Here is a 288,358-nt window from a genome sequence, read left to right on the forward strand (position 1 = left end):
TTTGAGTCTTGGCTCCACTCACAGTTTCCTCTTCTCGCCATCTCGGGGAGTTTTTCCTTGCCAGCATCGTCCTTGGCTCGTTCGTTCGGGGTTTGTGCCCGGATCTGAGTAAAGCTGCTTTGAGACAACATCTATTGTAAAAACCACTATATGAATAAAAATGAATTGAACTGAAATGGTGGTGTTAATTGGAGTGCATGAACTGTAAACGTAAATTAGTTGACTTAAAACCATGCAAACTTATTGCCTTGAAAACTTAAGTACTGTTACTTTAACAGTACTGTTACGGGTTTAAGCCTCAATAACTAAATGAGTTATAGTTACTTTCTAATTTTCAGTGATCCTCACTTCTGCAGCAAGTAAGGTTAATTCATACAGCCCAGTAATTATAAATGGTTTCCATTGAGCTGGCAGTGCTCTACTTTTACAAGTTCTGTTCACGCTTTAATTAGGTAGGTTAACTTGAATCAAATAGTCTTCTTTGTTAAATGTATTAGCGTCAATTGAAACAACTGCATTACATTAAATGGACTGTTCTGTACAGTAATGAATACACGGCTTAGATAAGACTAGAATCATCCATTTCTGAGGACTCTAATAGCTTGACGCATGTTTGCCATTCTGTTAGCACTCATGGCTCCAGGCTGAACTGGTAAAAACTGGTAAACACAAAACACCTTCATAGTGAGAATAACAAAAACATGTCAAATGCATCCAAACTTCACGTTTAACATGAGAGTTTGCTTTGACACGAAAATAACATTCTTCAATGAAAAATCTTTTTATAAATCAGAAAAATAAGTGTTAATTAACAGAAACCAACAATACCACTAAGAATGGGAAGTTTTTTTTTTTGTGCACAAGACACTTCAGTTTGTAGGACTTATCCAAATGAACTGATCTTAATTACCACTCAGTTTCCAGAAAAGTTGGGACAAAATGTAAAAAAAATGTAAATAAAAACAGAATGCAATGGTGAGCAAATCATTTTAACCCTATGTTGAATTGAAAATAGTACAAAGACAACATATTAAATGTTGAAACTGAGAAATTTGATATGCATGTGAGAACTGAGAAGACCAACTGCTGTAGTTTAAAAAGTACAATGTTTTTCCATTCTTGCTTGATATAGGATTTCAGTTCCTCAACTGTTCAGGATCTATTTTGTCATATTTTTTATTTCATAAGGTGCCAAATATTTTCAGTGGTGACAGGTCTGGACTGTAGGCAGGCCAATTTAGCACCTGGACTCTTTTGCTACGGAGCCATGCTGTTGTAATACATGCAGAATGTGGTTTGGCATTGTCTTGCTGAAATAAGCAAGGCCTTCTCTGAAAGAGACATCATCTGGATGGCAGCATATGTTGCTCCAAAGCCTGTATATATTATTCAGCATTAATGGTGCCTTCACAGATGTGCAAGTCACTCCTGTCATGTGCACTAATGCACCTACATACCTCCATATTTTACATTGAGAAACGTTATTCTTGAATTGTTGCACTATTTCATTGTGCAGTCTTTCACAGAGTGGTGAACTCCTCCCCACCTTTACTTCTGAAAGACTCAGCCTCTTTGAGATGCTTTTTATACCCTATCATGTTACTGACCTGTTGTCAATTAACCTAATTAGTTGTGAGATGTTCCATCAGGTTTTTTTTACTTTTTTTGAAAGGCGTTACTGGCATCAAATTCAAAATGGGTACACATTTTTTGAAAAACCATCAAATTTCTCAGTTTCAAAATTTGGTATGTTGTCTTTGTACTATTTTCAATTAAATATAGGGTTTAAATGAACAACATTGCCAGCAACTGAAGCAGATTTACTTCAGTAACTAAGGATTATACAAGAATTAGTAAGTGTTACTAGATGTATATTAGCAATTTTAACAAATTAGTAAACCAAAAAAAATTAACTTAGTGCAATTATTATGTTTGACAGCCTATACATTTACAAAGTCCAGACTGCAGTCTTCACTCAGCATAAGCTGTGAAATTCCACTCTCCATTCCATTGTAGCTGTTTTTTTAGAGGTGTGCACCATCTGGTTTTTGCTGTTTTCAGGTAGCACACAAGGCCCCTGTCAGAAGACCTCCACTATGCCTGTTAGACTGTTACACAGCAGCATCCACTGTCTAGACTACACTTGGTGTAAGCAGTAGAAGTGACCTGAGTGAACCGAGTTCACACTGCAGTGCCCTCAGGCCTAATGCTAAAACAGGAAACCTAGGTGAAATATACAGCAGTGGGTAGTAATGCACTACATTTACTGCATTACAATTACTTAAGTAATGTTTTAAACAAAGTCTCTTTAATAAAGGATACTTTCCATCCTAACTTGTATATTTGTAAGACAAATAGATGCATATATGGATGAAATGCATAGTTCAATTACTGAGATGTAAACATAGTCATTCAGAGTGATCCAGGTTGGATGTGAAATTGTGTGCTAATTGTGGAGAATTGTCTTTACAGTGGTGCTGATAGGAACCAGGGGTCACCATGTCTACAACACAAATATAGCCATTTTATTTACTATGCAGAACCACCAGTGAACCTACACGTGCCTTCTGACACACTATTTGTAATGTTGATGATGGTAAAATAGTGGAAAATCTGAAAAAAAGTATTTCATTGGGGACGATTTTGCCTCACAAGCAACCCTCTCTGCCATGAACAGGTTTGATATATTTAAGGCCAAAACTTTCTCAAAGCTAGAGTAAAACAATGTCTCATGCATCAGGCAGTGTATTCATAACCATTTCATGTAATAATTTTCTGTGGAGGAGCTTTTAGAGGTGGATGTCTGGTTCCTATCACCACTACTGTGAATAATTCTGACTCGGTAAGTTTCTCTAGAACGAGCATTTTACACCAAACCACTCTGAGTACTTTGTTTACATCTTAACCATTGAATTACACAGAGATTCTGAAAAATCAATGGAATTCCTCTTTAAATAATTTTAATCCAGCCCACATTCTGAGCCTTACAAGTGCAGACACGGCACAATATGTGCCCAAAATGGGTCTGAATTTAATGTTGGATATACTAAGACTGCAGCTTATCATGCAAACTGCATGTAGCCCTGCCACTAACTACTTGTCCGTGAGGCACTGGGCTTAAAAGGCGCAGTGAAATAACGGAGCCAATTAATGTCCGAATTACAGCGTGCCAGAATGAGCTCAGCTGTCCCCAAAAAGAGTTGAGATCCCTTAAGAACAGTAGTATCTAAACTTTTGGTGGGGGATATTGAAAATGAAGAATGAATTTATAAAGGCATATTTATGCACAGGTGTTGCTTGCTTAACATAAGGACTCATGTAATTGAATGTAAAATTAAGGTAAACTTTGTATGAGTGCCTTGGCTGCATTCTATTGTTTGTTATTGCTCAATAATCAGTCATATTTAGCTCAGAAGTAGTCGATAAAAGACACCTTTGGTGTCCACACTTTAATGATAGACCTGGATGTGGTTCGAATGAACTGAGAGAGGTTTTGGGGCTGTATTTACAGAAAAGATTTGGGTGACTATTGACTTCTAGTTTGTTGGTTGCATTAGCCATGACGCTCCAGTGCTAAATAAGCAAAATTTGGTGTCCTGACCAAAACATTCCTTTCAGCTTTGGTTGTCGTCTTTGAATGTCACTTCTGAACTGTTGCACGAGCATGTGCGGGTCTACTACTATTTGCTGAAATTGTAAAATATTACACGATTTAAGTTAACTGCTTGGTTTTTGATTGATAGCAGCCACTGTAAAGGATCTTTCACTCAATGTAGGTTTGAGATTCGGCTGTTTTCCGGAACAAGCCACGGAGTGTTTTCAGAGATCCCAAATTCCAAATTTGAGGGCAGACCCACACAAGGATCTCTGTCATATTTTACAATCAATAGCGGTTTCTCTTTGAGCACGCATCCATATCCGGTGTGTGTGTCACTACTCTGAAGGGTATTTACATAATTTCATTTCAGCACTCCCCCATAAGCCCGAGTGTGAGCCAGCATCCATTTGTTAAAAGCGGCTGCCCACACATCTCGGCAGCTCCGAACAGGGAGCCGTATCTGCTTGGATGGGCTGCGGCCCCCTTCTCGATTGTCACCGGCCTCCCACACAGCCGTTATATAAAACTAGCAGGGCAGCGGATCAGCCCGTCTCTCTTCACGGAGCGTGCGCGTCAGCGAGTGACTTCTCAAAGGTATCAATCAATTTAGGGAGACGGGAGAGGAAGGAAAAAAGCCTGGCCTCGAGTGAACCGCGGCTTTGTTTTGCCCTATTTACAGCGGACTGCAAGGGTGCCAAAAGCAATGCCCACAGGGAAGATAAGTGAAGGGGAACTGAGGGGGCAAAGGGAGATGAAGATCCAGAGGGTGGTGGCGGTGGTTTGGTGGGGGGCATCACCCCACCAAAAAAGTTATTTTGCGGAAACCAGCATATCTGGGGTTCAGGGCAGCTCCTGGCCGTTTTGAGCTGTGAAAGGCTAATGGAATTGTGTTAAGACGAGGTGAGAAGGGTTACCAGTGATTGCTTGGCTCTAAAAGCCCATCCTGAAATCAAGGTCACTTGCGCTACGTGTGCTTTTCAGATGCCTGGAGATCGGAAGCTGTGTGAATGTGCCTTTGAAGGGAAAATGAAAAGATCCTGAATGCCGGGCGACGGTTAACTAAAAAGACACAGTTTGCTCCGGCATCTGTCTGTCTCCTCGGATCAATAGCTTTTGTAGAGATTCCGCCAGGCTTAATCGACACTGACATCCGATTGGACGATCTCTGCGTCCTTGGTCATCCAGGTCCATGTCGCGGATGCTCTTCCAGCTCCTCTTCTCAACTGACCAGCTGACCCCATCTTGGCAGAGCAGCAATTGCAGTGTCCTGTGGTATCGATTCGGGGATCCTCCCTGAACCCCCGAGGATGGTTTTATTGGTCCGGCGGTGTTTATAGAGATAATCAATATGATAAAGTTGGAGCGGTAAGCCCCCCAACGCACTCAGACCCATTTAAGATATTCAAACATCAGCAACAAATTAAACTCTCAGCAGGACTACTGCTAGGCCCCAATTTTGTGGTAGTGCATTGTCTGTGATAAAACAGTAAGGCAAAGTGATATGAACTGGTTATAACCATGTCAAGTTATGTCAATGCTGTTTTTAAAAAATTGCATAAGGTAATAAAATGTTAGATTTAAAGGAGAATTTCAACATTTAGACACATTTTATTTGGATGGTCCCCTATAGATGATCTACAGATACTCAAATTATTAACAAACTTTCTGTTGATAGTCAGTTGATTATCAACAGCATCATGATTAGGATTAGTAGGTGTGGGTTTTGCATTGAGGTTAAGGTTAGGGTTATGTTTAGGGTTATAGACAGATTTAATAGAATCTTTCACACACAGCTTCAAGTCCAATTGCATTTAGTAGATATTTATTTGAAAGTTAAAGATAAACTTTTCATCTACAAAACATCTACAGTGGACCATCCAAATAGAGTGTTACCCAAAAGGTTCCTATAATTGTCATTAAGATGTAAACAAAGTCATTCAGAGTGGTTTGATGTGAAGTACTCCAGTCTAGAGTCACAATTATCCAGGTGATAGGAACCAGACATCCAAAGCACTTAATGCCTCTAAAAGCGCTCTTACAGAAAGCTGTTACATAAAAAGGTTACAAATACATAGAGTGATGACTGAGACATCCTGACATGATGTTTTGACTGAAAACGTATATATATATATTTTTTTTATATACATTCATGGAGAAGAGCTATATGTGGGTTGTTGTTTACTTGAAGGGTGTCTTCATAACACGTTCATAACATCTTACATAAACACTCCATAACATGCTCCAGAATGTTTAAATCAACATTCATAAAGTATGTTTGTTTTACATTACATTAATATGGACTATTATGTCCTTTTACACAGATATATATATTTTTTTCAAAATAAAAGTCCAATTTTTTATTTTGAAAAACTGTATTATTTTCAGTGAAAGTGCTTTGACAGGCACTTTTTGCCTAGACTTTCAACTTTTCAACTTTTTTAATTATTTTTTTCTCAACCAAAGACAGTTGATTAAACTTAAATAGCATTTTCCTCAACAATGTATAGACTGTTGGGTTAACCTTCTGCACAATAAAATTTTAAAGAAGACATAAAATGAAAAGGAAAAACAATAGAAGAGTATAAAATACAAACGCTTAAGAAAAACAAATATTTTAAAAAGAAATTGAAAGTCTTGGAAAAAGTGCCTAAGTGTCAAAGCACTTTCTGTCCAGGTCATTTTTATTTTGGCTGTCCGGAAATGAGAAGTTTCGTTGAAAATAATGAGGACTTTTATTTTGAATTGTATATCTGAGTAAATGAACATAACAGTCCATATTAATATCATGTAAAACATGTTTAGATTATGATTGCTGATTTAAACATTCATGAACATGTTAAGAAGTGTTTATGTAAGATGTTATAAATGTGTTATGTAGACACACTTCAAGTAAAGTGTTACCATTAAATGGTTATATTTGTGTTGTAGACATGGTGACCCCTGGTTCCTCTCACCACCACTGTAAAGAAAGAGTCTCTACTATTAACCATTTCACACCAAACCACTCTGAATGACTTAGTTTAGGTCTCAACGTTTGAGTCGTGCAGAATTTTTTGGATAAATCATGGAATCGTGGAATTTCCCTTTAAGTACATTCTGTCTTTTTCTGGGAGGTTCTGGTAACACTTTACTTGAACTCTACATTTACTGCTACATAACATTGACACTGCAATGCCATAACCATGTCACTCTGTTACATCACTGGACATAACATGTGCCAACTCATGACAGCACGATCGATTAAAGTGCGGCTGAATTTTCTCATGTCTAACATTGGCCTAGATCAGGAGTGCTCAAGCGTTTTGTCTTGGGGGGGGTCATACTGCAATGTTTGTGGTGGTTTTGTATAGTAATACACAAAAAGAAGGCAGGTAGGTTTCAAATAGAATTTTTTAAATGTATTTCATAACATTACACTTTATTTTATTACTAAAATACATAAAAAATACAATTTTTAACTGAAAATAAGAAGGTAATATGTTATATATAGAAAATATGTTTGTTGGCTTATTACTTGAGGAGGCAGTTTGGCAGGCCAAACGAAACATCCTCATGGGCCAAATTTGGCATGCGGGCCACGCTTTGGGCTGCCCTGCTCTAGAACATCCCAGTTCTTCTGTTTAAATGGGAATTCCACTGATTTTTTTCAAAGGTTGAAAAGGAGTGTTTTTTCATTCGAAGTGGTTCAATGTAGAGACTCAGATTTCTTTACAGTGGTGGTGATAGGAACCAGGGGTCTCCATGTCTACCAATTTAGCCATTTTATTTACTATCCAAACCTACACAAGTTTTTATATGTAGTGTAATGGTAAAATAGTGAAAATTAAAATCATAACACACATTTTGCCTCACAATGATCTGCATATACCTTTTGGGGGGCTTTAAGAGGTGGACGTCTGGTTCCTATCACCACCACTGTGAACAATTCTGACTCGGTAAGTTTCTCTAAAATGGAGCATCTCACACCAAACCACTCTGAACGACTGTATTTAGATCATAACTACTTATTTATGCAGAATTTTTGATGAATTGGTGAAATTCCCCTTTAAGCTTCCTTGTCAACGTGTCCTACTTGTATCCTGACTGCACTATCCCAGGGCAGAGAGAGATGGATGCCCCTCTTAGGGAGTTGTTCCTTTCGAGTCTTGGTTCCTTTCTTACGCTCTTAGGGAGTTCTTCCTGACACTGTCTCCCTCGACGACGCTCATTAGGAGTTTGGACCTGGATTTCTGGAAAGCTGCTTTGGGAAAATGTCGGTTATAAATCATCCAACATCCTACACACGTAAAACTGGATTGGATTGAACCGTATAGCCAAATTCATACATGTCATACCACAGCCATGATACAAGCAGACTATATTTAGACATCAAACTGTAATGCTCGGAGCGCCGTTGTCAGATTTGTGTCCTCAGACGTGTTCTATGCATACGATCACGTGTGGAAATGCCTCTGTAGCAGTTCAGATCAGGATTGAAACATTTCGGTGGTGTGTGATTTTTTTCTTTCCCCTGTTTGGACAAAGGAAAAGATCAGATACGTTTCAGACGTGTGAAGGAAATCAGATCTGACAGCCTGCCAGGCGAGCCTCAAAGGCAGATACGCATTCTGAAGCTCAGCATAAATACAAACACAATTATACAGTATGGATATAAACATCACATCTTGAAATATGTCTCATTATAGGACGTATTTAGGTAAAAGAACGTGAAATAAACGTCATTCTTTACTGAACACATGTTGGCTGTAGTTCCCCGAATCCGATCTTCATTGAAGCTCATGTTTTTCACTTAATGGCCCTTAAAATAAAATGCTAAAATCAGTCCACAGGTGCAGATTAGGGCCTGCATTCATAATGTATCACACTGAGACACTCATACAAATTAGTTCAGTAACACTTTATTTAAAGGCTGCCTACGTAGGGACGAGCTTAACCACTGAATAATGTATTCAGGGAGCAGAACCTGAGTATTTATGAACAGCTTATGCCAGTAATCGCAAAATGGCATTGTGTTAATATAAGGGGCCTTAAATTAAAGTGGAAATTATGCTTCCTGTTATAACTGGAACAAAGGTCTGTCACTTTAGTTTATGGCAATACAATGTCATTTATTTCATAAAATATCTCATGTCATTGTGCGATTACTGGTAAAAGGTGTTCATAAATACTCAAGTACTGCTATATAAATGGGTCATTCTCCATTTGGAGTGGGAAACCATGTCACACAGGTAGCAGGGCTTAAAAAGATGCTTAAAATATTAGATACAGCTCTAAAAGTTGGTGTGTACATTAAATAAGATTACACAAGATAACACATTTCCCTTATGATTTCTCTGATTTTTCTATTTTTCATGTTTCATAGTCGCTCTGCATCTGTGAAACAGCTCATCACAAAACCAAGTTTCAACATTTGAGAAACAATTTTAATATAAAACAATATTTTTAAGAGGTATAATTTGGGAATTTGTATAAAACAGATTCATGTTTACTTTTTATATCATTAATGTTACACTACATTTAAAAAATATGTATTTTATTTAAAAAATTCATTTGTCTCAAAAATTTTGGTCACTGGTGTTTTCAGGACTCATGTCACTTTTTAACACAGTATTTTCAGCTCTAATAAACTGCTTCTTTGGGTCGAGGCTCATCAGAGAGGAAGCATCTCAAGGCATGAGAGAGACCACACTCGCTCACTAAATTTCATTAATTTATTAATAATTTTGTTTTTTTGTATCAGGCAGCTCATAACTTCTATGTGTAACTGGTGTTACGTGCTTTAATGGCTGGGTTATATAGTTGCACAAGGTCACCTGACGGCCAATGAGTCAGCCAATTTACAAAATCCTCAGTTTTAACCAGAATGTCACTGGAGTCACAGTCACTGGTGTTACACCATATTCATACAACACCAGTGACTGTAAAATATGTTTGTTATTAAGCTCTCCTTTTTGCATATATGATAATAGGAGATGTTGATGGACATATTAAGATAATTTAGTTTTGGGTGAAAGAAACAGATTTTTTAAGAATGTATCCACCTGAATTCCCACTCCAAATGGAGAGTGACCCAAATATGCTATGCATGTGTAATAAAATACCTATGAAAGTAGCCTTCAAATAAAGTGAACTTTGTGGAGAAACTTACTGACTCAGATTTCTTTACAGTGGTGCTGATAGGAACCAGGGGTCACCATGTCTACAACACAAATATAGCCATTTTATTTACTATCCAAAACTACCACTGAACCTACACGTTTTTATATGTATTGTTGATGAAATGTTAAAATACTCCAAAATTATATGATAATCTGTAAAAAATAAAGTTAATTTGGGGATTGTTTTGCGTCCCAATGCCATGTATGTTGCCCTCCATCATAAATGGATTTCAAAAATATATTTTAGGCCAAAATCTTCACAAAACTATTGTAAAACAATGTCCTTCAAATAAACCGTTACCTTGTGTGCTCTCTCAATTATGTGATAGGAGGGGGGGGACAATATTATTGGTTAATATTATTATTCCTCACCCACTCCTGCAGGGTGATGGAGACAAAATGTATAAGACATTTTTAAAGAAGAACAAAAGTCATTACGTTTTGATAGCAGATTACAGAAAACAAGAACTGTGTCTTTCAAATGATATGAGGAATCATGCTTTATATGACCAGGAACATGAACTAACAAAGAAAAAAGGGCAATTTTGACAGATTGACTTTAAATGAGTTTATCTGATGTTTGACTTCATATGTGTGTGTGTTCTTCTGTAACTCTGACTACATGTGCTGAAAAGATTAAGAAATAATGTTTCATAAAAGCCTTTAAAATTGACAGTAAGGAGTATAACACCAGTGACAAAAACACGGTACCTGTGATCTTTAAATAAATGCACAAAAAAGGTAAAAAACTCACTGTCACTTATGTGTATTCATACAGCCAGTGACTTACATAATGATGTAGTCTAAGTTTGAATGTTGGAAAAAGAAACACATTTCAAGACATCTTGCAATTCCAACAGTGGACATTTCTCATTCCTGTAGAATGACCCTTAAAACGCATTTTAAACTATTCATGGCCGAGAGATACATGCAGGGCATCGTGAGGCAAAATATTTTTTCAAATTTATGATTATTTTACCACCATCAACGTTACACATAAAAAGTAAATAATAAAATTAAAAAAATAAAGTAGGTCACATCAGTGAATTCAACTAAAAGCTTCATATTAATTCATGAGATGAATAAGAAAATTTCTGATGACTGAAACGAGACTTTTTTGGACCATTTCTTTATTGATCTTCAGGAAATAGGTAAAAGGAAATGAAGTGATGTCATCAATGTGATGTTTATTTCAAAATAAATGATTTTTGATAGGTGGTAACACCAGTGACACAACTCCATGGGAACGCTACTTTTATTATATATTTTATAATATTTATTTGGCACTTTTAAAAAGTCATTTACATCATATATTTGATAGTTGTATACCTTTTTGGAGTTTAAATGGTAGAAAAACATGTTTCCAACCTCAAAATACAGCACTGACCCTCTACACATGACTGTGGGGACGAGGACGCCTGTGGTGCTTGGAATTTAATATAATTGATTAAAAAAATTGCCAAATTGATGACTCAACAAGGTGTAATTATTCAAATAACATATTGTTTTATTTTAATATATAAATACATTGTAACCCTACAGAGTTTTTCAAGTGTAATATTTCTATAAATTTTAGACACACAAAAAATGGACGTTTCCATAGAATGATTCTTAAGCCAAAACTTTATTAAAAAACTATGATAAAACAATGTGTCAGACATCAGGCAGTGTATTCATAACCATCTCATGCAATAACTGTCTGTTAGGCAGATCTCAGAGGCATTAAACTCTTCAGCCGTCTGGTTCCTATCACCACCACTGTGAACAATTCTGACTTGGCAAGTTTCTCTAGAACGGAGCATTTCACACCAAATAACTGCGAATGACTCTGTTTACATCTCATCCGTTTAATTATGTGTAACTTTTTGAAACATCGGTGAAGTTCCCCTTTAACCCTCCGATCCTCCTCCAGGTGACCCACGGTGATGAGCTCTGAGCGGTTCAGTGCTGTACCCGGCCCGGCCCTCCGCTCGTTGGGTTCCCGCTGAGTGAGCGCCTCTCTCCGGGCTGAGCTCTCTCCGCCTCCGCCCCCAGGTTACCCGCTCCAGCTACACCAATGAACGCGGTCTGCTGTGGGTCCACAAAGGAGACAGAAGAATACACACAGATTTAACAGAACCGGTAAGAACACGTCCTCGGTTTTCGTTTGATTAAACGTCTCCTCGACGGCGGTGTGGAGAACCGTCTGTACTGAAAGAGCCACTGCTGCTAGAACGTGCTAATGCTAAGCTAACGCGTTAGCACTCTGCTGTGAAATGCAGTCAAGCTAACGAGCTAGCTAGACAGCCAGCCGGCCAAGGCCTGGTTGATAATACACACTCTCCAGCGGACAAAACTGGACAGTATCCGCCTTTGGGTCAATCACAGAATTAGCTAATAGTGTAATTATATACCTCTGTATGTTTAATTGTCTCTACTAGTGTGGATTTAGCTTAGCTTAGCTGAGTAGCCGGTTAGCTGAATTCACCGGCTGCTCTCTGCTTTGATACACACTTTAGCTCGAGGCCTGAGCGAACTGATACTAATGTATGTTTAAATTGCTCGGTATCTACACACCGAATACATACTTCGACTGTTAAAACGTTCGTCAAAACACCAATAACACAATCACTCGTTTTGTAGGAAATATTCTGTGATTATTGTTTGTTTTTTGAGGCCTGCGCCAGCTTCTTATTCCAATCTCCCCGGTCCACCTTAAACGGTGCCGTAGTTGCGTTCTAGCGCCTGATGCTCCAGAATGGAACTGCTGCACCATTTAAGGTGGAACGGGGAGATTAAAACAACAAGCTGTTTACCAGAGGTTTTCTAACGTTACATGTGGTTAAAACGAGAGACATTGTTTCGGAAAAGAGTCAAGTCGTTAAGTTAACAAAGAGTGAAGTAATTTGTCAACTTTAATAAGTTAGCTAGATTAAGTTTTTCTTCTAAACTTGTCGATAGTTTAGCTAGCAAGCAGTTGTTAGCTAAAGCTCAGTGTTTATACGAGGCTAGCTAGCATGTTGTGTAGGCACTTTCAGAGTAGTTTCAAAGTCATTTAGCTCTTGGTGCTCAGAATGGAGATGCTTGCTGATTTAGCTCTTATAACTTATTGACTAATAAAAAACATCACAATCATAGTGTTAAAGCTGGTTTTTGCAGCAGTGACACAAGTCGACCCCAGGCAGAGGGGTTTGGTTTAGTGTACCCCCTTAAAAATGACGGTCCTTCTGGGCTTCTTCAGTAAAGGCAATGGATCTGAGTTCTACATAGAAGCTTTGCATGGTGAAGTGGTTCTTCAGATTGATGAAATGGTTCTATGTAGCACAAGAAGAGATTCTTATGTTGTTACTATGTCAAGCTTGCAACGGTAGAAGAACCCTTTTTGGTGCTATTATAGACCCATTTTCAGAAAGGTTCTATATAGAACCATATACAACTCATTCTCTGTCAATCTGAAGAACCATTTCAGCATGAAAAGTACAGCAGATAAACATTTACAACACCCCCGCTTCATTCAGCTTGGCCAGATCAGTCAAGAATTAAACTGTTGCTTATTATGGATCTGAAAATATGAATCTTTCTACATTTTTCTCTTTAAAGCTGCATGAACAGTGGTGTTTTTGGTATTACATTTTTTGGTTGTCTCATAGCTGAGAAAAGTAATGGTTTTACGTTGTTACGTTGTAAAGTATTTACGTTGTTCATTTAAGACTGACAGTTAAAGGGGAGTTTCACTGATTTTTTTTTCTGTCATTCGGAGTGTGAAATGCTCCCTTCTAGAGAAACTTACAGAGTCAGAATTGTGCACAGTGGTGGAGATGGGAACCAGACGTCAGAAGAGTTTAAGACCACTAAAACCTCCCTCACAGAGGGTTATTATTATGGTTATGAATATGCTGCCTGAGGCCTCAGACATTGTTTAAGATAGTTTTGGCCTAAAATGTATTTTTTAAAGTCTGTTCTTGGCTTAAAGGTACATGCAGGGCATTGTAAGCCAAAGATTCCATTTACCATCATCAACATTACATGTATAACTCACAAGGTACGCGTAGGTTCACTGGTCATTTTGGATTGTAAATAAAATGGCTATATTGTGTAGACGTTGTGGTTCCTGTCACCACCGCTGTAAAGAAATGTTTCTCTCTAGGTTTTTCTACAATCATCATTTTCATGTCAGTCCACTCTGAATTACTTTGTTTACATCTCATTGATTGAATTATGCAGATTTTTTTCTGTCTTCCACAGTTGAGCATGTCTATATTAGGCCTACGTGTTATTATCTCCTATACATGGTAATGTATTATTGCTGCACTGTTGGGGTTGGGGTGGGCAGTATGATAATCTTTTATCCTTATTGTGCCAAGTTGTATCATGGTATGCTTTTCTGAGCATATCGTGGATATCGCCAAAACTTAAAGAACACTGACTAACTACATTTCATTACAAAGTGTGTGTAATTAGACCTGTTTAATTGGATCAAGTGCAGTGCAATTTGTAAAACATTGAATAAAGTCACTGTAGGTGTAGGTGTTTTATTATTATTAAAGTATTTTTTATATGTGGCACAACAGGTTCTATTATGTCTGTTCCGACTTATTAAATCTCAGAAGACTCAATATCATGATGCATGATGTATTATGAACGGATATTGAAGTACAGTGATGTTTTTGTTATATCACCCACCCCTAGCTGGGGTCATTAGTAATGTTATACTAACTGCTAAACTAATATTCTGTGTTGTTAGCCTACAGATACAACACTGCAAACACCATCACTGCTATTCATTTAGTCATTACGATTACTTTTATTTTCACACAACATGGCAGCGTTGCTATCAGTCATTGCTGATGGTGCTTGTCAATACAGGTTAAGAATAACTACAGTGAATTATCTTGTTTGTATTTGAATTAGTAAAGAGTGAGCCGTTTATACTGATAATATCAGTTTTAGTCTGTCGAAAGTGAATAATAATTTGAAGAAGAGCTTTAGCAGTCTAGAGTCACTTTTTGGGGAAAAAAGAAAGTGGAATTTCTTTTTCTTATACATAGAACACAGATGGAATCGCAGATTTGAGACAAAAATGAATTCCAGATATAAACATGGACGTGTGGAATTTGGAAATTTGGGGAGATTATTACAAAATACCTGAACATGTTTAACATTTTGTGCATTATACCATGAGGATAATATGTTTGTATTTGTTATTTTAGCTTAGCGAATGCTGTTCTTTGAAGAAATTTGGTCATGAGTCTGTGTACATCACAGTGTGCATGTTGTCCAGCTCCTGTAGGTCAGTAAAGGCACGTGGGTTTGCTTGACTTTGGGAATTAACCAGTAAGATTAAAACAAGAACACACAGTCACTGGTACATTTCTTCAGTCCATCTGAAGTATCGTTCTTCTGATTGAGAAAATATTTCTTATATCGCTAAATAGTCGTTGTACTGCGACAGCAAAATTCAGTACACTCTGCATTTGTGTTCTCAGGTAGGGTGTGTTTTGGGTATTTTAATTCATAAACTCAGCGAAAGTGAATCAAAACTGACTGGAAATGCATTCATTCCTGAGATTCTGCTGGTGTGGGTTCATATTGGTTTCCTTCTTCTTAAATAATGTAATTATAGCCTGCTAAACATGAGCAAGGAAGTGATTGGGAGTACATTTATTAATTCATTTATAAATTTCATTTTTGGCCAAAGCTTTTTCAGCACTCTCAATAAAGTGAAAAAGAGAATGCAACTGTTCCATTGTTTATTGATGTTTTTTACACATGGAGTAAACATCCAAAATAAACAGAACAAAATAAAATAAAATGGATTTTATAGGGTCACTGGAGTCTTTTTAATTTTTAATTTTCTTATAGATTGGTTTGCCTTTTGTTGTAGATGCTATGCTGCCGCTGCCATTGATAGAGGCTTAATTTTCTTTCGCTGCTCCATTGCGAAACATGGAACATTCGGTTTCATGTCATCATGTCATAAATGGGTATGTTGCTTTTACATTTGGATGACCAGTTAACTTTCTGGTACTGTCTTTATTGGCCATTCACATATGACTATGACCTAGCAGTGTGAAAGTACTCATGGCGTAGCCTGGCATAGTCAACCCGCAATTAAAATGTGACGTGTTTATCTTGTTATTTTATGTCATATTAAGCATAATTCATCATATCAAACAGATTTTTCTAATTTGCCATCAAAATCAAATGACTTTTTACCTTTTTCACCTCTAAAACATCTTCTGATTTCATACACCGATCAGTGTGTGTAGCGCTGGTATGAGTGGATCAGATACAGCAGCACTGCTGGAGTTTTCAAACACCTCAGTGTCACTGCTGGACGAAGAATAGTCCACCAACCAAAAATGTCCAGCCGGCAGTGTCCTGTGGGCAGCGTCCTGTGACCACTGATGAAGGACTAGAGGATGACCAACACAAACTGTGCAGCAGCAGATGAGCTATCGTCTCTGACTTTACATCTACAAGGTGGACTGACAAGGTAGGAGTGTCTAATAGAGTGGACAGTGAGTGGACATAGTGTTTAAAAACTCCAGCAGCACTGCTGTGTCTGATCCACTCGTACCAGCACAACACACACTAACACACCACCACCACCACGTCAGTGTCACTGCAGTGCTGAGAATGATCCACCACCCAAATAGTACCTGCTCTGTGAGGATCCATGGGGGTCCTGACCACTGAAGAACAGGTTAAAAGGGAGCTAACAAAGTATGCAGAGAAACAGATGGACTACAGTCTGTAACTGTAGAACTACAAAGTGCACCTATATAGTAAGTGGAGCTGATAAAAGGAGGTGGTCATAATGTTATGCCTGATCGGTGTATTACGTCATTGTGCACCAGGTAGGCAGGGTAGAAATAATTTTAACCGGTAATATCATGTTGCCCACCACCCTCACTTAACATTGAGAGAAAATGCTCAGCTAGTTCAGAAACCCTACCCGATACTGTGTTTTACATGGTATAGAAGGAAAATGCATTATGGTTTCCGGTTCACACTGCCTTTAAAGAAATACAGTTTTTGCTACCACTTCTTTAGGATTAGGCCTTTTTGATGGCTCTAAGCTACTGAGCTGCTGTTGCTGTCAAGTCCCCTTAATGGGGACATGAGTTTGTGTAGTCGAACTGCTACATTACCGCCTTTTGCCTCCCGCGCTAAGGAACTGTACACTAATGCATTGCGACACCCATCTACTCAAGGGCTTTAAGCCAATTTGCGGAGCACTCTACCAACACAAGGTGTTAAAACAAGTGCAGTCATCGTCCTCTTGCTTGCAAATGAAATGGGACTAAACAACCATGTGTGCGGTCTCAGCAAAGTCTTATCGTTGCAGCGGCAAATGTCATTATCTTACACTGAGGGGGAAAAAATGTGGAGGAGAGAAAGATAACCTATTTAACCACACCACTATGTCTCCTTGTCTGTAGTTTTATCCTTGCCAGGTCTGTCAAGCCATCTAATCGCATTATAACTGATCTTATCTGCAATATTGTTCTGCAATCTTCTCTTTTCTCTGGCCTGTATCTGTCAGCGGGGAATATTAATAGCGCTGGGGTGATGTACGAGCTCTGGTGAAGAGTGAGCCACTGTAGGTGTACATCACCCCTAGGATGTACTCACCTGAGAGTAACAAGCCCCAGGAGGCCTTTTGTTAAAACACCACGCCACCTGTTTTCAGTTTCGTACTGGCTAATTTTAGTCTTGAACCACCTCTTGGTATCAACACTGCGTTATAGTGAAGCTCTTAATCACTTTCTGTGCTGAGCGTTAGACGTGCGATGTTGAGCTTGCAGGGTAACTGGGGAAAGCATAACTTGGATAGTGTTGCATTGTGTCATAGCAGAAAGCAGCCTTTGGCCTTCATTGACTAAACACATGATGATTGTGATGGCTGAGGTTGCACTGTTGACGTTTTCAGCTTGCTTGTCAGTTTGCAATCGTGGAGGATCATGCATCTGTCTGGGATTTCTTGCCAAAGTGTGGGCTCTGTTTTTAATTTTTCTTTGTGGTTTTACAAAAAAAAAGAAGCTTTCCCTCCTTTACAGTCCTTGAAAGTCTTCTACCACAGCTCCCCGAAAAAGTAATCTCTTGTCTTGCGTGTGTCCTGTCTTTGCTGCTATGGAAATGTAACTGTGATGAGACAAATGCTCAATGATTTCTATGAGCTGGAGGCACTGTATCCTTAGTTTTTCCCCCACCTTTTTCCACTGCCATCCATTAGAGCGACTCCCTTCCCCATCTCTATGAAATATCTGACACCCGAGATTTGTCAAGTTCTTCCTTTGACACAGGAGGTGGCTTTATCCGTCCACCAATGCTCTGACCGTACCTCAGGTTTAAAACCATTACCGGCTCACCCCCATCAGTCTTCGGTGTCTTCGAAACACTAGCGCCATCCGGAGCCATCCGTCACCGGAACGGGTCACGGCGTCAATCAGATTTCCCATACATTACAGCTTTGCCTCTGAGGTTTGTGAGGGAAATAATCTCGCACAGTTTGTGGACTTCTGGCTGGAAGGAAACTTAGTTTGATGAATTTACTTGATGAAAATGCGTAAAATTAGCACTGAGACTTAGAGGGCAAGCCGGGACCCCTGGTAAACTAATCCAAGTCCTTGCTTGTGTCCACATTTATGGCGTCCCCACCTCCCTCCCCTCCGCGTTCTCGTGTAGTTTGCGAGCCAGGCAGGGGGTCCGCCAGATTCTGTCAAATCAAGGTAGAGGTCGACGCCTAGGACGAGGGCTGACCTAATTAGAATACGCGCTGGCAGCATCTCCGATCCATTTCCCACACTCCCTGAAGTAGAAGTGCCCGCCCTTCATTTGCATACGTTACACAGTGCGTGCCGTTGAGCGCCCCAGTTGCAGCGAGATCTCACCCTGACACAGATCCAGGTCCTCTGAGCCAGCCTTTGCAGATATTGGTTTGCAGATGATGAGATCTCTGCTCTTTTTCTGTTTTAATTGCAGGAGATCTCTGGAAAGCGATTGTAATGATTCCCCATTCCACTTCTTGTCTTGACAGACTTTCATTGTCTTTGTCTGTGAAGATTTGCATATCGAGGTGAATTAAACGCAGTGGTTCAATAACGCACTTAAAACACCGTTGCCCCTTTTCCGCTCAGGTGGAGATGGTGAGCTTTTTCATGTCCTTGCAAAGGAAGGTCAGTCACTTTATTATTATATATATTTCTTTTTACCATGAGTAACTCTCTCTCTCTCTCTTGCTCTCTCTCAGCCAACCTAGAAAAAGGTGGTAAGATGGAGGCACTGTATTAGGCTGTAGTCTAAAGTATCAGTCTTGAATCCCTAATGATGAGCACTGACCTGACTCCTCGTTCACTGTGTTTGTTTATGAAGTCAGTGGATGCTGAGCTGCTTATTTATTTTAGAGCCAGGTGAGGGGGAAGAGAGGGCTCAGTGAAGGCAGCCATTGCTAAGAAGCACATAATAAGCTTAGTTTTTAGGTGCTCAGGTCTCCACTGAGAGGCAGTCATACTGCACTGCTCCCCAAGAGAGTCTTGGTCATTTGGAAGCAGTAGCCTATTAGAAGGCCCCGCTTTGTTAAGTCTGGAGGATTTGTGCAGCCTAACGCTTCTTTAGACCGCTGGACATTTGAGCTCCAGTGTCGCTCAATATGGAAAATGTCATGTCATTTCTTTCGTCATATTGCTCACAATTGATTCTGACAATTAACTGCCTTGTATCTAACGACAGCTTTCTCACTCACTGTAATTGCATCTCTTGTTACTAATGCTTAGTGATTTCGTGAAACAAAAACAAGGTAATTATCATTAAGCGGGTTGTTCAGGCCTCTTCAGATCTTTTGCTAGGTAATAGATTGGAACTGGAATAAGGGAGTTCACAGCTTTCTGGGATGGGGGGAAAAACGTCTGTGCACCATTTTAATTGCTCTTCTGCTGGTCCACATGCACAGTTGTCATCTCCCTCCTCCCTTTGGTTATCTAACTGACTCATCTAATTCAGATGCATGTCTGGAACGGGGACTTGAGAGCAAAATTGCGTGCCTTCGCTATAAAAGTAACCATGGCACGTTGAATGTGTCTAAAGATGGGCGGATACGGCCAATACAAATACCGCGCTGACCTCGGAACAATAAGGTCCGGCTGACCACAGTCATGTTTTCAGTTGACGAAGCTACTTAGCCCGGACATTTCTGGTCGTAATTTAACAGTAAGAAGCCTCTGCTGGACCAGAACGTGTCGGAACCAAAATCTTAGCAAACCCGCGGCAGTGAGGCATGCATTAACCGGCCGTATTGCCAGCAATTTCGTTTCCCTTCTCCCGCACCCCGCCTGTCCTTTGCCACCGCAGGAGTGTGTCACGATGAAGAGTAACGGTGTCGCCGTGCAGTGACACATCCTGAACCAGAGCTGGCTCTGCAGAGCAGTATCCTTCCCCTGCTCTAATGAGGATGGAACAGTGTCCACAGGAGCTCTGTCACGTTCCTCACCGCAGAGTGAAGAAGGCTCCTCTCTTTCTCTCCCCCAAGGGACCTCATTAGGATTTTTTTACCAGTGTCTGTGTAGGAATCGGGACGTCCTTAGGGGAAAATGTAAATAAACGCATTTGTCACTTACACCCCCACCATCCACCTCACCCCCCCCAACACTTCCCTTTTTTTTTTTTCCTCGAAGAAGAAAAATTGCATTGCGAGGCTTAATTAGTAAGCACTGGCATTACGCTTTCTTTATTATGTAAATGAATCGGTCGAGTACTTGGAAGTGTTGTCTCCCAAGCTTTGTGCCAGGTGTTTCCTGACTGAATGCTGGGAGCGGACATTTTTCTCCCCCCTTCTTCTTGATGCTAAAGAAAAAGACAACTGTACTGTGAAATCGCAGGACAAGCTATAATTATTTGACAGATTTTTTTCTCTGCTTCCCCTCCTCCCCTCCAATCTGCAGCTTTAGAGCTGGAGAGACATGAGTGACAGGGCCACTTTGATTTCCTTTGTTGCAGCTCAGCAGAGAAAGTGGCTGATGATTTTTCAGAACGAAGCTGCGGCTGCTCAGCTTATCGTTCACATGCTCAGGCATCTCTTCAATTCCTTGGGAACCGTCCTAGGGCGAAAGGCAGGCAAAGAACTTCCGTCACACAAATCCGGGAGCAAGGATTTGTCCTAAGGCCCAGATTTGGGTGGGCGCAGCTCTCAAGGGGGTTAGCAGCTGATTAATATTGAAAAACTGTAAGTCGCCTTTCTTAGCAGTGGGTTAACAGGTCATGGCAGTTTTATGAGGTGAGGTGTTGGTTCTTAATCCTCTCCACCTGCCTCCTCGGTCCCCCCACCACCATCGCTACGAGCCGGGCCTGGTGTTGTGGAACACTAGGAAAGGATTATCACCTGGAAATTGACAGTGCCTGAGGCAAAAAGGTGATAATCCCACCTTTGTTTGGGGCTCTTTTTTTCCTCCCTTGAGAATGATTAATGATTTAGAGATCTGGTCTTTGTGTGGAGCTGCATTTTACCCCAGCAAGGAAGATGGGTTCCTCACACGAGAGCATGTGGTTGTTTTTTTGTTCTTTCCCCCCTCAAACTCGAAAGGAGATTGAATTGAATGTGAAACGTAACTACATGTTAGTTTGAGATACTGTACGCTCAGAGCTTTCGAGCATAATTTTAATGCCATTTAAATGTCTGAGTAGACCATGTTTAGTTGTATATATTGACTGCATTAGAAGAATGTAAGCGCTGTTATCTCTGGTTTCCATGTTTCCTTTGAAATGACAGTGTCAGATATGCATTTTGAAGTGTTCATGTCTCTTTGGAAACAAGAGTGACCAAGATGTTGCTCATGCTTTAGACACTTGGGAATTGAGGGGAGCCATAGCACCTGGCCTACTAATGACTGTGGGATATACAGTTTTGTCTGTGGACAGAGGCTAGGGATGGACTGAACTGACTTTTTTGCCCTGACACAGGTTTTGTTATCTGAACTTGGGATATCTGCTGATATGAGTATTGATCTGATACCAGTGCTTAAGGCAACTAATGTTTTGTAGTTGCAAAGTGTATAAAAAGGGTGTAGGCCAATGTACAATAAAAGAGATGGTTGTGCACCAGAGATCGTTTTAGGATGGTACAAATTATATTGTTCTAAGAGGTTTTTTAAAATTGCACTACTACTATTTAAATGACCACAACTTAGAAACTGTATCGACTGTGACTGGTCACTTCTGATTGATATCCAATCCATTTACTAAGGCTAGTATCAGTACCAGTCGAGTATGTCTGACTGGGGCATCACTGATCTTGTCAGTGTTAGCTGTCACCAGTTCAGAAGTCAGAGGGTGAGGATTTTCATGTCCAACCAATATACAGGGTGATTTAAAAAGATTAATCCCATTTCAAAGTGCCATACAACTGTGAGGCGCCTAGGAACCAATCACATACCAATTGAAAGAGGGGGTCACAGAGTTTCTGACTCACCGGAAGATGGCTCCCTTCAGTCTGTGAGGAGATGAGACCCCTGAGCAGAAAGCGTTCTGCGTTCTCCACTTCAATAAGAGTGAATCCGTCATAACTGCAGCGTGATTTTCGTCGGCGGTGAACCTCCAACCTCCATTGGATGATGTCCGAAATCCGAAAAAGTATGGGATGAATTTGACTATGGCGTTGATGTTGTCTGCACAGCTGGAGGAGGTTCATACTGAGCACTTCTGAAATTACATAATAAACTTTATGCTCATTTAAACCATTTACAATTTACTGCATTGTTCTATAATGATTTAGAAGTGAAATAAATGATTTTGAAATCAAGTCGGATGAATCTTTTTTGAATCACCCTGTACAACCAGAATTAGCAAACAGTCTGGAACATTGAAGGCAAGTTTACACTTAACCATCTTTTTGAAGAGTCAGCGAGCCAAAGTTATGTTTGGTCTTGAGTGCATAGAAATTTGAAACTGAAAATTTGACCTAAAATAACCCAGATTATGATATAGCAAGTTCAGGTGCTGATATACAGTCTGGACTAACACTCCTCAGCCTTTGGTCTTAAGTTTTTCCTGCCAGTGATTTATTCATTAATCCTTTATACTATGTTTTAAACATGGTGGATGGTGCTGTCTCATATGTGGTTGTGTAGCCTTCACCAGCTGTTCCCCTTCCTCTTGCCTAAGTGCTGCCTCATAGAGGATGCAACATCTAATCAGTCATTATTTTGACTGAGGGTTACATAGTACCTTTGGCCTCGAACTGGGACATTCATGATCATCTATTCAACAACACCTCCCCTGATTTATGATCAATACATTATTATAATTTAGCTGCATGCAGGGCAAGTGTTGACATGTTCTTTCTAATAGAATAGCTAAGAGAATCATTTTCCTTTGGGAAGCGGGCAAAGGCGATTAATGGGAAGTTGTGTTCCTCTGAGTTTGCTCCTCGTGCTGTCAGTAGAATAGTGGAAGGACTACTGTGTCGCCAAGCCTTGGTACTCGTGCTGTATTGTCAAGATGAGAGAATTGCAAGCTGGATAGTGTCACAACTTGCTTCACTAACCTACTCTTGATGACGGCTATCTGTGTCCATTACTATCCTGTCTTGTAGTGTGTTTAACCAGGTATCTTTAGACGTGTTCAAAGTTGTCTAGGCTGATGTTTTAGAAGTGCCTCGTTTAGTAAATTTCTTTTTTAGCAGCCCAGAAGGCGCTAGCTGTAACCGTGATAATGTGCTGACAAATCGAGCGTCAAAGCGCTCATGTACTCGTTCGTCCACGGAGGTCGTGCCACAGTTGTCGACAGCAGCTCTGCCCATGCGCCCTGATACGTTGACGCCTCATGCTTGCTCTTGCGTCGTTCGCACCTCTGCCTGTCAATCTGCTCACACCATCCAAGCTTGAGTAATAATCCTCCGAGGATCTTTCAACAACAGCCCATGTCAATTTGACTGCTGCTGCTACTTTCTGAACAATTACCAATGCAGGGTCTGGCCCAGTTGCGTTTTTTAACACATCCCAAGGCAGAAGCATCGTAAAGCAGGTTGTCAGAGCGACTACCTCCAGCATGTTCGAAGCGTTGCATTATTAAGGCCGTATGGCGCTTGCGTCTTGCGTTTTCAGGCATTTACTGTAATTATCAGAGGTGGGATTTAATCTAAGATTCAGGCCTGCCTGCACTAATTCAGCAATAAAATGGTGTGGAAAGCTTTGGCGGCAGGGAGGGAGAACAAATACACCCCCCCCTCCCTTCTTAGCCATTCAAGTGAGTCTTAGAACTTTCTCATCATCTTCTTATTACAGGGATATCCGCGGCTGTGTTATTGCCAGACGTGATCTCTGCGCATCCTCGATTTCGAGCGGCGTCTCGGAATAATGTAAACAAATTTAATGAACGCGCCGCTCTCCCCGTGCCTCCACGTCAAGGCTCCGAAAAGCTTTATTGCAAACGGATGTCATCAGTGGAGGTGCATTCATTTGCTGCCGCGGTTCCCATAATTGTCTTAGGAACGGATGATGTGCGCCTGCCCTCCTGACCCCCTGCTTCAAAACGCAGACCGATCAAAGGAGGAAGGCTCCAACCTCTTCCTCCTCATGAGTTACGGTAGCTCGCAGACAGAATAGAAATAACTTAAGCTGTTGAGAGAAGGAAGAAGTGCAAGTCTCATGCCTCAGATTGAGCTCATCATTACGAGGCCTGGGGTAAAAACAGGAACATTGCGTCACGATTCCTGCACGCTGTTGATGTTTTTAGCACATTATCTATAAATTTTTTTTTTTTTCGCACCAAATATCCAAAGGCTTTGTAAACTTTGAGTCGCGTTTTTTGGTTTTAATGCTCAGACAAATGGATGCCAAGCTTGTGATGTTCTTAGCATCCTCGTTTTCTTTGTAAAGGGGGCGAGAGTTATCATTTAGTTTCTTCTCCTTTGAAATCCTTGCTTTTGTCTTGTGTTTTGAGCCACTGGGTCCCTCTTCAGCGTCAACTTCGTTTTGATCACAAAGGGACCTGCAGCTGAGAAAAGACAATTCAGACTTAAAAGGCGTTTTAGGCGATCAATGTTCAGATTAAAAAGGATTTTCAGAATTAATTGATTTGAAGTGAATTAGAGGCAAAGCTCAAGAGTGCACCCCTCTCTCTGTCTCCGGTGCCTGGAGACGGAAATTCACACGAGTTTTCGCCTCCCCTCCCCGCTGACCCCCTGCATAAGGATGCTGTGTGATCATGTGTGCCCCAGCCTCCACTACTTTCCCTTCCAACATACTCTCTCTCATAGACACACACCCCAAGTTAGGATATGGTTCTGCAGGTTGGTTTTTGCTGGGAAGGTAAACCACCCACCGCTCTTCCTGACGCCCTAGGGTTGGGGCTGTTTCGCTAATGAAGAGCTCAATTTAGCCAGTGACGCGGCGCGAGCCGAGCCGCGCGCTCTGACTGGCTGAGGACGCCGCTGACATCACGCAGCCCAGCCGTTGATTTGCCGCTGTCTCCGAGGCTCCGGAGGCGAGAGTCTCAGCCATGGGCTCTGGCACTTAGGCACAGACGGAGCTTGCGCTGCAGAAAGAGAAAGAGAGGGACAGAGTACGAGAGAGAGAGAGAGAGAGAGTGGGAGAAGGGGGGCTGCTTTTGGGAGCTTTGCTCAACGCAGCAGCTACCACAGCCAATGCAGCCACTGGTACTATGGAAACTAAACCTCTGACCAATGGAAATAATGGAGGCTACGATGTGGCAGGTGAGTGTGTGCGGAGGCTACGAACAGGTACGCTGGATGCAGTGAAAACGAAGTGCAGCAATTCGTTGTTTTTGTCTGCAACACCATATGAAAGCATTTAGATTTGTGTTCTTAACTCTTGATGCACAGTTTGCTGGGTTGAATGATCTATTTATGTGTTGGAAAGATCTGACAAACGTTTCATGAAGAGTTATAGTTGTTTGTCCTTTAGACTTGTTGTATTCGGGATTTTGTCCTTCGTAGTCGTCTCTTAGAAAGCTTTAACACTTTCACACCGCTTGCAGTTTCAGTGAGGGGTAAAAAGTGGCCCCGTATTCTCCCCCACTGAGGGCTTTTGATGTCCCCTGAATGGCTCCCTTGCGCCATCACCAAGCTGTTCTGCTAGTCCCGAAATCCTCCGTGCCACGCTAGGACGGAGTTGTTCTCGAACGATGCCGCAAGATGTGTATTTTTCCTTGTGTCTATCAAGAACTGTTGAAGTAATAACACAGCCAGTTTGCTGAACTGGTGGTTTTCGTAGAATGAAGGGGTTCACAGGAGAGTGTGACTTAATGGGGTGTGGACCTAAGGCAGAGCTGATTTCCTACCACACAGGTGAGATCAGGACATCTTTTTGCAGTTCGCTAAAGTAATGAATGGGTGATGAGTCCCTAATCGTGTTTTGTCTGTTTTTCTTTGTCAGCAAATGCTTTTTTTAAATGTACTTACTTTGCAGTTTCATTTGGTGGCTGACTACAGATTTTAAAGCATGTTCTCCTTAATTAAATTGGCCATTTACTTGTTTGCCTGTTTATTGCTCCTTTTAAAGTTTTGTAGTAGAGTTATTTATTTATATTTTTTGGATGAAAGGCATTATCAGGACTTTAATGCTAGTCCTGTATTTTGAGATAATAAACGGAGCATAATTTGTAATATTTGATCCACACGCAATTCAGTTTTCCTAAATGGTGCAGGCTTATACCTTGGTGCTATTACTGGTTTGTTATTCTAATAACTTTATTAATATTAAATTTCTATTCTAGCCTATTCCCAGTGTTTGTGTGGCTGCTTATTGGTAAATCAGGAGACAGATGGTGGTGGCGGTTGCTCACAGACGGCAGCAGTGAGAAGCTTCTTCAGAACGGCATCCAAGTGATGATTTCCTCTCTATTTCACCCGAGCTGTAGGGGATGTAGCACAGACTCAGTGCACAGCCCACCACTTTGGGTTTGTAAAAGTGAAAGCCCTAATTTTAGTCAAAACTGAAGTCACACTAATACCTTGGCCAGGATTTTGGTTCTTAAACCAGTTCTAATTTATATCCATTGATAAAATCCTTCCTAAATCGGTTTACTTGATGTTGGCTGGTCTCAAATCCGTATTCTGAAAAAACTAATTAAACACTCAGAGTGGAATGTTTGCCATGCTCAAAAATGAGTTGCCCTCTTTAGATTCTTTCCTTCTTTTATTTCTTCATTTTGCATTTTTATTGCACCTGTACTCCAGCCACAATTGGTATTCCACTCCAATAGCAGCCACTGCCAATCATCTGAATATAATTGGCTGTGAAATAATAATAGTCCAACAGCGCTGATGGGGATTATATTAATAAGGCTGCCGCCTTCGCGAGCGTGTATGTCTGTGAGAGAGGAGCAAGTGCCGAAAATCTCTAGTAGATATCGCACTGATGTGATGGTGCATATAGTCAGTGCTTTGCATCTCCAGATGAAATAGAATGACCTCTATTTTGTAGGTTTTGATAACCCAAATGTTCATACATTTTACATGTTTTTTTGCCATTGAGGTCTTTTTAGGGAATCTTGTTTCAAATCTGATTCTTTGTTTGTTTGTTTGTTTGTTTGTTTTGTTTATTATGAAATAATCTTAATTGCGTCTGCCCTGAGTCTACTTGTCATTTGTTTTTCCTTCATTTGTACTTCACTTTAGAGTAGAGTGCCCAAATTGGCAGCAGCAATAACACTTGTGCAAAATCAGCGTATAATGAGTGCAGTCAGTGGCGCAATAACCGCCCTGACACTCGTCTCATTTTACAAACGGCAGGTATCACAAACAGCTTATTTATCTACGACGACAAAATCAATACACCACGCTGACACCAGTGCCGATCTCATTTGTATCTCCAGAGATTCATTCCAGGCTGTTGAAGTAACATTAGCAGGCAAGGATTCTTGAGCAGCCAGGCACACACATTCCTTTCTTCATGTACGCACTACTGTCGCTCAGTCAGTCACAGACAGGAGTTCAGATTGATTACGCTATTCCCAAACATTCAAAACTGCATGCTCCTTCTTTTCTTTCCTTTTCTTTTTTTTCTCCCCAGATTCATTTTTCTCTATTTCTCTTGTCAGCAGTTCCCAGTGCTGTTGGCTGTGATGCACTAAATAGCTACAAGTCTGTTTCAAAAGCCGCTGCTGTCTCGTTTTGGCTGGCACACACCGGCCAATTAGCTCTAAATGTGGACACGGCTCTTGCAGCTGCTTTCCAGACCCCAGAAAACGGTTCCTTTTCTTGGAAAGAGATGAGAAGCTGCTTAGGAAAGAAAGGAGCCTGATTGTTGACTAGCTTGGTTTTTTGTGTGAAAAAGAGAGACTTTTTTTTTGTTTGTTTGTTTAGCTTGTATTTATTCTGTAAAAGACCCTGTTGTTTTTAATTAGTAAGTTCATTTACTATGAATTGAAACTGTGCACATCAGCTGACTTGGGGAACCACACCTTAAGGTCTGCGGCATTTTTTGTCAAAGTCAGTTTTTCAGCATTTTATTTCAGTTGGCCTTCCGAATGGTTTCGCTGTGGGATGTCTTTTATTGCTGACTTTTTTTTCTTTAATAATGTTTTTATGTGTATTTCGGGTAGAGCTCATAATTTTTATCCGTGCCTTTTCTGCCGCTGCTCATGCGGTACTGTGGTCTTATGGTAGTTCTACCAAGCCCTTGGCACCATCTGCCCTCACAGTCTCCTGCGTTCTTTCCTTTAGATGCTAGTGAGTCCGGTGCGGGGGAGTTGGGAGCTAAGGGTCAGGCCAGCGTGGGCAATTTTGGCTTTTCTGAGCACTTCGTCTGCCGTAAAGCACCGGAGAGGGGAAATGAGTGGAGAGCGAACAGCGGCGAACCTTCTGCACTCTCAAATACTAGAACAGCCCTTCTCCGTTCCACATTCAGATCCAAATTGCCTTCGAGTGGTGTGTTTAGAGAGCCGGAGAGTGAAAATATGCAGAGTGGCTTGCCGGGTGATTGTCAGAGGCTTCTTTGCCCCTGACCCGCCGTGTCGGGAGTTTTGTAGAATACATTTTTGAAGGATGCGGAGGGCTGAGCTAGCTGTCACTCCTACACTCAGTGCCCAGACGGCACGGCCTCAGAGAGAGAGAGAGCATGAGCGTAAGAGCTCTGCAGAGCAGGGAGTTTGACAGCTACGTTGCACCACATGATTCTCGGAGGGTTAGCATGGAGGCAGAGTATGTGCGTTTGTGCGGGTGCCTGTGGGTGGGTGGCCGTGCTCTTTTGCACCTGTCCCTTCCAATGACAGGACCCCCTCCCCCTGGTACACACACTCTCACTCACCCTCAGGCTCCAGATCTCATGAATCCCAATCAGCCAGGGCCATCAGCTGCTTAAATAATGCAGCAGCGGCCGCCTTGGCTACATTAGCGTGATAAATGCGCTACATTGTCAGCGCTCAGCCCTGCCAAGTGTTTGCTTAGCTGTGCCCTCCAATTCCAAACACGTCCCTTTGATCTCTGGCCTCAGCGGGGAAAAATAAAAAGACGAGGAAGGGCGCCGGCCACCTTGTTTAGAACCCAGACGTCATGAGCACTGGCTCAACTGATCTGTGCTGTCTGTCATTTGTCGCTCTATTGACTCACCAGACTGCTTCCCCACTAGTCGCGGAAAAGAAGTCGCAGATATTTATCTTGTAGCCGAAGGTCTTGCGTCTTCAAAGTGGCTTTCAGCCCACTTAAGTGAGCAGGGCTGCAGCTCAGTGGATTATGAAGGAATGGGGAAGTGCACCTTGCCTCTCTGCTGGCGTTACAGTCTTGGGGCAGAGACCGCTTTGTGTCTTTGCACTGTCTCTCCAGTTCAGTGCACTCGCAGAGGGTGGTCCTCATAGTCTCGGTAATTGGTAAGGATGTTGCAGCTTCTGTGATACGCCATTAGACCTTTTGCACTGCAAGTTGGAGAATTTGCACCACTAAGGCATCACTTGGCAGGGTTGTCTGTGTAATGAGCCCCTCGTTGACTGTAAACTCGGTTGCATTGCGAAAGATGCTGGTTTAACTGGACAGGAGAGCAATCCAAATGAGATCTTCAGAGATCTCATTGTGTCTGTGTAATACAGCAGGGCTTGGCGTCTGCGCTCTAAACAGGTTTTGTTGTTGCGATCTCATCTCCAGGTTCCTGAGGGGCATGAGCGCCTTGTCGGCGGCCAGCGCTGTTCTGATCTGGAGCCAGTGCTGGTGACAGGGACATGGGCCTCTATCTCAGGGCTTCCAGCACGCTCAACACAAGCGACGACCTGGTCCACAGCGCCACTGAAAGGGACGCGGGGTTCACCCTTCTTGCCAGGGCGGCACCACCACAGGCCCAGCACGCAGCAGAACATTGGGTAAGAAAAAGAAAAAAATGAAGAACACTTGTCTGGAGTGTGAATAGTAAGCTTAGACTATCTAAAGCTAAGATTAAGAGTCTCATGTGGGTAGCACAGACAGAGAAGTAGAGGTAGTTTTGAAATGAAAGACAAGGCTTAAAAAGCCTGATGAAAGACAGAATGCATTCATAGCTTCCTGAACCATCTGGATGTTCTGTCAGCGCTCCAAGACTCTCAGTGGGATTTGGAGTGTCACATGCCTGAAATCTCACACAGTTCTAACGTGTTAATGGAACTCTTGGATTGGCAGAATACTAATTAGCTTATTTTTTTTCTTCCTGGAGTTTAGTGGGGTGGCTTTAGTCGAAATCGTTGAAGGTAACTGAGGATTGTAGCCTATACTACTACTACTATACTACCCTATACTTGCTTCCTATATCTGTGTATTGGGTAGTACAAGTTTTTAATCTTAGCTGTTTTGTTAAAAAATGCTGCACAATGAGATTCGCAAAAGTGAAATAGGCAGATTTCACATACAGGGTCAGTCCTCAGGTTGACCCATTTGCATGCATTTGATCAGTAAGTGCAGTCCCATGTAAAAAAGACAAATCTCAATGTCCTTCAGGTCCCAAGCTCCTGGTAGACGCTCCAAGTAGCCTTCTCTAATGAGGATGTCTGATACTGTCAATGTAAAGGAGACGAGCGAAACCATGAGAGGTCTGGAGGTAGAGGAGAGCAACTCAACGCCTGGGGGCAACAGCCTCACCAAGTCCGAGAGCCGGGAGCAGATAGAGCCTGATGGGGATGAGAACTGCTGTGATGACAAGAGTGAAACACAGGTAGATCTTTACAGCATGCAGAACGGTTCTAGAAGCAGTGTCCTCAAGTCTTGTGCATTACTAACAAAGAATTGTATGGACCTCCACTAGTAAAAGTGATCTGACTTTGAGACTTCGCCACCTATAGGCTAGATTAAATACTGCACTGCGTCATGATGGCGTGGTAACTAAAAGATGAACAGATGTTATTGACTTTCTGGTGGTCGTATGTGAAGGTTCTCAGTTAGTTATTACCCTGCTGAAGCAGTCTGTGACGGTCAGTTAGTGTCCCAACCACTATAGAAGATTCATTTTCCCAATGCAGGGGCTGGTGCTGTGCACTGTATAGCATTAAATTTCTGCTGGTGACTTTATAAATCGTAATACACTATTAAGTGTGCGTTTTAACAACAATGTATTTGCATTATTAAAAAATGACATTGCTACTTAAGCCACACTTGTATTTATACACATTTCTATGGAGACATAGCTGCGAAAAAATGTTGTTCTGTGATAATTAACACATCTTATTGAATAATTGTCAAGTGATGTCCTTGCACTCAGTCATTTTAATTTTCAGGTATGAAACACAATATTCTCCGGCGTGTTTGCCTGCGATCAATAGCTATATTGACCATTGTAATTATCGCTATCCCTCAAAAAAGGGATTATGCCTTTAGGATTGTATGGAATGTATCTCCTGAAGGAGAGAGGTCAGAAAAACAAATCAGTAAAACGGTTGTTCCGATACAGACCAGGCATGCGGGCCCTGGGGGGGGGGTGGCCGGGTGGGGAGGGGGTTGTTGTCGCCGGCCGAGCAGAGCCAATCAATTGTCAGGTAATTGTGTTATGAGAACCAGCCGAAATGGATACACCTCGACCCACTCCAGTCTGTGAAGGTTAAGCTTTTGAAGGTTACAGTAGTGCATCTTTATTTCTACGTATTTATCTTTTTTTTCTCCATTATTTGACAGATACCTGGGAAGCAGTGCTTCTCTTTGACGCGATGACATTTTCCCGCTGCCGTCCTTTTTCCGAACCTCCGCTCCGGTCCTCCCGCTCTCCTTTCTTTTCATTTTGTTCCACAAATTGCCTTTCCCCTCCTGCTCCCTTGAAGAGATGCTTTGCAAGAAAAGCGGGCAGCGAAAGTGAGGAGGACTGTGCGAGCAGCCGTGCGGCTGGCAATCTGAGCTTATCCTCAAACTTCCTCTGTGTCGCCCTGGGGGGTGGGGAGGGAAAGCACAGCAAGTGGCTTTGTGGCCATCTGGCTCTGCGGCCCCCCCACCCCCATCCCAAAGGCTTTTCGCAGATCCTCGGCTGCACACAATGCGGCGCTACCTGCTTTTCCTCCTTTTCTTTTTCTGCAGTGCACACGCATTTCCGAATCCTTTTTCCTCGTCGCCTCGCCCGCATTCCTGTGGCAAATTTCGCCAAGCGTTGCAATTGTCGGGAGCGATTGCGCGTGGCTCGGTGCCAGTTCCAGGCACTCGGGGACTTGGAGATGCTCAATACCCAATTAAGGGTGAATAAGCATCCATCATAATTTCGTAAGGCTACTGTGTTGCTCATTAACCATGGCCCACTGGTGTCTGCTCAAGCCTGAGGGAGCACAAGACTGCAGGAGCTGAAGAACGAAGGAGAAGATGAATGGCAAATGACAGCCGTGTAGGCCACCCCCTTGACGCCGTCTCCTTTTGTTAGATTCTCTGGCTTCACCTGGGAGAATACTGACAATTCGCACACCATTTCTACCTATTTCAAGGTGTCACTGTGGCCGAGTCGCAAAACGAGTCATTTTTTCCCCTGCGTGTTTCTGGCACGTCGTCTTTTTAGCGCTCGTAAGATACAGTAACTGTGACGCAGAACTGTGTGATTAATGACTTTTTCTTTATATAAAAACGTGTCACGAATTGCCATTCCGAATCATAGCTGGAGGATTTTTCGTCTTTGGTTTACATTTGTCATTCACAAAATTGACAAAAAAAAACATGCAGTGTTTTTTCTCCCCTCAGTGTTCATTACCATGTCCGTCACATCCAAGTGGAGATGACATAGTAGGAACAAGAGTGATGACAGCTGCTGGGAACACAGCTGTTTGCTTTTAAAACTAGTGATGGGACAGGATTCAGATGGTCTGTCTCCACACTAATTTTGTCAGTTGTCAGAAGTGATGGTGCATGAGGCTACTGAAAAAAAATGTTTGCAAGTCAGAAATCCAAATGGATAGAATCTGTTCTTGTCATGTGGTGTTAAATATACTAGTATTTTCAGATTGGGGGATGCTAATCTTCAGTAACAAGTGAAACCATTCTACACTTCTCAAACTCATTGTTTAATAGGTTAAAATACTGTTCATTCATACTCTTGTACTATCTTGAGTACCAAGGGTCTCAAAAGAAAAAATCTATGGGAAACCAAAGACATGATGCCCATTTCATCTGTCAAAAAAATTGGATTCCAGAAACGAATGAAGACTGCTGTACCATTATACACAGTGACCTCAGGGAATACAAAATAGCCCAGCAGCAACACGTTTATTCGAATCTGGCAGTAAAGATATTATTGCGATAAAACATAGAAATGTGGATTGTAATAATGACTGGTGGAGAAAGAGGAGTATGTTTGCTCGGGCATGTAAACCTGCCCCAAAACGTTTAGGTACATTTAGATACTTTAGATACATTTGATTTTAAGCCGGGACCGACCAAACAAAACAGTTGTTAGCCTTATAATACGAACAGTGTTTTTTTTTTTTTACTAGCAAAGAGCTTTTATTGTAGCCTTTTGTATCCTGTAGTAATGTTAACTTTTCACATCATATGGTAACACGTGGGTTTTGCGCAGTGTTGGCATACGACCAGAATTTTACCCCTTTATCCAAACTGAATCATTCCTGGCCACCATGACCAGCGGCAAAAATTTGTAACGAGAACTTTGGTACATGAGTTATCTTAGACATGTAAGCATTGTGATATCAGAAACCATGATAAAAGGTAAGATATTTGTGAAATTTTTATATCTGCACATGCCCAGTGCTGATCAGCTCTGTATCCATTTTAGATGACTCATAGTTCAGCTGGTGAAAGGAAGAAAAGGTTTGATTCCATTTGTATAGTTAGTCGGTCTTCGGTTTTATGAGAGGAAAAGGAAGAAAAGACACATGTTGACTCCCCTTTAAACCATCCATTAGTCCTGAAAATGTAGATAATGTATCTATATTTTTGTAATGGATGATTTAGGGCAGATGATCATGTACTCTCTGCTTTGTCTTTTTGCACATTTCTGTGAAGCATCTCATTCAGATCAATGTTCCTGTACTTTGTTGTTCTTGTGACCTGATAGATGATTCAGTAATGTAATCCATGTCCCCCATTTTGTCTCGTTGCCTACCGTACAGCGGCAAATACCTGGACAAAGTGCAAAAAGGCCCAAGGTACAGTGGCAAGAGGCATGTTCTGGATGTGTTCTGCCAGCCAAATTTCATTCCTGCTTGTTTTTTTTTTTTTTCATGTTATATGCCATGAACTGATCACTGCTCTTTTTTTTTAATAACTACTCCTCCATTTTTGGATGTGCCTGTGTGTGATGAGGAGTATGTTGCGAAATGTCTGGCTTTTCTTTACTTGCATGGTTTTCAAACGCTCAAGAGCCACATTTGTGGACCCCTAAGCAAACTGAATTCTGTTTAGGCATGGTGTTGTACTGTGCTAATTCTTATTAATCCTTGAGCTCTGAAAACCACGCTCACTTTTTTTTTAATCCCATGTTTGTGATGCTTGCATGGGGAAATTTTTGATTTAATTATTTTTTTTTAAAACAACTCCCATCCATTTCCCTAGTTTGCATTGAGTTCATGCACTACTGTTTTGTTTAAATGCAACTCAACCTGCAGTGGTTTTTGTGTACATCCTGATCTCTCTCTTTAACCCTCACTACTCTCCCCCAGTCTAACGCAAAGTTAAAGTTAGTTCGGAGCCTGGCCATTTGTGAAGAACCCTCTCCTCCCCCAATTTCCTCTGAACTGCTTCCAGAACATCAGGTAAAGCTCTTCTCAGGGCCACTTAAAAGTGTCACACTCCAGCTCACTTGGTAACACTTACAGGCTCATCTCACTGAATGCACGTTGTCTTTGAATTTCCCTCGCCTGTTATTTTGTTCCTGAAATCTGTGTGTGAGGTATTTGTCTTCATAGGATTTGTGATACTTTGTGATTGCCCAAAGCTTGCCGACTTGCAATCACTGAGCAGAATTCTGTCACTTAGGATGTGCTATCTTTCATTGCTTGCATAGAACTATTAACCCTATGCTGTTCTGAAAAAACACTCTTAATTTTAAAGGGGTTATTTCAGTCCACCATGCATTATGCAAGTACATCACAATCACTGGCAGTCCCTACAGTGCTCAATGAATCCTGACTGCTTGTCACTGATGTAGAGACTAATGGTGTTAGCTAGCATTAGTGATATAGCGTCAACATCAGTTGATTATCAGAATTTTTCTTTGTTAAAGGAATAATTTAGCCAGCTCTCAAGTATCCACCCCAAAGCACTTGTAGCCTTTAAAATTCCCTTCCACCTTCAAGATACATCATCACAAGGGTTTTTAGGCTTAAAACTTTAAAAATCTTGTTTTCGAGACTACTACAGCACCACTGTAAAAGGTGTGTAGGCATGTTTACAACAGATGTAGCTCTGGCTAGGTTTTTCGTTTTGGCCAGATTTTGGAAGTATTAGTACACTTACAGTGAGCAGTACTATCTTTAGACTGCTTATGTTTTAGATTTTGTCTGTGGATTTTTTTGCAACATTTTCAGGTTACATAAGCTTAAGAATTGCATTGAAATAAAGACGAGATCATAAAACAAATTTTTGTATTTAATTTTATTCGAATTGAGAACACTTTGCTGAAAGCCTTCCGCTGCTGTCGGATCAAAACCTTGTATCTCCAAAATGCTAAATTCGCAGAAGGAAAAATAACATTTCGTTTTTTATGTAAGTCAATGGAACCAGACCTTTTTCCAACAAATTTTGGAGCATTTCTTTTGGTCCATTTATCATGAAATTTGCAAACAATGTAAAGGAAAACAGGCATTTTCAAATGATGTCAAAAACTGAAAAACGGAAAAAAAATGGAGATACAAGGTTTTGTTCTGACAGCAGTGATTTGTTTTGTCAAATGAGTAGTGACGTCGAACATATCTGAAGTGGGGGTACCGCCCTGCACCCCCCGCATTGTGATTTCTCTTCTTTTTTTTCTCCATTTCCATTTCACTGAAAAAATTGCACTTCTTTTAATGAAAGGATTGTGCTATTGAAAGCATTGGCTTTAGAAATGCATTGTGTTACAGTGACAACAGTCAAGCCTTAATATATCAGAGGCTGTTAATACAGACAAAAGATGCTTGTATTTATGTATCAGATTTACGTTTAATAATTAATCAGCGAGGCTGACTCTGTAAAACGTTACAGTGTTCCCCCTACCTCTTCCCCTGAAGCCCGGACTCTGTGAGGCCTTAACATCATGTCAGCTAACCACACCTCCCGTCGGCTGCTTTTTTTTTCACAAGGGCAGAGCACAGATCTCCCTTTTCTCAGTGTAAACATTACACTTGCCCCACGATAAAAAGCGTCTTTCAGAAATGCTCCGCGGTTCCCTCAGCGTCATGTCGCGCGCCCGCTTTACTTTGTTTTACTTTTGTGCCGGTTTTGAAAAGTGAAATGGACTCCTTTCTTTGCCACGTTGTTAATCAAAGGAAAACGGGGAGGGGAGAGAAGCGGCTTGGTCTCAGCGACTCTGGAGGGGGTGAAGGCACAAGGACGCCGTTGAGCCGGGAGGAAAAAAGAAAAGACTTAAACCAAAAGCCTCCCCTCAGGGTGCCTGGGCTTTGCCACATTGCAAATGGCAGGGGTCCTCAAAGCCCATGGCATAAAATATAATCTGTTGCTGGAGACGCTGAACCAAAGGCTCGGATTTTGATGCAGTGTCTTTGAGCAGTCGGTGTTTAAGGCCAGTGCTTACAGATGTCCCTTTGCGAATGTTTTTTTTCTGCAGTTCACCTGCCGTTTCTGCTGCCGCTGTATATTTTCGAGGATCCATATTCTACGTTTTTTCAGATTTTGTATTTTTTCCTGAACTCCACAAATAACGTTTGTGTGGTTTACGTACCAAAAGCAGTCAATGAATTTTGCAAACTCTCACTTTAAGGCCAGAGTACACAGACGGGACTAATACAAACAAACACAAGTGTTTGGTAGGTGTGCCACACCCATGTTCGATTGTCAAGAGACTATAGAATGTTCTCTTCTCATTCACTGTAGTTCAGATTCAGATTCAGAGTACTTTATTAATCCCAAAGAAGGCAATTCATTTGCAGCTTTCCCCGTCCATACACACAACTACATAAAAAGGAAGTTATATATGTCAGAGACAACAAATTCACATACATGAAGGTAAATGAGGAGTCAATGCAAAGAGACAACGAATAGCTATAACCATCATTTAAAAAGACTATTATCCGCATTTAGTAGCTTGATAGCAGAAGGAATAAAAGACTTGGAGTAGTGATTTGTTCTACTGAGGGCCGCGATATAACGCCGACCTGACTGCGATACAGTGAATTCGCTGGACAAAATATGATCAGATTGACTGACAATTCCTTTTGCTTTCTGAGCCACTTGTTTCTCCCACAGGGAGCCCAGGTCTCTCTGTTGGACCCCATTTACCTTTGAACAGATTTTTACAATACCATTCAGGCTATTCTTTTCCTTCACTGACTTTTTCTAAACAGATAACTCTAAAGTACATTCAAATGTTTGTATTTGTCCTGTTGGTGTACTCTGGGCGTTAGAATAAAACAGTCTGTGCTTTTAAGACAGATGTATGTAAATAAGCTCTGTTATGATTGGCCGCCATATATTGTGCCTCTTTCAGAGAATAGAGCACTGCTGAAACACTCCTTATAGCTTCAGCAGGAATGGGCAGGGCTAAAACTGATGTAGCCTGAGTGGGAGGGCATATATAAATGTGTTGGCTTCATGACATCACAAAAAAATTAATTAAAAATAGTTTTTTTGCAGCTCAATATTCATATATGAATTGTGTGGACTCAGATTCTTTTCATGCTTTTATTTAAAACAAAAAAATGAGGAATTATTGGTTTTCCATGATATGTTTTGCTGAAGCAGTACATTTTAAAATGTGATTTTCAGTTATTCAGTTTTCTATCATCAGAAACATCACAAAGTAGTGCAATGTAGCTTAGAATCAGCCAGGTTGTCTCACCATTTTAGTTTGTAGGAAATCAAAAGCTTATTTAAAAACTCAGTAACGCTTTACAGATGGGTCGTCAACAGAATTGGAAAAGATGATGATGATGCAGTGAGCATTCAGTTATTGTGCTTGACTATCAGAAACATGCAAGTTTGAATTCTACCATTGGTGTTTTGTCTTTATTCCTCAGGATGAAATTCAGATCAAGCTCTCCCAGTCGTTCGACAAAGAGGACGCTCCAGCCAGTAAAAACGAAGATGACAAAGACAAAAGCGGTGACAAGTTGGAGAAATTGGAGAAAATGCCCCGTAAGATGCTGTCAAGAGGTGTGTGCCTGTGGCTTGCTTTTCTTTTGTGTGATCTTGCAATGTTATTTATCTTGAAGATCACTAAAGAAAGACAAGGTGATAAATAAGCCCTTTTTCCCTCTCTCAAGATTCCAGTCAAGAATACACTGACTCCACTGGCATTGATCTGCATGAGTTCTTGGTAAACACGTTGAAAAACAACCCCAGGTTTGTAGACATTTCTTCAATTCAAAATCTTTTGCTGCCCAATTTTCTTGCCACTCTTTTCTCCTGTTACACACCTTATGAGAAAAATAAACATTAAGTGCTTTCCAAGTTTTTGCTCAATACTAAATGTGAAATTATGTCTTTGCTGTTGTTCCACCGTCATCTAATCCAGGGACAGAATGATGCTGCTGAAGCTGGAACAGGACATTCTGGACTTTATCAGTAACAACGAGTGAGTTAATGGCTCCCTTCAAGTACATAACTTGTGTATAATTTTCCTGTGATATATTTTTCTTCATTGCTCAGGGAGCATCCAAGAAATTTAACTTGAAGCTAAATTGGACGCCGCTCAGAACAACTGATGATAGCTGGAGCGACTCCCTTCTGAATTATTGATCGCCTCTTGGCTCTGTTTCACCGTTCTAGGAGCCAGAGGAGAAAGTTTCCCCCCATGACCTCCTACCACAGAATGCTCCTGCACAGAGTAGCTGCCTACTTCGGCTTAGACCACAACGTCGACCAAACCGGGAAATGTGTAATCATCAACAAAACTAGCAATACAAGAATGTGAGTAATCAAGACGGCTGCAATTTTAACTTCAGTTACGCCGCTCGTGAAATGACTGTTGGCGGGAATCCTCCAAAGCAAAACAGATTTTTGTCTCTTTTAAAATGGGTTTTGGTGGAGGAAATGTAATTATATGCGATTTCAGTATTGCTGGCCTGAGGCAGTGCATTCATGTAGTGGGAGTGAGACGGTGTAAAGATCTGTCTTAATAACGCCTCACGCTTTTGCACTTCTTTGGATGTGCAGACCAGATCAGAAGTTTTCCGAACACATCAAAGATGACAAGACTGACGATTTCCAGAAGCGATACATCTTAAAAAGGGACAACTCCAGCATAGACAAAGATGACAACATGGTAGGTGGCAAGCTTAAAGCTACTAATGATGCAACTCTCACAAAGATTAATGGCCTTAAACTGTTCTCTCTCATAAAAATGTCAGAAAAGAGCACATTGTCTTTTGGTGATGGATAGTGATTGGAAAATAATAGTTCCTTTAAATAAAATAAAACACAATAAAAGATTGCACATGGGTGATTATCGTGTTTTGGAGGATTGGCAGCTTTTTGTGCAGGCTCTGAAAGCAGGCGTTTGTGTTTCAGATGCGAATGAGGTTGAAAGAAGACAGGAGGAGTAAATCAATAGAAGAACGGGAAGAGGAGTATCAGCGGGCAAGAGAGAGAATATTCGCTGATGTGAGCTTTGTAAACATTTTCACTCCAGTCTGTTTTTAAGACGTGCCTGAAGAATACATTATTGACAAGCTGTATAAAGCTGTGTTTGATTTCTTATGGAAAACATCTTCCACCTCGTTGGTATGTAATAAATGACTCTGGATTTCTGTTGCAGGGCTTGGATACTTTCCCTCTTGATAAAAGGTGAGTGGGAAACACTGGAAGACTGTTAAATACTTAGTGGCAGTTTGAAAAGAAGCAGTGATGCTTCATGTGTTTTGGAGGACGCACATGGTAGCCTTCGTCCTACCAGCTTGGTAGCATCATGTGATGACTAAAGGCCTATTCATGCCGAGTTTGTTTTTTACCAATGAAAAGAAAGCACATGCATGTTAATGCTGTCTTTCACATCAAGTCTGAAGTCAACACCAGCTTGGATTTCTGTATTAACAATCAAGCTGACCAGTCATTGTTGCAGTCAAAACAAATGGCAGCAGAACAGCTCATCTTGCTTGTGGTGCAGCACAATATGTAAACGAGAAGCAACAAGCTGACTAGAAAAATGCATAGATAAAAGAAAATATATAGCAGGTCATAGCTTAAAACCTGATTATGATGGTGAACACTTAAGTACAACACTGTTTATAGCCTTTTGTTTATTTATCTAGGCTCATCAGGATCCTAGAGGGCCGGTGTCCAGAACGGTTTGGTGATTTACCTACTAAGACACGCCTTATTGCATTTATCTGTTAATTGGCAGGTTTAGTGGGTGTGTTGAAGTAGGGAAACCTCCAAACTGTGCTGGACACCGGCCCTCCAGGACCGGAGTTGTGCACCCGTGATGTAGGTGTATCCTAGTTTTTTCATGTCTGTTTTTTCAGGTGGAGTTTGAGGTTCGAGCAGCAAGTCCACTGCTCCCCCTGCTGACCGAACTTTATTTAGTTAAAATTACGACTGAAAACAATTAATTGTGAAATCATCGAAATGTCTTAGTTTTTTTTTAAAGTATGGTAGAATAATGGGACTGTGTAATGTGATTATTTTCCTAAAAGACCACTTTTAAACTCTGTATTATTGCAGTGTATTAGATGCTTCTGCACTAGCTGTGTTTCGTATTGTGGGCGGAGTCAGTTGTATAAAACAAAAGCACAGTGTTTAAATGGAACATGTAATAGTCGCAGCATTTGTTCATACCAGTGTGCATGTAAAATAAGTACATCCACTTTTGTACTGGATTGCTATGAGCACAAATAATTAGTGTTACTGTTGTTTTCTATTTTTACTCTTATTTTTGGTCTTATAGATGATAATAGTTACGGTTTTAACCGCAAATCATGGAGTTTTTCTGACAGAGTTTGAGGTCGAGCAGCAAGTTCCCTGCTCCCCCTACTGACCAAACTTTACATAGTTAAAATTTCAACGACTGAAAACAGTAAAATATAAAATTAATGAAACATCTTTTTTTTAAAAGAAGACGATAGAATGATTTGCTGTATTATTGCAGTGTATGAGATGCTTCTGCACCAGCTGTGTTTTGTATTGTGGGCTTCAGGTTGTTAAAGTATTACGTTCAGTTTTACTCTTACGTGGGTTTGATCATACAGATGTGCTAAAGATGAAACTGATGAACAACAAAACTGTCAGTAGAATTAGTCTGTGCTCAGATTTGACTGTACACAGCTCTAATGAATAAGGGTCAGTGCATCCACCTTTTAGTTGGAGTGCTTAAAAGAAAAACAGTAAATTCACTAACGCTACTTCTCATGAAATTTTTTTACTTCCTCATCTGTCTTCTTTCTGCATTCTCAGATTTTTATTTTTTTTCCCTTTCGAAAAAAAAATCATACTTGATGTGAATAGGCCTTAAATTGGGGAGGAAACTGGGTGAAAAATGAGGGGAAAAATACAGAAGACAAAAGTACACCACCAAGAGATTGGCGCAGTTGAAAATATCTGCTACCCCTCATGCTTACTTCAGCTGCTGGTGTAATATGTCCAAAACTCAGGGGAAATTAAGTCTGCCCTTCTGATGTTTTGTAGGATCCAGGAGGATGATGCTTGTAACAGCACACAGCAGAGGCGGCAGATTTTTAGGTATCTTTCCGCTTATTTTGGGAGTGTAACAACTTCGCAACCTTTATATTCTGACCATCCAGTCCACGATTCGAACCCCGTGTGGTCTTTTTTTTGCAATCGTTCAGGTTGAAAGATGGCCGATCAGGGAATAGCCGCCAAAGCAGTTCTGAGAACGAGCCCAAGTATTCGGAGCCGCGGCCCTGGAGCAGCACTGACTCGGACAGCTCCAACCGCAACCTCAAACCTGCCATGACCAAGGCCAGCAGCTTCAGCGGCATATCGGTGCTGATCCGCGGGGACAGCTCCAGCAGCAGCAAGAGCGTGGGGCGCCTCTCTAAGACGGGTGAGTGTCAAGTCGCTCCATCTACCATTGCAAGGCAGACAGGCAGCACTTAAGGAAGAAGAGAGCTTCTTGAGTTTTTCTTTATTTTACATTCATGTTGTGTCCACGAATGCTTCACTTGCTGACCTTAGGAACATGCAGAGAAACCTGCATCCTTTTTTTTTTTCCCCTTTCTCTTTCATGTCATTTTCATAGTTGCTTGATCACTGGGCAACATGAGATGCTCTTCTTTCCAAAAACACATGACCTTTATCCTCCTTCTCTCTTTCTCTTGTACATACATTCTCTTAAACACTATTAAAAGGTGTGCATGCTTTTCGCATCCTTTTCACGAATGCCGCTTATTTCTGTTAACACTTTCTGAAACTTGTAATCGTCACACATGAGAATTCATTGGTGGTCTTGAATAAAGTGCAAACTACATGTAGTCTTTAGAGCGTTTTAAAGGTAGTGTGACTATAAGACTCGCACAACACATGTTCACCATTTGTAACATATTAAGTGAAATCATTAAAAAAAAAAACACAATAAAAATAACAAAATGAATTGCTAAATTAACCAAGACATTAATCAAGGAATTAATTAACTTGTCATTCAATGCTAATAAAATCATTATCTTTCTTTCATTGCTTTGGTCCCTGAGGTAATTAGAATAGAAAATGTACTGCACATGTTTGGAACTTCGTCTAGCCTCGCTAAAGCAGCGCAGTTCCCGATCCTTCATGTTCTGCAGTCTCTGTACTCTGTCGGAGGCAATCTGTAGATCTCATATAGTAAATAAAACACACATTCCGAAAACACCCCGAAGTCCCCAATGAATTCTAACAGCTTTTGAAGCTTCAAAAGCTGCGCATGCTAACTCCAGAGCCCCCTAACACTGTTCTCCCCCCTCCACCTTCTAGCATGATTCTGCTGTATCTGTCGGTTAAGGCTCCTCTCGTTGCTCCCTTCCCCTTCCCTAGGTTCTGACTCTTCTAGTAGTGTAGGTTCATCCACGGGCTCGCTCTCTCGCTCCCAGCCTCCCCCTCCTCCTGCCCCGGCCCTAACCCAGCCGGCCCACGCCGCGCCCTTGGCCTACCCTGCCGTCAGCACTAGTAGCAGTGTGTCCTATGAGGGTGGCAGGAGCGGGCCACCGGCAACCACAGCTAACGCTAGCTACTATTTGCTTCCCCTGGAAGCGGCGGGGATACCGCCTGGAAGTATCCTGGTCAACCCGCACACAGGTTGGTACTCATACAGGCTCACCAGTTCTCTCTTCATGCTAGTATTAGCATGATTTAGTGCCAGTTTTAGCCTTTTAGACACGGGGGGGGGGTTTGCATTTCTTCTTCTGCTGTTTAAAATACTAAATCCTAAACTAACCCTACTTACATATTGTCTCAGCCATCTCTCGTAGTCTGCCCTCCTCTTGTGCTGCTCAGCATGATGCTGCCTGAATAAAGGTGCAGCAAAAACACAGTCTCAGGGGGGAAGGGATTGCGGTGAAGTAAACGCTAAGCGTCGTGTTTTTAATCGATGTCTTTCGCTGTCTCAAGAGGCGCACTGTTGCTAATAATTAGAAGTTGTTCCTTTGCTTTGCTTGTTCTCTGAAAAGTAAACACAGTGTTGATGAAACGCCTCCCACCGTCACAGGATATCTTGTCTAATGATGCAGCTCATGTGCCATTTAAATCTTTCCCCTTCACACCAGATCTTTGAAAAAGGGGGTCCGTCTTGGACGATCAATAAATCCTTCTTTGCTTCAAACAAATTCCCCAAAGTGTCTCAGAGAAACGTGTAATGAAGCTGTATTCTGTGTCATTGAAAAGAGGGAGGGGAAATTGTGTAGTGCTGCCTCTGATGTATAAAATATTCCTATTTACTTTGTTCGCTCCTGTCTCGTCTTTAAATATGCATGGGGCTGATAAGACGGTATATTGCTGCCGCTAATATATTTTCGAGAAGGAGCCTGGGTGTGTAATTGCTTATTGACCTTTTTTAAGCAGTTGGCAAATGGGAAAATTTTTCCCTACTGTGAAGGCCCGAGGAATTCATGTTGAAAAGTAGACGTTCAAACCTCAAGGAGGTTTATTTCAGGGTCGTTGGGTGGCTAGGTGGAGGTTGAACCTCTTCCTCGAATTCATCTCAGCTTATCACATTTCGCAAGTGTTCAGTCACATTTAAGAAGTGTCCCGGAGGGCTGAGCTATTCAGCATAATACACCTTCATAGTTTGGAACTCTGTGGGTTCAGGAGTCCAGCAATTTGCTTATTAACTCTGAAAATAAGTTGGAGGTCTTGGGTTAGATTCCAGCTGATGGCTGCTGTCATAGTGCCCTTGAGCAAGGCACTCAGCCGCAGGGGGAATGTCACTGCTGTTGGTTAAGGTAAGTCATTATGGGCTAAAGCTAAATGTAAACTGTATCTGCCTTTGGGCTGTTAGGTAAGTAACCGTACCCAAATGGACATACTTAGTCCTTGTAAAGGCATAACAGTTTTCAGATTTTCATATCGATCTTTGTCTTCATGTGTAACATTAAATGGAAGCCAGTTCTTCAAAGCTTTGATAGGCCTAAGTCTATAGCTACACAGCTATTTGTATTTTTATTGTAATGTGCATTAAACACATCGCAGAGGGCTTTAATAACACAAAAGCTCAAGTTGCACAGCACCAGAGTTACATAATTATAGTGGATGGAATGTAGTGTGAAGAGCCATGCATGCCTGGACAGGGGTTGAAACCCTCAGGAGATGTGCCTTATCCACTATGCTGTTCAACCACTAATGGAAAAAAACATGCACAGCTGAACAATTACGCTATTCAAAACTACTAGCTTGTGAATGAGAGGATTATTGGCAATCCCAAATGAGTCAAGCAGTGGTGGCTACTATAACAAACCTCTATCACTTTAAGAGGTCACTTATAAATGTACGGTTGTATGCAAAAGTTTGGATGCACTTGTCAGATTACTTTTTTGTTGATTTGAAAATAAGTACACATTCTCTACAGAGAACACATTTCTGCACATTTTAATGCACAGTAACTGTTCACTTGCTGAATTTGGCCTTTCAGAAGTTACGGCACATTTTATATTTTGATTGGTCCATTATGTTACACTCCGCAAATAAATACAAAGCATGCACTAATATTTGCAGCAAAATTCTAAATATTAAGTGTGTTCCCTGTAGAGGAAGTGTTAACTTGTTTCCGCTTGGGAAATCAACAAAACATGTAATTTAACCAGGGTGTTTGAACTTTTGCATCTGTATTTGTTTGTAGGCCTGTACAGACAAAGCTGATCAGGGAAAGCTCATTTTTTTTGCTAACAGCCTTACAGTGTAGTAAATATGCTGTAAGTGCCAGAAGTATTTTCATTAGTTTTATTTTGCACAACAGTGAATTATAATTTTGTAATTTTTGCTATTTGTTTAAAAGAGAGGTTGTAGTGATGTAGGACAATGTGCGGAGTATTCTCCATGATGTTTACTGTTCAATAAATTTGTTTTTGGGTTTCATTTCAGAATTTCACATCCAGTCAGAGACACAATAAAACTGTATATTTTAAGCTTAATTTATTGCTTCTTATATTGTCATTGCCGTGTGTAATAGCTTAATCTGAATTAGCCTGGTCTAGACCAAGTTTGCTTCCATCATATCTGAGAAAGAAGTTAACATGTGGACATTCTGAATGCAAACACCAAGAATGTTTCTCAGACTGTTAGGTAGCATAGCAGACAATGGGCAGACACTTCTTTTATTATTAAAAGCACAAAGATCTCAATGGATGTAGAGTAAAAGTAAATAATTGAGACTATAGAATCTGCAAAGCATAGATATGTTGTTCTCTATCTTTTAACAGTGTTAAAAGATTGTCTACTGTTATGGTTTATATATATATATATATATATATATATATATATATATATATATATTACTTTACGACCTAGATATCATTGATTCTTTGAGTCTTTTGATTTGTTTGAACTTTCAGAACAGAAACGATGACAAGGGGTAAAAAATTTCTCTTCCTATTCCACATCTTTAAACTTTCCGAATACTTTAAGAAACCTTATCCCATTGTGCCATTAGCTAACTGCAGTAAATTGCCTGTATAAAGGAACTATACTCTTAACTGCAGAAAAGCTACCATCCATTAGTTAATGGGGGAATGAATTACATGCTTGTGCTCTTTATGAGAATTACTTCACAGTTATTCTTTGCTGCCGTAGCATAATGGCCTTTAGTGCCATTCTGTCAGATAATTTGACTGATCAGATGAATATCAGCATTGTTTTAGTATAATGGCACTTAATGCACAGTAATACTATGTAAAAGTACTATCAGATATCTGCAAGCGTCCCGTCTCCACTTCTAGGTCAGCCTTTTGTGAACCCGGACGGCAGTGCTGTGGTCTACAACCCCACCGTCGCTCCTCAGGCTTCCAGGCCACAGCAGCCTTTACCACCACCTCCTCCACCTCCTCCACCTCCTGGCCCTCTCCAGCATCAGTCCAACAATCACGTCATCCCTCAGGTAGGTACATCCCAGTTAGTTTAAGAGATACAGAAGTCAAATGATTGATTATTAACACTTCTTTTCTAACCTGCTCCACACTGAAATCTTACGACGACACCTGTTTCAGTTTCTTTCTTATCAGGAAAGTAAATATTTGAAGTTCGTGCGCTCGGCCCATGAGTCATATTTAGTTATTTCACAGGTTAATACTATATCGCATCCTTTAAGCATAATGAATTGGCTGTGCCCCTGCGTTTTTGTTAAGTCAATTATATATGATAGATGGAGGCGGGAAATCTGCTGATAGTGCTGTCCTGCAGGCTGCTTATTGAGTCGGATGGGTCATTAATTGCTTGGCCTAGGTATTTCGCTTGCTATTAAGGAAAGATTAAACCTGTAGCCATGCTACCATTGGGGGGCAGGAGTTGCCAACCCTGTCACAGTGAATGATTCGCAGGCAAATATACGCTCAGGATAAAGACCAAAGTGCACTTCAGTTTCCAAATGGGAGTCATTGCAGTTCAGACAGGCCATCACAGTTAGAAATTACAATCTGTTCGATGCTGGATGTAGCCGTCGAGCGCTGCTATGACGACCCAGAGATACGGGATGATGGGGACTTGAGGCTCATTAATGAAATGCTAGGATGCAGAATTAATTTGACCCCTCATGGAGCAGACACCCGAGTCTGACAATGGGCAAATAGCTTGCGCTTTTTCCAATCGATGCCCTGACGTCCCAGCCCAATATCGCCATCATCTCCAGAGTGCAGTCACTTTTGATGAGGTCCAAAATTAAACGTAGCTGCACGTCCGGAGATGCTCAGCTAACCTGTCCTACAGTTTGACTGCCTCTGATTAACCCCGTCGCTGTATGTTTACCATCACCATCACCTCAAACCACCCAAGTGGCTTAATTAAGTTCATCACGTGGTGTTGATTTGTTATTTTTTTACTCTTTTCTTTCTCCTACTGGGTCGCTAACCTAACAAACTCTCCTGGGTGAAATTCTCTCATATATTCTAAATGCCTGTGTTTAGTCCCCTTTTAGATTCTTTCATCTTCTCCATCTTTGACTAAACCATTTTCCTCTCTCCTCCCCGCCCCCTGTCTTCTCCCTCGTCTGTTGCTTCTTCAGCCCCTCTGGCCTGTCCAGCCCTCCGCTCAGCCTGTCCAGTACTCGACGGTGTCTTACCCACCACAGCTCCTCTCCGTCTCCCCTAACCAACAGTACACTGTGGTACCACTCTCTCTTTCTCTCTTTTTCTTGTCTTTTTTTGTCATTGTTTTCTTTTCTGTGTGTCCGTCTCCTTTTGGCCATTCAGTGCATTCAGTCTAACTAGCCGTCATCTGTATTTACAGTATTGTGCAAAACTCAGGCATCAGACAAACAGTAAATTGTGCGTGTGTTAGCTTAACCATTTTCAAAGCACTCCTTCAGGAAGTCCAGTTTATCTCATCAGTCCTTTGTTAAATTAAATCAGATGTGCTGCTGGTGGAATTGAACTAATCCATACAATGGCTGGAGTGTACTGAGAAATCAGGAACCAAGCTTATGTTCTTCTAACCAAGATATTACGAACTTGTCACATTTTAGCTTTTTTAACTGGCAAAAATTCACTTACTGCCAAGATAAATTGTTTTGAACAGCTCTCTTCACTGCTGGTACTGTGCTATAGTCAGAACTCACACTTCATTTACTTAATTTCTCATCAAAATGGAATTGAAATTATTAATTTTTCAGGGTCTTGAAAAAAGCAGGAAGCATATATTTAAAATGACATTACCCAGAAGCCTCAACATCTAAATATAGTATCAAATGTTTCAGTATTTAGTGTGTCTAGACTGCTTTTAGATTTTCTAAGAAATCTGCAGGTCTGGTTTTCCATACCTCCAAAGTTCAGTCTTACAAGTTGGTTTAGCATTTCCTGCTTCTCACAATCTAAATAGTCCCAAACACGATCAGTGATGTTGAGGTTCAGACAGCTTTTTTGTTTGATTTCTTATTTTTTTTCTTCTGTTTCCTTTTCTCAGTAAGAGCTTCTTGACAGCTACACATCCTTTCAGACTCATAGTGTTGAGTTGTCTTCTCACAGTGGAAGGATGGCTGTGTATGTTTTCAGATCTGAAGCCAGAGTCGAGCTTAATTTCTCAGAGATGAAAGCTTTAAGTGCTGTTGATCTGATGGGGACCGTTTTGGTGGTCAGGTCTTACACGGTTATTAAGGATCCCATTTTCTCTGTGATTTTTTTTTTTTTTCCTATATTTTGAACTCCAATTGTGGAAACTCCTCCCCTTCCTCATGCAGGTGGATCTGCCATGTATCTAACCTGAAAAATGAATAACCTGAGCTTGACATCTGTTTTGACTGGGAATTAAATCAATGAAAAGTGTTCTCTTACTTTTGCATATCTTAATTTAATTGAGGCTTTTGTTATTAGTATGCGGAAACACTGACATGCACAATGATGTTTGTTCATTAGTGCCATGAATGTTATTTTCCTTTGAGATCCACAAATATCAGTTAACTATGAAGAAAAAAGAAAGAAAAGTGGCTTGAAAAAGGAAACAGAAAACCATTAAAGCTGTACAGCCAGGCATTTCTTGCTGTTTGATGAATTCCTTTGGCCCGAATTTGAATATTATGCGATCATTTAAAGCAAGCTCTGTGATGGATGTTTCTGCTTAATAAAAAATAGAAAAGCTCTCCTGCATTATGGATCGCAGAATGTTGCCTCCCTTAATGGCGCTCATTGGTCTTGTGCCTACATTAGATTAATATGATCTCCAGAAGTTTTTAGTCTGCAGTCGACTGCACTATTTACCTCAAAGCTGCTCGGAACATCTTGTTCACGCTTGTCTACACTCAGCGCTCAGAGATGTGGCTGTTGATTTAGAAGATTTTTAGATAGTTGCTTGTTTTAACGATTCTTCCACTCATTTCTCCCCCGTTCACTTGTAAACACACATCATGGGTTCTGCTAACCTCTTTTTTGACCTCCCTCTACCAGTAAACATCCCTTAATGACTAATTAAAAGAGAGGAAGGCTGCTTTGAATAATTAATCTAGCAGCAGATGTTGAAGTTAATATTCTATGAATAGAAATGCAGCAAGTCCCAGTGTATTTCTAATAGGAAAAAATAAAACAAATTGATATGGATTGGTAATTAAACTCCTAAGGCTTGATTCGCTCAACTCATTTGCACCTGTAGCAATCCAACCCATGACTGGGCAAAAGATTTCTCATTGTCTGATTGCTGATCCTGTCACTTGCTTTAGTGAACCTGCTCCCGGTCATGTTCAGTAAGGGAGTGCACATGGTGTGCCATTAAACAGGCTGCTGATTTGTTAATCTGAGTTGTCTGTTTGACCCGCCAGCAAGACAACCTGAGCGCCCAGTTCAGCCACATGAGCCTTGTGCGGCAGCCGTCGGGGGAGGGCCGCGATGCCCACACTGCCATGTACCCCTCCTCCGTGGTGCTTCAAGCCCCTCCGCCGCCCCCTCCTCCTCCACAGCAGCAGGCCGGCTATATGGTGCCCTCCCCTGGCCAGAGTGTTCCAGCCCCACCCTACTCCACGCCAGGCCCGGCACCCGTGAACCAGCCAGTGATGCAGCAGCAGGGCTACATGCAGCAGCCTATGCAGCAGGTACACCAACCAGAACCAACCAGTAAAGTTGGGGCAATCGTTCATGGAAACGTTTAGAGTTACCCAAGTGTTATGGATCAGCCAAGAGATGTCTGGTGCTTCTTTAGTTCTGCAACAGGGCTGCAGGGCTAATGTAGCTAAGAAATAGTTGAAGCTTATGACCTAAATTATCACACATTTGCCTGAAGTTGTTAAGTAATCTAAAATAGACTTGCTTATGTGGTTTCTTTTTTTGAGCAATGTAGTTTTGTCCATTTTTGGTGGCTTTGGACACTGAAAATGCCTCGAGCTACATATGCATTAAGGGTAAAAATACATTTAATTTTCCCTTTTAGACAAGTTATTGCATTTAATATTGAATAGTTATTGAGTAAGAAAGTAAGATTTTATTTATATAGTTCCTTTTACAACAGCTGTTGTCACAGAAAATCCAGGTTCAAGTCTCAAATGTGTAAGCCAAGGGTGACCATGGAAGGGAAAAACTCCCCAAGAGCTATGGACAGACGACAGAAGTATTTAGATTATTGACTGTTATTGGGATACCAAAGTGCCAGGCTAATACCTTCTTTTGTATTTGCGGTCACAGTGGAGCGAGCTATAAAGCCCTATTGTATTATATGATGCCTGCTGGCTGCTGGAAAATCTATGACGTAATGACCACTAGGCATGCATCGAGTGATACCGGATTGCTTTGATGACATTTGTCTTGTTTATCTTCTCCCATCTGCAGATGCCAGCATGTTACTGCGCACCAGGCCAGTACCCTCTGTCCAGCCAGCAGTATCGGTCGGTTGGCACGGTGCAGTACAGTAGCCCACAGAGCCAGCCCCTGCCCCCTCCCCCACCTGCTCAACAGCCAGGTAAAGACCCATTAGCCCAGCCACTACCACATGCTAGAAGCTGTTTATTTTTCCTGAAAGTAAACCACTAAACTCTGCTTATTAGTGTTGGTGAATAATGAAGGCATGGAACACCCCTCAATATAAACCACTCGTTCTTATGAATTCACTTAATCAAGATGGTGTTGGAAAGCTTTCCTAGCGTTTGCACACATTTATAAAATGTGTTCCTTTCATCTTTTTGCAAGGAACTTGCCCATTTATCTACGCTCCCCTTTGTGCCTCATTGTTTATTTTGGATTCTGTTTATACTGTACCGCAGGGGAGGGGACATCGCGCTCCCATTTTTAATTTTATTTGTTTTTTTTCTCCTGCTCTCTCTTGATTCCTAACGCTCTCCACCTCTCTCTCCGTACTTTTGTTGTCTTTGGTTATTCGTCGCTACGTCAAGCACGCCGAAAGATTGTGTGTGTGGAAATGAGGAGGCGCCCCGGGGGCAGGGGAGCGGAGCCGAAAGCTAATTACACCGCCAAGCACTTTAGCGCGCTGGGTACTCACATTGTATTGCCTTTTTTAAACAGATACAATAAGCATTTCCAATCAAATGTAAAATTAGCGCTGTTTGTCTCCCTACTGCGTTAGCTCGCCTCTTTTTCCGTTGCCCTATGTGCTTTGACAGATGTTTTGTTCAATTGAATTGTAAAAGCTCTCTGGTATTAAGGGGGTAAAAAACAGGCCTTTATTGCTTTGAGGATATGAAACTGGATCCTTTCTTGGAGGCTCTCAAGAGACTTTTGATTCTTTTAGTCACTAATTGCCTCTTAGCACCCTGAGCTGTCCTTTTTGGGAAGGCGCTGAAGCGGTTTTAAGGCTTGGTCGGAACTTTGAACTACAGAATGGTTGTAAATATCTCCATAGACAACACCATGATGATGAAAGCTTCCAGCACATGGAGCTACAGCCACTGTGTATCCTTCTCAGATAATCCAACATGGCCATCGGTTTTGACTCAGAGTGGCTGAATGCGGGGCCGGGGCACTGTCTGAGAGGCCCTAAGATTCTCACAGTGAACCGGTCTCTTTTCCAGCCCCTCACTCCTCCTCAGGGCCAGAGACCGTTACTAACGAACTGCAGTATCATCACTGACATCAGAGGCGTTGAGGTCTTGCCAAGACATTACGTTTTTATGCATCTAATCAACTGTTGCTCTCGGAGAGATTCCCCCTTATGTAGTTGATCAAACAAAATGTGTTTGGTGTCTAAGTCTTGCTTTCTGGAGCTATGAGGCTAATGTAGCTAACAAGAAGTGGACGTTTATAACCGCACATTAGCACTGTGTAAACTGCATGTCTAAGTAGGGTTGCCAGGTGTCTGGTTTTGGACCGGACCATCCGGTTTTAAGCTTCATTGTTCAGTTGGTCCTCTGGACTAGACATTTTGACATCCAGTCCAGAGTATCAGACAGCGGAGCTCAAAAATGAACTGTGTCTTACTCTAAATGCATTGCACGCCCCTCTCTCTAACTCGTGTCTCTCGACCTCTCTCTCGCTTGCTCGCAGGCTCAAATTGGGACGCGTGCTCAGAGACTTTCTCAAACCACATAAACTGTACTAAATATTACGTCAAATTAGTACACCATAAACGGTGCCATTGCTCTTTAGAACATACTCTTTAGTACACAGCAGTATTCAGATTGAGACACATAGCCAAAGTTGGGCTGTATTATGGCAGGTTTTGGAATAAATCTATATTTCTCCATTACAGTTAGTCTCAATAAACAAACATGTTTTGGTTTGCCTACCGACGACAGAATGAATGAACAGTAGTTTATTTTCTTAGGGTTTTATTTGTGTTATAAAATGGTAGAACAAATAGGTTGGAAAATTTGTGTAAAATGAAGTGTATTCTGTAATATTTGTGGATTATTTGTGTATTTATTTATTTTTTTTCCCCAAGTATGAAGAAATGTGGGGCTCCCGAGCGCAACCGTCTAAGTGTTGGCTCTATCATCAGGAGATCGTGTGTTCGATCCCTTGTGAAGCTATAGCCATTTGTGGCTGGGAGTCCAAGAGGGCATAATTGGCCTCACTCTCAGCACAGGTGTCTGTTAGCTGACGAAACAGATCTGGTGTTTGGTGCCTTCCTCTGAGCGCGTTCAGCTGTCCAATAACGTTGCGTGAGCAGCAGTTAGAAAAGATTTGGTGGAGCTTCACGGGCATCGGAGGAAGCCTGTGTTAGCCTTCACCCTTCTAGCTTTGGTAGTATTGTGTGATTGGGGAGTCCTAACTAGTGGGTGGAGTTGGAGACGACTAAATAAAAATAAAAAAAAAGTAATATAGAAATGTAAAAACAGTTATCGAACTGTTTTGAAACAAACAAGAAGACAAATCTGATAAAAGACAAATCTGGCAACCCTCTGTTAAAATCATCACATTCTTCCCCAAACAATAGACTTGATTATGTGCTCTCTGACACTGTATGACATTCTGTAATGTATAGAATATGGACAAAATTTTGTTTTTGAGGTAGTTGTAGTTGTGGTGGTTGATGAGGCATGCAGTTTAGTAATGCTAATTGGTGGGATGTTGGTATTTTTTAGCTACATTAGCTTCAAAACTCCAACACTAAACTAAAGACGCAGATTCAGAAGCTTGTCTTAGCTGATTGCCTACGTTTGGGGGCAAGTTGACAAAACTATTTTGCAGAACTGGCATTTTAAAGTCGACTGCACCAGCAAATGTCCTTCATTTTAAAATATGATTCATTCGGGTGTTGACATGACCTCAGCCATCAATAATGTCTGGGACAGTTTTGTTTGATTAAAAGATTTGAAGCAGGGTCTCACTGTCGTCCTTTGTTTTCATTGTTGGGGGCGGTCGTGGTGCATTGTTAATTGCTTCTGACGGCATTCCGATGGATTGACATTGCTTCATGTCTGGTAGATGGATCCACAGGAAGCGACACTAGAAACGATCTCAGAGTTTGCTTCCTTTTGTGAACGGGGAAAAAGTATCGCTAAGAAGAATGTGCTTTCTCTAAACCCTGTTGAAAGACATACAGAGGCATCATTCGTCGCCTGTGTGTGAGAAAGTGGGATCGGATCAGGATTGATGGATGAAGAGAATGATCTCCACAGTCAAGAATGAGAAATAAGAGAGCAGAAGGAAGAAACACAACATCTGCCCTGCAAAGGAGAAAGTGCAAGTTTTCTTCTGTGCCCTCCACAGGGGGGGTGGGGGGAAGGGGAAAAAAAACAAGGTTAGCTCCTGACAGTGCAGCATTTTTTTAAAAATCAGGTAACCTTGTGAGCAGCATCTCCACAAACATCTTTGAAAGCACACTTGGTCCAGAGAAGTTGAGTAAATAATATATATATATATATATATTTTTTTTTTCCTTCTCCTCCTATCCTTGCTGCCTCCTGCCTGCTCAGTCAGCCTGAACAGAGAATGTTTAATATTATATTCCCTTCATGCTAGCTCCCTAAGTGGAGGTGAGAGAATTGAACCAAAAATAGCCGGCCCTCGTCGGCTCCTCGCCGGGGGCCATCCATTCCTTTTGTCCCACTTCTTTTCTCATCTGGGCTAAATTGATTGCTGTCTCTTTGGCCAAAAGCCAGGAGAAATTGAAAATTGCCCACCCACCCTCCCCCCCTACTCTCTACTCCTTCCACATAGGCCTCCCACAGAGTCTTCCCGCTGGGCACCTCCTCTGGTGAGAGTTTTTCAATAACATTGCCAGGTTATAAGCTCCCCCTCAGATAACCTTGACACCGATGGAAATTATCCCATCCCGTAATGGGTGTTGGAACAAAACCGCATTACCTGCCTTTATCATGTATGCTGCCTTCTCTATTAGCACGCAGCACCTCGGTGGGCCGTTGCCGCAGATGATTGTCTTCTCTTCCCCTCCCTTTCCCCCCCCCGTCATCATCTACAAGCCCTTAAAGATGTAACGTTTGAAAAAGGCAATCATAATGAAAGCTGTTTTAATACAGGTAGGCTGTGCACTTATTCAGAGGTAATGAAAAGCAATTTAAAGGCAGAAAAACTTGCAGGTGCCTCCGCCAGGTGATCGTAAAGGGTTTAGCTAACAAGGGTGTAATTAGGTGGTTTTGGTATAATTGACATTCTCTGGGACTAAATCATTCATTCGCAGAGGTGCACGCAATATTGCAGTGAACTTGTGGTAGAAAAAAAAACGAAAGGCCGCGCAGTATTTAAGCAGATAGCTCTTGCTTTTTTGCCTTCAAGTGTTCTAGTGTAATTTAAACGCTGAACGTTTCATGCTAGCTTGGACTCATTATTTTTGCATAATTGCAGTCTCCTTCGGGTTGCGCTCGTTGTGTCTTTCGGGTTCTTTAATGTCTCGGTGTTGCATTTTGTGACTCCGCATACAATTGAAACATTTGTTATTACACTGTCATTTTTATTGTGTTATGCTGCCTAGCTGTAATATTAGCACATTTATTAGTCTTGTTTCTCAGCAGGCTGCTACAGGTAAGGATGCCAATTACCTTCTGAAAGCGTCCCATTCAAAGTTGATTATTTGCCAGTGTTTTTGTCTGTGGATGCCCATATTTTGTAAGATTTATGGCAAATGTGAGGCAGGAAATTGTAGCCGTGCTACCAATACATGCACTTCTGGGTGCACACATGAAAAGCTGTGGAGTGGTTTGAATATATAGGAAGGCTGTTTTTGGTAACCTGGTAAATCGCTTACTATTACATTTTTTTTTTGCATTCATTTTTTGTGTTTCTTTAGGTTACCAAACTGTGATGCCAAATCAACAGCCGAGCTACCAGAGCATGGTCCAGCAGCCGCAGAGTCAAACCCTGGTGAGCGGCCAACATAGCAATATGGGAAATCAAATGCAAGGCATGATGGTCCAGTATCCTTCAATGCCATCTTATCAGGTGAGCCCTCATCTCTATTCTCTCCAAATTAACCGCTGTTTTAAGTGGGACTGGGTGATATGGCCAACAATCTTGTTGCAGTTCATTTTTCCGTATCTTTTGATGTCATTTATTCTTGATAATTATTATTAATACTTAGTTTTACAGCTTCAGAGCCTTGAAGAAAAACTGAAAATAGCTCACCAGCTAGCTTTCCTAAAAGTGTGTACTGGGAATGAATTGTCTACCTCTTTCCAGGTATCCATGCCTCAAGGATCCCAGGGCGTGCCCCAGCAGACATATCAGCAGCCAATCATTATCCCCAACCAGTCCAGCCATGGGCCCATGCCTGCGTCCAGCATTCAGGTCTACTACAGTGTTATACCACCCAGTCAGCAGAACACCATGAGGTATGACTGAACTGTTGACATCTGAATGAATCAGAATTTTCACATATTTGCATAGTCATGAAAGATTAAACAAATGACTAATACGTTTTTAGATATTTTTAAAATGCTAATTGGCTTCTCATAACATTAGACGCTCTCATATTTACAAACTATAACATATCCGAACTCCATATTCCCAACAGAGCCGAGTAAATACCCTACGTCTTGAGTTTTGATCAGAGTTTCTTAACAAAGAAGGAAGCATAGAAAGACTACTGCAGCCAGCTAAAAGCTACTGTATACTGGCTGTGCTGGCAGGGGGTCTCTGGCAACAGTTAGCAGATGGTACAGAGCACATCTTTAGCACAAAAGAGATGATAAACAACAATCTCAGGTTCATTTTACTCATATATTTTATTAAATGAGAGGAAAAAAGCTTTTATCAGGTTTGGTATTATATAACTAATTCTTCTCAAACTCATGAACTGTACAAGCTAAGGTAATAGGTTAAATAGATGTGTCTAGGCTAGTAGCATTAGCTGAGGTGAAAACAGACGGTTAGTATTCTTCTGACATCTTTTATGTGGGTAATAATTTTCGTAAAATAATGTAATTTCTAGTACTTTTTGGATGGTTTTTATGTGACTTTGTCATGTGATTTGTGTAAAACCGTCTTGTTATTTTTAATGTTCGTGCACTAAGGTAGATTTTGTGTGACAAACATTTGCATTGTTCTTGCTTAAATTATTTAAAAGGAATAGTGACAAATTTTACACATTTCTTGGTGTAAATTTCAAGCCACATATCATGGATCTGATATGGATTTTTCCTCTAATATAGTACAATATTAGTAAAATGCTGAGTGGCACATTGAGATAGTTTTCAAACACTGACTTTGTCGTGTTATATAGCCATGCTTGTCTTAAAGTTTTTATTCGAAGGGGTCAGGCTGGGACTGTGCGGGATTGAGCTGCACCACGCTAGAAGGAGGAGGTCACTTTTTGCTCGTTCTTCTGCACTCTCGAGGGGCCTTGACTTTAGTAGGCCGCGTTGGCAGTGATTTATACGGCCAGATACCCATCCAGTCTTAATATAACACAGCTGGTCCCGCAAGGAGAGCGCTCTCGCACTCTCGCTCGCTTTCGCTCCTGCTCCGTCTCTCGCTCTCTCTACACCACCACCACCACCATCCTTCATAAGATTCAGCCTGTGGACAGGGCTTATTCCTCAGGGTGCACGGTGTCTCTAGCAGCTGCCTCTGCGCTTCGGCTGCCGCATCACTCTCCGGGCTGCTTACATCCTTATTAGTCCAGTACGGAGGAAGCATGAAGGAGAGCGGAGAAAAACGGGAACAGCGCCTTGGAAAATTGGTCACAGCGACAGATGATAAATGCCTACGGTGCCGCGTCTTATTCCACCGTCGTGAAAATTACATTGGCAGTGATTTTTTTTTTTTTCTCTCTTATTTGTAGGGAGGCATATCCCCACAGGTTTGCAGCGGGTATATTTAAACTAGCACCAGCGCACTGCGCTGCGTCAATCCCGTGTGTACTTAGTGCCCTATATTAGTAATTTCCTTCCAATTTCCAAGCAATCAGCTGAATTTGTGCTGTATTAAGTCAACTGTAGGCACAATTTTGTGGGGTATTTTTTGGTGGGCAAGACTGTGCATCAAAACTGTGTGTGTGTGTGTGTGTGTGCATGTATGTGTGTGTATCCACAGCTCCTCTGTGGGATTCCTCCCCCCTCCAGGCACGGAGCAGATGTCGTTTCCTCGCACCTCCTCCCCCTGCAACTCCCAACAGATTCCTACCCAGCAGTGCTCAGGTACTTAAGCCCAGAATGACCTACAACTCGCTCGGTCAACAGCCTCAGTCATCTTATTTTTATGCATTTTATTCAGAATTAGTTTAAGCAACATTTGTAGTAACTGTAACTAATGAATATTTCATACCTCAGAATCTACATTTTAAATCGGAGTTAACGGGGCACCATCTGTAAAGGGTTCCTGCTGTTTAGTGACCGTTTCCGTTAAAAATACATAGTCTGTGATTCCTGATTAAAATAATTTTTATTGAACCATTGTATGAACAAACTGTTTATAGCCTCCATTTCATATTTATTGTTTCCTTTCACTGCATAGTGTCGAAATTCCAAAAGATCACAAGGTTATCTGCTTCCACCCCACCCGGCGTCGGCCACATTTCATTACACCTTTATCCCAAATTCTACAACATAATCTGCAATAGCAGAAAGCTTGGTGTGCATGAAAAAAAAAAACACCATTTCTCTTTAGGTTACCTTTTCAAATCAATATCCTCTTTATCCCTCCACCCCCATTTCATTGCTCTCCCCTTTTCTTCCTAATCCTTGCCTCGGCACTGCGCGGCGCACACAATGCGACCCTCCAACCTTCCTCGCTAAACACAAGAGCACCTCGCTCCGAACCTGCGAAATTAGATGGTGGGCCTCCACAAAAGGAAGGTGGCACCTTGAGAGATGACTACCCACTCGGCTCGGCTCGCCAATCGGCCGATTCAGTGGGGATCCCGCTCAAAGCGAGGCCATCACCATATAATTTAGTGACAACAAAAGGTAGGTAGTCGGGCAGCAGTGTAAAAGAAACCCGGCTTGTCAACCTCTGTGAAGGGGGGAAAAAAAAAACCCTACCCCCCCTTCCCGTTTCAATTCCGCATCAGGCTTAAAGGTGCTAATTGAAATTACATTCTCCAGCCCTAACGATCCAATTATCGAACAGATATGGGGTGGTAATTAAAAAGTAATTCCTTCGCTGCTTTGTTCCAAGTTATGGCCGTCTTCACAAAAAAAAAAAAGTAAAAAAATAAAAAAAATTTAAAAAGAGCCTTCGTGGGGCCTCTGATTCTAATTTGGCGTGCCGCTTTATGTGCCGTTAACGTGAATTGCTTTCTCGCTGCAAGCCCCCATGAACGTTCGCTAACCGTCTCTCCATCGCACTCCTCTTCTCCTGCCCTTAATAACTAATTAAAAGTGGAGACGGGGGAAAAAAACCTGTCTTTTCAAGCACTGGAATTAGATTCCCACTGCCCGTTTTAGTGGCCGCAATGGTTTCATTTCATGGAAGGATTAACAAGTACCCTTTTAAACCCCTGTTGTGGCAAATCCTAAATATTTCAACATCCTTTTTTTTCCCGGGTCTTTCTTGATCTAATGCTGCCAGCGGTCCTTTTGAAAGTAGATCATAATGAGCTTGTCTGGTCATCGTCTAGTTGCTTTACTCTTCTAGTTTATCCTCACAAAAGTATTCTTCATGTAATTAGAGTTCAATTTAGATTATGTAGCTTAAGGAGTTCCTTATCTGAGGTTTCTTGGCAAATGAGTTGCGCAGTGTTTGCTTTGGAATCGTAATCTATTCGGCAGTTAGCCTTTCAGCTAGCGAAAAGCACAAGGAAGGCCAACTTCATGTGAAGTGAAATTAATAGCAGCGTTAATAAAATCATCCAAAGCAAACGTGGGATTAGTGGGCTTTAACCTTGTTTTGATCTCAACCTGAAGAGGATATTAAATAGGTTATTTGCAAAAAGAGTAATTACCCAGAGAAAAGAGTCTTCAGAGCCTCTCTTAAATGAGGTCAAGGCTTGGCTCTGAAAAGTCTGCAACCTTGTAAGTAGCCAGATAGAGCTCTTTGGATGCCTTGTGTGAAGCTGTTTGACAGAATTTAAGCCCAGATCTGCAACACTGTGTGTGTCCAGGCTTGGGCAACACATGCTCTTAACCAGAATAAGCAGACAACACTACATCCCAAGCAGTTAGGCAGAATGTGCAATAGGACAGTGATGAGTGATGGGAAGGCCTCAGTTCCATCCTAGCAGTGTGGGTAATTCCTTGTTAAAGAAAATAACTCCATAGATTTGAACTCGCTTGTCCTCGGTACATGCTCCTAATTCCCCATGATGGACTAGTAATATTGTGGTTCCGTTTTATGATGCTTGTAATGGTTTGGCTGCTATGTATCAAAATGAGGTTTATTGATAGAATTGTTCCAACATGCACTCTCATTTCAGCAGTTCTTGCATATTCCATACTGTCATCATCTCCATCAGTGTATCTTTGCCATACAAGGTGAATCACTACACTTCTTTCCTCTCTCTCTCTTCTAAATTGAGCGTGCCACCGTGTATGTGTGTTTTGTGTGCAGGCGTACCTCCCCCACCCCCTGGTGGCGGTATGGTGATGATGCAGCTCACGTTACCTCCAACCCAGCAGCCACGGCCACACTCACCTCCACAGTGGAAACACAACAAGTACCACAGTCTGGACCACCAACGCAGCCAGAAGTCCACAGAGCTCTGCAGCCTGGACACCTCACAGGTAAAGCTTGCCCAAACAAACAAGATCAGTGGACAGATAGAAATCAGGGATCATGAATTTTTATTTTTATGGCTGCTTCTGACTTCTTAACAGCCAAATTGACAGATGGCTGTTTTTATTTATTTTATTTTTTTTGGATTGTTTTGTTTTGTTTTAAATCCTGTAGCTTATACTGTGTGGGCTAAATGAACACAAAACACAGCATTTCCTATACGCTTTATACTAATAACAAAGTATGCCTTTTATTAACTTTTATAATATTATTTTAAGGATACTATTGTTTATATGAATAATGTTCTTTTAAATAACATAACGTTATTTGCTCCAAACTATATCTATGTAAATACATAAATCAATAAAGTGCTGTTCAGTGCGAGCACAGAAGGTGCAAATTGCATGCAGTTATGCTAGGCTCACTCTGTTGTGGTCCCACAGAGCAGTCCCCAGTTGGGCAGCCCATCCACCTCCCCTGCGCAGTCACCCACACCCTCCCACCTGAAGAACGTCCGTCCTGGCCTCACTTCTGTTCCCATCATGCCTCAGTTCTCTAGATCCTTTGTCCCGGGGCAAGGTGAGTCCTACTTCTCATAAAATTGAGTTTTTTCTCGCCATAGAGTTAACCCTTAAGGGTATACCTCCCCCACCCCATGTACATATATTATCAAAAAATATTTGTAATCTAAGATTGCATCTTGCTTTTAATCATCATTGACATAACTGCGTTATGCATGTATGTTCCTGTTGGCAGCAGTAAAATCCTTTTATTAATTTCAGAGTGCTGAATCAAAGATTTCTGTTACTGTTTTCTATCACTATATAAAGTATCTACAGGGCTTCCTTTCTTGTGAGATGCACTTCACATCTTTTTTCATGATTGCTAAGAGCTTGTTATAGTTTTGTTTCATCACATTAACAATTAAGCACATTGGATGTGTGATTTCTATTCCTATTCATGTGTTTTCTTATTCAGAAAGGCAGTGTCTGATACAAAGTAAACAAAAATCTCAGAATTTTTAGCTGTTAGATCACATTCGTACATATCAAAATAAACACAACAGCAGCATTCAGAAGTGACATTATTAACTGAACAGAGCAGATAAAATGCTAAAATTAGCCACTTTTTTGCCTCCGCCTTAAAGGATAAAGGCATCCTGTAAATAAGACTCTTTATATCGTATCATCGCTGTCCAAAAGACACAAGTGCCACCAAAACGTAACAGAAGAAGCCAAAAACATTGCTTTTAATGCAAGTTCATGTAAAAGGATTTTATTCCAAGTAATTTTGGAGTATTGCTATTGGTCCATTTATGAAATTTTGACATAATTTTAAGGACAGCTGTGTTGGAAAATAAAAAATCTGAGAGACAAGAAAACAGCTTTAGCATGATCTCAAATGATGACAAAATGATGTTTCCTGATGTGCTGACCCTCTGCTGTCTTTATCAGGTGATGCACGGTACCCCCTCCTTGGTCAGCCTCTCCAGTACAGCCCGCAGGTCCGTCCTCCTTTGCTCCACGCGCCCCCTATGATCTCCAATCACCAGGTGAGCCTCACTGAATGGCTATGCCAGGCATCTTTTAGCAGCACCAGCAGTATTAAACACAGCTAAACATCAGTGTTTCTCGCTCAGTTCCATCAGATGATCCTGACATGTAGCTCAGCCACTACTTTAAAGGAAGTTCCTTTAAAACACAGTGACAGTAAAGCAGCCACCAAGCAAACCAACTTCTAAATGTCCTTGCTTGGCCCTCTAGCCACTATAAATCATTACAGCCAACATTGTGGCTTTGAGTTCCAAGGACAGATGGAGAGGCGTTGAGAGCCTGTCTTTATATGTACTCTTTTTTTTTTCCCCCTTTTTTCTTTCGCCCAGGGCCCAGTGGGGATACGGCATGTTGGTCGAGGCAGAAAGCCGCCCAGGAAAGCGCTGTCTACAGATCTCAGTGTAGGTGAAGCAGGTAATGGTAGTGGGGGCCGATGCTGCTCCTTAGCAAGGCAGACTCAGGAAAAGAGGCGAGAGCTGTGGTTCTAGCCCAAATACGAGCCTCTGTCTGTCCAGCCTGTTTCACCTCCCAAAGCTCTAAAACTGAGCAAAAAGAGAGAAAAGTATAATAATAATAAAAATAATAATACTATTAGTGAGGTATATTTGGTATACTTACAGACTGTGTGGTATCCATGTATTTACTATGTATTTCTTAAGTACACTATATTATGTATGTACAATATCTGTTTTAAATGTTTATGCGAGATTAGGCCTGAACCCTAGGCTAGAAAAGGGTTCTCGGTAATGCTTTATTTTAAGGTCAGCTTCTTAAGGCTTACTTAAGTATTAGCAAGCAATTAATAGTTCCCTAAACATATAATTGGTAATGTGGTATAAATGTATGTATTTGAGATGTTAATAAGGTCTTTTGTAAGTTAGTTTCTTGACTAATGAGTTAAATGCTGATTGTAATCTTTCAGTTGTATTATGTGTTCTGCTTAACTGAACATGCAAACATAGTCATAACACATGTATGAGTACACCATGTGTGTTCATTGTACATTCAGATAATTATTACCTTGCTTACCAATTGTATGTTTATATTTTCTTGGCCATTATTATTGCTTGCTAATACTTAAGTTGTTAAGAAGCAGATCTTAAAATAAAGTGTTACTGTGTTTTCAATGGTGGTTCACCACAGCCATTGCAATTTAATACAAAATTACAATGAATCCATGTTTATGAAACTGACAATTAGTGTACACCTTGAAGGTCTACACTAAGGGTGAAAATCTCTCACCTCCCAGTGATTCAAATTGATTAATCCTTTAGGAAACTATTCAGAATCACTTGTAAAAATACACAGAGTACATTAATGTGACGGTTAACGCAGTGATGGAATACCAGTATTTTATGTTATTTTTTATTTGAAAATAGCTCGAGGATTTGAAAATAAGATTTTTTTACAAATATTTTGACCAAAGGAAAGATTAAAATGATTGAAAATGATTAAATCAGTACTAAGTATTAAATATTGTTTTAGGATTCTAACTTTCCAGAATCAGTGCTGTTAAATCAGCACCATCAGATGCATTTTTAAAATTTCAGGTATACATGCAGTTTTGTGAAAACATTGCTGGTTAGTGTGTAATAGTGTTGAATTGCCTTCTGTCCTCCAGTGAGTGGCCGTGTTCTGGAAGTGACGGACCTGCCGGTGGGCATCAGCCGGGCAGAGGCCGACCTCCTGCTGAGGGATCTGAGCCGAGCGGGCGCTGTGGTGACCTGGCTGCCGGAGCGCCGGGCCGACGGCGACCGCTCCGAGCCGCTCCCCTCTGACCCCGCCTCCGCCTACACCGTCCTGGCTACTTTCCCCTCCAGGCAGGCGGCGCAGGGGGCCCTCCTCTGCCACAGCTTCGCCCTCGGCCCGGCCCCCTTCAGACTCACCCCCAGCAAGAGACACTGCGAGCAGCCCAGCCTGGAGAGGGCCAGCTCCCAATGAGATTCTTCAGTCTATCTGCCCCCTTCCAAACAAAATACGCCCAACCCTACTGCGCCCCAACACCAGCACCCCTCCCTCCTCATCCTCCCTCACCTCTTTTTTTCCATCATTTTCCTCTTTCTGCTCCTCTCTGCCAAAAACAGAGCACACGTTTCCTCGCCTCCAGTCCCCAAATTTGGTCTTTGTCACCTTCTAGGCATTTTGGGGGGCGAAAGAACAGACATGAACTTGAAACTAGAGACATGAAGTTTCACATACATATGCTTTTGGATAATTGACTGGAACATATCAAAGGGGCAGCCTGTACTGTTTTTTTTTTGTTGTTTTTCCCCTCTTTTTTAATTTTTATTTACCTTTTTTGTTTTTCCTTTTTTATATTTGTAAAATCTGGTCTAAAATTATAGTCTCAACTTTCTTTCCCTCACCCATCCAAGGCACACACTTCCTCCCTGTCCATAGCAGCCATTTGCCCCCCAGTGTGGTCAAATCATGGGGTCATGGGGTACACAATGGGTCTCATGTTGTGCCTTCGATCAGAGGTTGGCTTCGCTTTTCTCCGAAAAAGAAAATCGAAGACACCTCAGTGTCTCCTGTAAAAATGAAGACCCGCGCATTTTGTTTTGTAAATAATTTATATAGTAGCTAAATAATTCAATTGATTCCCTTCCCTCTGTGAAAGTTGGGAACAGGCACAGGTGAGAGCAAGATTTTCTTTTCTTTTTTTTTGTCGTTTTTAACTTAAGACGTCGCCAAAAAACCCACCTCATTCACTGCTCCCACCCTTACATATTTTAATACTCCTCAGTTGGAACAATCCTGTTCACCCTTCTTCCTCCACTTCTCTTCCCTCCTCATACATGGAAAACCATGTCAGATCTTTTGATTTTCAAAGTCTTTTAAAAATAAAAAAAAAATTATATGCCTACTGGGTCACTGGAAAAAACACAGTTTGCACATTTATACAAGTCTATATATATAAATATATTTTTTTTCCTTTTTTTTCTCAAAGAAAAATGTGTGGATTCTGAAAGGCTGTTCAATGTTTACTGGTGCAAGTCATTTTTATTTCAGTTTGAAAACCAATAAATGTTTACACCAAATGACGTACTTTTCCAACAGTGACATCTCTGTGCCATAAAAAATGTTTTTAACCTGCCCAAGATTTGCTGCTCTCCATCTTTGCTAACAGCGAGCTGTTGTCTCCCTGTGTCTATTAGAACATATTCATCAACAAAACAGGCTGTCGACTTTGTTAAAATGAGTGCCTGGTCCTGTACTCTTCACCCTGCCCCTATCTGACGCTCTACTGGGTGCTATTCATCTCAATTTTCCCTTTTATTGGCCCATTTGTCTGCTACATTAACCTCCCTCCAACCTCATCTCTGCAAAATGGCCTACAGTTCGTCTAGATTTTTCTTTCTCCTCTCCCCCCCTCCTTGTTTTTTCCCCTCCTTCGCCCCTCCTTTCCCTAATAGCGTCAAAGCAATTTAGTGAAGGGGAGAGAAATCTTTTTCACGTTTTCACATCAAGCCTGAGGGAATTCATGTGGCTGGAACACTTCTCTAAAGAGGAAGCCTTCGTCTGTTCCAGCGCGGGAGCGGTAAGCGGCTCCTTTGCGGCGCCGTTGACCAGATTATTAACGGGCAATTAAGCCAGACATCTGGACAACCCTGACACCTCTGAGCCACCCAGAAGATGGATAAGCCGTTTGATTAAGTGTACATTTACGTCAGTCTTATTAAGCATATTCCTTGCTTTCATTCACCCAGGTTAGGAAAAGTTAGACGGCTCACGTGTGCCACTGACCTTAGTATACTGTATTTAAACAATTTACACCATTAACACGAATATACTTATTAGCCTAGACTGTTTTACTTTCTTTCCTTATCTGGAGCTTGATTGCTTCTTTAGTTTTGCGATGGAGCTTCAAGGCTAAAGTAAAATACACTAAATTGAAACTTCACGGCTGTTTTTGGCTATGCGACATACTTTGGTCCATGTTTGCAGGTAACAGAATATCATACAGTGTCAGAAACCACATAAGCAAGTCTATTTGAGGTTAGTTAAAGGCGGTATAGAATGCATTTATTCAGCATTTTACATTGTTCTCCGATGTCTACATAGAAATCCTGTGACTTTGGACGGGGCAAAAAGTGCCTTGATGCGTTTTTACACTCCCATTTACAATTTCATATTTTGGCCCTAGAATGAAACCAGCTGTTTTTCCTTTTTTTGGTGCGCTCATGAATAATCTGACGAGCTCCACTCCGATTGGCTGGTCAGAGCAAGGCGCCGCCATGGCTCTCAATGGCTGTGTAAATAAGCTAGGCCATCATACTATTTACTTAGCCATGCTAGTTACTTGGAGCTAGTAGCTAACAGTATCTGTTCTAGCCACTTGCTTTTGATCTCGACAACACAAAGTAAATTAAAGTCGGTCGATCACTGTGAAACTTTTAATGACCGGCTGCTTTCAAGCGTGGCTGCTACTGAGCTGCTTACAGGTCACGTTTGGGGTTGTGATGCTAATAAAGCTCCATCTCTTCAGTGTCAAATGCTAAACGAAGCTGCAAAATATTGTCCAGGGTTTGAGAAACTGTCTGGAGTGTACGACAGCGTTTTAGAGCCACTGTTAAAAAAAAATTGAAAATAGTAAACTTTGGGAATAAAGTCATAATGTTTTGAGAATAATGTTCAAGTTGTAATATTTTGAGAATAAAGATGTAATATTTTGAAAAAAAAAGTCGTAGAATTATGGAAACAGGAAAAGTCGCAATATTGTAGCCAAAGGGTTTGCAAAAGGAAGGAGTTGGTAGAGTTATACTTTCGTATCGATTACTCCCATAAAGAAATACTCCCTGTCTCTCCTGCACATCAGCACCAGCCTGTTATTAATATATGAAACGGCTGAGCAAAAAACTGTTTATTTAGAATAAAGAGCCAGACGGACTCGGAGGAAACGGTCTGTCTGTTTTGTTGAAGGAGAACTTGCAGGCAGGGTCGTCTACAATGCTATCAGTGATTACATCTCTGTGCCATTTGAAGAGAGCATGAAGTTTCACAGACAATGAGAATAATGATCAAAATGATTCACCCTGAAGGAGTGGAACTCTGGAGTTCAGCGTCTTTGTCCTCGCCAGTACAGCAGCCAAGACCCCAATGCATTATGGCAGCCCCCTACAATTAGCCCACTTTATCTTTAAAATATCACATATTTATTCTTGTAACTTCACAACTTTATTCTCGAAATATTCTAAAAATACGACTTTAATCTTGAAATATTGCAATTTTATTCTCAAAGACTTTTTTTAACAGTAGCCGTAAAAACGCCGCCGTAGGAGTGCTGATGTTAGCTTCCTATTCACCAGTCGGTTTTGCGAATCTTCCGTTCCACCTTAAATGTTGTCGCAGTTACATCCTGACGCCTGTAAAGCTCTAGCGTTTAAGGTGCAATGGAACATTTGATTAAGAAGCTGGTGAATCAGAAGCCAACATCAGCTTCAAAGATAAACATGAGCCATGCTGACGGTTCAGACCCTTGGAAATGATATGAAAAGTGCAGACATCCCCTTCACAGCCTGAAACGGTACAATTTCTGCACATAGTCTACCATTTTCGTTGCTGTTACTCTGCTGCTGTTTCCTGCTGGGCTGGAAGGTGGCCCGTGTATCTAAATTTTGGGGCAAGGCGAGGCAAGTTTATCTATGTAGCACCTTTCATACACTGTGGTCATTAAAAGTGCTTTAAAAAAGGGAAAATACAAAAATAATTCAAATAAAAATTTTAAAAGGAACATCGTAAAGGAGAATGGAAATTACAACATGATTAAAACAATAGATTTTAACAGAGAAGACAACCATTAAAATTTTAATTCAGATAATAGCATGTAAACTTACAGGAGAGAAGTACGGTAGAGCTAACAGTGTTTAAACTGAGCTGAAAGTTGCTGCCAGGAAGAGCATAGTAGCTTAACGCTGCTTCTCCATGTTTAGTCTTCACCTTCTGCAGAACTGACTAGTTCCTGGAGATTCGAGAGTTCTGCTCTGCTCATATTCCTGCAACATATCACATAAATATGCTGGACCTGCACCACTAAGCCATTTATAGACCAGTAATGGTATCTTAAAGTCTATTCTGTAAAAGGCTGGTAGTCAGTGTAAGGATTTGAGAATGGGGGGGTGATGTGTTCCCTTCTTTTACTCCCAGTGAGACTCTGGCAGCTACATTTTGAATCATCTGAAGTCTGATTGTCTGTTTTGGGAGTCCAGTTAGGAGACCATTACAGTGATCAATCCTGCTTAAAATAAAGGTGTGGAGTTTGTCCAGGTCTGGTTTAGTCAGAAAATCTTAGGTCTTGTTGATGTTCTTAAGGTGATAAAGAGCTGATTTAGTAACTGCTTTGACACGGCTGCTAAAACTAAGATCAGAGTCCATTAGTACAAGGTTATTTGCCCATTATTTAGATTTTAGGCTTTTCAATTAAGATAGGCAGCTAATCTGTGCCCCTCACTGCTGTTCTTGAAAACAGGTGTGTAAATATCAGTGAGTCTAGAATTAATGAGTCAAGACTGTTACATAGCAGTTTAGGATTTTGGAATTGGCCCATTTTACCACTCTCGTTTGCAAATGCATAATTTGTATTTGAAGGAGAAGACAGTTGTGTTTGAGGTTCAACAGCATGTCAGTTCCATGTACTGAGCTCTCCTTGTTCAACTATGCCAGTGTAAATACAGTTGTATTCTCCCTTTAATAACTGCACACACTTTGAGGCTAACTAGCAGATTGGATGATGTTAATTGGATAGCATAAGGCTTCATTAGCTCTGTAGCTTCTCAAAATGAAGGAAGACATCGGACACCAAATGTTTTCCTGATCGACCTTTTTGGGGTTAGGTGGTAATTGTGTATATTTGAGTTCAAACTTGCTTTAAGTGCTTAAAAAACAGTCTATTTATTTTCATTTAAAACACGTAATGACGTATTAGTGACAATGACACGGATAAAATATGCAAATCACCTGGAGGGGGTGGGGGGGGGGGGGTAGTATTTCAAGATAAGCGTACTTTCAAGTCTGTCCAATAGGAATATCCTCAGTATTGAGCTTGTTAACTGGCTAACTCAGAAATCCTGCTCCATGAAATACAGAGCATCCCTAACAGTTGTGTAGAAGTTCAGTAGCACAAAGGAAATTTTAGAAAAACAGTACATTTGAAAACATTTTATTACTTAAAAATGCATCCACAACATTTACAGTGCTGACGTATGTCTGAGAATGAAGAAAGTATGCATATAGGCTCATTTAAGTACATTAAAACAAGAATTCTGGAAACCAGGTTTTCATGAATCAAAACCAGGGAACTCTACTCACTGGCTGCTAAATCAGCAGGTTTTAGTGTCAGATGAGGAGGCAGTGATGAAGGCTGCACATTCACATGAGCTGAGGCTAAAGAGCGTTTCTGGTGCCCCTTGAGGTGCTGAGGAGGACTCATCGTCTTGCAAACTGATCTTAACATTTTTCTGTAACATTACTTACAGTATGACATCACAGAATGTATATTAGCTAATACAGTAACCCTTTCCTCAGAGCCAGTGTAATTCTGCCTGTTAATACTTTCTCCATTAAGCCGTTTGGTCTTCCACAGAGTTTAATCTGAAACCTTTCCAGCTTCATGAATGAAATAACACCGCCCTCCTCCAGTTGATCAGGATAGCATATATCTGCGTTATGTTTTCCTCAGCAACAGCATTTGCTTTCGATCAGCTTGTCAATTCTGATTAATTTACTGCCGCCAACGTTCTCACTGCAGATTTGTTCTGAGGAGTTTTGTTGGAGTTTTTCTTTCACTTTGTAGAGAAAGTAGAGATGGTTGCTAAGCGTGTCAGTCATCATTCTGCAAATGACTTGGTTCCAAAATTCAAAGTCAAACATTGATGTGAAATGGTTCACTGTAGAGATTTTTATTTTACAGTGGTGGTGATAGGAACCAGGGCGCACCATGTCTACAACACAAAAATGGCCTTTTAAGTTATATATATAAGGTTGATAATGGTAAAATAGGGGTGAATCTGAAATACCTTTTTTAGGTAGTTTTGAATCATCATCCTGCATGTACCTCTCCGTCATAAAAGTAAAACTATTATAAAGCAATGTCTCAGGCATCAGGCAGCGTATTCATAACCATTTCATGTAAAATAAATGAATATAAAGTAAAAGTGCTGTGATGTAGCTTCAGATGTCTGGTTCCTTTCACCACCACTGTGAACAATTCTGACTGTAAGTTTCTCTAGATTAGTGCATTTTACCACAAACCACTTAGTTTACATTCTTAATAATTTAATTGTGCAGAAATGTTTATAATATACTACAAGCAACTTACACAACTGACTGGATTTCCTCTATTCAAGCATGACGCATGTGCTTGATCATACGCTCTTTCAAGAAAACCGTACTATTTAGTCTGTATAGAGAAAGGCAGCAAAATATTATGAGTAACAATTATGAAAGTATTACATATATATATATATATATATATATATGTATGTATATATATATATATTCATTCTAAGGCAGTGTCTAAGTTGCTTAAATGGATGAGCTGCCCCTGTTTCATACCGCTGTACAAGTTTTCTGTCAGCTGGAACTGAGAGCAAGAAAATAGGGCTTCCACTTTGCGGTCACTGACAATGAAATGAGAGGATTTTCATTGCTGTTCTGTAATCAGCCACAATATGTAGCTTCTGTAATTACAGAAAGGCTGGAGAGAAACAAACGGAGAAAACAAGTTTTTTTTCCTGAAAAAGGACCATTGTAAACCATTAGGATTAAAACTTAATGTTTCTGCTTTTTAATGAGAATTGGCTTAATAGTTTCCAAAAGATACCACTAGTTTCCTGTAGAACACCTTTAGATCCCATTAGGAAGCCATCAAATGCATTCAGAATCAGGTTTTGATCACCTGTTAAACCATTAGGATCCTTTACACTGTGATATCAACCCATTAAAAAAGACAAAATACATTGCGAAACTATCAGGAACCAACAGAAACACTAAATGGTTTCTATGAGTTTCTCAGCAGGGCTGTGATTATATAGAAACCAACACACTGACGTATGTCCACCTGTTCACGTCGGAGTTATAAGGAGTTTTGCTGCCCATGCTGCTTTTTAAATGAAGTGCAATACAAGTCAGCCAGTCAGAACAGAGGTCGTTTACATATATCAGTCTTAACTCTAAAGCAGTGACTGTTATTCCTGCTCTTGCCGACCCACAGCACTGCCCGGTTTAATCACTCCCTGTCCCCACACACCCCACACAGCTAATAAAGGGCTCCATAATCAGTGGATGAGCTTGATGAGTTTTCTAGACAGGCAGTGCTGTGGGCCACCAGGAGCAGGATTTATAAACACTGCGCTAAAGGATATATTAGTTATATATTTATATAATATAATGTATAATTTAGTTATTATATTCTGCACTGTTGGGATGCTGGAGCCAGTATCTAAATTGCTATGTAGTGCACTATGTAGGGAGGAAGGAGCCATTTGAGATACAGCCCCAGTGTGGGAAGAAGGGCTTTGTTAGCTTGGTGCTAAATAAGACTGGAAATCGCTGGTGGAGTTGTCATTGTGGTGGTAATTTGGTAACCAAAAAGTAGTTATAAAGTGAAGGATTTTGCAACAGTGTTGTGTTTTCACAAAAAAAAAAAAAATTAAGTTCATGAAATGACCGCAACCACATGACCTCCTCATTCAACAGTCATGGTTGCCTGGCAGCAACACCACACTCTAAAGGAACTACATTTATTGGCAGAATACTTGTCTCGATTATTATTAATAATAAATTATTTACAGAAAAATTGCGTATTTTGTCATATTTTATGTTATTTGCCATTTCATAAAAGCAATAAGCCACTCAAGGCTGTGCGTTCCCCACACAGCCTTGAGTGGCTTATGGCTTTGTTGTCAATGCTGACAATATTAAAATATCAACTAATATTTCTGTTGTCAGTTTTTCGCTTGCATCTTTAAAGTTCAACCTACAAAGAGGTAACAACCTGAAAAGGGCAGCAGTTCACTTATGGTGTCGTATGTGAGCAGAAAGCGAAAGAAAAAGAACAGTTATGGCTGAAAGTTAAGTTGTTTTTTGAAATGAAGCATAAAGTCAGCACCTACAACAGATGCAAGTCTAAGCTTTCCTCAGAAGCACATTATCTTCCATCACCAGAGAAGAAAACAGCAGAGCGGTCAGGAAAGCCAAAGTCATTACAGGAAAGTCTGTTCACTCAATGGCCATCTTGGTAATGCCGCCGGGCAGTTATTTCCAGTCATAGAAGGCCAGGCTCCTATCTCTTTGAATGGGGACGGACCTATAAAACCAAAACTAAAAGCCATATGCATGAAAGTACTGATAATAACGGACAAAAACAGCATAAATAGCATTTTCCAAAATAGTACACAAGAACGTGTCATTTCAGTCTTTTCCCCATTTGCGGCTTAAACAGAAAGCCGGTTGGCTTATTTTATTGAAGGGTGTGACCTTCCTCATAAACAGATGCCATGTTGAGCATTTCAAGCTTTCCCTTTCATATTTCAACCAGTGGCCGGTCTCCTCCTTTATAATTTTTCTAGTACAGCCTGGTCCCAAATGGCGCCCTGAGCCTGCGGACCACCTTTTGTGATGTCAACAACGTGCAGAACTGTTGAACCATTTAAAATGGGATGGAGAGTTCTATTTAACCGCCATGTACCACAAGGCTTTGCCCTCCATGCCAGTGTTCTGAAACCGAACTCCTTCCTGAACACATGCAGTTCACGCTGAGTGATTTGTCAGAATAAGCTAACGTTCCTCTTACAAACATCACTAAAGCTCATCATGTTGCATCAGTAACATTAGTTGCTGGAATGTCCTGAGCCATATCAGTATCTGTTCTTCAAGGGTTCTTTAGCAATGGAAATGGTTCTATTTAGAACCATGGGTTCTACAGCCATTGCATGCTTAAATGGTTCGTTGCGTGGTGAAGTGGTTCTTCAGATTGATGGAGAATGTGTTGCACATGGTTCTATATAGCACTAAAAAGGGTTCTTTGTTGTTACGACGTCAAGCTTGTAGCCATAGAAGAACCCTTTTTGGTGCAATGAACCATTGAAGCATGCAAATTGTTCTGTATAGAACTCATGGTAGAGCCATTGTTTCCTAAAGAACCCTTGAAGAACCATCTTTTTGGAGTGTAATAGTGAACTACACACAACTGCTTAATTAGCATAAAATAGAACACCACCTATAAATACAGTTTTCAGATGGAACAAACTTGTTTACACTAGTACATTAAAAATTATGGTTCTTTAGTAAAGACTGGTTCTGTATAGAATGGTTCTATATAGAACCATGAACACTCAAAGAACACTTTGCATGATTAAAGGGCTCTTTGCATTGTAAAAGGGTCCTTCCATTGTTACAAGTGTGACATTGTAACAATAGCAGAACCCTTTTTGGTGCTGTAAAGAACGCTTCTCAGAAAGATTCTATATAGAACCATATGCAGCATGTTCTCCATCAATCTGAAGGAACATTTCACCATGCAAAGAACCCTTTAATAATGCAAATGGTTCTTTGAGTGTGTCTGTATAGAACCATTGCCATTACTAAAGAAACATTACTTGAAGGACCATCATTTTTAAGAGGGTATATACTCTGATCAGACATAACATTATGACCACCTCCTTGTTTCTACACTCACTGTCCATTTTATCAGCTCCACTTACTATATAGGTGCACCTTGTAGTTCTACAATTACAGACTGTAGTCCATCCGTTTTAAACACCTCAGTGTCACTGATGGACTGAGAATAGTCCACCAACCAAAAACATCCAGCCAACAGCGTCCTGTGGGCAGCATCCTGTGACCACTGATGAAGGACTAGAGGATGACCAACACAAACTGTGCAGCAGCAGATGAGCTATCGTCTATGACTTTACATCTACAAGGTGGACTGACAAGGTAGGAGTGTCTAATAGAGTGGACAGTGAGTGGCACAGTGTTTAAATACTCCAGCAGCACTGCTGTGTCTGATCCACTCAGACCAGCACAACACACACTAACACACCACCACCACGTCAGTGTCACTGCAGTGCTGAGAATGATCCACCACCCAAATAATACCTGCTCTGTGAGGGTCCATGGGGGTCCTGACCACTGATGAACAGGGTAAAAGGGGGCTAACAAAGTATGCAGAGAAACAGATGGACTACAGTCTGTAATTGTAGAACTACAAAGTGCACCTATATAGTAAGTGGAGCTGATAAAATGGACAATGAGTGTAGAAACAAGGAGGTGGTCAGAATGTTATGCCTGATCGGTGTATTTATTATTATGTGAGTGGTGGTAATTTAGCTCTTGTTGAGCTTCTGTTTATCAGAACGCTGCCAAACATCTTTGTCTTTTGCAGCTGTAGCCCATTTAAATTGTTCCTTATACACCTAGCAGAGATCTTCTGCATTCCCACACTACGCCTCTCACTCAATGTGCTTGACTCAATTGGATTAGTTGTCAACTCTTCACCCTCTGCCGTCATGACACTCCCACATGGCCACTGTCACGGCTTCTATGAATTTCCAATTAAACCCCAAGGGTGCCGTATTACTGAGACTTAATGGATGGCTATTATTTGACAGTAATATCCATTGACCTGCAGTGACACCCCCAACATTTAGAGTCAGATTAATAAGGCGTCCTGTGCATAATGGCAAGAAAGACTGGATAGATCAATTTTGGTGAACTCTGTGACTCGGTGGGAGGACATAACTTCTCTCAACTGGCATCCTGACTGGCTTCCCACCCATTTTGCCCAACACAACGTGGGAAGCAGGAGAGAGATGATGATTCATCAGACTCTTGCAGCATAACCGGTTGTTATGCTTTCAGCCTTGCATCTCGTCTCAGTGACAGAAATGCATAGCGATGCTTCTTATATAAACAGATATTTTCTCCCAGGAGCCAACTGGAGAAAGAAGGATGTGCGGTATCATGTTAGTTTGAGCAATGGCAATTACATTTTTCAAATTTCCTGCAAAATTCAGTCATTGAGGCGTAAACAGTCATTCAGAGTGGTTTGGTGTGAAATGGTTCATTGTAGAGAAAGTTGCTGGAATGCATGGAATGCTGAGGGTAGTTAAATAGTGGTACAACTGAATGAATGGGTAAAAAAAAATATTACATTTAAGGCCAAAACTCACAACAATATCAGAAAATAATGTCTCAGGCAGTAATAACTCTGTGAGGGAGGTTTCTGAGTCTGTAAGTTTCTCTAGGAACAGAGCATTTCACCCCAAACCACTCTGAACGACTTTACATCTTGGCTGTTTACTTATGCAGAAATGTAATGAGATCAAGTCATTAAGAAGATTTTAATTCAATTACAAAAACACATTCATTTATAAATAAACTTTGACCTGTATTTGAACAACAACAGTAGAAAAACAAGATATGCAATGTTTTATCTTCATTGTTTTGTTGCGACATGAGTGATTTAAGACTAGGAACATTATGAAATGTTCATAAACATCAGGTGATGTAATCATGCTTGGGTATGAAATGAGCAGCCAGGAAAGGCCAAGTCCAGTATGAGTGAGGATGGGTGAAGACTCCCACTTTGCCAAAAATGTGTCAGTAAAAAAATCAGTGCCACTTTAAAATAAGACTACCCTTATAAAGAGTTCATTAATGGTTCAAAATGAGTTTATTAATGGTTATAAATGAGGTTTTAAAGAACTTAAAATAATTAATAAGCATTTAAAACATCATTCATTTATACTGTTAAACCTCAGATTTTATTTATTAATATTAATTTGTCTTCATCATCAGTCAGCGTTAAACCTGTCACATTCATATTCATCAGATATAACAGCTAACTTTTCCTGTTTAATTAATGTTATTACTGCTTATTAATGATTAAGTATTTATGACCTATCTAATAATCATAAACAAACTATTTTTAAACCTTTCATAAACGCTGTACAATCATAGTCTTATTTTAATGAGATATCAAAATATCTAACAGTTTAAAAACAACATTCTTCAGTCAGGGATTGCAATGATTTTAGGTATTTCACCCTCTAGAGTGCAGAATATCAAAAGATTCAGGGAGTCTGGAGAAATCTCTTTACATAAAGGGCAAGGCTGAAAACCATAAATGAATGCCCATGACTTTTGATCCCTCAGACAGCACTGCTTAAAAACCAGCATGCTTCTGTCACCACATGAGCTCAGGATTACTTTGAAAAACTACTGTCAATAACTACTGTCCATCACTGCATCCACAAATGCACATCAAGACAAGTCATATGTCAACAACGTCCAAAAATGCTGCCAACTTCTCTGGGCTCATCTGCAATGGACTGATGCTCAGTGGAAATGTGAAACCTCATATCTCCAAAATGATAACTTTAAAGAAAAGGGAAGAAACCTACTTTACTTCTGATGTAAATCAATGCATCTTGACTGTTTTCCAAGTCATTTTGGGCTGTGTCTTTTGGGCCATTCTTCATGAAGTTTACACACAAAGCAAAGGGCAACAGGCATTTTCAAATTATGTCAAAAACCGAAAAACGACAAAAAATGGAGATACAAGGTTTTCTTCCAATAGCAGTGATATGCTGCTTTCTAGATTCTGTGTTTTTTCTGAGACATCCAGGCTTATTTCAACATGACCACGCCAAGAAACATCCTGTATGTATTACAATGGCATGGCTGCATAATCAGAGTGTGCAGGTGCTAGACTGGCCTGCCTATAGTCCAGAATGGTCTCCTATTGAAAACATGCAAGATACAACAATGAAGACATACATTTGCAAAAAAGAATGCTGAAAAATTCTGTTTTCAAACTGGACCAGTTGGTGTCTTCAGTCCCTAAATAACTGTTAATTGCTGTTAAAATGAAAAGTGATGTAACACAGTGGTAAACATGCTCCTGTCCCAGATTTTTTGGATGTGTTGCAGGCATCAAATTTGGAATGAGTGTTTAAAAAGAACAATGTCCATAAGGTAAAATTTCAAATTGTGTTTTTGTACCATTTTTTAATGTAATGAAGATCAGATAGAATTTCTAAACACTGCTTTCTGTTTCTAAACTTTTTTTTGGAATTGCATGTGGAGCATACATTTAGATCTGCATCGGTCTAAGTGAGTGTGTGTTGTTGGGGTTCTTGGGGAAGAAGAATTCAATATTCAATTGTGACCACTGACCTTAGGATATTGTACTGAAGTGTTCAAAGAAATAATCCCGATATTTTCATTTCCTTATTGAATCCAGTGTTGTTCTTCACAGTGACATCAATTAGCAGGACAAAAATGGAATTTAGCTTTAAAAGATCCATCTTCTGAAGCAGCATAACTCTAATTTGATTTCGACCCATTATGGACCCTCCTGCCCGTATCCTCCTCAAAAGCTTTAACGTCTCCATTTTAGTATGAAAGAGTTTTGCTGCCCCCAGCTGGTAGGCAGGTCATCACACCTGAGTCAGTCCACAAGGCTGGTACCAAATGAAAATTACTAGTAATTTGACATGTTTTCATGTCATGCAGTGGCAATTCCAGATAGGTGGGGCCTTAATGGACCACAGCTCCTGTTCAAAGGCTAAATAAATGCCTTTAAATTCAAAGAGCACTATAGTTATCTCATAATATCTCTAAATATTTATGTTATAAAGAAAACACTATTAACCATTAAACACACAAGGTTAATCATTTCAAACATACCGTGCACCACAAAAAAATGGTCTCTTGGCAAGTGAAACTGTCATAAATCTAGTCGATATATCAACATTTTTTCATTTTAAGATTGTTGTAAGCTTATAAGATTTTTTAACTTATTTCTAGACATTTTCCTTCTTTGATTTCAGTAAGCCAAATTATCTTATGTCTTATGTTGGCAGAGCTTTGCTTGTTGCCAATATATTGAGACAATTTCACTAACTAAACTCACTTACAATTGGAAATAGATATGGATTTCAGAGGGTTGTGCCTCTAGGAGAACATTTTAGTGATTTTAAGTATTCTGGTGCAAACACAAAATTATCAATGTTTAATAAACTTTGCACCTCTGAAGGCTTATGTGATGTCATTTACTCTTCATCATGTTAGTTTGACTACAATATTTTTAAGGTGAAAGAAGTTGTTGTGATGAGGGAAATTTATATTTATATTTAAATTGATATTTTTGTAAAAATGTATGTTTTTTTAAATAAATTATAATCTGGAAATATATATAAATAATATAAATAATAGGGGAAGGTTGATGTTAAAATGCCTTATATTTAGCAGTATTTGAGAAAATTACCTATTGTTCTCAGAACAACAGACTGACCACCTCAGAGTCCAGACCTCAACATCACTGAATGTGTTTGGGATCACTTTGATGGTGAGAACCAGAAAATGCTAAACCAACTTCTCAGACTGAACACTGGAGGTGTGGCTGCAGATTTCTTTGAAAAAACTGAAAGCTGTAGTAAATGTTCAATGTTAGTGTTTTTACTTTTATGGGCAGCAGAGTGGCGCAGTGGGTAGCGCTGTTGCCTGGGTTCGATTCCCCGGCCGGGCGACCAGCGTCCTTTCTGTGTGGAGTTTGCATGTTCTCCCCGTGTCTGTGTGGGTTTCTTCCGGGCACTCTGGTTTCCTCATGCAGTCAGGCCCATTGGAGATGCTAAATTGCCCCTAGATGTGAATGTGTGTGATCATGTGTGTACATCTGTATGCCTGTCTGTCCGCCCTGCGATGGACTTGTGGCCTGTCCAGGGTGTTTCCTGCCTTCTGCCCAACGACCTCTGGGACAGGCTACAGCTCCCCCCATGACCCAGAAGGATAAGTGGCTTTGAGTGTGTGTGTGTGTGTTTCTCTCACTTGTGCACTATATTGCATAAAAACCCCTTTTTTCATTTTTCACACGCTATGTGGCTGTGGACATAAAAGGCTCTTTCCATGCAATGACTCATCTGGACCCTCCCAGAGTGGCTATTAATAAGAGTTCATGGCCGTCAAGCATGCACAATGAATTTCAAATCCAATCAAATACTTAACATGCTTAACATGCCTTAGTACGTACCTGTATGCCTGTAACATGTCTGAAACTGTTAAATCAGGAGTCTCACAGTATACCAGTACATAACAGGTTTAAGACTGAATGTCTTATGCAGAAAAATAGTTTTTACAAGTATTTACTGATGAATATTTATGAGTTATTATAATTCATGTGCTAAAGAAATGCAAGTCTTATTTGTTTGCTGTTCCAACTGCAAGCTAAAAGCTAAAATTACCTATAATGTAAGGCTTGCTATGTAGACAGAGCAACACAGCAGACTGATAAAGCTGATTTAATAAACTTTGTGAATTTAGCTGAGAAAAGTTATTTTACACATATTATAGTTTATATTATACTACTGTATAGGTGGTGCACAGGTGTTGTTACACTCACCAAATGAATATTTATTAAATCTAGCTTCTTCAGAAAGAGTTGCGGTGCTAAAGCATGCTCAGTGTATATGACAACTTCAGCTAATCAGTTATTATGGCCTTGTTCTCCTCATGGAACATAGAAATGTTACCACAAGTGTACAGTTGTATAGGGTTTCATTACGTTTTGTTGATTTTCTAAGGGAAAATCCTCTGCAGAGAATGCACTTAAAACATGGTATTTTCTGCTAATTGTATTTCACAATTTCTATTGACTAGACGTAGAAACGAATAAAGCGACCGCCAAAGTACAGTGTGAGATTTTCCCTGTTCTAGAACAGCAGAACTTATTTCAGAAGGAAGTGCAATTACTAATGGGATAACATGGAGCTAACAGAATGTAAAATGAAGTGTGTGATATCCCAGTCACATTAAACTGTGAAAAAGGTACACTCATAAAACCATGAAGATCTGCCAGTTGTTTGGCATTAGATAGTAATGCTTATTACAGAAAACGTGTAATTCATTTCATAAGTCCAATTAGCTTAAGATAATGCTACTTTCCACTATGGAAATTAGTAGCCAGGTAGCAGTATTGGATATTCACGAAAATCTAAAGAAGAAGGCCTTTTGCTTGGAGGCCTGTTCCTGAGCTATTCCAGAATAAATTGATATGAAGTCACTTAGCTTTTACTTGATAGTTACTCTCCCAGATGTTGTAACATTCAAATCAGAGTCTAGACTCGATTCAGGTCAATACAAATTTATTTGTATAGCACATTTTACAACAGGCATCACAACAAAGCTTTACAGAAATCCAGGTCTGAGCCCCAAGTGAGCAAGCCAAAGGCGACAGTGGCAAGGAAAAACTCCCTAAAAGCAAGAGGAAGAAACCTTGAGAGGAACCAAGACTCAAAAGGGGAACCCATCCTCCTCTGGTCGACACTGGATAGCAAAACAATAACATAAGAGCAATTAGGCCTCAATGGATTATTCTGCCCTTTTTGCTGGGATGCCTGTTCCTAAACTATTTCAGAATATTATGAGGACTCATTACCAGGTCTCCTATGTTCTTCTTGTTACTTTTCCAAAAGTTGTATCCTTAAGATCACGTATCCACTATCTAGAGAACAAAGGGTAGACTACCTTTGTCTCACACGCCTCAATGGATTATTCTGCCCTTTTTGCTGGGAGGCCTGTTCCTAAAATATTCCTGAATATGATAAGGTCTCCTATTTCAAGGTCTCCTACTTTCTTCTTGTTACTTTTCCAGATTTTGTATCATTCAGATCAAGGTTCCACTATCTAGAGAACAAAGGGTGGACTACCTTTGTCTCACCAGGCCTCAAGGGATTATTCTGCCCTTTTTGCTGGGAGGCCTGTTCCTAAACTATTCCAGAGTATTATGAGGTCTCCTGTTATGAGGTCTCCTATGTTCTTCTTGTTACGTTTCCAGATGTTGTCTCCTTCAGATCGAGTATCCACTATCTAGAGACCAAAGGTAGACTACCTTTGTTTCACCAGGCCTCAAGGGATTATTTTGCCCTTTTTGCTGGGAGGCCTGTTCCTAAATGATCCCAGAATATCACAACGTCTCCTTTTTCAAGGTCTCCTATGTTCTTCTTGTTACGTTTCCAGATATTGTATCATTCAGATCAAGGTTCCACTATCTAGAGAACAAAGGGTGGACTACCTTTGTCTCACCAGGCCTCAAGGGATTATTCTGCCCTTTTTGCTGGGAGGCCTGTTCCTAAACTATACCAGAATATCATGTGAGGTCTCCGATGTTTTTGTCATATTTCCAGATGTTGTAACGTGCAAAACAAACACCTACTATGTAGACAACAAAGGGTAGACTACCTTTGTCTCACCAGGCCTCAAGGGATTATTCTGCCCTTTTTGCTGGGAGGCCTGTTCCTAAAATATTCCAGAATATTATGAGGTCTCCTATTATGAGGTCTCCTATGTTCTTCTCGTAAATATTCCAGATGTTGTATCATTCAGATTAAGGTTCCTCTATCTAGAGAACAAAGGGTAGACTACCTTTGTCTCACCAGGCCTCAAGGGATTATTCTGCCCTTTTTGCTGGGAGGCCTGTTCCTAAACTATACCAGAATATCATGTGAGGTCTCCGATGTTCTTCTCGTAAATATTCCAGATGTTGTATCATTCAGATCAAGGTTCCTCTATCTAGAGAACAAAGGGTAGACTACCTTTGTCTCCCCAGGCCTCAAGGGATTATTCTGCCCTTTTTGCTGGGAGGCCTGTTCCTAAAATATTCCAGAATATTATGAGGTCTCCTATTATGAGGTCTCCTATGTTCTTCTCGTAAATATTCCAGATGTTGTATCATTCAGATCAAGGTTCCTCTATCTAGAGAACAAAGGGTAGACTACCTTTGTCTCACCAGGCCTCAAGGGATTATTCTGCCCTTTTTGCTGGGAGGCCTGTTCCTAAATGATTCCAGAATATTACAAGGTCTCCTATTATGAGGTCTCCTACGTTCTTCTTGTTACTTTTCCAGATGTTGTATCATTCAGATCAAGGTTCCTCTATCTAGAGAACAAAGGGTAGACTACCTTTGTCTCACCAGGCCTCAAGGGATTATTCTGCCCTTTTTGCTGGGAGGCCTGTTCCTAAACTATACCAGAATATCATGTGAGGTCTCCGATGTTCTTGTTATATTTCCAGATGTTGTAACGTGCAAAACAAACACCTACTATGTAGACAACAAAGGGTGGACTACCTTTGTCTCACCAGGCCTCAAGGGATTATTCTGCCCTTTTTGCTGGGAGGCCTGTTCCTAAACGATTCCAGAATATCACAACGTCTCCTTTTTCAAGGTCTCCTACGTTCTTCTTGTTACTTTTCCAGATGTTGTATCATTCAAATCAAGGTTCCACGATCTAGAGAACAAAGGGTAGACTACCTTTGTCTCACCAGGCCTCAAGGGATTATTCTGCCCTTTTTGCTGGGAGGCCTGTTCCTAAACTATACCAGAATATCATGTGAGGTCTCTGATGTTGTTGTTATATTTCCAGATGTTGTAACATGCAAAACAATCACCTTCTATGTAGAGACCAAAGGTAGACTACCTTTGTTTCACCAGGCCTCAAGGGATTATTCTGCCCTTTTTGCTGGGAGGCCTGTTCCTAAAATATTCCAGAATATTATAAGGTCTCCTATTACGAGGTCTCCTATGTTCATCATCATCATCATCATCATTAACTGCTTAGTCCAGGTAGGGTCGCGGTTGCAGTTGGAAGAGCAGAGAATCCCAGACGACCCTGTCCCCCGCAACTTTCTCCAGCTCATTCCTGGGGACCCTAAGCCGCTCCCAGGCCAACTTGGAGATATAATCCCTCCAGCAGGTCCTGGGATGACCCCGGGGTCTTGTCCCAGTAGGCCGTGCCTGGTACACCCCTACCGGGAGGCATCCAGGGGGCATCTGGATTAGATGCCCGAACTACCTCAACTGGCTCCTCTCAATGTGGAGGAGTAGCGGCTCTACTCTGAGCTCCTCCCAGATGACCAAGCTCCTCACCCTATCAAGTAGAGTGTAGCCCGCCACCCTGAAAAGAAAGCTCATTTCCACCGCTTGTATTCGCGATCTCATTTCTTTGGTCATTACCCACAGCTCATGACCATAGGTGAGGGTCAGGATGTAGACTGGCTGGTAAAAAGAGAGCTTCGCCTTACAGCTCAGCTCCCTCTTCACCACTACAGTCCGGTACAGTGACCGCATTGCTGCTGCCGCCTGTCCCAGTCTGCAGCCGATCTCATGATCCCTCTTCCCATCACTCATGAACAAGACCCCGAGATACTGAAACTCCTCCACCTGGGGCAAGTCCTATCCCCTTACCTGGAGTGGGCATGCCATCCTTTTCCGGGATAGGACCATAGACTCAGACTTGGATGATGCTGATCCGCATACCAACCGCTTCACACTCAGCTGCAAACCGCTCCAGTGAGCGCTGGAGGCATCCATGTGATCCAGCCAAAAGAACAACATCATCTGAAAATAGCAGAGATGTCACCCTCCGGCCTCCACACATAATGCCCTCCTTACCTCAGCTATGCCTTGACACTCTGTCCATGAATATCATGAACAGGAGTGCAGACAAGGCACAACCTTGGCGGAGTCCAATGCTAACACTGAAAGAGCCTGACTTAATGCAGAGTATACGAACACAGCTCTCGCTCTGGAGAGATTGAATGGCCCGGAGTAGTATCCCTGGCACCCCATTCTCCCGGAGGACCTCTCATAAGATATCTTGGGGAACACAGTTGTAAGCCTTCTCCAAGTCCACAAAACACATGTAGACTGGGTTGGCAAACTCCCATGCCCCCTCAACAATCTATGAGAGGCTGAAAAGCTGGTCCATTGTTCCATGGCTGGGATGGAATCCGCATTGTTCCAGCTCAATCTGAGGTTCAACTATCAGGGAGTTTGGTTTCAGAGCCGACACTGTGGGTGGAGGTGAGCCCAACTATATCTAGGTGGTACCACACAAGCTCCTACTCCTTCCTCCCCAGTGAGGTTACATTCCACGTACCAAGAGCCAGCTTCTGCTGCAGGGGTCTATGCCGCCAAGGGCCTCCCCACCATCTCCCACTGCCTATACGGTCCCCTATGTTCTTCTCGTTAATTTTCCAGATGTTGTATCATTCAGATCAAGGTTCCACCATCTAGAGAACAAAGGGAAGACTACCTTTGTCTCACCAGGCCTCAAGGGCTTATTCTGCCCTTTTTGCTGGAGGCCTGTTCCTAAACTATTCCAGAGTATTAAAAGGGTCTCCTATTATGGGGTCTCCTATGTTCTTCTTGTTATTTTTCCAGATGTTGTCTCCTTCAGATCAAGTATCCACTATCTAGAGAACAAAGGGTAGACTACCTTTGTCTCATCAGGCCTCAAGGGATTATTCTGCCCTTTTTGCTGGGAGGCCTGTTCCTAAACTATTCCAGAATATCATGTGAGGTCTCCGAAGTTCTACTTTTCCAGGAGTTGCAACATTACAAGCATATATCCATTATCTGGAGAAAAAATCGTAGCTGGCCTCAACAAACTCAATGCATTATTCTGCTCTTTTGCTATGAAGACTGCTCTGAGCCATTCCAAATTATGCTGATGTGACATCTGTGAGTCTGCTGTTTGTAAATTTTCCAGATCCTGTTATGGAAAATGAATGAAATCTCAGTTAAATCTTAGATACAGTGACATATTCAAACTTGTTTGATTGTTAGTAGTAGACAGTGCTCCCCCATTTACCCTGGTTTATCAAGGTTCCCAGTTATTTTTCTTGACATTGTAAAGACAACTGCCAACTGCCTACTGTTTTAGTAACTGTTGAGATGTTGGTCAGTGAGCTCTGGCCATAAACTACTTTAGCAACTACATGGCTAGCTGTGGGCTTTAATGATATATTTTAGAAATAAAGGATTAATAGTGCTTAATCACATTTCTGCTTTTGCTGTGGTCCCGAGAAAGTAAATCTTAGCGCATGGCTGTGGGCTGCCTGACACAATAGGTTACCACGCCGCATATCAGCAATCTAATTGGTCGCCATTCAGTTCATTTGCATAAAATTCATCCAGAATGACTAAGCGGAGAGAGAATTACACATCAGTAGTCTGATGTTTCAGTCACGCTGTGTTTATGTATTGTCGTCTCCTGCCTCGTTATAGCACTTCATGACATGTTCTGCTTGATGTAAATTTAAAAATAAAAAAATAAAAAAAACATCTGCCCAGATTATCTTGTCCTTTTACGTAATTTGCATATGTGTGTACTATCTGCGACAGCTAACTGTACAGCTTTGATTGTGAATGTGAGCATCACAGCGAGGACAGACAGCACCGTCAACCCAGCAAATGATCTGTGGAAGCATCTTAAGGTGTTTATAGAGTAACGCGGCAATGAAGTCATGAGCAGTGAGATTACTTATTCCAGGAAATAGTAAGTGATAGTAAGTGTTACAATTTCAGAGAAGTAATTAGTGAGTTGTAATGCAGTACTACAACCCCACCACTGATTATTTTAGCTAGCAAAACCAATACTACTGGAAAAGCTTTAAACGATTCAGCTGCTAGCAAAAGAACTGTGAATTTTAACCTAACTGGCCTGTACGAGTTTATGGATGATTATAATCTACTGACACTGAAGTCTGACACCCTCTCACATCTAAAGACAATGTCACAGTTTTTAGTCACAGACTATGATTTTGCGAAGACTGGGGATCCTGCAGGGTCACTATTTGGAGGACTGCAGCTAGATTTTTGAGATTATTTCCCATCATGCACCCCGTGGAAAGGCTATAAAGGTATGGAGAAGGGGTTCATGGGTAGTTTACATGCATTTTTGCAGAAGTATAAATAATTGTTAAAGGGCCCAAATTGTGGGAAACTAAACAGGGCAGCCAATCAGAACTGAGTGTATTGGAAGATCAGCATAATATCAGTCTTAAAGGCACAGCAAGAAAAACAGCCTGTTCATTTATAGGGATAAAGAGAGTTTGTAGAAATGAATTATGGCTGTTTTTAGTGCAAAAAAACACAAAATGTTGTACATGGACCTAAAAAATTGAAATACAACAAAAAAATGTAGAATATGGGCCCTTTAAATATCATTACATGAGGTGTCGGTAGATATCTGAGTGAATGTCGGCACATGACACCTGCACATGTTCACAGATACATAGATATATATATATATATATATCTATATATGTGTGTGTGTGTATATATATATATATATATATATATATATATATATATATATGTGTGTGTGTGTGCATATAAATATATTGTGTGTGTATATATATACATTTACGAAGGAGGTCTTTTGCATTTTGTTACCATATGGCAACAGCATATGCATGCAGTCAGCAATGCATTCATAGGAGATTCATCCAGGCATGTGACTAACAGCTATATGCACATATTTTAAGAATATAGAAAAGTATGAAAGTAATTATGATTTTTTAAAAATCTTGGACTATAAAAAGTGGAAATATTGATGCATTCATTACACCCATTATGTACACCGCAGATTGCAGTTCCACTGTCACATGCTGTTGCCATATGGCAACAATTATATTGTATCATTTAATATAAAGCTGATAGCTTCTAAACTGGTTTGATTTATGAAAAAGAAATCGTATCTTCACATAAATCATATTCCAGTGGTTTTCTTGAAGTTGTTAAATAACAAATACTGAATTACACATGCTTCAGAAGTGAAGCCCTGTGATATGGGTGGGAAAAAAGTACAAACTGCAAAAGCACAAAATCAGAAAGAGGTTTTACACATAAAGCCGTCAGCTTCCCAAAGCAGAAGGTAAAAAGCACGTTTTTATATGTATTTACGCAAAACGCTCCCTATTTGTTTTACTCCTTCAGGAAGTTAATGAGTCAGAAGTTGTCCCTTTTTAAGCCAGTCAGTACTTTAAGGAGCTCCTTCCACCCCAGTTTTACACAAATGTTTAAAAATAACACAGTTCTGAATAACAAATCAACGAGACTCACCTCTGAAGCATTTCAGTCGACTCATTACGAAGAACCTGCTGAGCTTTAACAGATCTGAAAACGCTGTTGCAACTCTTGTGTTCATTAGATTTAGAATGTTACCATGGAAACCACATTATGATGTCATAAGTTCTGGTGATGTCATAAGGCCGCATCACTGAATGGATGGATGCATCACCGTTTAGTGTGTCCAGTGTCGCATCTGAAGTGGTACAATACATTAAAAAAACTGGACCATTATATACACTTAAAAATAATGGTTCTTCATGGGTTCTTTAGTCAAGAAGATGGTTCTACACAGAACAGTGAGCACTCAAAGAACTGTTTGTGTGATTAAAGGGTTCTTTGCATGGTAAAAAAAATCTGGACTGTTATATAGAACACCATTATAGAAACAAAAATGTATCTAGAACATTTAGAGAACATTTATCTAGAACATGATTATAGAGAACAAAATTTATCTAGAACACTAATTAAAGAGAACAGAATTTATCTGGAATACGATTATAGACAACAGAATTTGTGATGATAACGATTTTGAACACTAATATTATACATGTTTGTGCTTTACTTACAAACAACGTAATGCATTATGGGATTGTTTGAGTGCACTGGATGTTCTGCACTGTTTTCAGATACCACTCCAACATGGCAGAACCCCAAAATAGTGAACAGGCCACAGTTTCGGACACAGCTCAGGATACACATACGGAAAAAATATATTCCAAATATATTTATCAAATACATTTTTACAATGTATGAAAAAGGCCAAAAGAATGTTTTTATTAAATATATTTTTACCTCTATTTATTATTGTATTTTTCAATTGTATGTAGTTTTAACAAAGATTACAGATTTAACTAAACATATACATGAACAGCACTGATTTCTGTGTTTGGTGTTGTACTTTGCATTAACTATGTATGTATGCAGTGAGACACTCACACACATACATCATCTAATCCGCTTATCCTTCTGGGTCACGGTGGGGTGCTGGAGCCTATCCCAGCTGTCATTGGGCGGAAGGCAAGATACACCCAGGACAGGTCGCCAGTCCATCGCAGGGCAGACAGATAGACATACACATTCACACCTAGGGGCAATTTAGCAAGTCCAATTGGCCTGACTGCGTGTTTTTAGACTGTGGGAGGAAACCGGTGTACCCGGAGGAAACCCACGCAGACACGGGAAGAACAGGCAAACTCCACACAGAAACGACCCTGGTCGCCCGGCCGGGAATCGAACCCAGGCCATTCTCGCTGTGAGGCAACAGCGCTACCCACTGGGCCATAACTGTTTTTCACAGAGAATCAATACCTACAACACTCGCCTTTGTCATATTAAATATCCACTGACTAATAATTAAAATTATATACTGAAATTCAAATTCATTTCAAAAGGCAACCAAACAGTGATGTGCATTGGACAATATTTAGGCTACTTTCATACATTTTCAAATCTATTTTAAAAATTACATACATTTATTTTTGTATGGTACATTTCTATGTGCAATATTTCTCCATACATTTTAAAACAAATTCATTTTAAAATATATTAATGTGGCAGTTTATTCTAAAATACATTTTAGTGATTGGAGTGTATTTCAGTGTGGATTGCAATGTTTTTGATGCATGTAAAATTTACAAATATACATGTGCATTTCTTTTTTCCATATGGGGAACAGAAACTTAAGATCTGTTAACTTAAGAGTGTCTTAAGATCTGTTGAGATTAAGATAAGATTTTTGGACAAATTCATATTACAGAAGCAAATCTTGTCTCAATTTATCTTATCTTACAGAATCTTAAGTTAGGAAATCTTAAACTGCTCGAATGAAGTCAATAACCATGAATTCTGCTCTCTATCAGAAAATCCTGAAGGAGATTGTCTGTGATTAAGCTCAGTCATTGTTGGGTTTTGCAGCAGCACGCAATTTTTTTTCATGAGTGATACAGGTTGTGAATAAATCAGTCCCACTATATATTAAGCATCTCTAATAACTGTGTATTTACATGTGAACAACATTTGCAACAACAATGTAACTACTGATGATTTGGTCACTGTTATAGATGGATTACAGAAGTACACCTTATGTAATTACACGTATCAACTTCAGTTTTGCCTCATGTAATTACACAAGTGTATCTTAATAGTTGTAACAGCCTATTCTCTCTCATGTAATTACACAAGGGTAATAACATAAGTGTAATTACATTTGTAATCAGACTGGATCAGCAGTTTTTTTTCTCAGCAGTAAAAGGAAGTATGTAATAATTTACATTGTCATTAATTACACTGTATCTGCCTGCTTTCCTAACATTTAACCAGCATTTATGCTGCTAGTGCTGTGACACTGTAACCAGTTTCAGCTTTAAACCATTCTGTATGTATATGTGACAGTACAGCAGATGACCCCTTATCTTAAAATGTAACTTTAATGACATATAATTAAATGTGTTGCATTAAACCCAAAGCAATGTCTATATTACCACTGCATTATTACACAGTACCTACATAACAACTACACAGGAACTGTCCACTTACTATAAAGTATAACTTTAACTCTACACTACAGGAACGTCCCTATGTAGAAGATCCACTTGTGTAATTACATAAGGCAAAACTGACCTTGATACACCTGTGTAATTACATAGGCTGTACTTCTATCATCCATCTGTAACAGTGACTAAATCATCAGTAGTTACAGAGTTGTTGCATATGTTATTCATGTGTAACTACACAGTTATTAGAGACAATTGCTGTAAAGTGGGACCAAATCGGTCTTCATGTTGCATCAAACTCTTTTAATCCACAAAGATGAGGAAAATTCAGTTTTCCATAATACACAGTTTAATAAATAATAAAACAGTTACATTTAATGCAATATTTGTAAGTCTATAACACAAAAGTGTGTCTATATTCTGAGAAGACACATGTAAACATATCTGTGTGGAGAAGGGGTTCATGGGTAGAGTAGTTTACAAGCATCCTAAATAATCATTAAAGGGCCCAAAATCATGGAAAACTGAACTTTACCTCAACTTTTTTTTCTTTTAATAAAAGTTTAATGTAGAATGTAAACACTGACAGTCTCAGTCATTCACTCTTCAGTCTATACAGTCATATGAAAATGAACCTGCAGAAAAAGCCTATTTTAAATTTATTGTTTTTGTGATGTCATGGAAACTAACATATTTACATCTATTGCCTATTCAGCTTACAGCAGTTTAGCCCCGCCCACTCACACTGAAGTTCTAAGGAGTGTTTCAACTCCAGTGCTGTTTAAATGAGGTGCAATACAGGGCAGCCAATCAGAACAGAGTGTATTAAATCATCACCATAATATCAGTCTTAAAGGCACAGTAAGAGAAACAGCCTGTTAATTCATAGGGATAAAGAGTCTGTAGAAATGAATTATGGTTGTTTGTTGTGCATAAAACCACACAAATGTTGTATATGGACCTAAATATATATATATATAAAAGTCCTATGTAGGATATGGGAGTGTGTGTGTATATATATATATGTGTATATATATATATATATATATATACACATACATACACTCCCATATCCTACATAGGACTTTTTTATATTTTTTTATATATACAAATATATATATATATATGTGTGTGAGATTTTTGCATTTTGTTACCATCTGGCAACAGTATATGCATGCAGTCTGTAATGTGTTCACTTCCATAGAAGATTCATCATCCAGGTATGTGACCAAGAGCCACATGTGCATGTTTTAAGATATAGAAAAGTACGGAAGTAATATATAATTTTTAAACTAAAAATTGGACTATAAAAACTTCATTACACCTATTGTATACACCGCAGATTGCAGTTCCATTGTCGCATGCTGTTGCCATATCGCAACAATTACATTTTATCATTTTATATAAAGCTGATAGCATCTAACCTCATTTGATTTTGGAAAAATAAATTTTAACTTCACATAAATCATATGGTTTTCTTGAAGTTGTTGTGTAACAAATACTGAATTATACATGCTTCAGAAGTAAAGCCCTGTGATATGGGTGGAAAAAGTACTGCGAAAGCACAAAATCAGAAAGAGGTTTTACACATAAAGCCTTCAGCTTCCCAAAGCAGATGGAAAACGTATGTTTTTATATGTATTTACACAAAAGCTCCCTATTTGTTTTACTCCTTCAGGAAGTTAATGAGTCAGAAGTTGTCCCTTTTTAAGCCGGTCAGTACTTTAAGGAGCTCCTTCAAACTGTGCAGCAGCAGATGGGCTATCGTCTCTGACTTTACATCTACAAAGTGGTCTGACAACTCCAGCAACACTGGAGTGCGGTCCACAAAGAAATGGTTTGCCAAGTTTGGTGTGGAAGAACTTGAATGGCCTGCACAGAGCCTTGACCTCAATCCCACCAAATACCTGAATGAACTACACACCAGGCCTCATCACACAAAATCAGTACCTGACCTCACTAATCCATTTATGGTTGAATGAAGGGGAATCCCTGTACCCACGTTCTAAGATCTAGTGGAATGCCTTTCCAGAAGAGTGGAGGCTGCTATACTAACAAGTGTGACGACTTTATGTTCATTAATAGTTTTGGAATGAACGTTCAACAAGCATATCGCTGCTGTCAGAAGAAAACCTTGTATCTTCAAGATGGTAATTTTACAGAAGGAAATTTTCAAGTCATTTTGGTCCGTTTCCTGGGGTCCATTCATCATGAAATTTACACATAATGTAAAAGGCAACACACATTTTCAAACTGTCAAAAATCGAAAAAACGACAAAAATAGAGATACAAGGTTTTTTTCCGACAGCAGCGATACATGGATGTAGTTTTTATGATGTTTTAATAGTTTTTGGGGCTATGCAGTGTATGTTTAAGGTTTTATACATTTTTTTTGTTGTTTATTGGAACGGTGTTCTATCAGGTATCGGAAACCAAAGAACCGAAACCTTTCACCACTGTACCTTCACCAAATACCATGTCTTGTTTTTAGGTTCACTCCTTTCTGTTTAAAAAAGGCAAGTACACATAAAAAGGGACATTTATTGGTATAGACGATTGATAAATTTATAATGTATAAATTTCACCATTCACAGCAAGATGGTTGGTAGTATTGAAGACCACAGAGCATATACTTGATACTGACCACTTTGCAGCTGCTTAAACCCACCAATTGGACCTGTTCCGCAAGGTGTTTTGTGGTTGGTAGCTGAACGGGATCAAGCTACTATAAACACAACGCTTTAGCGCAGGTCAGCGTGGCGAACGCTTGTCTGTGGTCGTTGGTATCAAATTTTTACCGAGTTACCTGCTTGACGATCTTCAGCTGGAGCTTTCCAGGAAATGTAAATAAATACATTCTCAAGTAGACCTGTTGTCTCTAAATTTGACGTTGACTGTAATTAAAAGGCTTGAAAAACAAGGAAAAAGTTAAAACGTCTCCTGCCAACAGAAGATGCCGCAAAAACAGCAAATTGTCATTTATCAAATAAAAAAGTAATTTGTGAAACCAAATCAAATCGAAGACTTTTTCCTTCATATCCAGAAAAAACAAAAACAAAACGAGAAAAAAAAAAACAAAAAAACGTATGCTAGCTATGCCGATATCCACATTTTCTCACAAAATTCGATTTATTTGTACGATACAAAAATGTAAACATGGCAAAAATAAATAGTTAAAACGAGTAATGTAGGATCTGTACTCATGCGCATGATCCCTGCATTTACTGATGCACTTTTTTGTTTTTTTCCTTTACGCTCCACTGGCTGTTTTTTTTTTCCAAGTGCAAAAGCATGATGACAAAATATCTAGAATTCAAGTAACAAATGACACTAATGATACAAATATACTATTTTACAAGGTAGTGATAATTCCCAATTTTACAAAATGTACACATAATATTCACAAATTTACTCTTAACATTTTGATATGCTGTTATGCGCAAAAGGTCCATGTATAGGTTCCCACAATCTCATCAGCGTCCTTAGAGTTGGATGGAAGAAGGGAAGGCTATGTCACTTCCATGGCAACAGTGGTCTCTGCTATTCCATTAAGAGCCAGCCTCTCTGGTTCATGTTTATCCCTGAAAGAGAAAGACAGCAACTCACTGAATGTCTGAGAACTGGGTACTGTGATGATTCATCAAGATGTGGACATTAGAAATGGGGTGAGCATAACACACACACACACACACACACACACACACACACACACACACAGAATAAATAACAGGAAAACTTAATAAAATTAGAATGATCTGCAGGGTAAAATTAAAAATAAACCCCAAAAGCCAAATAAACCTTTTCATAAATGTAGGCTTCAGAAATCTAAATCCATTGAACTTTCATTTTTCAATCATACACTTGTAGACAGGGTTGTGCTGGTGCTCATACCTGCCGATGCTGTCGATGGCGCTGGCGGGGGTGACTTTGGGCACACGGTCCAGGCTGCTGGCGACGGTGGCCAGCTTTAAGGCAGGGGGCGAGGGGGCGCAGGGTCGGGCGCTGTTGTGGTGTGTGTGGGCAGGCGACACGGCGCTCACGCTGCTCAGGGGCCCGTGGCCGTGGGGCAGCGACTGGGGCACCACAGGAAGAAGTTTGGAGGAGGCACCCGACAACCGGGCTGAAGAAGAGCCGGAGGAGCCGAATTTGGTCTGTCTGGAGCCTGATGGGAAACCAAAGAGGAAACTAGTTAAAGTGCTGTAGAGCCATATTCACTGTAAAACCACTTAAAAACAAAGGTGCTGAACGAGTTCTTTGGCGTGACGCCAAAGAAGAACCACTTTTGGTTCCCTAAAGAGCCTTTGAATGGATAGCTCTTCACAGAAATACTCCAGCGTTAATCTATATCTGCTGCATCTTCACTGTACCATCAATTAACAGAAAATAATTGAGGACAAAAACCCATTGACCTAAAACACACTTACAATAGAAACCTCTTAAACAAGTCTGTTGAAACATTATTCTGATTTTAGTTCTGCAGTTCAATAGAATGTTTTCTAAGGCTTTTTACTTTTTTATGCTCTGTGATTTTCTTTGTTTTGCTTTGTGATTCATGTACTTTTGAAGGCAGCACCTCAGCCTGAGCTATTTGAGCCCAACTATGTATGTGTTTACATGCACTCAATAATGGACAAAATTGGATTTCTGCAGTTATCTGATTATTGAAATGGTCATGTAAACAGCACACTCCGATTTCTTAGATCGGAGTAAGGTCTAGAAATCTGATTAAGAAATCCGATAAAGAGAGCTGGATTTTAGCTCAGTAATCAGATTTGTCAGTGCATGTCAACTCTGACTCTGATTGCTTTCGGATTTCTCAGTCTGTACATGTGTGAAAACAGACAGCGGTACCAGAAATAAGCGAGCTGCGTTGCCACAAATCGGCAGCAAAACATCTTTGGAGGGATGATGAAACAACTACATGCTAGATTTAAATATTGTTTATTAGTTATTGGATTTTTTTTTCACAGATTTTAAATAAATTTAATTAAAATAACCTAATGGGAAATTAACAGAAAAAAAAAAAAATAATGCTCAATTACTGCTTGTGTTGAATTTAACATACTGGGGAAAAAAACAAAAAAAAATGTGGCCTAGGCAAACTGTGGCAGATATTATATTTTTTCTTTTTTTAAAAATGTTAAACTTAGTAAATAAGTAGAAACTGTTCACTAAAATTAGCAAATATTTACAACTGTTCCCTTTGTGTGTTAACAACAGTCAAATGCAAAAGTAAACAAAAACACCTAATTCAACTTCCAAATTTGGTTGATTCTCTGAGCGTAAATAAGTTAAAATATCCCCTACAGAGAAAACACTCCAGCACAGTGAAATGCACAATTTCTGTCTATTTGTTGAATTTTATTAATTTTGGTTGCCTGTTTAATTGCTTAGGAGTTAAAGTTTAACTCTTATCACCATAAGTGGCTTTGAAAGTCTGCTAAACAGTGTAAAATATTTTCATAAAATGAAAGCAGACGTTTACATAAATGTCTGATTTATTTGTCAATGTATGTAGAACGAATCAATGTACATCTTTCACCTGTCTAAAGCTCACTGCACTTTATAGTATGAATTTGCAAATAAGACACCTGGTTACTGGCATCAGTATTGGCTGCAACAAGGTATTAATGATCAATAATTGTATCAGCCTAGAGATTCCATATCAGTGCATCCCTATGTTTAACAGTACTGTGCTTGCCTGAATTTGGAAGGATGCCGTTGACAGCAGGGCTGTGGGACTTGCTCTCTTTGTTGGAGGTGCTGACCACGGCAGAAGCAGCGAACTGGGCGCTGGCCGAGTCTAGTGTCTTAGACAGGGTGTCCAAGGAGGCCATGTTCTACAAAACAAATATAAAACAGATATATGTACATTAGTCACGCTGCAAAAGCTCAGAACAAGTCACTTTTTTCTGACCGTAGATGAGAGATTACAGACTTCGGCAGCTCAACCTAAATCAGCACAGCACATTTTCACCAACACATCACAACCACTCTGAGGCCCCCTTGTGGACAGGGACTGAAAAACAATGACAATATGCAGTGTACAGTGTACAGCGTATCGTAATACGTACAGAGGCATGTGAGTGTGGGTGTTCGGGCAGAGTTGTGTTCTGCTGAAGGCCTTGCTGCTGGAACTGAGCCAGCTGTTGCTGCTGCATCTGAGCCAACTGCTGCTGGTGGGTTTGAAACTGCTCCTCTGTAATCCCACCTAGAGAGAGAGAGAGTTCAACAAATTTGTGCTGACTGTGGTTTTCAAAAAACAAAAACAGCAAAGGCTAATTTATGTGAAATTTATGTGAAAACAGCAAACAACGGGAAAGAAGGATTGAGGCTGCATGACCACTAATTTACAGGTAAACTGGTAATTCTTGTTGGTGTGTGTCAAAGCCTTTGTTAACTGACTGATATTCATACATCGCTTTCTGGTCTTTTATCAAGTTGTTCAAATACAGATATTCCTGAAGTCTATTTTTTATTGCGCAATAAAGTTTGAGTCATTATAGGGGAATTCCAGCGATTATTCAAAAAAGCTGTTCTAGAGAAATCTACCGAGTCAGAACTGTTCAGTGGTGGTGACGGGAACCAGCCATCTGAAGTGTTTACTTAAAGTAATTACACAAAACTGCTAGGAATACATGGCCTGACGTCAGACACAATGTTTCATGATAGTTTTGGGAACGTTTTTGGCCTAAAATGGCCCATGCAGGGCGTTGTAAGGAAAAATAATCTCCAAAGAAAACTAAGATAAACTACTATTTTACCATCATCAACATTCCAGACAAAAGCTCAGATTACGTGTAGGTTCACTGGTGGTTGTGGATAGTAAATAAAACAACTTTATTTGCGATGAAGACATAATGCCTCTTCTTTCCTATCACCACCACTGTAAAGAAATCAGTATGTTTCTCTACAATGCTCCACTTCACATTAAATCTCTGAATGACTGTCAACCACTAAATTATGTAGAGGTTTGGAGGTGGATTCCCCTTTAATGTGTGTTAAAATAGCAATATTATGTTCCACCACTAGATGGCACAAAAGGGCTTCCATCAGAATTTGGGAAATTTCCTAAAACTGTCCCCAAAGAATCCTCACTTTCTGCTGCACCTTGGAATTTGGCCTAAATCACACCAATGAACCTGCACTACACTACCTGAGTTCTCACTTTGACTCCTGGTATGCAGTACAGATCAAGAGAAGCAGTAACTAAAGCACAGTCTGAAATCCAAATGGTTTCATGGCTTCATTTTTAAGCTCAGACATGGAAACGTAAACAGCTGCAGTCCAATCTGACTCCCTCCCACACTTTCCTCGAAGGACCGACTGTGAAGTCACTTCCCAGTTCTGCTAAAGGCCGGAGGTTTCATGGGAAGCAGAGGCCACGCTGGCTTCATGCTAAAACCATCCTGCTCTGTAATTCTGCTGAGATAGAACACTTATGTAAGCCTGCGGCGGATTGGTGCTCAAACTGTATCCAACTCGGGAGAGACGGAACATGGAGGGAACATGATGCATTTCAGAGCTGTTTTTAAGTGGAGCACTGCATTCTGGGTGCTAAGCAGAGGCAAAAGACAAAGGTTTCCAGCTTTTCATCTCAAACACCTACAATATCATCACACTTTGGAAAAAGCAGAGAGAACGTTTCCAGCGAACGCAATGTTACTGAAATACATCTCAAGTTTGCCCGCAACTAAGACTGACTAACTAAATGTACTAATTCCTTTACCGATGTTTTTGTTGCACCTTTAAAAGGTGAATTAGATAAAAGTGATATTTCCCCAAATTTGCACCATGAACTTAGTGAGGGTTGGCCAAGTTTAAGCATTGTTTTGTTTCACTGAACTTCTTATTCACGTGAGTCACTGGATACTGAAGAGCAAGACAGACGCAACGCAGAAAGAAAAAGGTTCTGTGTGGGCGAACTTTGAAATTTGTAATTCCAAGAAAGTGGAATGTACTTAAAACTAAAAATGAAGTGTGTCGTCATGCTAAACACTTTCCAGCTTTGCCTAGTTTCCCCGTTATTTAAAGTAGTGGTTCCACCGATTTTCCTAAATTTCGTCATAATTAAATAGTTAAGATGTAAACACAGAATGGTTTGATGTGAAATGGTTCACTATGTTGATGTCTACAGCACTAATACAGCCGTGTTACTACTATCACAAACCACCACTGAACCTACACGTGTCTTCTGATTTTTCATATGTGAATAATATAATAACGGAATAAGAGTGGTGAAACAGTTTTCTTTCTTCCTCAGAACAGCCTCTGCCATGAAAGGATTTTTAAAAAATATGTTTTAGGCCAAAAGCTTATCTCAAAACCTCTTCTAAAAAATGTCCAAGGCATCACGCAGTGAATTCATGACCACTTCATGTAATAACTCTCTGTGAGGGAGCTTTTAGAAGCATTTGTGAAGAATTCTTCACATGTCTGGTTCCTATCAATACCACAACTAACAACACTAAGTTTGTCTAGAACGGAGCATTTCACAACCAATGTGAATGGTTGTGAAATGCTTTATGTAATAACTAAGTAAACTCTTTAGACACCTGGTTTCCATAACCACCACTGTGAAATATTCTGACTTGCTAAGTTTCTCTATAAGTATGCATTTCCCATCAAACCACTCTGAATGACTCTGTTCATCTCTAAACGATGTAATTATAATGAAATTTTGACAGTTTAGAGTTCGCTCAGTGATAGGTGGGTGTGGTAGGACGCATTATTGGTTATTTTTTCCACCAGCTGGTGCAGACTGATGTAATCAAAGCTCAGAAGATGTTTTCGACGTGGGCAAAAGTCCCAGGGTTAATATGATCAGGAACATGAAACAAAATTTGATTTAAGGGTGACTGAGTTTTAGTCGAAAATCAGTCCCTTTCTTGCTTGACAAAAAATAGTAGTTGGGGGCAGCCCTAAATAATACACTGTTTTCTTCAATTAAAGGAAGAGCAGTCAAACTGCCTCAGCACTGCATAAGCTTTTTCATTTGCACACACTCAGCTTCATTAGCCTGTAGCTCCAGGTAAACTAAAGAGTCAAAGCTGTCAAAGCAGTGAAACAAGACAAAATTGTGTAAATCTGATTTTGCCAAACTATTATTTTAAACTGAGCCAATTTACAACAAATGCAGCCCTAGAAACAAGTTTGTTTTCTACAATTAATGAACAGCCAGTCACACTGCTGGAACACTGTACTCCACCTAAAATGTTTCTGGAACTACTCGTCACAGTCGGTCCTCCTCCTTTCCTGTCATCCTCCTGAAGGGCGTTTTTCCCACTTTCTTCTTTCTGGTTTTGGTGGAGGGATCGTGGCTGGAAGTATCGCCACCTACAGGCCTGGATGTCGGTGAGGAGCTGAGCCAGGGAGCGCTGAGGGTTTGTCCTGAACGGGGCAGGATCGTGTGCGTTCGTATGTGTGTCCATGTGTGTGTCCGTATTTAAGGGGAAGGTGGCGCTGGGGGCAACAAATGGGCAAAATGCGCCGGGGTCCAAATGCCTGAGGGCTCGGTCCAAATCCGATGAAGATCGGTCCAGCAGCACCCTACCACGTTAGAAAAAAACAACCACAGTGAGATCAGCAGTCCACTAATGCATGTAAACACGTCTAAAATGTACAGAGCTCAGAATATACTGCACAGATTAGTTTGGAGCAGAAAAATATAAATTTAAAACAAAAGATGTCAAATTAGCATGTTTTTATACAAAATAGTGATCTTATAAAACAAGTCATTGCCCACGGGACATCAGAAGTGAGGGGTGGAACAATGAATAGCGGTGTATCTGATTCTTACATGACCTTAGATGCTCATCTTAAAGCAACACTACATGTTTTGAACTCTGTCAGAACTTGAAGGAAAGTCGCATCTTCCAACTACACAAGTGAATAATCAGCTGCTGCCATTGTTAATATGTAAAATCGTATGACAAAACTCTGCAAAATCCAACCCAACGTCCTGACTTCTAAGTGACTATTTCAGGCTTTATAGGGTGACTCGCAGCAGCACACCGCATGCTCAGTAATGCTACTTCATTAAATTTTAACAAAAACATTTTTAAAGGGAAAATACAGTGGAAGAGTAACAGACAAAATAAAACGGAAAAAAGCCAGTACGGCCCCATCTCTATACCTAAATTTTTACATTTTGTTTGTTTCAGCAAAAGACTGAAAACGAGAGCCTCTCTGAAAACAGACGCAGACGCGAATCAGTGAGTTTTCAATTTTCAATATACTGTTTAGAAACTTGATTTTTTTCAGTACTGTATTAAAGTAGATACACCCTTACCGGATACCAAATGTGATGTGAGTACTCCTGTCCTGAACTGACTACTGTTTTCCCTGCTCTAACTCACCTGGTCCAACTAATCAGCTAATTAAAAAGCCCTTTATGAGATGAAGTGAATGTGTTTTGCTGCTTTCATGACAACAGGGAGATTCTGAATTTCGTGTTTCACATCTCAGAGTGTTTCTGTAAACTCAACTGTTTGAAATTAAAGAAAAAAAAAGTAATTTACAGCTTTTCTGGCTGCTGTGTAAGTACAAAAAGCGCTCTAGTACATTATATACTACACACATACACTTGGAGAAGAGAAGGACAAGTGCATCAGATCAAGATTATATATGATTTTGTATCAAGGTTACTTAAAACTGCCTATTAATTAGCTCTTATTTTACAACAATGAATGCCACCAAGTGACGTGACGTAACTGCAACTTGGACTCTTGGACTCTCTGACTTTCCGAATTGGGAATTGTTGAAGCACCATTCAAGTGGATTTTTCCTACTCAGAAACCCTTCAGTTTTGACTTGAACATGTCATTAGCATTAGCAGTAAAAAAAACTAAAATGGCAAGGATTCATACCAGGTTTGTGATCCAACAATCTACGGCTAAACAATAAAGTGGTTACAGTGTTTTTTCTTGGATTTTACTTTTTCCCCTAAGGTCAATTTCTGGTGTGTTTTTGCAATAAAATTAGTCATTCTTCTAACTTCTCTTTGTCCCTTGGATAAAACTGGCATTGGTCACCATGCCTTTAAATGAGCTCTGTTATAATTGGCTGCCCTGTTTCAAGCCTCATTCAAAAAGCAGCTCAGCCTGAAATATTCCTTCAGTGTAAATGGGTGCAGCTAAACAAATGTAGGCTGAACAGTAAACATAAATGTGCTGTTTTTAATGACATCACAAAAATGCCAACTTGAAAACACTTTTGTAGCCAAGTTTCTATATATGGACTATTTGGATTAGAGAGTGAATAGTAGTTTTTGAAACTTTAACAAGGTTTACGCTTGTTCCCCCTACATAATGTGGGTCCTTTAAACAGAAATAGCAACATCCTACAAATAAACATCAGCATCCATGTAGAAAAACATGATAATGTACAGAAGAAATTAGGGGATAAGAAGTGGAGAAAGGCCATGTGCGAAAACGTGGAGAGGTGATAAAGGAAGGATAGCTACCTGCCACCTCTGCCCAGTCGTCTGCGGGCCACTCCTACACAGCGTCGGGGAACGGAGAGAGCCGTGAGGGCGTTCCGCTGCCACATGGCATTAATTCCAGCCAGACCCACCGGAGAAGAGCTGCTCTGCTCAGAAAGAGGCTACAAACAAACAGGCAAAACAAAAAATACTACTTTTAAAATACTACACCCCACAATTAAACACAAATCACTTATAACCACAATGTAAAATACCAACATATCTTTGCTATCAAAAAAAAAACAAACAAAAAAACACTCCAATATAGTAACTTTACAGGAGAAGACAAAAACCTTAACTTTATACGGTAGTTAATGTTAAAAGATTTTATTTAATGCAATTTTGGAATATTTCTGTCTGCATGTTCAACTTTAAATTGCACAAACAGCATGTAGCATTAACAAGTTCACTCATTACTCTTGCCTCAAATGCAGTTGGTTAGCAAAGACATGCATAAATACTGTGTGTACCCGTCACAGGAACCATTAAAGCATGAGCATTGTCTGTACCTTTGATCATTTTCAGAAATAAAAGTATGTCAGTGTCACAAACCACACAAGCAAACTCTAAAAAATCTAATTTACACTTTTTTGCCCCAGCTGCTTCTTTTCGTCTCCGTTTTACTGTTGAATCTAAGGCTAAGATTGCGAATCTTTTCTGTAAACACATCCCCAAAACCTCCGTCAACCGGCTCAAACTGCATACAGACAGACACAAAACATGTCTTGGCTGTTCAACTACATTCTTTTAACTGGGCCAACTTACAGCAAGGTAACTGCAGCCGGCTCGCCGTCTGAAAACGAAGGCTCCGTCAGGGTCATTCTCCTCATCTGGCTCAGAGGACGGAGACTGGCAGAGAGAGAAAGAGTAGGTTACATCAACCATGAAGGAGCTAAGGATTATACAAGCTACATCACTACTTTTTTAAGCTACCACCATCATTTTAAGCCCGTTCACTGCAGACGAGTGTTTGGTCAACAGCAGGACAGCATGTCTGCAGGCATACTCAAGGTAAAGGCAATACTTTTTAATAGTTTTTAAAACTATGTATTAAATGTAATGTAAGGACCACATTTACAGTGACAATACATCAAATATAAAAACAATTTTCAAAGTAACTCATTGACATGTCACTGTGTAAGCTACATTAGCGATCCTGTGCATAACCCCATATCACTGAGGTGATGTCATCAAATGTTTACTTACTGAATGTTTACTGAATGTGAGCATCTGTACATCAGCAGTACAAGGCCTGTGTTTTAAGAAGCAGGACACAGACTGATACAGGGTCGGTGGGAGCACTCACCAGTGGGTAGTCCTCCTCTCCGGAGCTGTGGAAGTCGTACTGTTTGATGTCTGCGTTGTTGACGGTGTGTGGGCGCTCTGGGCGGCTCGGAGGACGCAGTGTCTCCAGCTTAGGCCTCCGCGTGTACTTCTTGTGGGGCCGGACAAAGTCAAAATGAGGCTCTGCCTTGACGGTGACGTTGTGCGGGTGGTGCTTGGGCACGGACTTGTGTGACTGAGGGGAGGAGAGGAAAACGTCATCATTTTGGACCTGGAACACACACAATTTAGTGTATCCTGCACCTCATGCACATATTACAGAACATTATGCCATGATGTGCAAATATTAGGGGTGTCGCTGAGAGACGATGTGTGCTGTGAACTGAACACGGGTGTCATGCTATAAAATGCATGATACTGAGAAAGGTTTCTGTAATTCTATTCAACACAATCTACAAATATTTCAAAAAGTAATAACCACAAACTCAACTGTGCAGCTCTTAGAACTTAAAACAAAACGGGTAGATTGATTCAACTGACTGACTTTATATACATATGTAAGCTTTACTTTATGTCTAAAAAGATCAGACCTCACTATACCCTCCTAACGTTGCAACTTAAGTAAAATGTATCTCACAGTGAGATTTTCTGCAAAACCTTTCACAGAGATTTTTCGGATTTTTAGAGATTACAAGAAAAGATTTGTCTTTTAAATGATCCATTATTAATATGATGAGACTATTGATAAACTAACAAGGCAGAAAAGGTCAATTTTGAGTTCAAACAGTCTAACAAGTGCCTTCTGGAAACCCACCTATGAGAGAATGTTTTGTTGCTCAAGAATCTTGTTACCACACTTGTTAATCCTGAAATCCAACGTTATCAGCAAACATACCACAAACTCTGAACACTTAATGCATTCCAGGATTGGCCCCTGTTTAATTATCACTACTCAGTGAGCTCCCAATTCAGAGCAACTTAAGTTTAAATCATAAATACTGATTTCGTATCGCCCTGATAAGTATTGTATTAAGTATTGGCAATATGTGACCCTGGATGCTTAGAAATTAAAACAGTTATCGAATATGTGGTGTGTTGTCAAATAAAAGCCAAAGTCTTTCTCAAATCTGATTACAGGAAGATGGAAAAGAGACTTCACCTTGATCTTGTTTTCCGTTTTATGCCTGTTTCCGTTTGGTAGACATATAGGAGCGGGATAGACTGTCTTCTCTGCCAGAGGCACAGAGACTTCGCTCAGAACATCTCCAGAGAAGTCGCCCAACTGGTACCTGCAAACACAACAGGTGATGAGAGACCTTTTTGGTTGTTGGTTCTGCAACATAATACAAAGTTGAGTTTGTTTAGATATTCGTTAAACTCTTACACAAAACTCAAATATATGCCAATCAATCAATAAACCTTTATTTAAACTCGGATTACGTTGAGGGTGACTCACATTTACAGTGTAACCAGGGTAAAATAATAATCATAATAGTAAATGTACCAGTTTAAGAAAAAAAAAGATGAAAAACTGTTAAAATTACAAAAATAAAATTACAGATCAAATAGGGATAAAATAAAAAAAAGAATAGAAAATGCAAAACAATAACTCAGCATTAACTAAAAATAATAAATGTAAAATGTAAATAAATGTAAAACAGTAACTAAAACATGCAAAAATCAAATTAAAAATTAACTAAAATCAAATAAAACAATTGCAGGCTGAGTTTGGTAGACTCAGGTGGTTACAGACTAAAAGCTCAGTTGATGATTTTACCTCTTCTCCACCACCTCCAGTGTGAGGTGCAGCAGCTCCCTCTTGCTCTTCTCCCTCTTCTTTATCATCTCTAGGATAGTGACGGTGCGGCTGAATTCTCGCCTCAGCTTCAGCATCTTCTCATAGGACGCCTCGTCATTCTTACGGTTCTGCAGAGACACAAAAACTGGGTTCAGCTGTTTCAAGTATAGACGGATATACTTTTTCTGAATTTCAGTCCTCGGTCAAATGACGTTTTGTTGATTTTAAGTGTAAATAAGTTAACACTTCTACAAACAACACATTTCTGCAATTTTAATACACAGTTGATGTTGAATTTAACTTACTGGAGAAAAAAAACAACAAAACACGACCTGTGCAAAGGTTATCACATTTTACAGTGTCTTTTTTTTGTCCTCAATGTGTGAAGCTCAGCAAATAAATAGAAATAGTGCATGAAATGTGTCTGGCAGATAATGGAGGTCACTTCCAGCATCACACGTAATGCAACCGATTACACATACGCCAAGGTATGTAGCGATTTACAACAGAACATTCGGGGCCTCTTTCGAGTGAATCTCCATGTATTTTCCCTGTACACATCAACATATTTCTGGTGTCAGAACAAAACCTCATACCTCCATTTTTTTCATTTTTCTTTTTTTTTTTTAAATCAGAATTTGAAAATGCCTGTTGCCCTTTATATTGTGTGTACATTTCGCAATGAATAGATGACAAAAATGACCAAAATTACTTGGGGGGGAAAAAGGTCTGGTTACACTCACTTACATTAAAAGTAAAATATGTTTTTTTCTTCTCCTGTAAAATTTCCATTTTGGAGATACAAGGTTTTGTTGCGACAGCAGTGATGCACGCCATTTTAATGATTGGATACATTCTTCAGCCCAGAGTCCAAGAGCACACTTGGTTTTAGGATAACATCGGCCTCACGTAACCTCCACGCATTCCATTTACACTCTTCCTGAATGTGGTCAAGATCAGACCACCTCCGAATGTGGTTTGACTGATCCGAACGCAATGCGTCCAGGGTGCGTTTACATATGGTCCAGCAAAATCTGAACGCATAACATTGACAACTTATTTTACAGCAACAGCCTCCGTGATACTCAAGATGTTGCCTATTGTTATAATAAAAACAATGAACTACATGCTAATGCATCATAAACGCTCAATACGACGCCCAGCCCCCTTTGAAAAGAATGAAAATGCTCACCGTTATTGACTAGACGTGACAATATGTGGACAACCACAAATACACCTACATGCAACATTAATTAAAAACGTTTTGAAAAGCTAGTTGTCCCCACATGTTTGACAGTATGGAGAGCAGAAGCTAAACAGAAAGTTCCTGTCCTACACTTATCCTTGGTAGCAGGCCTTCTTCTGGCTCTCAACTAGGACATCTATCATTAATGCGAATCCATTCTTCCTCAGTGGAAGGAAGCTCTACTGTGCAGAGGCTGCACAAGATTTATTGAAGAGAATTTGAGCCATGCTACAAAATGCCCAACACACAGTGTGCAGTTCTCTATTCCTCTAAAAGAAAGAATGCAGCTAATCTTCCATAAAAGAACTGAAGGTAATTCTGGAGAGCATGATTGTACCTTGCGGGTCTGCATTTTCTCTGTGCGCCGCCGGAAGGCCACGTAGGCATCGTTATTGGTGGACCCGTCTCGTTTCTCCTGCTTGACCTGCGGGATGAGCGAAGGACCCCGGCAGTTCTTCCTCTTCCTCACCCAATAGTCATACACCGACTTGAGCAAGTAGTCATCCTCATTGAGCAGCAGCTTGGCCTCCTGCAGTGTGACCAGCTAGAAAGCAGAGACATTAGGAAAGTGTAAGAGATACCAGCAAACATGGTGACAGCAGGGAAAAAGCAGCCTGAAGGATATTTATGTGCCTTTAAAGTTGCTCAAGTATCAGCTAAAACTAAGTTACAGGGCAAAATAAAACTTGTGCCTAGTTAATTCTAGAGGCTCTCAAAGACATCAGACATAAAAGGATGTTACTTTGCTGTGATTCCAGTTAAGATTTTGTTTTAGTTTTCTTAAAAACAAACGTGAAAAGAATGAACTGAGTAGATTTTATGCATTATTTTGTTCAAATTGTTACACTTCTAACAAGAAAACAAGCAAATTTAGAACCCTAAAAAGTCACCAACCAATTAATCTGACAAACAGGGTGGTCAATCACTGAAAGGACTATCTAACAGCTGAACTGAGAAGTGAGTAATATTTGAGATGTAACATGAAATATTAATTGCATTAAAAATGGCTTAAACAACATTATTAAAAATGTTGTGAAACTAAATGGCTCTCATGAAATAACTTGATTACGTTACAAGCCTCACTGCTCAAATTAAATTTTTTACTCAGATCTAATCTCTCTAACGTGATGGTTAAGTGACACATCTGTCACTAATGTGGATGAACCGCCGTCCTGAAATGACCCACATGCACACATCATAATCAGTAATGGATATATGGATATGTACCCGATCTAGGACCACATATGAAAGCGGCTCAGATCAGATTTAAAAATATCAGATTTGCATGTCCACACAGTCACTGACATCATCAGATCTGAGTCACATTAGAGCAAATCTTCAGTCTAGTAACGTGTACAGTGGATTTAGAACCTATGACTGAGCTTAACTTCTTGTTCTCCAGGGTATATTTTGGTTTGTCCATCTGAATTTACATGACCAAATCGTAAGGCAAATTATTCAGTAACTGCATGAAATAAACGCAAATTTTTATATTATTTTATTTATTATTTTGTAAAAGCTCCCCTCAAATTAACAGAACATGTTTTATGATCATACACGTATTGCTATATGCTTACAATTTACTGCTGAAAACCAAAAATCTTAGACGCTCTTCGTATTATTTTATAAAAAATAATTTGTACAGAGCAGATCACTGAAGAGACGCCATCTGTTTATAGTTTATAGCCCAGATTTGTGGAAAAATGGGGCGACTTTCAGTAGACAATAGTGAGTTCAGCTTAAGGGTTTAAAATTACATTACCCATTTATTTAAATGGGAAGAAGACAGTTACAGCTCTCATATGACCCCCACCTTTTGAATGTAGTTTATGAAATATGAAAGTTATGAAGAATATGACGAAGTGCATTTTGGAACGACCGGTGGTTCCAAGGAGTTAAAGAGAAATCTTACTCTACCAAAACATTGGTAGCCCTGTACTCCAGCAATCACGACAGCGTCGCCAGTTCAGCAGTGTGTGCTACTTTATTTCTTGGACTGACAAAAAAAACAATGGGGGGGGAAAAAAAAACAAAACAAAACACAGCAGCAGGTGGGGTGTATCCGTCTCCGAGGTCGAACGGAGAACTTTTAGTTCTGTCTGAGTTTATGATCACTACAGAACCCCTTGCTGAAAAGCTTGGAAAGCAGCTTCACAATGTTGTGTTTTAGGCAATGTTTTAGAACGTAACGATGTGTGAAATCACTTCAGCGCAGCTCGATGTGGTCGAGTCTGATGCCAAAATCTATAATCTGGGACTTTAAAGTGCATTTCACTACCTGGTTGGCACTGGCTTTCTCCAGTCGGTCCACCATGATCTCAAACTGTAGAGGTTTGAGCTCCATCTTGCGGTTGAGTCGGTTGAGAAGCGTCTCGTCCTCCGAGTCCATGTCGAAGTCCGGCTGCTCACTGTCCAGACCGAACGCTGGGGGACACAGACAATCAAAGGTCAGCCTCAAATCTGACAGTGAACCAGGAATGTACTCCAAACTTTCTTCCTATTAAACTTTTTTCCAAAATAGGAAAACAACTATGACGCATCAAATTTCTATTCCATGTCTGAACGCCTAAATAAACACATTCCACTCATTTATTTTAGAGCACGTCACTGATTGGTACTGTGGGAGTTCACCGATAGATGGCCCTGATAAAAAAACCTGAGAAAAAACTAAGCATGATAGCTTCTGGCTATCATGCGCTCTCAGAAATCCTCTAAACGGGCGTAATTTTAACATCAGTTAGCCGTAAACGAGGCTGCGCTGTGGGGCACAGCTGACTCGTTAACTAAGCCATCATTCACTTAGCCAAAACGCCACAGTCTCAAGAACCACAGTACAGGTTCAATTTCAGCTTTCCGTTACTCCAACACCGATCACTCCACTTTACAATGTCACGTTATCTTTTTCTCATCTATCACTTGTTTTCATTAGTCAGAAAACAGTCGCTCAACTTCACTCACTCTGAAATTAATCGTCTAACCTTGTGTCTGTGCTTTATTAGCCAGAATCCATGTGGTGAGTTGACATCATGCACTGTTCTCACCTATCTGAAGACCAAATAAGTGAATTAAATGTTTAGATTCTTTTTTTTAAACTTGAAATAATTCAGGACAAGGTGTCAAAAAAGCATCATTAATGCTTTCACGTCATTTGCAACATTGCCTCCTGGTAAAACCATTTAACTTGGTAACATCTGGAGACGGTCTGAAGGTATTAAAACAGGAGATACAACCCAACACTAATCAGGACACAACGTTTCTCGGTGACTTATGCAGAATTAAAGTAGACCAGAAGCATGTGGACATGTAAACGTGAAATAATACAGAGAGGGAGTTATTTGTGCTCTTTGTGGCTGTAGATATGAAAGATAGCGTGAGAGAGAGAACGAGCAAGAGCATGAGAAAGAGCTGGAGAGCGTGAGAGAGAGAGAGAGAAAGACAGCGTGCAAGCGAGATAGCGCAAGAGCATGCAAGCGCAAGAGAGAGAGTGTCCGCGAGAGAGTTCACACCAGATGCAACGCTTAGTAAAGCGGAAGCTACCATGCGTCCAATCAATGCTTCCTCTGAATGTTCTGTAACGTAACTGCATCAAGCTGGAATATCAGCTCCTTTTCTAGTTTTATTTTCTATTTAAACAGTTTCACAGCGGATTTAAAATGACGTAAGTTGACAGCAGTTTTTTTATTCTTTTTTTTTTTAAAACCCCTGTTGGAGTAAACACTATCCACATAGTTGCCCGAAGTCAGAACAGACCTGAAGGCCATACCTCTGTCAGTTATTTGAGTGGCTTTTCTGTTTTCGAATACTGCAGCTTTTGAATATCATATGATTTGTTGTAGCCCTGATTTTGATACACATTTGCATTGACTGCAACCATGACAACAGAGCTCTGATTGGTCAGCTCAGTTTTTAATGCATTCATACACCACAGAAAATCAAGTTGGCTCCGGTTAAAAATTGATGCACAGCCCATGAATGTGAAATACAGCATTAATAGGCGAGCCATCATTTTCAAAACTTGCAAGAAAACGTGCCGTTTCATTTTTGTGTGCAAAAATAAGACAAAGTATAAAGATTTAACAATGGTTTTCACACACATTAATAGAACTAATAAATAATAAAATATCATATTTGAGCCTCCAAATATCTGTTATACTGTATACATTTGTTCCTCCCATCCCTTAAAAAAGTCTTCAGAAATGCTTTGTCAACCGAGTGCCACTTCAGAGAAAAAGAGAGCATTACAGACACGGAGTTACTCACGCTGGATATGTATGAGCTGTTTGGGCTGGCGAAAGTCTCCCTTGTACAGGCGGTCATAGTAGTTGATGTTGCCCTCAGCCTCAGGAACAGGGATGACCATGCTCTCCTTCTTCTCCCTGAAAACCTGCTGGGCACAGATGGCCCTCTGGAGATGGTGCTCCTGCGGGAGAACAGTGAGGAGGTGTTAAACGTTGTCTGGTGTAAACATAAGCAGACCTGATCTGGTCATGTTATTAATATTCCCACTGCAAAGATGCAGATATGAATCAAAATCGCAACACTTACAGCGATCATGCTGTGAATTCTGCCACATAAATCCCAAACTCTTTGTTTGGGAATGTTTACAACACACACAATGTTGGCTATGTATACTGTTGTTGCATCTTGTGTCGACCCAACTGAAACTTTTAAGGAAAGAAAAAGCCCGACTACTAACATTTATATCTTAATAACTAACTGAGAGTAAGTTCATGGTGTTTAGGATTTATACTTCTCAGAGCGATGAAAAACGCCTAAAGGCTGTCAAGGCTAATGCTGGAACTAACAGCGCCACTGAATTTGGGTCAGTGTGATGCAATATGATGAACTGAACTGTTAAGTTTCTGTCATTCATTGGCAACACTAAAAGAAATGGACTGCAAGACACCATGTTGTTAGCAGCTGGTTATGTCAGTGATTCTAATCATTTGATTATCTTTTTTAACCATTTTAAAGGTTAATTATTGATTAGGGATGTTTAAATCTCTATCGCACTCAGGCCCTGTTCACACTTGGTATTAACATCCGTCTTAAATTAACCTCATCATAAGAGGACAGTGAGACATACAGAACTTTACACCTGTGTTCCTGAAGTGTCTCCAGTGATCAGATTTTGTGATAAGGGGAAGCTTACCATCCACATTTACTGCGTTTGTCATCAGATGAAAACGTACTGCGGGTCCGTGTTCGTGTAAATGAAAGGGTTATTACAAACGTTTAGACCACACTGACCGCTAACGTGCAAACAAACAGAACATGAGACGAAAATGAAGCGCAGCTGCTCCCTTCTCTACTGTGAAGACACAGCTGATTAAGGAGGATCTTCAATGCTGTCGAAGATGCATAAAGACACTTTCACGCTTACACTGTAAATGTAATGTGGTCAAATGCATCCCTGACCATCTCTGAAGGTGTTCAGAGTGATCAGACCACAATGTGTCTCCAAGGCGCACTGCACCCCATTCGCATCTGTATTTAGCGCTGTCTATTTATGATCGGACCACCCAGGACGCAGGTTAACGCCAAGTGTGAACCGGGCCGCAGTCAGTACTGTCAGAGCGGCTCTACATTAATTCCACAGCTTCCTCAACACTCAAACAGCAGCTCCCCAATGATGTTCAGATCATAGTCATATGCTGAAGCTAGGGCTGGGTGATTTGGCCAAAACGTTATCACGATAAAAAATTTAATATCAGTCGATATCGATACATATCTCGATAATGTCAAATCATTATTTCTTTCAAGTTTGAAGGCTAATTTTTGCTCCCGAGTGGTCAGTTGCTGTTTTAAACTATCCTTTATGGTCAGAACATGACGAACACTCGCCAAACAGTGGAACATTTCAAAAATCTGTCATGGGAGAAAGTTTCTGTTGAGCTGTTTTAACCAGCTGGAAAAGCATGGCTGCAATTTTTGTAACGTTCATAATTTAAGAAAGAAAACACTGTTTTGGCTGTCTGGTGACGAGTGCTAAACTGTTTAGTTTCTCAACAACATCAGCTTAAAACGAACAGCAAACATCAGCTGGCTTGGTAGGTCAATGATGGATCACACCGCCTTACTGCCATCACTCCTACAGCATTCACGACAGAGCATATTACAGTATTCAAACACCAGCTAGCAGAAAACTGGGTTTCTCTATTCTATCACAGTAGTTTGAGGGATGGAAGAACTGCAATATATCTGACGCTCACTGTGTAAAAGCTTTAACTGCAGTGTGAATCTCTCACATCAGACAAACAGAGTCCTCCTTTTAGGTATGTTTAAACTAAAATTGGGGCTTTTTTGTCTACTGATCTACAGTAACTTCAGTTCGGCCGTGCTGTGTGAGTGACGGAGCGCTGCTTCAAGTTAGCCAGCTGCTAAAAACACTGCGTCCTCAGTTTCCTGCATGGGTACTCGAGCACTAGGTTAACTGTTTGAGGTGTGTGTAATGAAACGCTGAAATCACTCTTCAGATACTCACTCTGGACTCATCAAAGTAAGACGAAGAAAAGCTGCTTCTACCTTTTAAATGGACTGTAAAATGTTAGTTTTGCTCATATTTGTGAGAATGTATGTATATCATCACACTGTGGCTGGAGCTGAGCGTGTTCTTTAGGACGTGATTGAGAAGGCAAAGATAGCGGAAACAGTGGAAACGCAGTCTTCTGACAAAATAGCATGTTGGTATCGTCCACTGAGGAGAACAGACCTCATGTAAGACAAGTCCACATCAGCGTCCAGTGTTGTATCTACTAGCTCTAGTTTTAGCTCATCTGCAGAAGCAGCCTCCATTAAACGTTCTTCATCCAAGACGAAAACTACAGAATCCCCTCTGCTTATTTTGAATAACAGAACATGTTTTCAGATATATTCCTCTGCTGCTGATTTTTGGTGCTACTTATTTTTTTGTCTCTTAATACCAGAGCGACCGTGTACAAGATTAAGTCTCCGGTGTCTGTTAATTTTGGCCAAAGCACTTTTCTCCCCTCTTACCCACAGTTAACTGGATATCTGCTCATTAACTCCTGCGGAGACTCAAATATGAAAATCTGTTGGAGTGCACATCTCTACTAAAACTCCTAACTTGAAATATTTTAGCTCAAGCTTATATTATTGTATTTTGCCAGCGATTTTCAACTAATTTTGCCAAAAAACATATTCAATTTTACCCATTTTGACTGATGTGAACATTTGAAAATCAACACAACTCAAGCAGAACTATATTCAGCTTAACACTTTTACACCCATAATAACACTAATAATAATAGCTCATTGTCACAGTTGCGATTTGCCCAGTTTATACTGTATGTGTGGTCACACACATGCACTTGAAGAGGACAGAGCTGATACAAACTTAAGCTGATGAAACTCAGTGAAATGTTTTCCACACTGCCACCTTCTTTTACCAGCAAACACAGCAATTACCACTATACCCAGTTCAGTCCTCTCATACTGACCTTCTCTCCAGCCTGACATTACTCTTAGCAACACGAGCAGCCAAACTGAGTTACAGCAAATGAATTATTTGGTAACTTTGTTTAAAAGTCAAGTAGAAAAATGAGAAATCATCTTTCAAAATACAGTAATATGGAGCAGTTACAGTTGGCTTGTATTTATGAGTCAGTCAGTATCTGAGATTATATCAGGCTGAATAATACAGTTATAGTGAAACTGGCCTTTGCAGGTCTGATATCACAGAAGGCTGCAATACCGCTGGGTGATACAGAAAAGTATAATGACATTTAAAAAGGAAAACATGAAGCGTCAAGACATTCTGATATACAATATGCATCATGGTATTTTTTTTTCTGAAGTTTGATTAGTTGGCAGTGCCACATTTAAAAAAGTACTACCGAAAACTATAAGTACAATGAGTTTTCACATATTTTTTTTTTTTGCACTGAATCCAATTAAGCAGGACAAATTATCCTCTTAGCAGAGTGAAACATGCAGTTCAGTGTTCTTTATGTACTGACGATATGCTCAGAAAAACATTGTGATGTGACGTAAATTATCACAATAACAATAAATATCACCACATCACCCTCCCCTAGGCTACTGTATGCAACCACAATCCAAATATATAATCATCTGAGTGCTGTGAACAACCTGGTCAACCACAGACAAGCTTCTGTGGGTGTTTCGATAAACTGAGGCATTCATGTGATCTAATGAATTTTGGTCAAAACAATGCAAGCCTGTCTTTCTAAAGACATTTTAAAGGGCCAATATCATTAAAAAGCTCCCTGTTTTTTAAATTAAGGAATTTGAGTAAAAGTTTCCAAACGTACCATTCACTCTCCAGTCCATATGATCATTATAAGAAAACTAAACTGCAAAAACAGCCCATTTTAAATTAATGGCTTCTGTGACGTCACAAGAACCAACTCATTTCCATATCCGCCTCTTCAGCCTACAGCAGTTCAGACCTGCCCATTTACACTGAAGTTATATGGAGTGTTTCAGCTGAGTGCTTTTTAAATGAGGCACAGTACAGGGCAGCCAACCAGAACAGGCCTCATTTACATATATCCGTGTTAATGACACAGTAAGACAAACAGTCTGTGTAATTCTAAAATATAAAGAAAGATGAAAAAAGGATCATATAATAATGAATTTGTACTGTTTTTGGTACATTAAGCCACATAAATGTTATAGGAGGACTTCAAAGACAACACTTGTAGGATATGGGCCCTTTAAGACATCCCTGCAATTGCAATACATAGCAATATATTTGCAATACGAGATTTGGTCCATGTCATGAAGCCCTGTAAGCCTGAACCCACACAGTCAACAAGGGCTCAAAAAGCTTCTCGTCACTTCTCCTCTGACTTTTTTGAGGCATTTACGATATCTGACCGCTAACTACAGTCGCAGTCAACACCTGTACCTATTAACGATTACTGATTCTATGTTTCCACTTCATGACCTTCATGAAAAAAAATAAACAGTGATTGCAGGAACCTTCATGGGCATCTGCTGACATAACGGCAGGTGAAGCATGTGGCAATTTTTCATTGGCGCCAAACCCACAGTTTCGTTTCCTTTACCATCTCGCCCACTGGGTCAGTGCAGCAGACGTTCTACACTCAGTGACAGGTTCAAACTTAAAAACTGACGAAACCGCAGTTTTTATTTTATATTTTTTAGAGGCCACTGTATGATGTTTGTTTGCTTTTATGTGCCAAAAACAATTCATTGTTACTTTCCAACCTCATCTTACCCCTTATAATTAAACAGGCTTTATTACTAATACACATAAATGAGTTCTGCTCTGATTGGCTGTCCTGTACTGCGCCTCATTCAAAAAGCAGCCCATGCTGAAACACTCCTTATAATTTCAGTGTGAGTGGGTGGAGCTCAACTGCTATAGGCTGAACAGACAGATACATATGCAAATACATGACATCACAAAAACAACAGGCCTCATTCACCAACTGTTCTTCAGAAGAAATTTCTTCTGAAAACCCACTGACGCAGTTTTCACGAAGAGTCTGACATCATCAATGTTTCTTCATTTGGGATTTGTTCTCAGGTAAGAGCAGAACCTACATACACTCGAAAGGTGTGAACGATTCTGTTGTTTAAGAACATGCCATGAATCTGACGTAGACTTTTTCTCAGAAGTTTTCTCAAAACAAATTACATTGTGTGTGTGTGTGTGTGTGTGTGTGTATGTATATATATATATATATATATATATATATATATATATATATATATATATATATATAAAAATATAGATAGATAGATGTTTCCAGTTATGCTTCTCTATATCGACTGGGACAGAATAGTACGTTTTGAAACTTTTACTACGTTTAATGACGTTAAAATCTTCTTTCAAAAAACAACAAAAATAAATAAGTTCAGTTTCTTTGGAATGACCCCTCTGAAATGTTGCACAGATTAGCTGTTCTTCAAGGAAAGTCCACCTATAGCTCACCTATAATCACTTATAAACAGCACACTCAAAATATTCTTCAGGTGGACACTTATAAAAGATGAGCTCTTTCTAAAACGATTTTCTTTCTACAAAATTTCAATATTCCTCAGCCACAAGCCCAGTTTCACTCTGGGGCAGGACACTGAATCTAAAAACATTCGAGAATCGAAGGGAAATATGATGATATTTTATTATTATAGTGATACACTGGCACAACACATTTTTCTGAGCATATCGGGGATACTGACATACTTAAAGAGCTCTGACTATATACATATATCATTACAATGTGAGCATACTTAGGCCTGCTTAACTGGATTTAGTGCAGTGCAGGTTGTAAAACACAATATTAGTCACTGTAGTTATAGGCAGGGCTGGGCAATATAACAACATATTGAAATTGTGATAAATTGTCATAATATAATATGCTTATCCAAACACATGCATACAGCCTTTACTTGTAGAGCACTGACCAAATGCAGGTTTCAGTTTAAAGACAGCTGTTTTATTGCCTGTTCCAACATTTCAGATGTTACTAAAATTACAAATCGCGACTTATCATGTATCGTGAACACTTCTTTAAGTATCGAGATAATTTGTTTCCACCATACTGCCCACCACTAAATATTGCGACATATCGTGTATCATGAGTTTTAACCATTCGCCCACCTCTAACTGTAGGTTTGTTATTATCTTAGTATTTTTATAAGTGGCACAGGTTCTCTTTTGTCTGTTCCAACTTATTAAATCCCACAAAAAATTAAGATGCACATTGTGTGTCGTGAAAATGTCTTGAGGAATCGAGATATTAATATTTTTTGCCATATCGCAAACCCCTATATTTGAGCATATTCTCTGGAAAAATGCATTCTGTAAGGAAAAGGTGCGCTTTGTAATCCATCACTCAGGCGAATATCTAAAGAACTGCAAGCCTAATTTTAAGCTTCAGTAAAGCCGGCGTCCTATTCAACAGCTTCTCGTTCGAATTCTCCCGTTCCACCTTAAATGTAGTTAAGTGCCGGACCATTTAAGGTGGAACGGGAAACCGAACAAGAAGCTGGCGAATAAGTGTCTGACGTGCTTGTACAAACAATGTAAGCCAACCTTTCGCACATACAAATAACCTAATTAGAGAATCGGCTTCAGTGATTCACATGAAACGTAAAATCTCCGTGAAATCGTTCAACAGTTCGCCAACCAGGTTAGCACACTGAGCTAACCTAACGCCTAGCGCGCTAACGCGGAACCGAACTTAAACTTCACGACGAGGTTTGTTTTCTTTGATAAATTAAACAGGAAACATGGTCAAATATATAAAGAAGTGCTTAACACAGAGCATGTGGACATAAAACAGAGCATTTAACGTATTTCTTAGTAAGACACTCGTCAGATTAGCTTAGCTTAACCGGCTCCGCTTTTCAAAAAAAGCGGCCCCGAGCAGCTACATGGTGACGTAGCTACGCCATTACGCCATTCACGACGCGTTTTGCGCCGTAGAACGCCCAGAGAGGCGCTCTGCGTACGCACTCTTCGCAAACAACGCTGGCGTAAACAAAAAAAAGCCGCCCTCGCCATCTTCCTTCTACGCACCCAGCGTAGCGAATGGCGCTTACGCATTGCAAGTGGCGTAAGAAGGGATGGTGAATACCAAGAGCCTGCCATGAAAGCTCGATATCCTCAAAAAATAAAGATGTTTTTAAAGCGTAAACCTACCAACTCCTCTTCTTTCTCCATTCCGGTCGGCATCTGCGGGACCGCCCGGTTGATGGAGACGCAGTCATTGAGGTCAGGAATGTCTCCGTTGCGGTAAATCGGGAGAGGTTTGGCGGCGTCTAGCGCCCGGGCTCGGAAGGAGAGTTTACTCATGACGGTGTGTTTTCACGCAAACAGCAGCACGACGCCGAGGAGGAAACGCGGACAGAAACGGGCCGAAACGCGCTGATACTCGCTCGGCCGACTCCTCTTCTCTCCGCCGTCCAGCTCACCGACTCCCTGGCGGTGGAAGCGCGGCGGCCGAGCTCATCCTCAGAGCGGGTCAGAGCCTGTGCGGCGCCGCGTCTCTCGGCCGCTCCGCGCTCGGAGCCACACAGAACATGGCGGACATGAGCGGGATCCCGGCAGGCAGCGCGAGACAGAGAGCAGCAGAGCGCGAGCACGAGCACGAGGCGGGTGCGCGCGCAGCTTCAGTTCAGGCACACGGCAGCAACGGAACACGGAAACGTTACGAAACTCTAAACCCCGATGCGTTAACAGGCTCAAACTTGAAATGCAGTGCTTAAAGGGGAGCCCCAGCGATTTTCCAGAATTTTCTACATAATTAAATGGTTCAGAGTGGTTTGGTGTCAAATGCCCTGTTCTAATTTACAGTCAGGATTGTTCACAGTGGTGGTGATAGGAACCAGACGTCCACCTCTAAAAGCTCCCTCACAAAAAGTTATTACGTAAAATGGTTAGATATGCTGCCTGATATCTGACACACTGTTTTATGATAGTTTTATGATAAAGTTTTTAGTCTAACATGTATTTTAATCAGTTTATTTTAACCCATTCGTGGTGGAGGGATACACGTAGGGCGTTATGAGGCAAAATAGTCCCTTGTTTATTTATTTTTTTTAATTTAGCAATATTTTATTATCATGAACATTGCATGTAAAAACTCAGAAGACACGTGTAGGTCCACTAGTGGTTTTGGGTAGTAAATAACATGGCTATATTTGTGTTGTAGACATGGTGACTCCTGGTTCCTATCACCACCACTGTAAAGAAGTCTGAGTCTCTACAATCTTTTCACAACAAACCACTGTGGAATCTGTGGAATTCCCCTTTAACTGTTTATATATATATATATATATATATATATATATATATATATATATATATATATATATATATATATATATATATATCATACATGATAGAAGGAACATACTTTATGAAACATGTTTGTGGTAAAAAAAAAAACATTTTTTTCCTACACTTGTGATTAAAATCCTCACCTGCAGCAAATATAAAAAATTAAATCTTTTCATTTGAAATTGTTATATAAATGCTAAATGAAAACATTTAAATAAACACTGTTGTTGATCGGTTATTTATGCCATTTTTTCAATAAATACACTGCTACACCTTTATGTGTCCTCACCGTGACACTGACCAAATGACCTAAAACGTAAATACATATATATTGTAGTGTCTGATGAAGAAGAAACACAGGAGTAGACGTGGTTCTGCTGCAAGAACTGCTCTTTATTGAACACACCGGCAGAAAGGGGCACATAAAGGACACAGTACTCAAGGGAGGTCACCTCTAGCCCCCCATCCCCCCTCCCCACACCCCAATCAACACAATAAACACAAATACACAAATTAACAACAGCCAACAGTAAACAACATAAATAAGGCCCTTTGTCGTAGGGTGTGTGTTACAATGAGCCTTTGCGTGTGGTTTTCTGTCTAGCCGCACCTCCAGAATCTCAGCCGCCAGCGCCAGCCAGTAGCATAACACTACAGTATATTAGGAATGCATTGATACCATTTTTTTCAGACCGAGTATGAGTACGTATTTTTTATTACTCGTCCACTACCATACTGAATTAACTACTTAAAATTAATCTGTTGGTGTTAATGAGTGAAGTGTACCTTAAGAGTCAAACCATTAGAATCAGGCTGATTTTAAATGAAGTGCATTAGTTTGCTATGCTCCATTAGTTGCCTTGGATCGAGTAGCACTGCAGTGGAGAACAGCGGGTTTTGTTCCTCATCAGGAAAGTGCTCCTATACAGCTGCAGGCAAAGTACATTTCATAGTTTTGAACCTTGAATCTCTCTTTTGGCGTCAGTCTCTGTAGTGACAGTGGGAATCGCATCTGAGGGAGCTCATGTGCAGAGTTTTACGTCAGAAGTCTTTTGTTTGGCTGGTTGAGCTGCAGCTGAATGTCCTCTAAATCCAGACATCCACTGTGTGATTTCAGAAATCTTGTACTTTGGTGACGCACACTGTATAATTGAAAAGTCTATTGTGTACGCACAAAGCCTTCGATTTATATACTCACACTTTATGGAAACGCACTGTCCATGAACATTTTCAAATGAAGCTGTTCATTCAAAACAACAAGCTGTGCTCCGAGTGCTGGGCAAACTGAGCAGCGCTGCCAACACTGATTCAAAAAGATTAATCTGATTCAAAGTGCCATATTTTTACAGCTGTGAGGTGCCTAGGAACCAATCACAATCCAATTGAAAGGGTCATAGAGTTTCTGACTGTCACCGGAAGATGGCTCCCATCAGTCTGCGAGGAGACCCCTGAGCAGAAAGCGCTTTGTGTTCTCTACTTCAATAAGAGTGAATCCGTCATAGCTGTGCAACTTGATTTTCGTCGGCAGTGAACCTCCAACAGCTCAGAGCGTTCGCCGTTGGTTCCACAACACTGGATAATCTCCGAAATCGCACTGAAAGAACTGTGAGTGCAGCGACACCTGACGTGCTCGATCGAGTATGGGATGAATTTGACTTTGGCGTTGATGTTGTCTGCACAGCTGGAGGAGGTTCATACTGAGCACTTGTAAAATTACATAATAAACTTTATGCTCAATTAAACCATTTACAGTTTACTGCATTGTTCGGTAATGATTTACAAGTGGAATAAATCATTTTGAAATCAGATGAATCTTTTTGAATCACCCTGTATATAGCTCTGTATCTTTTCTCAAATTACATGTTTTCTTAAGTTCTTCAGAGAACACACTTAAACATGGCAATTTTTACTGCACAGTTTTTATTTATTTGCTGAGTATTGGGGAAAAATAAAATCTTACATAACGTTTCCACTTATGTTTAAATTTTCTTCCAATATGCATTCTGCAAATAAATATTAAATTGGGCAGAAGTGTGTTCTCTGTAGATGATTCGCTGACTTATTTACACTTAGAAAATCAACAAAACATGAAATCTGACCTGAGGCACTCAAACTTTTGCTTAAGTGTGGGAAACCTAATCTAACTCTTCTGGAGTGACAGAAAAGCAAAGTAAACATATTTTCATATTCAGTAATTTTTTTGTCATTATCACAGTGCTTACATTCAGAATAAATTTGCTGTAAAGACAAGTTTAATTCAGATTAAATTCATTGTAAAGACATTCAGTTTAGATTAAATTTGCTGTAAAAACAAAATCAGATTAAATTTACTGTAAAGGCATTTAATTCAGATTAAATTTGCTGTAAAAACACTCAGTTCAGATTAAATTCACTGTAGAGACATTCAATTTATATTAAATTCACTGTGAAGGCATTTCATTCAGATTAAATTTACTGTAAAGACACATGAAATTCACATTTATTTCATTTTCTTCAAACACACTGACAAAAAGATCAACTGAAACTTTTTTTTTTAGCTCATCACTCAAAAAGTATGTTCTTCTCAGCTCTGCTTTCATGTTCTATTAGAGTTGTTCATACACCAGCGCACTGGAACTCACTGTTCCTTTAGAGGGCGCTGTTTGACCTTGGCTGTGACCCACATGGTTGCGCTTTGGCCAATGTTTTCCCACTGCATGGACTGTCAGTGGGGCAAGACAAGAATAACATAAATGCCAGAAAAAGAAGAATTTAAAGCAGCGAAAATCTGAGCACTATGAACAGATTGTTCATTTAAATATTAACATGACTGTTTCTGCTATATGACAAAAAATTAGATAGAGCTGCTGAATCAAAGTTGAGTTGTTGAGGTATCACAATTAAAGCAGCGGAAAAAAGTGTACAAATATGATCTGTTGAAAAAAAAGAAACAAATAGAACAGCAGTTGAACAACAGATGAAGATAATCTGACCGTTAAAAAGGACAGTTGTTAAAAACACTATAAGAGCGTTCCACTGACTTACACTACAGGCCAACAGTGTGACAGCAAGCAGTGAATTTTTTATTATTATTATTATTTTAAGTAAAATATTTTTTGATTAAAGTGCCCATATCATGGAAAACCAATTTCTCCTGCTTTTTTAAATTAAAGAGTTTGACATAGGATGTAAACACTGTTAAAGTTTCAAAATGTATTTCCATACAGTTCATATATAAAAATTAAGATGCAAAAACAGCTCGTTTTGAATTCACTGTTGTCACCATTTACATACGTCCACCTACTCAGCCTACAGTATTATAGTTGCAAATGTTTGTTATAAAATCTATTTTTAAAATCTTAATTTGAAACCTACATACCTTCTTTATTCTATATTCTTTTGTCTTTTGGCCCACGCTCACAAACATTGCACTTGGCCCCCCTGAGAAAAAAGTTTTGGCACCCCTGTGCCCAAACTGGACTTCAGGGAGTCCAAGACGGTCAACCTTTTTGCTCCAACCCAACTCACAACACGTCGGCATCGAGCAAAAGTGTGCCAGACTGGTTTGAGGACCCCTGTATTCTAACCTCTCAGAGAAAAATGTACTGAACTGTCACTGGGGTGGTTCCCTCAAGGTACGTCTGCAGTACCTTTATTTAGAGAACATAATTGTACCATAATCCATTGAAATGATACTTTTTAAGTTGCATTGACTCCACACACTGTCTTGACTACATTCTGCTTTTCATTTCTTTTATTGTTCTGTTACAAAAAAAGGCTATGTTTGTACCTTTGCCCTGGGAAAAATGTATGAATTATTTGATTAAACGTGTACGATATCTGTTTGTACCTGCCACGCAATCGAAAAGAGAAACGTTTACATAACTTGCACTGAAAATACAAACATAACTAGATTGATGTGTTGGTTTTGCCAGACCTACAAGCTCCACCCAAATACACTGTTAGAAATAAAGGTTCTGTGCAGGTACATTTTTCGTCCATCAAGGTACAAACAATGTAAATGTACCCTCAAAGGTACAGCAGTGGTTTTAAGGTTCAATTGTGAACCTTAAATAAGTTTTTCCAGGTGAAAAGTACATATTTGTACCGTTTCATAACCGAATGTTTTAAAACAGAACAATAAAATAAAAGCCTGGAGATGAGACGGGGTGTGTGGAGTCAATTCAACTTAGAACATATAATTTCAGTGGATTATGGTACAATTATGTTCCCTGACTAAAGGTACTGAGATGTACCCTTGAGGGTCCCACCCCAGTGACAAGAGGGGCACTGCCCCAGTGACCGTTCCGTACCTTTTTTCTGAGAGTGTATGATAATAATGAATGTCCATATAGTCTAGTAACCTGTTCAGGGTGTACCCTGCCTTCCGCCCAATGAGTGCAGGAATAGGCTCCAGCACCCCTGGCAACCCAGAAGGATATGTGGCCTAGATGATGAGTGAGTGAATATATAGTGTAGTGAAGCTTTGCACACACATAAAAAAAACACTGACAGCCAGCATCAGCATAATTAGCAACAATTGTTCTGAAAAGTGAGTTTGAATTCAGTTAAAAGGGAATTTTAACTTTCGACATAATGCATAATTAAACGGTCGAGATGTAAACAAAGTCATTCAGTGTGGTTTGGTGTCAAAATTGTTCACAGTGGTGGTGATAGGAACCAGATGTCCTCCTCTAAAAGCTCCCTCACAGAAGGTTATTACATGAATTCACTGCCTGATACATCATTTTACAGTAATTTTATGATGTTTATGTTTTGATGTTAAAATGTATTTCTGAAAATCTAGTCATGGCTGAGAGGTACTTGCCCCTGCAGTGTGAAACAAAATAGTCGCAAAGAAAACGTATTTTCTCAGATCTACAGTATTGTACCTTCCTTCACATTCAATTGAAAAAGCTCCGACGACACATGGAGGTTCACTGGTGGTTTTGGATAGTAAATACAAAGGCTATATTTGTGTTGTAGTCATGGCGACCCCTGGTTCCTATCACCACCACTGTAAAGAAAGAGCCTCTACATTGAACCATTTCACACCAAACCACTCTGAATGACTGTTTACATCTCAATTACTGACACTGAAATGTGCAAAAATCTGTGGAATTTCCTTTTTAAGGAGGCCAATTAGCAAAGTATTAGCCTTATTCCTCTCAGAATGCTGAACGAATGGGAGAGGATTACTGAGGCATCTTCCAAGAAGCAAAGTCAAACTTGCCCCTTGGCCGCAATTTCATTTTCCCACTTCGATCAGAGGCTTTCATACCCGCTGAAGGTGAGGGCCAGGGCTCTATAATAATGGAGACAGGACGTTTGACCTTGGGGAGAAAAAGCCTGCGCTGAAATACACAGTCTGAAGCCAGAGTTTCGGTGGCCCCGCGAAACAACCATGACATTTCACACCTCGGCTTCTTTTCCTGTCCAGCTGCTTTTCTAACAACCCCCCCCCCACCCCCAACATTACCCCCATCCCCAACATTCCCCCCACCCCCATTCTACTGCCTGAAAGCTAGAACGAAATGCGAGGAGGAAATCAAGTGTAGGCCACTCAGAGTGCATTACAGGCGGTGTGAATCATGCCTGCTGCACGCTTCCTGCCGCGGATGAGTCATCCGATGCCGAGCATGCATGGAAAAGTTCATGGAATCGAAGCCGGGGACATCGGTCTCTGTGGACCGAAAAGACTGTGTAATCAGAGCGTGCATAGATTCGTTCTTCGTGCAAAAAATCGACCACCTAAATATGACCACGGCGATGCATCGCACCGAGTAAAGACATTTAAAGGGCAAATAACATTGAAAATCTATTTCCTCACCCAAATCTAGCCTGATATACTGGTATACCCAGCTTATACCATCCATATGTGAAAAATTAGCTGCCCCTTGTGAATGAACTGTGGCTGTGATGTCACAACCATGAACACATTTCCATATCACCAGCCACTTAGCCTACTATAGTTAAGCCCCACCCATTAATGCTGAAGTGATGAAGAGTGTTGTTACTGCAGACAGTCTGTAGCAGAGTTATTGGAGTAGAAGGTGCAAGGATTAAATGTTGTGCTGTTCCTGCAAATGTATCAGTGCAGGTTTCCAAAGGATCCACACATGGCTTAAGTTTTCAGTCTGAACTGTACAGTGTGTTCTCCATTCACCATATGGTTCTGCTGCTTAGACTACTCTTTGCCCTTTAAAGCTGCAACTCATTACTGAGTCAGAAGAAATGAAAACAGGCTAAAATATGGTGGGCGTGTGCTGCGTGAGTCGCCCTGTGAAGCCTGAAATGATTATTACAAAGTCAGAGGCGGGTCGGGAGTTAGATCAAGAGTTTTTTGGACCACAACGTACATCTTTACATATTAATGTCACACACAAGGGCTCAAAAACAACGTCCGGCCCGATGTTTAGGTCTCAAATGCAAAATCAACATTATACTGATGAAGATAGGATGACAACACTAGATAATTCACTCAAATCCTCATTTACGCATCCTTGACCAAGTTTTGATTGAGTTTTCCTTGAATTCTCTTTCAATCTTCAGATTCATCTGCTTGGGGAAGGGGTCCGAAGCACAACCCACGTTATGCAATGTTCTTCTGCACGTTGTGTGCAATTACACATTTCCACCAGAGAGGTCTCCAAATCCCCAAAACCTACATAGTGTATTTAATACGCCATGAGCTCATCTTTTCTTAATAGCACATCCATCACAGTAAATGAATAGTTGCCTTCCCCCCAGCTTACCCAAAATGTAGTCAGTCATGTGTCTGAAGTTCGCTTCTTTAGCTTTTAGTGCTACGCTAACTTACTAACTTTTAGTGTTTACATACTACATCAAGCTCTTTTATTGCAAATCTAATTCTCCATAATCTGGGCCCTTGAATGATATCTAGCATTTATAAACAAGCACAATTTCTTTAGATAGGACAAAGCAAATTTAACAATCTGACAAAATTAAAAATAATGAAGTGGAGATACAACTTTGGAGATTTTTCTGCGGTCCTATTAGTGCCCCCCCTGCAGCCCCCTGGTTCAATAATGGCTGTAAAACACTCATTAATGATTTAGCCCACAACAGAATGTTCCTCCACTATTCATGCTGACCAGGCTTTGGTCGTATTTCACCAAATTGGACGTCATACTGTGAAGTGTAAGGCGCGGTGGTTTTAGGAAACACTCCCACATAATAAATCAAAGGCAGTAAAAGTCCAGCCTCCAGCGTCCCTAAGCAAAGTTCAGCCGCTCGGAGGGAAGCGGCCGGTTGAAATTCGGGGCAGGCAATTTCGGAATTTGTAGTGAAGCCCCATTTGGGGAATTGAGGCGTTCAGCTGTACCTGGCCAGCCTCTGCGTAAAAACAGGAATATAAATAGGCTACTCATGTCCAGAGTGATTTACACAGTGAAACTTTCATGCTTCACTTCAGCTGCCTGAAACCAAAATGAAGCTAAAGTGCACATAGAAAATGCCAATAACAATAATATGAATTTTTTTATATAATTCCAAACACAACAAAAATAATAATAAAAATATTTTAGAAATGCTAGTAATACTAACAATACCAACATGACTATTACTACCACTTCTAATAATAACAATTACAAATAATAACAGTTATTACAAACTGAAGATGAACTGAACTCTCTTATTGCATAATGTTGCCTCAGGGCAACAAACTCATTTTCCTCACTTTACAATAACATTACACTCATTTAAAGACAACTATAGGACTAACAATAAAGGGAAGAGTTTGAGTAAGTGAATAAAAAGCATGTACTTTTATGGTCATACTGTCTCTTAGTGGGCACATTTAAACCTCTTTGTTTAATTCAGCATTTTTTTTTTTTGTTATGAGAATTTGCAGAAATATGTTTGTTGCCTAGAAGCAACATTGTGAGACAGAGGAATGGATTCAGCCAGTCACAAGCCAGGACTCACCACTTCAGGGAACACGGGTCTATATCATTTCTTCCCATTGTCACACAATGTTGCCTCAAGGCAACATATACCAAAAGGACCCCTGCACACATTTTTTTTAAAAAATGTTTTTGAATTTAATAATCAGGTCCGAAAAAATAAATCAAGGACTATAATACAACAACAATAATAAATAACTAATATAACTACAGTAAAACCATATAATAATTGTTATCATTTATATAATTTAAACAACAACAATAATACAAATATTGCAATAAAATAATAATAAAATAAAAAATGAATACAATACTATAATAATAATAATAATAGTAGTAGTAATAAACATTACTTTGAACAATATTAAAAAATGACTGATATAATTACAAAAATACAACTAAAAGCTGTTTGAGAGCAAGTTCAGTTTGTCATGTTGGAGCTGTTTGTGGTTCACTGTTTTTGGGTGTCGTACACCCCCCCCCCGCCTCTCTGTACATTTGCTGTGGGGAAATAAATCCGACCCCCTTGAATGTCACTGTCTAATCCACATTCTGCTCATTGAGTTGTAGTGTTTTCAAGGCATCTCTGACGACTACAGGGACCCATCAGTAGCACGTTGAGGGAAATGTAGAGAAAGCACTGCACAGTAATCATGCATACAAAGCAGTGTGCACTTCATGATGGATTTGTGGTGCTGCGCGTCACACACGTCTACATCTGAAGCGCTGCCAAGGCCGGGAAGCTGAGCAATTGCATCAGCTGCAGTAATGAATACAGATGCACAGGCTTATTGGGCCTTGTGTGTGTGGTTGTATAGCAGTGGTGGCTCTGCTGGGGACTTCATCAGCTCAGCCTGATATTCAAAACAGCTGAATGGTAAAGTGTGATCTAATTAAGTGTGATAGAAATGCTGACACCTGGTGGTGTGTTTAGGCACTGCATGTGTGAGATTCAACCTTATATACATCGATCAGGCATAACATTATGACCACCTCCTTGTTTCTACGCTCATTGTCCATTTTATCAGCTCCACTTACTGTATAGGTGCACTTTGTAGTTCTACAGTTACAGACTGTAGTCCATCTGTTTCTCTGATACTTTGTTAGCCCCCTTTTACCCTGTTCTTCAGTGGTCAGGACCCCCATGGACCCTCACAGAGCAGGTACTATTTGGGTGGTGGATCATTCTCAGCACTGCAGTAACACTGACGTGGTGGTGGTGTGTTAGTGTGTGTTGTGCTGGTCTGAGTGGATCAGACACAGCAGTGCTGCTGGAGTTTTTAAACACTGTGTCCACTCACTGTCCACTCTATTAGACACTCCTACCTTGTCAGTCCAGCTTGTAGATGTAAAGTCAGAGACGATAGCTCATCTGCTGCTGCACAGTTTGTGTTGGTCGTCCTCTGGTCCTTCATCAGTGGTCATAGGATGCTGCCCACAGGACGCTGTTGGCTGGATATTTTTGGTTGGTGGGCTATTCTCAGTCCAGCAGTGACCCTGAGGTGTTAAAAAACTCCAGCAGCACTGCTGTGTCTGATCCACTCAGACCAGCGCAACACACACTAACACTGAGAATGATCCACCCAAATAGTACCTACTCTGTGAGGGTCCATGGGGGTCCTGACCACTGAAGGACAAGGTAAAAGGGGGCTAACAAAGTATGCAGAGAAACAGATGGACCACAGTCTGTAATTGTAGAACTACAAAGTGCACCTATATAGTAAGTGGAGCTGATAAAATGGACAATGAGTGTAGAAACAAGGAGGTGGTCATAATGTTACGCCTGATCGGTGTCGAGTGGCTATTTTATTAGGTACACCGGCTTTGCGTCTACACTGATTGGCCATTTTATCAGGTACATCTACCATTTGGGCCCACTTTGTAGGCTTGCAGCCTCGACCATCAATGAAACGGGACCACCATGAGACCACATTTGCCTGGTGGACTATTTAGAGCACAGCAATGAGATACTGACATGGTAATGGCGTGGTAGTCTAGGTGACCACTGACTGACCACGCAGAAACTGACCACTAATGAAGGGATAGACGATGGCTAACACAAATTTGTGCATCAACAGACACAGCTACAGTCTCTCTCCGTTCACAAGACGGATCAACAGTTGGCACCTCTAGAGATCTCCGCCTACTTCCACGGTTCCGTTGTACAGTGGGAAATGGACACAGGTACTCGACAAGGGTACAGATAGTTTTGGGTTAGGGTTAGCAACCATACCGTACCACACTGCCCGCTGGAAAAACCCTGATGTGTTGATTAGTGGTCAGTAAGCGTACACACTTGTCAAAGATGGCGTTTCAAGGTACTTCTTTAGTAAAGAAAACGGATCTATATAGAACCATGAACATTCATAGAACCCTTTCCATGATTAAAGGGTTCTTTGCACCATGAAAGGGTTCTTCAGACTGATGGAGAATGTGCTGTAGATGGTTCTGTATAGAACCTTATTGAAAAGGGTCAATATAGCACCCAAAAGCGTTCTTCTATTGTTATGGTGTCAGGCTTGTAACAATACAAGAACCCTTTTGGTGCTATATAGAGCCCTTTTCTAAAGCATTCCATATAGAACCGTCTATAGCACATTCATGCACATTTTCCATCAATATGAAGAACGCTTTCACAGATATGGTTCTATTTAGAACCATAGGTTTTGTATAGAACTGTTTCATGGTTAAATGGTTATTTGCATGGTGAAATGGTTCTTCAGATTGATGATATATGGTTCTGTAAAGAACCTAAAAGTGTTCTATTGTTATGATGTCAAGCTTGTAATAATAAAAGAACCCTTTGTGGCGCTATATTAAACTGCTTTCAAACAGATTCTATATACAACCATATAGAACACATTCTCCATCAACCTGAGGAACCATTTTCACATGCAAAGAACCATTTAAGGATGAAATGGTTCTATATGAACTCATGGTTCTAAACTGAACCTTCATGGTTCTTTGCATCATGAAAGGGTTCTTCAGCCTGATGGAGAATGTGCTGTCGATGGTTCTATATAGAACCTTTTTGAAAAGGGTCTATAAAGCACCCATTGTTACGCTGCCAAGCTTGTAACAATAGAACAACCCTTTTGGGTGCTATATAGAACCCTTTTCAAAAACATTCTATATAGAACCGTCTATAGCACATTCATGCACATTTTCCATCAATCTGAAGAACGCTTTCACAGATATGGTTCTATTTAGAACCATGAGTTCTGTATAGAACTGTTTCGTGCTTAAATGGTTAATTGCATGGTGAAATTGTTCTTTAGATTCTTGATATATGATTCTGTATAGAACCAAAAATGGTTCTATAGTTACAATGTCAAGCTTTTGGCGCTATACATAACTGCTTTAAACAGGTTCTATATAGACCCATATAGAACACAATCTCCCTCAATCTGAGGAACCACCTCACCATGCAAAGAACAATTTAAGCATGAAATGGTTCTATATAGAACTCTTGGCTCTAAATTGAACCACTGCCTTCATGGTTCCTTGCATGCAGACTGAAGGCTTCTTCAGACTGATGGAGGATGTGCTGTAGCTCATTCATGCACACTGTCCATCAGCATGATGAACGCTTTCACAGCAATAGTTCTATTTAGAACCATAGGTTCTATATAGACCTGTTTCATGGTTAAATGGTTATTTGCATGGTGAAATGGTTTTTCAGATTGGTGGAGAATCTGTTGTGTATGGTTCTGTATAGAACCAAAAAAAGTTCTATTGTTACGATGGCAAGCTTGTAATAATAGAACAACCCTTTTTGGCACTATGTAGGACCACTTTCAAACAGGTTCTCTATAGAACCATATAAAACACAATCTCCATCAAGCAACTCCACCATGCAAAGAACCATTTAAGCATGAAATAGTTCTATATAGAGTTCATGGTTCTTTGCATCATGAAACGGTTCTTCAGACTGATGGAGAATGTGATATATAGAACCCTTTCTGAAAAGGATATATAGAACCGTCTACAGCACATGCATGCACATTTTCCATCAATCTGAAGAACAATTTCATGTCAATGGTTCTATTTAGAACCATGAGTTCTATGTACAATTGTTTCGTGCGTAAATGGTTATTTGCATGGTGAAATGGTTCTTCAGATTGACAACATATGGTTCTGTATAGAACCAAAAAGGGTTCTATTGTTATGATGTCAAGCTCGTAATAATAAAAGAGTCCTTTTTGGCGCTATATAGAACCGCTTTCAAACAGATTCTATATACAACCATATAGAACACAATCTCCATCAATCTTAGGAATGATTTAGAACCATGAGTCCTATATAGAACCATTTCATGCTTAAATGTTTTGTGCATGGTGAAATGGTTCCTCAGATTGATGGAGACTGTGTTGTGTATGGTTCTGTATAGAACCAAAGAGGGTTCTATTGTTACGATGCCAAGCTTGTAATAAATAGAAGAACCCTTGTTGGTGCCATATAGAACCACTTTCAAATAGGTTCTATATAGAACCGTACAGAACACAAATCTCCATCAATCTGAAGAACAACTCCACCATGCAAAGGACCATTCAAGCATGAAATCTATATAGAACTCATGGTTCTATATGAACCACTGCCTTCATTTTAAGAGTGTACAGCAAAGCTATAAGGCAAGTGGCCGACCAGTGGGAGTAGGAGGTGGTGTTAATAATAAAGTGGACGGTCAGTGTATATAAGGAACTGACCGACAACAGCACCAACACTTACATGGACAACACGGAGTCAAGAGCAGTCACTATACTTTATTTGAAGGGAGTAGTAGCATAAAATTTTCATCTGTACAATATGTAACAATTACTTCCAACCAGGCCCTGAATATGTTTCATTAAATACTTTAGAGGAGAAACTCAAATGGCATGTCCGGCATTAAGGTCATAATACAGTCGCCCGCACCCAAGACGGCCAGTTTTGGTACAATGGTGACATTCACTCGACGGCATCGTGGTGAGCAAATACTGTCACTAAAAACCACAAAGAGCGTCTTGTTCGCCAGAAAAAAAAGCAGAAAAAGAAGAAGAAGTAGAGAGAGAGAGAGAACCTGCTGGTCAATTCCCAGTAAAAGTTTTCACAACGTTTGCACCATGTTATCTGTCGTGCTACACCGCTTGTTCTTTTAACGTTGAGAGTGAACCGGGAAGTCTGAGGTAAAGGATAGATCGATCTGCTAATTTCTTTCTTTCTACTTTTTATTTTTTAGTGTTTCATCTGACCAGTTTTATAAATAGAGCAAAATTTCGAAGAAAATTGAATCGAGAATAAAAATAACTCGTTTGGGCCGTGACATAAATTAATAAAACAACCTAAAATACAGATATACAAAATAAACAACGGTAAAATATTTTTTCCATAATAATATTAATAAAGGTTTTTTTTTTCTGTTTTTTAAACCATTTTTTTTTGCTTTTGAGACCATAAAAAAACAACCTCATGCTATTTTTCCACAATCTAAAACATTATTCATATATACATACGGTGCACTTTCAATCCAGTCTTCTGCCAATGTATGGAGAGGGTGTTCGGGAAGGTGGAGGAGGAGGTGGAGGTGGAGGTGGTGGTGGTGGTTTGGCTTGTGTTTTAAGGGCAGAGAGTATGTTAAAGGGTTTTTTTTTCATGCTTTCACATGACCTGACACATGATTTATGAGAAAAACCCCAGACTTTCTTTGAATCAGAAGCAAAGAGGTCAACAGGGCTTGCGGTGCCTGTTGACCAAACTGAGCGGCCAGAAGAGCCACTAACAACCACTCATACTGACTTTAGAGTTTAAAGCTAGCGGAGAATCCAGGGCCAGCACTCACAACCTACCTGTCAACAGGATCAGATCTAGGACCGGATATGGTTACGTTAGTTGTGAAAACTCCACTCATACTGTTGATACATTCTGAATACCAGGCCCACTTAACCACAATAACACTGAAGACCCTCTCTTGAGCGAGACGTAGAAAGACAGCTGTGTGGGACGGACATGAATGGAAGCTACAGCGAATGACGGCTACTCTTATGTATCTTTCCCACATTTGCATGTGGGCTGAAGGCTTGTATCCTGGCTGAGAGTGAATGCAAAGGCTGTGTTCACACAGATAAAACAAAACCGATTTATTTGCATATCTGAGTCTGAAGTCTAGCTTTATATGAACGCTCAGATTTTTTGTGGTGCATCTTGTATTTGACATCACATCTCATTCATTGTGGTAAACGTGTTTCTAGGCAGCACTGACCACGACAACGTCATGCCTACATTAATACAGCAACCAGTGCACCTATTCCAGAAAATGGTGTCACTGTCTGAACACATAAGTGTGTCCAAATCCTACTACAGACAAGTTTTAGTGTAAACGCTCAGATGATTTGCCACGAGGCAACTCGTACCTGACTTTATATATCGTTGCTGTCCAAAGAAACCATGTATCTCCATTTTTGTCAATTTTTTTTTTCTACATAATTTCAACACACCAGCTGCCCTTTACGTTGTGTGAAGATTTCACGATGAATGGACCAATAGAAATGCTCTAAAATCACTTGTAATTAAACCTTTTTTTGTATTAACCTGCATTGAAATGTAGGAGTGTTTTTGCCTTCTCCTGTAAAGTTACTATTTTGGAGATACTTGTTTTTCTTTGGACAGTGACGATAGCTGTCCAAGCTGATCATTCTATAAAATAACAGTGTGGGGAGTTAGCCCTAAAGATCTGATCTAAAAACCAATTTAAAAAACTGAAAATAATCTGAATTATCTGGTGTGAACACAGCCAAACTGAGCGGAGACATGGAGCTCGCTCACATGAAGGATCTGAATGAACACTTCAGCCTGTAAGTGCTAACGTTAACATGGCTAGCTAAAAGCTAATAGCCAGTTAGCACTGTGCAAATAAGGGTCATGCTAGCTGGCCCTGCTTATTCCATTCGGCACTAGAATCTCTATAGAAAATACCAACATGGTAAGAGTAAGTGCTAGCTCAACACACCTCTGTGCCAGTAACTGTGAAACGCGCAATTGCTAATGGAACTCATGCAATCAAGCACCGCTAACGCTGCACTCACATCATGTATAATTACATTGCGCAGTATGTAATTACCATAGTTACGAGATTTCATTAAGTGGGAACTTTCAGATCGCCTCGATTATCTCTGACAAAGTGAGAAAAAGCTTGAAAAACGCATCACGGCTTCTAGTGATTGCGAAAAAGATGTCCGTCCCAGCTGAGATCATAATAAAAGCAAGCTGTTTTGTTCCTACGTGTCACAAAACAAATTACAATCATATTAAGTTTTAGATAACTATTGCCGTCCCCCTTGCATTACCATTTGAACAGAAGCAGGAAAAAATATTGCTGGATTGTTCCGTAGCTAATAATGAAAAAAAGAGCAATAATGGCGCTAACGACCGTTTATCTCGGGTTTGCCAACGATAACAACGTGAAGAAGCCTCTACATTCTTCCCGAGCGCTCCTATATAGGACGGCATGAGTTGGCACCTGTCCTTACGGACCACATCCATACCAGCCGGAGCTGAGAAGGTCGGCGATGAGAAACGACATGTGCAAACGTCAGCGGATTGAAAATGCTACAGTCGAGAGCACACTTCGGTTGAAAGAGGTTGATTGCATACAGTCATACGGACCTCGATGCTTCGAGATGGGCTATGACGCGTAGCTTAAGAAACGACAAAAAGCCTGAATCCTATTAGCAGCTTAAGAGTAGCAGTAGGACCACTGTTAAACTAGAGGACTCACTGTTAATGAAAAGTACTGAATTGATGAAGACGGTATTTGTCAGGTCCTCATAACACCAGCATATTATCAGGATAATACTTCTGTGCACTTTTTGTGTAATAAAAAAAAAAAATACATAACAGCATAATAAGATCAGCATGACTCACTGATCTTCATCTAGGAGTCATATATTCAACATATAAACCCTTTCTTGAAGCAAATTCACAAGACTAGCCCTGGAGCTAGCGACATATCAGGCTTCAAGGTCGTGGTACTCGAAAAGGTTAAGTCCAGCTTATGATATCACCGTAGTAGAACAGAATGAGTAAGGTGTTATGAAGGCCTCTTGCATACACGATACAACACGGACCACCAGAATGGCACCAGAGGAGAAAAGCTCAAAAAGGGGAAGGTGGCAGCGGGCTTCCTGAGACATACTTAAGAGACAGTTAACTGTAGTTGTCGTGAAAGTTAGCGCTAGCCGCTTGTCTAAGGCTAGTTTTTTGAGTTTTTTCACATATTGTGGTCAGGGTCAGGGTTCCAGTAAAGGAAGCTGGTCCAGGATTGTTGAGGAGAACCTCTGCTTGGGAGGATGTGTACAGCAGACACTGATCACAGAAGACCGAGATCAAATTCCACTAAATGAAAATACAAAAAGAGCGATACCCTGATTGAATACAGCGAACGAAATGATTAAAAGAAAAAAAAAATAGAAAAAAGTGGTGGTGGGATGGGGTGGGGTTGACGACTGCTCACGAGATTTCACGCACAAGAGAAAGAAAAAAAAATACAAGGCATGCACACATGTCGATTGCTGTGAGGACACTGCAAACCTATACTGGTAAGTGCTTTCATATTTTCACAGAATTCATATTTTTCAGGGATTTTCTTCTCAAAGGGTGCTGATAGAAGTCTAAAACTGATTCAACAAACCATTTGTCACAATGCTTAAAAAAAACATCACATTCTAAACACCAGGGCAACACAGAAAAGACATAAAGTAATAGAAAGAAGGCAGAAGAAAACACTGGTTTATGAATGGCCATATTTTCTTGGCATAATCTGTTGTATAAAAAAAAAAGTATTTTTTTTTCCCCCGTATTTAAAAAGCTTCTGTGCCCAGTGTAGGTCGACGGAAAGCTTCATATTTTTTCTTTATATAGTGTTACAAAACAAACTTGTTATTAGGATGAGAAACTGAGGTATACCTTGTCGAGAGAGGTTGGTGGTTATTTTGACAGAAACGCTGGGAGGAAAATCCAGAGATACAAAAACCGCCGCCGACGATTCGTGTTTTCACCCTCTCGGTTGATATATTTACAGCAGCGACACACTAGACATTCAGAAGCTGTTTCGTATTGGCATTGCAAAAGTCATTCATTCAAACACATTAAATGCGTTTTTTTAGAAAGCAATGTTGCCCTTTTTTCTTTTTTTCTTTCTACACTGAAATGATACAAGGAGTCTGGTTCTTTTTCTCCCTGTTTTCTCAGAGAAAAAGTGATCTCTCTCTCTCTTTTTCTCTTGTCCAGCTGAAAAAGAAAAAAGAGAAACACCAGCTTCATTTTTTGATGTAGTCCGTTTGCTAAAAGGTGTGTCCTGCATGAGGTCCTCGTGCTGGATTAAAATCCATCTGTCCTTTCCAGAAGGCCTCGAGACATCTTCACTCACTCAAACACACACATACGCACAAACGCACGCAAACATGTAGTGTAGCTGCAAACCGGTATCGGCCCGAAATCTGCAGGAAAATCCACCGCTGGTAAACTCGACCAACCGTATGTACAGTACAATCACCAGGATGACTCGAGCTTTTAGCTGTCCAGAACTTTAGTTCTCCGGTCCCAGGCCCGTCTCTGAAGGGTTTTTGTTTCCGCCCACGTGATTCACATGGTGTTCCCCGCTAGTCATAGGCTGGACTCTTTGGGCGGGAAGTCCACGTTGGTCACCATGGTGACGACGGTGACGATCTCTTCTGGCCCGGAGACGCTGGTCTGTCGATGCATCTGAACCACGCGCTCCTCCACGCAGCCCGCGGAGAGACGCGCCTCAGCCTCGTGGTCCCAACACTCCTCTATCGTCTCACACAGCATGGTGAGACCCTGACAGAGGGAAAAAAAGAAAGAATAAAATGATGAGAAAGGAAAAGAAAGAAGGAATAGGGAAGAAAGAACAATAGATAGAGATAAAAAAAAGAAAGAAGAAATGAATGACATAAGAGAGAGAAAGAGAAGCAAAGAAACAAAGAAAATGGTTGCACCACGGATAAAAGACAGAAAGAAAGAATAAGGAAGAAAGAAACAAAAAAAGGCAAAAGAAGAACAGCCATAACAGAAAGAGAAAAGAATGGAAGAAAAAGAACAGAAGAACAGACAAAAATAAATAAATAAACAAAATTGAATTATACCCATAAAAATGGCACAAAGAAACAAAATGAGAAAGAAGGACAGAAAGAAGTAACAAAAATAAAAGTGAGAGAGTGAAAAAATAGAACAACAACAGGAAGAGAAGAAAGAGAAAAAGGAAAAAAAAAAGAATGAATGATAGTAAGAAACAAAAAGAGAACCAAGGAGAGAAAGACAATAAACGCGCATCAGTCAGGGAAGAAAGAAACAAAGAAAGTACAAAGTGATAGTGAAAGAAAATGCAACAAAACAACAGTCATAGGGACAGAAAGAAAGAAAAAAAGAAAGAAAGAAAGAAAGACAGAAAGTGTAGCCATGAGAAGGGCAGTAACAAACAAACAGAGAAAGAAAGAAAAGAAAGCAAGTGAGACAGGGAATAAAACGAATATACAATACACAATAAAATCAGCCACAGAGTGATTAATAGTAACCACTGCTCTGTGGTTGAGAACTTACGGGATGTTTCTGCCAGCACTCCCGTAGAGTGGGACGCAGCTTTTTATGGACCACCACCTCCTGCATGTCCTCCAGGGTGGGGTGCTGGCCCACCTCCTCCTCAAACGGCAGCATGTACTCGTCCACTGGGCCTGCCAGGACAACGAGCAGGAGGTTATTCCTCCACATCCCACACAGTCCAGAGGTTTCATACAGCCAGCTTTTAGTTTGGGCTGTTATTAGTTTCGATAGCGGCAGGTATTTTACATGGAAGTGAAGTGTGACGTTGATTTGTGAGATTCTTGAGGGTCTTTACAGAGAAGAGTTAAGAGTTAAGCGAGGAGATTTACAGTCCAGGAGAGTCACATACTGGTGTAGTGATATATTGGCTAAAGCAGTAAATTGTGATATTGACAGTGATTTTTCAGTTTTAGTGATACTATAATAAATATTTGACAAGATAATCCATGATATAGGATCAGATTTCAGTACCAATATATGCACATATTTATTTGGTATTGTCATTACATGCTGTTAACGCCATCTCCTTGTACACTGATTATTACATTTATTGATTATTACTGTCTTTTTTCTGTCAGGATAGATCTTATCGCATATATATATATATATATATATATATATTTCTAGTTGTATATGTGCCTGTTTTTCGTATACTTTTATATTCTTCTATTGTATCACCCTTATTACTGTCCTGTCTATCTATCTAAGAAAAACAAGTTTAAAATAAAACAAAAAACCAAACTAATAAACAGTACGTTTTTTAAAAAAGGGCCTCCTGTCTGGTTAACATTCACAGTACTGTGTAAGGTTCTCTTTGGTATAATTTTAAAGAAAACCAATGGAAAAAGTCAGTTGAACAGTTCGATCAAAACAAAATGGCAGCATAAATGTCCAAAATTTCTAAATGAACACGTTTCAGTGTATTTGCAGAAAATAGCTGAGTCTAGGTCAAATTTCAAGTCAAGTAAAAGATTTAAACTGGCAGAGTTCATTAGAGTTTGGTTATTATAGCAGCTCAGAAAAGGTAAAGCAAATCAGTGTAATGCACAAGGCAGGACCTTAACCTCTACTGAAGCATAAGGTGACAGAAAATCCTGTAACAATGTGTTAACAATGCCTTCCTCATCCAAACCTTGTCAACCAAAGAGAAGCAGTCTGGTTTCAATCATGTTGCTCTACACCTTGTTAGTCCTAAATGCAATTTCTCCCTGTAATGATTCACCCCTTTAATATGGAAGCAAAATGTGTCTATTTCTGCCTTTTAATCCACTTTCCTCTATTTCTCTATAGAACACAAGCTAAAAGGTATGACAGAGTTAAAGGGAACAGAAATTATGAACAAAAGCTGACAGGGGCCAGTTAGCACTGTGCGAAGGAACTGCGCTAACTGGTCCCCATAAGCAGTTATTCACTGTTCTTACCGTCGGCAGCTGTGCAGCGGGAGGCCAGTTCCCACAGCACGAGGCCCACGGCATACATGTCTATCCTGAGGAACGCATCTCGCTGGAAATTGATTGCCCCTTCCAACACCTCCGGAGCCATGTAGCGCCTGGTTCCCACCTGCAGACATGGAGCAGTGAACAAACAAAGCATAAGTACATGTAGAAATTAAATGGTCTATACTGTAATGGTTCTCAGGCTCAATATACTGTACGTTTTTTCTTTTTTCTTTTTGCATTTCCCCTGCTTCACCACACCTGATTCAACTTAACAGGTAATTATCAAACTCTCTCTGAGCAGGGTCAGGGGTATTAGAGCAAGAAAAACAAAAACAACTGTACAGTCGCTCATTTAAAGTGACAGTGACTGGTTTCTGACAGTTTTACAGACATTTGTATAATTTTATTTATACAAATAAGCAAAAGTACAGACAAAATTCAGGCGTCATGTTAATTGCTACTACCGTTTTTAACTAACATACATTTGTCCACATAAATAAGACTATTTGGCCCCATTCGCAACAGGAGCTTTGGGAATCTGATCTTAAGTGGACAGCGACAAGTATGTGTTTTAATGCGGTCAGATGATCCGATCACTCAAACCACCTTGGACGTGGTCAGGGGACACAAATGACAGCATAATACACGGTGATTCAAAAAGACTAATCTGATTTCAAAGTGCCATATTTTTACAACCGTGAGGCGCCTAGGAACCAATCACAATCCAACTGAAAAAGGAGGTCATAGAGTTTCTGACTGTCACCGGAACATGGCTTCCATCAGTCTGCAGGGAGATGAGACACCTGAGCAGAAAGCGTTCTGCGTTCTCCACTTTAATAAGAGTGAATCGGTCATAACAGTGCAACGTGATTTTCATCGGCAGTAAACCTCCAACAGCTCAGAGTGTTCGTCGTTGGTTCCACAACATTGGACAATCTCCGAAATTGCACTGAAAGAGCCGTGAGTACAGTGACACCCGACATGCTCAATCGAGTATGGGATGAATTTGACTATTGACTTTGAATAATGAAGCTGTCTATGGTAAGAGAGCAGTTGCTATTCATAAGCTGGATTTTGTGTTTTGTATTATGTTTCTGTTATTCTTCATTCGTTTTCTATTTAATGTTCTATTTAAACTGCCTCACGTCTGTTTTGTTATGCTTGATTTTATAATTCCTGTAACTGGAAACCGTGTGCTATCTTGGCCAGGTCTCCCTTGAAAAAGACATTTTAATCTCAGGGGACTTCCTGGTTAAATAAAGGTTAAATACATATACAAATAAAACGTAAAAATCTGCACCAGCCGCAGAGCATGATGCAGTTCAGTGTCCCGTTTCTATTTGTGGCGCAACATTGCTCTGCCATTCCACAGCAAAATGGATTAGAAGAAACTCATCTACAAAGTGGAGAAAAGGAACGATCTCTATAACTATTCTAGTAAGTATTATCAGGATCACCACTCGAGAAAGAGATGTGTGATAATCTAGGCATGCAGTTTGTGCAATGTTAGTCTCGTGGGGTATAAGCTCCCATTACTTGTTATCTAAACCAGCCTCACAACTGCAGTGCAAAACTGAGAAAGCACACTTCCAACATCAAACACGTCTTGGCTGATCTAATACACTTGACGTGAGGGTGAAAACTGTGTATATTTGATCTTTTGTCACTATTTTCCTATGAGAGCTGACTCACACTCATGCAGATGCTAATAAGAAAGCATGAAAAAGCAGGAACTTGCTTCCCAAGTAACAAACAAAGTTGTGTGGCGAGGCCTGAGGAGGTGAGTTTCTGCAGTTTCAGCCTGAGCGAGGCTGTTCTCCCTAGTGTACCTGCAAACAGCCAAGCTCCTCATACTGACATTCCTCACACAGAACGCCTACACACATAGCACAGTGGTGTAATCTAGCAACCATCTGTAGCGCTTTCTCTGAGCTGAGCTGCAGAACTACTGCCAGCCAAACAGCTGCGGTTCCCTCCCCTACTGTCAGAACTCACTTGTCCGTGTGTGTCCCCGGCAGACTTTCCGGCCTCGAACCTCAGGGCCAGGCCAAAGTCAGCAACGCAGGCCGTCAGGTTAGCCTTCAGCAGCACGTTCTTACTCTTAACGTCCCTGCACGTGCACACACAGACATAAACACACAGTAAATACTGTAGAATGGCCACGTTAAACCAGCAACCAGCAGAAATATCTTGCTGCGTTTTACAATAAAACATATGTAAATGAACATTTTATTGCTGTTGCATCAAAACCTTGTGACTTTTTATTCATAATGAATGGACCAATAGAAAAGGTCTAAAATTACTTGAAATAAGACATCAGCAAACATTAAAAGGATATTTTTCCTCCAACCTATCAAGTAACCATTTCAGAAATATGACATTTTGTTCAACAGTGACGATATTGCTTTCCAAAAAAATAAATATAAATAAAAAAATATTTCCAAAAAAGTATCCCCAAAATCATAACTGCCAGAGAAGCAGAAGAAACATTCTTTACTTTCAGTGAATGTCAATGTACTGAGATTTTTTTTCCCTAGTAATTTTGGACCATGTCTATTGATCCATTCATCATAAAATCTTCACACAATGTGAAGGACAGCTGCTCTGCTCAAATGGAATAAAATGGAGATGCTTGTTTTGGGTTTTTTGGGACAGCGACAATATGTAATCTGACTTGCATAGCATAAAACACTCTTAAATCAGATGTGTAGAAAACAACATGTAGTGTCCAGTCAAGGAAAATTCATAAACACAATGAGTCTCATTTTGTTCATATTTTTAACTACATTCTAATTAAAATAGTTTTCTAATCACACAATCTGTGTCTGTTTTCCTATGGCGCAAATTACATATAACCCTATAAACTCTAGGGATCCATCCAGACTTCTTTTCCTCACTCTTACAACTACATAACTTACACACTAGTTTCACAGTAGTTAAAAAGTAATTAACTGTATAGGATATCAGGCCTTAATTTGGTTAATTATGTTAATAGTAATGCTGCAGTTTAACTGGATAAAAGAGAACAATGCAACATAAACGATGAGAACAAATGACAGTGTGCTGACTAACTAGCTGCAAGCTGTAGGAAAATTCTTTAAACTGAATCTGGTGTTAAGGCCAGCATGGCTGAGTTTAGTGAGTACTCTGGTATAAAACAGTTGTGACTGGCTTAAAAGCCTTGATCACTCCTGCGTTTACTGACGAGTTGACCAAAAAACTGTTTTCATTTTTAAGACAATGGTTAAAAAGAGTTCTGTTCAGTAGCCAGCAACCTGCTGCAGGTTGCCGGCTTGGGCAGGATTCACCAGTTTCACATTTTTATGCAACTCTCTATGAAAATACAATACTTAATACTACTACTACTACCACTAATAATAATAATAATCAAAGTACCACATTTTTTCCATCTACTTATTAAGATGAAACACGTCTTGAATTTTCTTATTCTTATAGAACAGAGTTCAGCTACAGTCCTAGAGGACCAGTGTCCAGCACAGATTGTGATTTTCTTGCTCAAACACACCTAATTCAACTCCTCTGTTAATTACCAGATTTAGTAGGTGTTTTTTTGAGTAGGCTAGTTATAAAACTGTGCTGAACACCGGGTCTCCAAAACCAGAGTTAAAAACCCCTTTCACAGAATATTAAAACACTTGAGGTAATATTCAATAAAACATCTGAAAATGAAAATGATAGTTTCTGCCTAATTTAAATTGTTTTGGAAGTGAATGAATGAATAATGGATAAAACCTTGAAACTATAACTAAGTGTAGTCAGCAGCTATACACAGCCATCCAGCTCCAGCCTCAGTGGCTTAATGTGGGCTGATACGGGTGGTAGGGTCAAGGGGTTCTAACCTGTGGGCGATGGCAGGCTTGTGTCCATCTCTGAGGCCTGGGATGTCAGCATGGAGGTACGCCAGACCTCGCGCCATGGTCTGGGCAATGTGGCACAGCTCGTTCCACGTTACCACGTTGGCCTTCAGATAATCAGACAGAGAGCCCTGGAGAAGAGAGAAACAAGAGAGGCTGTGAGGCAACAGCTTCCTGTACAGCATTAAGAGGGTTCTAAATGTCTCCTAGAAAGGATCTGTTAGGCGCACGTCCATTCACAACAACACAAAGATCTCCGCAACATAATATTGAGTAGGAGGTGGCAACCGCTTAGGAATGCCAACTAGAATAGCTGACTCAATTCAAGAACAATGAGACTAGTGCTCTGATACAGATCAGGCATCTAGTCTTATGGTTAACTGCAGCGTTAATGGTGATCCTTGGAATCACTTTAAACCAGAAACAACCTTAATCTGCATCTGAGCAAACCACCTCTGAACATGAGCCGCATGTGATCTTGGTGTGTTCTGTTATTACAGCCGTTAATCAGGGCATAATGACAAAACGTGTCCTTTGAAATCGTAGCTTGTTTTTATGTCTCAGTCGTTAATGCGTGTTTCATTAAGGATGCCTTCATAATGGAAAAGGACTTTAAATATTAAATATTTATGATCCTCGTATAAGTTACCTTCATCTACCTCTAGAGGGCACACGTGAGCATTCAGCCTTGAGTCTGTGGCAGTGATCCAGACAAGGAGGTCTGCACAGCTAAATGTTTCATAGGCTACACTGAATTCGGCTTAATATCACGTAAGGCTCCTTACACCAACACTACATCACTGAATATACACAAATGTGCAGAGAGGTTTTTTGCAATATTGTGCACTATCGGCTGGGAACTAAGAACAGACCATTAAAGCAAGGTACTATTTCTGTGTATCTTATTCATGATAATGTGATGTCACAAGTTATCAGTTTAAAAATTTTGTATTCGTTTCATTTTTTAATGTGTCAGTCCATGATATGATGATATGGACAGTGTACACTACAGTAAAGGGAAATTCCACTGATTTTACAAACATGTTCTATAACATTATCCTCACGTTGGGTGTTGTTTATATAGTATGTATATGTGTGTATGTTTTCTTCTTACTCAAATAACTACTTTTACTCCTACATGGTTTCAAAGTAATAATACTTTCATATCAGTATAGTTTTGGCTACCAACCTCTGACAAAATCACATTTGAGCTATGTCACTACCAAATTTTGGATTAGAGAAATGAGCTGGATCAAATGTGTTAAAGGGGAATTCCACCAATTTTTCAAAATGTTTGCATTCACAGTCATTAAGAGAGGTTTGTGAACTGCTCAGTTCTAGAGAAACTTTTGTTCTGTTCATACTGGTGGTGATAGCAACCAGACGCGTGAAGAGTTTAACGCTTCTAAAAGCTCCCTCACAGAAAGCTATTATATGAAATGGTTTTGAATACGCTGCCTGATGCCTGAGACACTGTTTTACAACAGTTCTGAGATAAGCTTTAGGCCTAAAATGTTGTTTTTTCTCATTCATGGCAGAGAGGCACATGCAGGGCATTGTAAGAAAAAACAGTCCCCAAACAAAACCCTTTTTGTTCCCTTACATATTATCATCCATGTAGGTTCACTGGTCATTTTGAAAAAGCAAATAAAGTGTCTATATTTGCACTGTAAACATTACATCCTAGTTCCTATCATCACCACTGTATAAAAAACTGACTCAGTAAATTTCTCTACAATGCACCATTTGCACCAAACAGCTGTACTGACTTGCCAAGTTTCTAAGTAAAGGACTACTGATTGACACTAAGGTTGCTCATGAAAGTTGCTCTTTTTGACTTATTTCAGAGCTGCTGTTCTATTATAAAAATCATTATAAAGGTCCTTATTATAAAGCAATGATTCAACCAGTAGTTTAACAAAACAATGCTCCTATGCTTAACAGTGAACGAACATTATTGCTACAATATAGAGAGCAGCTTATGTTAAATTATATCAAACCATAAAGTGTAGAAAATGATATAACTCACAAGTGTTTTGCTGTGTGAATTTAGATTCTTTAGTTCTGCACTGGAGCTATGAAGGCTAATGCAACAAGTGCTGGAGATTTATAATCAGCAATGTGCACACTACATTCTACCTTCATTTATTACTATTTTTTAGACTTATTTTGCTATTTTATGAAACTGTTTATGCATAAATGGTATTATGTAGTGAAATGATGTCTTTTGAGGCAAGTGTAAGACAATCAGGCATTCAATCTGCACAATATTAGCCAGGCAGGGTATAAACTTCTTATCAGCTACATCAGCCTCGTAGCTGCAATCCAAAGCTAAAGAAGCAAATTTGGGACTATATTTGTAGTAAGGGGCCAAACCATCATTTTAAACATTGGAAGCATTTCAGTTTTAGACTACGGCGTCTAACCTCTGTAACTCCCTCTACTTTCCAAATTCTTGGATGCCAAACAGCACACAGTGATGCAAAGCAACAATTTTAAGAAACTGAAGCAGCCCGGGGCTATTACCTTTTCATGGTAAGCTGTAATGAGCCACAACTCGATGTCCAGGTTGGCTCCTCTTTTCTCTGCACCGATGAAGTGGAGGATATTCTCGTGTCTCATACCAGGCAGATTGTAGATCTCATATTCATTCTGCCAAGATTGCTTGTCCTGGGAAGAAGAACAGCACTGTGTTGAACCAAAACATTAAATGTGAAACTAAGCCAAAAGATTTGTGGTCAATCAAGCATCGAATGGGATCTTACAGGGGCTGAAGCTTAAGGTTAAGCTTAAATTAAGCTTAATTAAATCAAAGCAAAGGGGGAAATTATTACATTAGCACACTGAAATTTAGAATTTCCTTTTTTAAATAGTGTATAGTAGACAATGTATATGAAGACAGTCTAGAGTCTAAACCTCAAAAAAGACCAACTGCATGTCTGGCCTTGATGAATATAGCAATGACATTAAGGATTTAGAGATTTAACCTTAGAAATCACATTTATTAATGGCAATAACAAAAGCATGGGGTGATTTTATTTACAGATGCAAGATGATATCATAATCATATCGGAATTTGTAGATATCCGCCTTAAAAAATATTATTTAAATTGGACAGATGTTTAGATTTGACTGATATTTGATGATATACTTATTATACTCCAGAGGAACAGAATGTTAAGGTGACAACCGGGCTACTATATTTTTCTGGGCTTTCTATAATTCATAAATGTTTATGTATCAGCATTGGTATTGGCAGATCTGTACATGCAAATTATTAAATGTTGTCATCAACCCATAATTCCCATATTGGTACTTCCCTAGTTTTATTCTGGCTGCTTCCCACCTGTAATTCAGTGAAACAAGTAGAGAAATCCTGTTAAATTCTGCTAATGTTAAGAATACTTTATTCTAAACTTTTAAACGATGCCACGTTTGTGTTTGTAAGCAGAAGGAAATGTATTTTAAAATAACTGGAATGAGATTAAACATTGTTGTGCACACAGTCTTATACAGTCTTGACATTGAAAGAAACAGAAATAAGTCAAGCCTAAAGACTCTCTATAAACCTGTTGATATAGAATGTAAAAGGAATGTAAAAGTAATTTAATGTGGAACAAGGAATTATGAAAATATATTTGAATAGTATAGCAAAACAAAAGTAATAACTCGACTTCTAAGGGTTAACTACACGCCGATGTCTGCTTAAGGACATGGCAATGTAGAGCTTTTCTGAAACTGGTGCAATGCAAGTGCAATAGAACAGGATGCCATGCTGTCACGTGAGTTCACTTGCGGACACCGAAGCTCTGCTACTCTCTTGGCCAGGTAACTGCCTCTCGCGGAGAGCATAAGCTCGGCAGATTAACTCAGCAGCTTTGCAAGCTGATTCCCCGGCCTTGGCTAGAGCTCCTTCACGCACCTGAATGGGAAAGATCTTTACTGCCACATAGTCATTGAGCAGCTGAGCCTTCCACACGCAGCCAAACCGACCCCTGGCTTTGATCTCCAGCAACTGCAGAGGTTTCTGGCCGAGGATGGGCGACGGGGGCATGGGGCCAGGGTCCTGAAAAACATGGGCAAAGCAGAAGGTGTGAGGTCAGGGAGGAGTTATAGATACAGTGGGACTGGCTATCTGTGTGAGAAACACATCTGTTATGGACATTACTGTGATCATAGCTTTTTCCGTAGCAATAGTCTGTTATATGTTGTTATGTGTCATGGGAAGCAACTGAGCTATAACATGGTGTGGTTCCCTTGGAGAGCAATCACCCAGTGGCATAACATCTGCGCTTTCCACCAGGATTTTGAAGCAAACAGTGCAAACCAGTGCAAACAGTTCATATGCTGTAATAGCCATGCTGATATACCAGTTTACATGATAGAATTATAACTATGATACTGTAAAGTCATTGCTTACTGTACAGAATAAAACAACACAAGATATGAAAATGCAACTGTGATGCATCAGTCTGAAGGTGGTGATTCAGCTGTATTAATTTTGGAAAGTTTAAACAGATTATAATAACATTTAATAAAGTGTGCCAAAGTAACACGGTGATCTATTTATTTATATTCACAGAATTCTGGATTCCAAATGCTTGCTTGCTTGCTTGCTATCTATCTATCTATCTATCTATCTATCTATCTATCTATTATGATTTTAATTAAGTACAGTGGTACATTTTTTGGGATGTCATGATGCATTGAATTGTTTCTATAATCATTATATAGTTCTATAACATTGTTTCTAGAACTATAATCAAATAACATCACTGGTAGTTGATATTCACTTCTACTTTTATTATATTTTCATAAATTAAACTACACTTTCATAACACAAACTTGAGCATGTCTTTTCTAATGCTTTAAAATAGGAGACTAAAATCAAGCCGCAGTACTGCTATACTGTACAGTCAATAACGCTGGCGAACACTACACTGCTGAGCTCCACAAAGCTTTGACAGAAGGGGCTTATGGGAGTTGGAGTTCTGAGCTTGTTAAATATAATCCATAGCTGCTGTAAGTGGACTACTGGGCTGATGAGGAGCTGACCCAGTTTGAAAAGCTGTGGAATGCACTGGCTGGTGGGGGAGGGTGGGGGAGCCCTTGACTGCAGTGGAATCAGGGAGCCACAACAGGCAGATGAAACTGACAATGACATAAACCACGATAGATGAGCGCCCGTGTTGTTTTTGGTTCAAACGACGAGAATGGTGCCCTTAACGAGCGTTTACCGAGCAGAAAAAAAAGAGAAAACAAACAAACAAACATACAAATAAACCCACTGTGTGCCATTAACCCATGCCTCATTTTGGCAGTCCGCATGCGTGCATGGTTGAGAAGTGCATATCTGTGAGGATATGTGCATGCATGCATACCCCGTCCACACCCGACATGACATTTTCTGACCAATTAACCTCTGTCAGCAGAAACACAATGAACCGTTTCTTTGCTCCGCGAGCGCTTATCAAATAAGTTAATCCCTGCTATTCAACTGTAGTCAGCGAGAGAGACACAGTGTTTGCTGGCTTCCCACCAACTCGCCTCGCTGAAGTACTGGCTTTTCGAATAGCACTCCCAGGCACAAACCACTAAATTAAACAGCATAGCTCCTTTTATAAAGTCATTAATCTTAAGTGGCTGGGTAGGTGAAAACAAAGCAACCACATCTTGCACCCCCCTTTTTTTTTAACAGAGCCCATTTTTTTTGTATGTTTTTCCCCTGAGGTCCACTTATGACTGCTGTGTGGTTTAATGTAAGAAAAACATTCATAACTCATTTTTAAATTCTACATGATCATTTTCCAACCTCTTTTTACACCTTAAAATGAAACAGGCTGTTTTTGCTACTGAGCCTTTAAGACTGATATATGCAAATAAGCTCTGTATTGACCGGCTGCCATGTATTGTTCCTCATTCAAAAATCAGTCCAGGTTGAAACACACTTTAAAACTGCAAAGTGAATGGGTAGGGCTGAACCTCTGAAGTCTGAATAGGTAGATACATGTAAATACACTGAACTAAATATAAGTAAAACTGGGCTGTTTTTGCAGCAACGTTTTTACATATGGACTGTATGTACTTAAAATCTGTGATCATAATATGCAAAAGCAAGATAAAAAGGGGCATTTTTTGCACTACCTGGTGCTGTTGCCTTAGCGAGAACACCTGTGGTTAAGAGTCTGGACAGAAGTAGGGCAAATGTAGAGCAGCTATGCTCTTATACGTGGCCTACATTTCTTCAAAATAAGAAAAAAAAAACACCAAAAAATTGGGCGTAGGGAAGGTTCGCTGCCCTCTGAGTTGAGACTCCAAAGCATATGGATCTGGGTTGTGTACTGTGTTCTAGTGGGTCCACAAGGAATTCTACACTGGAGAAAAGGCAGATGAAGTGACTACGAGACGGGGCGAAAGGGCAGAACATCCATCATACGAAGGAGAGAAGAAAGAGAGGTGAGAAAAACAAAAGAAAAAAAAAAAGAAACAGGATAGAAACGGAATACATCTGAGATTGAGCTGCTTTCGCTGTTGCCCAAAACTAGCCCTGAAAGAGCTGACACAGAAAGAGTGGAAGAACGTAGATGTGAGGGATCAAAGAAAAACAACACACGCCCTTACCCTTCATTCTCCCTGTCACAACGCGCACAATGGCCGGGGTCATGTTGACTTTTCCATTTGACCAAATGTCAGTCACTAAGCAGGCACGAGTTGGGAAAATGACAATGATTCTTTATGGCAGCGTTATGAAGTGCCTCTTTTAGCAAGGATAAAAAAATTATAAGGGCTGCTTACCTGTAATTTAAGAGGACTGTCTTTTCCCTGGACACCCAAGGTGGATATCAAATGTCAAAGTGCAAGGGTTACAAAGGTTTGTGTTGTAAAAGAGTCAAACAAACTAGACACCAGTGGAAAATGTCCAGGAGCAACTGACCTGTCTGTTTCTTCGTGTGTTGTAAGTGTCTCTTAACATGCGCCTACTGGGCCCAAACCCAGAAAAGTTATTCAAATTATTTAAGGGAATGCGTCACCCATAAAATGCCAAGAATGATCAAAACCAGTTGGAACAAGTTAGCCTTACGCAAATGTGGCTGGTCCAGACTAGCTTTAATTCTTCAAGTTAGCCATGTTTGCATTTTATAGGTGAAGAAGTAACTTCCAAAAATAATTGGAGCACTTGAGTAAATTAGGGGTACAAATGTGACAAAAGCAGGTGCTTATAATTTTATCTTGATGGGAATGGTCACCTTCAGGATGATCATATCCTCCATGAAACAAGGAATGAGTGGTCACTGAATGATCTATTAAGCATGAAAATGATATAAACCATATGCCACTTTGCTCTTAAGGCCTTTACATACGGAGTGCAATTTATTCTGACGTCAGTAAATGAATTTAAACACGTGAATATCATGATATCTCATGATATCTTTGTACAATTTGTTTTTCACAATTAATTTATTTCCTTTTTTTCACATTTCACATATGACATCAACTCATTCAACCAAACACTGTTGTTTCTGCTTAGTTTGTCCTCTGCATCTCATGCGAGCACCGAGAGCAGCTCAAACTAAGTTATGGACAACTGAGCTGTGTGCAAAAGTGCTTAAAAGTTCAGCTCCTGAATAAGAGCGCCCTTCACTTTTCCATAATGAAAAGTAGCCTACGCAATGGCACCGCTTGCCCAGTTTGTCAGGAACAAAGGATATCTTCTTTCATTTGAAGTCATCCCTCCTATTTGTTCTGTGGCATAAACGACATGTTGAAATTCTCCAAAAATTGTCTGAATATTTTATTTTTTCATTTATTCGTGTTTGGCTTTAGAGACCACAAGACAAGATCACTATAAAACACTGTGCCAGTGGCTGCATAATCATCATGCTCAAGTTAGCAGAACTTCAGGAATCCAACAGAAAGGTATTAACTTTGTTAGCTTAGCCAAACTTAAATATTATAAATATTCTGGCAATCACTTTAAAAGCATCAAGATTCCTGTGCAATTTTCTGGTAAACATTACATTAGATAATATAATGCATACGAATCCCTCATTTTAAATAGTTTTCAGTGTTTCTGCAAGAGAAGCTACAGTCTTTTGTATCACAGATGGCTGAGAGCAACTGTTGCAGTTTGTTATCAGAAAGTATTTACACCAAGCAACAGCAAAAATGCTGAAAGAGACTAAGACACTTTCAATGGGAGTTGCCAAATTGCTTTAGCAACTTGCAGGTCTCAGTATTAAGTGCAATTCAAGTTCCCACACATTCCCACATTCATCCTTGCAGTATAACATTTGCATGCTTGGAGACGTGCATCCGAAAGCAAAGCATCGCTGGTTTACCATGCACCTTAACTAAGGGATCTTGTGCTCGAATCCCCCCCAAAATAAAAGGGATTTTGTACTCATCCGTGCACTGAGAAAACAAATAAAACAGAAATAAAAGCAAAATGAATCCATAAGAGTCTCCAAATCAGACCACCGAAGAGCAATAGAGCATAATACACTTTTAAATGTGCAGAGATCAAATCAAAAACAAAATCAAAGAGGTTGCTGCCTTGTATTCTACAGTGGATCATGATGGAGGAAGCAAAAAAACAAAACTCATTCAGAACCGAACTGGTGATGTTCAGAACAAAAAGGAATAAGAATAAGCAGGAACCAAGCCACTCTCTTCAAAAGGATGGGTAAATTAGGCTTCTCTTACCTCTATCATGATATGAAAGGCGTGCTAGTCGAGGGAGAGAAGGAAGCAGAAATAAAAAGCGTTAGTTTTTTTAGAGTGTGTGAGATGGAGACAGATGGGATGGAGAGAATCTGGGTCAAATGTAAATCCAAGTAGCCCCATTTGACTGTGTTCCCCAACAGCTCTGTTGGCTGGTCAGGGTTAAACAATGTTTCAGGTGCACGCAGTCAAATGTTCCTTCGGGACGAGATGCTGATTCAGTGTCATAAAACAGTACTGGCACTTCGAGTTCGGTACTGACATCTCATTCTACAGAATGCACACCATGTTATCAAAAGATCAAGGCAAGCAAGTATGTTAGAGGAATTAAATGTTATTTCAGGTCCTTTTTAAGTAGAAAAAAAGCCAGAAGGTCATCCACACATGAGCCTGAAAATATTTCTCACATTCAACTAATTCTGTACACAGATTTTCATAATACATACACACAGCTTTTGAAGTACTTTTGTAGCAGGTCACGATCAAACCGCCTTCGTTTTTTTAAAAGGGCCACATTCCATGTTTTTCTTTTCTTTTATTTTTCTCTGTCACACCTACTTATGACATTTCTGATAGTTTATGTGCCAAAATGAGCAATAATTCATGTTCCAACTTCTTTTTACTCCTTAGAATCAAATGGTTTTTTTTTTACTCTGCCATACATAAACGATCTCTGTTCTTTTGCCCTGAATTGTGGTTTATTCAGAATGCAGTTAGAGACGAAACACCCCTTATAACTTCAGCATGAATGGGCGCAGCTCAACTACTGCAGGCTGATTAGGCTGATATATGTAAGAATGTTTGTTTTTCATGATATCACAAAAACGGTGAATTAAAAACTGTCTGGCTTTGACCAAAATGGATTCCTATCTGTGTTTTGAGCACTTTTCAAAAGGTTGTCTACAGCTGTCTGACTTCAGCTGCAATCAAGCGTATCATGTTGGCTAGTTAGCATACCTGGCGGATGCTGATAGAGGTTTATGTGTGGCAGTTGTGGGCTGGAGGTTAGGGAACCAGCCTTGTGACCAGAAAGTCGCCGGTTCAATCCCCTGTGCTTACAGAACGTGACTGAAGTGCCCTTGAGCAAGGCACCTAACCCCTAACTGCTCCCCTGGCACTGTGGATAGGGCTGCCCACCGCTCTGGGCAAGTGTGCTCACTGCCCCCTAGTGTGTGCATGTGCCCACTAGTGTGTATGTGGGTGTTTCGCTGCATGGATGGGTTAAATGTGGAGGTGACTTTCCCTGTTGTGGGATTAATAAAGGATAACTTTTTTTTATTTACTTAATTCATTTATCTCCCCACCTTTTTTAGTGCTATTTAGTGAACTAAATAGCTCCACTCATGCAGCACAATACTAGTGAGAGACTATGGATCTATTTTGGCGACAGCCTCTGTTTTTCACTACTTAGTTTCCATAAATAAGCTCTATGATCTGGGGAGTGAACGGCACTTTTTGAATCTTGTTTACATACTACATCAAACTCTTGTATTTTGTGAGCTTCATGATATGGGACCTTTAGGCTGCGCTCATACAGCAAAGCATATCCTGCTTAAGATAGCATTAGAATTTATAGAAGCATGAGGACTCTGAGGGCTTCAATCCTTCCGCCATGGATCGCGTTCTTGCGAATTGAGTTAAAGATTGTTCTTAAGCAGATAAGCTCCACTCGTCGTGTCACTTTTGATGGGACAACCAATCAAAAAGAGGGTGGGTAAAGCTGAAATGGAGACTATACACAAGAGCTGTCTGATTATGGTAAAAATCATAATCACAATTATTTTGGTCAATGTTGAGATCACAATTATAACATATAATAATATATGCATTTAAATCAATAACGTGAAAGTAATAAATAAAAGTATATAAGATCAAAATAAAAAAGATTAATTATGTGCACTTCGACAACCTACTGAAAACAACTAAACATACATAAAAAAATAATAAATAAAAAAAAAAAGACCCAAATAAATTAGATGAGTTTGGGCTTTAAGGTGGGGGACGAAAACGCACAGCTGTAAAGGAAAAGGGTGCGCTGGATAATGACACAAGACAAACCAAGAGCATCAATGCAAAATGGAATGCAGCAGAATAATATTTTATTTCGATCATGTTGTTTTCATAATCGTTTGAAGCCAAAATCATAACTGAAAATAAAATTTGATGAATCACCCATCACTGTGTGAACCAGGGCTGTTCAGCGAGACAGTTTTGCTTGAATTTGCGATTTAAAAAATATTTAAAAAATTCTTTTTTCCCTCAATACCACCAACGTTTCTTTAATCTCTTCACAGTGATGTGTAATGTGGTGTTGAACTTCCCACTCAGCTCCTTTTCTGCTTTGCAAAATTTGTCATTCCTCACGGTTTAGCAGCGGAATTCTTGCGTAATATGCTCTGCCGTCTGAACGCAGCCTTAAAGCATTAGTTAAAATATGAATGTACTTCCTTCTGACGAATGACATTACTGCCAGAGATGTGCCTCCCCTGTCAGTCAAGCAGATCCCATGAACCAGTCAGATTCAGTTTCATTGTTACCCAAGATAGAAACAGTTTGCATCCTGACTTAACTGCTGAAATCATGATGGTTGGAACTGTGACTTTGTTCTGCAGTATTCAGTACGTAGCTCTTCTTATTTGCAGCTTGTTTCAGCGGATTGCCTTTATAAAAATGCCTGGCGAGGGTGGAATCTTAATTTATTTTATGAATGAATGATTCAATCTGAAATGAAACTACCTTCCTTTCAAAGGTTGCAGATGTTCAAAGGTTGTTTTTTCACCTGGGGCCAAACCATGATATTACAAAAATGATTAAGCATTGACCTCAGGACTGTCAGATTAAAACCTTGAAAAAACTAAAGACAACTTAGAAACTTTACAACATGAGCGAAAAGTTAAAATGTTACATTCCTAAAATGTGAGGCTTTTTCAGCATGTTATTGCTTTAAGAGGAGTTAAAACAAAGCCAGTCACTCTTTACCTCCTTTTAAGTTACAACTTTTCCTCTGAAATGGAAAACTGACCCAAAGCTCGTCCTGGAGATCTACTACCAGGGAGTGTTCAGATACAACACATCTGGCTCTAATAGGCCCTTAAAGGCCTTTACTGTCTCGATTAGGAGTGCTAGATTAGTCAGGCGACTAGTCAGGTGATAGATCTCCAGGACTAGAATTGGGCACCTCTACTCTAACATACGTATTAAAAACTGCAATACAGTTAAAAATCCTAAATAAGCCAATATTATTTGGTTTGATTTAAAAGGATTTTGTGCCAATCATTTTGACGTCTACTTTGTGGGAGTAAAAAAATTACTGCATAAAAAGAGTGCACAGTGCACAGAAAGCACAGGAACATAAACCTCCCAAATGGTCGTGCAGAAAAATATCGCCGTTTATTTATTTACAGCATTTTTCTTCATTTTCATCAAGGCCGTCTGAGCACAGCATTTATAATGGACCTGTCTGCAGTGTTTAGTCTGAGCATGCAAGATGACAATCTGACAGTAAACATTTCAGTAGCTGCCAGTAACTCGCAGAATGTTTCACAACCGCTGAGAAAGTGTCCACTTCACTAACTTCCTATGTCAAAGCACGGAGGAAAGAAAAACTGTTCTCTTCTCAGACATGTGCAGGCATTACCTGGGATATAACAACAGGTAATAAAATGGAGAGGGAGAGAAAAGGGAAAACTGGGAAGTCTGACACAATTAATGTACATATTTGGCCAAAACAATTCACGGAATGAGGAAGGAATGAGTCAAACCTAGCTTTACGATGCACCCACCAAATAGACTTAAAAGTGCCAACAGGGATCTCTGGGGCAATGACATAGATCAAGGGTCGGGAACATGCGGCTCCAGAGCTGCATGTGGCTCCACAGCAGAACTAAGATTCTTAGGTAAAAATAAAATAAGCCCTATTTGCAGTAAGACAAAGCGTTGCTAATAGTTCTAACACCGTTTTAACAATAACTGGTCTTAAACACTGGAGTTAATGCGTATCTGCTAATTCACCAACCTTAACCCTGAAGATTGGTGCGCAGACTGCTGGTCACATAGCAACACAGAGAACAATCGTGCCTAACTAGCAGCTAACAAAAAGGAAGAGAGAGAGATTTAAAACAAACATTGATAATCTGGAGATGAATGGACTTATTTGTATTTCTAAGCACGCAGCTCGCTTCCTGATACATTTAATCTGCAACGAGAAACTGTCAAACACTAAAAAGTCGCGAAGCTGAAGTCTCGTTAGAACTTTCCCGTTCCACCTTAAATGGTGCCGCAGTTACATTCTGCCGCCTCAGGCACCGTTTAAAGTGGAATGGAAAAATTTGAACAAAAAGCTGGCGGATGAGAAGCTGACTTTGTCTCATAAGAACTCGAACTTTGAGAGACATTTTACAAGAAACTGGTTTACTTTTACAGAAAAGTTTTCTCCCGGAGATGTGAGAAAAATGGCTATAGCTGAGCTACAGCTTAAAGCATACATACATACATCATCTAAACCGCTTATCCTTCTGGGTTGCGGTGGGGTGCTGGAGCCTATCCCAGCTGTCACTGGGCGGAAGGCAGGATACACCCTGGACAGGTTGCCAGTCCATCGCAGGGCTACAGCTTAAAGCAGAGCAACGTAAATCTGTGTTTTCATTTATATTGTGTATTTTTCGCCTATACTAGCACATTAGCACATACTGAAACATATTTACAGCCAAGATGTAAAATGGGCATAAAATGTTGTGGCTCTCAAGGTGGTTTGATTTTTGATCAAAGGAAAAAATGGCTCTTCTTAACATTTGGGCTGCCGACCCCTGACACAGGAGAACCACCTTTGGTTTCTTAAAGAACATATCAATGAATGGTTCTTTGCAGGATGACTGGAGTGTTTTACAGTCTCGTCTCAATCTACCACTTGTAGCGTACAGCTGCTTAGCACAGACAATAATTTAGACTAGGAATGTTGATGTTGATTGAATGTTGTAGTTAATAAACTAATTAAATTAACTGCAAAGAAGGAAAAAACTAAAACAAAAACAAACAAAAATATGCCAAAATCACTGAAGGGCTGTAGGGGGCTTGTTTTTCAGGTGGTAGCGTTGGTGTTAGGAGGATAAAAATTCGAATATACAAACATGGGATGCATGGAGTTACATAAGAGCAGCATGCTCAACGATGGACAAATTTTATAGGAAGCTTCCAAAATAAAAATGAAGCGATGCTAACTTATTGGGACTGGCACTTGACTAACAGTGCTGACCTTAAGCCCTTAAACAGCTTAGGTCACGTCTGGTTCAGAGACGATGTGCAACTGCATGAGTGGATTTAACTTCCATGAAAGGCCCAGAGAGTTTACAACTAGGAACTCCTGTCTTTTGCAGTGAAGCCAAACAGTAAACAAAGTTACAGTGTGATGCTGTCCCTCGCTCCCTCTTTCTCCTTTACCCTCTCTCTCCAACTTTGCTAATTTGGATCCATCTTCCTTTAAAGTTCTCTTTTTCTAAAGGTTGCTGTTAAGAATCCTGTTAAATAAGATGTTTTTATTTCCAAAATGATACAAGGCCATGCACTGGATGAAATAATTCCAGCATAGCACAAAACACAAAGTGAAACAGCTGAATCCTGTTGAACTGACAAAATTATCTCTGTATCTCTGAAGGATGCAACTTCCAATTAATGCAAGGCTTCCTCAATGTTCCAGCACAATGATCAACCCAGTAGGCTAATAAAAAAATGGGTCATAAATGCTGACAGTGGGTTACAATGTGGCCTCAGAATTCATAAAATGCAACATGTTTGCCCAAATGGTGTTGCACAATGCAAATTCTACAATCTGTTGACAAAAACAAGTCAACATAACCTGACCTCAAGAGGGAATTGTTGACAGAAGGAGCACTGACAGATTTTTTGCTAGAGGCTTCAAAATGGAGCGACCGAACACTGACATGAAATGTAAAAAAAGGAAACAGTATTAGCTGTTAAAAAAAAGGAGGCTTTGACCCACCCATACTACAAACCCAAATGTTTACTTTTCTGTAACGCTTTCTTAACGCATCACAGTTTTTTAGCTGAGCCACTCCTCTACTGCGGAACAAACTTTGGAAAGCTTGACTGCAACAGCAAATCAGCACCAGTGTTTAAAACCTAAACACCACCTAATCATTTTGAAAATAAGTGCTCTCTTCCTTAACGCCAATGTTTATTTGATGTTGCAGTCAAACCTTTCCGAAGATGGGGACTAAACCCTGTGACTCATTTAAGAAATATGTTTAAAATATAAACAGTTGGATTTATAATGCAGGTCTTACTTCTTGGAACAGAATATGAATGAGATGTAAGACAATTTCCACAAGACCCAGGGGTCAAGACGGAGATGTATTGAAAAGGAAGAGCAAGTGAGTGAATGATAGACCGCAGAGCTGGAAGGCTGTTGGGGGGTAAGAACAGGTGCATCCCAGCACTCAGCCACAACAGCAAATGGAAATAAACAGCTAAAGTCAAATCCAGGTCAGGGCATGCTGCACTGTTCCACGCCGCTCATACAGTTCCAATCTCCAGCTCGACATGAGAGAGGAGGTGCGATTACAAATGAAGCAACCAAACTTTCATAAGAGCTCCTCTGGGAACGGCAGGCGAGGAAGGAAAACAAGATGAATTTTTATTTATTTATTTTTGAGAATCGGATGCGGGCCAGGAAAAAGCAAAAAAAAAACAAATCTTCGAAAAGCAAAGTGTTGCTTTGAAAATGTGTGAGCACTGAAGCTCTTTGGCCAACGTTCAGACACATTTTCACGAGGCACAGAGCAGTGAGTGACACCTTTAAAAACTGACCTACTTATTCAGTAGCGAGCGTTTCCATCCGGTTGCCAAAGAGATATTAGAAAGCAGGAGAATGTCACTTGTAAGACCAAATGTTATGCTTCCTGTCAACGTGTTATGAAACAAAATCGGGCGGCCTACCGATGCCGCCTGCAGAGTAATACATGACACGAACCTAAACCTTTGCAACTTGCTTGAAGCTGTATGAGTGTTTCAGAACCTAGGCTTTTCAAAAAAGGCTTTTAAACCCCTTCCAGCATATGAGGGACAAGTTCAGACATATAGCAGGTGATATCAGAGGGAACTTTTTTTTTGGTTGACCAAAAAAAATTATTAATGCAGAAAGGGAATTTCCACTCAAAACACTTACTGGTTGCCATAAGCGCTGTTCCATTACTGACTATAAATCAAAGCTAAGGCAAGATTTTTATCATCTTCTTAGCATCTGAGGGTTAGATTAATTGACTCTCATTAAGCTCATAGCAAACGGCATATTAACTCCAGAGTTGCACGACTGAATGGAAAGGGAAATGTGTTTAAAAATCTGATTAGTGGAGCCGAAATGGTGGAACTAGATACTGTTCAAATGCTTCCAAGGGAGACTACGATAACGACGTTAGCGATCAGACATCGTATTTCATTTGCAGAGAACTGCTAACCATCTTTCGTCTTTCAATGGGCTGCAGATCAGACAGAAACCTTGCGGCTCTGCACTGTATATCCATCCTGTGCGGGTTGCAAAAATAAATAAATAAATAATCAATCCTGCACGCGGCGGGGCAAACCGTTTCCCGAATGCTTTCATGTTGCTCTTGTGGGGCTGCCTCGTGCGATTCCGGCTGACAGACAAGTGTGGTTGAGCACTAGCAAGTGTGACACTGAGCACATTAGATCAGTAAAGTAACTGTCACTCACGGCAACAAGAGGTGCTGCCTAGGGGGAAAATAAAAATTTCCCCAACCCCTAGATTTTCAGAGTCTTGACAAGAAGATGACTGTGCAGGTAAATAGAGAGGATGCACGTCGCACGCACAGACACATTCACGGATATATATGCACACGAATTTGCACGTGAAATACAAGCAACAACAACCATATACATTCTGTAACTAGGGACAAGACAAAAATGACACTTAACACACGAAAAACAGAAGCACTTTCTGTATTTTTCCATCATTTACCCAACACTGAGAGATAACTTTAACCAAAAACGTCTCTTATACCAGCAAAATGTGTGCATTCGACCTACCTGTGTGGGCACCAGAACGGGCGGATACGCCAGCTTGTGATGGCGGTACATCCAGAAGGAGAGCAGGACGATGGCGGCGACGCCCATGATCGGCACAAGGGAGTAGAGGAGGGTATTGAACAAGGGTGGCTTCTGGGTGAATGGGTTTGATGTTGCTAGAGACAAAGAGAGAAGGAAGTAAAATGATTCAATTACTGATGCTAGTTTACAGGCACGATTGTGATGAGTCAAATAATCATGGACGTTTATAAAACAGTAAATTATAATCTTTTCCTGTATCTAACATTATCAGCAATCTGCTGCCAGAGGAGATGTGCGCCCTTGTACACTATATGGACAAAAGTATTGGGACACCCCTTTTAATTATTGAGTTCAGGTGTTTCAGTCATACCCATTGCTGACAGGTGGATAAAATAAAGCACATAGCCTTGCAGTCTCAATAGACAAACACTGGCAGTGGAATGAGTCGTACTGATGAGCTCAGTGACTTTAAACATGGCACTGTCTTGGGTTGCCACCTCAAGTCACACCACAAGTCAGTTTGTGCAGTTTCTGTAGTGCTAGATCTGCCCCTGTCAACTGTACGTTCTTTTATTTTGAAAAGGAAGCGTCTAAGAGCCGCAACAGCTTAGCCACCAAACGGTAGACCATGCAAACTCACAGACTTGGGTCGCTGAAGTGTACAGTGCCTATCCTCTGTTGAATCACTCACTAAAGAGCTCCAAATTACTTCTGGAAGCAGCATCAACAAAAGACTTAGGAGCATAAGGAGCTTCACAAAAAGGATTTCCATGGCCAAGCAGCTACACACAAGCCTAAGACCTAACTGCACATTGCCAAGTGTGTGGAGGGGGTGGAGTGGTATGAAGCATGCCGCCTCTGGACTCTGGAGCAGGGGATATGTATTCTGTGGAGTGACAAATCACGCTTCTCTATCTGGCAGCCAGGAGAACGTTATTTGACTGACTGCACTGTATTGTGCCAAATGTTTGGTGGAGGAGAGATAATGCTACATGATTGTTGTTTGGGGGATTGGCCTAGACCCCTTAGTTCCAGTGAAGGGAAATTTTAATGCTTCAGTAGACAAAGACATTTTGGACAACTGTATGCTTCCAACTTTGTGGTAACAGTTTGGGGAAGGCCCTTTTCTGTTTCAGGACTGAGCCCGAGTGCACAAAGCAAGGTCCATAAAGGTGTAGTTGGGTGAGTTTGGTGTGGAAGAACTTGACTGGCCCACACAGAGCCCTGACCTCAACCCCATCAAACAATTTTGGGATGAACTAGAACGGAGACTGTGAGGCAGACCCTCTCCACCAACATCAGTATCTGACCTCACAAATGCTTTTCTGGATGAATGGGCAAAAATACCCAGAGACACACTCCAAAATCTTGTAGAAAGCTTCCCAGAAGAGTGGAAGCTGTTATAGCTGCAAAGGGGGGACCAATTGCCTATTAATGCCTATGGATTTAGAATGAGATGTCATAAAAGCTCCTGTAGGTGTAATGTGTTGGTGTCCCAATACTTTTGTCCATATAGTGTATGCAACCGTAAAATCATTTCACAAAGTTCAGCATGTAGAGCCGGACCTTTCTGTGTGCTACTGGGTTTTTTATCACTGAATTTGCTTGTTGGATGCATCATGTTCTTTTTTGTGTGAGTTCATTCAGAGTGTAATTCAGAGTCCATTAAGCTCTTATAATTGTTTTGGTTAATCAGAGTAATGACAAAGTAAATTATGTGGGACTGATGTGCGACTCATATTCCTATTCATGTGTTCTCTTGCTCAAAAAGGCAGTTTGTGATGCAAACTAATTAAAAAACTCAGATTTTCAGATTTCAAACCACAATTAACACAGAAGAGCAGGTTAAACGGAAGAAATACATAATTTTTCTTTAGCCTTAAGGGGTTAAAGACTTGTTTAGCAGTTCTAGGTGAACTGGTGAATTCTAACCCACGTCACCTACTGCAGATGTGTGGTTTGGGTCTCGGTTTAATATAGTAAAGTAATAGTAAGACACTAATGATGCTATATTTATTATTATCCTAAAATAGTAAACAATACTGAAAACCCCTATAGAGATGTGCATCCAAACTTCTGACTGGCACTGTACATCTGGCACTTTCCAAACTCATAATGAGACACACAGGAAGAACTGGTAGCTGTGATTTCTATCACACACATCTCCAGAGGGGGGAACAGCAGCATGAGTCGCTAACTTGCTAATTAGCACAATAGCTAGAGTAGTTCTACCCCACTGTGTTCAAGCATTTGAAGCAAAAACCAAGTTTCTGTTACATGAGAGTCATAAATTTCTGTTATACGAGAGTCAGATTGCACTTAATTTTAATGCACAGAATTAAAATGCATTGTCTGAAGTTTTCATGCTCTGCTACTGGGTTAAAATGCCTTAGAGGAGCACAGTAGTTAATGTAGCCCTTAAACGCAGCTAGTTCTTTTAGGAACGCTGCCAATGAAGTGATTATTCGCACGTTCAAACAGACTTGTGCACACAGACTCCCCCCCAAATGTTCTCTTTATCTTGTTAAGTGCAATTCAGGGAAACCATGAAAGCCTACTGTTTATCTACGAGGGAGAATATGGGCAGGCTGCTTAACGGAAAGCACAGCACTTTGGCCACACGCTAACTCTCAGTCCAGCACTGTGCCAGGCCAGACATGAAGTGGTGAGGCCATGCTTGCTGTGCAGAGTTTCATTAATCCTTCATGCACTTGTGTCACAACAGAGGAGGCCAGTTCACACTGCAGATATACCGATGTCATGATTCTTAAATAAAGCACTGATGACTTATAAAAATGTAGAAAAATTAACAACTAAGTTTGAAACTACTAAGTTTGAGCAAATTAGTTTGGTAAACTGTGAAGTGGACTGGTCTGTACAGTTCAAGTGCACCATCACAAGAACCAGCAGCCACAATTCAGAACAAACAAGTCGAGGAGACTGGGATTTTATAGAAATGGGTTTGTGAACTCAGTGGTTTGTGGATAGCTTTAACTATGACCGTGTTTGACTTACTCTAGCTAACACAAAGTGCTAACCAAACCAAGTTCCCTACAGTTTAACAATACCTTTTCTTCTGTCTCGCTAAATCATTCATATAAATATGTTTATACAGTCAATCTAACCAGATTATAAGTGCAACACCAACTAAACTAGTTAATAAACTAATTCTGGATGATCATATAATACAGATAAATATTAAATTACAAAAGTTTCAGATTTTATCAATATAGAATAAATGTACTGCATTTGGCAGATGCGTTTATCCAGAGCGACTTAAAATCTGATCATTTAATACAGGTAGGCAAAGGTTGTGTTAGGAGTCTTATTGTTATAGTGTAGAGTGCTTACCCAGGCAGGGGATTTAACCCCAGCCTACAGCATAGAAGGTAGAGGTGTTAACCACTGCACTATACCAACCACACATATAGCATAATACTTTAATAGCATCAGACTACCCCAAAGTGCATATGGTGCTAAAAAGTTGACACTCGAACAGCAAAGAAAGCTTCTGTTTAGCTTCAGGGATCAAGATGACGTGGCATAAATCTACGTGACGAAGAAAATATGGGTTAATTTACTTCAAAAGTGTTTCCAACATTTAAAGTAGAGAAAAATATAAAGCCCAATGTGCAGATTTGACCAGCCAACAGTACATTTGGCATTTCAGCATTTTGGGGGAAAAATCTGAAGGATCTATTAGATTTAGAATGATTGTTACCCAAAATGATTGTTGGGTAGCTAAATGTTAAATACTGAAGAAAAATCAGAGAAGCCAAATTAAATGAAAACATTTTTATATACAAAAAGATACTACGCACACTTACACTTATATTTAGCTTATATATCTCTGCTGTTGGAACAAAACCTCTAAATGGTAACTTTACAGCAGAAGGAAAAAACCTACTTTACTTTTAATGTAAGTCAATGGAAGTAATTTTGGGCTGTTTCTTTTGGTTTATTCATCATGGAATTTATGAGTATAACGTAAAGGGCAACGGGCATTTTCAAATTATGTCAAAAACTGGGAAGAAAAAAAAAACAAAAAAAAAAACTGGAGATACAACATTTTGTTCCCACAGCAGCGATATACAGTTTAGTCCTCTCCATTCATGTTGAAGTTATCTGGAGGTTTCAGTCAGGTCTGCTTTTTGAACAAGACACAATCCAGGGCAGCCAACTAGAACAGAGCTCATTTACAAATATCTTAAAAACAGTGACAAAAATAGTAATAAAAAATAGTTTGAGGTTGGAAAGGGGTCATGTAAAAATGAAATATGACTGTTGTTTTTGATACATAAACCCCCACAAATGTAGTAAGTAGACCTGTCATAAACAACATACAAGGAAAACACAGAATCCCCTTTACTTCTTTAGACTGAAGTCATGCTTAATGGGAACCTCTATGAGCTAAACCATAAGACCTCCTCCCCCTCCCCTTATCCTCTCCACCTCTACTCTCCTGCCGGCCTTAAGCTGGATGTGTGCTAAAGACTCCAGATTAGAGCATGTGAGCAGAAAAATGCAGATCCATTCCCCCACAAGCACATCTACCAAAGCCCCATCCCCCTCTACTCTACCCTCTCTTGCTGGAGGGAGTATTGGGATTGCCACGGCGCGCACACACACACACACACACACGCACAGGGATGAAAAGTGCCCTGGTTGCAAGGTCATGAAACACATTCCGCCCGTTCACGTCGCGAGGTGTGCTTAATGTAATTCTCTGTATCCCTGTGGGCTTTTGCATTTAATATCTAGGGCATTCCATATTGAGTGAGTCAATGCTGAAAATAGGCCTGCAATTGCATAAGCACCGAGCTAGACCCCACCTCTTTGGCTACTAATCTGAGTGGATACTAAACGCTAGCCAACATCTGAATCTAAATAACAGCACACTAAATCGATGTCACATGAAAATCAAACATTTTTCTTACTTGAAATCCTTGCACTGGTAGACAGAAATAGTGCAGACAAAATAACACAAGGATGTTTTGTAGCAGCTTTTTTTTTTTTTGTTGTTGTTTTTTGTTTTTTTTTTGTTCCCGTAACCTTTTATCACAAAGAAAATGTTCCTCAATACCATGCCCACCTTTTCCTGTACTTAGCTCTGACTTGACTTGGAAATCATAAATCATTGCCAGACTGTGCCTGAAAACTGTTCTGTGTAGAGTTGTTCAGATTTGGCAGCTCCTGATCTTCACAACTAAAAGTCTGAGTATGTGTACCTATAAATACAGTCGTGTGCGGAAGTTCAAATGACATTTTTTGATGATATTCCAAGTGTAAATAAGCTCCCCTACAGAGAACACACTTCTGCAAATTTTGGTGCAGTTAGTGTTTATTTGCTGAATTTAACACAGTGAATGAAACGTAAAATGAGGCCTGTGCAAAGAAATGGCACATTTTATATTTAATGTTCTATTTTTGTAATTCGTAAAAAAAAGAAAGAAAGAAACTGTACACTGAAATTCAGTTTGTTCTCTCTAGAGGATATTTACGAACCAACAAAACATGTAATTCGATTGGGTGTCACGCATCCCTCCGGCTCTGAGACACACTTGGACTCCATCTCACCAGAACTCCCAGGACTCCCAGTCACCAGAACACTAACTCTGTTCACCTGTCTCGTTGTCATATGACCATAGTAGTTTAGTTCATAATCCCGGGCTTAAGCATAGTCTAGTTGCGACGTATTGCATCTTTCTAGATCTTCTCTTGTGTTTGTTATTATTCCTGTGCATGACCGTTTTGCATGTTTATCGACTCTGCCTTTTGCCTGACCCTTTCTGGACTGTTCGCCTTCGGTTATGTTTGTCTTTTTGTGCTGGCTGTCTTTTTTGGATTTGACCCACGCCTGTTTATTGACCACGAACCTGGATCATGATTCTAAAGCCTCTTGTTCTCCTTTTAACTGCGAGCGTCTGAATCTTTCTAGCACGTTACACTGGGATGCTCAAACTTTTGCATATGACTGTAGCAGGAAAGGATGCTAGATTGTTAGCAAACCTTAAAACCTGATAGAACTTACTTTCGCTTTAAAAGCTGACAAAATTACTAATACAATTAGGGCTATCAGGATCAATTATATAATGATTAATTGAGTAATCGATTTTAATTTAAATGACAATTTATCAAACAATACAAATGGACTCAAGCGAACAAGAACAAACCGTTCAATGACTTCAAAATACTGTACGATAAAACAATAACAGGACGACTTCAAAAAACTGTAAAAAGACTTCATCGTGAAAATACCAAGTGACAAAAATGCATATAAATGCTTGTATAAATTGGCTGCATCAGGCTCTTGTTTCTTACTGTAAGACACAACAGTAGGAGAACTTAACATACACAATATCATCACGCAAACTGCCAACTTATAACTGACTACTTAAAAAGATAAAGTAAAATACATATTAAAATCAAGCAGCTATGCCAACAGGCCAACTCCAAACAGGATTTATCATTAGTGCTTCAGCAATATCAGTGCCAACAAGCAGTATCAGTACATTCCTATCTGCTACTGGAAATGCCATTTATTTAAGCTCCTGCTCCTGTTTGGCTTAACATGAAAACACCAAATCTCGATCTTATGACTGACCCTGTGGAGAGTTAAAAGCAAACTAAGGAATGCAGATAGGGCTGGTTTTCAGACTAGGAGTTTCATGATGCTAATAGTTAACATAATACTAGCTAATGGCTAATTTAGCAGGAAAAAGTATTAGGTAGTCAACCACTGTGTACAAATTAGGTTAGCTAACTACTATTTATGTCTGTCACAATTACTACACAAGCGCCTGATCTCAATTATTTTAACTGACTGCAACTGTTTTCCACAGCTGTCAGCTTTCCCAGCCATATGTCTGTGCTGAACAAACTGAATTTAATTGGGTGGATTTTCAACAGTTGGTTTGAGGCAAATTCATGTAAATAAAAGAAAGCAGAAAACACATTTAATCAAGACTGGGGTTTATCAAAACAACAAAAGTTCAAACTTCTGACTGGTGCTATAACATATTTAGAGGGCAGCATTTGTTTGATATTAGTATATTTGAGCTCGAGCTGGTTTTGTCTTCAGTAGGAAGTAAGACAGGTATTCAGCCAACGTTGGCCATTAGGCTGTAGTTTAATATTAAGTCTTTCCAAAGACAATAAAATTGTTCATTACAATTATTCGCATATCACTTTGGTTATTTTTGCTTTCTTATTTATTTATTTAATAAGTTAGTTAGGTGAACCTTATTAGTCCCACAACAGGGAAATTTCACATCCGCATTTTAACCCACCCGTGCAATGAAACTCCACACACACATACACTAGGGGGCAGTGAGCACACTTGCCCTGAGCGGTGGGCAGCCCTATCTGCAGCACAGTTGGGGGTTAGGCGCCTTGCTTAGGGGCACTTCAGTCACGTACTGTCGGTTCAGGGGATCGAACCAGTGACCTTCCGGTCACAAGGCTGGTTCCCTAACCTCCAGCCCATGACCGCCCCAAAGATGATGCATTGGCTGGGAAACTCTATAATAGTGAGAAAACCAAGCCAGCTAGTGACAAAATGAAAACATGTTAAATGTGCCATAATCATGCTAGTTTTTATGCTACAAACAAATGCCAATCAAAGAAGTTCTTGTCAGTATTTTGCACTGTCCACTTTGCTTGGATATATTTGATAATCTGGAGCACCACACTGCATTGGGCCTTTTTAATACTTGCCTTCTTATTGCCACCTTTGTTTTTTTGCCACTGTTTTCTGTGTTAACAAGATTCACATATGGAAACTTCTACAATGCTCAGCAATGCAAAAAGTAGTTCACTCTGTAAAACAACCAGCTCCAGATTCATTTGGCTAATCTCTATCTATTTATTAGCTGACCAATTACAAACGACAAACCTCTACCACTTCAGTAGATGACTCCCTAATTTATCCCCTGAATTACTGAAAAGATACAGAATTGGTTGTGACGTTTTCAGTTTGCAAGTGTTTTCTTGTGTTCATACGTGTGGATTTACTTATATTGTTAGCCCACAATAACGAGCCCCAGCCCACCAGCATCTCTCCTGACCCTCTTGACCACCCATCTCGGCAGTGGCTGCAGAGATTGCCACCAACGTCCACTCACGCACCTCCCTCCATCCCTCATTTGGATAAGAGGATGTTTGACAGTGTCGCCTGTTAGCTCAGTAGAGATAAAGCGCCAGATCAGCTCTGCTAATCTGAAAGACATCTCCCGAGCCTAACGTCACGCTGCTGTAGGCACGAACACGGCTCCCAAAACAGTAGCAGGGCAACACCGAGGCAGGACTAATGTCCTCTCTGGTGCTCACGGGCCCATTTCAAACCAGCGTTTTATAAAATTTAAATCAATACAACAGAAATTTCTTTATTCATTTGCATGTTAGGCTAACTAATCAAACAACGGGGCACAGCAAACAACACCGTTTTATCAGATTGGGCCCAACACTCCTGCCATCGCTAGATTGTTCCAAAGATGAGGGTAAAGATTATTCTGATGCAAAAAGAGAATGTCAATTCTTTTATATCAGTTATATCAGTTTACAAGGCAAGAAATGTGCAAACATCCCTGTTCTTTAAAGAATGTGGCCACATGACACAACAGCAGATGAAGATAAAGAAAATGAAACATAAAACCCCAAGCAAGTGACAAAGCATGTGCATTACTGGTGGGACACGTTTGTAGCCAAGATCTGATGATTTAGCTTAAAAATTTAAGTTGAAAGTAAAATAGAAAACAGTAAATTGGTATCTTTATGTTTGGAAACACGATTCGCCATAATAATTGTTTTTGTTTTGCACATAGACTAACTTGTACAATGTGGATTTAAATATTACTAACTATTTGCAAAAAGGTAGGAGTTCAATTCATTCAAATTCATTCTCGGATTTTGTGACCAAGAAGTGAATAAAATGATAAACAACATGCTGTAATTATTTACTCATAGTATTTCTTAAGTTATCTTTTTAAATATGATGAATATGATGATATACATCTTTTACAGTCATTTTAGAATCTTGTACGGCTCCATTTATCATTGTGATGCCTTCCTTTGATTGTCGATCAGCAAAAAATCCCGTCTATATGACTGTGCGATGGGTCTGTCCCTCAAGCAAGCCCCTGTAGTGACTAGCTAAGATGTATACTTTTTTAGCTTGCTGTTTTTTTTAGATATTAAACAGATGGATATTAAAGAGAATGAATTTGAAGCTGCCCTTTCAGTAGTACGCCAGATTCATTTGATTTATTTACTTGACCATTTAGCATACAACATGAATCCTGTTAGAATGGCTGCCTTATTTTTAGATTTTTAAAACACACACTTTTTGGCTGAGACATACACTTCTCAAGAACAAGGGCTAATTACACAGCAGTGGCTATATAAATCCAGGTGATAGTACATCAACAGGAATTCAAGGCTAGGCTTATAGTAACAGTACTTGCTACAAGCTAGAATATTCTAAATATGCATTAACGAGATAAATTATTAATGCCGCTAATTTCTTTAACAAACCTAACATACAACACCATATTAATATTTACTTCTTCTTTTTTTTATATATATATTCACAGCCCGGTATTCCTTGGCCACCCCCCCCCCATTTTCAGAGGACATTAAATTTTTCTTTTTCATTTCACCACTACTGTCACAACTCATCGTTTATTAATGATCATACAAATATAAGGTGATGTGGTAACACCACCCACCCACCCCCCGCTTTGAGTGAAAGAAAAAAACAGAAATAAATGAGAGACAAAACTGAAGAAGTAAAGAGAAAGAATGAAATAATAATAGTAATAATAATACTAACAATAATAATACACAACAATGGACAAACTGGACATACAATTGATATTTTACTTCAATTAATGTTTACTTCAAAGATCAGGCTAGTTCTATGAAAAATGTGGATCCATTATGACTGGAATGGCACCGGCTGACAATACTGCAGTTAAAAGTCTTATTTAGGCAAAAAGGAATGGAATGATTAATAGTGAAAAATTCAGCTAAAGCACTATTTTCACAAATATGACTAACAGCAAAACCATGCCTGCTTTTTAAAACTGTCTGGCCATTTCACTCTGTTTGACAAAAGCAGCTAAGCTAGCTAAATAGCATTATGATTCACCATGATACGACACCTGCACTCAGTTATACAAGAAAACATTTTGAGGCACTCCCCAGGATTCAGTCTGCACTACTGAATAGAGAGAGGAAAGAAAACTGACGCACTTAAAGCTAAGCAGCAAACACAGCGGTATCTTGAGTGACTGCTGTGATGACTGAAAGATGTGGTCAATTCCGTTGATTCAATATGGAACAATATGGAACAAAGATAGTGTTATCAGTTAATTGTGCGTTGACGGTTTAGCTGCTGCTGTTTATCTTCTTATTTTTCTGCAGTTCAGAACGGATGAATGGTGCGTGTGTGCTGGTCTGCAGCCCAGTGTAATAGAGATAGATTCAGAATAACAGTATCTGGTTAGCTGACAATGTCTTATGGTACTTTCTTGGCTGTTGTGATGTTCCATTTTATCCTGTACATTGTTGACTGTCATCCTCATAATAGAGTCAGTGTTTAGCCAGCAAGCAGGCTCAAGCTAGCAGGATCAGTCATACCTTCAAAGTGCACCAAAAACCACTGGATTAAGAGCCATCAATGGAGCTCAGTGACAGATGGGGGGAAAAAAAAGGACGTATGGTCTAGCATGCATAGCAGTGCTGGAAATGAATGGGGGTAAGGATGTATGGTCTAGTATGCAGGGCAGCGTCAGAAATTAATGAGGGGTCAGGGCAAAAACGCCTCTTAAAGCCATAAACTGGCTTTAATATTTCAAAGAACAGAGCAAAAAATGCTCCCTATGTTTTATACATTTCATCCTGTCATATCTGCCACCCAGATATGGAACATGGACAACGATTTTAACGCCTCTGTAGACAATGCAGCCGTCTGTGGTTGACAGATTAGTCCATGCCATATTTTTTAAAATGTTACTGCATGGTTCTACTGCAACATAGCTCAGAGTAGAACAGGCTTACTTAACATTACAGGAGGTTGGAAAAAATGTCCCTGAAAATCAACCCCTGTTGATAAAAAAGCACTTTAATTTCTGACGCTGGTGAAAGGTTAGATGAAGACAGCAAATGAGCAGGTTAAGCAGGTTTAGCGTGAAGAAGTGAAGAACTTCCAGTACCCTTAAAAACACCGCTGCTTCTGTCGGTGATAGGAGCCTTACTCTGAACGGCCTGCGCATCTGGGTTGTAGTAGAACTTTTCGTTGCACATGTTGCCTTCGCAGCAGCAGAAGAACACATCGGGGTCCTCCTTCTTCTCCACACATTCCGTGCTGAGAAACAGAGCACAAAAAAGTTTCACTGTTATTAGATGACGTGAAAACTTGTAATTTTGCTTTTTTGTCTGTTAACTTCAGGGTTTCTGGAGGGTACTACACCTACACCGCCCTTTAGAAATTAGGGAACACCTTCAATTAGGCTTTGTTCACACAGCAGGTAAAAGTGGCCCAAATTCGATCTTTTTCTTGATATGTGATACAGACGTGTTCTCTGTGTCAGTGTGAACAGCAAAAAAACATTTTTTTCAATTCCAATTCGAGACGCTTTCATATATGGTACTAAAATATATGGTACCTGCCTGGGTAAGCACCCTACACTATACCAATAAGAGTCCTTGGGCAAGACTCCTAACACTACCTTTGTCTACCTGTGTAAACTGATCAAATTGTAAGTCGCTCTGGATAAGAGCGTCTGCCAAACGCCATAAATGTAAATGTAAATGATATGCAGCAATGCGACTCAGTCTAAACGGCCAGATCGGAATCGATGCGACTTTTACGTCAATCCAACCTGACATTCGTCATAATTTCCCGCTGCTGAGACTCATAAATATTTAGGCTGATGTTTCTGTACCAAAAAAATGGAAGGCACTAGAAGAGATTCCGAACAAAACAGCCGAACGCAGCCGCTGGAGAACGAGGCTGCAGCGTCAAAAAAAGAAAGGTTTAAAGAATCCAAGGATGAGAACCAAAGAAGTGGCCGTTGCTGAATAACGTGCACTTTTTAAGGCGAACTCAAACACATTCTGGGTGATGAGTCCAGCTGTCAACCACAGGAACTTCATAATCGCTCCTGTGATGCCAGCGAAGACACAACTGTAACCTCCGGGAGTGACTGGCGTTCGTTGGTGGTCAGGATTGTATACGTCTGGACGAGCCATGTGAAGCACTGTTCTTTTGCATATGCGGCTCGGTTTAGGAGTGTGATCTGTTCAGACTAACGTTGCATACAGGTCACATTTAAAAGATACTGTGAACAGCTAAATAAAAAAAATCGGATTTGTTGAGAAAATCAGATTTGGGCCACTTTTACCCGCTGTGTAAACATAGCCTTATTTGATATTTTGCAAATAATGTTTGATTTACCCAATTTTCTCAATTTTTGAGTTTGACCCTTTGGCTAGGTCCCCCCCTCACACAATGCTACAAAGCCAGGAGGTTGAAAGCCAATGCGTGCTTCCTTCAAGACATATCAAGCTGATGCAATGTCACTGAAAATGTCAACATGCTTGGAGGAGAAAGCTGAGGCCAGCTATGGGTGGCTGTGGCATCACCAGGGGTTGAACTTGATGGGTCAATGCTCAGATGGTTAAGTGTTTAATTTTCACTGTTAATTTTCAATTCAGTAAGTAAAATACCTGCCAAGGTTTTATTAAAATAAAACATTTTTGCATTAATCCTTTGGGGATATTTAGCTTTAACAATCAGCTTCATGATCAACATGTCTTCACTGGTATAAAGAGCAGATTTTGCCTTGAATTTTTTTTTCCAAACTATTGTTAAAAGTACAACTCTTTTGGTTCAAAGGTGATTTAAACAAATTTGAAAGGCTTGAGAGCTGATGAGAGCTGACATCACAACAAGGGGATAAACTGTGTAGCTTTTAGCTTTATTTCTAAGACAACACTGTAAAAAATACTCAAAAATAGTCACAAAAATTTACGTGTGATAAAATATTCCACAGAATATAAACTTGGTTAATCACTAATGGCTAAATTACTGCAAACAAACAAAGAAAATCTGCTCGAAAACATTCTAAAAAGCTACCTTTTGATGGACAGGATACAAGCACGCCATGTTATGCGAGCAATTACTTTTTTTTTTTGACGTTTGCATCAAGCAGGCTTTTAGCAATCATTAAACTGTTTGTGCCAAAGTTCAGTAAAGACTGGAGCCCCACTCCCTAACCTCCTTTTAGTTTTCTTATGTCACAAAGCCAACGTACGAACAAATAAACCAGGGAAGGAAAAGTATATTTGCAAAAGAAACTCTTTTAAGCTGCCAGACCACATCAGTGCCGCATGCTCCGGTTAGCTTAGAGTCGATAAACAAAGATTAAGAGCACAAAAAACCCTGCACAAGTTAAACACACACACACACACACACACACACACACACACACACACTCTACTGCAAACGAGAAAGGAAGTGGATAACATTCCAGAGGCTTTTTGTTTGGAAAAGAAGAAGAGAAAGAGAGGTGAGGCTGCTCATTTCTTCGAGGCTTGTGCCGAGCACGCGCTACTGAGCTAGGGCTGGGCAATATAATGATACGTTATCATTACTGCGATAAATTACGTCATGACATGCTTTTCTACCTTTTCTATATCGCGGGCATGTAGAACACTAAACAACCACATGGATACTGACAGATTAAGATCAATTACAGAGCGTCTGTAAACAACAACCAGTGTATAGTTACTGAATAAACTGCATAATATCATTGGACATCAAAACATCATTTTATTCATTTAATTTTCCAATCAAATTTAATGCTTTTCAATACCGACATACGACCTCAGAAACGGAAAAAAAAACTACATTTCCACTTGTATTATTGTCTTAATGTTTTATTCAGACCACCAGAAAATCTGCTACACATATACAGTATTTGCAGCTGTACCTGGGAACCGTTCTTCTCAATTTCCCTATCTAGCTCCACTAACCACTCTCTTTTTCTTTTTGCCCTTCATAATTAGTCAGTTTCTTACTGTTGGCTGGATATTTCTGTTTGGTGGACTGTTCTGAAGTAGTTTACACTTACACTATGTACGTTTTGGGGATCTGGAGTCAAAACGTGTAACATTTTGTAACGTGGGTTGTGCTTTAGAGCCCTTCCCCCAGCTCATGACTCTGACGATCGAAGCGAACTGAAAGAGTATTCAAAGAGGACTTGGAGACGGCGTCTTCTGAGGATGTGAGTGAATTATTTGCTGTGCTTATCACATCTTCTTCAGTATCATGTTGATTTTACAGCATTTGATACCTAAACATCAAGCAGGATCTTCTTTGTTGGTCTGTACGTGTGATGTTTATCTGTAACGACGTGGTCAGATTGACCAAATGATTGTTTCAGGCTTCACAGGTCTGACTCAGTAAAGTTACTTTCAATTTTAACAGAAAAAAGTCTTTTACTGTACACAGATTTCAGGCATCATCTTAAGATTTAATACCTCTAATAGTACGAATTAAGTCTTTTTCAGAAATTTTATGACCTCACATTTTTTTTAAGTCTATTTTAACACTTCAGGATTCATGAGATCCCTTCTTGTTCTTCGCTATACTATTTAATTCTAAATTTGCATAAAAAAACACTGTACTCATCTTTTTGCATAGCCTTTTAAAATGTGGCACCACTGTTTTACTGGAACATTTTGTCCATTACAGCTTGTTATCAAATTTCAGACAAAAATAAATATTGTCATTCATATTATGTATTGTGATTATGTATTTATGCTCACTAAGCTACCAAGATTCACCAAAGGCAGGCAGCTGGTACGTTTCATAAAAAAAAGAGAAAAAAAAAGAGGCAATAATAATAAAACACCCCATCCAGTTCCAACGGGTTCGGGGTAAACAGGTTCAGCAGCATGCTAGGACAAGAGCCGCAAGGAGAGCGAGGTGCTACTTTTCGCGAGATCAGCCGCCTCGCACGCTATCGAAACACCTCTTCTTGACGAGCTAGCAGCAGTTACCTGTCACATGGGGGTTCATGAACAGATAAGGCCGAGTGGATTTTTACTCACTTTTATGACGGGAGGGGACAGGGTTCAAACTTCAACCAGAAAACATGTTTACACAAGGCTGCGGCGTCTTTGCATCAATATTCAGCGCGGAATGTGTTCTATCTTTAGTAGAGGCCATATGGCTAATGAATGGGGATTTACCGTCGTCTCTGCCGCAGCCAGCGCGAGAATAAAGGTTCAATGTTTAACAACTACCAAAGGTCAGTTTAAGGAGCACGACTTTTCTGTATTGTGACTGAAAACTGGCATAAACAACATTTTCACAATTGTACAACTGGTGTCCAAAAAGTTCTTTCCATTTGAAGACTTTTCCAAGAGGTTGAAAAAACTTTTTTTTTGGCTTTAGATGTCGAAAGCTGTGTAAACTCAATAAATAACATGTATTTTGCTATAGTATATTAGTGACTTATCTGAAATACACAAGAGGGTGGAAATAAAGCCATGAGTTGCTACACTGAATAAAGTAATACACTGAATTTTATTCCGTTCCACATGAAATCCATTACATCAACACCACTGTCATCAAAAATGAATATACAAATAGACGAAATAGACAAACCTGCACTGACATAATAGATTTTCTCATGTGGAAATGATGTACACATTTGAATCGAGCAAATTCAATGCAACATTCTAATCCACGGTAGGCATTTAAAGGCCCCATATGAAGGAGAACTACATTTTCCTCACTTTCTTCTTTGCCAGTATATGAAAAATATACCACTTGCTCCCCAGTCCATGTAATCCATATATGCAAACTAACCCTAACCCTAGCCCGGAAAAACAGCTAGGTTTTTCTGATGCCTATAGCTGTTTGGCCCCACCCATTTTTGCTGAAGTTATAAGGAGCGTTTCAGCCTGGACTCTTTTTTGAATGAGGTGCCATACAGGACAGCCAATGAGAACAAAGCTCATTTACACATATTTACTATATTTAGTTTTAAACTCACAGTAACAAGAACATGAGTTTCATTCTAATGAATTCAGAGAGGATGGAAAATGTTCACATGAAATGGCCATTACTTTTTTGGAACATAAACCCTCAAAAACGTCATAAGTGAACCTCAGGGGAAAAAAATCAAATACCAAAAAAAGCAAACTATAAGCCCTTTGAGGGTCAAGAAAAGTACTGTTCAGTGTGTTCAAAACAAAGGTTACCTGTCGTAGCAGTTGACATCATCCAGCCAGCAGCCTTGCTTCACCACTGCCACCGTCCCGGACACGTTCCGCCAGGTGGCAAAGCAGTGCAGACGCTTATCTTTGTCTCCGACGCACGGCTCGATGCTGCGGTTTCCCTGGTTCTCCGAGTTCGGGTTGTAGTTGTAGAGCACACACTCTTGTGTCTCCGAGCGGCCCAGAATGGCACCTGCGAAGCACAGAGATTTTAACGTTAGACACAAGCTTGTTTTGTGGGCTGTGACAAGTGGTGATCGATGAGCACAACTTGGAGGCGAACGTGGATGATGCAACTAGTCTGAAATACCAAACACTCAAATCCCAACATTTTCTGTGCCCCAAAATCCCACATTGACAGGAAAATCACTCAAACCACACTCTACAGAACAGCACAGACTCCAGAACCCCTGATTCACAGAAATCTACATTAGATCAAATATAAAATCTCGGTATGCGCTTGCAAATGAATGATGCTTTGCATCAGTGACACTGTTTGCCATTGTTTATTCAAAACAAAATACACTTGGGTGGCCGTCAACAGAAATGTGGGGGGGTCCAATAATTACAATCTATAATAATTATATTTTCCCCTTTTATCATCAAATACTAATACAGTGCTATGAAAAAAAAATTCAGTCGATTTGTTCTATTTTTGCTAATTTGTCACATTTAAATGTTTCAGATCATCCAACTAATTTTAATATAAGATAAAGACAACACGATTAAAAAAAAATAGAGAGCAGAATTCATTGGACTTGTCATCATCTATGACAAGTCGTCCAGATCCTGCAAAACAAAGCAGCCCCAGACCATCACACTACCACCACCATGTTTGACTGCTGGTATGATGTCCTTATGGTGGAATGTGGTTTTAGCTTTACGCCAGATGTAACGGGACCCATGTCTTCCAAAAGTTCCACCTTATCAGTCCACAGAATATTATCCCAAAAGTATTGGGGGTCATCTAGATGTTTTTTGGCAAATGCTTCTTTTTGGCCAGCAGTGGTGTGTGCGCCTTGCAACTCTCCTATGGATGCCATTTTTGTTCAGTGTCTTTCCTACTGTGAAATCGTGTACATTGACCTTAACTGATGCAAGTGAGGCCCTCAGGTCTTTACACGTTGTCGATGCACGCTTGATGAAATTTTGGTATTTCGGCCACTCCTAGGAAGGTTCACCACTATTCCAAGTTTTCTCCATTCGTGGATAATGGCTCTCACTGTGGTTCGCTGGAGTCCCAGAGCCTCAGCAATAGCTTTGTAACCTTTTCCAGATTTACAGGTAGATTTCTATATTTTTTTTTTGGCATCTGTATTTGAATCTCTTTAAACATGGCATCATGTGCTGCTTTCTGAGACCTTCTTGCCTGCTTCACATTGCTGGACAGGTTCTATTTAAGTGATGTTTAGATTCAACAGGTCTGACAGTAATCATGCCTGCGTGTGTCTGGTGAAACTGAACCCAATACTCAACTGAATTTGGTTAACTAGTTGATTTAGTTGCTAAGGGGCCAATTACCTTTTCACAGAGAGTCAAGCAGGACTAAACAGCATTTTTCCTTTGATAAATGAAATCATCATTTAAAAACAGCATTTTGAGTTTACTTGGGTTATATTTGTCTAATATTAAAAGCATTTTGATGATCTGAAACATTCAAGTGTGGCAATATACGCAAAAATAGAAGAAATTGGTAGGGGCAATTTTCCACAGCAGTGTACATCATGGCATCCCTTAATAAATCAATACATAAAATGTATAGTGTAGGCTCTATAGTGTAGGCTAAACTATACTTCCTATTATCCCATATTATGTTTCTGCTGTCACTCATTTCAAAGACTGAGAAGCTGATCCCTTTTTTTAATCTTCGAAGTGGCAATATTACCAACTTTCTTTTGAATTCAGATAATATTCTAATGGCTACAGGTTTTGTGAATGAACTGGCTGAGTAAATACCACATTAAAAAAAAGTTGAATAAAGGCAAACAACAGTTAGATAAGATCTAGGCCTCTACAAGTCCATGCAGATTCTCATATTCATCCACAGAGGCCTCAGGCGAATAATCCTCTGGATTTAAAATAATCTGAGAGAGTGAGATGCACCGATTTAATTTTAAACCATTGCAGGGAAAAAATACTCTGTGCCGACCACATGGGTAAACAACAACAAAAAAAAATATAATAACAACACGATTAACCCGAACTAACAACAAGCTGTGGCTTTCATGACCAAGAGCAGGCGAACTCTGGTTGGAGGTGAGCTGAAGGTTGGTTTCATAATTGCTTCTGAAACCCGCTACAATTCAGAAAACAACATGATGTGCGCGCATGAGGTGATGGAAATACGATATCATGTGTCACTTTTGTCAACGCGTATGTTTATTACACAGACATACAGAACCAAAAACAAGTGCTGTAATCGCTCCAAAATACATATTTTCATTAAATTCAATTTTATTTGTATACTGCTTCTTCTTGATTAATGAATAAGAAATTACCAAACCTCTAAATGCACGTATCGATGAGGCTTATATTGAAATGACCTAAATTTTCGTTGTGTTTTTGCACCTTGTATCACAAACTGGTAAAACTGTGTTAAAAATAGACTACTACGATTACTCATAGAAGGGCTTTTGTTAACAATAAGAAATGCTGAACTCCTATCAATTGGAGCAATTAAACAACTAAAGCACAACTAAAGCCGTTCATCATTCAAAAATCTTCAGCTATGATACCAACTCAGAAACCACAACTTCAATACAGATTCCTGAACAATACTTTTTTTCAATATCTTCTTTTAAAGTGAAAACAGAAAGTGGTTGTGGCTTAACCAAGAAATGAGAATGAGTTGCAATAAGCAGGTATATTTACAGATGTCAGTCTAATTAAGAAGGACTGATAAAATACATAAAATATATAATTTAAACAACAATTCCAGATTTAAAGCAAGCATGTTTACTGGCTCTCTCAGTGCTGACCAACTACTTAGGAATTTCAATTATGTATTAAATGACATGGCATTTTCCGGTACTCATTAGTGTTGAAGTAATTTGTTTAGAACCATAAAAGTATTGAATTTCAATACCCAGTCCTGATCACAACACAGCTGATTGGTTCAAGGACAGATGTTCTACCAATTAACTTCTGAAAGACACATAGTAATTAGGACGATAAAACTATTGTGGTTCAACTCTAAATTTTACTAAATGTGAAAACTACCTGGGTGCATTTCTAAACAACAAAAAAAAAACATTATAAAAATGAAAAGTAGATATTTAATTAGCTGTGCCCAAACGTTTGACAGGTGCTGCCAACAGTAACCAATGAAACAACCAAGGCATGACACACATTAGCTGAAACGTAATGAGTGGTTTTGAAGTGCATTCAATTGTCACACTTAAGCCTAAATGCTTACACACTGCTGGCATTTACATTGCGCAACACTGTCAATCCGACCGGTGCCTCGGGCTAAAGGGACCCGGAGCGATACCTGTGGTGACATTCATATCACCCAGAACGAACAGTTCAGGTCTGTGGCCAGGTATTTAAGAACTGGTTGCACAGGCTAGGTGAAGAGACTGCTGGCGCCACCGTAACAGGTGGGTTAGGGGGGAGAGCAGTGAACAATACAGGTCAAGCAGCAACAAACCGAAGCAACCAGCTAACTACAACAGCAATCACACAAGGACATTTGAAATATGACCTACCGGTGCTCAAGTAGAGCTGTTAGTGCACATTCCTTAATAGTCTCCATTTTCATTTCTGTCTCTCCACTCACTGGGACTGTTGGTAGCTACCATTAACAAATGCAAATGACTTCAGAGTGCCAGCACTGATCATACTTCAAACCGAATAACGCGCAATGCGAGCTTATTCGTTCGGAATTCGACAGGTGAGGCCGTGGCAAAGGGAATCTAAATGCACTGTGGCACTCTCATGCTAATTTGTGAACATGCTTAATGTTCTGTAGCGAACGGACAGCACCGGCGGTGTTACAAAACAGCAGAAACGACTACAGCTGTGGTCTCTGGCAGCTAGCGTTAGGCGAGAAAACTGATCAATTTAGAATGGATGATCTATTCGCATTCATATTTTCTACTCTTATGATCAGAAAGCTAGATTTTACAAAAAAAGTTCAATGAGCAAGGGTGATTACACTATATCCTAATACCAGAGGTTGACATTTCCTGACATTGCCATGGCCACATTTCATATTTTCACCACTACAAATGCAAATGTGCTGTGTCTGATCCACCCAGACCAGTGCAACACACACTAACACAACACACCACCACTATGTCAGTGTTACAGCAGTGCTGAGAATGATCCACCACCCTAATAGTACCTGCTCTGTGAGGGTCCATGGGGGTCCTGACCACTGAAGAACAGAGTAAAAGGGGGCTAACAAAGTATGCAGAGAAACAGATGGAGTACAGTCTGTAATTGTAGAACTACAAAGTGCACCTATATAGTAAGTGGAGCTGATAAAATGGACAGTGAGCGTAGAAACAAGGAGGTGGTCATAAATGTTATGCCTGATAGGTGTATATAAAATAAACATGAACTATACCACATGCTAATGTCATGAAATCAGAGTAGGTGCATGTCGGGCAAATGCACATTTCTGGAGTTCTTTTACTAAGAAGAAAAGCACTAAAGGCCCACGCCTATCATAGTCTCCTTACTTTACTATCAGCAAAGCAATCCACATCAAGTACTCACTACTCCTCAGGGCATCTTGGAAGCATGATAGCTGTGTCAAATGACAAAAAACAGTTACGTCATTGGTCATAATTCCAGGTCTACTGTAGCCTTCCCTTTCTGGCATTAGGCATCTCTTCAAGTCAAGATTAGTCATGGAATCACACTGCAAAAGAAGCGTTAGCCACAGAATTGTGTGTGCTTTTGTTGTCTTATTGTTTATGTTAAATATAGCCCTCTTTATCAAAACTAACAGACACCGTCCAACAGATCTTCAGTGAGTCATTCGTATCCAAAATGCTGAAAAACAATGACAGCAAAACGGCTCATTAAAAACAAATTCAAACCGGCAATCACAGCGTAAATTATTTTGTGGAATTAATTTGCTAATTGCCCCTTGGTGGGGATAAAGCCAGAGGATTAGTTCCAGAGACACAAGTCACCATTATCAGGATTACAGGGAATCTGCTGGAATTACTGTCACATCAGTTTCAAGTGGAGTGGAATGGTGGTACCGAAGATGAACATCAAGCTTCTAAAGTGCTACGGTGCATCTTAAGACACAAGCAATGCATCGAAGTACTGGTCCCGGATCTGGCTAAAAGGCAAAAACTGCACAGGTATACAAGTCCTGCAATTCCCTCTAGGGAACATTTGATTTCAGAGAAGCTATCAAACAAGTGCGTGAAGATCACAAGTGGAGGGAATGGTCAGTTCACCCTCTGAACTCACTTAAATGTGACTCAATAAACTTTTGAATCATATTCTTCCTCTGTTAGCCACTATGCTCCTCTCCTTAGCTGAGCTTTATTGGAACACTGACTCTGTGTCAGCAGTGTTAGCTCACTTAAAAGCCATGACAAACTCAAATAATGATCTAATGATCACTAATGAACATGCATGACTTGAGTCAGACGCTCATCACGCAATATGGTCGATTAAGATTTGCTTAAGAAAATGTGAAAACCAAAAAAAATGCTTCACCCACTCGAAATTCCTGTCCATTAGAACTGCACAATATAATTCTTCTGTGGGTGTTTTGATGCATCAGGGCATTCAAGTAATCCACCATTAGTAAATTATTATAGTGAAAATAATACCCATCAACCACATCAGTTTACTGATTCACCTGTTACAAAGGCACAGTTTTGTAGTTTTTAAAATATAGATTCATTTTAGCCAATTACCATCAATGAATTTATCTTCCTATCTTTAAACTAGTTGTTCTCAACCTGCTGAAGCTTTGATTCCCTCCCTAAAACACACTACAGCAGTCTTATTCATATTTCTTGACACACATTTCTCTGTGTGGACTTTCATATCACATACGATGGTAACCAGACGCACAGTACAACATGCCGTTGCTGACCAAATAAAAGAAGTGTGCAAGCCTTCGAAGGCTCTTTCACAGAACACAAGTAATTCCGAACCAAGCAAAACGTCTGTTTGTCTATCACACATTTAAGGTAGGGAAGTTAGATGTAGCTCATTCTCAAATTAACCCAAATTTGTGAACAGCTGCCAAAAACATCTCATATATGAGGCTAAAATTTACACGAAAGTTTAAATTTGGTAAAGGATTACATCTTTTTGCTTATTTTTAAACTCTACACTCCTCAACAATCAAAGAAAATGTTATGTCCAAAACTACAGTACAAGCGCAATATGTTAAATTAAAGGCATGTAAGAGTGGTAATATTAATATTTAGTAATAATAAAGGAATATTTTATAATAATTTAAATTAATTTTCTCCACCTTGTGTTCTTAAATATCTGACTTATACTGTGATACTGTTAAATGTTTGCGCTGTTACAGGCACTCAACTATTGATTACAGATATAGATATAGATATATAGATGATATATACAACTTGCAATTTATGCTACATCTACATATAATCAACCTCACATTGGCTTTCAGCGAATGATAATAACAAAACCTCAAAAAAGCAAAAATGATCTAACGTATCACATAGTCAGAGCTGATGAAACTATGCCTCTGCTAGCTTTGTGGTTTTGCATTACACATTTCTGACGGAAAAAAGGACTGCAAAATTACTGGAAGCAGGGTGTTCACAGCGTACTTGCTGCTTATCAGGCTTACATAATTTCCTATGCTCCTTACCATCACAAGGAGGGGCTTGGGTTCAAATGCAAACAAGGCCCTTTAAACCCTCAGCAAGTTGCTACACAGGCTCACAGGCTCATTGAGTATGGCATAAACTCGGAAGTGCCGGGGCACTTAGGTGAATAAAGGTATTTGTTACGGAGGCTTATGAACAACAAAGTGCACTTAATAGATCAGAGAGCGTTTGTTATGATGATAGATGTGGTACTGAAGAGTGCAGGCAAGAACCGTCTTGCTGTTCGTCACCAAATCACAATAACATCAAGTCTTGTTTTGGTGAACTGCACCTACTGAACACTTACAATCAAAACTTTTAAGGTCTACATTCATTGCCATCATTTTGCTATTGTAAGCAAATGTAATTACACAATTACTTGACAAACAGCATAGTTAGGTAAGATTTGCGTAATTCGATTTACATTCTGTACTAACAGGTTCAAGTCTGCACTTCCAACTATTTTCCATTTGTCTGAATGCCAATAATCAAAAACACATTGCAAAAAAGGACATTTTTTCTTTCCACTAAACAAGACCAAATGCTTGGGGCCGATCCAGCCATATTTTCACAGACTGCATATCAGCTGTACGAAGCCCATACAGTTGTGCCACCGGTTCAAAACCGAGAGAAAGGAGCAAGCTACTACGCATGCATTACAGCAATATATCGCTGTTGTTGAAAGAAAACCTCATGTCCATTTTTGACGTTTTTCAGTTTTTGACATAATTTGAAAACATGTTACCCTTTAAATTGTGTGTAAATTTCATGATGAACAGAACAAAAGAAACGGCCCAAAATGACTTTGAAAAATGTCTGGATCCACTGACTTACATTAAAAGCAAAGTAGTTTTTTTCCTTCTCCTGTAAAGTTACCATTTTAAGATACGAGTTTTTCTTCCGACAGCAGCGATATACATATATATATATATATATATATGCAATATATAACAAAGCATATATTTATTACACTATAAAATAGTTATTTCACAGATGTAAGAGTATAGGACTATGCACTATCAAAAATGAAGAGATTTTACTGCAGAATATTAAAATAACTGGTGGTTAATTCATCAAACAGGTCAATCAAATTGGATGATCAGCCAATATAAAGACACTATAAAATTATGAGGACTTGCATGTTCAATAACCAGCAACTTCAAATTTCAGCCTGAGAAAAAAAATACAAACAAAACTGATTAAATTAGCATCATAATGTCGTAAATTAACAAGACATTTTTTGTGAATCTGCCAGTTTTGCTACAGTCATGCGCAGTCACTGCAAACTTTCAGACTGATGGACAGCACTGACGCACTACGCAACCATTTAAAAAATGCATGCCAATAAACAAAGCACATCAAATGATGTCAAATTATGCACACATTAAAATGTTGTACTTCTGTAATTGTAAGCATAAGACCAGCATATCTTACTCAAATTGTGTGGCTGTATTACCTAAGAAAACACAAAGACTGGATCAGTTTGGGATGAGCAAATACTAAGCATTACAGAGCTAAGATCGGATGAGGCTAAAAAATTTAACTGGACAGAGGCATCCCTACTGCCTGCCCAACAATAACTTTTCATCAAATTTATATCAAATCATAATGAAAATTCTACAAACACAAATGTGACATTAATTAAAAAGTTCTAGGCTGTGAACAGTTTCAGTTGCTTGTTTCAATGAGCTACAAGCGAGAAATATTCCATATGAAATTACAACACACTTTTATCACCGAAAACTGTGAGGGTTTTAAATGTCAAATGTCAATAAGCCTTAAGATTTAGTCATTTTTAGACTGTGGTCCTGCAGTGTCCTTTATCCAACTGGCAGTTGTGTGATTAACCCATGTTACAGATGTTTTGTGCCCAGTGGTCCAGACAGACGAGATGTTAAAATCCTGTTCTGGTTCTTGATTAAAGCTGCTAGCCAAGAGGTAATCTTAGACTTGATTCTTCACTCACTAAGACTTCTCTCTTTTTCTTATTCCCATTTTTTGAACATTTACTTTCCCCACTTCTTTTCCCTTTTTCCCCTTGGGATTAGCATAACTCAGTGGGAATTTCTGTACAACTCGAAACCTCTTCACACTGTATTGTTGCGAATAAAGCGGAACATGTGCACTTTGCTCATCAATAAATCTCTCTCCTCCGCTGGCTTATGCTCTTTGGTCTCTTCAGCACAAAAGAGCTCTGTGTGATGAAAGTGAAAGCAAAGTAGAAAAGAAACTGAGTGGCTTTTTCTTACCATACTTTTTGCTTTTCACTAAATATAGTCATCTCCAGCTCCCCAGTGCCCATATGTCTCTATTCACACTTCTTAGGATCATCGGCACTGTTGAATTACAAACTGATATATGCTGTGGATTTATCGGTAACTGAGAAATTTCCACTGTTAGTGCACCAATATTTAACATTGTAATGCACCTCTGGCATAAAGAAAATCATTCATTTTTATAATATTTGGACATTTTCAGTTTACAATTTGCAGTCATATTAGTCAGCAAGGCACTGCAGAGGAGCATAAAATTGAAATCTGAAATTATGGATGCATATCAGGAGATACGCTGATATAGATTTGCTGATAAATGTAATAACTAAACTCTTATTATCTCTACTATACTGAAATTTGGCTAATAATTACAACTGATAACATGCAAGCACTGAAGCCTGCATAGCACATGTAGACACCAGCGGTGAGTACTTTCTTTCTTCTAGACCTCACAGTAGCCGCTGCTAGCCACTCTGTGTTTCCCTGCAATGGCTGCCAGGAGTACTAGTTGCCCCGCAAGAGCACATCATGTAACTTACTGACACGAATTCTGACAGAAAACCAACTTTCGTCACAAACTATATTACAGTTGGTCAGGTCATTCGTTTTTTGATTAACATATTTCCAACATATTTCAGTTTTTGTACACCCCCCCCCTTTTTTTTTACATCAAACACTGCTAAAAGGTCAAGACATTCGAGGCTGTATAGATCTAACAGACAAAGAAGCCTACTTCAGATACAGAGACGGATGAGTGCAAGGATTTTTGTTAATCTAGATAGCAGTAATGATATGAATGTAAGCATAACGTGAATATTTTTAAAGTCTTTTAAAAGTTTTCGTACTTAATTTAGCTGTTTTACTAAATGTAAAGCTATCTCGACGGGTGCTAATACTGGGTTATCATATAGGCCCAGAAATTCCTTATTGGTGCATCTCTATTTACCATACAAATATAAACCTATTTTGCCTGAGCTGATCATTTATTGACGTTTGAAGCCCCTTGATCACCCGTACCAGTCACAAAATTTTTAACTAAGAACAAGCTGATGTACAACTATGTGTACATTTGACTGAATTAGTTCTGAAGGAACATAAGGAAGTCTCAAAGTCCAATAATTCCAACTGGAAATCAGGTCAGCTCCAAAGGTCCCGCAGTCCAGGCCACCTGTGGCACATAGCACTAGCTAGATTCAACCTGAGCCAAGCAGCAGGGGTCTTTTCAAGCAGTGTTTTTACTTCCATGCCACTAATGAGTCCTTTTTACATGTTACGACTAATATTAACTGTGAATATAGCATTTCTGATATTTAATATTCAATTCATTTAAAATCAGCAAGACTAACAACACTGAAAACAAAATATGTTAACCGTTACAAATCTTGCAGTGATTAGTCATTTTAATCACATACAGTAGTTATTTTTATTTCCTTTACATTCAATTGCTGTTTTGTATCGTCAGATTGAGTCCACACTTTTGACTTTTTTTACGTCAAATGTTAAAGATTTAATGCTGTTACTTCTAAAGGCCTCTGTATACTTTCAGAGAAATTACATCACTTTCGTGAGCTCACAAACTCACATACCCTCATTCATCTTTAAATGACTCCATGGCTTTTTTGCACTGACCAATCACATGGTGCGTTTGTCTGCAGAGTTCGCTCAGCTGCTATGTGCACAACATTGTGAGTGAAGCATCTGCATGTTGCCTGCAGTTGTTCGTTTTCTCCACAACTCTCTTTTATTTGTCCACAAAGCCAGGCAAACGGCATCTCTGCAAGAAGTACACCGAGGCCTTAAGGGTTAATGATTCACGCTACCTGCGGCAACAGTGAACTGGCTCTCAGGTGCCATCCAACAACTTTTGTAGCAAATCTTCTCACTGGCCATTGTTCTCGAAAGTGATGTGAAGACAAAATGTTCTTCTGGTTATGTATATTGCTTGGAGCCTACCCAACAATACTTTGGACTGACAGTCCAGAAAGATGCGGAGTTCCCTAAAGGACTACAATGGGATGAGACTTAGGAAATAAGAAGCCACAAATATGGCTGAAGATAGAAATTCCCCAGCTTGACTCAGACCATTTGACACATAGTAGAGATATGTGGTTTATCTCCAATCATATGATACAACACTAATGGGAGAAATAAACCCTTGTTACACGTTTCCAAATGAGTTATAAGCATCAAATATTGATTATGGTGCTTATGAGCTATTAACTGAGCAAATGGCTGCATGATCGTTATCACAGGCCTCTAAAACGCATCCAGCGAGCAATTACGCTATGCTGAAAAGCACTGAGACGTTGGTGATTCATTGAAATGAGATCCAAAAACAAGTACAAAATGAGCCTAATGACTGTATTTTTGTTTATTATCAAAATCAGAATAACGCTCACATCTGAAAGAAGAGGTTATTTTGGATAAGAATAAAATCCAGAACGTTAAGCTTTCCTATGTGTGGCAAACATATGTTGCGAGGGTTTTTTGTGCATGTCACTGAATCGACTGTCAATCATGTTTAACACACTTTTCGCTCCAAATCCCCTTTAAGCTGCTTTAGGAAAACCGAACCCCATCCCCCCGAAAAAGACACATCAACCACCATTAGCCTATCTGAGAGGAGCTTCACCTGTGAGGAGACAATTGCCGAATACAAGCTGGTAGGCGTCTGTCTGAGTGCGCGTTCTCAGATCAAGGACTGCAAAAGAAGATGGCTTTCAAACCAGCCTCCTCGTCGACTCAGTGAAACAAATCTACAGTGTTGTCACCAGAGCCACAAATGATCATACTGGAAATCCCAGACTGGATTTACTGGATAAGATTTGGTCCCAGCAGTTGTCAAGCTGTTTTAAAAGGGAATCATCTTTGTGTCTGACTGGGAGTCGCTGTTGACCAGTGAAATCAGTGTAAAAGAAGAAACAGAGCAAACATGAATTTAATTTCTGTCATATCAAAATACATTAACCTCAATTTCTTCGTAAAGTTATTTATATCATTTGAAAACACCAGCTGCCCTTTACACTGTGTCCAACATCACTTCTCCTTATTTTATTTTAAAGTACACAAGCGCTTTTGGAATAACTCCAAATACGCTTGGAATAACTTGTCATATTCATAATTTTGTATATTTCATATACAATACCAACAAAAAAATGTGCAGGTTTAAATATTCTAAACGTAGACAACAAGAGATACTTTTAGATGTTTTAGTATATTTTAAGTAACAAGCACAACAGCAATAAGACACTGTGATGTCTTATACTGTAGTTATCTGTTTATAGGAAAAGTGTCACTTTTGAAATATAATGTATAATGAATAGTAATTATATTATAACTTCAACAAGTCATTTTAGAAAAAAAAAAGTCATTTTAGAATCACCTACAGTTCTGTTCATCATTCCAGACGAAATCAAATTTTAATTCAACTTCAAATTCAATTTACTATTATTTACTTTACAGTTTTCTATTCATTATTAGTAAATATGATTCCAAAAAAGTTGGACAGGACTTGTATATTACAAGCATTTTATCCATTTATTGACAATAGTACTTTCATATTACTGAAAACATTGATTCCAAACTTTTGAATGGTGATTCCAAACTTTTGAGTGTGAGTGTATGACAGTTTTGTTTGTTATGAATGTTTTTTGCATCTCAGAGAGTTTTGGGACAACAGCGACAAAATGTATAATATGTTTATTATTTGTGGCATCTGAAAGAATATCCTCATGAATGAAGAACTAATTAATCTTACATTTTTCATCTCTATGAATTTGCGAAACATTCTCCCCAACTAAAAGTACTGAAAACAGTCAATACGCATCTTTTTGTTGGCTGCACCGCTGCAGACGCAAACCAGAACACGGCACAGGTCAAAGAAAACTGTCAGAGGACAAAGGCGACACGTTTGATTTCAAATAACCCTTCCGTCAGCAGTGGTCAACTGTGGTGGTAAATTATTCACAGAGGCACCTGCATCTTGGACAACAGCAGCTAACAACCTGCCTATGTCATGGAAGTCCACTTCAAGAGGCAGATCAAAATACGCTGCCAAGCGACGCAAGGTCAAGCTATCAATCAAGAATGCCAAACAAGCCAGAGTCGAAAAGAGTAAAAAGAAACGATCGTTGTCATTTAAACACGCTGCTGAGGGACCATCGTATTGAATAAAAAACGCAGCTAATTAAAAAAATGTCACTTGGGTGCGGCAGAGAAGAAGAGATACTGGACCTGAAGCATTATGAGCATTTATTATGTGTTATGTTCTCTAAAAATGAGCAAACGCTGCTTCACACCATTATGCCAGTTGCACTGCTGGCTTTGCATAATGGAACTAATAGTCATTCATAACACGGCAATAATCGCAGAAAGCCTGACCACACAGCATACGAGCTCAAACTGACATCTGATCTTGAGAGAGAAAAACATCCGTCCGATTGCCATTAAAGAAACATGCAGGAGCCAGCAACACTGATTGCATCAGGGCAAAGATACTTCAGTGAGGAAATAAACAAAACTAAATAACAGCAATAGTTAACAGTGGGGATGGGACAAGTATCGGTTTTACGTATCAGTGATACGCCGATTTAAAAAACCCAATAAATCTTTCAAATTTTGTAAACTATAATGATATGATAACCATGTATGATGACAGTCTTTTTAAAATGTGCTGAACGTAAAACAGCCTAGTGCTCCAGTCACCCTGCAAAGTAACAGGACAACACATTTACAGTTATAATCTAAACAGCATTCCTAGTAATAATTGCATATTTATTTAAATTCTAGTTGATATTTTGGTGCTATAAAGAAATACCAGCAGTCTAATGAAAAGTCAATTTAACAGTCAGGAAGAAATGATTTCAACTGTGCATTAGTGTTTTTTAAACATCACTATATTTTCAATATATCGCAATATTACAGAAACGTGAGATTACTTTAGTCATCGATATCATGATTGGAAACCCTTTATCATCCTACACCTAGATAACAGCAAATTTACTCCATTCATTGAAAGCTACACAGTGAAAATCAAGTCTTTAAACAGTTATTCTCCAGGGTACATTTTGTTTTTTCCATCTGAATTTACATGCCCAAATTCTAAGGCAAATTATTCAGTAACTGCATTAAAATAAATGTAAAGTGTTGGTGGAGTTTTTTGTAAAAGCTCCCCTCAAATTAACAGAAAATGTGTTTTATGATCATAAACATAATGCTATATGCTTACAATTTACTGCTGAAAGCCACAAATCTTAAGACGCTCTTTGTATTTTTTTATAAAAAAACTTTTTTACAGTGCAGATCACTGAAGAGACTCCATCTGAGATCCAGTTTATAGCTCAGGTTTGTAGGGGGTCAACCTTCGGTAGAAAAAAAATTGTGAGTTCAGCTTCTTTTATTATAAAGTTTTAAAATTGCCCATTTATTTGACTGGAAAAAAGACAGTTACAGCTCTCATATGACACGACCTTTTGAAAGTAGCTTATGAAATATGAAAGTTATGAAGTAAAGAATATGACGAAGTGTGTTTTGGAACCACCGGTGGTTCCGTGGAGTTACAGAGGTTTAAGCTGAATATATTTTTTGGAGAGGCCAGGGCAACACTAGAGGTTTCTTTCTATGCCAGTCATGACAAGCCATGTGACTTACAACCTTAATGAGAAAATATGACTAGCGTAGCTTTAAATGAAAGGAAACGTTTTTCAGTGACTCCTCAACACAGGCCTGCCTCTTTATCTTCGTTTATGTCATCTTGTGACCTCGTGCTGAAAACATGAGCCGTAATCCTGTAATAGCTGGAGTGCACGCAAATGCACAAGGCTTACTAAATTGCCCATCAGCATGCATGCTGTGTGACTTCACAAAGGGGGATTTATGAGGTAAATGTGTATTATCCCCAGCATAACAAAAATCTTTGTTTTGGGGATTTGCGGTAGAAGTGCTGTGGATATATAATGGCCCCCTGCTGAGCTGTCTGGATCTATTTTACAAGAGAAAAGATGCACCTTTTGTCTAAGCCGCGCCACAGCCATGACTCTGTATAATAGAAGGTCAAAGAGGTGATGATGATGAATCTCCATTGCCTACTTGGACCTGACTGATATGAAAATTGAGCGACCAAAAACAATATTAAAGAGTTACAAATCCCAGTAATTGATAAAGCAGGCTTACATGAATTTATATTAAACATGTAAATGCACGTGACAACCTATACATCAGTTGAGCCCCATTACCTACACTGGACAATTCAAACTAAGCGATGTGAATGCATAAAGTGCAACTTAACACACAAGAATATAAGGCATTAGACTGATGAGGAAAGGCTCTTAAAAAGTCATTAATTTGCTAGCTGCTTGATTGGTTTTAGTGTTAGCGTTTGCTGGATGATCAGTTATATCTATCTACTTCAGTAAAACAGGTGACCTTCAGTGTCCTTTTAATATCTGGTAAACACTCCAGCTAAACATGGACAGAAAAAAGAAAAGGAGAAGATGGTCGTCTTCCTATTAGGCATTTCTACAGTATCTAAGTGGTTAACTTTAAAGCTTCTGGTCATATTTATTCTTAGTCAAACTATAAATCATTTAGTAATTTATTATCAGTTCCAATTCAAATGGGATTTAGAATGTAGATGTATTCAGACGCATTAAAATATTGTGACTAAAAGAGAGGGTCCAAATATTCTTCATGCATAAGGCTGTAAAAGAAAATGATGATTCACGGCAACAGATTTATGTGTAATAAGACATTCATTACAACCCAAACCACCAGTGTGAGTATCATACCCGTTACCACACACTCTGCTTTAAAATTCTGAGACCACTTTGTTGTGATTTACATTTATTTGCTGTCAAAGGAATTGGGCAATGAAAAAGCTGTATATGGAAATTTTTAAAAACAGCCGTGCTCGGTCTGTAAGCTATGCACAGCTCCATCTTTATTAGATCCCTTCACAGTTTGAAGCAAAAGCTGAGTTCAACACTCTGACAATTAGCGATAGGCTCTTTTTTCTGCTTACCCCAAGTTCCATTATTCATCGGTGTAATGTTTTTGTCGGACTGTTCAGCGGGATGGCCAAGAATAGTCAACGCCCCAAACTGACTGACTGCACAATGTTTTCAAAAGTTGGCCCCCAGTGTAGGTGGCGCCATTCTGGGGCCTACGCATGACACGGTCAATTGTCTTGATTTTGCATGGCATGGCAATATCAAGAAAAACGTTTGTTTGACATCCTAGATGCAGCAAGAAAGACCTGCTGCCATAAAGAGGGACCACCGTTTTCTAATTGTAGACGGCTACTTACAGCTTACAACAATACTGTATTGGAAACTAGAATACTGATGTGGTGTGGGTTGTTTCACATTTGAGACAGCAGTAAATACGCTGATTGCAAAATCTGTGACATCAGTATTTTTAGGATGTGACCAACAAATATTTTAAAACATCAATTATTTTAAGCATTTAAAGATAAATCGTACCAATGAGCGCCGTGACTTTCCATTAAATATGTGATGTTACCAAACCGACAAATGCTATGGTTCAAGCTTAATATGTTTTATTTGTGACTGTGGCGCACGCCACAGTGATACAACACAATATTAAAGTGTAATGGTACAAATCAGAATTTACAGGCACTTATTGAGTAGTTAGGTTAGACAGAATTAGGATCAGTATCAGTATCCAGTTTCAGCAGATACTTAAGGATCAGGTATCAGCATCGGAAGGGAAAAAGTGATGTTGGTATATCCCTAATTACACCCGTATTTCCTAGTTATGCATATTTCTCTAATGTTAGCTGGCTAGCACACAATTTTCTCCATAATGCATATGCACCATGTACTGCTATCTGATATTTTTGACATTTTTAGTATTACACAGTATGGTAGTAAAGGCAATTTAATGTTGTAACAGTGAATATTCACTGCAGGGTCGCTGACAATGTGTTGGGATGGTTCTGAGAAAGTTCTGAAAAACGTCTGGAGGCCTGTAGAACGCAAATCTGTTCTTGTTAAATGTTTTTTTTTTAAACCGCAATAATAACTACATTTCTGATGGTCGAAGGCCTTTGCTATTTAGTAATTACTCAAATCTTTCCTCCATATCCTTTGTCCCCGTATTTCATTCGTCTGTGATGTTTCATGAGCTTCCGGAAAAGCAAACATATTGTATTGGTGTTTTTTTTGATAATTAGTAAATGTTCAGATCCAAAATATCTTTAAAAGTTCAAAAAAAAGTAAAGAATGACTGCCAAGTGTTTCTGTCTTAATGTCAACATTCGTGGGTTAAGCTAAATGAATCCTACTGTAAAAGTTGTTTCTTATGTGTGTCTTGACCGCGTCTTGGTAAATCTGATTCATTACAAGCAGCATGAGGTATGAATAACGTGTAATTAACCTTGCAATGGCAGCTACCCAGCTTTGGTCCACTTGGCACTTGTACGCTTTAGCCATGCCAAACCTTGTGTTTGTTTGAGCCAATCGACTTGAAAGTCGTACCTGGATTACTCCCCTGGTCGAACAGTGAATGTCTTTAATTTCTGGGCTACATAAGCACTTGAGCCTGGGGTGAGTTTTAGCAGCAACAGAGACTCCAATTATATTGGAAAATCCTCTTTCAGGACAATTTCAACAAGGTATAGCAGGCAAACCACTCTATCCTCAAACACCAGGGATGCCACTAGGGCTGTGCATTCAATTTAGCCCACAGCAAATAATTCTCTTATTACTGCAGCGAAGTACTCGCACAAAACTTTTAATATGCCTTCTGCACTTCGATGCTTCTCCTAGCCAGAACCAGGAACCTTCTTTCCACCAATCTGCTTCGAATCAATATCACAGATAATCGTAGGGGACTAAATTATTGTGATTGTATCATTGCATTCATTTGATATTTAGTGCTGTTCCTAACGGTCAAGCAGCAATTGCAGTATTTCACAATTAACTGCAAAGGCTAAACATGATGATATGTAATAAACTGTGCATTCCTATTTCAACTCAGTGATGTATTAGTTTAAATTGGACTGTACACACGCATACACACACACAACAGAAGTGGACCTAGGCCCTGTTAACAGATTTCAACAAGGACGCGAATAGTAGCGCACAAGCCTACACATACACATGTATTATTTCCCCTCCGACTGCTCTGTGATAGCCATGTTCCACCAGCTAGGTCTCCGAAAGCATCATTCACTCCTACAGTCAAATCTCTGGACAGCTGAATTTTCATTCATCTCTTTTTCCTGGTAACAGGCTATATACAAACAGTCAAAAGAAAACAACATGCATTTCTTATCTCTGGATAAAAATGGTGCCTTACAAACTAAACTGATTCATTCAGTCCATTTAATCATTAAGACATAAACAAAGTCATTCAGAGTTTGACCTGAAATGCACCTTTGCAGAGAAAGAATTGTTTACAGCGATGCTGATATGAACCAGACAGAAAGGGTTGCCTCTCAAAGTTACACCACATGAAGCTGAAATGGTTGTGAATATGTTGCTGGATGCCTGAGATGTTGTTTTGTGATAACCCTGAGATAAACAATTCTTAATCTAGTCACAGTAGAGAGGACTATACAGGATGTATTGCAAAACAGTACATAAAAAACCTCCCTTCTTCAGATTTACCACCAGTTTACCAACATATACATACATTTCACATAAAAACACATGTAGGTTCATTGGTTATTAGACAGCAAATGAAATGACTATAACTGTATTGGCATGGCGACCCCTGGATCCTATTATCCTATTACCACCATTGTAAAGAAGTCATTAAGTTTCTCTACAATCACATCAAAACACTCCGAATGACTCAGTAATTAGATTATACAAAATTTTCTTAAAAAATTGATGGAATTCCTCTTCATTCTGCTTCTGCTTTTGTTCTAAAAAGCAGATATGATAATCCATTTGCAAATGCAATAAGCGGACTTGCTTCTCAATCTTGGGTGTGATAACATCTTTAAAAAGTGTGCTTCATTGAGCCAAGTTGCCTTCAGATTTCTCCAAAAGCTAAAGTCACAGTGAGCTGCCAAGTTATTCTTTTTAACCTTCAGAAGCTGCAGTTAATGCCAGGAATACTGAAAGCATGGCGTTATTCAACAATAATTATTTCTCACTCATTGCTTATTAAAAAGTGCAGGTTCTACACTTTCAATCGATGTCACATTTCTGTTCATAAGTGCAAGCAGAAATCTTTTTATGATGTTTTAATGTAAATATACTTTACATGTTTTACATGTTTCTCATTTCTTGACGTTGAAAGAAACAGAAAAAATTGGTGGAGCAGACTGTTAATAATTACAGATACAGAATGTGAACTGAATGTAAATATAATTCATTGTAGAACCTACTACACTAATACACAACAATTATGTCATTACATATATAGTATAGCAAAATGAAAATAACTCTCGCCTTCTAAGGAGAACTGTGAAAATGATGCATAAATGATCATATATGAATTAATTTTACATGACCATCTAAAAAAAACTCAAGGTGTTTTATTTATTTTCCCATTTTGAGAGGCCTCCCAGGCCACGTGAGAAGCCTGAAGAGTGAGTCCAGAGCATTAAACTTCTATTGACAGTTGAGGCTTTTGCCTCATGGAAATCCTGTTACGGTAAAAGGAGCCCTCAAAGGCAGTAAACCAGCCAAGTGCTTCGCTCTCAGCTGTGAACCTGAGTAACAACACACTTGCTCCGATACCTTCTAAATTAAGTGTTGTAACCGGTGACACGGAAAGCGAAAAGCCTGAAAACACACCGGGCAAACCTCCAACAAATGAGTCAAAATGTACCACTGACATTTAGCCTTCACACTCAAAGCGCTTTTGCCCTGTGAGAAGAGGAGAAAAAGTGTGTCTTTTGTAAATACTTGCAAATGACTGTGTTATCAGATACGTTCTTCCTACTCTATCAGTCAAAAGACTCAAAACACTGATCTTAATCTATTCATTTGACTGTTTCAGCTGCAATTAGGACTGCAGAATAGTAAATAATATATAGGATAAACAAGCATACAGATGACATTACTCCTAAATTAAGTCATAAACTGATACGACATTCCACATCAAGCCAAACCAGAGCTAGACAGTGCATGTTCGTTCGATTACTTTTCAAAGAATAACCCACTTCTTCCTTTAGGAGGACAGTCACACACAAAACTTCTTCAACAAACCAAAACAGACACTTATAAAACATCCTCCAGTCAGTATCCTACATGGATCTGAACTGTTTTTCTTCTGATGTCCACATGCAAATATGAGCTCTGGTCCAGTCAGTTTGATCAAATGCTTACCCTCCCGTTCTTCTGATAACTGATAAAGCTACGTTCAATGTCGCCTACCAGCTGAAGCTCTCAGCAGAGAGGGGAAGGAGGGGGAATACACGTTACCCATAAAAAATGCAGTAGCAGCACAGAGAACATTAATTATAGACTAGTTATTATCACATATATTAAAAATCCAATGTTGTTCACATTCATGAATCTGCTGCACTGTTCTCCAGGCCACTGTGAGCTTTACTGGTGGACATTTACCAGCAGTGAAACCCACTAAGAGGCATTTAGATGTGTGCCACTACATATTTTACAAGCGAAGATGACCTCAACATCTTAGAAAAAGCACCACAAAGTATATTACTGGGTTATAACCTTTGGATCATACACATCTGCAAATAAAACAGGCCTTAGAAAGCATTTTGAACCAGACGTGGTTAATTTAAGCATCAAAAAAAACCCATGCAGCCTTCCAAAGAACAGTGCAATATACAGTTGGTTATCATTTGCGCAACTTTAACCTTTGTAATGTCGATATTGCAGGAAGCTGCAGTTTGCAAATAAAACACAAAACTGTTTATTGCATGCTGTGATTCTCCTGAATCACCTCAGACCTTCCAGATCAGCGTCTCTCCCATAGAGAAATCTGATATATGGCCATATATGCACATATATAATAAAGGGGCAGACATATATTCAAAGATATATGTACATGTATGTAAGTATCAAATACTGGACATATACACATAAAATGTGGATCATATATACATGGTTGAATACATATGTGAGAAATATATGCCTTCCATATATGTATGTTTTCTACCATATATTGTTAAATATGTATAACACATATATGTTTGAGTATGTTAATATATTGCTGAAATATTCCCTATATCCCAATGTCCCATATTTGAAAATAGCCAAATTTCAAATTAGTTGGCATATATGTCATATATATGTCCACATGTGACTAACGTAAGTTGGATATAAGAGAAATCCATATATGCTAATATATGTCATATATTTTCCATATATTGCCGTATATCAGATGATTAGTAATCCTGGTCAAAACAATGCATAGCAATTCTCCCTGAAATCAAACCAACATATTTCAGTATTTGTCATTATGGCATATTGCATATCGTATATTCTTTAGAAAGGGTGGCTCTTCAAAGGTTCTTTAGTAAAGGGAATGGTTCTATTTGGAACCATGAGCTCTATACAGAACTATCTGCATGCTTTAATGGTTCTTTGCCTGGTGAAATGGCTCTTCAGACTGACGGGGAATCTATACAGAACCTGTTTGAAAATTCTATATAGCACCAAAAGGGTTCTTCCACAGTTAAGATGTCAAGCTTGTAACAATAGCAGAACCCTTTTTGGTGCTTTACAGAAAAGATACAAGACATTCTCCATCAATCTGAATCCTTTCACCGTGTAGAGTGTAGAGTGTAGCAGTATTATAGTCGTTTTCCCTAAGTATCGTGTACCTCCCACCCCAAAGCAATCCAAGCAACACAAGCGAACTGACTCACCTGAAGAGCAAGAGATGAGGAACACGCCGAATGCAAGTTTTGTAGCTGGACCCATATTTTCTTCTTCTTCTCCTTTTAAATCTGGTATCCTTTTCGTTTATATGACAAGAGTCCAACAGCTGCAGCTTCCAGCGGTTTCCCGTCAAAACGGCCACAGTCTTTAACAGTACGACTGCTCACTCGTTTAAAAACCCATGTCAGGGACTCGGTGATGTGTAGATGAAAAGCAAAATACAATCCTTTTAAGGGTCAAACTGTGGTCTTATATTAAAGTCCCAGCAGCCAAGGATGTGTAGCTAGAGATCCGGACCAAAAACAAAATAGGAAAACAGGGGCAGTTCAGTAAAACTGAAGAAATCAGTTAAAACAGTTCAGTATAATATGAGTACGTATTCCTTGCGAAGGTTAATCACAAATCCCACATTAGCAGTTTTGAGTTCACTCAGGCAAAAAAAGACTGAAAATCTGCCTGAGGTGAAAAAGCAAAAAAACTGTCAAAGCTCCAAACCCAGCCGTTCAATAACCTCTCCTTCGGTAGGGTTAAGTGGGCCACTTCCCATGCCCAGTGATGACAACTTGTCACTAAAAAAAGACTAAAAATCAGTTTCCTGCGAGAAAAAAAAAATCATTCAAAGATCCAAAGAAAGCGTCCCACACTCTCACTCACTTCATGGGAAAGTCACCATCCTACAACTACGTGCGGTGTTATGAGAGCCGAGGGAGGCAGATAACGTGGATAATTTATGTGTACGAGCATTAATGCTTGGTCGAATAGAGAGATTAGAGGTTAGATGGCTTGAAAGGATGGGAAAAAAATGACCCCGCATTAAATGCCGAGCCACCTTTTCCCCTTTTTCCCCCGGACTTCACCGCACTAATTCGGCTGAAGTTGACAGGGAAAACAAGCTTAACGTGGCTAGCTAACGTGCTATATATCCCACATTCCGCTCCAGCTAACCCAGCTCTCTCCCTCTTCTTCTCGGGCTCCAGAGAACCAAAGAGCAATCTCTTTTCTTTCGTCGTCCGAACGGTTTTGGTTCAAATATCTTAAAATATCGTCGTGGCGAAATTTCGACGGCTTGATAATGTCCTCTTGCCCGGATCGGCTCCTTCGGCGACGGTTAGCATGGCCAGCTATCCAACGGCAGCAACTTCAACAAGCGAAAGAAAGAAATAAAGAAAAGAAATGTTGTCAAGGCGTTGATAACTTCTCTCAGTACGATCCTCTCGGTTTATGAAGCTTTCTCGCCTTCATTTGCCTGCTACGATGAATCTCGGGTCAGTTTTAGCCCCCTCCCTCTCCTTCTCCTCCTCCGTCTCTCTACGCTGCCTTCAATAAAGTGGCTCGCACTGTAGGCTCTACTGTATTCAAGATGGCAGACCGGGCGGATTGTTTTTGTTTTTTTCTGCTCCTCGCTCTCTTTTTCCCGCCCATTTCGCACAGACGTAACGCATGTTTGATGACTGACAGGCATTTTGTCCAATCAGAGGGGTGAATACCGAAGGCCAGATTTCTCGGTGACCAATCAAGGCGTCCCTCCCCAGAGGGAAGGCGGGATTGGATGTGTGGAGACGGTGGGCAGTTTAGCCATGGCTAGCTGGGGGGAGGTTGAGCATGAATTCTTACTACAATGTGATGTAACACACTTCAGGGCAGCTTAGAGGTCCTATTCAGTGCCAAAAATCTCCAAAAAGACAGATTGTTTATCAGTTTATTCTTTTATATCTACTTTCTAATGAGAAATCCTCCACTATTAGCAATGCTGTACCTTTGGTGGTGGTCAAACCTTGCAGTGTCCTACACTCTTAAAACAAATGGTTCTTCATCTTTACTAAAGGCAAGGGTTGTGTTTAGAACCACAAGCTCTATATAGAACCATTTCATGCTTAAATGGTCCTTTGCATGGTGAAACCGTTCGTCAGATAGATGGAGAATGCATTGCATGTGGTTCTGTAGCTATAAAACTTAATCGAAAATGGTTCTATATAGCACCAAAAAGGCTTCTTCTACTGTTACAATGTCAAGCTTATAACAATAGAACAACCCATTTTGGTGCTATATAGAGCCATTTTTAATAACGTTCTATGTACAACAATATACAACACATTCTCCATCAATCTGAAAAAAACATTTAAGCATGAAACACATGGCTCTATATAGAGCCTTTCCCTTTACTAAAGAACCCTTGAAGAACCAATTTTATGAGTATTGCACCAAAAAGAGTTCTTCTATTGTTACAATGTCAAGTTTGAAACAATAGGAGAACAATTTTTGGTCCTATATAGTGCCATTTTCAATAACGTTCTGTGTAGAACCATATACAACACGTACTCTCCATCAATCTGAAGATGATTTCATCATGTAAAGAACTATTTAAGCATGAAATGGTTATACATGGAACTCATGATTATAAATAGAACCATTAATGTTACTTAAAAACCTTGAAGAACCATTTTTAAGTGTATAGGCAGATTTCCATGTAGATATTTGAATATATCACATAATTTGTCTAAGGTTCCCTATGAAAAAATGAGTAGTTTTAAAATCCATAACATGTGCTAAATGTTCTTTAGACTTAATATGTCTACCGTAATGCTCTTCAAGTCGCAACTTAGCCTGTGAATCCTAGTTTTGAGCTTTGTAGAATCTGTGTGCATCTAAACGTCTTATTACTCATGTTAGTCGGTGTCACAATATTTATACACGTGTAATTAATGGTAACGCAGAGCTTAACGCACAGCCACTATCTTAGAAAATACAAAAGGGTTCCAGTGTTTCCCTACAGAATTAGTCACAGCCAATTCTATGTGCAAAGTATGACAGCAACAGTAACAATACCATCAATCTGGGAGGATGAGGCTAGCATGCACCTTCTATGAGAAAAAACCGTATGTATTGTGAACTGCTGGATGCACAATAACATACTCAGATAACGCTCAGCTCTGTCACACGATCATGATGTTCACATGTTTTGCACTTACAGTAGCTATGATGCAAAAGTCAGATGAGTTATTTAGTTTTCAGTCAAAACGACCATTAAGTACATGAATTGCCAGCATCAGAAAAAAGCAAGAAACCTATGTTTAACAACAAATTAGATATATGATAATAGAACATTAGATATAAGATGATCCGCTTGCTTAAGGAAAAGGAAAGTCAAAGGAAAATAAGTGAAAAAGCAGGAGTTTCCAAAATGTTCAACATATCATTAAAAGCTACAGAGACAATGGGACGCCTAACAACCACCTGGAAGACCTGGTAGACACCAAAACTGTCCCCATTAAATAAACAGCACTTAAAGCTTTCATCTTTAAGAGAGAGGAACAGTGGATATCTGAGATGTGGAGTAAAGTTTTATGCACCGATAAGTTTAAATTTAATTGGGATCACTTAGATTGTGAGAAGCAGGAAATGCAACCAACTTCTAAGACTGAACTTTAGAGGTGTGGAAAAATATAATTGAAAAAAACAGACAGCAAGTCTCCAGAAAAGGAACAAAGCTGTTATAAAGGCAAAGGGTGGACACATTACAGACTGAAATAAATGATATTATACAGTTGTGTGCAAAGGTTTGTGCACCCCTGGTCAAGTGACATGCTTTATTGATTTTCTAAGTGAAAATAATTGAGCTAACACACTTCTGCACATTTTAGTGCACAGTTGCTGCTTATTTGCTAAATGCAACATATGGGGCAGGGATAAAACATAATATGAGGCACATTTTATATTGTATGTTTTAATACACAGAAATAAATAGAAACCGTAGACTAAAATTTGCAGACGAATTCTATATTTAAGTGTGTTGCTTGCAGACGATGTGCTATGTCTTAAGTTAAATATATATTTTCTGCTATCCTGTCATGGAAAACTGAGTTTTGCACAATATTATATTTTCATTTTCAGAGAAGATGACAAACAAAACCCGTCTTTTGAAACCCTGGATGACCAAGATCAATGTATTTCCCCTCCTCAGTGCGCAGTATGTATAACTATAGCCTGATGTTGATCTACGAATAGATATGATCCTTTCTGCCTCATTCAACCAAGTGTTGTCACTCCTGCAAAAATGCATCGCCGTCCTGTGATCTGAGCCCATGTAATGAGCGTGCAGCCTTTTCAGCATGTGCTGGCTTGGACACTTTTAAGGCTAAGGCCATCACAGAATGCTATTTTGGCTCGAACAGGGTGGTGACTTTGACAATATCCCTACTAAGCTACTATGAAGGTCAAACGCTGATGGGGACTGATATTGTCCCACCACTTTCTCTCCCACTCCTGATATTTAAAACCTTAAATAATGCTGAAGAACGCTCTTTTTTCCACTCACCCCCCAGCCCTCTTTCTCTCACATTCACTCTCTATCTTTCTTGCTCTGCCCCTTAGTCTGTATCACTCCAGAAAAACTCTGGATGCCTTTTAGCCAGCGAAATTAGATTAGTGTCACTAAAAGATGAATGCGAGTTCCAGAGGTGAAGGGAAAATAAGGTAGTGCAATTTGTGTTTGCCAAGAGCCACCTTGACATGCAAGTAACTTTATTTTGCACTTACCCTCACAAACTAATAGTCAATTGCTGGACTAACAAAAGGATGAGAAGTCTTAAGGCACATTTTACATGCTTCGTTTGCAGGCTTGATTCAGATCGTGACACTGTGATGCATGCAGAGTGGGTAGCTAAGGGCTTCTAGTGCCTCTGAAACACTGTCTTATATAGACTTGCATTCTCTTTTTTTTAAAAGATGTTGCCCTTTTTATTCATAGAGTGAAACTGAGCTTTTAATAGGGCCATAAGCTGTAATTTGGGCATTGATAGGAAGGCAATATATGCATTTTTTGCATTCATACTGAAATGCGCACTGTGGAATTCAGTAGGCAAGCTTATTTTCAAACTCGAACAACAAGTCTGTGATGTCTCAGGCTTGAAGAATGTGGTTCTTAAAGGTCTTCAGCTCACTATTGTTACCCATTTCACCTCAGAGAAAAAGGGTTCTTCTAAGTCCGGCGAAGTGCCTTTAGAAATCGGATGGCTTGGATAACTTCGTGTGCTTCTTGTAGAGCTGTTCTATTGGCAATATTAGAAGGTAACTGAGTATACAGCCTTTTTTCCAGTTAAACTCAACTTGATCCAACTTAAACTTCTTAGTTTGGTCAAAAGTTCTCCTAACTCTCATTTCTGGTTCTGCGTCTCAGTTTACTCAATTTCTTCACTAGCTGGGACTCTTTCAGACATTTAGTCCTTTTGGGCTTCCAGATATGGACAGTTGTGGCTTTGCTGGGCTCCTCTTGGGTACCTACTTATGGATGGCTGTGGCATCACTGGGGTTCAATCTCACAACCTCCTGTTGGGGTGAAGGCTTAGTCAGTTGCACCCCTTGGGAACACCCTGACGTTGTGCCCATATATGTTTAATGCCCTGTAAAAAATATGTATGTTTTTTTTTGGTGCAACTATCTAATAATTCATTCCAACCTCAGGAGATTGTGAGTTTGAACCCCAGTGATGCCACAGCCATAAGTAGGTTCCCAAGAGGAGACTGTGTGATGAAGAGAGTTAAAAAAAACAAATTCTATATTATTTTCTTATTACTCTCTGAAAAGCAGAACTAAAAAAAACTGAGAGGACTTTTGACTAAACTTAGTTGGAGTTGGATGAGAAAAACTGTTACCTTATACATTCAAGCTGAGCTGACTTTCATTTTTAACAGCGAAAGCCCAGATTTTCAAAGGTGTATTTTTCTTATCTGGCCCTATCTGCTGTTTAGGGCTATTAGAATTATCAATCTAAACTGCATTAACAAAGTGAAGGAAGTGGATTTACTCAAAAAACTGCTTACAGAAAGCACTGAAATTGGTTCACCGCTAAACACTTGTGAAACATTTTGTCGCAGGGTCATCGGGCGGAATTCTGCACATTCCTCGCATCGTTCCTCTCCTTGAGCTTTTTAACTTTTCATCAAAGTGCTGAAAATGCCAGAGCTTATCTCAGCCCAGATTTTAAAGAGAAGCATGTCGAGATGTCAGGAACAGGAAGGCTGTATCTGTCCAAGTGCTGCATGTCACCCTGTAACGCCTTTGAATGCGTAGCCAAATAACGCAGCCAGTCAAGGGCATAGTTTTGAATTCAGGGTTCTTACTATGAAGCTGGAGAAACTATGGATGTCAAATAGTAGGTCTGCACAGTATAGACATAAAATGTGATGTTTGATAAAGCTGTTGGATGTTATGATAATGATACTAGAAATGATAAATTGTTATTAAAATAGTGGAACTTTGCTGCTCTCCTAATGGCAAAAAAAAAAAACAGAAAATACAAAATTATAAAACCATTTATGTTTAATTTTACTGTGTCAAATTGAAATACTGCAAGCATATTTTTGTGACTGATATGGGCGCCCCCTTGTGGAGAACTTGTAGCTTGTGAAATGTGAGTGAGTTCCATGAGTCTAAAAACAGTCAGGATTCCCTGAGGAAGTTTTTCAGTCAGAGGACAAACATGACTATGTGTATTTTATTTTTAAAATAGGCCAACACAACTGAATAATTACAGATGTAATTCTTTAAAAAGCTTCTTATGATGATTCAAGTTTGTTGTAACAGTAGTCATTATTACTTCATAAATTTTACCATGCAGACTTTATTGAGTCATTGTAACTAATAATATTCATAATATTTTGTAACTTTAGCTGAATGTATAAGTCAGTCATTCTCTACGTGGGAGAACAGGATCTGTTCTGTTATTACCGCCCAATGTGTTTATCGCAGAAACTCATAATGCTGCTGTACTAAGCAGCTAACTTTAGCTATTGGAGCTAGTTTACCATTTGAGGCAACAAAACCAAGGTTATCCTCTTATCTTTATTCTCACCACAATATCATTCAGCCAGTAACTGTATGTGTCTTCAAAGCTTTTACTCCTAGCATAACCATGAAATGGGTGTAGCATACCCATTGAATTGGAGATAGTGTTTCCATTAAAATGGGTGTAGCATATCTATGGAAACAGGTGTACTACAGCAGTGGAAATGAGTGTAGGGTATCCATCGAAATGGATGTAAAGTGACTATAGAAATCAGTGTAGCTGTGTGCGTACATCAGTGGTGTAGCTAAAATTTGAGACGTTTTTAACCATGAAATCATCAAATTTCTATTATCTGGACAATAATGTAGTAAAGGGTAGAACTGCACAATCCACAATAAGAGTAGAACTGTACTAGACATTGTTACTCCTAGTGTAACCATGGAAATGGGTGTAGTGTATCTATGGAGTTTGGTGTAGAGTGACAATGGAAATAGATGTAGCGTATTCACAAAAATAAGTGCAGCGTAAAAATGTAAATAGGTGTAGCATATCAATAGAAATGTGTGTAGTGTATCTATGGAAATTAGTGTAGTGTAACAATGGAAATGGGTGTAGGATATCAAAGGATATGAGGGCAGCATAACAATGGAAATGTGTGGAGTGCAAAAATAGCAATGGGTGTTGTGTGTCAGTGGAAATGGGTGGTGCGTAACAATGGAAATGGGTGTAATGTATCCATGGAAATTAGTATAGTGTAACAAAGGAAATGGGTGTAGTGTATTCAAAGAAATGATGGCAGCATAGCAATGGAAATGGGTGTAGAGTATCAATATGAATGGGTGTAGTGTATCCATGGAAATGAGGGCAGCATAACACTGATAATGGAAATTAGTATAGTGTAACAGTGGAAATGTGTGTAGCATATCAATGAAAATCAGGGTAGCATAGCAATAGAAATGGGTGTACCTTAACCATGGAAATGGGTGTAGCATAAACATAGAAATAGATGTAGCATAAACATGGAAATGGGTGTAGCGTATCCATGGAAATTAGAATAGCGCATAAATGGAAATGGGTGTAGCGTATCCATGGAAATTAGAATAGCGCATAAATGGAAATGGGTGTAGTAATCAATGAAAATGAGGGTAGAAAACAATAGAAATGGGTGTAGAGTAACCATGGAAATGAGTGTAGCTTACTGATCCATGGATCTTTATTCTTCAACTCACGTTATAATTCAGTTTGTATTAACTAAATTACAACAGCTGGGCAGTATTGGCTCTATTTAGCAATTTCTTTTACAAACTTGGACTAACTTGGAAAGTGGGCAGGGCAGTACAAACTATGTCAATGTGGCCTGTGATGCCTTTTCTATAACTGTCTGACCCTGTCCACTGAGCAAATGTCCGGGCGTGAAAATACAAGAAACCAGCAATACAGAACAATTAAACATTTACACGGATTTTCTATGCCGTCAGACTAAATAGCTTAAGTATTCTTTCAAGGACGAGGTCTGTTTGAAAGGTGAGGCGGTTACAGAGATGAGGTCAATGACAACATGACCCCCGCCTGAAAAACGAGCTCTTTGTCTCTGAGCCCTGTTCTCACTCTGCCTAGCTCCTGCAGCACATCAGGCCAAGAACCAGCAAATCAGTTAAATAAAGTTTAGGCCTTTGCATGTGGCAGAAATCAATAACTAACCAACATCATGACTGACCCCGTCTATTGTTTGATGTGATTCTTTGGTCTTAAGACAAAAATACTGTGATAAACAGCATTTAACGTTTAAATATGCAGTCAAGTCTCATTACCTTTGCAACTACATTTATGCATGGGACTATATCATGTAGAAGAGTTATTCCTCTCATTTTGCTGTACGTTCATGTTAATATAAAGACTTAATTAAGTAATTACATACTTATTATTAATTAATTACATTCTGTATTGACTGGTTGAAGCACTTCTATTTTTTACTCGTTTCATAGTAAAAAAAATCACAAAAAATGGGAAAATAGCAAATAATATTTCATCAAATTTAAATCATAATGAAATTTCCTCTTCTACTTACAAATACATAAATGTGCAGGAAATGTGCATTAAATATGTAGAATCTGCACTTTGACAGAATTTTTCCACTTGTTTAAATGTGCTGTTAGAAAGAAACAAATAAAATAAAATTACAACATGATTAGGCTATCACCAGTGATAACTCCAACTTATAAGGGTTAAAACCTCTTAAAACTTTGGCTTTGGCATGTGAAAAGAATGGCCTTGTCCATTAACTAGCAAACAAAGTTACCATATTCCACTATTTATATATAAATAGTCATGGTTTACCTCATTGTTCTTTGATTCGATTGGTCTATAGCCACCTTAAAAAGACAGTCTAACATTAAATACTCAGTCAAGTCTCATTGCCTTTTCAGCTACATTGCTTATGATGAAGGGCTTGTAGTGAAAGATACAGTAAAGAGGAATGTTGTGTATAAGGTCATCTTCATAGCTCCACTAAGCAGGAATGCTGTTTAATTTCACACAGCTGACAGGGAAACAGTCAAGAGTATATGTGCCGGACTCTCCTGTAGAGATTGAAGTTTGTGGAAATGACCAGTCAGACGTCACAACAAAAGAAAAAGTGCAGATTTGAATGCTGAATTGAAGATCTGTCAATATGAAATGTAAGATGGATGTAAGTGTAGCCTAATTCATGGTGGTTTTAGGTTTGCAATTCATTATTATGTATTGCTATTATTATTTTTCTTGGATTTTTTGCCTCTCTGAATGACTTTTTTGGGATAGGTTTCGATGTAGACTTATAAGGTACCAAACTGAGAGTGTTTATGTGTTGACAGGAAGAACCGGAGTGAGAGCTGAGCGCTGAGAGGGGCAGATGTTTGGACTAGAGCAAACTCTTAGAGCAAAGCTCTGTTCATGTACGGCATGGCTGGGGTCAACTTCAGACTGTTAAAAAAGCACAATAACCTGTGCATAAGCAGTGTTGTCTCCAATAGTTGTGACCACTACATTTGGTGTCAGAAGTGAGATCACTCCTTAGCAGTTTGGAGAGAAATGTTGATACTATGAACTCAAAGATAATCGTCAAAGAAAAATGAGCTCAGCCAAAGATTGTAGAGGAAGGTGCAGCATGGCGGAGACAGGCCACAAAGACAATGGTAGTGTGCCAAGGACTGGCAGCAGAGTCAGGTGGACGATGACGAAAGAAGCGGCAAGGAGTGGTCCTGGATGAGGGCCACTGAGGACGCCTGGGCGGTGGCCGGCCACACGGACCTCCCGCTGAAGCTGTGTGGCAGCCTGGGCTCTATTTTGGTCCTGTGGGGGTCCTGACCACTGAACAAGACCAGGGTGAAAAGAGGCTAAAAGTATGCAGAGGAACAGACAGACTACAGTCTGTAATTGTAGAACTACAAAGTGCTCATATATGGTAAGTGGGATCGAATGGACAGATATAGGACAGATATAGAGATGTAGATACAAGGAGGCATTCCTAATAAAGTGCTCAGTGTGTATATATATATATATATATATATATATATATATGTGTGTGTGTGTGTGTGTGTGTGTGTGTGAGTGTGTGCGTACATGTGCCTTTGATTTCAGCATCTTGGATGTGGGTGAATAGATGGTGTGTGGAAGAATAGAAAGCTGACATGAGAGGACTGACGTAATTCTGGAGCTTTTTTAAGCTGCCATGTGAGCCAGAAGCTTACTGTAGTCAAACACAGAGGCCTTAGCTGTGCAGCAGTGAGAGAGAGTACAGGTGAATGGGGATTACCTGAGCGACCCGGGGGGGAAATGACACACGGGAGCAGCTGTAATCTCTGTAATGTTACACATTGTGTGGGAGTGTGAGAGAGAAAGCCAGTCTCAGAAAGAGGGAAACTGTACGAGCAGTGGTCTAGCTATGATTTTATGGCCCCTAGTGCAAATAAATAATGTCTGTATATGCGAATTATTTCAATGAATGAAAAAATGACAATGTAATTAGAAGAGTCCCTTAACTTCAACGTTCTCATGAAGCACGCAAAGATCTATGAATATGCATGATCATGCAAATCCTGTCTGCCCCTGTTTCTTAACCCCATCCCTTCCCCCAAATACCCAGCAAGCTTTTTCTATGGTTTGGACAGACGAGTCGGAGCACAAACAAAAAAAAGCTCCTACTGTAACTTTAAAAATCTGAAAGATTCTGATATTCTGTCAGAAGTCACGTGATTTCACTCGCTCTGATTTGAGTGTTTATCCTCTAAACTTCCTTAGTGCAGCAGTGAGCCAGAACAGCTGGTAGTTTAGCCTTCTTGCTAAGCTAATGTTAGGTGTCAACAAGAATATAAACTAAAATAGCTTAAGCTAATAACTCCACACACACAAAAACACAGGTTTACTTGCGCAGATATAAGTCTTTATCCTCTAAATTGGCAGTTAGGCAGAATGAATCTGGTTGTGTGTAAAGCTGTTTAGACCTTCTCGCTAAGTTAGCATTTGGTGCTAACAAGAAAGTAATTTAAAAGTAGCTTAAGCTAACAGCTCTGCACACAAGAACACAACCGTAGTGCAGCAGTGAGCCAGAACTGCTGGTAGTTTAGCCTTCTTGCTAAGCTAATGTTGGGTGCTTACAAGAATATGACTTAAAATATTTTAAGATAATAACTCCACACACACAAAAACACAGGTTTACTTGCTCAGATTTGAGTCTTTATCCTCTAAATTTATAGCATCGGTTAGCCAGAATGAACCTGCCTGGTTGTGTGTAAAGCTGTTTAGACCTTCTCGCTAAGTTAGCGTTTGGTGCTAACAAGACTGTGAATTAAAAGTAGCTTAAGCTAACAGCTCTGCACACAAAAACACAGGTTAGCTGCTAAGATTTGAATCTTTATTCTCTAAATGTGCATCAGTGAGGCCTCAGTGAGCAGGAATGAACCTGTGTGCTGTGTAAAAAGCTGCTTAGACCCTCTTGCTAAGCTAACGCTAGCTTTTAGTGCTATGTCTAGCTGCACGGCTGCTGGACTACAGTGTTCGACCTCGGTGGAGTTGCTATGGGATGTAAGTGTCCTTAAGGAGAGCTCATGTTGCTTCCTGCATGTCTTGTCACTGTCTGGGACTCTGGCGGGTGCTGGCCTAAGGCTTCCTGTGCGCTGTTGTCCGCGCCTGGCATGTCCACTCATTAGCATATTTTAGTACACTGGGCCATGATATGTCCAAGCTCATTTGTTATGTGTGAAGCTAAGCTGCTAAAGAGCACCCTATACCAATCACTTTTTTGGATGTACAGAGAAAGTCTGTGGTTTCAAAGGAAAATTGTGAACACATTTGAAACAAATATCAGTCTGTATTATGGCATCCAGGAGGAGTTAATCATTTAAATATCACATTTTTAAGTGCAAAATGTGTTATTTGGAAAATGTTTTTTCATTTTTTTTAAAGTTTTTAAGACTTTAGAATGAAATAATGAATGTATCATGTTGCAGACAGTGAAGGATCTGTTTGAAAACGGTTACCATGGATGAGCAGCATTGCGAATAAGCGGGAGATAAACACACAGTGCTGTATATGTAGTGTTGATGGAAGCTCATTAGTGAGGTCAGTATTGTGCAAAAGTCAAAGAACATGCCTTTGTTTATTTAATTTCCAGAGAACTCATAAAGCCCTTTCACACATAAAACTCTGAATAGTACTTTTACTGGTCCTGTTCAGGGTTTGCATCATTCACACATAAGGCATTTTATCAGGATGCATGCGTTCATACTGTCCATGAAGTTTCCACTGAACAGAGATGTGATGTCCTCTAGATGAACAGCCAACAGCTCCTTCATTCTTCAATCATGTACAAAATTTACTCCTGTGGTGTTTTCAGTCAAAAAACTTGCTGTATTTCCCGGTAATGTATCAGTTTCTGTTCACAAATGAGCCCTCCTGGTAATTACTCGGGTATGGTTCTAGGTTACGTGCCGATTGGCTGCTGTAAGAACTTTTGAGTCAGGTTTGTGTTTACACTTAACCCCTTCCCACTTAATTATCGTTAAATGTGAACAGAGCTTTACATTCATGTAACAACTACCCAAACACACCTCATCTGCCTTAAAAATGCCTTTTGCATGTGCATCAAACATGACTAAAGGTAACAAGGAAGAGCAAAGTCAACGGAAATAAAAGAAGTAGAAAAGAAGAGCTCAAAAACTGATTAAAACCTACAGAGAAAATAGGATTCCTAACAACCACCTGGAAAACCTAGTAGACAACAGAACTCAGATAACAGAAATCAGATAAACAGCACTTAAAGCTTTCATCTTTGAGAGAGAGGAGAAAATCAAGCTGCTTCAGATCTGAAAACATCCACAGGTGTTTCTGTCCATCCTTCCACTGTGAGAAGACGACTCAGCACTATGGGTCTGAAAGAATGTGTAGCTGTTTAAGAAGCTCTTACTGAGAAAAAGAAAAGAATACAATTTGCAGTAGAACGTTAAAACTGGACATCTGAGATGTGGAATAAAGTTTTCTGAGGTTTTCTGCTTAATATATTGGTCAGTCAGTTCTCCTGTAAAGTTCCCATTTTGGAGACACAGTGTTTTATTACACAGTGACAATGTGTTTTCTGCTTTTTCTCCTGACTGTGAAATGCGACCAACTTGTACTTAAATGACATTTGGACTAGAAATTAAATAAACGAAAGAGTGGTCCCTTCCTTTTTTCATGGCCCCCAGTGCAGTCGCCCACATTTCCAACAGTGCATGAGTTCCGCAACTCCATGTACACGCGCTACTGTGCGTATGTTTGCATGTCCATCTGTCTAGTGTGTTTAAGACAGCTTGAATATGCGCATAATTACCACCTACATTTATATATTAAATTTATATAGAAAAACTCTCACACAGCCTGTTGCTTTGAGCCACAACTTTGAATGTGTGATTACACACTCCTTCCTATTCACTCCTTGCGTTAATTGCAGACTCGTTTTCAAAACGGCGTTGACCTCGTTGGCGCCGCGCTCTCGTGCTACGGTCAAGTGTGTGGTGGTGTGTAAAGTGAGGCTGAAAGGAGGTTGGTGCTTTACAGTGAGCAGGTGAAAAGCAGAGAGGCCTTAATTACTTTCACTTCTCTAGATGGATCGCTCTGGGGTCAGCGGAATGACGCATGAGGGGAGGAGGAGGGAGGGAAAAAAAAGGGAACTTTCCCTTGAAGAATAATAAGCTGGTCTTGAAAAAAGACTGGAATAAAGGCACGGTATGGGGTGGAGTGAGTTTGTGAGAAACTAGAACATGTTGAAAGCCGGATTCTCACTTGAATACTGTGCTCTTTATGTAGTTCTTTTATTTTCTTATGTTTTGCTTGAAGAAGCAGCTCAGATTTTTATGAAAAAAGGACTCAGGATGGCCAAGCTGGAGGTAAACATAATAAAATTATTACACAATACATTATTTTATATGCACTTTTAGATGGGAATATGACCAGTGAGGAACGCTCAGGGCCTTCAGAGAAGCCCTAATAATTTCTTTCAACTCTGCAAGCATTGTACTAATACTTTTAATCCATTGTTAAGTTTTGGTTGGACACAAAAGGGTTAAACACCCAATGGAAAACAAATCCAATCCAATCAGATACTGCCAAGTGAGCTCTTCTGTTGGTTAAAACCTACTGTGTTTTCATTTACAATGAATGGGACCAATTTTGTTGAAAAAAATGTCTGTCTAGGCCTTCTGGAAGTTCTAGATACATCGCTAAATGAGTATGAGTGGTAGCCTGACCACTGCATTTCAGTCTGATGTTAGAAACGGAAAACAGCGAGGGCAGCTCTATATCAGCGCAAGCAGTCACTCTAAAATATAAAATACATGCTAATGCCTGTGAAAAACTTCCTGTAAAACATTGAATGTTTTTTACATGTTTCTAATGACTCTGTTTAATCTAGAATGGCTCAGAAATGTTAATGTAAAATACTGTTAGCTTAGCGCTAACATATTACTTGAGTCCCATAGGTGTGCTAGCAGAAATTAGCATTATCGCAGAGATGTTTTTATTCTTCAGTTTTGGCTGAGTTTTGACATTTATGGCCCAGACTTAAGGCTTAGCTCTAATAGTCATGGTTCACCACTGAGTTTAAGCTTAACATAGAAGTAGTTTGTGTGGTGTAACCAGTTTTGATTTAGTAATCTGTTAACCTTAACTTAGTTAAGTTAGGGAATGCTAACATTATAGCTAGCTTGTATTCATACTTACATACAGCTAGTGCAACTAGGCCCTGACAATTTTACAGCTGAGGGAGTGTGTGTTGTATGATTTTGGTCAGTGGTCAAATATAGTGCCCTCAAACAAATATTGGCACCCCTGGTAATCATGAGCTACATTACACTACATTAATTACTTATCCTTTTGATCTTATAATGAAAATATTAGCCAAAATCGAATCTATATTTAAGGTATAACTATTGAAAGGAAAAAGTAAATCTCATCATTTTCTGTTGTTGGCACCCCTAGAAATTCTTAAGAGTGAAATGTAACTGAAGTATATTCCCACTCATATTTTATGCTTTTAACTCCACCTGAGCAATTAGGAACACTTAATAGGTCAGCCATGACTTCCATTAGGGAATATATATGAGATGAGACACAGGCCAAATTCCCTTAGTCACCCATCACTATGAGAAAGATCAGAGAAAACAGCAATGATGTGCGACAAAAGGTTGTTGAGCTCCACAAATCAGGAAATGGCTGCAAGGAAATAGCTAAATAGTCGAAAATGTCCATTTCCACTATCAGGTCAATAATTAAGAGGCATTAAACATCTGGAGATGTTAAGAATCTGCCAGGAAGAGCATGTATGTCTATACTGACCCTATGCACAGTGAGGAGGATGCTTCGAGTGGACCAAGAATCTTTAAAGATCATAGATGGGAAATTGCAGAAATTAGGTCTTGGGGTCAGAACGTCTCCCAAATCACAATCAAAGACCAACTATATAACCACAAGTTGTTTGGGAGGACTGCCAGAAGAAAGCCTCTGCTGTCATGGACCAACAAACTCAAGCTTCTACAGTTTTCCAGACGGTACTGGAACTTTCAGTGGGACTTTTTGATGGTCAGAAGAGACCAAAATAGATAGTTGGCAACAAACACCTGAGATGGGTTTGGCATGGACACAATAGCCATGCAGAAAAGGACCCCATCCCCACTGTGAAGAATGGTGGTGGATCTGTGATGTTGTGGGGCTGTTTTTCTTCCAAAGGCCCTGGACAGTTTATTCAGATACATAGTATCACAGCCTCCATCAAATACCAGCAAAAATAAAATCAAAAACCTGAGTCAGCCTCAGTCAGGAAGCTTAAACTGTCTTAAAATCAACACAAAAATGGTTCACTAACAACAGAATCAAGGTTTAGCCATGGCCATCCCAGTTCCCTGACCTAAACCCCATAGAAAACCTGTGGGATGAGCTGACGAGGAGAGTCCACAGTGTGGAGCTTGGAATCTGAAAGATCTGGAGAGACTCTGTATGGAGGAATGTAGTTTGTAGCATTTGGCTTAATAATGCATTTGTGTTGTTGTGGCTACTGTGTATGCGCAGATCTCCACAAGCAGAATGGCTCTTTTTATTGAAAGGTGGGACTTTCTCCCTAACCAGACCACATGTTGAGCATTACAAGTTTTTTTTTTATTATTCATTTTCCAACCAGTGACTGTTCTCCTCCAAACGATGATTTGAATCAAGCCAGTTTCATTAGCTCTGCTTTCATTATTACATCCCTTTTCAGGCCCCAAGCCATTACATTATCCACCTCTTCTGTTCATGCATGCATGCATTGCCCTGATTATAATGAGTTTTTTTGACATGAATAACTACCAATTCAACAAAAGGAACTCTCACACACGGATGGAAAAGAATATTGATAATTGACATTTTACGTGTTATCATACTACTATAAAGAGGGACAGCTAGGGTGGATGTTTTTTGATGAGGGGGTTGGCGTCCATTCATATCCCCCTCAAATAGGCATGATTCAAAATTTATCATATTTATATCTATAAATAAGTGTAGCATAACAATGAAGGGAGGTGTAATAAAGCGATGTAAATGGGGTGTTACACAATAAGGGAAATGTAATGTAACAGTGGAAATACGTGTAGAGTAATAACGAACGTAGATGTAGTGTTACAGTGGAAATAGGTTTAGTATAACAATGGAAATGAGTGGCACATAACAATGAAAGTGGGTATAGTGAGACAACGTAAATAGGTGTAGCATAATAACAAAAATGGGTGTCACAAAACAATGAAAGTAGGTGTAGCATAACAATGGAAGTGGGTTTTGCGTATGAATGGTGTAGTGTAACAAAAGAAAGTAGCTATAGTGAAGCAATGTAAATAGGGTGTTATGTAACAATAGAAATGGTGTAACGCAACAGTGGAAATAAGTGTAGCATAATAATGAAAGTAGGTGTAAAACAATGTAAATAGGTGTAGCATAATAAAAATGCTTGTAGTGTAAAAATGGAAACGGGAGTCACATAACAATGAAAGTGTGTGTAGTGTGACACTGTAAATAGGTGTAGCATAACAACAAGAATAGGTGTCATTAACAATGGGAATAGATGTAGCACAATTCATACCTTGTGGCTTCTTCTGCATGACAATGATGCAGCCTGGGAAAGTGGATCATTTCTGTAGTGTTTCTGTTTTTTTTACAGGGAGTTTTACAGTTTTTACATGACAAAAATGCTGTGTGAGTGTATATTGTACATGATTCTGAAATGAAAGAGCTGTTGGACATAGCATATCCTGTTTAATGGGACTTTCATGGCTAATGTGAATGCAGGCATCCTGGTAAAATACCATCTAAAGGATGCAAGTGTGATGCAAAGTCTTAACATTAGCATTAAAAGTAATGTGCTGCGCTCTGACTGTGAAAAAAGCTTTAGAGACCAGAGTTCGTACAAGTGTTTTAGCTAGACTATTAAGTTACTTTACAGAGGTTTTCAGAAGTATAATTGCATCATTATGTAATTACTTAGTTACATCATAAATAACATTTACAGTTGATTTACATTCTGGGCTCGTGTGGACTTTTTTTTCCTATTTGTTTCAAACTTTTTTTGCACAAAAAAGGACTTTTCATCAATCATTTAAATAGATTGCTTGTGAGCTAAAAGTGAGAAATATATAAAATTGCAACGTGCATTTGGTCTCATAAGTGCTAACTGCAGCCTCTAATGTTTAATGGTAAAATAGCCCCAGCTAACCTTTGGTTTCTGTCTATCCTGTAACACCTACCTGCCGGAATGTGGCCTTTGTGGCACGAAGCAATCATTCCCAATTAATCTTGTAGCTGGAATCCTCTTTAGCGAGATGCTAACTGCAGGTTACGCTCTCTCACTGGCCCTGCTGCTTGTCCGCGGCTGAAAAAATGAAAAGCCGGACGGCCTGTGCCAAGTGGGGCGTCAGCCAAAGGCTTGGCAGCTTGGCAGGAAACAGAACTGACAGTGCCACGGCGATAAATTCCTCGCAGCACGGCCGCGTCTGTCGCCGGACGCGCTGTTCCACCGGCCATCTCCACCTCATTGTTGTGTTGATGGGTTTTGGCACTGGCAGCCTGACCACAGGCAAATACAGAGGTATGACCGTCGGCTCATGGTTATTAAACACGTTGTGGTTGACATAGCGGTAAGGGTCAAAATTGTGGTTCTGAGTGCTGGTGCAACATTGCTTACATCTTTAGAGCTTGATTAGAGGTATTAAAATGTAAGGGTATAGTTTTGTTTTCTAGTACGGACACTATGAGGTTGAAGCATGCGCATAGAGACGGATGTACAGCATCCATGGAAGTGGGTGTAGTGTATCCATGGAGGTAAGTGTGGTGTAACAGTGGGTAGTTTGAGGTAGAGAAACAATGGAAATGGGTGTAGTTCAAGAATGGGAATAGGTAGAGCCTAACAATCGAAATTAATGTACTTTAAGAATGGAAATAGGGGTTGCATAACAATGGAAATTAAAGTAGTTTAAGAACGGGAATAGGTGTAGTGTAACAATGGAAATGAATGTAGTTTAAGAATGGTGTAGCGTAACAGTGGAAATATATATATATATATAATATATATATAATATATATATATATATATATATATATATTATATGTATATATATATATATATATATATATATATATATATATATATATATATATATAATTGCATAACAATGCAAGTGGGTGTAGCATGACAATGTAAGTAGATGTAGCATAACAATGAAAATAGGTGTAGCATAACAAAGGAAATGGGTGTGTAACAGTGGAATTAAGTGTAGCGTAACAATGGAGATAGGTGTAATGAAACAATGTAAATAGGGTGTTACATAATGGAAATGGAATAATGTAACACTGGAAATAAGTGTGACATGATAATGAAAGGAGGTGTAGTGAAACAATGTAAATAGGTGTAGCATAACAATTAAAATGGGTGTCACATAACAATGAAAATGGGTGTTGTATGACAATGTAAATGGGTGTCACATAACAATGAAAATGGGTGTTGTATGACAATGTAAATAGGTGTAGCATAACAATGGAAATGGGTGTCACATAACAATGGTAATAAGCAACAATGAAAATAGGTGTAGTGAAAACAATGTAGATAGGGTAGGTGAAAGGAAAGTCGGTGTAGTGAAACAATGTAAATAGCGTGTTATGTAAGAATGGAAATGGTGTAACGTAACGGTGGAAACAAGTGTAGCATAACAATGACAACAGGTGTAGTGTAACAATGTAAATAGGTGTAGCAAAATGAAAATGGGCGTAGTGTAAAAATGGAAATAGGTGTAGCATAACAATGGAAATGGGTGTCACATAACAATGAAAGTGGGTGCAGTGTGACAATGTAAATCGGTGTAGCATAACAACAAAAATGTGTGTCACGTAACAATGGAAATAAGTTTAGTGTAACAGTGAAAGTGGGTGTGGGTTAACGATGGTGAAGCATAACAATGGTAATGGATGTAGTGTAACAGTGGAAATGGGTGTAGCGTATTCATGGATGCAGGTGTAGTGTATCCATGGAAATGAGTGTAGTGTAAAAATGAAAATATGTGTAGCGCAACAAGCAGTGCACTTCAGATGGATTTTTATCAAACCATGTGAATTATGACAGCTGGGTAGACAGCTGGGTGTTCACTAACAGTTTGAGTATTAACTGCTCATCTATAAACGATGTTCAAAATATAGTGTGACCTTAAATTGTAGCAAATAATTAGAATTGTACTGAAATTTGAAATTTCCTGATGCATCAAACCATTTCCAATCTAGCAGATAAATTGAAGGCTTTGAGATTTACACCTCTGGTCTTGACACAAACACGTTCCTGAGGTAATTGATGGTGTTATATAACTCCTTCTTTGAGGTAATATAACTGTGCCTGGCTGCCACACTGGAGGCATTATGGGCCATTCCTGGCTTTCAGTCTAGAAAAGGTCTATTTAAACTGTCTGAATGTTACGCAGTAATGAAGTGAGCTGCTGTACGTGTGACTTTTGCTGATTGGTTAGCCTTTGGTAAGGGTTCAGCACTTGGAATAACTGGACAGCGCTCTGAATGCAACAGTCCTCTTTTGACCAGCACCCGGTTTTCATAACCATGACTCAAATGGACTGGTAGGCCTCGAAAGCATTCAGAAACCTCCATCAGAAACGTTCCTCCATTAACATCCATCACTTCTGCTGAACACTGGATGGAATGGCACCAGGCAGAAAGTGATGTGCATGGCTAACAGCATGGCCTCCAGGCAAAATAAAACTAGGCCAGTGACTCCAAACATGTAATTAACTATATTCTAACTTGGTAAGAACATTATACTCTCTGTATTATTAACTAATATAAGCCATAGACTTGTACCTGTTTAACTGTCACCATTACTCTATAAAAATTTACTGATGAATGAAGAGTTTTATGTGAAATAATTCATTCTAAAGGACCACTCAGATTTGTTCACAATGGTGGTGATAGAAACCAGACATCCACCTCTTAAAGCTCCCTCACAGAAAGTCATTACATGAAGTGGTTATGCATATGCTGCCTGATGCCTGACATTGTTTTATGATAGTTTTGAGAAGATTTTGGCCTAAAATGCATTTTTAAAAATCCATTTGTGGTGGATAGGTAAATACAAAGCCTTATAAAGCCAAATAGTTAACAAAGAAAACTTTTTTTTCAGATTTACAACTATGTCTTTATCAACATTACATATAAAATCTTAGAAGACACGTGTAGATTCCCTGGTGGTTTTGGATAGTAAATAAAATGGTTATATTTGTGTTTTAGACATCACAATCTTTGGTTCCTATCACCGGAGGGAGTATGTTTTTCTACAATTAACCATTGCACAACAAACCACTCTGATTTTGTTTACATCTCATTAAATTATGCAGAAAATTCAAAAAACGAGTGGAATTCCCCCCCGATAAGCAACGACCTCACCATTATGGTTATTGGTAAAATTGAGATTTTGATTGGCCATATTTGCAGCAAGTGTATTTTAGTTTGTGTTTATAGTGCTGTAAAAAAGTATTTGTGCCTTGTCTGATTTCTTCTGTTTTTGCTAATTTGTCACATTTAAATGTTTCAGATCATCCAACTAATTTTAATAAGATTTCTGATAGAGAGCAGAATTCATGGTTCCATTAAGTTTCACAAGTCATCCAAGTCCCACAGAAGCAAAGCAGCCCCAGACCATCACACTACCACCACCATGTTTCACTGTTGGTATGATGTTCTTATGGTGGAATGCAGTGTTAGCTTTATGCTAGATGTATTGGGACCCATGTCTTCCAAAAAGTTCCACCTTTGACTCATCCGTTCACAGAATATTATCCCCAAAAGTTTTGGGGGTCAACTAGATGTTTTTTGGCATGGATTGCATCCAGGATCTGTCTTATTGTGGAATCAAGTACCTTGACCTTAGCTGAGGCAAGTGAGGCCTGCAGTTGTTTAGACGTTCATCTGGGTTTTTTGTGACTTTGGTAGGCTGGCCACTCCTGGGAAAGTTCACCACTGTTCCAAGTTTTCCTTTCATGGATGATGGCTCTGACTTTGGTTTGCGCCTCAGCAAAGGCTTTGTAACTCTTTCCAGACAGGTAGATTTCAATGAACTTGTTTCACATATGTATTTCAGTCTTTTTAGAACAGGCATATCTTTTTGAGGCCTTCTACCTTCACATTGCCAGACCAGTTCTATTTAAGCGATGTTTAGATTCAACAGGTCTGGCAGTTATCATGCTTGTGTATAGATTACTGTAACGCTCTGTTTTCTGGTTGTTCCAGCCAAAACCTTAACAAGCTTCAGTTAGTCCAGAACGCTGCAGCCAGAGTTCTCACCAAAACCAGGAAATTTGACCACATTAGCCCAATTCTGTGTACCTTACATTGGTTGCCAGTTAAATTCCGCATTGAGTACAAAATTCTTCTGCTGACGTATAAAGCTTTGAATGGCCGTGCTCCTCAGTACCTCAGTGACCTTATTTCCTATTATCTACTGACATGCCCACTTAGATCACAAGGTGAGGGCTCATTATTAGTACCCAGAATAAATAAAGTTACGTCAGGGGGAGGAGCCTTCTCATACAACGCCCACCAGCTTTGGAATAACCTACCAGTCAGTGTTTGGGACTCAGACACAGCCTCCATCTTTAAGTCTAGGCTAAAATCTTACCTGTTTAGTCGAGCCTTTGGTTAATTAGTTTTCCTGTTAGAAAAAGGCGCAGATCTGGGACAGAGAGTCCTATGGTAATCTGGGAATGTTGGTGCTGAACTAACCATCTGTCCCCCTTATTGAATGGAATCATCGAATTTGGTTAACTGGTTGATTTAGTAGCTAAGGGGGCAATTACTTTTTCACATAGGGCCAGGCAGGGCTGCGCAGCACTTTTTCCTTCAATAAATTAAATCATCATTTAAAAACAGCATTTTGTGTGTACTTGGGTTTCTTCGTCTAATATTAAAAGTAGTTTGATGATCTGAAACATTCTAGCGCAGCAAACACGAATAAATAGAAGACATTGGAAAGGGGGCAAATACTTTTTCACAGCCGTGCATTTATTCATTACACTTTAATACTGAAAATGACACTGAGCTGTCGTCTTGGGTGGGCCCAATTGTAGCACCACCACTAGTGACCATCTGGACCTCATTGAATTTTGCAAGTGTTAATTCAGTACTTTAGCACCAGATGTTTTGCCGAATGAGAAAGACACCTGAACTAATCAAACCAGATGCATTCTGATGAGATGCTATTTCCTGTTTTGAAACTTTGTATTACGTACTGTGGTATAGCCGATTAGTTTCCTGCTTGCCACATTCTGCGTTCGTCTCTAGAGATAAGGCTCTTCTTGCTTTGCCACACATTTCCATGATGTCAGAGATAGTACACAGGAACTCGCCCTGAGTGCTTGTGACAGCCTGCCTTTTCCAGGCCCTTCGCACCGTACACTGCCCTTTACGGCTCCCAGCCGAGCGCCTACTGCGGTGTCGTCCCACACCTCTGGGAGCTGGCGGGGAGTCCCCGGCTCTGTTTACCTTCTCCCGCTGGCTGCAGAACGGACGCCGCTGTTGTGGACCGCTCGGGCCAAGAGGAGACTTCATGCTTCGAGACACTAGGCAGGCCCAACAGCGCTGAAGTCCCTAGACGGCAGGACGTGGTTTGTGGCTAGCGTACCTGCGCCTGGTAATGATTCTGAATCGGAAGCCTGTGGTGCAGTAAAACGCATGTCGAGGTGATGAAAGTAGATGTGGTCAGGACAGTTTCTGAAGCAGAAGCTGGTAGAGTGATGCTGAGATTGAGATCTAGGTCAACAGCTGCAGAGTATTTAGCCCTGAGCCTCATGGGGCGTTGAGGGAATATTCTTGGAAGAAGCGGGCATGATGCAAGTCTTTTGAGGGTCCGTGAATGAAACCGATACTGACATCCACTTGAGAACATTTGAAACAGTGTCATCATGGATTGCACACAGTGGTTATGATACTGAGCAACATCACAGGAACATTAAAACACATCCATTTGAGCTAACACCAAGGGTCTAATCTTGTAAGTGGCTGATACAACAGATTGAGAGAAGACTGAGATCTTCATGACCTTTATGGTCATGACGTTTTTGATTCTGCATGGTGTTGAGAGGGTTGATGCAATCATACTGGAACAAGTGTGTGAGGTAGTGAAATGAGAGTGAATGAAAATGAAGTAATTGTGATAAGAACCACAAAAACGACATCTAAACCTGAACAATCACCTGATAATTTGGTGATTGAACCAGTAGGCACAAACTGAATATATATATAATATGTAACTTTACAGGAGGAAAAAAAAAACGACTTTACTTTTGATGAAAGTCAATGAAACCAGAATGTTTTCCAAGTAATTGTGAGCTGTTTCTTTTGGTCCTTTCATCATAAAATTTACATACAGCGTAAAGGACAACAGGTATTTTCAAATTATGTCAAAAACCTAAAAACGACAAAAATGGAGATACAAGGTTTTCTTCCGACAACAGCGCTATGCACAAAAAATGTATATTTTCAAACATAGTTATTTTCAGTTGTTTTCTACGGAGCCCTGCTGGTGACATCCTGTATAAATGAAAACAATGTGTGGCTGTGACTTGTTAAGGCGTGGGAATGAGATAATTAAGCCTTGACCACAGATGCATAAGGCATGATCTCATTCCCAAGCCTTACTAAGTCGTGGCTACGACTTAATTGTCTTGTTCCCACACCTTACTAAGTCGTGGCCACCCGGATTCATCCAATTTCAAAGCGCCACATTTTTACAACCGTGAGGCGCCTAGGAACCAATCACACACTAATTGAAAGAGGGGGTCATAGAGTTTCTGACTGTCACCGGAAGATGGTTCCCTTCAGTCTGTGAGGAGATGAGACCCCTGAGCAGAAAGTGCTTTGTGTTCTCTACTTCAATAAGTCGTAACTGTGCAATGTGATTTTTGTCAGCAGTGAACCTTCAACAACTCAGAGCATTCGTCGTTGGTTCCACAACACTGGATAATCTCCCCGAAATCGCACTGAAAGAGCCGTGAGTGCAGTGACACCCGACATGCTCAATCGAGTATGGGATGAATTTGACTATGGCGTCCGTACAGCTGGAGGAGGTTCATGCTGAGCACTTTCAAAATTACATGATAAACTTCATGCTCATTTAAACCATTTAGTTTGTAATTTGTAATGATTTACAAGTGAAATAAATCATTTTGAAATCAGATGAATCTTTCTGAATCACTCTGTATAAATAATTTGATATCTCAAGAAATCTATGAATATAACTTAATTATGGAACAACAGTGTAAAAAAAAGCATACAAATCTGTGGCCTTTTAGGAGATCTATACATTATACTTTTTTGACTATGTACTGTATATCCCCTAAAATTAGAGCAGTGCAGCTTTTATTACTAACAATAATGTTAATAATCATAATTTGAAAGGGTATGCGCTTTCATTCTTGGTCTTCCACACTGCATATTTATCATATAATGTGTATGGAGTCAAACTGACTATTGGAGCACAGACTACATTTTCGGTTCTTGGTGTTATATATGTGCACATACCAAATTGTGGAGAATAAGAAATTCTATTTGGCGTTATATGTGCTTCAGCCATTCGATGAAATAAAGCAATAAGCCATGATGTAGTAAGAATTCAATTGATTAAACCGGTGAATATTTTACAGTAACATAGAATGTAGCTCAGCCAGTCAGATTTTAGAACCAGAACTATTCATGTTGCAATTTCAAACAGACCTCATTTAGACCTGAGTTGTTTTTTGCCAGCTACACAATGAAACGAGGCATATCTAAGAAATGGACCATATCTAATAATTTCACAGCCATATCTTATGTCTTATACCTGCTCCTTACTCTTTCTTGTTTTCTTGTTCTGCTGTTTGGGCCCTCTGTCTTCTTTGCTGCCATTTTCATGTTGCATCACAATACTTAGCACACCTGTTTGAAAAGTACGAGAACAACAATGTGATTTATACACTATTGTTATACACGATTCATATTCCACTCGACCCAACACTTTTGTACAGAGTGTACCTGAATGCACCTGTGGAAAAGTGGACGTCATGGAGAAGCAACTGCATAAGTCATGGAGATTAACTCTGAGCTAACATTTATCAAAATACTGCAAACTGCAGATGTTCTGCTCTGCTAATGACCTCGAATTGTAAAGGTTCCTGCCAAATGTCCATGTTCTCCAATCTTTCTGCACTCACCATTAAAAAAGCATGAAAGAAGAAAGGTAAGCCAGGTTTTCAGCAATTCCATATATCATGTTGTAGAAGGAGAATAAAGAAGGACTGGGTAGTTAAAAAGGCTTTGAAGTCTTGCAGAACTTTGGAAAGACCAAACCAAAGTAAACTCCTTTGTTTACCCTCCACCTTCTGACCTGTGCTCATCTCTCCCTCCTCCTGCACTCCGTTCTGCCCTTTGCTTTCCTTTATAATTTCATCTCTTCTGACTGTGAGTGAAACTCCCCGCTGTTAAACCCCCCCCTTTCCTTATCCAGTGAGACGTGCTAGCAGCGGCGAAGCGCTAGCAGTTACGCGTGGGCGCTCAGCTAATGGCCTCTCTCCAGCAATTAAAAAGCCACTTCATTTCATCTGGCGCGTTCATTGTTATCAGTGATAACTCTTTAATGTGGCCATTCAGCGGCTCTCGTGCAGGACAAGGCTATTTCCACATGGCTGGAAAAATGGCCGCCTTCCAAACGAGTCCGTGTCCGTCCTTGCTTTTTTAAAGCACTTCTCCTCTGTTATGCCGTCGGAGAGAAACATCAGATAGCCGTAGCTGCTTTGTTTGCCGAGGTTTGAAACCGTGCTCCCGCCTGCGCTTTTAAGACTTCACAGAATCTCAACAGGCCGCTTTGCAGTTTTGCTACAATTGGCTAATAGAGGACAGTTAATGAGTATCATTTGGCTGCTCTTTTGGAAATGTCTTCAGCCAATCTCAATGCATTGACATCCAGGGCTCCTGTGTAGCACTGTCATCCACGATTTGGCCCTTTTCAGATTCTTCATCTATTTTACAACTTTATAAGACTTTTTAAGGAGCTGTTTTAAGGAGCAGGCCCAGTTTTAACTATTATATCTCCTTAAATACTTTTAAATGAAACATTAATATAGTTTTATACATCCAAAAGTGAACAAGAGGGGCTGATAAATGACAATATGCTTACTTTGTGGTACTTCCACAACAACAACTTAGACTTTTTACAGATTTCTTTACAGTGGTGGTCATAGGAACCAGGGCTCATGATGTGAACCTACATGTGTCTTCTGAGTTTTATATGTAATGTTGATTTTGGTAAAATTGTGTGAAATCTGAAAAAATAAGTTTTCTTTGGGGACTATTTTGCCCCACAACGCCCTGCATGTACCCCTCAGCCATGAACGGATATTTAAAACGATGTTTAAGGCCAAAAACTTACGAGTAAACTATTCTAAAATTGTAAAACAATGTCTCAGGCATCAGGCAGCACATTTGTTTGTGGTTAATGTAATAACTTTCCGTGAAGACGTCTGGTTCCTATCACCACCACTGTGAACAATTCTGACTCCGTAAGTTTCTCTAGAAGGGAGCATTTCACATCAGCCCACTCTGAATGACTCTGTTTACATCTTAACCATTTCATTATTTAGAATTTTTTGAAAAACAGTGATGTTCCCCTTCAAGTTCATGCCAGTTTTTTGAGTATAGTTAACAGACTTGCACACTATAGCTATACTACAACTGGACATGCCATCCCCACACATATTGCCAGCGATCTGAATTTATGTCTTCAAATAAAAATAAATAAATACATAAAGAATAATCGACATCTCGCCCACACGTCCGTCCTGCTGCCCTAGAATATAGGAAATGTTGAGTAACAACCGCTTCCTGTCAGGAAATATTTCATCGCTTGTGGAAAAAAGGCTGGAAATATTGACATAACCTTCGTACAGAAGTTAGAGCGTAACCTGCCTTTGTCGTGATTTGCATCTTTACGTAAAAAACGCCCACTCGACTTGCCCCTCCCCCGACTGAAAGTAAGGCCAGGCCGGGGTTTTAGCAGTGGGGCCTCCATCAATTCACTGTAATCTGATTATGGTGTGTCTATATTTGTGTGGTAGTGGTGGTGGTTGGGGGGGTGCACAGGATTTATCTAGGCTTATGCACAGAACGTCTACCAGTTTTTCAGCACAGAAAGAGGCTAAAAGACTGAATTGTGGAACATGAGCTTGTCGTGAAGGAACTTTTAACCTAGCGTCTGTCGAGAGAAGCTGCATGTGGGCGACTTTCTCTGGAAGTGTGCAGTGCAGTGAGAACAAGGCCCCAAACCTGCTCCCCTGGTCTAAAATAGCCCAGGACACACGAGGGATTAATGACTTGGGCTTTGGCTTTGGGAGGGAGATGTCTGAGTGTAACTGGGAATTTGGCCATTTATCATTTTGCGTGTTCAATAGAAGCCGAAGGCCATGTTATATGCTTTGGTTGAGGGCTGAAGAGCACTTCGCTCGTTCTTCTACCCATGCTCTTCAGTGCAAATTGCAGCTACTTATTAAAGGGTGATATCATCCTCTTGTGTGACTGGAGTTTGCCCTGAAGGACAAGCAAAGGATGCATATTTGGACTACAATTTTTTGTATAAATTACTGTGGTGATTCAAAATTTTCTTTCATTTTACTTTCAAGGCCTCAGAGACATGGACTGAAACTTTACAGGAGAAGGAAAAATGTTAACTTAATATAATGTTAATATAATGAGATTTTATTCAAAGCAATTTGCACCATTTCTATTGGATCATATTTATGCGATGTGAAAGATGGCTGGCATTTTTAAAAAATGGTTTAAAATGTGTCTATCAAGTTTAATCAGGATGGCTAAACACCATACAACCTTAGGCCCAGCGTTAAGGGTGATGGGGGATCTGTGATGTTTTGGCACTGTTTTGTTTCTCTAAAGGCCTGAGAACATTGGTAGAAAGCAGGTCAGCATGAAAAATTGTAAAGAACTCCTAAACTCGCAATTCAAAATGAAAAATCTATGTTGAATATTAAATCGTTAATTATTTGCATGTAATAAACAACTAAAAATGACATAGCAGCACCACTAAACCTTAACAATCATTAGGAATGTGAAGATGGATATGCAAGATTATGTAAATGGTAATTGCCCTCCTAGTTTTCAAATCCCACCGCTTCACGCAGTGGTCAGGATATAACTTTTGGTGAAATGCAGCCCTCTATGTTAGAACAGACTGAGCAGATGAGAACAGCCGAAACAAAAATAAGCTCTTGTGAACATAATCAGTAAACAGACCAGTAAAAAAAAAAACAAATTACCAATTAAACGCCAAACCATAAGATGAACAACTACTGCTAAATGTTGAACAGTGTTAGGGAAAGCAATCTGAGCTGATTATGCTCATGCTAGTTTGGCAGGCTAATGACTAGCTCAACACACCACAGAACAGGTTAGATTATGTCTTTCTGTCACTTCAGCACCAGCCACTCGACTTCACTCACTCAGATTTATCCTCTAAACCTGCAAATATTGGACTGTTTATGGTATAAGAAGCTGTTTCAGTCTGCTTGCTAAGCTAACGGTAGCCTTTATAGCTAGCAAAGATAGAATGGAGCAGAAACGAATTCAATGTCTGAGCTTTGAATCTTTCTCCTCAAAATGTGCCTCAATGAACCATAAGTGAGCTGGAATTGAACCCGTGTTATGAAGCTATTTTAGCTTGCTGACTAATTTGAAACTGTTTTAGTTTGCTTGCTAAGCTATCAGTGCTAACAAGGACAACATAAAGTTGCTTAGTTAACAGCTCAGCACACAGAAAATGCTTCAAAAACAGGTTTGCTTCCTCAGATTTGAGTCTTTCCCTGCTGAAAAAATAGCAGACCAGCAAGCATTTCATGCTGGTCTATGCTGATCTAGTGCTGGTCTGATTCTGGTTTAGCTGGTCACCCTAGCATGGTCACGCTGGTTGAGCAGCGTACCAGCATCAAAACACAACATATCGCTGTTGTCGGACGGAAACCTCGTATATCCATTTTTCGTTTTTCAGTTTTTGACATCATTTGGAAATGCCTTTACATTGTTTGTAAATTTCATGATGAATAGACTAAAAGAAATGACCCAAAATGACATGGAACAAAATCTCGTTCCATTGACTTACATTAAAAGTAGAGTATGTTTTTCCTTCTCCTGTAAACTTACCATTTTGGAGAGACAAGGTTTTTGTCTGACAACAGCGATATACTGGTTTTGGTGGTGATCAACATATCAGCTTTCTTTACTGCTGACCAGCTTTCAAAACACAACATTAGCTGGTTTTGATGGTGACCAGCTAAGCTGGCCTATGCTGGTTTTTCTAGCAGGGTTATCCTCAAAACTTGCATTAATGAGCTTCATTGAGCCAATGCTGTGGTGTGTGAAGTTGTGGCATGCTAAGCTACTGCTAACTGCTACTAGAACAGCTCTACATACTGTTTTTGACAGTTTTCGAGATGGATGTGAAATATAAATTTGACACTGTCTAGCATATAAACATGTGAAACATTAAATTAGCTATGTTAGCACTAGACATTTTCTGTTGCCACGTTGTAATCCTCTCATTAGCATTAGCATTATTGTATTGGACCATGATAGGTTCAAGCATATTTGTGCTGTACAAAGCTAAGCTGCAACGTAGCGCCCCAAGGAAGTGCTGAGAAAGCTGTGTTTTTCATGCAGGGGTGAAATGAAAATCTGCCAAAAAGCTATAACTAGGTCATGGCTAGCTCTTCCAGTAGGACAATGATCCAAATCCATGGTTCAATGACCACAGAATCAAGCTTTGGACCAGCTTTTGTTCTAGATTCCCCAATCTCATCGATGACTTAGGCCCAATCCCATTTCACCCCTCGCCCCTACCACTTAACCCCTAGCCCTCTGTTTTGCGTGTTCACGTCTAGGGTTAAGGTGTCCTGATTTCTATTGAAATAGAGGGGTAGGGCGGAGTGTTGGGGCTGCATGGCCCTTCAAACAGAGGTTTTTCAGAGACTCCAAACGGAGTGTTATGAGAAAAAAAAGAAAAACCGGCAAAATGGCTGAGCAAGAGACCAAAAAAAACCCAAAAATGTGAGAATTTTCTGTGTTAAAAAATTACGATCACCACTGTATTATCTTATTTTAATGTTGTTTCAATGTATTATGGTCATTTTCTTCATAACAAGCATAAAAAAAAATCGCTAATAGCATACTAACGTCTCAGTAGCTAGCTAGCTAACATTCCTGTTCCACCTTAAATAGTCCAGCAGTTCCATTTAAGGTGGAACAGGAAAATTCAAACAAGAACCTGGCAAATAACTGTCTTCAGCTTCGTATCACTGAAGAATTAGAGGTGGGTGATAATAAATAATTGTCTTAAACCCCCTCTTTGAAGTCATATGATGCCCTAAATGTAACTAAAGCCCAGCAGTGAGGCTGCTGAACTTTTCCCTTCTCTGCTATCACTGAAGACGTGCCGGGTCGCCTACAGAGCACTGCTAGTAGCCTCTTGAAGCGTAATTTGAGGGTTGTTCCATTTCATAGGGGAAGATTTCAACCACTACCCCTTGTAACTCATTTCTAAAGGGTTAGGGTGACACTTGAAAACAAGGGGTAGGGGTAAAAAGAAGAAATGGGATTGGGCCTTATTGCTAGTATATTAGCAAAGGGAGGTTGCACAAAGTACTAAACGCAGGGGTGCTAATGTTTGTGAGGTTTTAAGCAATGATAAGCGTTTTTCATTTTCTTAGACTGAATTTATTTCAGTTATTGTCTCATATTTTCTGCGTGAGATTGAGCTAATTAATGACAGACATGTTTTCATGACTTCTTTACCAAATATAGCTGGCTGTATGTCTGAAAGGGTTAACTGACTCATAATTTGAAAGTTTCTGTCCAACTGTAGCCCACAGGCCTGCTATATATATGGTAAGATATATGACAAGATATGATATGTATGACAAGAGAAGTAATCATTTTGAGTGTCAACACCTTCATACATACCATAATACATTTATCCACTTAGAGAAATAGTTCAGAACTATTTCTGGACTGTTTAGCAAATCCTGTCAGTCTGCATTGCTGAACTGTATGTTGATGTAAGTGGATCATCTCTTAATTATGTCTTTAAAGCATCGTCCTGTAGCCAAGCCCCAGACGGACAATTCTTGGGTGGGTCTTCCAACAGAACAATGATCCAAATCCATGGTTCAGAAGCTTCAGTGTGTAACGTGACAGAAAGGGCCAGACGCTCGTGGTAAAAACCAAACGATGAGGCTTTAATATCAAAGGGTTTGACAAGAATCGTGGTCAGTAAACAGGCGTGGGTCAGATCCAAAACAGCAAAAAGGTACAAAAAGGCCATAACCGGAGGGCAAAGACAAAAGGGAAAAACCAGAAATCCAGAAAAACAGTCCAAACACAAAAACACAAAAACACAAGAGGAACACTCAGTAGCTCTGCAGGAGAAGCAATACCTCACAACCTGGCTAAGCTAAAGCCCGGGCTTTTAAACTAAACTAAACAAGTCATATGACATGGAGCACAGGTGAAAGGAGTCAATACTCAGGAGAACTAGAGCGGTGATTGGTTGAATGAGGAAGTTCTGTCACATGATCTCCCAAGGGGTTCTGGGAGATGGAGTCCTTGTTAGAGTCGAGGCCAGAAGGATGTGTGACACAGTGACCACAGAATCAAGCTTTTGACCCAGCCATTCCAGCGTCCTGACCTAAACCACACTGCAAACCTGGACTGTTTAGTGCACAGAAAATTATAGAGAAGCTTAAACAACTAAATAAAATTTTTTTCAGTATTTATTGTGTCCACACTTCACCTTTATTACAGCTTCCATGCTTTTCAGGAGGCCCACTTTCAGTTTTTGAAAGAAATCTGCAGCCACACCTCCAAAGTTCAGTCTTAGAAGTTGGCATTTTCTGCTTCTCACAATCCAAGAAATCCCAAACACACTCAGTGGTGTTGAGGTCTGGACTCAGTGGTCAGTCCATTGTTCTGAGAACACCAGCAGCATCAAATGTTATTCTTTTTTTTGTCTATTTCTTTGAGGGTTTCTTGAACAGCTACACATACAGACCCATAGCATTGAGTTGTCTTCTCACAGTGGAAGGATGGACAGAAACACCTGTGGATGTTTTCAGATCTGAAGCAGCTTGATTTTCTCCTCTCTCTCAAAGATGAAAGCTTTAAGTGCTGTTTATCTGATAGGGCTAGTTAGGGTGATCTACCTGGTTCTTAGGAGTTCCAGTTTCTCTGTGTCTCTGGAGAATTCCAGTTTTGGAAGGTCCTTTTTACACTTATTTTCCTTTGTCTTTCCCCTTCCTGGTGCAAGTGTATTATCTTCTATCTAATCTCCTCAGAAATCTCCGCAAAAATATGCATGAAGATCTCAGTATCTAAGTATTACCAATACTACTGTGCATGGCTCACAAAGATACACTTTTACCCACCAGCGCAAGTCAATACTTGCTGTACTTTTGGGGCGTTTTCCATGTCGGCGAGGAACTAAATTGTTAATTTGCGCAGAAATCATCAGGAGACCTACAGTGTTGATTTAGGATTAGCATACTTTTCCCTTGGCTGGGCTTCAAGACTCTTCAGAGGTATAGAAGAAAGGGAGCCAAAAACAATTGAAACACTAAATGAGAAACAAGTTGCATCCTGAAGTGTCTAAACCCAAATGAAAGTGCCCACGTTCCATATTCATGCTGATGCAAATTTTGGTAACACTTCAGGTTAGAAGGCATTATCGAATGCGACTGGCTTGTAGGCTCTACCTAGATATTTATGAATGTCCATAAATGTGTTATAAGAACAGTCTGTAACACTTTCTATGAATGTCACATTTGTAAACATCTACAAACACATGTTATAGTGCATTCATAAGGCATTATAAACATGGTTATAAATATTTATAAAAATTAATTACACTGAATTACACTTTATAGCCATGTTTATTATACATTATGACTCGTTAATATAATGCATTATAAGTAGTGTTAATAACATGTTATACTGTCAGTGCCAAAGAAGTCAGTCCCAGCTTGGAGACTGCAAAGTATAGACAAATGCAAAGTTTATTTACGCTCTGAGATTTCCAGTATTTTATTTCCCACCGCTGGTGCTGTTAGGCTGCATCTTTGGGGCTTCAGTCCTGAATATTCAGATGCTCCAAACAGGCTGTCCAGCCTAGAGTTACTGCTACAATGTGCTTTTCTTATCCAGCGCTCTCACTTCAAATGTTATATTACATCACAGCAAACCAAGCACCCATCAGCCCCTCCCCTGAACCCCCTCTGACATCACACGAAGCGTGAAGTCACTGAGGAGTGAAGGCCTAGAGGGGGAGAGGCGAGGTAGTAGAGGGCTGTCATTGTAATTTGTTCCCTCACTGGTTCTAATGTCAAGCACTAGAACCCTTTACTCTGTAACACCACTACACTAAACTATAATAATGCTAATTTCTGCTAGCATTCTATTGAATATGCAGTGTTAAGTCAGTGCCAAGCTAATGGAGGTGCACATTGACTTTCCCACATTGGGTGAAACACCATTGTTGGCAGCACTAGTTTAAAATCTGAACTTTGAAGCCTGTAATGTGCTCTACTGTGTATGTTTTAGTGTTTCAGTAAATACTACAACTTGAAGCCTCACTCTAAACACTGGAGGAGGCTTTAGTACAGTATGCTTCACTTTATTTAGAGCGGACAAATACAACTTATGAGCTCTTATAATTTGTTATAAACAGTACTTATAATGCATTAGGTTGACAATTCATAATGCATAATAAGCATGGCGTTAACATGTAATGCATTTTTATAAACATTTACAGCCATGTTTATGATGCTTTATGAGTGCATTATAACAAGGTATGAATGTGTTTATAGATGCGTACAAACGTGACATTCATAGAAAGTGTTACTGAACAGTCTATAGTCTATATGAGCATCTATTAATGTCTATAGCAAGGCATGATGAATGTTCTATGAGGTTCCAAAGTAGACCTCAGCTCAAATGTACCACAATGAATAAAAAACACTTACTTGATCCATGCTACATAACACTGACATAAACATGTCATAAACATGTTATGGCAAATGTCATGGCAGCTAACTAGCAAACATTAATGTGACATCAAGCATTTTCCAATACTGGTAACATGACACTGTTATGAAAACTTATGACAGCATATGATATGTTTTTGATATTGTTATGGCAATGTTATGTAGGAGGGTTGAAGTAAAGTGTTTTTATGTGCTTTTCCAAACCAACACATTAGAGAAAGATGCCAAAAGCTGATGGCCGCTGTGCAGGTGCATCAATCACAGAAGCCATTAACAAAAAAAAAAAATGTGTCAAGGGGAACAGTGTCAAAAATCATGATGGCATGAAGCAAACTGGAAAAACCGCCGCAGGACAGAATGGCAATAAACAGGTTCGGCCACACTGACGGTCAATTAAACAGGATGATGGTTGCTTTAAAAGAAATTGCCTGAAAACCAAAACTCTGTATACCTCCTTGCACAGTCTCAACAAAACTAATTAAAATAGATCTGCCATCTGGAAACCACCCGTAGCCAAAGACAGTGTTCAGAGAGGAATAGCCTGATGTAACACGCGCAGAACCTGGACCTCAGAGCCGTGGAAGAAAGTGGCGGCCTTTGGAGCTGTCGCTCTACTTCCTCTTCCTCCATCTGGATGGGTTCGTGTTCGGAGAAAGCCAAAGCCAGCCTTCAACCCACATGGCCTGTTCCCAACTGTTAAACACACTCATCTGTTTGTCTCGCAGAGTGCTCCAAATCTCCACGAGAAACTGTTCAAAACATTTGCAAAATCTAGAACACTGTTCAAAGCAGGACTTGGAAGTAATCTGAAGGCAAACGGCTCCCAGATTCTTCAGCTTCGTGCTAACTGCATGCATAAAGTGTCACATATTTGCCTCAAACTGGGACAAATTACTCAACAAAAAGTCTCAAAAAGACTTGCGTATGTGGCGCTGTATGCCACCTCTATGTACACTCTTAAAAATGATGGTGCTTCAAGGGTTCTTTAGTAAAGAAAATGGTTCTGTATAGAACCATGAACACCCAGAGACCCCTTTACATGATTAAAGGGTTCTTTGCATCATGAAAGGTATCTTTGGATTGATGGAAAAGGTACATGAATACGCTATATACGGTTCTATATACAACCTGTCTGAAACGGGTTCTATATAGCACCCAAAATGGCTCTTCTGTTCTTACAAGTTGACACTGCAACAATAGAAGAACATACAACTCATACAACACATTCTCCATCAATCTGAAGAACGGGTTAACGATGCAAAGAACGCTTTATCATGCAATGGGTTCTCTGAATGTTCATGGTTCTATATAGAACCATTTTCTTTACTTAAGACCCCTGGAAGCACCATCTTTTTTAAGAGTGTGGAACAATAGAAGAACCCTTTTAGGTGCTATATAGGACCCTTTTCAAAAATGTTCTACATAGAAACAAAAACAACACATTCTCCATCAATCTGAAGAACGGGTTAACGATGCAAAGAACCTTTGAATCATGCAAAGCGTTCTTTGAGTGTTCATGGTTCTATATACAACCATTTTCTTGACCAAAGAATCCTTGAAGCACCATCCTTTTAAGAGTGTGAAACAATAGAAGAACTCTTTCTGGTGCCATATACAGCCCTTTAAATAAAGGTTCTATATAGAACCATATACAACATATTCTCCATCAATCTGAAGAACGTATTAACGTGTAAAGAACCCTTAACAATGCAAAGGAATCTTTGAGTGTTCATGTTTCTATATAGAATCATTTTCTTTACTAAAGAACCCTTGAAGCACCATCCTTGTTAAGAGTGTAGAACAGTAGAACAACCCTTTTTGGTGCTATATGGAACCCTTTTCATAAAGGTTCTACGTAGAACCATATACAACACATTCTCCATCAATCTGAAAAATGGGTTAACGATGCAAACAACTCTTAAATCATGCAAATGGTTTTTTGAGTCTTCATGGTTCTATATAGAGACATTTTCTTTACTAAATAATCCTTAAGGCACCATCTTTTTAAGAGTGTGGAACAGTAGAAGAACAATTTTTGGTGCTACAGGGTTCTTTGCATTATTAACACGTTCTTCAGATTGATGGAGAACTCTTTAATCATGCAAAGGGTTCCTTGAGTGTTCATGACTCTATATAGAACCATTTTCTTTACTAAAGAACCCTTGAAGAACCTTCTTTTTTTAAGTGTGTATACAAATGAACAAAAGTACATGTTGTCTATTAGGCACAGCTAAAGACAGTCGTAGCCGACATACTGAAGCCATTCATTTTTCCCAGAGAGAAAAGCGTCTTAGAGTCAGAGTCACTTATTTGGACAATTACAAAACTCAGAGGTCTATTTTTCCCGAACTGACTGGGTGTTTTACAGGTTAATGGTATCAGGAACGTTAACATGAACTCCATTGCTAGATGTAGGTGCTGAACTGAAGAAAGCGTGTGAAGTTCACAGTCTTGCATCTTTAGTATGCAGAAATGTATAATATAGTGTAGGATTTGTAAATGTATTATTTGATCTTGTGGGATCTTGGTTACTTTTCTTCACTCTACCATGTGTGGATTTTATATTTAGATTGTCTGAATTAACATCAGAACATGTTATTGTCTCTGATGTCATTTTGTTTTGATGTTTTGAGAAGAGAAGTTTAGGCTCTACCAGCTTTAATAGTTCACATGTTTTGCCAACACTGAATAACACAGAAATAAGCACTGCTGTGTTATAATAAATTTGTACATTTTTGTACTTAAGGCCTCAGTATGCATTCTCTCTTATGCACCTGCAGAATTCATGATTTTACACTGTTCTAAGTAAAGTTTGAATAACCCAGTTAATTTACTTTTTTTTTTAATTGAAAATAAGATAAGAACGTATCTTGGACTGTATACAAACTTAAATACGGCATTTTCCTGCACATTTTCTATTTATTTTCTCTGAGTACAGAAGAAAAACAAAATATAAAATGTAACTTTTTCACAGCCCATTTTTCTCCCAATATGTTAAATTCAGCAAATAAACTGTAATTGTGCATTAAAATGTGCAGAATGTGTGGTCACTTTTTGTCATTTGACCAGGGGTGCCCAAACTTTTGCATTCAACTGTATTTCTTTGATGTTTTTGTTCATCAGTGTTCTTGCACTACAATACCCAGCATGCATTATGAAACTACACCATGCAATAATCCCTGTGGTGTCAACCAAAGAACTTGTAGAAAATGAGAATTATCTCTCTGTAATGTCTTCTGGGTTTTTCGAACACTAGAGGGCGCTCTCAAGCGAGTCAAAATGAATGGGCTATGATGGAACATTTGAGCCAAATCATAGTTCATAAATTCTTAAACATTTTTAATATGAAGGGTTACATTCACTTCCTGAACACTGAATAGCATAAAACATTTTAACACTGCTGTTATATTTTTGAGAGCTTTTAAACTCGAGCTATAGGAGTTTAAAATGACGCCTCATGTACATTCATGATTTCAGTGAGCGTGAACAGCCAATCAGCTGCTCAGCTCGCCAACCAATCACCACTCAGTAGCAGTAATGTTAGCATCCTGCTGCCCAAAACCTGTTTGCTGTAGAAAAAAAAATATATATAGGTAAGTTTCCTTTGCTTTTTTAGTGAAATACATCCTTCTACTTTCTAAAATTAAAGAAACGTTCTGGGTGAGTAATTAGAAAATATTTTAATTTTTCATTTTTAGCTGTTTAGCTCCATTCTCCCCATTTATTGAGGACTTCCTCGCGGGCGCCCTCTAGTGTTCTGCAGTCCTGTTTTTGATATAACGGGGGAAATAGGAAGAGGCCAGGCTCCTCATAAACTGGCTCTGGTGTCAACCAATCTTGACTGATCTACAAACTAACAAATAAGCTACCATTAGTGTACCTCAGTTGTCAAACAAAGTCAGAGCCAGGTAGCTACCTTTCTTACATTAGCTTATAGCTTGTCCTCCTCATCTGATCAGTCAAGAAGTAAATAAAAGTAAGTATATTCCAAACAGTCCACCCCAAAAAATGCACCAAAAGCAGTTTTCAAAAGTCCTCCCACCTTCAAGATACATCATCAGAAGGTGAAGATCAGATTACCTAGGCTTTAAACTAAAAAATCTCACTCTAGCGTTTGTTGCAACACCACTATATGAGACGAGAAGGCATGTTTACAGCAATTGCAGCACTGGTTACATATTTTACTTTGGCCGAGGTGTCCTTTTTACTGCCCTGTTGCGGCTCCACAGCAGAATTAGATTTTAGGTAAAAATAAAATGATCCTCCTTTACAGTAAAATAAAGCTCTGCTGATCATTCAACACAGTTTTAATACTAAATGGTCTTAAACGCTGGAGTTAATGTAGACTATAACTGTTAATTTATCAACCTTCAACACTGAAGATTGGCGCGCAGACTGCTGGTCACCATAGCAACAACAACAGTCTCACCTTGCTAGCAGCTAACGAAAAGGCAAAGAGAAAGATTTTAGATGAACATCGATAATTTGGAGACAATGGACTTATTTGCATTTAAAAGCACTCCAGCTGGTTTCCTGATACGTTTAATCTGCAACGAGAAACTCTAAAACATATTCTCGTTCTAATTTTCCTGTTAGCCTAAATAGTGCAGCAGTTACATTCTGGCGCCTCAGGCACCATTTAAGGTGGAACGGTAAAATTCGAACAAGAAGCTGGCGAATGAGAAGCGACTTTGAGAGAGATTTTACAAGAAACTGTTCTACTTTTGTGGAAAAGTTTCCTGCTGGAGATGCGAGAAAAGCAGCTATAACTGAGCTAAAGCTTAAAGCAGAGAAAAGTGAGTCTGCATTTTCATTTATATTATATTTTTAGCCTATACTAGTACATTAGTACATACTGAGACATATTTACAGCCAAGATGGTAAAACGGACATAAAATGTTGTGGCTTCCAAAGTAGTTTAATTTTTGTTTAAAGGACAAAATGGCTCTTTTTAATTTAGTTTGTCGACACCTGAGCTAGATGATCAGTTTAGGCCTACCTGATAATGACTAATCTAAAGTGGAACACACCCTATTCCCATACTGCTATGTCCTAAGCTCACCCCGGTTACCCAATCAGTTTTCACACAAAAAAACAGGCCCAAAAACTAGTCGTGGCAGGCTCCCCTTGATGTCTCTCTCAAGCGTGGCCAGCATCTAAGAGCCTTTAATCCTAGCTCATCGATCAAGCCCCACTTTAGTCTTGATAAAAGAGCCATTTCTCAAGTTCCTGCTTTTCTCTCTTCTTTGCCCCCCCCCACCCCTTCCATACCTTCCCCGCTGCAGCCTGTTGGATCTATCTGCAAGAGGACTGTTTTGTCAGCAATGTGACAGTGGGCCTTGACTGGATCTAAATCATACGTAGCATATCAAAGCGCTGCCTCGTGAAAGCCCGTGCCAAAGAAGATGACTCCATTTGATAGAGTTCCAAAGAAGCTCTCTGGTTACTTTACCGTGTGTCGAGGCTGTATTACCTCCCCAGTAAGTTATGGATGGTGCGGTCAGTCACCAGCACATTCTTGAATGGTGAGACATCCACAAGTCTGCACACCTTTCCAAACATGATCTCTTCAAAATAATCGAGGATCAGCATGGCAGCAGGGTTTTTAATCAGAAGCTGTGGATAATGTGCTTAAGCCGGATCAAACATCACGCTTTATATGATACATAAGAATCAAAAGCGCATTAGAAAATACATTAAAGGGGACATTCTTGCATGTTTTTGTCACTGAGTTCCACATGCAATCCACAAATGTGGGGATTTCTGGACATCCCATTCCAAAACCACGGGCATTAATATGGAGTTGCCCCCACTTTGCAGCTATAACAGCTTCCACTCTTCTGGGAAGGCTTTCCAAATGATGTTGGAAATCTAGGCCCATTTGTGAGGTCAGGCACCGATGTTGGACAAAAAGGCCTTTCTCACAATCGACATTCCATCTACCTTTTTCATGAAGCTCCTGATGCCCAGTTCTTCTGCTGATGTTGCTTCAAAAGGCAGTTTGGAAAACATGTAGTGAGTGATACAACAGAAGATTTTCACAAGCTATGCACTTCAGCACTCTGCTGACCCGCTCTGTGAGTTTGGGTGGCCTAATGGCTGAGCTGTTGTTGCTCCTAGATGCTTCTATTTCACAATACATTTTACGGCCAAAAGTATGTGGACACCCCTCCTAGTTAAGTTCAATTTATATAGCACCTTCTCAAACCCAAGGACGCTTCACAAAAAGATGACACACACACACAACTCTACGTTTCCAACAGCTAGCAGGGGGGATTACCATGACCACAGTATAGAGTCACTTAGCTAGCCCGAAAAGAGTCCTTAGGCGCAGGGGAAAGTCTCACTACATAACTACAGTGCATCAAACAGGCAGCCAGCCTAGGAAGCCTTGAAGGCTGAAAATGTCCTTAGCCACGAAGGGGGAGCATTTTCCTGCAGCCAAACACCACCAGTCCAGGCAGCCTCCTAGCTGCAGTGCAGTATAGTAGACATGCTGAAAGTGCTGAATCACGTAAAAATGGCCTATCCTCTGTTGCATCACTCACTACAGAGTTCCAACCTGCCTCTGGAACCAACATCAGCACAAGAACTGTGCATCAGGAGCTTTGTGAATTAGGTTTCCATGGCCGAGCAGCTGCATACAAGCCTAGGATTGCTATGCTCAATGCCAAGTGTCGGCTGGAGTGGTGTAAAGCACACCACCGCTGGACTCTGGAGCAGTACAAATGTGTTCTCTGGAGTGATGAGTCATGGTTCACTATCAGGCAGTCTTTTTATGCAACATCAGTGCCTGACCTCACAAATGCTCTTTTGACTGAATGGGCACAAATTCCCACAGACACACTCCAAAATCTCATGGAAAGCAGAAGAGTGGAGGCAGTCACAGTCGCAAACGGGGAGGAACTCCATATTGATGCCCATGCTTTTGGAATGGGATATCCAACAAGCTCATATAGATGTGATGGTCAAGTGTCAGCTGTTATTTTTTTTGCCAAATATGTGTGATTAAGCAAACTGAACTACAAATATGAACACAAATTTATATATAACATGTATAAATGTATACATGTATAAATGCTGGTTTAGCTCAGAGCAAGCCAACCTGCTTTTCATTCCATTTCTAGACCTGGTTTGTGAAATATTCATTCTGCATTTATTTAGGAAAACAGCAAAAGTGGCTTCACAGTCCTAAAAGAAGAGAATCCCTTCAGTGGTGCGGCAGGTCCAGGCGATACTATCGCTTGGAAATTTGGAATACTGCTTTGCATTTGAAACTGTGGAAATAGAAAGCCAAAAAAAAAAAAAAGAAACTTTGGGCCACGTTTTAATTGCTTATCTGCCTGGTGGTGATTCTGAATAATGAGTCACGAGTTCTGAATAATGTGATTTGCCAAGGGACATCAATGCAAAGTTCACTGCCAAGAACTCAAATTTTCAGTCGTTGTATTAATCAGTGTTTCATTTGTTCCCTGGCTAAGCAAGCCAATGTTTTGATAAGCCGGTCATAAGACAATGCAACATTGGCACCTGCTTTTACAGTCAACATCGCTACATCATCGCTAAGCAGTTGCGACAGGAAATTCAGGCACACGTTGTTTCTTGGAGTGTGAAAGCTGAGCCGTGAATAGAAACGAACACTTAAAGCACTTGTTAATTGTTTTTATCAACACCAAGTCTTTTTTTTTTTGAAAATTAAAAAGTAGAAATAATCTACTGTCAAAACTATCCCCGAGTCAAAAACATGCACGCACATGTACTGCTCAGCCTTTGTTAAAATGATACATTTACATAATTTACCTCTTATCCCAAATGTAGTCAATCAGGCAAGACATGTTCGGTGTCCAAAGTTTGCTTCTTTAGGGCCGAAATTATACTTCTGCATTTGCGTATGTGAACATACTTGTACGTAATGTGAACATGTATGCTAAGGGGCAGTGTCCAAACCAGAATATTCAGAAAACATCATGAAACTGAAATTAAGTTAAATGACTCTAATATTTTGAAGATGGGTCGTAAAACAAAGCACCTCTTCTGTCAAACACAAACTGTTCCATATGATTTCACACTACCTCTGGGTTGTATCAAGCACTGTTGGGTCTTGTCCTGCCCCCTAACATACCATCAGCATTTGTAGAGTCATTGTAAAGGAGGAGGAGACAAAAATAGCAGTCGCCTATCCTCTGCTGCATCACTCACCAAGAGTTCCAACCTGCCTCTGGAACCAACATCATCACAAGAACTTTGTGTCTGGAGCTTTGTGAATTGGGTTTCCATGGCCGAGCAGCTGCACACAATCCTAAGATTGCTATGCTCAATGCCAAGTTTTGGCTGAAGCACGTAAAGCCTGCCACCGCTGGAGTCTGGAGCAGGACAAAGGTGTTCTCTGGAGTGATGAATCATACTTCACTATCTGGCCAACTGCCCCTTAACATATGTTCACATTATGTACAGGTATGTTCTACCATCAGCATCTGTAGAGACATTATAAAGGACGAGGAGACAAAAATAGTAATAGCTCAACATACTAGCTGTATTACAGAAAGTCCTGTCATTTAAAGGGCATTTGCTCCGTCCCAAATGGTGCATTCATAGTCCTGCAGTCCACAATTGTTCATGCTTGTGAGAACCGATAATATAGCTAACAAACAATGGAAGCTTACAGTTGCATAGTGCCATCCTGAAGCTTGAATTTTATCTGTACTTTTGTCCATTTTTATAGACAATTATTTAATATTTATAATACAATATTTATACAGTTCCAGAACAACATAAGCAAGTCTTTGAGAGTTTACTGTTGAGTAATGATTTGCAGTTAGCACAGCGCTAACAGGTGTGGTATAAGCTTCCATTAGTTATATTAGCCTTGTAGCTTCGAAGCAAAACTAATGAAGCAAACTTCAGACACTAAACATGTCTTTTCTGATCAACTACATATGATGTAAGAAGAAAATATATGTATTTATTTGTCAAACTATTGTTTTAACCGGTTAAGAAGCAACAGTCATCTTTTGCCTTCTATCCAACTCAATATCACATGGTTACACTAAGTAAAGTAACAGTATCACCAGCAATGATGAAGACTTCAAATCTCCACAGCGCTTTAACCAGCGTGGACTCTGACAGCTCCGTATGTTGCATTCAAACACTCATGCCATGGCAAGCTTTTTTCATCCCTATTACTCTCTCCGTTTTATGATGAACCCCTATCAGATTCTGCCAGAGCCCTGAGATCAAACGCTGGCCGTCCCGGAGGCGAGGCGGCGTCGGCAGATTGCTGGCCGATAAGATCATGATCAGAAACGCAAATGAAATCTGAGGCGCGGGCCCAGAGCAGAACCGTTCCCCAGTAAAAAAGAATGATATACAGTGCACTTTACATGGACTTCTACTGGATACATGGTATTTTGAGATGTGCATCTCCAAATATAACATGCTGAAGTGCAAAACAGCTGAAGAAGAGATCACAATTTACACAGCATCTATAAATCTCTCGTTTCAGAGTTGTTCAGCACTATTTAGTTTACTTAATCCTCTATTGCACGATGTTGCCTCAGGGTAACAAACTCATTTTCCTCACTTTACAATAACATTAAACATATTTAAAGACAATGATAGGGTTAAAAATAAAGTCAAGAGTTTGAGTAAGTCAATAAAAAGCATGTAGTTGGTCATACTGTCTCTTATTGGGCACTTTTAAGCCTTTTTAAACATTCAGTATAATTTTTTTTTTGTTAGAATTTGCAGAAATATGTTTGTTGCCTAGAAGCAACATTGTGCAACAGTGGAATGGATTTAGCCAGTCACAAGGTCTCACCACTTCAGGGAACACAACTCTGTATTGTTTCTTCTCATTGTCGCACAATGTTGCCTCACGGCAACATACTCCAAAAGGACCCCTGCACAGATGGCCTGCTAACTAAGGTCTCGCTAGCTTAGCCAACATGCTACAGATCCAAGCACCACAGAACATGTTTGATTTCACCTTTCTGTCACTCCATCATCAGTCCACATGATTTGCTCTCTCCCAGGTTTTGTGTTAGCACAGCAGCAGTTAGTTGGAGTCAAACCTGTACTGTGGTGTGTTGCACTGTTTGGGTCTGTGACCTGCTTGCTAAGCTAACGTTAAGTTAGCCCATCAGACTACGGATCCAAACACTAAGGAACAGGTTTAATTTCACCTTTCTGTCCCTTCAACGTCAGTCGCTCAACTTCACTCCTTCAGATTTAAATCAGTATCGTTTAGTTAACTAGAATCGAATTTTTGATAGATGGTGTAACGTTATTGAGTGATGGCTTGAAAATCATGCATGTAAGCAACTGAGCCTTTTGATCCTTTTTTGATTTTGATGAGATGCAATAAAAGCAACAAATATGCTTTTACATCAGTTGCAATGGTTTACTCACCTCCTCTCCCCATATATACCACACACCATGGCAATTTTGGGGACAATACGGTATGAAACAAGTGGATGCCGCCCCCCAGAGTTGGCCACTCTGTTTATGGTTGGTAAGTTACCTCACTTTTTGCACAAAGGAGGATTTTCTTTCACTGACAATCTTCCAGACACCTTGCTCACCAATTTTGCAAGGCGCAAGGTAGTTTCATACTGGGGACCACAGCTTAAGATGGGAAGAGAGGCTGAAATGCTTTCTGCAGTTTTAAACCAGCCATTAATTGCTCTGCGATCTTATCAAGTCAATGCTATCCCTTTCTCATATCTTGCTTGTTACCAAGGATACAATATTTCCTCACACCTTCATCCCCTCCTCTCTTTGCATTTCAATATCTCTCCAAGATATCAGCCCCCTCCAATACATACACACACCCTGAAGCCAGCACAATCCTGCTTGGATATGTACTTATTCAAATCTTTTTTGTTCTCAAAAATGAATCAAATGAGTTAGCTGCTGTTGTTTTTAGGGGAAGCACAGCGAGAGCTCCACGGCGACAGCTGCCGCGGGAGCTGCTGGGCGGCAGGCGTGGGCCCCCGTGACAGACAGGCCGCTTTGTGCCTCGTCCCTGGGAGCCCCTTTCAGCTTGCCGGGTCGAGAGACGCTCTCTTAAAGGAATAGTTTGTCCTAAAATCTAATTTGCATAATTTCCCCCCCTAAACCCATTTTGTAATTGATTAGCCAGGATGTAACTGGTATCCAGGCTTACATGAAAAATCTTGAAATTAATTGAATTATAGAAAGGATTTCCACACAATTATATGACTTTCTTTCAAATAAAAGCAATGTTGTTGATCCAACATAATGTACTAAAATTGGTTCAAATGTGTGATGACATTGGGCTAAACTTGATTTACTCATTGAACTTTCTATCTTACTTTAATTAAAAGTGGTCACAGTATCATCATAAACAGTCACCTAAGCCTCAGTAACGATAAGTAAAACAAAGGGAAAGACACGCCTAAGTTGCAAATAGACAGAGCTGGCAGCCAATAAAATCTTGCCTCGTGTGCCAATCTCTCCAACTACTAATGGCAACAAACTACATTTCAATACATTGATTCAAATTTGTCCTATTTGAATACAAAAAATCATCAGGAAAGACATTAGCCAGGTCTACATTTCTCGGTCATAGCTATATTCTTTAGTTTTGCACTGGAGCTACACCATTTGACCAAAAGTATGTGGACTGAGTTCAGGTGATTCAGCCACACCCATCGCTAACAGGTGTATAAAATCAAGCACATAACCTTGCAATCTCCATAGACAAACATTGGCAGTAGAATGGTGAGAATGGTGGTACTGTCACACGAACCAAGTCAGTTCATGAAAGTTGGGCCCTGCTAGATCTGCCCCAGTCAACTGTAAGTGCTATTATTGTTAAATGAAAGCTCAGGAGCAACACCAGCTCAGCCACAGAGCATTAGATCAGGCACAGAGCCCTGACCTCAACCCCACTGAACACCTTTGCGAAGAATTGCGAGCCAGGTCTTCCGGTCCAACATTAGGGTCTGACCTCACACATGCTCATTTGGCTGAATGGGCACAAATTCCCAGACACACTCCAAAAACTTGTGGAGGCTATTATAACTGCAAAGGAGGGGCTTACTCAGCATAGTTTTGGAATGGGATGTCCATCAAGCTCATATAGATGTGATGATCCACATACATTTGGCCAAATAGCATGCAAGGCTAATGTAGCTAACAAGTAATGGACACATCCATTATTAGCATCATGCAAACTGCATACCTAGATCACCTAAGTAATCTCAAATAGGGTTGCGTTTGTTGTCACTGTATAACAAAAATGATGTATAAAGATGGACAAAAGTGTGTTACATTGCTAAAAATAGTAGTAGCATCCATCTTGAAGCATGCATTTTATCTTTCCTTTGTCCATTCTATGGCATGCAGTTTGCGTTAAGCTAACCATAAGCCTCTGTTACTTGTTAGCAACATTAGCCTAGTAGCTCCTGTGCAAAACTAACGAACATACTGTCTGGACTACATTTGATGTAAAGGCGTAAAAATCCTGTAAATTTTTGCTTAACCATTAATAAGGCCATGGCAGGGCTCTTGCGTGGGCCTGACCTGCTGTGCTGACCCCGCTAATCAAAAGCTTGCATGCTAACCGGCGCCAGCCGCGACGCTTTCTTTGCATCCGCTTCGCCGCCACTCACTGCGCTTTTGTGCTGCGCTACTGTGTTAGCATGGAACAGCTAACTGCGCTGACAGGGTCGCAAATAAAAGCCCACCCTTTTCAGAAGTGGCATTGTGTGCATGCCACCTTGGGTTTTAAATGGTTGGGTCACGGTTTGTAGTTGTTGTGCAAAGCTCAGCTGCTGCCCCCCAGTGCGCGGTTTCATTTGTGGCCCTGCTCAATGCACTTCTCTCTTTTTTCTCGGCTTTAGGGAAATGTCATGAGCAGAAACAGTTGAAGGATGGCCACAGAATTAAAAAATGACACCGTGCAGGACACTAAACACCCAACAAATGACCCTAACTCATTATGGATTTCAATGCTTTTTTCTTTCCTTTATGGACCCCTCATCTTTTTGTTCTTGTTCATATCGAAAGATGCTGTCATTCTGCAAATGCTGAATGCGGAGCAGATGGAGCTACTGCCTGTGAAAGCAGTATTCCCACAAGTGTTCTCCGTGAGAGCAGAAAGAGAATCTATCAGGATGAGGTCAGGCAAGAAACCAAGAGGCAGTGTGGGAGTGGGGAAAAAATGCAGAACAAAAAATGAAATACAGTGAATGCCCCCCTCCCCCACCCCCAAATACCAGCCAAGCCAACCATATTAAGGATTCACGTACAATAAGAGGACTGGAGAAAGCGAAGAACCAAATGGCAAGAACACTCAAGAACAAAAGCATTGAAATTCTTACCAAATCATTTGCAAACTACATAACAATAACCTACCTTTCATGGTAGTGCTGAGCGGAGGATTCCCTTTCAAAAACATTCAATATTATGATATTTTCTAAATACTCTATATAGCCAAATGTAGGTGGACATCTGACCATCCCACCCATATGAGCTGGTTGGACATCCCATTCCAAAACCATGGGCATTAATATTGAGTTGGTTTCACTTTATGGCTATAGCAGCTTCCACTCTTCTGGGAAGCTTTCCACAAAATTTTGGAGTGTGTCTGTTGGAATTTGTGCCCATTCAGTCAAAAGAGCATTTGTGAGGTCAGGCACTGATGTTGGACAAGAAAGCGTTCCTCACAATCGACGTTCCAGTTCATCCCAAAGGTGTTGAGTGGGTTCAGGGTTCTGTGCAGATCACTGGATTTCCTTCTCATCAAACTCATCAAAACAAGCTCGCTTTGTGCACAGGGGCTCATTCATGCTGGAACAGGAAAGGGTCTTCCCCAAACTGCTGCCACAAAGTTGGAAGCATATAACTCTCTAAAATGTCTTTGTAAGCTGTAGCATTAACAGTTCCAGTGAAGGGAAATGTTAATGCTACAGCTTACAAAGACATCACTACAGCTTACTACAGCTCATTATCCCTCCTCCACCAAACTTTACTGTTGGCACTATACATTCCTGTAGGTAGTGTTCTCCTGGCATCCACCAAACCCAGATTTATCCATCAGATTGCCTGATACTGAAGCATAATTCATCGCTCCAGAGAACCCACTTCATGAAGCTCCTGATGCCCACTTCTTGTGCTGATGTTGCTTTCGCATGCAGTTCGGAACTCTATAGTGAGTGATGCAGCAGGTGAATTTTACATACTATGCGCTTCAGCACTCGACTGAACATCTGTTATACACGTTAGCAATGAACATGGCAGAAACACCTCAATAATCAGGAGATGTCCACATACTTTTGGCCATATAATATACATCATGGTATCATAGTATCGGATAATATTAAAGCACTGAGCCTGGGGTCATTAAGTGAATGTCTCACACTGAAAAGATCCTTATTATTAACATTACCTACAAGGAAAACATATTTGCAGTACAAAAACCTTTTTTAATTTTTATGTATGTTGAACTAGTCTTTCAAAACAATCTGAAACACTCAGCAAATAACATAAACTGCCTCAGATCCAGGAAATCCAGCTTAATAACCTAAAAACAAAGTGTTTTGCAACACTATTTAATGCCACTATTTAATACTGGCTGTCTGTCTATATCACCCAAACTGCAAACCAACATCACAGTGTGTCAGCGATATCTGTACAATAGTAATGGCAATATACAGCCCAGCAATACTTGTATTTTGCAGTTATTCAGAAATTGCTTGATTTTCCTCTGCTTTAAAAGGACACTTCAGGCAAGGAGAACAAAATGACCATACTGTGCTAGTTTCTAAAGTGAGATTTACCCTTTTAAAAGAACTTTTGAAAAACTACAATCTTTTTTTTTCGTTTTGGGGTTTCTTTTAGACTGTTTTTTTTTATTAGCTGGTCAATACAGAACGAAAACAGATAGCTAATGTTACTGCTATCAGCTGTATAGCTGTAGTAAATGTCTTCAAATCTTTATTACATTGGAAAGAATTGGACAGAAATGACTCCTCAGAAGAGAATCAAGTCAGTCAGATACTTCAGCTTCTTCTTTTCTCTGGCTGAAAGGGTAAAAACTCCATTTTGTGCTAAAGTCATTGTTTTCTTCAGCATTTTGTTCAACAACTGAGGTAAGAGTTACACTAATGTTAGCTTGGTTGTATTTACCAGTCTATAGATCGGTGGCTAGGCTAGCAGGATTGGGATAGTCAGGACTGGACGCCACAGGGATTCCCAATGACTATATGATGTATTTGTGTAATGCATGCTGGTTGAAATGCTAAAATTGTGAATTGCGTCTGATGAGGCTGAGCGATGTAAAGCTATGCTACAGAAAACTGAATAACACAAGCAATAACACTTCTAGTGTTAGGCCAGAATACTAGAACATAGGTGATATTTTGATACTTTAGGAACACCACTTTTTCTTCCAAGGTGGTTGTGATTTTAACATAGCTTCTTGTGAAATTGAGACTCAGACTCAGTACCATTAACCTAACATTCAAGAATCTCCATTTCCAAAAAAAAACCAGAAACAAGCATTTACCAACTGTCACTTTCCAGCCTCAACCAAAGCATTAGGGTGCACTTACTTTATAAATGCAGCTATCATTTCAGAAGCGCACTGTGTTTTTAAGAGCAATTCTATATCCTAGTATGTAAAGCAGTGCTTATAGACTAAAAGCATTGCCTTATTCTGTGCTCTTATGTGGGGTAGGAAGGCTTATGTTCACATACTTGCTTGATGGGGCTGAAGTGGGGCATCATAGAGGATTAGCGTAGCTTTGAGTGTTTAGCTGAAGGCACTGTTGCACGTAGGCCCAAAATTTGTAAATCAAATGCAACGCTTTATATGTTTCTGGTCAGTAGAGATGATTTAGATTGATCGTTTACTAAACAATAAGCACAAATCAGAAAAATGTCTGATGGAGATGAATTAGACAGATTAGCTCGATAGCGGCCGCTGCACTAGCAGTGCCAGATGTTGTCTTCTGATGGTCTGATCCAAATCACACAAAATAGCTGCAGTGTAATCTTCAGTTTGTGTTCATTTAGTTGCAGGACCAGGCATACGGCCTCACGTGGACAGTTTATTAAGGCTCATATCCACGACATCGTAGGGGGTCCATGCTCGGATGTAATTATACACCGCAGTGCTGCCGGATCATTTGCTGTTGATTACTGGGGGAACCCTCCCCCGGTGCAGCCCATTGTTGGCTGGTTATAATTAAGAAGCAATTTATGCAGAGATTACTTTAATTAGGCGATTAGCTGATAATTTGCAATGCGAGACCGATGCAGCCGCTGCCATTCGCAGGGTTTCTGTCTCGGTAGAGGGGGCTAGCACTTCCTCCCTCGAGGCTGATGGGCTCTTTGATGGAGCAAGCGACTGTGCCATGAGCAGTAGCGCCTCACCAGCACTTCATCGCTGTGATCATAACACGTTGCTGGAGGCAACCTTGGTGGCAGCGGGAAAGTTCACCTGAGTTCAGTTTTAGGGGGTGGGGAAGGTGGATGACTCAGTTGCAATCTGGGTACTTAGCCCTGACATTATGATCTGATTATAGATGTAGCTGAATGGAACAAGCTCCTGTTCGATGGAGTGGCAGTTTCCGGGTAATTTAAGCCATGACAGAATCAGAAGCCTCAACAACTAAATATACATTTTTTGAATATTTAGTGTGTCCACTTTCTATCTTTAATATGGCTTCTATTATTTTCAGGAGTCCTGCTTTCAGTTTTTCAAATAAATCTGCAGGGATTTTTTTTCCACACCTCCAAAGTTCGGTCTTAGAAGTTGGTTGCGTTTTGTGCTTCTCATGATTCAAGTATAGTCAAGCACATCTAGTGACGTTGAGGTCTGGACTCTGGGGTGGTCAGTCCATTGTTCTGAGAACACCAGCAGCTTCTTTGTTTGATGTGTCTTTCATTTTCTCAGTAAGAGCTTCTTGAACAGCTACACATCCTTTCAGACCCATAGCGCTGAGTTGTCTTCTCACAGTGGAAGGATGGACAGAAACACCTGTGGATGTTTTCAGATCTGAAGCAGCTTGATTTTCTCCTCTCTCTCTCAAAGATGAAAGCTTGAAGTGCTGTTTGTCTGAAAGGGATGGTTTTGGTAGTCTACTCAGTGTTGCAGGTGGTTGTTAGGAGTCCCGTTTTCTCTGTAATGTTTAATAATTATTTGAATCTCCAATTTTGGGAACACTTTTTTTCACTTATTTGACTTTATCCTTTCCTAACACAAGTGAAATTTCTCCTAAAAAGGTGGTCTCTGATTTTTGCACAGTACTGTATCTAAACCAAGCAGCAAAAACAGCCAGTTACTGGAGTGAAAGATATGGGGGAATTACTTCATAACACATGAAAGGAATACCTGAGTATTTACAAACAGCATGTTGCTGTTGTCGTATCAAAACCTTGTATCTTCAAAATGAGAACTTTACAGGAGAAAGTAAAAACATACTCTACTTTTAATGTAAGTCAATGGAACCAGAATTTTTTTCAAGCAATTTTGGGTCATTTTTGTTGGTCCATTCATCATGAAATTTACACCCAATATATAGGACCACAGGTACTTTCAAATTATGTCAAAAACTGAAAAACGTCAAAAATGGAGGTACAAAGTTTTGTTCCAACAGTAGCGAGATATCAGCAACAAGATGACATTGTTTTGACATGAGAGCCTTTAAACTAAAGTGAAAGACATTTGTTCCATCCCATGTAACTGAACTCAGAGGTTCTATGAAAGCAGAGGTTCTATGTAAGATTTTTTTTTCTGATATCATTTTACAAACTGATAAAGTGGTCATAAATACTAAAGCATTGCTTTGTAAGTACTTCCTCAATCCTTATCCATGTGTCCTAAAGTCTCTGTGTAGGTGGCGTTCAAAAAAGTGTAACTGAAAAAACTTCAAGGAATGCAGGAAACTTTGAGAGCAAGAACGCTAAGAAGGAATGGGATACAAATTGTACAAAGGTAATGATAGAGCACTTACAAACCCGGCGGTTGCCCTGGCACCATCCCTCTCCATGGTGATGGGATCTCATGCTATCAATGTCCCCCGCATCAACCTCAATCTGGCAAGGCCTTACGTGGGCTCTGACTAAGAGGATTCCCTTTCAAAAGTGTGCTACTCCTTTGAGAATATCCTCCCTTGAGCCAGAGACCGCTGCATGTCAAAAGTCACGGAACGGACAGAGGCCTGCGGGCTGTGAGGGTACTGCTCTCTACTCGCACTGCACAAGACCAAGGGGTCAAATCAGGTAAGCTGAGCAGCGGCTCCGAGGCAGCAAGATTGATATTGCTCCCCTCCTACACGGCTGTGCTCTCCGTGTTACAGATTAAGAAGAAAACGGCAAGGACTCGGCCTGATGAGGGCATCTAAGGACAAACCACAACAACAAAGGAGCCCTCAGGGGAAAGGTGGGTTTGACTGGCCCTGAGTGTACTTTCTTCAGGCTATAAATAATTCGGAAAATGTAGTGCAGCATTGCAAGGTTGTAGAGAAATTCGGTGAGGTAGGCGTTTTGCACCACCTGGGTCCTCTGAAGGTAAAGCGGCCCTCGGGGGACGAAGGAAAGTGCTTGGTTTTATCCCGCTGCATTAGGGAAGCCACCTCCTTGTATAAAGAGAAGGGAACCCACCACAAGCTTTGGTTGTATCTAGTTTTAGACGCCTTTCCTGCCTGCCTTAACTCGCCAGCAACAGCTGCACCAGCTCCGTTTTGCACAGAACCATCTGCTAAAGTCGAGCGGGCAGAAATCAGTGTGCCAGCAATCAGTTATTTATGTAATCATTTACAGTGTGGCTGATGAGCTGAACAGGTGACTGTCAACTCTAAGTGAAGCAATTTAAATTCAAATCTGACTCACAGTCAGTCTGTAACTCATTGCTCTTGCATAGTACTCTTGTAAGAATGTGCTGTTTCCCGCAAGCAAGTATAGGCACGCCATTTATCAGCATTGCTACAGTATCGGAAAGCCTGAAATACCCCTGTCACGGCTTATTGCATGGCACAAGATCAGATCAGATCATGGGCCTGCATTTTGAGTGCTAGCGTGTGCATGCTAATGGAATGAATCCGCCTTTTAGCCTCGGGGCTGCACTATGGAAAGCATCCTGCTGGGGGAACGCTGGGCAGCCGCTTGAGACTGGTTGGGATCTGAAATGCAGGGTGCCAGGCGAGGGAGGTTCAGTGCACTTAGGGCCCTTGGCACTGGATGGGCTTCCACAGCCTGAGCAGAGAAGATGATTAGCAGCTAGTAAACGCATCGGCTGAGCCAAGAACGGTGGGAGAATTCACACGCTCGCTCGCCCCTCAGGCTTGAAGAGAGTGTGAAACATGGTGAAGTGGCAGCAGTCGTTTTTCGCTTGCTGTATAATGAATTATGTCACAATATTAAGAATTGTGCAGTACATGTGTGGGAATCTGTAGTGTGAGTGTGCTGACGTGATGTCCTATAGTACGAAAACAAAGACACTATGAAAATTAGCAGAGTAACACTACTCGAATCCTGCTACACAACATTGACATAAACATGCCATAAACTTGGCATATGTAATATGCTGTTATGAGTTGCCATGACAGATTATGTCACATGCTTATATTTTGTTATATGTATTCAAGTTGCTGTGTTATCGGACAAATGATCAGATCATGATGTTCACAAGTTGCTTCATGTGAGTCTAAGTTGAGTCTCAAGCCGCTGAGGTGAGAGTCTGAGTCGAGTCTTGAGTCTCTAAGTTGCAAGTCCAAGTGGAGTCTTGAGTCTCTGAGGTGTGAGTCTGAGTCGGGTCTCGAATCTTTGCTGTGCGAGGCCGAGTCGAGTCTTAAGTTTCAAGGGTGCGAGTCTGAGTCAAGTTTCAAGCCTCTATGGTATTTGTCAGAGTTGAGTCTCTAGTCTCTGAGGTGTAAGTTCAAGTCGATACTCAAGTCTCTGCAGTGCGAGTCCAAGTCGAGTTGAGTCTCAAGTTTCAAGGGTGCGAGTCTGAGTCAAGTCTTGAGTCTCTGGGGTGTGAGTCTGAGTCAAGTTTCAAGTTTCAAGGGTGCAAGTCTGAGTCAAGTGTCTAGTCTCTGAGTCAAGTCAAGTCTCAAGTTTCAAGGGTGCGAGTTTGAGTCAAGTCTTGAGTCTCTGATGTGCGAGTCTTAGTCAAGTCTCTGAGGTATGAGTCCGAGATGAGTTTCAAGGGTGTGAGTCTGAGTCAAGTCACGAGTCTCTGGGGTGCGGGTCCGAGTCGAGTCACTAGTCTCTGAGATATGAGTCTAAGTCGAGGCTTAAGTTTCAAGGGCGCGAGTCAGTGTAAAGTCTCGAGTCTCTGAGGTGTGAGTCCGAGTTGGGCCTAAAGTTTCAATGGTGTGAGTCAAGTCTTGAGTCTCTGGGGTGCAAGTCAGAGTGGAGTCTCTAATCTCTGAGGTGCGAGTCTGAGTCGGATCTTTAGTCTCTGAGGTACGAGTCTGAGTCGAGTCTCAAGTCTCCACGGTGCGAGTCCGAGTGAAGTCTCAAGTTTCAATGGTGCGAGTCTGTGTCAAGTCTCTGAGGTGCTAGTCTGAGTTGAGTCTCAAGTCTCTGTGGGCCCAGTCCGAATGAAGCCTCGAGTCTCTGAGGTGCGAGTCCGAGTCGAGTTTTGCGGGCACATGTGTGAATGGGGTCTTTGATGAACATCAGCTGTTTTTTGGTAACAGAATGTGGGCATTTTTTTTTACTTAATTAACAAAACCTATCTGAGGAAAACAACAGCACTATGAAAATAACCAAAGTAAACCTGTAAGCCTCTTGAGGCAGAAAAGAATATCTGGTCTTTGAGGAATTGGGTATACATTTCGATGGCTTCACAATCACTCTTTTAGACCTGGACGGCTGATCAATGGCATATGGAAATGCTGTGCTGGCGCTGCAGCTGCAATCGATAGCAATGCCTGTGCCTGTGGCGTTAAGACAGTTCATGGGAGGAAGTCACATGCACTGTTATTCAACCTTAAACCATGGAGACGGTACCATGGAGACGGCATCTCTTAGGCTGGCCCAGGGCCCAACTCCCCCCAGTGTAAAATTTAATACAGCCAAGCTTTATATATAGCTTCATACAGTAACATACACTCTCATCTTTATTTCAGTATTTACCACTTTCTTTCTTTACTCTTTAACCCTTATGTATATTGTGCCCATTTATATATTATTTATTATATGTCCAAAAGTACCCAGACATCCCTTCTAATTAGGCGTTCAATTGTGCACATACAGCTTATATAATTCCCATAGAAAAGAATCCCCAATGGAATGGAAAGTCCTGGAGCAGCTACATATGGGCCTAAGGTCACCATGCCCAATGCCAAGTCTCAGCTAAAGGGGTATAAAGCCCCCCAGCAATTGGTCTGTGCAGCAGTGGAACTGATTCTTTGGAGTGATGGAGCTCCATCCAGTACCTTTGGGATGAGTTCGAATGGCCTAGGTGCATCTGTACACCTTCACCTTCATAAAGGTTGCAAATTTCATTCCCATGTCTCCCTTCCATCTCAACCCTTCCCTCCACTACCCTGGTTATGCTAACCTATTACATTTGGCATACTTCACCATTACAAACATGCAACATCTGTTCATAACAGTTGCTGGATTACAATGGCAAGTTCAGCAAACTATCCACATGCAATAAAAAATAAAAAATAAAAATAAAAAAAACTTCAGCAAGTAGCTAGCCAACTAGCTAGTTATAGGTGGAATAGTAATATTAATATAGTTATAATGGATAGTTATTCACCTCCAAAGTTCAGTCTTAGAAGTTGGTTGCATTTCTGCTTCTCACAATCCAAGTAATCCCAAAAACATGGATAATCAGTGATGTCGAGGTCAGGACTCTGAGGTGGACAGTCCATTGTTCTGAGAATGGCAATACATAGATAATTACAGTGTATTGTTTATCATTTAATACCTTCTTGGTGTTCCCAAAAAACAGCAGCAATTATTTAAGCAATAGAACACAAGAGGGAGTGTGTTATCACGAAGTAACATCACGGCTGTGATTTGGTCGCAGGCGCGAGCCAAAGGCAGCTGTGACAGAAGAACACCTAAACAACCTGGAATTAGCCAGAAATGAACCGAATACCATTCGGCAAACGTGTAGTCTCATCTTTAGAGCCAACCAAATCGGAATGAACCATAAAACTGCCGCAATATCAAGTTTAGTTCAGTTTTGTCAATTTTTGATAGATCAGTATTAATGTTGTTTTGTTCCAGCCAGTCTGTAAAGCATCTTACAGCCCATTTTGTTTGGCGAATGGTATTTGGTTCATTTCTGGCTGATTCCAGGTTGTTTAGCTGTTCTTCTGTCACAGCTGCTGACTGAAATTCTTGCTCAGTGGTGATGACAGTTTGGGAATTTAGCGTAGTCTCATCTTCAGAGTCAGACCAAATCAGCTGTCTGTCAAATGTGATCTTAAAAATATCCATTGTCTGTTTGTGCAAAGAGTAAGAAGTAAAAAGGTTCAGATGGCTTGGAGTGATCCATGTTCGTGAAAAAAACATGAACACCTCTCAACCAATCAGCTTGCCTGGCCATAACTAACTGTTGTATAATAATCTGACAAATGATTCCAAATTTTTGAATGCTAATGTATGTAGAGTAGAAAGAAAAATATAATTATTGATGTCATCGAGGCAGGAGTATTCAGGCTGGATTGTGGGTTCAAACGAGTGAGTGGACGTACTTCCAATTCATCCTAGGAAATTTGGTGTGTAATACATATGAATGGAATTAAACTGCATAATAGACATTTTAGTTAATATAACATACTATCAGTATTAATTATCCAAAGACAATGGGAGGGGAATGGCAGTTGGGATGATTTTTGTCGTTTTTTGGATTGGGGGATGGCATTTATTTCCCCTTTCTCCCCTTTCTGAATAATGTCTGAATAATAAAAAAAAAAATGGGATTGGAATTATGTTTACATTGATCTACTGTCATTCTTGTTATAGATATTCCCCAATACTCCTTCACTCTACCCCCAATCTTAGCCCTCGCCACACCTTCATACACTGTATATAATGCCAGACAACTGTAGCTAATGATGCTTACAAACTAGCTAGTCAACTCCAGTAGATATGGCTGGCTGTAAAACCTCACAACTGAACTGCAGAATTGATTGTATGTAATGTTAGATGCTTCAGTAGCAGGAAAGAATCAGATTTTCATACATGACGCCACAAGAGAACCTTTACAAATGGCACGTTTTAAAAATACCCCGTATCAAATGAGCAGTGTTCGAGTAGCAGGGTATAAATTACCATGGAATTGATCTGCCTATTATATATGGCCTTGTATACTATCCACATCTGAAACTGTGTTGTATAGCATGTTGTCACTTAACATGCGTTCAACCTCAAAGCCCTAACAGTGAAATGGCCTGTTGTCCAACATACTCCACTGCTTGATGGGAGTTAAACTGCTAGCAGTGAAGGCAACTCAGATGACTCTGCTTCTGTAGGTGTAACACTGAAATCTGCATTCTGTCTCAGTGGGCTTTTAATCAGTTAGCTTTTGCTGTGATAGAGAGTATAGGACTGGTGCCAGCTCCTCAGGCTTTCCTGTAGAATATAGGCCACAGTAGATACAGTAATAACCCCGCTGTGACTTCCATAGGTTCAAATAGAGTGCCTAGCTCTAAAACAAGACACATGGTGTGTCACGACCAGGCTTTTTACACAGAGGGATGTCCTGGCTCTGAAAACACCTGAATTAACCTTTAGATGTCTTGAATTGTTACTATGATGTTGCTTTATTAATGAAGTATATTCTAGGTTATGAGCTCTGCTTATAACATGTATGTGGGTTAAACCTTTTAACTGACATCCTATTTTTGCCTGAAACGGCATACCCAAATACCCCAAATAACAGCAAGACTGGGCCCAACATACGTTGGGCTACAGCAAGGGTGTCCAATCTTATCCGCAAAGAGTCGGTGTGGCTGCAGGTTTTCACTCCAAACAAGCTGGAGCACACCTGACTTCACTTGGTTAATCAGTTGGTCTTAGTCTTCAAACCTTTCATCGGGTGACCTCTTGCTTTGTTGGAGTGAAATCCTGCAGCCACACCGGCCCTTTGCGGGTAAGACTGGACACCCCTGGGCTACAGTCATGGTCTTGGTCTCATCTGAAAGGTAACACTCTCAAGTTTTTCTCAACCGTCAGAATAATTGTATGAGCAAGAGAGGATAGAATGGAGGGTTAGGGTTAGGGTTCTCTAAACAGATCTCTGACTCGCCGCATTATCAAGACTATGGTTTGGATTATGATGTCACTGTAGATGGTGGCAAGGCTTTGAAGGTAAGGACCCACAGATTTGCTAGCGCTTCCTCATTCAGTGCTTATGTTACAAATGAGATGATAGTAACTGCTGTGAATAACGGATCATTAAATGGTTTTTGGGTATTGATTCCTGAGATGTCAAGTGTTCTAACGGTACATTGCATCACCATATTGTTGGACGATTTCATGCATAAAAATGATATATAAAAAACTGAAGTGAACGCTTCGACGGAAGTGTGTCAGTACTGGTACTGTGATCCAGAAAAGGTTAAATCCTCATAGTTCTTTTTACATGACCATTTTCCAAACTCTCTTCGTCCCTTAAAAAGCTCCTCACAAAAAGTCAGTACATGAAATGGTTATAAATGCGGTTCCTGATGCCTGAGACACTGTTTTAAGCTAGTTTTAAAATAAGAATTTGGCCTATTTTTTTTCAAAATGCATTCTTGGTGGAGGGATACGTGCAGGGCGTTGTGAGGCAAAATAGTCTGCCAAACGTATTTTTTTCAGATTTTCAACTATTTTAAAATCATCAATGTTACGAATAAAAACTGAGAAGACTCGTGTAGGTTCACTGGTGGTTTAGGATAGTAAATAAAATGGCTACATTTGTGTTGTAGACATGGCGACCCCTGGTTCCTATCACCACCACTGTAAAGACATCTGAACACAGAATCAAAGTAAGCAATAAAGCCTGCCTCTCCAGTTACTTGTGGACTGAATGGTATATTCCTGAAACAAATAATAGCAACCTTACATATTTTAAAAAATGAACTGATTCAATTTGTTTTATAGACACTTACAAAGTAAAAATCGAGACTACAGATAAAAACAACCCTATAACCAACTCTCTTATTTATAGTGATTTGACTGAGCCTGTAAATATCAGTGTTAATGAATTGACTCATAACACATCAAGTAAGTTGTTCTCCTCTTAAATGAGTTCTTTTTACTGATATAATAACCCAAGTCACATACATAAACCACACATACTCATAACTCTGTCAGTGTCTGCATGGAAACTGATTAAATCAGCTGCAGATCAATCAGTGTTTCACCTACAGGGAAAGAAAGATAATAAAGATTGCATATTACCTTGCAGCCTTTTGACAAATACTAACCTGAGTGGGCGTCAGGAGGGCGATGAGTTATAGGCCCCTGCAAACATGTTGCAAGCTATAGCCGGGAGAGAAAATCCAGGCAATGTGCGGTGGAAAGTCTGAACTTGTTCCTGTTAAGCTTTCAGAAGCAAAAAAACATGCCAGTGCTGTTGGACAGACGGTACCTCATCATTGAGAATATGTGTTATTGTTGGACGTGAAGCATGCAGGCTAAGTGTCTTGTGAGAGTTCACTAAGTACCACTTTACCTTCATAACAAACTTACGTTTGATCGTCTACCTTATATGTATGTGTGTTATGTTAGGTTACTGTGGTTATCAAGAACAGCCGTCCATGTGATATTTATTTGTGTTTCAGCATTAAACAGTAAGTAAGAGACTGCTCTTCATTCAGTTAAAGGTGCAATGTGTAAAATTTAGGAGGGTCTATTAGCATAAATGGAATATAGTTTACATAACCATGTTTTTATTAGTGTATAATCACCTAATAATTATTAGTCTATAATCACTATGAATCATCATGTTTTTATTAGCTTACAATGAGCCCTTTATATCTACATAGGAAGCAGGTCCTCCTCCTACAGAGGCTGCCAAGTTGTGCTGCCATGTTCTATAGACAAACCAAACACCGGCTCGAATTCGGTCGTGCTACGGCACTGATTGGAAGACGAAGAAAAGAGAAGAATCAGTGTTAGAACTAGCCGGTGCGGGCTAACGATTCTGTGTTGTGAGAAGTTTGAGAACCCAATCTTTGACAAATCAATTTGAGGATCAATACTCATTATTTAGCACAAGAAAAAGCGTGGAATCCTCGTCGTCATCAAAGAAGCAAAAAACCTGACAGCCATTGTAGGTTCTACTACATGCTTGGAAAGGGAGGGGTGAGGGAGTGGTATTCAGTTGCTTGCAATCTGCAACCTCACCACTAGATGCCACTGAATCTTACACATGGCACCTTTAATTTAAAGTAAACACACACACGCACATTTTCTAAGCTTATCCTTCTGGGTTGCGGGGGGAGCTGGAGCCTCTCCCAGCGGTCATTGGGCGGAAGGCAGGGTACACCCTAGACAGGTTGCCAGTCCATCGCAGTAAACACAAATGTCTATTTAGTCCAAGTTATCAGAAAAAAAGCAGAAAACATATTTATCAGAAAATTACATAGAATCCTTAACAACTAAATGTAATATCAAATTTTTCATCATTTTCCATTTTTCTAAGAAATCTGCAGGGAGATTTGTCCACACCTTCGAAGGTCAGTCTTAGAAGTTGGTTGCATTTTCTGCTCACAGCAGTGGTTTGAGATAACTTGGATCATAAGAAGCAGAAAATGCAACCAACTTCTGTCTGAACTTTGGAGGTATGGAAAAATATCCCTGTGGATTTCCTTGAAAAACTTCTCCCGAAAAAAAAATGCAAAAAAATAAATAAATGATAAATTAAATTTGGTCTCACATTTGCACAGTACTGTTATAAAACCCATTAATGTAATAATAATAACGTTTTTTTTTGAAAATACATTATTATTATTATTACATTATTCTGTTTCATGGCTGATACTAAGTAATATATTAATATATCATTGAGATTCCATTTCTAAGTTAATCAATTCTGACAGATAACATAAAACACTATGTTTATATCTTTGGCCGTTGTTGCAATAATGGGATATTACTACAATCTAAGTGAAGTGAAGGGGTTAAAAGGAATCGACTGATGGTGCCCAAAGCTATCATGTTAGCAAACAAGGGCCAATTTTGTTACTCTAAGCTGTTGTTAGCCATTTCTCTCATGCATGCATAACCACTTAGGATTGCATTTTTCCCCCCTTTTTGAGCAGATAGGCTATCTTGACTGTTTCAGTGGCAGAGTGCTGGCTGATTTGAGGAAACAGGGTTTCTGCTGGATGGAAATTGCATAATCTCTATCTGAATAGAGCGCGTGGGCTGCAGGAAGCGCAGCATGGATAATAGATGACTCTCTTAGCTGCAGGATTTAGATACAATGTGTTGGGTCAGGGTGAAGGGCACTGTGACCCTCTTGCCGATCACCCCCCCCCAACTGAAACATACAGCTGCAGGTTGATCCGTGTAATATTTCCATGGGTTATTATGGCAAGCTTTTCAAGCGCTAAAAGCTAACGCTGGGCCTTGGTATACCTACAAAGTCTTCTGAGTAGTTTGAGCCAAGCCATATTACAGTAATAGGACACAACATGCCTTGCATAACAGTGATTTAACTACAGTTAAAGGAGTTTTTAGGCATGGTGGCACAATACAATATCCCTTATTCATCAAAGTTGCGTACAGTCAACTGATCATAAAATAAGAACATGCAAATTAATATAAAACAAGGATGATAGCACCAAAATATTTACATACTGCAATCGTACTCACACTAAACTATCACTCAGTCTAAAAAAATGCTACATTTATTTCACTTTTTATCCTTTTCAATCATTGTAAATACACGGTAAAGAAAACGGTGAGGCAAGGGTGGAGCAGCAGTGCACCTTCTGTTTGACCCCAAACTCCACCTAATAAAATGAAAAATGGCAAAAGCTTTTATCTTAACTGTGACATAGTCAATACTGTCAATATGCTACAAACTAATACGAGCTAAGTAAGTTAAGGTCAGCATTTCACTACCTACCTGCTCGGATATGTCCTTATCCTTCTTAACTAGCTTTTCCATTTTTCTCTTCGTGGAATGCAAGAAAAGAAAAGCACCACCTGTTGGGTCAGCGAGTACCAGATTCATACCTTTGCACTCTTGAGGCAAACTTAATTTGAATTCCCATTCCACCTTAAATAGTGCGGCAGTTACACACTAACACCCGTCCAGATGAATGTAACTGATACATCATTTAAGGTGGAACAGGAAATGAGAGTAAGAAGCTAACTTCCGCTTCTCTTAAACTTCATCTAATCTCTATCCACTGTATGAGACTTGGGGGCTATACCACTTAAGATGGGGGTCGCTGATTTGACCTCTAAATTATTACATTTGGATGTAACATTTATAGTTTGTCTGAGTATTTTTGTGCTTAACTACTTAAAATCACAGGCTTATTACATACTAAGGATTATTATTCAGTAACTACAGGGACTACAATGCAAACTGGCTGAGCTATTCTTAGGTCATAGAAGTGGCCCCACAGATGGGCCTTGACCACTTAAGTGGTTAAACACTTATAAAGTTAAAAAGTTTATACATTAGCAACTGACCCAAAATGCTACCAGCCCTCTGGGAATTCTCCCGACTCTCCTGATTACCCAATCTGGCATCGTTGTTTGCATATCCAGATCATTACTTCATTCTTGGTTTGATCCACACTGTCAATCAGACTAATTTTATCATTATATAATTCCTTGGAGTTGGTTAAGATACTTTCCCTTTTCATTTGATTCAATTTTAACCATGACAAGACTGAAAAACCACATTAAAAAAGCAATCTTTAGACTCTCACAGTGTTTGCAGCATGTAAACAAAGAAAAAACCTGCTAATGTGGCAGAACGATCCAACAATGGAGCGCATTGTGACGTCCATTCCCAAGCCCTGTGAATCATACTACACATACTATACTGTTCAGTTCACTGTTGAATTTAGATGTCTTACTAAATAGGAAGCTTTCAGTGGAGCTATTTGAAGTAATGGTTTCACTGGGTTACAGATATACAGTTCAATTCTGATAAAAATATCCAACAAGTACCTCTGACAATCCATCAGTAGGTAGCCATTTGAAGTGGTGAAGCGCACCTTTTGAAAGGTGGGTGGGGGGGTGGGTGATGGTTTTTATGCTTCAACATCAAAAACAACAAAAATAGTCTGAGGGTTAGCCCTGGCTCCATTTGAAGTGCGAAGATCAAGCGCCTTTTTGCTGCTGAAACATATTTGCAGGCTCATGAGAAGAGAGCCCTCCCGAAAGGTAGCCTCCAGCATGAATGTTTTATACCTGCCGCTTTAGACCCACTTGCTGTTTGAGAGCCAACGATTTAGTTTTAAGCTTTGACCACATCAGTGCCCACCGCAAGTTGTTAGCAGGTCATTCCCGACCCTTTGTACAAACTTTCCTTTTTTCAGGGAAGGCTGCAGAACACCTGCACGGTGCGCTAAGCAGCAGATTCAAACCTATAGGGGCGTTCAGAAATAAAGGCCACTCATACATAATTCATCAAGCTCGTGACTACATCATGCAAGAGTGAGTAAGATGCGTTCCACATGCTCCCAACTCCCGAGGCTATGAATATCATCGCTACAAACAAGATAAAGTAAAAATAGAGTCGTTATCGTGCACGCCACATTCTACCATTGGCCCCATGTCTCATTATTTTCTCTTTTCTCTTGATTAACCTTAAAAATCCGGTCACGAGATGCTACGGATTTATACGTCAGGTGGTACCCATAAAAGGAATTGGCTTATACAGCAACTGATAGTTTTGTTTCTTTTACATCAGTGTGAAATATGAAATCACAGATATCTGTCATTTCCATGAACCTTATTTGAAAACATGCTGTATCGCCCCTGTAGTATTTTTTTTTTATCATTGTTCATATTTGAGCCTCAACTTATGCATTTATTAAACTGCCCATATCATGGAAAACCAATTTTTTAGAGCTACTTTTAAAACATCAAAACATATTATTCACTCCCCAGTTCATTCAGTCCATATATAGCAAACTTAGCTGCAAAAAACAGCCCATTGTTTTTGTTATGTCAATAAAAACCAACGCATTTACAAATATATGCCTATTCACGGTGTAGTACTTTAGCTCCACCCATTTTTATTGAAGTTATAAGAAGCATTTCAGCCCAGACGGCTTTTCGAATGAATGAGGCACAATACAGGGCAAGCAGAGCAGAGGTCATGTACATATAGCAGTCTTAAAGGACCCTTATCATGGAAAACTTTCCCTGGCTTTTCTTAAATAAAGGAGTTCAAAGTAATGTTAGATTAAGATTAAGTGACCCTTATTAGTACTACTAGCCTTGCTCAAGGGCACTTCAGTCACGTACTGTCGGCTCAGGGGAACAAACCGGCGACCTTCTGGTCACAAGGCTGGATCCCTAACCTCCAGCCTATGACATTATATTATATACATGACATATGCATTATATTTATACATACATACATCCATCATCTAAGCCGCTTATCCTTCTGGGTCGCGGTAGGGTGATGGAGCCTATCCCAGCTGTCATTGGGCAGAAGGCAGGATACACCCTGGACAGGTCGCCAGTCCATCGCAGGGCAGACAGACAGACATACACAGTCACACCTAGGGGCAATTCAGCATGTCCAATCAGCCTGACTGCATGTTTTTAGACTGTGGGAGGAAACCGGTGTACCCGGAGGAAACCCACGCAGACACGGGGAGAACAGGCAAACTCCACACAGAAACAACCCTAGTCGCCCGGCCGGGAATCGAACCCAGGCCATTCTTGCTGTGAGGTGACAGCGCTACCCACTGCGCCACCGTGCCGTCCATTATGTATAAATATTGTTAAAGTTCCAAAACGTCAGTCCATATTTGAAAACCAAGCTGCCTGGGTTTCTATGATGTTATGAGAGCTCATTTACATATATCCACATATTCAGCCTAGAGTAGTTTAGCCTCGCCCATTCATACTGACATTCTAAAGAAGCATTTCAGCAGAGATTATTTACATATACCAATCTTAAAGGCACAGTAAGGAAAACAGCTTGTTTAATTCTAAGGACTAAAGACAGGTTGGAAAGTGATCATGTGAAAATGAATAACGGCCAATTTTGGTAAGCAAAACCACACAATGATTTTGGATTGGGATACAAAAACATTGTATATGCTTTCAAACATCAAAAATTGCCTTTGAGATTGTAATACTGTTACTTTACAATTCTTAAAGCATGAGTACAACATATATGATTCACATCTAAATGACGATGATGTTACAGTCTGTAAAGTAAAAGTACAATGAGTATGTTTACATGCACTCAATAATCCGATCATAATCAAATTATTGCAGTTATATGAATATTGAAATGGTCATGTAAACAGCATACTCATACAACATACGATTAGATCGGAGTAAGAAATCTGATAAAGAGAGCTGGATTTCAGCTCAGTAATAGTATTTCTCAGTGCCTGTAAACTCTTACTCTGATTTCTTTCAGATTACTCAGTCTGCGCATGTGTGAAACAGATAGCGGCACCAGAAATAAGAAAACAGCGTTGCCTCAAGACGCAACAAAACACTTTTGGAGCGACGCTGAAATGAACTACATGCTTGACGAAATAAAGGATTGTAAAAAAGCTGCGTCATGAAGTTTGAGTTTTACATTACGTTTACGTCACGTCTTCTTCTGTGACTTTATTGGCTTGTTGCAAAGCAGAAATCTGATTACTGCCTGACTTACGTAAACCCAGAGTTTTTCCCATTATCTGATTATCCAAGTGCATGTAAACGCATTGATCAGATTACTGACAAAACCTGATTTTCTGCAGTTATTCAATTATTAAGTGCATGTAAACACACTCAATGTCAATGCTTTACATTTTCAAAATATGCATTTTGGGTTACACTCAATAGAACACAAGTAAAACGTAAAAGCTTTACATTTATAGCCGAGTGGATTGTAATGCTATTATTGAAAATAAGCCAAGAGTGCCTGTTTGGACTGTTGTGTCGTGAATTAGCTCTTTGTCAGGTTCAAAAATGGGACAAAACTTCTGATGTTTTATTTTTGTCTGGACTCGCAGACAAAACGTAACCCATTCCTTTTATAACATCCCTAAACTGGCTCAGTGTTTTGACTGCTGTTTGTCCACACGTTTGAGTCACAGTTGCTGCCTCCGCTCCTCCAGTCAGTTCACAGTCAGGGAATTTGTAAAGAACAAAGGGGCGGCTTTCTAAAATACAGAAGAATGCGAATGAGCATGGTGTGCTCCTAACACTCGTGCACGGAGATGCTGAATGCGCATCACGTACTTGTATTGTTTGCAAACAATGAAATCAGAACCACTGCTACTGTTCCTTATAACAGGGTGCACTCTTTGTATTTGGAAAATGAGTCATCTAAATACTGCTATCTTCAAGAATGAAAGGAAATATTTGATGTGATCAAAAAATGCCTTTAGAATTCCCTGTGGCACAGACACAAACCCCCGCCTCATCATTCAGTGTTTATAAAGTCACTTATTTTAACTCGTCTAGGAGAATAAAGAATGATCGCACTATGGTTAAATGATGCATTGGTTTTATTTCAGAATCACAATTTAAAATAACATGATATTCAGCCTACCTGTGGATCAGTGTGACCAATCAAAAGCAACCATCTGACTCGTACAGTCTGAAAAATAACACATACAGCAGAAATGGGTTAAGCTAGGGTTACAGTAGTAAACATTAGTAAAGCGGTAAACAGAGTTAAAGCTAATAGTACAGGCCTAGAGCTAGCTGTTAGCACTGTTTTTTCACCTCAGTTTTGTACGCTGTTCCTGGAAACTGAAACCAGCTGGGAAGATCAGCTCCCACTGTGGACTTTGAATTAAGTGCAGAGTAGACGGGATAGAACTCTGGCTCATCGATGTCGCTGCTACATCCAGGCATGCTCCCTTACACTGGGAGTGGCACACAACTGGGGAAGTGGAACTATGATCGACGAGTCTGGGTGTTTATTTTGTTCCTCTGGGAAAGCCGCTAACCTAAATGGGTAAATGGGTGGGACCCTGCCTTGTAGTGGAAAGGCTGCAAGACATGGTGTATTGGGTGCATGCCAGAACCCAGCGGCGCATGGTATCGGGACCATGTGGCCCTCCAGAATGATGCTCCCCAGGAGCCAAACCACGCTCCCCAGCCACACAGAGGACCCCTCTAGGCTCTCCGGCATCTCCAGAGCATCATCGACGCCCCTCAGCAGCTTCCCCTCAGTGGTCCTCGGTGACCCAGCAGACAGCCCACAGGCTGAGCCTGGGAAAACACCAGGTACCCCCAACTTTGTGGTAAGATGTGGATTGTTTTTATAGCAGGCCATTCTTACCCCTCCCATTTCACCCCTCATTGCTCGCTAGCAGCTTAACAAGGAAAGGCAACAGTATCCTAGTTAATATGATAACATAGTCAAAGGGAAAAATACTGAATTAGAATATGTTTGATTTTTTATATAGATTTTCATTTTGCTGGAATGGCCACTAGGGGGCCTGCAGAAAGAGGCTGTAGTACACATAAAATATTTTAAAAGTATTCATATTTCAGTCAGGCAACTTTTATTTGTGTTTGTTCTGTCTGTGGTGAAAGGATGTACTTTTAATCCTGATCATTGTTTAGCCTTAGTTTGTGGTTGCTGTTTAGACTTAGAATAGCATTGCATTACCAGCAGTGTCTAAACTTTTGTGGAACACTTGTCTGTGGACCTGTGGACCAAAATCTAAAATACCATAGAAGTAAAGACACTGGGCAGGTTTTAAATGATGAATTTTTAAAAATGTTACCACCTTGTGTCAGTCCATCTCAGATGACCTTTAACCCAGAGAAATCAGCGGTGTTTCTCAATGTTGTTGATATATGGCTTCTGCTTTGCATAGTAGAGTCATAAATTGTGTTTGTAGATACAGAGACAAACCTTATTTATGGACAAAGGTTTTCCTAAAAACCCATTTCCAAAAACTAATTTCCAAACCAATGTGGTTATATACATTACAGAAGCATGTCCTTTTTTTATGCAGTGCTGTCAGAAAAGTGGAAAGTCATGGGAATACTGTTTTTTTTTTCTTAAGTAGAGGTCAAAGTGAATTTACAAATTACTGCTTTCTGTTTTTATTTGCATTTTACTTACTTTGCCAACTTTTCTGGAATTTGATTCGTACACTGTATCTGATTCTTTTCATGTAGGAACAAGATATGTTTGTGTTGGAGCTTGGTAGATGTTTTATACTATGTAGACCCCTTTTACAAATCGTACAGCTTAATTCATAGAAAATAATCACACATATATTGTACTATTGGCTAGAAAAATTGCAATTTCTTCTCCAATCACTGTACAGAAAAAGGTGAGATATGGCCTTCCTATCTTTTTCTAGGTGGGTTAAAGATGAAACACAATACCAAGCAACTATCAGACCCAAACATAGCAAGCTCATCTTCATGCTCTCTGGCATGTTGACATTTCCACTAATTGAATAAATGGACACTTTGGAGGACCTTTGCGGCCCAATAATGTTGTCCCGTTTAAAGGTCAGCATGTGACCTTAAGCTCCTGCCTAATTTGAAGCCAGTTGTGAACCTCCTCAGTCAGGTTAAACACTGTGTCGGTTTGTATGTGGAAGCCTTTGAGACAGGCAGAGCATTCACTAGTCATTAGATCTGCTTATGATGTGAACAGAAAGGATTCAGGCTTCAAAGAAAGCATGCTGAAGGCCGAGACATCTCTATCTCAAATAGGCTTGCTAGGATAGTCAAGGATGCACATATACACTATGACGTTCTTTTATTTGCATGCTTTTTAAGCTAAAAACACACGGAATCGAATCCCTATTTGCAGTCAAGGGTGCTATTATATACAGTGCTGTGCAAAAATTAAGTACATTTTCAGTGTCTGTAAAAAATATAGAACATATATTTAAAAGAAAATTACTCAATTACTAAATATGATTTGACAGCTATACATTTTTCCAGATCTGAAGCAAGAGTGGAGCTTGATTTTCTCCTCTCTTTCAAAAGTTAAAGCTTTAAGTGCCATTTCTCTGATGGGGGCAGTTTTGGTGTCTACCAGGTCTTCCAGGTGGTTGTTAGGAGTCTCATTTTCTTTATAGCTTTAATCATTTTTTGGACTCCTGTTGTTTCATTTATTTTTATTTGACTTTTTCCTTCCTAATGCAAGTGGATTTTGCTAAATTTAATATTCTCAGAAATATCTTCTCAAACTGAATGGCCATTTTGAATGGAAATTAAATAAAATGTAATTAAATGAAATGAAGGGTAATCTCTCTTTTGCTGTGTGTCGAAGTCATAAATGGAATTTAAGACTAGCAAAAATAGTAATAGCAAATAGCAAAAATACTAAATAGTAGCTGATGGATCTAAATGTGTAGCCTGGTCAAGTTTTGTACTTTCTTGTGCTCTTGTCCCCTGCACTTTTCAAAAAGCTATGCCTCTATCTATGGCTATGAAGAAAAAAAATCAGAAACCTTGCTGAATCAAAATTCAACTGTGGAAGACAATTCAATTGTATTATACTGTAGTACAAACCTAAAATGACCAAATTAGCAGCTTAGCTATCTTGCTTACTAGCTGTACTTAGCAGCTTACAACTGAAGACAAACACAGCTTGAGCTCAAATAAACAAACAATGCTCACTGCTGCCCTCTAAAGGCATTGTGGACATTATATTATATATAATATACATCGCTGAAGAAAACCTTCATTTTCGTTTCACTTCATTTCTCCATTTCGTTTCCATTTGTCGTTTTTCAGTTTTTGACATAATCTGAAAGTGCCTGTTGCCCTTTACATTGTGTGTAGATTTCATGATGAATGGACCAAAAGAAATGACCCAAAATGACTTGGAAAAATATCTGGTTCCATTGACTTGTAAGGTTACCATTTTGGAGATACTAGGTTTTCTTCCGAAAACAGTGATATATATATATATATATATATATATATATATATATATATATATATATATATATATATATATATATATATATATATAAGTTAGTTGTGTTTTCTGCTTTCTTTTGTTTTCATATAACTCAACCCAACTAATGAAAATGCACTCAATTCACATTTTCTGTTGCATTGTAAGAAAGAAACTGAAAGGATATGAAACTCATTTGCTGAATGTCCAATTGCAGCTTAGCAACTATAAAAGTTTAGTGGGACATAATGATTGGCTAGTGGGGCATCGGCCCACTAACTGACCCCCTGAAGCTGGGCCTGGTGACAGATGGGGTACAGTGGGGCTGATAAACTGCACCACCAGATTAGCTACAGTCAGTAATTGTAAACATATAGTGCACCTCTATGGTAGCTGGCTAATGAGACTGAGTATCTCATGTAGTGTTTCCATTATTTTGCACACCTGCATATTATACCACATGATATATTCTATTTGGGCCTACTGAGACTGATTTAGGCATAATTTCCCAGTAACTGCAGAAAATGTTCAAGGCAAAGGTTTAAAAATGGAGCTAAAGAGTCAGAATGTTAAGGACAAGTCACCTTACCAAAAACTGAGGTATGCATGGAGGGATAATTCTGGTAATGGATGTTGGTGATTCAGACTTTATTAAGCTGCCATGACCTAGATGTCATGTCAAACAGATTACAGGAACAGCCATGCTAACACACTGAAGGATATTATTTTCCACTCACTAGCAATGCCATTTCTAGAGATCGAGTTGAAGGTAATTGTCAGACTTTCTCTGTCCACATCTAACAACAGGTATAATGAGAACAGTTGACTGTGTCGAAAGCTGCAAATTTATGCTAAAATACGCATTTGATAAAGTGTGTGCAGTGGTACATCTGGGAAGGCTCTATGTAAGTACAAGAGGAAGAAGAAAAATAATAAAAATGGTTCAATTCTTTAAACAGTGACCATTGTAAGCTTTTTCCAAGCAATTAGATGAAATTGCAAGAAAAAAAAAACTGGCAAGCTACAAAAGTCAGTGCAATCGTCTCAAACACAAAACTTACCACACCAATTTACATTTGTCTTTATATGCAGAAAAACTAGTCACAGTTCAGTTGTTCATGTAGGTAGTGCAGGTTAAAGAGACACAAGGCCAAAATGAAAAATGTGTCCATAACTAGATCTGTTGCATCTTCCTACAGTGGTACTGCAGTAGCACCTGGAGTGAGATTTTCCAGTTAAAAGGTAGGAAAGCTTCCTGATGATGCTTCTCAAAGATGGGAGGAACTTTTTGAAAAACTACAACTGCTGGCTGGATTCCACCTCCCCTCACCGCGGCTATCCAGTGAATGCAGAAGGAAGCCAGATAGCAACTGCAGCAACTGTCTTCATTACAATGGAAGAGAATGGATTACTCAAAAGACAGAAATAACTTTGTGGATGAAGAGAAGCTAAATGCTAAAGGTAGCTAGTTATCTATATATATTGCCTCAGCTTGGATCCTTTTCTCTGTCTGAAAGGGTAAAAAAGTGTCTTTGGTGTTCTTTTTGTGCTGAATAAAGAATAAACTGCTATATTTCTTATGATTTTGTTAGACAAATGAGGTAAGAGTTATACTAACACTACCTTGGTTGTATTTATTAGCCTATAGATCAGTGGCTAGGCTAGCAGTCAGGATTGGTTAAAGGTGGGATGAACTTTTCTCTGTCTGAAAGATTAAAAAAAGTGTCTGTGATGTTCATTTTGTGCTGAATGAAGATTAAATTGCTATATTTCTTATGATTTTGATAGACAAATGAGGTAAGAGTTGCTAGCTTGATTACAATTATTAGCCTATAGATCAGTGGCAAGACTAGCAGTCAGGACTGGTTGACACCACATGGATTCCCTATGGTTGTGTAATGCATGCTGGGTATTGTAGTAAGAGAACACTTATGAACGAAAACATGAACACATAATGTATTAAATTCTAGTTTTGGTCATTACCAGAAGTGCTGCCTGTGTTAGGCAGGCAGATCACAGGGACTTAACATACTGAATGTCTGGCTTGTCTTCAAAGGCATGTTACACTACTTTATTTCCTCTACGGCAGCAAAGGTCATTGATTAGTTTGTATCCTAAAATAAATTTCCTACAAATTCATTCAGTGTAACAGATACGTCACAGTACTAATCCATTCATACATGCACAGTGGTTCAGTATTGGTCTATATGATCATGTAAACAGCACAGTTTGATCGTCACAGTCTGATTAAGGTTTTAGTCGGCCTAAGCTTAGCGCAATGTAGTCCGGACTGATATTGGCCTGGCTATTTCAGATAAACGTGGACATGTGGAGGTTTTGTAGCATTTTATGGCACTTCCTTTAGGATCACATGTGCGTTGGCAGCTTTATAACACCGAAACAAACAGGTGAAAGGGCAGGACTATTGCATAAAGGGAAAAAAGTCTGTCATGTTGAAAAGATATTACATGAAATGGTTATGAATATGCTGCCCGATGCCTGAGACCTTGCTTTATGGTGGTTTTGACACAAAGTTTTAGTCTAAAATGCATTTTTTAAAAATCCATTTTGGCCAAAGGAAAGATCAGGGCATATTAAGGCAAAATAGTACCCAAAATAATATAATTTTTCAGATTTGCCACTATTTTGCCATCATCAACTTTACATATAAAAACCCATGACACGCGTAGGCTCACTAGTTATTTTGGATAGTATATAAAATATATTCACCATAGAAATATTTGCATTGTAGACATTGAGACCATTTAGTCCTCACCACCACCAGAGATGCACCAAAATTTGGACCAACAAAGATTGAAATGGTCATTCAGGAAGTGGCTCGCTTGGTTCTTGGCCCACAATTTATAGCCAAAAACACAAAAATGAAATAGGAAATCCACTACTTAACAAATCATTTAAGTGGTAATGAAAAAAGTGAAACAGTGATTAAAAGCACTTCGCTCTCCTGCTCTGCTCAGCACAGACATGTTCAAACAGTTGGAGCAGCAGCAGATCAACAGTGAAACACTCAAACATGGTACCCTGCAGCTGCGCTCTGTACAGTCTTTATCTTACATGCTTTTTTATCATTAACTAATAGAATGAGATTCTTTAATGGGAATCATATAAAGAACACTGAGTAACTTGACCTCTTTTGGCAATACATTATTTTATTTGGTCCTTTTTTTACCTCAGGTTTTGTAAGTTGTTACTGCAAACACGTGTCTGTTAGATCCTGCTGGTGTGGGTTCGTGGTTGTTTCTCCTCTAAATGATGAGCACTAAAGCAATTGCGTGCTAATGGCGCACCCTGCTGGTGAAACTTCAGACTACTAAATGAAAGTTCCAAAGCCATGTCCACATGCTTTACATGTTAAAAGATTATAAAAGAATATACGGGGAAAAAAAAACAATATATATATATTGTTATATATATAAAAACAATATATATATATATATATATATATATATATATATATATATATATATATATATTTGTATATATTCAGCTTATTACTACCTCAATGAATGTTTTGAGGTTACATAGTTCATAACTTACACCTTATAAATATCTCAAATCTAAATACTTGATTCTATTTTAAAACAGTGTATTTACTGTGGGACCACAGTTTCAAGAACCTCAATAAAAGTGTCCATATATAAAGGGCTCATTTCATGGATAACCAAATTTTCCTGCATTTGATGAAGTATACAAACATTGCTAAAGTTTCAAAAGGTAACATTCATTCTGGAAAGTCCATACAGTCCATGTATGGAAGCTGCCGTACGATTTCAGCATGTCAACACTGAGCACCCAGCAGTACTACTTCACTCATCACTATGTCCTCAGGCCCAGAAAAGTGTTCCCCTCCCCCACCTTGGCTGGGTTTCTGCTAACATTTGTTGAGTGTATCACATTTCAGTGGAATTTTACTTAGATTTCTGGGACTGAGACCTATTTCACCTCAGATTTATCCATCTCGACAGCACATTAAACATAACTGTAGAAGTTCCAAGACCAAATTAGAGAGTATTGTTATTGAAACATTATTATATGGTGAAACAACAATCTTGATGCTTGTTTTTCAGTCATAATGGTATTCATGCATTAAAATAGTTTTCTTTTGATAAAGTTATTTTAAATATATAAATATAATTTTTATGAATTGTACATGTTTATATATATATATATATATATATATATATATATATATATATATATATATATATATATATATATGCATTTTTCTTTGAGATTTTAGGTTAATATCTTTTGGTGTAAAAGATTTGGAAATTTATCAAGTCATGATTTGAACTAAAAACACAAACGAAACTGAAATAAATCTGTTTTTACTCAGTTTTGTGGGGGCTTACCAAAGGTGGCATTCATGAGCACATCCTCATTAACAACCTCTACCTTCCATTTCAGTACTGTTTTAATATGTTTTTATCAAATTGCCCTCACTATTTCCTCTTTTGAGCCCTGATACCATCTCGAGTTCGTTAATGTATTCTGCTGATGTCCTAGTTAGCAATCTATGGGTTATTTAACTAGCAACAATAAAAAAGAAGGCAGTGCACCTAAATCAGATAAAGCAATCATTCAGAACTCATGCACACCTGCACTCATGCTGCATTCGACTGAAGCTCATAACGCAGAGGTTCACCTCCATATAGGAAAGATAAAAGAAAACACTCTCTCCTCTGGGAAATCCTGCTCGGAAATTTGGGAAAGTTGGAGCTCAGCATAGGAATATCATAGCGTAGTCAAATCCACATGGCTACTTGCACAGTCAGGTGAAATAAAGAACCACTTCTTTACTTTTCAATGAGATTTGCTTTAGATCAGGCAACAAACAGACACAGTAATTGGTTAAATCAATAACTGCCACTTAGTTTGTTGCTAATAATACTCGCTTTTATGGAAATTTCTTCACTTTCTTTTTCTTTCACTTCTGAGCCAAGTTGAAGCATTAATCTGGAGTTTGGTTAAACTGCAAGTCCAAGCTGAGAAAATAAAACCCTGGGAACGTAGGGCCCTGATAACATAGAACCCTAGGAACATCGATCCCTGGGAACATGAGACCATGGGATCGTAGAAGCTTTGGAACATAGAACCATGGGATCATAGGACCCTGGGAACATAGAGCCTTGGGAACAACCCCAAGCTGAGATTTCATGCACTTAGCATGTTAGCATGCCTGAAATACCAAAAGGTCCCTGTCCACAGCCCAGGCCCCCACTAGTGTAATTAACCACTCATATTCCACACCGGAGCTCAGCCAGGCCTGATCCACGCAGCTGTTACGTTAGCAGATGACGTGACATGAGCAGAAGCTAGCAAAACTGCTCGTGAGAGGTTGTAGGATTAGCCGTAAGGCTGCCATGTGGACATGTGCCAGAGTGCATATCCATGCTAATCCACGTGTGCTGGATTCAGGCACCGAGGAGGCCGAGGCACCACTATCCCCTCCCGCTCATTCTCACACACGCATGTTAGCGGTCACGCTAGCCCTGGGAGACGTAGCCAGCTCTGACACGCTCACATAAACACACACACACACATACACACACACACACACACACACATACTCTTGCTTGGTTACACACATACACGCACTCTTTAACGTGTGTGTCAGTCATTCTAAGAACCGGTCTGCTTCTGGGTCACTCCACTGTTGTGGTAGCAAAGAGTGTCCCACAGGGGCGTAGCAGCCATTTTAAAAGTGAGGGGGACATGATTGTCAGTTAGGTTGTCAACAGTATTTGCTATATGATTTTTATACCAGAGGCGGCAACAGGGCGGCAGGTCGTTTTGGCAGGCCGGTATGTTAATATGGCACAGTGGAGGTGGCGGTGGTGGACCTTTGTTATGTGAGTTGCCAGCAGCTCTATGTCTATGATAAATTTCATTCACAGGCCAAAATCATTTTACGTAGTACAGATCTATTAAGCATAGATTTATGAACAAACTTCATAAAAAAACAGCAAAACAATAGTGATCAACACACTTATCCTTCGGTTTGGAAAAAAAAAAAAAAAACATTGTACAATGTGGTGGATTTCACTGCACTGAATTTATCACTCTCCTTCCAAAGTATGTCTGTTGTAGTGAAACAGAAGTAGGCTACATTACATGTTTAGCCAAAGCAGGTTTCAGTTTGCAATTGAAATTGAGACTCACAAATTAAACTGTACAGACTTTTTCCAATCATACATTGAGATGAATTCAACTGTAACGTCATCATCATCATCATCATCATCACTTTTATTTATATGGTGCCTGTCCCATCCACAAGGACGCTTTACAATCAGAAAGTAACTAAAAACACATCAACGATAAGCAAAACAACACACACACATACCTACAGAGCCCTGCTGGTGACATCCCATATAAATACAACCCCATTTCCAAAAAAGTTGGGACGATGAAAAATGTAAATAAAAACAAAATGCAATGATGTGCAAATCGTTTCAACCGTATATTATATTGGAAATAATTTAAAGACAACGTATCAAATGTTGAAACTGAGATTATTGTTTTTTTAACAATACATGCCCATTTTGAATTTGATGCCAACAATTTTATTTGCATTTTGCACAGCGTCCCAACTTTTATGGAAATGGGCTTGTAAAATAATGCGTGGCCACGCATTATTAACACATGGTAACGAGATTCTAATACGTGGCCATGAGGTGTGGGAATGAGACAATTAAGTGGTGGCCACCACTTAGTAAGGCGTGGGAGCGAGATCATGCCTTATTAAGTCTTGGCAACGCATTAGGAGCTTGTTCTCATGCCTTACTAAGTCGTGGCCACGACTTAATTATCTTGTTCCCATGCCTTACTAAGTAGTGGCCATGCATTATTTTTTTTAATACAGAATGTCACCTACTTACAGAACTTTGATATTGATACCACAGAAAAAGAGCACTACACTGAGTCACATCTTTTGATTGGAGGAGGTGGAATTATTTATTAGATTTATATTGTAGAACCAACAGTGTTGTGTCCCACATTAGCTTATTTACAGCTTTTCAGAAAAGGATGTGATTTTTAACACACTGAACTTCGATTTTGGTTTTTTGATGCTCTGAGAACACAAAGAAGAAATGTATTAATCAGGCAGTGACGCCGATGAAGTTGTTGAAGTTAACGGTGACAAGGTGACAAGTCGCTTCATACGAGTCTAAGTCAAGTCTCAAGTCTTTTGGGTTCGGGGCCAAGTCGAGCCTCAAATCTCTAGGACAGAATTTTAGTTTAGTCTCATGATTTGCATTGCAGTGTATAAAAGTTAACCTCTATTAAAAACCTGTCAGATTCAATACAGATTCAAATACAATCCTTTCATTACAGAACAAGCCAACACAGTGTAACTGATGTGAAGCACTGCTCTTATGAAGCAGTGACAGCAGTTACAAAGCTATTTGCATGCTATTGGCACCCCCTTGTGGTGAATTTTAAACTGCTAAACATGAGTAAATGAGTTACAATCCAGTTCCATGAGCCGCTTTGCATCTAATAACTTTCCATCTGAAATTTAAAAATCTAAAATTTGGCGTTTAAGAGATGTGATCTGCGATGTGACTAGATTAGCTAAATTAGCTATTACATTAGCTAGCATCCTTACTCACTAGATGCTAGAGAACTTTTTCAAGCTGTTCTTTCTTTGAACACTAGTAGACAAAAGGTTTTTCTGTAACAAATTCTTGTTGTTTGACGCTGTTTCAAACCTGACACCAGTGTGAGCTGTAGGAGAATGGCATTGCATCATTGGCTGTGCATGAAAGTATAGCAAGACTGTGGCAAAGTCACACATGTAAGGTTGGAAACAGATGGTTTAATTAATTTACCGCATAATTGGTGACCATGGTTCCTTTTGTGAAGCTTAAACTGAGTTACACATCTTGTCTAAGACAAATGTGCTTTGTGAAAAAGACCCCTGGTCCCCACAAAGTGATAAACACACACACACACACACACACACACACACACACACACACACACACACACACAGTATGACTGTTCCCTGACATAAGCAGGTAGCATTCATGGGTCAGCAGATGGTTTGGTCCCCTACAGCTGAAACAGCCGGCCTGGACGGAGGGTTTAATCCCACCGCCACATTCCTCTCTAGTTCAGGGCTTAGGAGGAGCATGGCTAGTGCTAACACATTCTAGCACATGCATATAAATAGATCTACAGTGCCAAGATGCCAAGATCTACAGTGATTGAAGTGCCTTTGAACAGATTATAATAACAGCTATTAAGCATGATGGTTAAAATGTGTTAAAATGATGGTTCAGACATGAATCTAACTGTAGTCAATCAGTCGTGTTTGGCGCCTGAACTTCTTTAGTTTTGCACTAGCGCCGTGAGCAATTAGCATTTAGCAAACTAAATCATCACGCACTTGCCTCAACTCCACTGAGTGAGTATCTCAAATAGACTTGCTTATATGCAACTCAAACTCTTGCGGTCATTATAACATGCAGTTTTATAATCTTCAAAAAAACTTCCCTCTGCTTTAGGGTCCTAACCTAACATAACCACACCTGTAACATACCTAAATTAACATAACCACACCTCTAACATATCTAAAATAAGCACACCTGTAACATACCTAACCTAACAAAACTGCATCTGTAACATACCTAACATAACAATGCCTATAACATACCTAACCTAACCTAACCACACCTGTAACATACCTAAAATAACATAACTACACCTATAACATACCTAACCTAACATAACCACACCTGTAACATATCTCACCTAACATAACCACACCTGTAACATACCTAAATTAACATAACCACACCTCTAACATATCTAAAATAAGCACACCTGTAACATACCTAACCTAACAAAACTGCATCTGTAACATACCTAACATAACAATGCCTATAACATACCTAACCTAACCTAACCACACCTGTAACATACCTAAAATAACATAACTACACCTATAACATACCTAACCTAACATAACCACACCTGTAACATATCTCACCTAACATAACCACACCTGTAACATATCTAACATAACCACACCTGTAACACACCTAACCTAACATAACCACACCTGTAACATATCTAACATAACCACACCTGTAACATATCTAACATAACCACACCTGTAACATACCTAACCTATCATAACGGCACCTGTAACATATCTAACCTAACATAACTATAGTAGTGTGAGAACCACTGATAGTTCACACTACACGGAAGAGGGGGGAACCCACTTTAAATTGCTGGGGTCAGACTGACCCCAAGAATAAAAGATGTTAGTAAATCTGAAGATAACAGGAGGGTTAAAGAACTGTTGAACAGGGTATGATAGCAGCAAAATGCATGAAAAAAACAGTACACAAGTAGAAGAGTATGCTGGTCTCAGGCTGGTTTAGCTGGTCACCCAGCATGGTCATATATGATCATACCAGCACCCAAAACACAAAACACGTGTATGCTGTTTTCTAGCAGGGAGTCATGATGAAAAGAATGTGCTGAAATAATAGTTTGTCAAGAAATCAAGCGCAATTTCCTTTCTTACTTCAAATGTAGTTGATCAGCCAAAACGTTCGGTGCCTGAAGTTTGCTTCTTCAGCTTTACTCTCCGAGGCTCTGTTTGCTCTGAGGCAAATGCAGCTAAAAAATTATGGAAACCTATACCTCAGCAATTATCACTGTGCAAAGTGCATGACAAAATCATGACACGTTTGCCCCAAACAGTTGCCAAGTAATCTCAAATAAACCTTTTTTTCTGACTCTAAATGAAAAGCATGATTTGTGGCTTTGTCATCCCATACGGAAATATAATACGGCCACATTTGCATATACATCATACAGGGTCATAAAGGATCTGTTTGCTTTTGAATAGGGAACAATATTTGCATTTATTTATTATTTATTGGTTTCCTGTTTTTTTTTTTTTGCACAGCTTACAATGTGCTTGTGTTTAAAATTTAGTTATGCAGCTGTTATGCAAGTTGAGATCTAAATGAAATACACCAGCAGCGTTAAATTCAATAAAACAACACTTATGTAAGTCCAGCATATATTAGTAATATGTATAATGCAAATATGAATAATGTTTTCCTTCATACATTCGTAAATATATCTGTGACACATACATGTTTGTACATGTTTATATATGGTTGTAATTTGTATGTCCCTTGGCTGAAAATAGCCAATTCCAAATAGGTTGGCAAAAATGTCCAAGTTGGACATAAGGGAAATCCATATATGCTCATTTATGTCATATATATGAAATCCATATAATGTAATGTATCAGATTTCCATAAGGGATATCAACACACCACTCATCTACTTCTAAATTTAACTGGTATTTGCTTCAGATCGGCCAACATACAGACATAGTAGTTGCTTAAATCTGTAAGTGTGCTTTTTAAGGAGATAAATACATTATGAAGTTATCACTATATTGTTACCGCTACCGCTAACTCTGCATTCCATGATGGTCTAAGTTGGTTTTGCAGGTCTGGTGCTGGGTTAGCTGGTCACCCAGCATAGTAATGCTGACCAGCATCCAAAACACATCATTTACTGGTTTTTCTAGCAGGGTACCATGCTGTTAACATTGTTTACTCTCATGTTGGCATCTGTTTTTACCCACTTTGTAGCTTGAATATGAAAATTACACAACTCCAAGCTCCGACTTCCCACTTTTCAGTTATACTCAGCATGTCGCCACTGTCCAAAGGAAACGGTATCTCCAAAATAGTAACTTTACAGGAGAGGGCAAAAACTGCTGTGTCTGATCCACTCATACCAGCGCAACACACCACCACATCAATGTCACTGCAGTGCTGAGAATGATCCACCACCCAAATAGTACCTGCTCTGTGGTGGTTCTGTGGGGATCCTGACCACTGAAGAACAGGGTAAAAGGGGGCTAACAAAGTATGCAGAGAAACAGATGGACTACAGTCTGTAACTGTAGAACTATAAAGTGCTCCTATATAGTAAGTGAAGTTGATAAAATGGACAATGAGCTTAGATACAAGAAGGTTTTAATGAAGTGGTTGGTTGATGTAGAGTACATGTATATTATATACATAATGTACATTGACTTTTGTATACTACAGGTGTATTTGGGGCAGATATTCATATCAGATAAAAATTTGTTTGATAAGCTAGCCAAAGTTTGACAAACTTAACACAAAGATGCCTATTCTTTATTAACACTTCAGTATTATATGACCATTAATCAGACATTCAAGTTCTAAATGTAAACCTAATGCCCCCCATCCAGTGGTATCAAATGCCAAATTGCTACAGCAACAGCCCAACTTTCATCATAAAGTTGATAGAACTTACTTAACAAATTTAGATTTTCTTTGTATGCGCAACAACTGGTCACAGTTCAATGCGCGCATGCAGCTAGGTGTCCACAGGCCCTGAATACACTGCAGATAAAAAGCTATTGGGTACTGTTAACATTCTGTATCCTTACTGTACATATTTAGACTCACGTATTGCTGAACACGTTTTGACTGTGAAAGATCTTGCAGTGCCAGGAGTCACTTCTGATCCGCTGGCGCCGGGCCTTGATGTGTGCTAACTCATGTCCCAAATGCAGATCAGTACATGAAAGGCAGGTTTAAAATGTCAGGCGGGTTCACAGGTTCCCACCATCTCGCTTCACACGTGCTTCAAAAGCAAAAAGGACGCCCGTCTATTTGTAGGAAGGGCACCTGGTCAATAAGCGAGACTTGCCTGCACAACTATTTCAAAAATAACCCCAACCTTTCAGCTAGCTTTCTTACAGCGTGCCTGAAAAAATGACAGTGGAACAAAACATGGCTCCTGATGGAAGAAGAAAAAAAGAGAAATCAACTGTAGCGGAAAAAGGGAAAGCATTGTTCACCTTAATACGCGCTTACATAAAACTCATTCTCCTCTACTGGCAAGATTTTCAGCAAATATCTCTCGGCCTTGCCTTTAATAGAAGCCGGCCGAGGCCTTGCACACGGTTGCATCATGCGTTACATCACTGGCCCGTAATAGCGGCCTTATTTTCTGCATTAAACTGAATTACGGCGAGACAAAAGTGAGGATACTGCTGAGAAGGCTCTCATTAGGACGAGCCCATTTTTTTTCCCCCTTTGTAAACTTAGACAAGTTTTTTTTAGCGGCTTGCACTTACTGTGGTCAAGGCTTGACCGCATTCGGTACAGCAGGCCGGTCCTGGATCAGGATTGAAGGCCAAATCTCTTTCCATGAACCCTCATTAACGACTTCCTTCTGATGCATCGTCTTCTGCTGGTGGATTAGGAGAGTGCATGAAGCTGTGTGTTTACCTCAGTACTACAGCTAATTGGTCCCATGGGCCTTTTCTGCAATACTTATGCTGCTTTATGGTGCATGTTATTGCCCTTTCTGGAATGATTTGGGAGGAAAGATTAGTAATAAGTCACAGTGGAAGTAGGTCATTTAGCAATTTAGCAATTTTCAAAACAAAGACTCACTTTTGTCGTTGCTGTCTGAGCACGGCTCTTAGCTCGGTGAACAGCATGGGAGTTTAGAAGTGCAGCAGGCCTCTGTTTTAAAAATAGACCTGCTGAGATTGTTCTCTCTCAGACAAAAAGACATTGCAGTTGCATTTCATAATGTTTATTTAATTGCAAATGAGGTCATTCCCACGTGTAGACACATCGAAAGGCTGACACTGCTACGTTTATCCTAATAAAGCTTAATTAATGTTAGAGATGTGTGAAAAATCGTGTAAACAGTAATACATCATTACAAGAAAGATCTAAAAGATGTCTGGAGGAACTGCCTCAATGTTGGACGTTGCATAACTATAATGAGAAGATGTGGTGAAAACGTTCAATGCACTATTTAAAAGAGCTTTGCTGCCACCTTGTGGCTGGTCGTTACATTGCAAATGATAAAACCATGATTTGTGTGCGTGAGACTGTGGGGAACCAGATGTTCCCAGGAAGAACATTCTGACGTTTGGGATATTTGACTGTTGCTTGTAAAGAGGAGTTTCCAAAATTGGAGGTAAAAAAATGATTGAGATATATGAACAAAATGGGCCTCCTAACAACCACCTGCAAGACCTGGTAGGTTTTTCTGCTTTTTTTCTGATGCTGAAAAATGAATAACTTGTACTTAATGTACATTTTTTCAACACTTTCTGTGTGATTTTTTTCATTAACATATATACAGTCAGGATTGTGATGTGAAATGGTTCATTGTAGAGAAACTTCTTTACAGTGGTGGTGATAGGAACCAGACGTCCACCTCTAAAAGCTCCCTCACTGAACGTTATTACATGAAATGGTTATAAATATACTGCCTGATGTCTGACACATTGTTTTATGGTAGTTTTGAGAGAATTATCACTATTTTATGATAATCAACATTACATATAAAACTCAGAAAATGTGTAGGTTCACTTGGATAGTAAATAAAATGGCTATATTTGTGTTGTAGACATGGTGACCTCTGGTTCCTATCAGCACCACACTGAATGACTTTACTTCTCAATGAAATATATATGCAGAATTTCTGGAAAAATGGGTGGAATTCCTCTTTAGGTGCTTTGGTTTGACCATAATGTGCATTTTGTCTCCAATAACAAAGATATTTGACAGTTTTTATAGAGCAAAGTTCTCATTTTAGTGCCTTTACATTTGTTTTTCTCAGTACTTACTGGTCTGTACACGGTAAAATATACACAGACCTGTTTCTACACTCATTGTCCATTTTATCAGCTTCACTTACTATATAGGTGCACTTTGTAGTTCTACAGTTACAGACTGTAGTCCATCTGTTTGTGGTGGTGGATCATTCTCAGCACTGCAGTAACACTGACATGGTGGTGGTGTGTTTGTGTGTGTTGTGCTGGTCCGAGTGGATCAGACACAGCAGCGCTGCTGGAGTTTTTAAACACTGTGTCCACTCACTGTCCACTCTATTAGACACTCCAACCTTGTCAGTCCACTTTATAGATGTAAAGTCAGAGACGATAGCTCATCTGCTGCTGCACAGTTTGTGTTGGTCATCCTCTAGTCCTTCATCAGTGGTCACAGGACGCTGCCCACAGGACGCTGTTGGCTGGATATTTTTATTTGGTGGACTATTCTCAGTCCAGCAGTGACACTGAGGTGTTTAAACTCCAGCAGCACTGCTGTGTCTGATCCACTCAGACAAGCACAACACACACTAACACACCACCACCACATCAGTGTTACTGCAGTGCTGAAAATGATCCACCACCCAAATAGTATCTGCTCTGTGAGGGTCCATGGGGGTCCTGACCACTGAAGAACAGGGTAAAAGCGGGCTAACAAAGTATGCAGAGAAACAGATGGACTACAGTCTGTAACTGTAGAACTACAAAGTGCACCTATATAGTAAGTGGAGCTGATAAAATGGACAATGAGCGTAGAAACAAGGAGGTGGTCATAATTTTATGCCTGATCGGTGTAAAATTGAGTAAAACATATTCCTTACAAATCCTGAAAACAGGAGTGCTGAAATGACTCGCTCTCACCTTTGACACTAGAGGGAGCCAAGTTGGCATGATTTCATTCTGGAATGGTTGCAAAATTTCCATGCAGAAACAGTCGGAATTCAGACTGGATTTGCTCCACAGGCTTCTTTCCTCAGATACATTATGAAACTTCTGATAAAAGGATTGACTTGAGTGAACTTGATTTAGAACATCACTGTAAAAAAAGGCCTTGAACTTCATCTAGATTTATGCTGCTGTAATTTCAATGTTACAGCTGCATCAGGAGGTGGAGACCGAGCGATATTGTCCTACGAATGGGGGAAAAACCCTTTCTAACTTTTTACCATGAAGTCAAGGTGCTTGTCAGGCCAAACTGAGCGAAGAGTTTTGAGCCAAAGCATTATGTAATGTCTTGGCAATATAAATGAGCATTTCAGTGCGAGGCACAGTTGTGGAACAGCATGTTATGTACAGTTTCATAGCTTCACAGAGGAGATATTTAAAGATCATATCCACTGAAATATTCACAGAAATATACTGCATGTTGTCAGCAGCATGTATGTCATGTACATTACTGTACATTTTTATACAAATGTAGATATTTTTGAAGAAAGAAATAACTATGGGTTAGAAAGAAGATGATTGTCATAATAAAGAATACTATAATAACGTTTAGTGCTTGGACCCCTCATAATGCCAGTACACAATATTACAAATTTTACAAATGTATTCATTTTATAATTATTTTTATTTGTATAACCGTTTCAATTCAGGTCAAATTGCCAGAAAACAACAAAAAACAAAACAAAACAAAACAAAATAAACCAACCAACCAACCAAACAAACAAAAAAGGAAAATAATAATAATAATAATAATAATAATAATAATGTAATGTTCTCTAGTGCAGCACTGCATCCTTCAGCCTTATCAGTCTGACAGAATTTTGCATCTTTTTTTCTATTTCGTCAGTGTTCTTTAGTACAATATCCAGCATGCATTACACAAATTTGTCATACAAACATTGAGAATCTGATATAGAGGATAATAAATACAGATGGAATATTCAGCTTCCCAGCAGTAACGTTAGCTGGCTTCCTTCTACATTGCCCAAGTTGTACAAGTATGCTTGCAACAACCTTGCAACCACCTGGGATACTATAGCAATGACTTTAACAACACCTTTGCAACTAAAACACCTTAGGAACCACCTTGGCTAGAATACCAATGGCCTAGCAACACCTTAACAAACAGCTGACAAGAAGCTGGACTATCATAGCAACCTCATGGAAACACCATAGCAACTACATGGAATAACTAAACTTCATTAAGTTATCAAAAACATCCAACAGTGAGTGTGTTTACATGCACTTAATAATCCGATAACTGCAGAAAATCTGATTTCGTCAGTAATCCGATCAAAGCGTTTACATGCACTTGAATAATGAGATAATGGGGAAACATGGGGTTTACGTGAGTCAGACAGTATTCAGATTTTTGCTTTCCAACCAGCCAATCAACTCATGATTTAAACGTATTGTAAAAACATGATGTAAACGTAACGTAAAACTTGTCACGGCTTTTTTTTTTTTTAAACATTGCACCACTTTACCTGAAAATACAAACATATGCCATCTAGATGATGAAGAATATTTAAGTCTTTTATTTTGTCAAACATGTATTCGGTTTCAGCGTTGCTCCAAAATTGTTTCGCTGAGTCTCGCGGTAACACTGCTCACTTATTTCCGGTAACGTGGCCTGTTTTGCACATGTGCAGATTGAGAAATCCGAAAGAAATCAGAGTAAGAGTTTACATGCACTGAGAAATCTGATTATTGAGCTAATATCCAGCTCTCTTTATCGGATTTCTTAATCAGATTTCTAGACCTTACTCTGATCCAAGAAATCAGAATATGCTGTTTACACGTCCATTTGAAGAATCAGATAACTGCAGAAATCTGATTATGATCAGATTATTGAGTAATGTAAACGCACTCAGTGTTCTGCAACTGCTTTAACATCTGAAATGGTATCAGCCGGCCTTGTCAAGCCAACTTAAAGTTTGTTCACAAGCGTGGAAAATTACAAAGATGACATATATTATACTGTCAGTTATAACTATAGTCATAATAATAAAACACCATTCCCTAAATGCAGAACAAAAGATATTTTATACAAATTACTAAATACAAAATACAGGCTCTTAATATGTATCTCAGCATATTGCCAGTTTGACATTTTGTTAAAGAAGGCAGTTAAAGGTTTTGCTCTTTCTTTCTCTGAGGAATCGGAGGTGCCTTGCACTTGTGAACTTGACCTGGTATCGCCAGACAGTGGTAATGCAATCCTGTAATACTCCAGGTTTAACTAATCTCTAATTGCTGACTAATAGCCCTGATCCTATTATATTCTCTGAGAGGCACAGGTGGGCTTCAGAGGCGATGGCTTCAAGGGCTTTACAGGTCACTAAATTAGCATCCAGTCTGGGTTTTAATGGAAGCAGATGTTAGAGGTAAAACAGTGGCAGCAGTTACTTCAGCAGATGCTTAATTCACTCCACACTCACTAGAGTGACCTGTAGGAGACTGCACTTCTGACACTGTTCTAAAGCAAGTGCAGTAAGATGGTGACCAGTGGTGTCAGGTCCTTTAGTGAATAACAGTGTTGAGATTTTTAGCATAATGTGGTTAAATAGCACCCCTGCTAATGGCAGGAGCACATCAGTGGGGAATAGTTAGAATTTTTTTTATTAGAATTTATTACAATCATGCTAGTTGTATTTAAACTATGTACATATTGTAGTAATACTCTTATTTCATTGTTAAGTTTAGATAATAAACAAAAGATTTAAATTCTTGAAATGGCCAACATTATTATTCAGTCAGAATTTTTTGTAGGTGGTTTCTTGGTAGCTACAGCCAAGTAAGTTCTCCCATTGGTTAGGCCTTCAGGAGCTGAAAAGAAGGCCTAGCATATCTGATTAACAGCATAATTTGGAACTGACAGTGGAATCAATCAGTCACGTTTTGTGAGAGAAAATGTCACTCTTGGCCTTCTGGAAGTTCTAGATACATCAGTGACTACAAGTACAGACATTAGCCTAACCATTGTGTTTCAGTCAGCTGTTAGAAATCAGTTGTTAGCCTTATGTCAGGGCTTATTACTGAAGGAATCACTGTAAAACTGCTACAACCAAGAAAATATATAAATGTTAATGTCTATTACATGCTCCAAATAAAATGTCCACGCTTAACCTAGAATGCAAGAAAATGTTCATGTCAACTGGCACTAGCTTAGTGCTAATATACTATTAGAGTCCAATAGCGGTGCTAGCAGGAATTAATGTTATTGTATATTACAGTTTTCAGGACATTAAAAACACTCTAATGATTTACTTGTTTTTTATGAATAATTTACATTAAATCTATAATTTGGGTAGAAGTACCACAATATCATTGTAAATAAAGAAAAAAATAAAAAATAATGACCTTTTCTTCTACACATGACCTTCAGGAAACTAGATGATGCACGTTCTTGGTGAATGTCCAGATATTTCATTGGGGTGAATGTGGTCAGGTAACAGCACTGACTGAATTAAAATGTACATTTTTCATTAGCTGTAATGGTGAGGATTCATATGGATTTTTAAGCATGAGATGATAAATAGATTCAAACATTAATGCAAAATGTTGGAATATTTCTGACATATTTTAATGATTACTTTGCAAAATATAGTTACAGTGGGCAAAAATGTGCTTTTCTAATGCTGATATGCAAAAGTTTGGACATTCCTGGCCAAATGACATTTTCTAAGTGAAAATAAGTGAACACATTCTCAATGCAGAACACACTTCTTCATATTTAAATGTACAATCACTGTTTATTTGTTGGATTAATAATATAGGGGGGAAAAAAACATAGAAGTTATGGAATATTTTATATTTTATGTTTTATTTTTTCCGATGTGAACAAAAACAACACAGCAAATAAATTAAAAAACTGAAAAAAACTAAAAATATTGGGAAAATGCCATATTTAAGTTCTTTGTAGAGAACGTGTAACCTATTTTCGCGTTAACAAACGTAAAATTAATGTCAAAATTCAACTGTTTCTTTAAAATGTGTTTCACTTTTACTTTGCATACATAAACATAATACCAGTGGGACACAAATAGCCCCTCAATCATGGAATCACCCTTCTATAAAAATAGAGCAAAGTATGTGGCATCGCTGAAAGGCAAAATTTTTTGTCTGCCCTTTTATCTTTCATTAATGTACTATTGTAATAACAAATCACTTACATGTCACAATACAACTTTTATTTTGAAAGTGGTTGAGGTTTATGGTGGGCCTTGTGTTCAACACTTCTTGTACATTGCTCCCTCATAAATACTTGAATGAGACAGGCCAAAGCCACTTTACCTCATTATTTCTTTTTTAGGGGTCCAAGCACTGGAATGCTGGAATGCTTTGTATTCTTTTATTCTTGAAAATCTCACCATCCCTTCCCAAATGCTAGAAAGGCTTTCAAGGCTTGGCAAAATCTCGGCTTAGGTTCATCTTTTGAGGCTGGCGTTGCTCCTTATAGGCCAGCGCTGCGGCACGCTAATGCCATGGCATCCCCCGTTTCACTGGCGTTCTGCTGATAAGGCAAGCAGAAGACCGCTATGGACCCGCGATTGTTCTCGGCCGTGGAGTTGCGTAGGCTGAGAGGCCAAGATGGTCTAATCCTTACTTTCTATTCCCTAGTTAACAGGGTTTTAGCCCGGCATCTGAGTTCGGTTCGACATGACGACGTTTATCGTCCACAGACTGCATGAAATGCATCAGAATGGGGAAGGTGGAAACACTTTACTTGAACCTTGAAACGTAGCATAGGTGTAACCTTAGCCCCCCCCCACTAATTGCTCACTCATGAAGTGACGGCATGTTTTGCACCACGTCTTCTCACATACATACATTTGGATGGGAAACACAGGCTCCTTTCTCTGTCTATACGGCCATTGTTAAAGGAAGTCTCACAACAGCTCACCTTTTGCGACCCTAATGCAAATGTACACCTGGTTTTAAAATGCGACAGAAAATTGCAGCTGCAAGTTGCCCAAACTGTAGTAAATAAAGTGGAATACTGTACGTAATCCATGCGTAATATCTCTAGCCACTTTTTGAGCAGCATATGCAAAAGGAATAGAAGCGCATGTCGCATTTTACCAACCGCAGAGCCCATAAACTGCACGTTTAGCGCCCGATTAGGACATCAGGCCCTATGCATTTCAGTGAGGTTGAATGTGAACTCCAGCTAGTCTCAAACGTGCTTTGTTGCTGTATCAATGAGAGCGCAGCTGGGTTTCATGAGGCTAAGATAAACTCAGGAGCCTCGGAATCACGCACACTCCGCCTGTTGACGTGACCCTATTTGCAAATACGAAGTGAGGTAGGGGAAGAAAAAAAAGTTAGGTTTAGCGAGAACAATGCGATTGTTTTTCGCAAAAGCTAAACAGTAGTTGGAAACCCTGAAAAGGAGGAATCGGTGCCAAACCAAACTGACTCGGACCCCTGGGCCGCTACAATAGCCCCAATCTAAAGCAGAAAAGGATACGAGGCTCCTCCATATA

The 288,358-nt window shown here is 39.7% G+C and overlaps 3 protein-coding genes across 13 annotated transcripts; 1 reads left to right on the plus strand and 2 right to left on the minus strand.

Moving 5' to 3' along the window:
• The first annotated feature begins 11,686 nt into the window (after positions 1-11,686).
• On the plus strand, positions 11,687-65,492 carry LOC118808454 (R3H domain-containing protein 1-like). 10 transcript variants are annotated; one of them, XM_036571141.1, is made up of 27 exons: positions 11,687-11,877; positions 29,831-30,042; positions 30,650-30,863; positions 34,240-34,275; positions 34,789-34,881; positions 38,302-38,437; positions 38,548-38,626; positions 38,799-38,858; positions 39,053-39,193; positions 39,440-39,548; positions 39,794-39,886; positions 40,041-40,069; positions 41,906-41,959; positions 42,067-42,284; positions 43,247-43,507; positions 46,639-46,796; positions 47,916-48,017; positions 50,157-50,426; positions 51,157-51,286; positions 56,030-56,181; positions 56,419-56,570; positions 58,273-58,376; positions 60,727-60,899; positions 61,335-61,470; positions 62,346-62,443; positions 62,774-62,858; positions 64,066-64,385. In XM_036571141.1, exons 3-27 carry the CDS (start codon positions 30,690-30,692, stop codon positions 64,383-64,385), a joined length of 3,363 nt encoding a protein of 1,120 aa, XP_036427034.1. In that variant the 5' UTR covers positions 11,687-11,877; positions 29,831-30,042; positions 30,650-30,689. The 10 variants fall into 10 exon arrangements, with proteins under 10 accessions (XP_036427034.1, XP_036427094.1, XP_036427086.1 ...); XM_036571201.1 differs by having other exon boundaries at positions 62,774-62,845; positions 64,066-64,281; XM_036571149.1 differs by lacking the exon at positions 11,687-11,877 and adding an exon at positions 25,206-25,444.
• A 27,268-nt stretch (positions 65,493-92,760) lies between these two features.
• On the minus strand, positions 92,761-117,659 carry epc2 (enhancer of polycomb homolog 2 (Drosophila)). The gene is made up of 14 exons (XM_036571231.1): positions 117,322-117,659; positions 109,923-110,082; positions 107,941-108,086; positions 106,000-106,206; positions 104,396-104,544; positions 103,778-103,907; positions 102,641-102,853; positions 102,100-102,183; positions 101,317-101,456; positions 99,061-99,401; positions 95,927-96,063; positions 95,554-95,692; positions 93,744-94,014; positions 92,761-93,433 (listed from the first exon to the last, which is right to left on the minus strand). Exons 1-14 carry the CDS (start codon positions 117,472-117,474, stop codon positions 93,361-93,363), a joined length of 2,343 nt encoding a protein of 780 aa, XP_036427124.1. The 5' UTR covers positions 117,475-117,659; the 3' UTR covers positions 92,761-93,360.
• Positions 117,660-131,108: 13,449 nt separating this feature from the next.
• On the minus strand, positions 131,109-198,643 carry acvr2aa (activin A receptor type 2Aa). 2 transcript variants are annotated; one of them, XM_036571251.1, is made up of 11 exons: positions 197,277-198,643; positions 175,348-175,555; positions 170,328-170,437; positions 159,052-159,206; positions 146,195-146,338; positions 144,799-144,942; positions 142,258-142,403; positions 140,393-140,507; positions 138,380-138,518; positions 136,959-137,089; positions 131,109-136,199 (listed from the first exon to the last, which is right to left on the minus strand). In XM_036571251.1, the coding sequence occupies exons 1-11, from the start codon at positions 197,329-197,331 to the stop codon at positions 136,005-136,007; spliced, it is 1,542 nt and encodes a 513-aa protein (XP_036427144.1). In that variant the 5' UTR covers positions 197,332-198,643; the 3' UTR covers positions 131,109-136,004. The 2 variants fall into 2 exon arrangements, with proteins under 2 accessions (XP_036427144.1, XP_036427136.1); XM_036571243.1 differs by having other exon boundaries at positions 170,286-170,437.
• Positions 198,644-288,358: the final 89,715 nt, after the last annotated feature.

The sequence above is a fragment of the Colossoma macropomum genome, unplaced genomic scaffold, assembly GCF_904425465.1.
Source record: "Colossoma macropomum unplaced genomic scaffold, Colossoma_macropomum, whole genome shotgun sequence".
NCBI lineage: Eukaryota > Metazoa > Chordata > Actinopteri > Characiformes > Serrasalmidae > Colossoma > Colossoma macropomum.

Bases quoted from the DNA above. Each gene is read 5' to 3' on its own strand.
- LOC118808454 (XM_036571141.1), top strand. From the start codon at position 30,690: ATGAGGATGTCTGATACTGTCAATGTAAAGGAGACGAGCGAAACCATG. The intron at 56,571-58,272 runs GTATGACTGAAC...GTGTATCCACAG, and splicing joins AGTCAGCAGAACACCATGAG to CTCCTCTGTGGGATTCCTCC. The intron at 61,471-62,345 runs GTGAGTCCTACT...TGTCTTTATCAG, and splicing joins ATCCTTTGTCCCGGGGCAAG to GTGATGCACGGTACCCCCTC.
- acvr2aa (XM_036571243.1), bottom strand. From the start codon at position 197,331: ATGGGTCCAGCTACAAAACTTGCATTCGGCGTGTTCCTCATCTCTTGC. The intron at 146,339-159,051 runs GTAGGTCGAATG...CATGTTTTTCAG, and splicing joins CCGTTCTGGTGCCCACACAG to GACCCTGGCCCCATGCCCCC. The intron at 142,404-144,798 runs GTAATAGCCCCG...TCTCTTCTCCAG, and splicing joins TTACAGCTTACCATGAAAAG to GGCTCTCTGTCTGATTATCT.
- epc2 (XM_036571231.1), bottom strand. From the start codon at position 117,474: ATGAGTAAACTCTCCTTCCGAGCCCGGGCGCTAGACGCCGCCAAACCT. The intron at 108,087-109,922 runs GTGAGTAACTCC...TGTGTCCCCCAG, and splicing joins ACAGCTCATACATATCCAGC to CGTTCGGTCTGGACAGTGAG. The intron at 106,207-107,940 runs GTAGTGAAATGC...TCTGCTTTCTAG, and splicing joins AGAAAGCCAGTGCCAACCAG to CTGGTCACACTGCAGGAGGC.